We start from the raw sequence: 236189 nt of genomic DNA, 5'->3' as shown, positions 1-236189 counted from the left end.
ATGGAAACAGCTGTGATTTCTATTGGGGACAAAGTCCCACGTGCTGCCAACAGTCGTCTGGTTTGTTGCCTACATTCAAAATGGAACGAAATGTTCCATTTCAGTTAGAGTCTAGTGAAAATAAAAATGTAATTTTTTTTCTGTCTAAGTTCATGGAACTTGGGGTCCATGGGTCCCAGATTCTGACTCCCTGCTCAAGAGTAGCCTTCCCCGGCCAGGCACGGTGGCTCACGCCTGTAATCCCAGCACTTTGGGAGGCCGAGGCAGGCGGATCACCTGAGGTCAGGAGTTTGAGATCAGCCTGACCAACATGGAGAAACCCCGTCTCTACTAAAAATACAAAATTAGCCGGGTGTGGTGGCACATGCCTGTAATCGCAGCTACCAGGGAGGCTGAGGCAGGAGAATGTTTGAACCTGGTAGGCGGAGGTTGCAGTGAGCTGAGATCGCACCACTGCACTCCAGCCTGGGCAACAAGAGTGAAACTCTGTCTCAAAAAAAAAAAAAAGAGTAGCCTTCCCCACCTGACCACATAGCAGCGGGCATTGTGCCTTTTTTTGGGTTGTTTTTTTTTTTTTTTTTTTTTGAGAAGGGGTCTCATTCTCTTTCCCAGGCTGGAGTGCTGTGGTGTGATCTCAGCTCAGTGCAAACTTTGTCTCCCGCATTCAAGTGATCCTCCTGCCTCAGCCTCCTGTGTAGCTGGGATTACAGGCAAGTGCCACCACGCCCAGCTAATTTTTGTATTTGTAGTACAGACGGGTTTTCACCATGTCGGCCAGACTGGTCTTGAACTGCCGGCCTCAAGTGATCCACCCGCCTTGGCCTCCCAAAGTGCTGGGATTACAGACATGAGCCACCGTGCCCAGCCGCAGCTGGCATGGTTTACCAAGCCCTGAGCACAGGAATCATACAAATACTAGCTAATGTTGGCTGAGTTCTTAGAAAGTGCCAGGTGGTGGTGGAGGCCAGGATTCAGTGACAAAAGAAAGCAGTTCCCACGTGGGGCTCATAGCCTAAGGAGGGAAGACTGACCAATGATGACCACATTCCAGAACTTTGGAGGGTGGGGGGTGCCATGAAGTCATACAGGGCAGTGTGATAGAGGGGGCTTGGGAGGAGAGAATGGGAGGCTGTTTTCCGGGGAAGGCCTCTCTGAGGAGGTGATGTTTGCTCTGAGCCCTGAATACCAAGGGGGGAGCTCTGCAAGCCTGGAGGAAGAGCGTTCCAATCAAGAGTTCTGCAAGTGCACAGGCTTTGAGGAGGGAGCAGGCCAAGGCATTCCAAGGCTGGGAAGGGGCCAGCCTGGCTGACTGAGTGCAGGGGTGGGGCTCACTGGAGATGAAGCCGGAGGCCAGCTGGATCCACCAGGCAGGCTTCATGGGCCAGGGCAAGGGGTCTGGCTTTTTTTCTAAGTGTGGCGGGCAGCCTGTGGCAGGTATAGACGAGAGTGACGTGATGTGGGTTATGTTGGGGGAAGATCCTTCTAGTTCATGTATAGAACAGAGTGTAGGAGCCAGGCCGGTGGCATACATCCCAGTGAGGAAGCCACGTGGTGGTCCTGCAGGGAGACCAGGGTGGGTGACGACAGAGGTAGAGAAGAGTGGGCACATCTGGGGTGCACTTTCGAGAGAGACACAGTGGCCCAGGGCTTTGGAGGGGGTGAGGGAGGGGTGTAGTGAAGGACGCCCATGTTTCCCCTCCTAGGCCTTGCCTCCCAGCTAAGAAACAGACCCTGACCTTCCTTCCCCCGCACCCCACCTCCTCAGCCTCCGCAGTGCCCTCCATGGCCCCTCGGGGGCCTACCTCCTGCCCACTGGGCCCCTGGCATCCCCGGCTTCCCAGCTGGCCCAATTGTTGTTACTCCCCAGGGAGTCATGGGAACACACTCCCCCTGCCCCGCCACCCCCCTTTTCCCAGACAGGGCAAGGCCCTAACAATGTCCCTCAGCCAGCCAGTGGCCTGGACACAATACCCCTGTTTCGGTTTGCTGCCAGCTCCAGGAGGCCTGCTGGGTTTCCTGGCCTGTGTGGCATATATATAACTCTGGCTTCCAGCGGGGATTTTTTTGTTTGTTTGTTTGTTTTTTAAAAAAAGAATCTCTGGCTCCTCCTCTTTGAATATCTTAATATATTATAAAAAGTCTTTCTCTTCCCATCCTGAGCCCTCCCCATATGCCTCCCTGACTGCATTTGCCATGTGCCTGTCAAGCCGGGGACCAAATGCAGGTCAGCAGGTGTCAGTGAGAAAATGACAAAAAGAAAGAAAAGCTGATCACTCCACCATGACCAGCCTCGAATGTGCTGGGGATGCTGAAGGTCATGAGGACAACCTGAGGGCCTGTGACGTGGCGGGCCCTGAGCCTGGCACTTTTTGTACACCACAGCTTGTCACTTCTAAGATGCCATCCAATATGAGATATGCCGTTTTGAGCCCCTAAGAAAAATAGTTACTGACTACAAATGGATATTCCACTGATCCTAGGATGCACCTCAATTTCAGAGAGGTTAAAATATGAAAGAAAAGGTGTCAGAATCAATGGAATATGGTATTATTTCATTTTACACGCTTCGTTGCCCTCCAAACATAGTTTTTTTTTTTTCCTCCTTGTGGCTAATAGAATGTGGGAGGCAGTGCAGGAATTGCTTCATGAAAATTCTGCTATTCTGCAGCCTAACAAGTTTTTCGTTTTTTTCTGTTTTTTTTTTTTTTTTTGAGACAGAGTCTCATTCTGTCACCTAGGCTGGAGTGCAGTGGCGCGATCTCAGCTCACTGCCATCTCCACTTGCTGGGTTCAAGCAACTCTCCTGCTTCAGCCTCCCAAGTAGCTGGGATTACAGGTGTGTGCCACCACAACCAGCTAATTTTTTTATTGTTTTGTTTTTTTATGAGACAGAATTTTGCTCTGTCGCCCAGACTGGAGTGCAATTGGCGTGATCTTGGCTCACTGCAACCTCCTCCTCCCAGGCTCAAGCGATTCTCCTGCCTCAGCCTCCTGAGTAGCTGGGATTACAGGCGTCTGCCACCACGCCCGGCTAATTTTTGTACTTTTAGTAGAGATGGGGTTTCGCCATGTTGGCCAGGCTAGTCTCGAACTCCTGACCTCAGGTGATCCACCCGCCTTGGCCTCCCAAAGTGCTGGGATTACAGGCGTGAGCCATTGCGCCCAGCAAGAAGCATTTCTTCAGAGGAAAAATTGAGAGGGGAGTGTAGGCAAGCCACTTCAGGGAGTCATTCTGCACTCTTCACAACAGCTGACATTCATTGAGCTCTCCCTATGTGCCAGGCATGTTAATAACTCAATGTCCTAACAACTCCATCAGGTAAACACTATGATTATTATCATCACTATTTTACAGATGAAAAAACTGAGCCCCTCAACTGTAAAGGCCTCCTACTCCCACCTTCGCTGTGGCCCTGGTCAGAGGAGGCATAGTCATATGTCCGGTTTCGCCCCACTCCTTGGAAAAGCATGACCCCTCCTGAGAGGCTTGGGTGACGCAGAGAAAGGAAGTTGCCATGGGTGAGGCTTGGAGAGAAGGGAGGTCCCCAGAGCGTGCACTCAGAGAGTGACCAGGGCTGGGGGGAGACTTGAGAATCGACTGAGACCTATGCAGTTACCTTGGACCTCAGACCCTCTGGCCTGAACCCACGGAACATATGGGCCAACTGATGGTGAAGGACTTGGCCAAGGCCACACAGCCAGGCTGCTGGCTGGCACCAAACCCCCTGTCTGCTGTTTGATTACAAATATCTGCCTTTTTTTTTTTTTTTTTGAGATGGAGTCTCACTCTGTCACCCAGGCTGGAGTGCAATGGCTTGATCTTGGCTCACTACAACCTCCACCTCCCCGGTTCAAGTGATTCTCCTGCCTCAGCCTCCCAAGTTGCTGGGATTACAGTCGCCTGCCACCACACCCAGCTAATTTTTGTATTTTTAATAGAGATGGGGTTTCACCATGTTGGTCAGGCTGCTCTCGAACTCCTGACCTCAGGTGATCCACCCACCTCGGCTTCCCAAAGTGCTGGAATTACAGGCGTGAGCCACCGCACCCAGCCACGAATATCCACTTTTCCCTCTCTTCTATGTCCATGTTTTTGTTGTTGTTGTTGTTTGTTTGTTTGTTTTTAGATGGAGTTTCACTCTTGTTGCCCAGACTGGAATGCAATGGTGTAGTCTTGGCTCACTGCAACCTCTGCCTCCCAGGTTCCAGCAATTCTCCTGCCTCAGCCACCTGTGTAGCTGGGATTACAGGTGCCCACCACCACGCCCAGCTAATTTTTGTATTTTTAGTAGAGACGGGGTTTCACCATGTTGGCCAGGCTGGTCTCGAACTCCTGACCTCAGATGATCCACCTGCCTCGGCCTCCCAAAGTGCTGGAATTACAGGCATGGGCCACGACACCCGGCCTGTCCATATGTTATCTTTGGTTACTTGCAAGGCAGAGAAGCTGTGCTGGTACCAGTCAGTTCCTTGGCGGTAATAAGACTAACAGCAGCTCACATTTTTTGGGTGCTCACTCTGTGCCAGGCACTGTACATGAGGGGTGGCTGTTCATCCCTGGAATGGCAGGGCAAGAACTGAGTGAGGCATGCCAGGGAAGGACTCTGGTGGCCTGGAGGGTAAGGCCCTCGCTAGCTGGGGGACAACAACTGTTTAGCACCGTGATGGCCTGGCCAGTATAGCCAGATACTGCTGTTTGAAAAGAAAGCCAGAGGCCAAGCGTGGTGGCTCACGCCTGTAATCCCAGCACTTTGGGAGGCCGAGGCGGGTGGATCATCTGAGGTCAGGAGTTCCAGACCAGCCTGGCCAACATGGTGAAACCCCGTCTCTACTAAAAATACAAAAATTAGCCTGGTATGGTGGCACACACCTGTAATCCCAGCTACTTGGGAGGCTGAAGCAGGAGAATTGCCAGAACCTGGGAGACGGAGGTTGCAGTGAGCTGAGATCACGCCACGGCACTTCAGCCTGGGTGACAGGGAGACTCCCATTTCAAAAGAAAAAAAAAAAGAGGCCAGGCACGGTGGCTTACGCTTATAATCCCAGCACTTTGGGAACCCGAGGCGGGCGGATCACCTGAGGTCAGGAGTTCGAGAACAGCCTGACCAACATGGAGAAACCCCGTCTTTACTAAAGATACAAAATTAGCCGGGCTTGGTGGCAGGCGCCTGTAATCCCAGCTACTGGGGAGGCTGAGGCAGGAGAATCACTTGAACCCGGGAGGCGGAGGTTGTGGTGAGCCGAGATCACACCACTGCACTCCAGCCTGGGCAACAATAGTGAAACTCCGTCTCAAAAAAAAAAAAGAAAAGAGAAAGAAAAGCCAGACATGTTAATTTTTATATGGTATTTTCCAATTTCCTCAAATCTTAAAACAAATTCATAATTCAAGAAAAATCTTCTATGGGCAAATTGAGTTATATCTGGGGGCCAGTTTGCAAACTCTGCTTGTTTTGTTTTCTTAAACTTTGACACGCATCGTGTAAAGAAGCTGTTATCTGTTGTTCTGCAGATGAGGCAAGCAAAGCTCTTCAAGAGGGTGAATCACTTCCCCAAGATCACAGAGGCGGGAAGCCACAGGGTTGGGGGCCACCCGACTCCAAAGGCTTGTTTCTATGTTAGACTGCCTTTTGGATGGGCAAGAGGTCTGTTCAGATATAGCCAGAACTGGCACAGTGACAGAATATCTCCAGGGACAGTAAACTGTCAGTCAGGGTAGCATTGAGGGATTGTTGCAGATGCAAAACTCCCCACCTCCCTCTGCCACAACTCAACAATGGACATCTCTGTGCCCTTCATAAAATTAAGTCATCACAGAATCTTTTCTCCCAATTATGCATTCCTTATCATGACTGGATATTCATGTTTGGTGAATTTTTGTTTTTTTGTAAGCTAAGAATGTATGCTTAGGGGAGGTGCTGTTTGTGGAATAAATAGGTTTAAATTATTTGTGTCACTTGTCAAACTTCTTAACAAGCATACTGTGCAGTGACAGAGAAATAATTCCTAACTTTCCCACTGGACTGTGAGTTCCAGGGGTCTGTTTTACTTATAACTGTGTCCCCAGCACCTAGCACAATGTCTGACACATAATAGGTGCTCAGTAAATATCTGTGGATTGAATGAAGTGAATTGACTTGTCCAAGGTCATGTTGACCAAGATTTCTGATTACACCCACCTGATTTAGAAGCCCATGCTATCACCTCTACACCACTCTGCTTCTTGGAAAGAACCAAGGGAAAGAGGTCTCCAGGCACAGGATTGTGGGCCCAACAGATTGCATCCCCTCGAACTCCTCTAGTTTGGTTGGTGAAGGTGGTGATGGAAATAAGCACCTATGAACCAAGCCACTATCCACCATAATACCCTTTAGAAACTACACTTTATAATCTTGACAGCCCTGAGCCTGGCTTTTGGGGTATTTACAGAGGGTGGCAAGGGCAGGTCCTGGGTTTTGCAGTGGGACAAGTGAAGTTCTCATCTCAGTTCTGCTGTGTGACCTTGAGCTATGAATGCCCCTCTCTGAGCCTCTTCCTTCCTGCACCATGTGGATAAACAAGCTTACTTACGGGATTATGGGGTTGAAAGGAGATCATCAATGGAAGTGGCTGCCCAGTGACTGTGGATTTTTTGGAAACTGTTTTTTGAAAACTGTTGACATTGAGAACAGCCTTATCAGGAGCTGCCAGGCTTAGGGCCAAGGGGCCTCATCTATCAGGCTTTTCTGCTTTCAAGTAGGTATTAATAGGTACAGAAGGCCCTTATCTCTTCCTCAGTTTCATGCTAGGAATGCTGGTCTTCACTCCTTTCTGCTTCAGCAGGACCTGAAGGATTGTGGGACGGAGGGCGCCTACTTCTACCTGGATGTGTACTTGAATACTCTGGGGCGGGCAGGACTTTGGAAAACCCCCAACCTCAGCCTCACCAAGCCTGAAAAATAACCTTTTCATCTACTTGGTAAACTCAGGCCCTTTTGGCCTCAAATTTCCTCATCATAAAATGGAGCAATAATAATAGACATCTCTCTTTGCCAGCCACCACAGTTAAACCAGCACAGTGCTTGGTATATAATAGGTGCTTAATAAGTGTTTGTTGAATGACTTGGGTTTGAGAGGGCTTCACACAAATGAATGTTAGTGTTACTGGGACCCTGTGGGAAGGTGCAGGGAAAGGACACTCTTTCCATCTGGAATGGGAATGTGCTGGTTTCTCTTGCTCTCTGCCAGCACCTGCGTTGGTTGTTTAGAATGGGACCTACCCCTCAGCTTCTTTATGGAGAGGGGATGGGGAAGGGGGACAGGCAGACCTCAGGGCTGGGAATGCAGTGTAGGCCCAATTTGGTCACTGGTTGGCTTCACAGTTACTTTCTCCTGAAAGGGCCTCAGTTTTCCTATCCATACAGCAAGAGGCTTATGTGGTCTCTGTGGTCCCTTCTAGCTATGATACATTCTAGGATTTGCAATGAGTAATTTCAGAAACTACTCATTGGAGGGGAAAACAACTCCTGATTTCCTAAACCACCTCATAGTTTGTAAAACACTTTCCAATTCCTTATGCTTTTCATTCTCCTGGCAACCCTGGAAGGGGCCAGGGCAAGGTCTGTGTGCCCATTTGAAACTAAGGGTGAGAAGCATCCTCAGGAGCTGTGATTTGAGGCTGCACCACTCATTTTGATTATGCTGGTACACCAGTTTGCTTTCAAATGTGAGTATGCATAAAAATAACCTGGAAGCTTGGTGAGGTGGCAGTCACCTGGAGTACCAGCTATGCTGGAGGCTGAGGCGGGAGGATCTCTTGAGCCCAGGGGTTTGAGACTACCCTGGGCAACATAGTGAGACCTCGTCTATATAAAATAAATAGGAAAAAAAAAATAAGATACTGGCTTTTCTAATTCCCTAAGTGTCAAAAAAAAAAAAAGAAAAAGAATAACAAATATCACCTGGAAAGGGGACATGGCATTGTTAAAATGCAGATTCTTGGGCACCTAGAGATTTTAAATTGGCAGGGCCAGGGTGGGCCCAAAATTAGCAAGTGACCACGTGGTTCTGAAGCCAGTGGCCTAAGGACCACCCTTGCAGAACCGTGGTCTCCTTGTCACAGTCTAGGCAGCCTCTGGCTTAGCCTCTGTTTCTTTCATAACCTTTCTCAGCGCCTGCTCTGGGCCAGACCAGTGTTGGGAGGAGTCGCTACTGAGCTCCTAGATTGGCAGGGGAGGCAGATGGAGAAAAGGAGTGTGTGTGGTCAGCATTGGAGCAGAGGCAGCAGTGGGCAATAGAGGAAGTGAGTAAATCCTTGGGAGGGCTCCCTAGAAGTGATGTGTTTTCTTTTTTTGTTTTAGAGACAGGATCTCGCTCTGTCGCCCAGGCTGGTGTGCAGTGGCATGATCATAGCTCACTGCAGCCTCGACTTCTCGGGCTCAAGCAATCCTCCCACCTCAGCCTCCCAAGTAGCTGGGACTACGGGCACACGCCACCATGCCTGGCTAATTTTTGTATTTTTTGTAGAGATGGGTCTTCACCATGTTGATCAGGCTGGTCTCGAACTCCTGGGCTCATGCGATCCACCCCGCCAGCTGATTACAGGGATTCCGGTGGTGAGCCACCGCGCCCAGACGCCACTTCATCGTATTGTAAACGTCTGTTACCTTTCTGTTCCCCTGTCTACTGGACTGTGAGCTCCTTAGGGCCACGAATTGAGGATGGGGCACAGAGCAAGCTCTCCAAACGTTTGTTGAATGAGTGAGGGAATGAATGAGTTCAAGCAGATGCTATACGTTGGCTGTTGGAGATTTTGGCTAAAATGGGACTTGCAGGAAAGCCCGACGTCCCCCTCGCCATTTCCAGGCACCGCTCTTCAGCTTGGGCTCTGGGTGAGCGGGATAGGGCTGGGTGCAGGATTAGGATAATGTCATGGGTGAGGCAAGTTGAGGATGGAAGAGGTGGCTGATGGCTGGGCTGTGGAACTGATGATCCTGAAAAGAAGAGGGGACAGTCTCTGGAAATCTAAGCTGAGGCTGTTGGGGGCTACAGGTTGAGGGTCACGTGCAGAAGAGAGGCTCTGTTCTGAACCTGCACTATAGAAAGGTCAGTGGGATGCGGGAGCGTCGGGGCGGGGCGGGGCCTATGTTCCGGTGTCCCCACGCCTCCAGCAGGGGACGCCCGGGCTGGGGGCGGGGAGTCACACCGCGCCTGGTACCATCCGGACAAAGCCTGCGCGCGCCCCGCCCCGCCATTGGCCGTACCGCCCCGCGCCGCCGCCCCATCCCGCCCCTCGCCGCCGGGTCCGGCGCGTTAAAGCCAATAGGAACCGCCGCCGTTGTTCCCGTCACGGCCGGGGCAGCCAATTGTGGCGGCGCTCGGCGGCTCGTGGCTCTTTCGCGGCAAAAAGGATTTGGCGCGTAAAAGTGGCCGGGACTTTGCAGGCAGCGGCGGCCGGGGGCGGAGCGGGATCGAGCCCTCGCCGAGGCCTGCCGCCATGGGCCCGCGCCGCCGCCGCCGCCTGTCACCCGGGCCGCGCGGGCCGTGAGCGTCATGGCCTTGGCCGGGGCCCCTGCGGGCGGCCCATGCGCGCCGGCGCTGGAGGCCCTGCTCGGGGCCGGCGCGCTGCGGCTGCTCGACTCCTCGCAGATCGTCATCATCTCCGCCGCGCAGGACGCCAGCGCCCCGCCGGCTCCCACCGGCCCCGCGGCGCCCGCCGCCGGCCCCTGCGACCCTGACCTGCTGCTCTTCGCCACACCGCAGGCGCCCCGGCCCACACCCAGTGCGCCGCGGCCCGCGCTCGGCCGCCCGCCGGTACGGACCCCAGGGACGCCGCGCCGACAGCGCCGCCTGTGCCCCCCGCGCAGACCCGGGAGGGCGCCGTGTTTGGCCTGGAGGCGGCAGGGGGCGGGGGAGGGGTTGACTGAGGCGCCCAGGCTGGGCGGTGCAGAGCCGGGGTTGGGCCTCCGGGCCCCGCCCTGGGGTGCGGGGTGACCTCGGGCCGGTCCCTGTTTGCTGCTCTGTGCTCTGCGCCTCAGCTTCCTCACCGGAGCCTCCCCAGCGTCGGACTCAGTGATAATAATAGCCCACGTGTATTCAACTGGCGTTTACTGCATGCCAGGCCTTTGGGCGACTTCAAGCCAGCTAAAACTCACAACCCCGCTGTGAGCTGTGTTGTCACTGTGCCCATCTGACGGAGGAGGAACTGAGGCCCAGAGAGGGAAAGTGACTTGCCCCTGGTCACACGGCTGCAGGTGGTGGGGCTGGGATTTGAACTGAGGCCTGCTGGCTTCAGCTCAGAATTTGCATCTCGGTAGTGAGCACAGCTGCTAGGGGAAGTGAAGGCGGGGCGGAGGAAAGTCCTGGGGCCTAACCGTTGGTGAGCCATTGAGGAGACCCTCCTTCCTGCCTCGATGCTGACTGCCAGGTGCAGGCCTGGCCGGCCAGGCCTCTGGGGACAGCCCTCCTGGCTGGGAGGCCTTCTCTGCAGGGGCGGGGCAGCTGGACCAGCTGCTGATCCCCTCCCTCTGCCTGTCCTTCCATCTGCCACCCTCCACCCTCCCAGGCCCTGGTTGCCATGGAACCTCATTAATCAGGCAGGCCGACCCCTGAGTCTCTGTAGAAGGACTAGGTGGGCTGGGCCTCTGGGAGCTGGAGAGGAGGCCCCCAGTGCCAGGAGAGAAAATGTCTCAGGGAGATCCTTTAATAAAGCCCTCCCTGATCGCTGAGCTCAAGACGAATTCAGACTGGAGGGCCCAGAAGAGGCGGCTGAATTCCAGTGGGAGAAGGGATTGGAGGCGTAGAAGCCTGGAGCTGGGAACTGTGGGGCACAGGGCAGGGTGTGGAGACCAGTTTGACTGGCGCAGCCTATGGGTGAAGGTGGGGCTCTGGTGTGCAGGCGGGGTCTGGCCAGGCAGGATGGGGTCTCAGCAGGGAACTTGGAGCAAGTGGGAGGGGTGAGGCAGGACTCAGGACAAGGAGGTAGAAGCTGCCTAACTGCTGATGGGGGTGTGGGTGGCAGCTGGTCCCTGAGGCATCCTGAGGAGGCTCCCCCAACCCCCTTGGCCCCATGCCCAGTGCTGCCTTCCGGAATCACCACAATGCTAATAATAATAACAATAGCAGCCACCATTGTTTTGAGGATGTCTTGTGTGCCAGGCTCTGTGCCAAGCGCTTTACTTAATTAACTCATTTAACCCCATCAGCAGCAGTCCCTTTTTACAGATTGGGAAGCTGAGGCCTAGAGATGTTAGAATCTTCCCATGTCATTCTGCTCTTGAGTGGGGAGAGCAGTCTGCGTTTCCTCTGAGGTTGACCTCTGGGATGCCTTGCTTTCTGGGGATGCTGATACAGGTTGAAGAAAGGGCAAGAAGGGCTTTTAGGGGCCCTCCCTCTTAATGAGTGGGTGGGAGGGGGTTGTACCAGGGGTGGGCCAGGTGGCCTGTCTCCTGTACTCCAGGGGCCTGTTCCTGTGGGTACCACTTGGGACCTGGGCAAGCATCTTCCATTCAGCTGTGTGACAAGCATTATAGAAGGCTCAGGTCTGCGGAAATCTAACAACCTGAGGGTCTTGTCCTCAAAGATCTGAACAGGATTATGGGTTCTAGGATCAAAGGGAGGGACAGGGGCAAAGAAAAATGCCCTCCACTCCACCTGTCAGGGGCAGGCTCATTGGCCTGGGCATTCCATTCATTCAACAGTTGTTGAGTTAGTGAATGCCCAGGAGGCACTAGGCCCAGAGACAAGGAGCCCTGGCCCCCAGTGTACTTAAGGGCCAGGAGGCTGGCACCATTCTGGAACTGAAGTCCAGAAAGTCCACAGGTTTGGCTTTTGGCCTCTCTGCACTGGCATTTGTCTGGCACAGTCCTTGAAATAAGCTACAGGCTTAGCTTCTATACCAGCAGGCATTCTGTATACAAGGCTCTGCAATTCAGCCATTCCTCTTGGCCCTGCCTGTCCACTTCCACAAACTCAAGTATTATAACTATAATACATGTTTAATGTAGAAAACTTAACTTTTTTATTTATTTATTTATTTTTTTTTTGGAGACAGGGTCTCATTCTGTTACCCAGGCTGGAGTGCAGTGGCGTGATTGCGGCTCACTGCAACCTCTGCCTCCCAAGTTCAAGCTATTCTGTGCCTCAGCCTCCCGAGTAGCTGGGATTACAGGCGTGTACCACCATGCCCAGCCAATTTTTGTATTTTTAGTAGAGAGAGGGTCTTGCCATGTTGCCCAGGCTGGTCTTGAACTCCTGAGTTCAGACAATCTGACTGTCTCAGCCTCTCAAAGTGCTGGGATTACAGGTGTGAGTCACCATGCCCAGCTGAAAACTTAACTCTTAACTCTTTTTTTTTTTTTTTTTTTTGAGATGAAGTCTCGCTCTGTCACCTAGGTTGGAGTACAGTGGCGCCATCTCGGCTCACCGCAACCTCTACCTCCTGGGTTCAAGCGATTCTTCTGCCTCAGCCTCCCGAGTAGCTGGGACTACAGACGTGCACCACCATACCCGGCTAATTTTTGTATTTTTGGTAGAGATGAGGTTTCACCATATTGGTCAGGCTGGTCTTGAACTCCTGACCTCAAGTGATCTGCCCGCCTCGGCCTCCCAAAGTGCCAGGATTACAGGCGTGAGCCACTGCGCCTGGCCAAAAACTTAACTCTTAAGAAACTAGAAAGTTGACGGCAGGATCCCAGCCCTATTCATTTTTTTCCTTTTTTTCCCTAAGGCTATTTTTGTTTGTGGTGGTTGTGACAGTTTTTGTTTTTTAAAGTTTTAAAAATTGTAGTTTTTCCTGTATCATTCACACCATTCAGATATGGCACTGGTCTCCCACAGTCCTTCCAGAGGCTGCCCCGAAATGTATTCTATAATAATATAAACTGAACCAGAGAAAAGTTTCATGAGCTTTTTAATCCAAAAGGGATCATATAAATATATCGCCCTGTGACAGTGTTTTGCTTGTCTGTATGTGTGAGGGGATTCTTGTCAACCTGCCTCGGTCCTTGACAGCTGCGTGGTGTTCAAGGGGCTAAACAAAGCACAGCTTTCGTGACCCCCTTCATGGATGGGTGTTCGAGTCATCCAGATTTTTTCAGCAGTGAATGTCTTCACCCCTGCGTTTCGGGGCCCCTCTGCCAGTGTTTATCTAGGGAGAAGTGGCAGAAATGGCATCCACTCAAGCCTTTGTTTTAGGGCGTGGCACTGACCTGCCTTCAGGGGTGGACAAGGGTGGGGATCCCAGGGAGAAGGCAAGGGGTGCAGATGGCAGAAGCATGCTAGGGTTTGGGCCCCAGGGGCGAGTATGGAGGGGGATACATTCTGGCTGGGTTCTGGGGAGGTGGGGCACGTGGCGGGTATGAGTGTGGGCTCTGTACCAGCCAACTAGGGTGCAAGTCCTGGGTCCACCTCTCACTGTGTGGCCTCTCTCAGGTGGAGGCCATCATAGCACCTGCCAAAAGGTGGCCGGAGGGTTGCAGGGGAAGCAGTTGAGTACACAGTGCTTAGAGCACAACAGCTCTTCTTTCCCCTGGGTGCCTTCAAAAGTCAGTGAATGTGCACAAGAGGGAGTGGTTCATCAGCATGGGGGGGGTTCATTCAGCAAACATTTGTTGATGCCAGGCTCCATGGCAGACACTATAGATTCTCAAGTGATTCAGACACCTCTGAGGGTGAGATAGATACATCTGCAGAAATGTGTAGGGAGAGACAGAATGTGGCAAAAGGTTGGGTTTGAGGCAGTTCAGAGGGAGAAGAGGTGACACCTCCTAGCTGATGCGTAAGGTTTCTGCCCACAGAGGTAGAGGGAGCAGGCGTGAAGTGGGGAGGGTGGGAGGGATGCAAGGGCAGTCTAGATTTCTGGGAAAACGTGACTCGGGTTCCTCTAGAGAAGCAGTGGCAGATGAGAGTACAAAGGCAATGGGGAGCTGGAGGAAGGCCTTAAGCAGGGGCGGCGGCATGGTAAGGTTTGTAGGAGGACTGGCTGCAGCAGAGGCAGGGAGACCAGTGTGGAGTCTGCTCAGCAGCCCACTGGGAAGGTGGTGATCGCCGTGGTGATGAGCAGTTCTTGGTAGCTGCATGTGAGGAGGGTGACAGGTCAGGAACTCTAGCTCAGGAAACCCTGTGGATGGTGGAGGGGAAGATCAGTCTGGTTTTGGTCCGGGTACTTTTGAGCAGCCTGTGAGACCTCCAGGACAGTCCCAATCCTGGAGTGTCTGAACTAAGCCAGAGTGCTTAGAGCTTGGGTTCTTCCTCAGACCGTCTTGGGTACAAATCCTGACTCTACCACTTCCTGGGCCTCCCTGGGCTTTAGTTGCCTTATCTGGAAAATGGGGCCATTTTTATACAGCCAGTCCGTTGAATGGAATGAACTAATGGATGCAAGGAACTTGATGAGCACCAGCTGCTACCATGCGTATAGATTAGTCAAAAACCAGAGAGAAGGTGATTTAGCCAAGGGACCTATGTAATCAGTGGCTTAGCTGGGCATGGTGGCTGACTAGTCCCAGCACGACTACAGTGAAGGCTGAGATGGGAGAATTGCTTGAGCCTAGGAGTTTGAGACCAGTCTGGGCAACATAGGGAGACCCCATCTCTACGAGAAATAGAAAAGTTAGCTGGTCTTGGAGGGATGCGCCTGTGGTCCCAGCTGTTTGGAAGGCTGAGGTGGGAGGATTGCTTGAGCCCAGGAAGTCTAGGCTGCAGAGAGTTGTGATCATACCACTGCACTCCAGCATAGTCAACAGAGCGATACCCTGTCTAAAAAAGAAAAAAAAATAGTGCCTTAAAACAACAAACATTTATTATATAGTTTTTGTGGGTCAGGAATTCAGGGAAGACTTATCCAGCTCTGGCTTGGGGTCTCTGGAGATTCAGCCAGTGTTTGGGTTCTGGCTGCTAACAGAAGTTGTGACTAAGTGTTGCTGTTGGGAGGAGGCCATGGTTTCTTGCCCATCATTAGGGCTACTTGAGTGCCCATATGATATGGCAGAGTAAGTGACCCAATACAGAGCAAGGAGGAAGCTCCAGCGCCTCTGACCCAGTCTCAAAAGTGACAGGCCATCCCTTCCACCACATTCCATTCATTCATCCCCAGAAGCAAGTTACCAGGTCTGGCTCATAAGGGGAGAATTAGGCTATATCTTTTGAAGGAGAAGGATCAGAAAGTTTGCGGATGTGTTTTAAATCCACCGCTAGACCCCAGAGAAGTGGTGAAAATGGAATGTCCTGTGTGGTAGGACTGTGACTCTCAGGCTATGTCCCCTCTGATCTCCCTCAGTCACACACTCAGGCATCCTGCTAGAGAAACTGAGGCGAGGGTAGCCCAGAGGCACCCAGCCTTAAGCCAGGTCTCTTCTGGCCTCACTCCTGGTTACTGGGCATCCTCCCGTTTTCGCCACAGGTGAAGCGGAGGCTGGACCTGGAAACTGACCATCAGTACCTGGCCGAGAGCAGTGGGCCAGCTCGGGGCAGAGGCCGCCATCCAGGAAAAGGTACCTATGGAGCTTGGGCTGGGCAGACCCCCTGTGACCAGGCCCAGGTTAGGGATGTGAACAGACAAACATGCTTGCAAGCTAACGTCTGGCTTGTCGGGCTTGAGCCAGGCCTCTGAGGACCCTGATGGGCAGTTGGAGTGGCCACCTGGCTTGGTTTCTCCAGGCCCTGAGGGGTGAGGAGTTCCCCAGCCAGAAGAAGAATGCTGTGGTTGGCCTCGCCAAGGGGAAGGAGCTGGCTGTCCCCCAGCCCCCATCATCCTGCTGCCCTGCACTGCCAGAGTGGCAGGCCTGGCTGGAGGTGGGGGTGGATGCTGAAGGGCCCTGTCTTGCCTGACCACACCCCCACAGGTGTGAAATCCCCGGGGGAGAAGTCACGCTATGAGACCTCACTGAATCTGACCACCAAGCGCTTCCTGGAGCTGCTGAGCCACTCGGCTGACGGTGTCGTCGACCTGAACTGGGCTGCCGAGGTGCTGAAGGTGCAGAAGCGGCGCATCTATGACATCACCAACGTCCTTGAGGGCATCCAGCTCATTGCCAAGAAGTCCAAGAACCACATCCAGTGGCTGTAGGTACCGGCCACACAGGAGGGCAGGCACACCTGCCCATGCCAGCCTGGAGGAGCTGGTAGTAATACCCACTGTGGCTGCCTGCATCCCCATCTTATAGCTGGGGAAACGGGCTCAGAGAGGAGAGGTAGCTTCCCTGAGATGATAGATGGTAAAAAGCACACAAATCTTACATATCCACCTCAGTTGCAGCTTTACTTTTTTCTTTTTTAGATGGAGTTTCACTCTGTCACCCAGGCTGGAGTGCAGTGGTGTAATCTCAGCTCACTGTAACCTCTACCTCCCAGGTTCAGGTGCTTCTCCTGCCTCAGCCTCCTGAATAGCTGGGGATACAGGCGCCTGCCACCATGCCCAGCTACTTTTTGTATTTGTAGTAGAAATGGGGTTTCACCATGTTGGCCAGTCTGGTCTCGAACTCCTGATCTCAGGTGATCTGCCTGCCTCAGCCTCCCAAAGTGCTGGGATTACAGGCATGAGCCACTGCGCCCCGCGCAGCTTTATATATTTATTCATCTGGGTTGCCACCATTCAGATCAAGATAAGAGCATTTTCAACACCCTAGAAGGTTCTCTTGTGCCCCTTTCCAGTCATTGCCAACCCCTCACACCGCCAGGTCACCACTATCCTGGCTTCTCATGCCCTCGGTGAGATCTGTCTGGCATAGATATTTTATTCTTGTTTTATTTTCCCCCTCTCGCCTTCGCGCCAGTCATCATGCTACTACCCTTTCTTTGATACACCTGCCGTTTCATTTTTTGGTAGATCGTTCCATTCTGCATCTTTTGTGGTTTTTTGGGTGGAGGGGGGTGGTTTGAGACAGGGTGTTGCTCTGTCGCCCAGGCTGGAGTATGGAGGCACAAATACAGCTCACTGCAGCCTCAACCTCCTGGGCTCAAGCTCCGTACCTGTAGCTAGGACTACAAGTACATGCCACCATGTCTGGCTAATGTCTTTGATTTTGTGTAGAGGCAGAGTCTCACTGTGTTGCCCAGGCTGGTCTCAAACTCCTGAGGCTCAAGCAATCCTCTGGCCTCAGCCCCCCAAAGTGCTGGGATTATAGGTATAAGCCACCAAGCCCAGCCTTTTTTTTTTTTTCATTTGACAGCATGTCTTGGAAATGCATGTGTGTGTGCATGTGTAATATTTCGTGGCATGTCAGTCCCATCATTTGTTTATCCCGCCCTGGTTGAGGGACATGTAGGTGTTTATATTCGGGCCAGACTTCAAGCCCATGACACTCTGATTTGGAGCCCAGCTGAGGAGCCAGACCCAGACAGAAGCAAGGGCTTGCCTAGGCCTCACAGAACAGAGGCAACAGCAGACTCTGTCCTGAGGCCCAGGGCTCCTGGCCAGAGGGGCCAATCGCTGTTAACCCTACCCTCCCTGGTGCCTCCCCACAGGGGCAGCCACACCACAGTGGGCGTCGGCGGACGGCTTGAGGGGTTGACCCAGGACCTCCGACAGCTGCAGGAGAGCGAGCAGCAGCTGGACCACCTGATGAATATCTGTACTACGCAGCTGCGCCTGCTCTCCGAGGACACTGACAGCCAGCGATATCCTTGGATTGGCCGTAGGGTGTGGAAGGCAGGCTTAGCAGGCAGGGGCTCCACCCAAGTGGGACTAGAGAGGCTTGGATTTAAGAGAGAGCTCTGATTTTGGTTGCAAGTCCTGGCTCAGCATTTTCTCACTGTTGTGACACTGGATAAATTGCTTAACCTCTTGGCCTCAGTTTTATCTATAAAAGGGGAATAATAATATCCAATTCTGAAATTGTACAGATTAAAAAAGAAAAGTGGCTAGGTGCGGTGGTTCATGCCTGTAATCCTAGTGCTTCAAGAGGCTGAGGTGGGAGGATCACTTGAGCCCAGGAGTTTGAGGCTGCAGTGAGCTCTGGTTGAGCCACATCACTCCAGCCTGGGTGACATAGCGAGACCCTGCCTCTAAAAAATAAATTCCCAGCACCAGGCCTGGAGTTGTGTTGAACATTTTACATGGAATCGTTCCCGGTAGCCATTATTACCTTGGGATTCAATGGGTAGAGTGATTTCATTATACAGATGTGGAACTTGAAACTCAGGCGTGAGGTAGGTTTTGAGTGGGTAGGAGGTTGGGAGGACAGGAGTGACTAGGCAGGTGTGAGCCCTGCCTTGTGAGCTGTTGGAGTGAGTGACCCCCTAGAAGTCAAAGGTCATGTGGTCCTTGACTCTGCCAACCCTGGCCTACGTGACGTGTCAGGACCTTCGTAGCATTGCAGACCCTGCAGAGCAGATGGTTATGGTGATCAAAGCCCCTCCTGAGACCCAGCTCCAAGCCGTGGACTCTTCGGAGGTGAGATCTGGGAACTCCGGGCCCAACTGGGCTGGGCTGGGCTGGGCTGGTGGTCACCTGGGCCTCAGTTTACCCTGCCTGCTGCTTCCACCCAGAACTTTCAGATCTCCCTTAAGAGCAAACAAGGCCCGATCGATGTTTTCCTGTGCCCTGAGGAGACCGTAGGTGGGATCAGCCCTGGGAAGACCCCATCCCAGGAGGTCACTTCTGAGGAGGAGAACAGGGCCACTGACTCTGCCACCATAGTGTCACCACCACCATCATCTCCCCCCTCATCCCTCACCACAGATCCCAGCCAGTCTCTACTCAGCCTGGAGCAAGGTGGGTGATGGGTAGGTGGGTGGGGTGGGGCAGGGCCCCTCTTCTGGGGGGTGGGCAGGCACGACAGCCCCTGCCTTCCTCCCTGCTGGGGCATCCCCGGCCTGTGATGCTCCCCGTCTCCCCAGAACCGCTGTTGTCCCGGATGGGCAGCCTGCGGGCTCCCGTGGACGAGGACCGCCTGTCCCCGCTGGTGGCGGCCGACTCGCTCCTGGAGCATGTGCGGGAGGACTTCTCCGGCCTCCTCCCTGAGGAGTTCATCAGCCTTTCCCCACCCCACGAGGCCCTCGACTACCACTTCGGCCTCGAGGAGGGCGAGGGCATCAGAGACCTCTTCGACTGTGACTTTGGGGACCTCACCCCCCTGGATTTCTGACAGGGCTTGGAGGGACCAGGGTTTCCAGAGATGCTCACCTTGTCTCTGCAGCCCTGGAGCCCCCTGTCCCTGGCCGTCCTCCCAGCCTGTTTGGAAACATTTAATTTATACCCCTCTCCTCTGTCTCCAGAAGCTTCTAGCTCTGGGGTCTGGCTACCGCTAGGAGGCTGAGCAAGCCAGGAAGGGAAGGAGTCTGTGTGGTGTGTATGTGCATGCAGCCTACACCCACACGTGTGTACCGGGGGTGAATGTGTGTGAGCATGTGTGTGTGCATGTACCGGGGAATGAAGGTGAACATACACCTCTGTGTGTGCACTGCAGACACGCCCCAGTGTGTCCACATGTGTGTGCATGAGTCCATGTGTGCGCGTGGGGGGGCTCTAACTGCACTTTCGGCCCTTTTGCTCTGGGGGTCCCACAAGGCCCAGGGCAGTGCCTGCTCCCAGAATCTGGTGCTCTGACCAGGCCAGGTGGGGAGGCTTTGGCTGGCTGGGCGTGTAGGACGGTGAGAGCACTTCTGTCTTAAAGGTTTTTTCTGATTGAAGCTTTAATGGAGCGTTATTTATTTATCGAGGCCTCTTTGGTGAGCCTGGGGAATCAGCAAAGGGGAGGAGGGGTGTGGGGTTGATACCCCAACTCCCTCTACCCTTGAGCAAGGGCAGGGGTCCCTGAGCTGTTCTTCTGCCCCATACTGAAGGAACTGAGGCCTGGGTGATTTATTTATTGGGAAAGTGAGGGAGGGAGACAGACTGACTGACAGCCATGGGTGGTCAGATGGTGGGGTGGGCCCTCTCCAGGGGGCCAGTTCAGGGCCCCAGCTGCCCCCCAGGATGGATATGAGATGGGAGAGGTGAGTGGGGGACCTTCACTGATGTGGGCAGGAGGGGTGGTGAAGGCCTCCCCCAGCCCAGACCCTGTGGTCCCTCCTGCAGTGTCTGAAGCGCCTGCCTCCCCACTGCTCTGCCCCACCCTCCAATCTGCACTTTGATTTGCTTCCTAACAGCTCTGTTCCCTCCTGCTTTGGTTTTAATAAATATTTTGATGACGTTTGGGCCGGGTTTTGGGACTCTGTTGGGAACATTTCGGGGCGGGAGAGGCCAAGGTTGCTGGGGAAATGCCCATTCTCCACTTCCCTTCTCCCTGTCCGTGCCCGATTTGATTTGAGCCTCATAACTCGAAGAAAGGTCAGCTTCCTCGCTGTTTTGGTCCTAACTCAAAAGCAGATCCAGTAAAGGTTTTTGTTGTAGAAAGCCAAGAATGCTATTCAGTGCTGCCCGAAGTGCAGAGTAATGAGTGGCCTCTCCTTTCCCCAGCCCCAGAGGCCACTCTGCTCAGTTTGCTGTCTTCCTTCCAGACGTTTCTGGACATTAGTAAACATGTAACAAATACAGTGGGCTGGTTCTGTGTCAGGTATTTAACAGTTCTGGGGACACGGGTGTTACCTCCTTTCATGGTGCTCTCAGGGTCTGAAAGAGGAGATCTGCATAAATGAGAAAATCGGGAAAGGCGTTCTGGAATGGGTGGTGCTTAAGCTGAGCGCTGTAAAATAAGTAGGAGTTAACCAGAGGAAGAAAACACCAAGCAGAGGACACGATGGGCAAAGGCCTTGGGCAGGAGGGAGCGGGATAGAGGACCGGAGAGAAAGCAGTGTGGCTGCGGTCCTGAGGTGAGGGTCAGAGTGGTGCTCCTGGAGTGGGGCGTTCAGTCTTAAGCTTTATTCAGGGGCCAAGGAGTCACTGGAGACCGAAGTGACACCTCCTCTTTCGCATCTTAAAAGCTCCCCCCGGCTGCTGTGTGGAGAACGGGTTGAAGGGAGGGCCAGAGTCACGGAGGGGAGGGGAAAGGGCTGCGCTTAGTGCCAGAGAGGGCGGGCGTCGGGATGCCTGGGATTCGGCCGCACGGACCTGTGGGCTTCCTCTGCGCCAGCCCCCGTTGTAAGCACTTGACATTGAATGAGTCCCAACAATTGCATAGGGTGTCTGCCAGTACCATTTTTGTAGATGAGGATACAGACGCCCCAAAAGGTGAAGTCCTGGTGGGTTTTACCCACTTGTGTCACCCTGACCTCGGCACTGGCTTGGTCATCCTGTCCCTCTGGGTAGGCCCGCAGCCCCTAGGTTCTGCTCCCGACAGGCCGTCGCGGGACCGGAGCCCTCGGGCGCCTCCCCCTCCGCCGTGGCCGCGGAAGCGCGGAGGCCCGCGGCGCTGGAGTTGGACCTTGAGGCGAGGGAACCCGGCGTCCGCGGGGGCGGGGCGGGGGCGGGGCCTGAGCCCGCGCGTCGGCGCCGGCGCCAAGGGGCGGCCTCTAGCCACACCGAGTCCGCCGCGGCGTCCAGGGTCGGCAGCAACCGCAGCCGAGCCCGAGCGGGTGGCGGCGCCATGGCGTGCGCGGGGCTGCTCACCGTGTGCCTGCTCCGGCCGCCCGCGCCCCAGCCCCAGCCCCAGACCCCGCGGCACCCCCAGCTCGCGCCCGACCCGGGGCCCGCCGGACACACGCTCTTCCAGGACGTGAGTGGGCGCGGGCTCTGCTCGCGGTGTCTCCCTACCCGAGTCTCTGTTAGTCTCACCCTCCGGGGTTGTTCGGGCCCCGCCGCTGTTTCTGGGTCTCTTCCCCTCTCTCTGGCCCTGCTGTTTTCTCTTGACCTTTCTGCCCTTGTGTGACCTGTTCTGTCTCTCCATGTCTCCTCTTGTCCCTGCTCCAGTGTCACTGCCCCTGCTGCCTCCCACCCCTCAGCCCACCCCATTTGTGTGTCTGGTGTTGGCGGGGGGCTGGCGACAATCACAGCAGCGGTCACCCCACTCTGTGGCAGCTCCAGGCTGGGCTGACTGGGGAAGGGGAGCCTGGAAACGCAAGGGCCCCTCACTCCTGACTCTAGTGCCGCCCCCAGAGTTCTTCAGGCCCCACTCCAGGGCAGCAGAGTCCTACAGTTGGTAAGGGCTGCTCAGAGTCACCCTCCCATGGGGCCATGGGTGGCCCTGCGGCCACCATGGGCACCAGCCACGGCCCTGAGCCCTTTCTCCACCGTTCACCGCTGTGCTCGGCTCTGTCCTGGCCCCCTCATGCCCCAACTCCAGAGGGAGGCAAAGCTGTCTCCCACCCCCTCCCCACTGCCCCTAGTGACTCAGCACCTTGACCACAGCCCTGGCTGGAAGGGACCTGACCCTCCTTCTTCCCAAGTAGGAAAACCAAGGCCTGAGGGGATATGTCTCAGGTCAGTCATGGAGGCAGGGATACAATAGGGTGACCCCAGATGTCCCCATTCCCAGCTTAGCACCCCTGCCCACTCCCAAGATCTCCATCTACCCTACCTGGGCCTCCCTGGCTTGCTGCGTGCCCCTCAGCCAGTGGCAGACCTTCTCTGAGTTAGGCTAGAGGTTAGAGTCTTTCCTGAGCCCCACTGACCCTGACAAAACAGGACCCTGGAGGGGGCTGGCGTTCAGGACCTGGAGTTCATGGGGGCTCTCGGCCCAGGCTTGGCCCACCCCTGCTTGCCAGGCCTGCCAGTCTCCCCTTTGCTGGGCTGCTTTGGGTGACCTGGGAGCAGGTCACTAAGAGAGACGGGGACCTGTCTTGACTCTGCTCCTCTCTGCCTCTGTTGCTCTTCATCTCCACTTCTCCATAAATGAAATCTGCCGAACTTGCCTTCTGCCACCCCCACTCCCCCTTGGACGTGTGTGTGTACACACACGCCTGCCGAAGGTCCTCAGAGTCAGCCCCATAGGAAGCCCCAGCCCTGAAAGAGTTAACCCCAGCTGCTCCTGATCTATTTGCTAGTGGGTAACTCAGGCGCCTGCAGAGACAGAGTAGCCACTGCCTGCTGTTGGTTTTCAACAGCACGCAAGGAAACAGCTCAGAGAGGGCAGCTGGGGTAGACCATGGCCACACAGCAGAGCTCGGGGCTCAGGTCTAGGACGGCTGTGCAAGATTCCTGGGCCACAACCTGGCCCATCTCCTCAACCTTCCTCAAGCTGGAACTGTGCCAGGGGCTGATGTATCAGATAGAACTTGGGCTGCACTCTGGGTGTGGGAGGTGGGGACGCAGGGGACTGGCCAGGAGCACCCCCCACGAGGCCAGGCCCTGCAGGAGAAGTGAGCAGAGGTGGCACCCGCTGCGTGCTCTTCCTGTGCCCCGCTTGCAGGAAAAGCTCCTGCAGGGCTGAGCTGGGCAGGTGGTTTGGGACCAGGCTGGGCGGGAGGAAAGGCGAGGCAGGGGGTAGGTCGGCCAGCTGGGACCCTGTCGGGTTGAGTGGGGGCCTCTGGCTTCCCAGGTGGCACTCACAGTTCTCTCTATGTCCCTTTGTCCTCTAGGTTTTCCGCAGAGCAGACAAGAATGGTGAGTGTGGCTTCCCCTGGGTCCCACAGTGGGGCAGGGTGGGAGGCATCCAGGAGGCCCAGGGAGAGTTGGGAGGTTGGGTGGGAAGTCAAGAGTTGAGACAAATCTTGGGGGCCCAAAACAGGAGAATCAATCAAGGCACTTCCCAGAGGAAGTGCTGTTCTCAGCCAAGTTTGGCAGGATGGAGAGTGGAGAGAATGTGGTTTGGCCACGGACTGGAGATAGGGGCTGACTTTCACACAGCACCCTGGCATGGTGATGGGCACTTCCTGTACGTGGCCCTCTGTTGTCCTCACAACCACCAGCTAGATTGGAATTCACCCTATTTCATAAAGGAGCAGAGGGCCAGAGAGGTGAAGCAAGTTGCCTAAGGTCACACAGCCTTTAATTGATAGGCTCGAACTTGGGTCTTTGCAGCATTTAATCCCAGGCTCCTTGTGTGAGGCACTTGGAAGAGTGAGGTAATGGAGATGAGGCCTTTTTGGAGATTTTACTCAGGTTTTTAGAGGGCTCAGTAACTTGTCATGTGACCAACCATCTGGACCAGGGAGGTCTTGGAGGACACAACTAAACCCACGCCTTGGGCAAGGATAAAGCTGGGTCCAGTGCCAAAGGAGTCGGCTCCTCCTGCCTTGGGTCCTGGGCAGTCTCAGACCCTGGTCTGGGAGAAACTTGGAAGCTAAAGCAGGAGCCCTAGGGGACCCATCCAGCAACAGGCTGCTCCCCCTAGATGACTTGGAGCAGCCCACTGTGCCCTGTGTGGCCCGTGGAGGGTCTGAGCTTCGCAGTCAGCCTGGGGCTCCTTTCATCTGGGTCTTCACGCCCTCTTGTGTTTCATCCTCCTAGAGACGGGGTCCTGTCCCCACTCTTTGCCCCTTCTCCTTGGGTCTCTTCAAATTGATGGGGATTGTTTGTCCCAACCCATTGATCAGGACACATGCTCTCACTTGGACCAGGGAGTTCTGTCTGGGGAGGTTCAGATCCTCCCCCGGGTCAGCTCCCCGCACCCATCTGCTCAGAGACCTCACACATCATTCAGGCCAAATCCCATGTCTTTGTCCCACATAAGTACTCCCAGCCTCTGCTTACATGCCCCTGTGATGGGGAGCTCATTCCCTTCTGAGCCAGCCTGCTGCTGCCTACAGAGGCTCCAACTAGTAGGAGGATTCCATCTGCCTCCCCGTGGCTTCTCTGTGAAGGTCCTGGGTCCAGAGAATGGAGGTTCCTTGTGCCCTGCAGTGAGGCTGGTCCCCAAGTCCTTCCAGGTGACATCTAGGCCCTGCCACAATGTGGCCGTGTCCCAGCCTGTTGCTTGTTTTTTCACTTGGCAAACATTTACTGAGTTCCTACCCAACGCTATGTACATACTGCCCTGTCCCTTTGGTGCCTGCAAAGTAGGTTCTGTTGCCTTCACTGGACACCTTCAAGGACCCCAGTCCTTTTGTCCCCAACAGTCAGGCCCCCCACTGACCTCAGACTCCCATCTCACCTAGCTAGATGGTTGTCAGATGCTATGAGGCCTTTGGGACCCTGGACCTGGTGGCAGGGGTGCAGTCAGGGTCAGGGATACCTCCTCTGCTCCCTGTCCTCCCCCTGCCACCCCAGATGATGGGAAGCTCTCATTTGAGGAATTCCAGAATTACTTTGCCGATGGGGTTCTCAGCCTGGGGGAGCTGCAGGAACTGTTCAGCGGCATTGATGGGCATCTCACCGAGTGAGTATGAGAGGGGGCCGTGGGTAGATGCGAGGCCAGGTTGTCTTTACCCCACTGTGTCCCCTGCTGCCTTGGTTCCTTTTGTAGGATGAGGAAGAGGGGGCAGGGAGAAAGGTACCAGGGCTCAGTTCCAACTTTACCCGCCTGCCTACCCCCTCTCCAGCTACAGCCTTGCCCACTACACTGCTTCCAGCTGGGACCCCAAAATAGCCAAGTCTGAGTCACCACCCATGGCTCAGCTCCCCATTCCCGCTTCCCACAGGGACCAGAGGATGCCTGGGGACAGCTGGGCCCCGCCTGCTTCCACCCGAGAATGCAGTGCATAAACACGCAACCATCTACCCCTTGTGTGCTCCCACATCTACGCGTCTTGGCAGGAGTGTGCACGCTCCTTCCCGTGCCTGCTCCCAGGGGTGCACACGCATGAACCGCTGTTACTCCCTCTACTTCCCTTCTCCCCTTTCCTGAGGGTCAGTCTCAGGCTCCTGAGACTTGGGCTGGAACCTTCATCTGCAGTGCTTCCCCTCCCCTCCTGGCCAGACTCCCCACCCAGTTCCTTGTCCTTCAGGGCCTCACTTAGGCAGCTCTTCCTCTAGGAAACCCTCCCTAACCTACAACTAAATACCCCATGCCGTCCCTGGACTTCATTGCCTTGCACCTGGCTTCCCCTTCGCAGCTCTGACCACTTCTCACTGGCCTGTGTCCACATCCATCTTCCCCTGGCCTGAGATCCTCTTGGTAGCCAAGAATGGGTCTGAATCTTTGCCCTTAGAGTGATTGGTGGGGGCAGTAGAACCCATTCTCCAACCCTGCAAGGACTCTGTCCACAGGAGCAACTTAATCTGGGGTGGAGCAGAAGTGGCCTTGTTAGGCTAAGCTGGGAGTTGGTGGGGTGGGATGTGGGGCATTGGCCCCATTAGTCCCAGTTTACCAGGCCCAGGTCTGAAGGGCGCCTTCTCTTTTCCCTGCAGCAATTTAGAAACAGAAAAACTGTGTGGTGAGTAGGCCCATGGGAGCTCTTTTCTCCTGTGGCCCCTGGGCCCCAGGGTACGTGTGGCAAGGGACTGTTGCTGGTCTCCTGATGGGACAGGTTGGGCTGGGCTCAGGATATAAGGCCTGCTTGGCTGCTGAGGAATTCCAGGGGGCCAGAATCCCAGGGTGGGTAGATGGGTGGGGGTCCAGGAACCCTTGAGCACCTCTTCTGCCTGCAGACTACTTCTCAGAGCACCTGGGTGTCTACCGGCCGGTGCTGGCTGCATTGGAATCGCTGAACCGTGCAGTGCTCGCTGCCATGGATGCCACCAAGCTGGTGAGTGGAGTGGCTGATGGTGGGGGATCCACTGTGAGGCAGTGGGCATCTGCTGTGCTGTGGGATCCTCCACAGTCTTGACTCAGGGTTATAGAGCTAGGGGCTTGGGTTCAAATCCTGGCTCCCACTTTGTAGCTGTGCCCCTTGACCTCTCTGGGCCTGTTTCCTCATCTGTAAACCATCATAACAATAGAGCTGCCCTTCATACATCACTGTGACCAGTGAGAACGAAGGCAGGGATTTTTGTCTGTTTTATTCTGTTTCCAGCACCCAGAATAATGTCTGGCATACACTGGGTGCTTCATACTAGGGGCTGCTGTTGCTTTAGTTGCTGGCCCATCACAACTGTGGTGGGATATCATTCAGGGCTGGGCTAGGCGTGGAAGGCTGTGCTCACAGGTTCACAGGGCAGGGCCTGGCCCGAGGACATACGTGAGTAGGCAGGTACGTGAACACCCACGCGTTTGTGTGGACACGTGTATACACAAGCTCGAACAGTGCTGATAGCCAGGGCTTGAGGCCCTTGAGTGGTGACTTCCAAAAAATAAGCTGCCCTTCCCTTTGTGTGTTCAAGAAATATCTCCACCTCCCTTTGCTCCATAGCTCTTGTAAGGGGGAGGGAGCAGTGAGCAGGCCCGGGATTGTGCCTGACCCCACTTTTTACAGAAGGGGAAACTGAGGCACTCATAGTCAACAATGACCTGAGCACATGGCTAGGCACAGGGCTCCTCCTCCTGGTGACTTTCACATGAGATTTAGTAGCTTTTCAAGGGATCGCCCCTTGGGGCCTGGCATCGGATGTATGTCCAAATGGTACATGACGAGGGTTTGGAGGAACTCCCATATCTGTGGCATGGACACAAGTGGGGCATCACCTTTATTGCCATAAAGTAGGGCCCTGTGGGTAGGCAGCTGGACTGGCATTCTCTGAACTGGCAGTGGTTGGGGAGATTCAAACTGCAGTTCAAAATGAGGGTCCCATGGGTCCCAAATACCTTCTCCTGGCCCAGAAAGGGTATGGGGGTGACCCATCCAGTCAGCTCCAACCTCCAGGAGGACCCTGCCAGCTCCAAACACTTGACTCTTTAGATAGAGAGCTGTCCCCCAACGCAGTGCCACCCCCCCCAGTCCAGCCTGACTCAGTTGAACACATCGTACAGCAGCCTGGAGCCACACTCCTGGTACATGGCCCGAGTTATCCAGCGGCGCTGGAAGGAGTGCAGGGAGGCCACCATGGAGCCGCCGGTCCACACAGCCATGCCACGCCCATGCTTGGCCACCAGGTGGGGCCGCAGGGCCGCGTAGCCGTGCCGCCGGCACTGCGCCTCCAGCTCCTTGTCCAGGCGCTCGGCGAAGCCAGGAAACAGTGTGGAGCCGCCGGCTAGCACCACGGTGTCTGCCAGGCGTGTCCGCAGCGTTTTGGGCATCTTCTGCAGCGCCCGGAAGGCCAGCGCGGGCAGCCCCTGCTCAGCCTGGCCCAGCAGGCCCGGCTGGAAGATGGGTTCGGGGCAGCGGAAGCGCTCACTGCTGAGGCAGACGCAGCACCCGTTACCCACGCTGAAACTGGCCGGATGGTGGCGGGCGGGGTCGCGGAGGTCGCCCTCGAAGTCCAGGGACACGTAGCAGCTGCGCTTCTTGAGATGTGTGATGGCCTTGCGGGGCAGGGCCTGCTGCAAGAGGTCAGGGTTCGCCGCCACCAGCAGATCCCGCAGGTAGCGCGACAGGGTGCTGCCTGCCACGTTCAGTCGGAAGGTGGCCTGGTGCCACGAGTGACCCGCGTAGATGGGCGTGGCGTGGCACACGCCCGCGCCCGCCTCCACGGCCAGCCCGCTGAACGCGCCGGTGGAGCAGAGCGCCAGCAACGCGGTGCTAGCCATGTGGCACGCGGGCACTGCCAGGGTCTCGAACAGCAGCTCCGCCACCCTTTCGCGGCCCGCGGGCGGCGCCAACGGCGAGTCGCTCACCAGCACGGGCCACTGCTCTGGGCACACCCGCAGGCCGCCCACCAGCAGGCGCTCCCACAGCCCTTCCAGCGCCTCCCAGTCCGCCACCACGCCGTGCTTGATGGGGTGCGCCCGCGCCACGCCGCCCGCCAGCTCGCAGCCCGGCGCTCCGGGCAGCACCGGCCGGTCCCAGCTGGGCACCAAGCTAGAGCTCTTCAGCACTATGCGCGGCTGGTTCTCGCCCGCGAAGCCCGCCTTGGTGAAGCCCGAGCCCTGGTCCACCACCACCGCGATGCGGCCCAGGGAGGACGGCCGGTGCACGCGGCGGCTCCCCGACACCGACGCCACCTTCGGGCTCGGCCCAGCCGCGGGGCTGAAGGCTCCGCTCCTCCGCGCCACTCGGCTTCGTCGGCCCGATACCTCCCGGCCTCTGTCCTAGGGAGTAGTCCCCTTCAGCCTTTGGCTCTGCCTCCGGAGCCTAAGTTCTTCCTCTTCTGGACCAAATCACCACCCTTTTCAGCTCTTGGCTCCGCCCTCTGGTCTGAAAGCCCCGCCTCTTCTGTCCGGGCCATCCGCCTCCTTTTCAGCTCGTGGCTAGTTCCTAGGCCTGAGGCCCGGCCCCTAGTTCAGGCTTCAGTCTCCGCTCTGGCTGGGTTCCAGCCGCATCTCACCCTCTTGGTCTCCCTCTGGCGCCGGGCTTCAGGCTCCACGCTCTCAGGACCCGCCTCTGCTTTGCTGTTCCGCCCCGTCAGCCCTTGCTGAGATGGCTGACGAGATGGCTAGGACTGATCCTTTTAGATCCTAAGAAGCCCCCGGGAGGAGCAGAACTTTGAGGGCGAAGGGGCCTTGTGGTAAGGCCATTTGGACATATATCCCCCTTGAGGACCCAGGCAGCCTCCTGGCACCTCTCACCTGGGCTTGACGGAAGTTCCTGGTTGTGGAGAGGGGAGGGGCTGGTCAGAAGGCAGAAAAGAACTTGGATTGGGCTCATTGTGACCTCACTCCCCAGCAGCTGCACTTCGCAGCTCCCTACCTTATGACAACTCCCTGGACCCATCCTCTCTTCTGGACAGAGCCAAGGGCAGTGATTTTGGCATCCAGGGGTCTGGCTTCAGCAGCCCAGCACAGTCTGATTCCTTTCCCAAACCACTTAGAATTATCTGATGTACTCTGTCCAGATGTGTGGCCCCCTACCCCTCCCAGTGCTGAAGAAAAAGCTTTTTCATCACAGATCTGCAGCTTCCCTGAAGAGCCCCCGAGAGGCTCTGGCCCTACCTTTATGGGCTTCCACGGATGGATTCACGTGGGCCTCAGTTTGAGACTCAGTTCTTTTTTTTATTATTATTATTTTTGAGACGGAGTCTCGGTCACCCAGGCTGGGCGTGCAGCGTTGCAATCTCAGCTCAGTGCAACCTCTGCCTTCCGAGTTCAAGTGATTCTCCTGCCTCAGCCTCCTGAGTAGCTGGGACTACAGGCATGCACCACCATACGCGGCTAATTTTTGTATTTTTAGTGGAGACAGGGTTTCGCCACGTTGGCCAGGCTGGTCTCGAACTCCTGACCTCAGGTGATCCACCTGCCTTGGACTCCCAAAGTGCTAGGATTACAGGTGTGAGCCACCGCACCCAGCAAGACTCAGTTCTGAAGCTGACTCACTGTGCAGTCCTAAGCAAGTCTTGATCTTTCTCTGGGTTCGGTTTTCTCCTCCAAAAGGTAGTAATAATCCCCCCACACAGGAAAGAGGTCACTTCTTGTCTCTGCAAAGCCTCATCCTCCTGAGGACCAGTTTGGTTGCAGGTAGAAGACTCAGGTGAATGTAACCCAAAATAAGGACTTTATTGAAAGGATCTTACATGTTATGGATATCAAGAGCAAGGGTGAAATCAGGTTTCAGGAACAGAATCTGACTGCGGGGCTGTGGGGAACCCAGGATGTGCACTGCATTGTGTTGTTTGTTTTTTGAGATGGAGTCTCGCTCTCTTGCCCAGGCTGGAGTGCAGTGGTGTGATCTCAGCTCACTGCAACCTCTGCCTCCTGGGTTCAATTCCCCTGCCTTAGTCTCCCGAGTAGCTGGGACTACAGGCGCCCGCCATGATGCCTGGCTAGTTTTTTGTATTTTTAGTAGAGACGGGGTTTCACCGTGTTAGCCAGGATGGTCTCGATCTCCTGACCTCGTGATCTGCCTGCCTCAGCCTCCCAAAGTGCTGGGTTTACAGGCGTGATCCACTGCGCTTGGCCTGCATTGTGTTTTTATTCTGAAGGCTGGCTTAGCCTGTGCATGTTCAAGTAGAGAACATGGTCTCTTACAGCTCCTGAATCACAGTCCTAGGGGGAGGGGCTGACAGGACCAGCTTGGGCCAATCACTGTATGGGCAGGAGGTGCAGCCCCATGGAAGAACATGGTTACCCTGATTGTAACCATGTGGATGGTAGGGAAGAGTCAGTTCTCACAATTAGCAGGAGTGATGTTATAGCTCTTGCAGCCTCCAGCCTGGTGCAGGCAAGGTGGAGGAGATGTTCATCCTGGTGGCGGTGACAAAAGTGCATCTTCAGCAGAAGCTGGGCTGATGGCTGTAGTGAGCTGGGACTTCAGTCCTGCTGCATCTGCCCCCAAAAGAGGGCATCCTGAGGTTGGTCACCAGAGTGTGGCAGGAAGGCGGGCTGCAGGTTTGGCAGGCCAGGGGTGGCATTGGGTGTGGAGCTGGATTTGGGACCCGGGAGAGTGAGGAGAAGCAGCAGCAGGATCCCGCCCACAGAAAGTGTGGCAGGGCTTCTTCTAAGTGATTTGGGGAGTGAGACTGAAGCTGTGGGCTTTTTCCCTGTTGGTAATGGAGACCTGTTGAAAGCTTATGAGCAGGGGAGTGAGCTGCCCTAGACAGGTAAGTGGTTTGGAATTAGTCTTTGTCACGTGGGGAAGGAGATGGGACAGGGTAGGTTGGGAGACAGGTGCCTTGGGGAAGACTGGGGGGCCTGAATGCTTTGGGGTTACCAAGCACAATGTGTAGGAGTGAGGGGCCAGAGAGAGGCCCAGGGCTTCCAGCTTCTCCTGGGTGCGTCCCCAGGCAGAATCCACGTCTCAGGCCTTGCCCCAGCTGACTGCCATCCTGGCTGTTCTTACCCAGGATGGTGCCTGTTGGCCGGGAACCCTCCCTCATGCCTAAGAGGGATTTCTGGATGCTGGGGGGATGTCAGGCTTTACCGGAAGCAGGTCCCTCTCACTAGCGTGGCCAAGCCTGGGTTTGCCCAAGCCCACCTCCCTTGAGCCTGCAGACTGGGCAGGATGTGACCTGGATTTGGAGTGTTGGGGGAAGGAAACTGCCTCCCGCCACTGTAGCAAGGTTTGGGGTTCTGTTCTGACCCTTGGCACAAGGAAGGAGAAAGCAAAAGACAGCCCTGGCTCCAGACCGTGGCGATGGCTCTGCCTTCATCACGCCCCGTTCACCCCTCTGCGGCTCCTAGGCTGAGCTTTGCCCACCCCGACTCCGCGCCCAGACGCCTCCGACAGGGTTCGCAGGCGCCAGGGTTGCCACGCACTCTTTATTGGGCGGGGTCCGGGCCAAGCGTTTAAAGCTGCGGGCGAGGGCAGCGGCACCGTTTGCGCGGCTGCTCCTCGGCGGGGCCGGCTTCGCGGGGAGCCTTCCCCGGGGACCGGAAGCGCGAGAGCAGCCGCGGCCAGCTCAGAGCTGCCCTGGCCCCGCCCTCTTCCGGCCGCCGCGCCTCTTGCCGCCGCAGCAGCAGCAGTACCGGCATCCTCGGCTCGCGCTCGCTACCTTCGCCCGCTCCGCGCAATCTGGGTGCCGCCGGGGAGCCCAGCCCAGCGCCGGACGCGTAGTCAATCCGTTGCCCAGCGTTGGCCAGCGGCTGCCGCTTGTCCAGGGGGAGAATCAGCACGATCCTGGTCTGGGGGTGGAACAGGGGCGTGAGGCGGGAGAGCGCGCTAGGGCCGAGCCCACGACCCGGGGCCGCTCCGCGCTTCTCCTGGGACCCTCGTCCACCCGGGTCCTGTCGTCCACCCGGGTCCTGTCATCCTCTCGTGCACAGGGCTGGAGGGGACCCCTGTCCAATTCAGGCCGCGGGGAAGCCCGCCCTTCCCTGCGTGGCGCCCCGGACTCCGCCTCCTTTCTGGAAACCCTCATCCATCCCAGGCTGACTTCCTGAGACCAGCTCCGTCTAAGTTTATGAGATCCCTTCCAGGCCCTATGTCAGGGGCTTTCAGCACCTCCCACCCCCGCCTGGTCCAGGGCTTCTGCTCATTTGAGAGGGAGACAGGGAAGTTCTGAGCCTAGGAGCTGAAGAGAGGACACTAGGGAATTCCCCCTGCCTCTAGCTCCAGTAGTACCAACTAGAACTGATTCTCCGTGTTGGGATCTCCACCCGTTCGTCCAGGGTTGGGAGAGAATCCCACTCATGCTCACCCCCCGGGGCTCTCAAGTCTCATCCACTTTCTGGTTCTGGAATCTCTGCCCTCCCTTCTGGGCTTTTTTTGTTTAAGACTGAGTCAAACAGGGTCTTGCTGTGTCCTACAGGCTGGAGCAGTGGTGCTGTCAACGGCTCACTGCATCCCTGACCTCCTGGGCTCACGTAGTCCACCTCAGTCTTCTGAGTAGCTGGGACTGCGGGCATTCACCACCACAACCAGCTAAGTTTTAATTTTTGTAGAGATGGGGCCTCCCTATGTTGCCCAGGCCAATCTCAAACTCCTGGGCTGAAGTTATCCACCCACCTTGGCCTACCAACGTGTTGGGATTACAGGCGTGAGCCACCTTGAAAGGACCCCCATCCACACCCATATGGGCTCCTGGGATCCTCATCCTTGGGAGAGATTTTCGAATTCCTCCCTCACCCCCTAGGACTTCTGCATACAAGGCCTAGACTCCCAGCATCCCTTCCCACCCACTTGTCCAGCTTTCTCTGCCCCCCAGCTGCCTCCCCAGCCCTGCTCCCCATCCCCCGCCCTCACAGCCGGCTTCTTCCGAGTGAGGTGGTTGAGGAACGATTTCCACCAGGCCTTGTCCATGTCAGCCGGCCTCTCCTTGCGGGCCTGCTTGGGTGCTTTGGTCCTTTTGTGGGAACTATAGTTTCCCATGGCAGGGCTGGTCACCACTGGGGACGATGGCCCACACTCCGTCTGCTCTGCCCCCTGGGCCCTGGCAACATTGTGACCTCACGGGCTGACCTCACCAATTGCAGGCTCTGAGCACCGCCTTCCAGGGCCCACAGGTGAATCTGGGCTCCACTCAGTCACTTCTAGCCTTGGTTTCTCAGCTGTAAAACTGGGCTAATGATCATAAATGAGGCAATGCATGTAAGGTGCTTAGTGGTGAATAGAGGGGGATTTCTGTGGTTTGGGTATGAATTTTGGCCCTGCTACTAACTTGCTATGTGACCTTAGCCCAGGTAATCAACCTCTCTGGACCTGTTTTCTCATCTGCAAAATGGGGTCAATTATGGTTCCTGTAAATTGTTACAAAGGTTAAATGAGGCCTGGCATGGTGGCTAATGCCTGTAGTCTCAGTACTTTGGGAGGCCGAGGCGGGTGGATCACCTGAGGTCAGGAGTTCGAGTCCAGCCTGGGCAACATAGTGAAACCCCGTCTCTACTAAAAATACAAACATTAGCCAGGTGTGGTGGCACAGGCCTGTAAACCTAGCTATTCAAGAGGCTGAGGCAGGAGAATTGCTTGAAGCTGGGAGGCAGAGGTTGCGGTGAGCCAAGATCATGCCGCTTCACTCCAGCCTGGGTGATACAGTGAGACTCTGTCTCAGAAAAACAAAAGACTAAATGAAATTCTTCTTGCAGTAGTGCTTGGCTCTGAGTGGGTGCTTCTGTCTGTTCTCTGGTTGAAAGCAACAGAAACTAATCATCTCAAATACCCAAAAAGGAATTTTTTGGGAAGATTTCATGGAGATAGAAACCCTGGCCTGTCTGAGAATGAAAAGACCCAGCCTCTTCTCTGTCCCTGTCTCCTAGCTCATAAGCCTGGCCCAGGAGGTCCCATCCGATGGCTGAGCTGAGGCAGGTCATGGCAGGAGATGAAGTCTCTGATGGATGGGGCTTCTGGAGTCTCCTCGGAGAGGGCAGGCACCTGGACTGCAGCTCCCCAGGACTCCCACCCTGATGCGTGTGTGTGTGTGTGGTAGGGGTTAGGCAATTCTCAGGACATCTGTGACTCCTGGGTGTACAAGTGGGCAGGCCCTTTATTGTATTACACTTGACGATAGATGGCTGGTAGGTCTGGCATCGAGAGCTTACGTGCCAGACCCTGGGCTGAGTCCTATGCAGGAATTAACTCCTGGGACGTTCTTGCAGCTCCATGTGCTGAGTTTCATCTTTCCTGTTTGATAGATGAGGAAATGGAAGCTCCAGGAACTGACGGTTGTTGAGGAGCCTCAGAATCCCATGCTGGGCCATGCAGGGCCTAGCATTTGGGCAGCCTCCCTGCCTCTCTGCCACCCTGAGAGGGGCTGGGAGGAGGCTGGCAGTGTCGGTTGGGGTCAGTGCCGGCGTGTGTGTCTGAGTGAGAATGGCAACCTGATTGTCTTTTATCAGCAGCTCCTAGTAAAAAGCACCCAGTGTTGTGTGTATGAGTGAATGAATGAATGAGTGAATACGTAGATTGTGAGTCTGGGGCCACACCACGCCATTATTTTGCCTTGTGTCAACATTGGCCCTTGGATACCTCGTGATAGCCCCCACCCAGCCTAGCTGTGGCTGGGACTCACTGGCTATGACAGTGCTGAAGGTGGTAGCCCCATCAGGGAAGGGGCCATGAGGTCCAGAGAGGCCAGGCACTTCGCTGGGCAGATGCCCCCTGTGAGTTGGCCTCACACCTCCGGGGAGGGAGGCCAGTCCCGGACAAGGAGGGATCCAGACCCTCCCTGCCCATCAGGTCTCAGTACCCTCCTGCCTGTGCCAGGTTTGCGTGCCCCTGCTCTTGGCACTGCCACCGCTGCTCTGATGGGCAAGAGGCAGGGGACCCACTCAAGAGATCAGTGCCCGGGCTGGGAGATGCTGACCGTCCCTCCTTGGCCCACAGGAGTACGAGAGGGCCTCCAAAGTGGACCAGTTTGTGACGCGCTTCCTGCTGCGGGAGACGGTGAGCCAGCTGCAAGCCCTTCAGAGCTCGCTGGAGGGGGCGTCAGATACCCTGGAGGCCCAGGCCCATGGCTGGCGGTATGTAAGGGTGCTGTCAACCTGTGGGGCTAGTGCACAAGCGCCCATTGTACCCCCATTCCAAATCCCCACAGTCCCAGCATCCTGGAGCCTGCATTTTCGGGCGGGGAAGCCATGGCAGGGTAGCCATGGCGGGGTGAAATGAGACTGGCTTTGGGGCTAGGCCTCGGAGTCCCAGGAGGCTTGTCTTCCCCACCCAGGCTTATCCCGTCCTGGGGCCCCAGTCCTCGGCCCTGTGAGCCTCACTTCCTCTAGGTCAGATGCAGAGAGCGTGGAGGCGCAGAGCAGGCTCTGCGGCAGCCGGCGGGCAGGACGCCGAGCCCTGAGGAGTGTCAGCCGGTCATCCACCTGGTCCCCCGGCTCTTCTGACACAGGTGCGCCTGGGGTGGGGTGGGAGGCCTGGCCGAGGCAGGCACCGCATCCCCCCTTCCCCCAGGGCCCGCTCCTTCACTGCCCCTCACTTCATTCTGAGCACCTGCGGGACCTGAGAGGCCCCTGCCTGACCCTGCACGGGCCCCACACACAGGGCGCAGCTCAGAGGCCGAGATGCAGTGGCGGCTCCAGGTGAACCGCCTCCAGGAGCTCATCGACCAGCTCGAGTGCAAGGTGAGGGCCGTGGGGCCAGGGCCCCACAAGGGAGGACCCTCCTGGTATCCACCAGAGCCAGGCCCATGCTGGAGGCCCGGCCCACACTCTGTGCCCTCACAGGCCCCCCGGCTGGAACCCCTGCGTGAAGAGGACCTGGCCAAGGGGCCTGACTTGGTGAGCCCAGGAGAGGGGCAAGCGGCTGGATGGCCGTGTCTGGGGGTGCTCATGAATTGGGGATTCATGGGGCCGGTTGCCCACCAACCCTCTGCAGTGCGCATGTGCCCCGCCCCCAGGCCTGGCAAGCAGGTGCCGGGTTCTGAGAACCTGCAGGAACCACCACCTTTCTCTGGGCTTTGGTTCCCCATCAGCATTTCCGAAAGCCAGGTCTGGGGCAGTGTGGACGGAAGCTGGAGGGTGGAAGGAAGTGGTGGCATACTGCAGGAGGAGGAACAGTGGCTGGATCAAGCAGCACCCTTGGAGACAGGGAGAAGAGGATGGAGACAGGGAGGCTGGGGGGCAGGTTGGCGGCAGGAACCCAGCTAAAGGGTAGGTTGGATCTGGCATCAGTCAAGAAGGCTAGGGGCCAGGTGTGATGGCTCATGCCTGTAATTCCAGCACCTTGGGAGGCCAAGGTGGGAGGATTACTTGAGCCTGGGAGATAGAAGCTGCAGTAAGCCGTGATCCCACACACCACTGCACTCCAGCCTGGGTGAGAGCAAGACCCTGTCTTAAAAAACAAACAAACAGAAAAACAGCTGAGAACCTCCTGGAGGCCACAGCCAGTCCCTCCCCTGTGCCCGGCCCCGCACCAGCTGACCGGCTGCCTCTCCCACCAGCACATCCTCATGGCCCAGAGGCAGGTCCAGGTGGCAGAGGAAGGCCTGCAGGACTTCCACCGAGCCCTGCGCTGCTATGTGGACTTCACAGGGGCCCAGAGCCATTGTCTGCAGTGAGTCCCCAGCTGGCAGGTGGGATGGCCAGTGGGGAGGGGGTGAGCAGAGAGGGGTGCTGGGGCTGGCCATCCTGGGTGGGTCAGGGTTCCCATGAGGCCCCAGGCCGGGGAGGCAGAGGTGGTGGCAGCCCTGGCCTGGCCTGCCCATCTCTTTGGCCCTACAGTGTGTCCGCCCAGAAGATGCTGGACGGTGCCTCCTTCACCCTGTATGAGTTCTGGCAGGATGAGGCCTCCTGGAGAAGGTATGAGTGCCAGTCTGGCCGCTAACACCATGGAATGTGGCCCTGGAGTGAGTCAGGCCAGGGTTCTAATTCTGCTCTCCCGCTCACTGGCTCTGTGACCTCAGATGAGTGACCCCACCTGCCCGAGCCCCCGAGTCCTTTCCAAAATGGAAGTGATAACAGTTCCAACTCCTATGGGCTAAAGGAGGTGACTGGGAAGAGCTGAATACAGCACAGGGACACAGGAGGCACTCAGTGAATACACACTTGTCACCATGTATGTGACAATGCCTATGCCAAGCACCGTGTGCAGTGCCCTTCATTCCACCCACACAGCTTCCCCGTGTCACAGGGGAGAGGACTGAGGCTCCAGAGGCAGTGTGAGAAGGGCCGGGGTCTGATCCTGGCAGCAGGATGGGGCGGGAGTGGGGAGAGCGAGGTCACTGTAGCCTGGGTCTCTGCAGGCACCAGCAGTCGCCTGGCAGCAAGGCCTTCCAGCGCATCCTCATCGACCACCTGCGGGCCCCGGACACCCTCACCACTGTGTTCTTCCCAGGTATGCGGTGGACCCCCACTCACTGTGGCCCTGGAGGGGCAGTGGGCTCCTGAGGGCTCCTGACCCCCTGCCTCTGACCCCCAGCCTCCTGGTGGATAATGAATAACAACTGAGCCAGACCTGCACACGCCGAGGGCCCCGGGACCCTGCCTGCCTCCCTCTGGAGCCTTCTGGACTGGCCAGCCCAGCGCAAAGACCAGGACTTGTCTCCTCCTGGACTTGGGCCTGGTGGAAGGGCTCTCAGCCCAGGGATCAGGGACTGGGCTGCTTGCTTTCTATTTATTATTGATTTATTTATCCCTGTATTTTATTGTTTGTCACTTCAGCCTCCAAGCTACTTTGGCTTCTGCCTGGCTCAGGAGACCTGGATTCTGGTCCCTGCTGTCCCTGCCTGGCTGAGCGACCCAGGGCAGGTCCCGTCCCTGTCTGGGTGGGCCTCAGGCCATCTGGCCGCCTAGCGAGGGTCCTGCTTTCTTCCTGCTGTCTTGGGACCAGGCTTCTGCTCCTCCTCAGCCAGCGGCAGAAGCAGGGCTGATGCTCAGGGACCCCCCAACCCTCAAACCTTGCCTCCGAGGCTGGGCCTGAGCTGGGTGCCCCGTCGCCCTCCCAGGCCACTAGGCTCTGACTCTTCCAGCACCCATGGATGTGCCAGAGGCCTCTGGGTTGGTTTGCATGTCATTTGCATATCGTTTGCATGCCCTCATCCCACCCATTCTCAGGGCAGTATGGGAAGCCCCAAGGTGACCTGGCCAAGTAGCAATAATTTGGGTCCAGGGTCACCTATTGCCCCCAGAGGCCTCTGAACCCCAGGCTGGGACCCCAGCACAGAGGCAATAAAGGCAGTGGTCCCTTCCAGTGTTGCCTCCTGTCTCGCAGGTCTGGGCTGTGGGGCCTGTGCGCCTCCCAGGCCAGAAGCTCCAGGCAGGGCACCTCTCTTGGGAAGCCCCCGGGTTCCCACCTTGTGCCCTCACGCTCGCAGAGTGGATGCTCACAAGAGCTGACGCAAGTTTTCCCACTTCAGGGTCCCTGGCCCTGACACACCCTGGTGCTGGGTCCTGCCTGAGGGAGGGGGTGACGTGTCTCTGCAGGTTTTATAGGGGTTCTGGCTTCACCCACACAGAGCCTCCTCTGGGCCCAGATCGCTCCTGTGGGAAGACCTGTCCTCACCAAGCTGGACTTGTCACTGCCACCCCACATAGAGTGGTTCCAGTTGGACAATGGCTGAGTCAGTCCTACTAGCCCCTGGGGGTGTCCTCCTGCCCCCCTCCATTACTGGGGGCATGGAGGGGAGGTGACCAAGAGGGACATCTAAGCAGCTGCTCTGAAGAGGAGGCCCCTGGCACCACAGAAGCACAGGATGGCATTTGACCTGGCCTGGGAGTGTTGGCGTCAGTTTTCCAGACAGAGGAGACGGCACATGGGCTCTGAGGAGAAGGAGGGCTTGCCTGGTTGAACCAAGGGTGACCCAGTAGCGGGGCTGAGCTGGGGGTGCCAGGGGGAGAGGGCTGGGTGAGGCTGGGCCTCTGAGGTGCTACATCCCAAGGAGGCCATGGGAGGCTTTAATTCGGGGTGAGGGGGTGGCCGGTGGGTTGAGTGCCCTTTCCATGTTCCTGAACGCCCTGGTGTTGCCAGGTCCTTACTGGGCTGAGGCCTGGCTACAAGGCAACTCAGATGGCACCAGTTCAGGGTGGGCATTCCCATCTGGGACTCCAGGCAGGGTCTTCCCTGCGGTTTCTCCCTGGCAGCCCCTGTGGGAGACAGTTTCTTCCACCAGCCTGGCTCCCTGGGCCACCTGCACAGAGGTCCCTGCTGGCACCCTGGCCAGTCCAGTGCCAGGCCGTCCTCCCGCCACCCCGCTTCCCAGATCTCTGGGAGCTCCTAGAAAGTGCTGCCACCATCTGAACCACATGGGGCTCTGAGCAGGCTTGAGGCTTGTTCGGGTGTAGTTGTGTGTGCCTGTAATTCCAGCTACTTGGGAGGCTGAGGCAGGAGAATCGCTTGAGCCCAGGAGGCGGAGGTTGCAGTGAGCCAAGGACTACAGGCGCACACTACCACGCCCAGCTAATTTTTGTAGAGATGGGGGTTTCGCCATGTTGCCCAGGCTGGGCAGTGTGTCTTGTTAGAGAAGACAGCTGAGGAGGACATCGCCCTGCTTTACGTCCTGTGTTGTAAAGGCTTCTTTTGTCCTCCACAAAAACTGTAGCAACAAATCCTCAAAACTAAAAAAACTTCCCTCTGCCATCTTTATTTATTATTGTTATTTTTTGAGACGGAGTTGCTCTGTCGCCCAGCCTGGAGTGCAGTGGTGCGATCTTGGCTCACTGACCCTCTGCCTCCTGAATTCAAGCGATTCTCCTGCCTCAGCCTCCCCAGTAGCTGGAATTACAGGCACACACAACTACACCTGGCTAATTTTTTTTGTATTTTTAGTAGAGATGGGGTTTCACCATGTTGGCCAGGCTGGTCTTGAACTGCTGTCCCCAAGTGATCTGCACACCTTGGCCTCCCAAAGTGCCGGGATTACAGGCATGAGCCACTGTGCCCAGCCCACTGCCATCTTTAGACATGCCCAAGCCCTCAGGCTGACTTATCTGTGGTGGGCGTCTCCTTAGTTTTTGTGCCCTGGGCACCCTGCCTGCCTCGCCCTGCAGTGCAGTTCTGAAGGTGGACACCTCTTTATTACAATTTTTAATAAGAAAGGCTGTGTCCTCCCTCCTGAAAGCTGGAGCTGCAGAGGAGGGCACGCAGGCAGGGATGTCCAGCAGGGTCAGGGGGCCTCTTAGGACAGTGTTTGGTTTGAGCTGTGGAAGTAGAGCAGAGGTCTCCGGGCAGGTGCGAGGGCAGAAGGGATCCTTGGAGTGTGAGGGCTGGGGCGAGCTGAGGAGGCCGGGTGCATGGGAGTGGAATGTTGTCTTGCAGGTGACAGGGAGACAGGAGGGTCCCAGACAGGGAGTGGGTGGGGGTGGAGCTGAGCGCAGACATGGCTGGAGCTGCAGCCACAGAACAGACGTCTGAGCTGGGCTGGGGCTGTGGGGACCTGGAGGAAGCCCTCAAGCCTCTGCCTTGTCTGTCGATCTCACGAGCCCACCTCATCTGTAGCCTGCCATCCCCACCATTGTGCCTCGCCCCAGCCCCCAAGTCAGGGCCACCGTCCTCTCTGGCGTGGAAGACTGCAGCAACTTCTTTACCTGGCTCCCACCCCGTCCATTCCCTGTAAAGACACAGCCAGAGGCGGCTTTCGAAATGTTGCCATTTTGAAAAACGCACCTCTGGCCAAGACCCTTCAATGGCACCCACTGCCTTCAGCATCAAGGTCATAATTTCATGTCCTGGCAGCCAAGGCTGGGCCATTTACAACCCCAGTCACCCTGTCTGTGGCTTTTGTCCCAAGCCACCCGTCCGCCACAGAAACGCTTCCACTGTAAGGAGCAGGTGAGTGCCATTGTGCTGGGGCGCCTTTCCCAATCCTGCGCTGGGCACCTGCTTTGTGGCAGGTGCTGGGGATGATCAAATGTTCTGGGCTGGTGACAGCACTCGGTCAAGGGCAGGCAGAGCCCTGAAGTCAGGAGAGCTCCGGGCTCATTGGCCAGCTGCCGCCCCCACCCTTCCACCCACTCCCTGCACCTGTCCTCTCCCCTTCCTCACACCTGCACCTGTGACTCACCTGTAAATATTCAAACCTGTCCCAGGGATTGGCTCAGTGCCAGGCCAGGCTGGAGATAGCAACAGTCTAGATGGTGGCCAATGCCCTACAGCTCTCCTAACAAGTCCCCTTAACACAGTCTCTTATGAGCCGAAAGGGACTGAGAATTAGGTGGTCTTCAAAAAATTATTCTCGAAACATACTACTTCAGCAGGACACCAGGCTCCACATAGAGTGCTGGACACAAAGATCAATCCTCAAAGAAACCACAGATTGGTGGGGAGAGAAACAGGTTATAGCAGCAACCAGTTTACAGGGGTGCCTTGGGTGCCAGGCCCTGTGCTAGGGGCTATACCCATGTTGTTGATTGCATTTTACCCTCGCAACACCCCAGAGGTATAGGCATCGTTAGCATCCCCAGCTTACGGAGGAAAAAGCTCAGTGAATAAGTGCCTTGCTCCGAGTCACGCAGGAGGGATCCACTCCCTGGCACCAACAGCTGCTAGCCATCAGGAGTAAACAGCGCTGGGAGAGGACACCCTCCGGTAGCAGAAACCCGCCCCAGCTGGAGGAGGTAGAGGCAGCTACACCAAAAGAAGGAACAATGCCAGGCCTCGGGGCCTGCAAAATGGCAGACGGGGCAGCAAGGACGAGCCCAGTGCGAGGGCCTGGGTGAGCCAGCCCTCAGAAGGTGGGGAGACTGATCCCCGATCACTTCTGGAACTCTAGGAGGAACCTAGCAAATATTAACTCATGGGGTGGAAAGGCAGCCTGAGAAAATGCTGATGCGAAGGGGAAGGAAAAGCTGCTGGTGTGTACTCTGGAAAGGAATCTGGCTTAGGGATGGTGGCAACCCAGGGGGAAAGTCCAGCTCTGTCCACAAGAGGGCTCCTGGCAGCAGGCAATGAAGCCCACCTGAGGAGTGGAGTGGGGACTGTCGCTGGTTCCCCCAAGCCTCTTGGAAGGAAGGCTAAGAAGGAGACATGCCTAATCGTGACCCTGACCCTGAAATACCAGCAGTCAGAAACAAGCAGAGACGGGCAAGAGACATGTTTGCTTCCCAAGATCCTATCCCCACCTCAGGACAGTGCCCTTTCTGCTGAGAAACACATTAGCAGGCTCTTGGATGCTGCTCTTGGTAACACATGAAAAGGCTTTCCCTTCCTAACCTTCCAGAGGAACAGATCTTTCACAGTTCCCAATTATTTGTCTCTTTTTTTTCTTTTTTTTTTTGAGATGAGGTCTTGCTCTGTTACCCAGGCTGGAGTGCTGGAGTGCAGTGGCATGATCTCGGCCCACTGCAACTTCTGCCTCCTGGGTTCAAGCGATTCTCCTGCCTCACTTTCCTGAGTAGCTGGGACTACAGGCTCCTGCCACCACACCGGGCTAATTATTTGTATTTTTAGTAGAGGTGGGGTTTCACCATGTTAGCCAGGATGGTCTCGATCTCCTGACCTCGTGATCCACCTGCCTCAGCCTCCCAAAGTGCTGGGATTACAGGCATGAGCCACTGCGCCCGGCCTCTTTGCTCTCTTTCTGACAAAGGTAACGCACCACTAATTTTTTCTTTTTCAGGTTGATGTAATCTATTGGTGAATAACACATTATTTCAATGATTGTCATTTCCAGAATTCTATTTTCAAATCTGCCTAGTCATTTTCAGACTCTTTTTGCTCATTGTTTTTCAGTGCCATCTTCAGAGGTTTCATATTTTGTATTCTGTATCTGGTGTGCTTTTTTTTTTTTTTTTTTTTTTTTTTTTTTGAGATGGAGTCTCTCTGTCGCCCAGGCTGGAGTGCAGTGGCGTGATCTCGGCTCACTGCAACCTCTGCTTCCCAGATTCAAGCGATTCTCCTGCCTCAGCCTCCTGAGTAGCTGGGATTACAGGCGCCTGCCACCACATTCGGCTAATTTTTGTATTTTTAGTGGAGACGGTTTCACCATGTTGCTCAGGCTGGTCTCAAACTCCGGACTTCATGATCTGCCCTCCTCGGCCTCCCAAAGTGCTGGGATTACAGGCGCGAACTGCTGTGCCCTGCCTGTATCTGGTGATTGTAATATCTGAAGTCCCAGGGGTTAAATCAATTATTGTTCCTGTTGACTTTGCTAACAATGGCTCATTTTCTTGAAGGTTCAGTAGTGTTTCCGGACAGCTTATAATTGGTTGACACACAATATTGACCCTGAAGGTCCTTAATTATCTTAATTTCTCAGCACCAGGATTCCCTGACCTTCCTTCAGTATATACCTGACATGTACAGCTAAGTTTTTAATTTTTGAGACGGGCGTCTCACTATGTTGCCCAGGTTGGTCTCAAACTCCTGGAATCAAGTGATCTCAGCCTCCGAAAGTGCTGGGATTACAGGTGTGAGCCGCCACGCCCGGCCCAGTTTTTCTTTCTTTTTCTCAAGCAGGGACAGAGCTGTTTCCAATTCAGTTTCCATTGCAGATGGGCAGATTTTCCCTGCCGCCTTTTCACGGTGCCAAAGGTGCTGAGCTACCTGCCATTGTGGAAAGGCCCCGGTTTTGTTTCCGTACTTTGTATATGCTCAAAACCAAGCCTCACATTGCGCCTAGAGGCAATCTCCCTCCAACTCTTGAGTTCTTGGAAATGTCCTATCTGTGACCTCAGCAATACAGTTAAAAGTACATTCATTATAATTTATCTGGCATCTGGGTGTTTTGTGGTCACGAAAAGATTTTCAGCCTGCCATTTCTATGGCACATTCCGTTTCCACCAACATAGTGCTCTTGTGGAGGGCTGACAGTCCCATGACTGAGATCTTGTCATTGTTCTAGGTGGGCAGATTGCAGTGCAGCCCAGAAAGGTTTGCAGTTGGCACCACCTGCACCAAAGATCATACAGCCAACCCCTACGCCATAGGCTAGCCCTTCTCCTCGTCTCCAGATCTAGTAACCAGTCCCTCTCCCCTTGCATTCTAGGGGATTGTGAAGCTAGTGGTCCCAACGAGCCTCTTGGGCAAGGCTGTTCAGGAGAGGCGGGTCTCAGGGAGAGAGCACAGATGGGTATCTGAGTGACAGAAGTGAGGCCTCAGCTCACCAGCTGGTAAACCGGACTGGCAGCCTGAAATTCCACACACAGGTGTGCCTGCACCAGCCTTAGGGCCACGGAAAGTACCACCCAGGGGCTGCTGGAGGCAACACAAGCTGTTGGGCTTTTAGGGAGAGTAGTTTGTACAGATTTCAAGGATCCAAGAAATGTTCAGTATCAAAAACCCCCACTTTGGAAAATTATCCTAGGGAAATAAATAATGCGAAGAAAGAGTATGCATAGAAGATGTATGCCACACTGGAAAACGCGAAAGCGATCCAATTGCCCAACAGAAGGTGAAGGGTTAAAAAAAATTATGGCCTCAATTAAATGATGCAACCATTTAGCAAATAAATTAAATTGGAAGGCAACAGTAAAATTACCTGTGATTTAACATCAGTGTCATAAGGACATAAGTGAATATTTGACAAGTCCAGGTATGTTTGTTAACATTTGTGTTAAAATTTTACAAGAAAATACATGTTACTAGAAAATATATCCACAAGTCCACCACCCTGTTCAGGCAGGACAGATGGTCAGATTCTCTGTGGTTCATTTTTCCTTATTACAAGATAATTTGGCCGGGTGCAGTGGCTCATGCTTGTAGTCCCAGGACTTTGGCGGGGGCGAGGCAGGCAGATCGCTTGAGCCCGGGAGTTTGAGGCCAGCCTGGGCAACATGGTGAAACCCTGTCTCTATAGAAAATACAAAAAATCAGCCAGGCGTGGTAGCCCATGCCTGTAGTTCCAGTTACTTAGGAGGCTGAGGTGGGAGGATTGCCTGAGTCTGGGAGGTGGAGGCTGCACTGAGCTGTGATCGTGCCACTGCATTCCAGCCTGGGCAACAGAGACCCTGCCCCCTCCCCACAAAACAAAACGAAACACCACTTAAAAGAAATAACGGGGAGTGTCTGGAAGCTGTTGTTGGCCCTTGACCGCAGGCCCACTGGTGGGCTCCAGCAGCCAGCCTGGTTGGGCCTGGTCCCCACAGGGCACTGACCAGTTGGTGCAGCTGGCTTTCCAGAGAGGCCAGTTCCAGGCACATGGGGTGCAGACACCCCCTGCTTCATGCCCTTGGATGCTCTTCAGGCCACGACTAGAACCAGTTGAGGCCCCTCTCTCCCTCTTCCTCAAGGATTTGGGAATTAGGGTGAGGGGACACCTCCTAGTGTAGGGACCACCTTTCCTCCCGGTCCCATTCCAGCTTGAGGCAGAAAAGGAATATAGCCTTTTTATTGACTACTTTAAGTAGAACAAACTAAATACATATTTAACAGTTTTGGTTCATTTATACAGTACATTAAATAAGTTATGCACAGAGTTAGGTAACAAAAATTCCTATCAGAGTAAAATGACAAAGCACAGAAAAACCAGATTCTAATGCATTCTGTGGGTGGTGTCACATTCATCATCCCCCTTTAAAAACCACGCGTGGAGGCTTCGTTTTCTATTTATTTACATTATTGGCTTTCTTTTGTGAGCGGAGCCTTTGTAGCCTCGTCAGGAAGTTGGAAAGCCACGTTAAGGGGACTGAAGGCCTCTTGGCGCAGCAGCCCTTTCAATCATTCGCCTAATGCTTATTGCTGCTTCTCTGCCGACTCCAAGGTAGGGATGGGGCTGTCCCCAACAGACACCAGCGCACATGCCCTATTTGGTATAAGCATCACTGAGTGTACACTGGGCAGCCGTAGGCTCGACCAGATGGGGTCTGTGAGGGAAGCTCCACCTCAGGGGCTGTGGAGGGGGAGGAGGGGACACAAGGCCCGCCCCTCAGGCCTCCTAACCTTCTCTTAGCTCACGATGGAAAAGGTCACCTGCACCATCATCTTTGGAAATGAGCACGTCGATGCCCGAGGAAAGAGGCAGGTAGTCAACGTTTTGGTTTCACAAGAACTACAGACACTCCAGAGTTGGAAGGGCCCTGCGGAGCCGCTGGCACAGCCCCCACCGCAATCTGGGCAGGGCTGCTCTCGACAGCTGGCCATCTGGCCCGTGCTGGAACAGTCCATGCTCCGCTGGCTATTCTTCCGTTTGGTTCAGACACGCTACCACCCAGTTTTCTGCAAACAGCTTAAAAAAAAAAATCTAAGGAAGTTGGTTTGGTCTACTGACCTGGGAGCCTGGAAACCTTGTTTCTAGTTCAGTTCTGAAGAAAGCCTCCAAGAAGTGTTCTATTTTCAGTGATTTATTCAATTCTACAGTTTCCAGGACAGATGGCCATCCGGTCATTCTGTTTTCATTTTGAAGAGCTCACTACCGTACAATTCCAGCTGTGCTGAACCTTCAAACGCACTTGTTGCGATATCCTCTAGAACTACCCAGAATGATGTCTATACCCTTTGCAAGCAGGTGACAAGCCGAGGCTTACTAACTCTGGGACAGGGCTGTACAAAGTAAAGCATGGGTTTTCTGTCTGGAAGCTGAAGATGTCAAGTTGACACTAAGCAGTGATGAACTCCTGGTGACCTTCTGGCCCAAATGGGCAAAGGAAATCCACGCTGCAGAGAGCGGGCAGCAGCCAAGGCCAGGTGTGGACTTGTGGTGGCAAGATGTGTCCTGTTTCCAGACAGACATTTCTAACCCAGCACTGCCCTAGAAATAATCTACGCAATCGGTGACCCCACGGTCACCCAACCGTGCCTGAGCGGATCTGCTAGAGCACCAGCCCTGGAGCTGCAGGGCCCCCCAGTGTGGAGTGCCCCCACCTCCCGAAGTGGACTGCCTAGGCCTAGGCTTAAACAACTTCTTGAGTCACCTTCCCCACTGGATGAGTCAGGCACGGTGCAGGCAAGTGGGGACAAAAAGGACAAGCAAAGACGTGAAACCCAGCCCTCAAGAAACTCTGGGGACATCTGGCATCTTTGGTCTTCTCTGGTCCCTGCAATCATTCCTCACTTGGCCGACCATAATGTCCCACAACTCATCAGTGTTCCTTGGCGGGTGGTGCTGAGCACTGGTCTCACCCTAGACATGTCTGGCTGATGGCCAGTCACATGTTGCATCTCTTTTTAGTTTCTAGGTTTCTGAAGAGCCTGCGCTTGACTGATACCTTCTGTACCACCATGCCAGCTCCTCTTTGCCTTTTATGTCACTGCAAATATGAACTGTAGAGGTCAGTCCTCTAAGCAGGCTGAATTTCCACTCCCCACCTGGTAGCTGAGGTGCTGTCAGCAGAGGCTGGGAACCACGCAAGGAACCTGGATTCGCTCCTGCGCCTCTAGCTGCCTACCCCGCCCCAATGGTGCTCCTCCTCCTGACCAGAGAGTTGGAGAATTTCAGAAAGGGATTCTTGAAATGTGAATAGAAGGTCCTGGGCAGAGGCCCTCGTGACTTCTGTGTGAAACTGACCAGAATTAACACAGCAGAAGGTTTGCAAACTGAGCTTCAGTGTGGAATACTGCCCAGGTTTGCAGATCAGCCTCTGGGCAGCACGAGCAGGGTGGAAGAGCATTACAAAGATTCAGAAAACGAAACTGTCACAGCAACCACAGCCCACAAGAGCAGGCCAGGCTCTGCACACCAAACCTAAGCCTTAGCCACAGAAATGGGCATCGAGCCCTAATAAATATTATTTTGTTGGTTTTGGCTCCTTATTCCAACCAGTAAAAGCATGAGCTACCCTGGCTAGTTTTATGGCCACTGGAGATTTTAAAAACCTGCTCAAGACCGGACACAGTGGCTCATGCCTGTAATCCTGGCACTTTGGGAGGCCAAGGTGGGGGGATCACCTGAGGTCCGGGGTTTGAGACCAGCCTGACCAACAAGGAGAAACCCCGTCTCTACTAAAAATACAAAATTAGTTGGGCGTGGTGGCGCATGCCTGTAATCCCAGCTACTCAGAAGGCTGAGGCAGGAGACTCGCTTGAACCTGGGAGGCAGAGGTTACCGTGAGCCGAGATTGCGCGATTGCACTCCAGCCTGGGAGACAAGAGAGAAACTCCCGTCTCAAAACAAACAAACAAACAAAATAACAATAAAAAACCTGCTTAAGGTGTTAATCCAACAAATCCATGAAAAACTAGTAAGCTGTTGTAATGGCTCTGTGACCTGTGAGACAGCCATGTCTCATGCAAATGTGGCCCTGTCCGGGGTACTGACTCCGTCCCCCTTAGAGTTCCCCACCAAGGACTGTGGCTTAAGGAGGCAGATGGGGTCGGGGGATACCCATGTATTAGGCTGACTGGAAAACTGTGGGGCTTATGTGTTCCACAGCAAAGGAACATGATTCTCTGCTGTTGTTTCACTGGTCACACCTTACTTTAGGCAATGGAAATCTAGGCATTTTAAAGGTGTCGTGCACTAGATTTCTTTGTAAGACTGAAAATGCTTGGTTAGAGTAAATTAGGGACTTGAAATTCTTTAATTTTGCCTTTTTTTTTTTTTTTTTGAGACAGAGTTTTGCTCTGTTGCCCAGGCTGGAGTGCAGTGGTGGAATCTCGGCTCACTGCAACCTCTGGCTCACAGGTTCAAGAGATTCTCTTGCCTCAGCCTCCTGAGTAGCTAGGATTACAGGTGTGTGCCACCACACCCGGCTGATTTTTCTATTTTTTTTTTATTAGAGACAGGGTTTCACCATGTTGGCCAGGTTGGTCTTGAATTCCTGACCTCAAGTGATCTGCCTGCCTCGGTCTCTCAAAGTGCTGGGATTACAGGAGTGAGCCACTGCGCCCAGCCAGGACTTGAAATTCTTACAGTAAGATGTACCTGTATCCAAGGAGAAGGCTACCTGTGTGGATCCCTTTTCCTTTATGGTACTGACAACTTTTATTTTAGACTCTGGTCAGTGCACAGAAGGTGGAGATTTAAACTTGTGCTTCAAAGGCCAGCTGGAGCAGGGCCAATTAAACTTACTCCAACTGATTTCTGGGTGTGAGAGGATGCCAGAGGCTCAAAGATGGAGAGCAGGAGGGGTCGGGGTCCTCAGACTCCCATCAAAACCAAAAAGACAGGCCGGGCATGGTGGCTCACGCTTGTAATCCCTGCACTTTGGGAGGCCAAGGCAGGTCACCTGAGGTCAGGAGTTCGAGATCAGCCTGGCCAACATGGTGAAACCCTGTCTCTACTAAAAATACAAAAATTAGCTGGGCGTGGTGGTGGGCGCCTGTAATCTCAGCTACTCGGGAGGCTGAGGCAGGAGAATTGCTTGAACCTGGAAGGCAGAGGTTGCAGTGAGCCAAGATCATGCCACTGCACTCCAGCCTGGGCAACAGAGTGAGACTTTGTGTTAAAAAACCACCACAACAACAAAAAACAAAACCCAAAAAGACAGGGAAGAATGTGGGAGGCAGTTCCTAACATTCTGAAAGGGATATGAGTGATGTCCCATTTGAAAATGGGAAGCTAGGAAGAAAAATTGATCAGCTTTTCCCAAAATGGTTCACATTTCATAAAACCTTTCTGATGAGCTCAAGGAGGGACGCTATCAGATAACACAAGAGAAGGAAACAGAAGTTGTGTGCCTGATGATAAATCAACATAGTAGATATAATGACCTGTAACTATGAGGTCTGAAGAATTCTTTGAGGTCCAGGAGGGCTTTTCAGATGAGACCAGGCCTTGACAGTGGGGGCAAGTCCTACCAACCTGCACAGCACATCCAGCAGGACAACTGTGGCTCAGCAGGTGCCAAATGGAGCCCATGGGCAGAAGATGCCCACAGCGTTCCAGATGTGTGTGGTCTGAGAGATAAAAGGACACAGAACAAGATGACTGTGCAAATAGCCAAGTGGTGGCAGAAGTTCTGCATTTCCAAGAGATGATCCACTCAATAATTTGACGATACTAGTTGGCCAACATGCTCAGAGAAAACAGACTATCCACAACTGAGCCTCATTCTCTCTCAGATCAATCCATGTGCTGGAAACTATTTTCTGCACAAGCAAAATCAAATGAGAAAAAAAACAGGTCCCAAACTAAAGTAGCCAGCAAGGTTGGAAAATCTTGTCCAAAATCATCTGTGATGTGGGGGAAGTTTTATTTGTTTTATGTTTTTGCTACTACGGGTGCTTTTATTGCAACAGTGACTTCTTTCCTGTGGACTCTGAGATCTTATCAAGTCTGAACAGCAGGGTTGAGAAGAGTCCTGAATGCCGCCTGTTGCTTACCCAAGTCCCCGTGAGGCCAATCAGTGTCATCTGCTGAGGATGGAGATGGGGCCGAAGGAGCTATTCAGGGGTGAGGCAGGCCGCTCCCTGACCGAGGGGCCTCCTCCACAGCCTGCTGCCTGCCGCCTGCCGCCTCCAGCCTGGCTGAGCACATTGGACAGTCTGCTGACTCAAGGAGATGGGGAGGGGAGCTGGTGGTCTACACTGAAAAGGGGCCGGCTAAGTCAGCTTCAGTGGAGAGAGGAACAAACCAGGAAAGCCATGGAGGAGGCAGCTCAGGCTGGCTGCCCATGTGCAGAGAATGGCACACTGGCTCCGCAGACAGCAAGTGCACAGAGAGGCTGTGGGGTGTTATTATTCAGGCTTGGACTCTTCCTGCCTCCAATTCATTTCTTGCTGATGACCCGGCAGCTACATGCACGGGTTCCAACAGTCAGTCCCTCAGCCCAAGCACTCTGTGGTGCTGAGCAGCCATCAGGGTAAGCAGAGTCCGGGGCTCAGAGTCCGTTGGTGTCGATAGCTGTCACAGAAGCAGGTGTTGAGGAACGCGATGTGGTTGCCGAGGTCTTGTCGAGGGCTGGGCTGGGCACGCTGCAGTCGGCGGACCTGGCAGAGGAGCCCCTGCCTACAGGAAGCAGCGGCCGGCCCTGGCCGTGGGGGCTCTGGCCATGCAGGTTCTGACCACAGAGGCGGTGGTGCCGCTCCCAGTCCTTGTGCTGGCAGAAAGAGCCACAGTATCGCGCGATATTGCAGCCACTGCATGTCTCGCTGGCTTTGCGGCCACAGTTCCAGCAGTTCTGCAAGACACAGGCATCAGTTAGTGGTTGCTGGGATTGAGGGGCAGGCTTGCCATTCATTCCCTGCACAGTAAAGCAAGGGGCTGTATGTAGAGAACCCCAGCTTTGGAACTACATACACCTGTGGTCAACTCCGCCCTCTACTGCTGTTTAACTATGAGAAATACACACTGCCTTTCTGAGTTTCCTTCATCTGTAAAACAAGAAAACTACTTCCCTGCAAGATGACAGGAACAGTGAAATGAGATGTGTGTGTGAAAATACCTTACACAGCACCAGCCTAGGGCAGGTGGCCATCTCTCCTGCCTAAGGCATGGACTCATCTTTTGGCTCATTTTAATAGTCAGAAACCAAACCAAACTCTGTGCCAGGGTCTCCCCCAAGAGCCATCTATCCTAAGACCACATGTGTTAAGACGAACATTTATCCTACTCCTTTCTGCATGTGCCACCATGCCTGGCTAATTTTTGTAATTATACATTATATACACACACACACACACACACACACACACACACACATTATATACTATATATATATATATATATATATATATATATATATATATATATATATATATATATATATATATAGTAGAGATGAGGTTTTGCCATGTTGGCCAGGCTACGCTTGAACTCCTGGGCTCAAGTGATCTGCCTGTCTCAGCCTCCCAAAGTGTCAGGATTATAAGCGCCCAGCTGATATTGCTTCCCTCATTAGAGAATAATCTTCATTGTTTTTACTGATAATCTGACTCAACGAAGGCTGCTGCTGCTGTTTTGTTTTTTCTTTTGGAGACAGGGTCTTGCTATGTTGCCCAAGCTGGACTTGACCTCCTAGGCTCCAGGGATCCTCCCACACTCCCACCTTAGCCTCCTGAGTAGCTGGGACTACAGGCATGTGCCACCATGCCTGGCTGATTCTTTAATTTCTTGTAGAGACAGAGTCTCCTTATATTGCCCAGGCTGGTCTTGACCTCCTGGCCTCAAAGGACCCTCCCACCTTGACCTCCTAAAGAGCTGGAATTACAGGCATGGGCCACTGTGCCTGTTCCCTAATAACTATCAGACCAATAGGATAGGAGCTGCTATACTCATTGAACAGAGATGGAGACTGACTCCTTTAAGGGTATACTGCCAGTATGAGAGGGAACTCGGCTAGAAGTCAGGGCTCCTAACCTCCAGTCCTGGCCTCCTTCCTCCCCCACACCAGACCACCTTTCACAAGATGAACAAGAAACTCCAGGAATACCTGCCAAATTTCAACAAGGATATTCTAGCTGAACATTCTTGATGGACGAGAATCAGCCGTTTTGGTCCAATGCAAACTCATCCAAAGGACAGGCCCTCTATCCCTTCCCTGCTTTTGAAAGTGATTTTGCAGGGATAGGTCCAGGTGTGCACCTCACCTGGAGGCTACTTTGTGGCTTATTTAAAATTACAATTCCTTAAAAGCACAATGCTCAAAATGGAGAGCTGGGATTTAAACCTACGCAGTCCAGATCCAGGATCTATGCTCTAAGCCAAAAGCTATACTCTTTCTTTGGAGATAGACATAGTTAAAGATAAACAGAGATAAAAGTAGATAAATAAGGACAAATACAGATACTGATATGGATGGCTATACATACACAGTTAAACATAGAGAAGAGAAACAGATATCTCACTCTCAAAAACAATTCTCTTTTCTTTCCCCCTCATCTTGCCATCGTCATCACCTTTTTTCTTTTTTCTTTTTTTTTTTAAAGAGATGGGGTCTTGCTCTCCCACCCAGGCTGGAATGCAGTGTTACGATCATGGTCAGGCTTGCACCTCCTGGGCTCAAGCGATCCTCCTGCCCCAGCCTCCAAAGTACCTGGACTACAGGTGCATGACACCATGCCTGGCTAATTTTTAAATTTTTTTTTTGGCAGAAATGGGGTCTCACCATCTAGCCAAGGCTGGTCTTGAACTCCTGAGCTCAAGTGTTCACACTACCTTGGCCTCCCAAAGTGCTGAGATTACAAGCATTGGCCACTGTGCCCAGCCTCAAAAACAATTCTAAAGAAAAAGGAGGAGGAGAAGCTGGGCGTGGTGGCTCATGCCTGTAATCCCAGCTCTTAGGGAGGCAGAAGCAAGAGTATATATAGCTTGAGCCCAGGAGTTCAAGACCTGCCTGGGCAATATAGTGAGACCCTGTTATCCACACACACACACACACACACACACACACACACACACACACACACACAAAAAAAAAAAAGACAAAGGAGGAGGAGAGAACGAAAAGGGAGGGGGATTAAAGAAACTATTTTCTCACAATCCATAGTATCTGTATTGAAGAGCTGTAATAAGGAATTTCACCACATCCTCTGTGATAGCCACGTGGTATTTAGGCATTTTCATCTGCACATTGCCATGTGTGACAGTACAATACTGAAATGGACCATTTAAATTACAAGAAAATAACATTTCTATTGTTTGTTAAAAAAAAAAAAAAAGCCCATCTGTAATCCCAGCACTTTGGGAGGCCAAGGTTGGGTGGATCACTTGAGGCTAGGAGTTCAAGATTAGCCTGGCCAACATGGCGAAAGCCCATCTCTATTAAAAATATGAAAATTAGCCAGGCACGGTGGTGTGCACCTGTACTCCAAGCTACTTGGGAGGCTGAGGTGGGAGAATCGCTTGAACCCGGAGGTAGAGGTTGCGGTGAGCCGAGACCGCACCATTGCACTCCAGCCTCGGTGACAGAGTGAGTGCTGAACTTCAAGAGAATGTCCCAAAGACAGCCGGTCTCCCATCCAGTAGATGAGATCTACCTACTTACAGAAAGAAACTGGTTTCTTGTTTTAAAGCTGAAAAATGACTAAAATGAAATTTACAGAAAAACTGCATTAAATTCAAAAGGGCTGTTCTCATGTTGTCACAGATTCTTTTTCAGTTTGTTGATTTTTCTCCTCACTGTAGTACTCAAGCGTCCTGTATAGAACCATCACCAAGTCCTGGGCCCTGGATCCTGGGTCCTGGACAATCAGGCAGATACACCCAACCTGTTACTTCAGTCCACAAACCAGCTATCCTATTTGTAAAAAGCCTAGGTGCTGGTCAGGAGATCGAGACCATCCTGGCTAACACGGTGAAACCCCGTCTCTACTAAAAATACAAAAAATTAGCCGGGTGTGGTGGCAGGCACCTGTAGTCCCAGCTGCTCGGGAGGCTGAGGCAGGAGAATGGCGTGAACCCAGGAGGTGGAGCTTGCAGTGAGCCAAGATTGCACCACTGCACTCCAGCCTGGGGGACAGAGAGAGACTCCGTCTCAAAAAAAAAAAGCCTAGGTGCTATAGGACCCTGCACTTTCTTACTCCTGTATCCTGACTTCAGCACCAAAGGGGTATATTAGTTGCATTCCCTGAGCCACAGTCTCCTCATCTGCAAATTAGGGCCATTGTGAGACTCAAAAAGAAAATATACAACTTTGCTGGGTGTCTGGCACACAGTAAGCCCACTCCGTCAATGCTGGTCATCATCATCATCGTGCAATCACACAAACTCTGTCTTTAGGGTGAATTCTCAAAATTTACACCAATACACTGAGCCTCTCTCTCTCTCTCTATATATATATGTATGTATGTAAAAATACAATGTAATAATTCACTATCTTGGCATGTAAAAGAGTCTTAGCATGAGAACCAAAACTCTCCTGGCACTGGATAAAAATTATCCTCATTGAGCTCAAGAGTGGACTGCCTGTGTCTTCCTGCCCAGCGTATGAGAGGAAGGCAGCGGGCGTGGTCACTCCAGCTGCTCACCCCAGCCCCCAGGGCGCAGAGCTCTGACCTCCGTGGACTCCTCTTGCTCATTGATGACGAGGAAAGCATCCTCTGCGGCCTGCCGCTTGACATCCGCTATGGTTTGCTCCATTCGTGCTCTCTCTGTTGCAATCACTTCAAAGGCTTTCTGCTCTGCCTCAGCGACGGCCTTCTGTACTTCTGACATGGCCTGAATTTTCACCTTATTCACAGCTTCTTCTAGAAGAAAGTGACAGTAAAATCAACTGGCCGAGAAATCTTTTCCCTCCCATCCCACGGCAATTCTAAGTAAGGAGAGAGCTGACACAAAGTGATCTTTTCTAAAACTCCACAGGGAGGAACACATGATCTTCACACTCATGTGTCCATCCATGCAGGTGCTGGCTGGGTACGGAGATGGAGGTGGGCACCGAGCTAGGGCTGTGGACGCAAGTGACTAGACACAGGCCACACTCTCCTGACTGCTTGTGACCAAGTATGAAAGTGTTTCAGGTGCCATCGTGTATGTCATCGTAAGAGACTAGAGTTCCAAGGAGAAAAGTGATCAGCTCTTCAGTGGGCAGGGGAGAATCAAGACATGTGTTTTGCTTGAGATGGTAGATGGAAATGAGATTTTGCAAAAAGTCTTGCATGCCAGACTAAGAAATTTGACCTTCTTTTTCTTTTTTTTTGAGACAGGGCCTTGCTCTGTTGCCCAGGCTGGAGTGCACTGTTGCGATCACAGCACACTGCGGACTTGACCTCTCTGAATCATGATCCTCCCACCTCAGCCTTCTGAGTAGCTAGGACTACAGGCGTGTCCCACCATACTCGGCTAATTTTTAAATTTTTTTGTAGAGACGATGTCTCACTATGTTGCTAAGGCTTGTCTCGAACTCCTGCGCTCAAGTGATCCTCCTACCTCAGCCTCCCAAAGCGTTGGTGTTAAAGTGTTATAGGGGTGAGGCACCACCCCCGGCTTGAACTTATTTTCTTTTTTTTTTTTTGCGACGGAGTCCCGCTCTGTTGCCCAGGCTGGAGTGCAGTGGCGTAATCTCTGCTCACTGCAAGCTCCGCCTCCCGGGTTCACGCCATTCTCCTGCCTCAGCCTCCTGAGTAGCTGGGACTACAGGTGCCCGCCACCACACCTGGCTAATTTTTTGTATTTTTAATAGAGACAGGGTTTCACCATGTTAGCCAGGATGGTCTCGATCTCTTGACCTCGTGATCCGCCCACCTTGGCCTCCCAAAGTGCTGGGATTACAGGCATGAGCCACCGTGCCCAGTCGGCTTGACTTTATTTTCAAAGGAAACTCCATAAAGGATTCTATGCAAGGGGAAGATTAAAGACAGAGATAGCAACCGGGAGGCTGGTGCAATGATTGAACTGATAGAAGAGGCTGAATTTAGGCAGGAATAAGTGGCACTGAGGAAGGGATGAGGCAGAAAAAGGTTGGGAGCACCGAAGGGCCTGGAAGTGGAGGTGAAAGAGAAGAATGCTAAAGCTAGGCAATGAAATGGACAGTCCACACAAAGCTAGTGTGGAGGCAAGTGAGAAGGTGGAGGTGCCTCTGGGGCATCCAGGTGTAAATGGCCAGGAGGCAATTAAATAAATAAGACTAGGTGCACAAACAAGGGCTAAAGACATAGATTTGGGCAGACTGCCAAAAGCCCTGGGTTTTTAAACCCTGTCCACTTACCATCATCCTACCTGGTTCCTGTTCACTTCCTCCCATCACCAATGCCCTGCTTGATTTCCCTAATGTAGACGCTGCAAAATAACACATTCCATATGTTTGAGCCTCAGCCCAATGAGAATGTGAATGTGAAGTCCCAAAATACGTAGCTCCCTACGTAAGTCCACAGGACTAGACAATCCAGAAGCCTAAGGACACTCCCTCACGGTTTACCTCTTGCACATGGCACAGGCTCAAGGGAGGTTCAAACACAGAGTTCTAGGCTACCATGAAACAACTTTCCATCTTATGGCTCTGGCCTTAAGAAAATCTTCACCCCAGAGGCCAAGAACTTTTCATAAGTCTCTTATCAGATGCCTCTTATTGAGCCAGTGTAACAATGCTCTTAGGTACATTTTATCCCCTCAGCTTAAGCATGAATTAATAATCATCTCGGTTTGGCTAGCTATCTTACTGGAGGTCGTCTAAGGTCACAGATGGCACTGTAGCAGAGCAAGGACTCAAACCTAGCTGGCCCAACACCAAAGTTGGGCTCTTAACCATAGTTAACCAAAGGTATCTCCCAAATAATCAAACTCACTAGTTTAAAAGAGATCTTGTGGCTGGGCACATTACAGGCTCATGCCTGTAATCCTAATCCTAGCACTTTGGGAGGCCAAGGCGGGTGGATCACCTGAAGTCAAGAGTTCGAAACCAGCCTGGCCAATATGGTGAAACCCCATCTCTACTAAAAATACAAAAATTAGCCGGGCATGGTCGGGGGTGCCTGTAATCCCAGGTACTTGGAAGGCTAAGGCAGAAGAGTTGCTTGAACCTGGGAGGTGGAGGTTGCAGTGAGCTGAGATTGTGCCACTGCACTCCAGCCTGAGCAACAGAGCAAGAATCCATCTCAAAAAAAAAAAAAAAAAAAAAAAAAAGGCCGGGTGCAGTGGCTCACGTCTGTAATCCCAGCACTTTGGGAGGCCAAGGCAGGCAGATCACCTGAGATCAGGAGTTCGAGACCAGCCTGACCAACATGGAGAAACCTCATCTCTACTACAAATACAAAATTAGCCAGGCGTGGTGGTGCATGCCTGTAATCCCAGCTACTTGGGAGGCTGAGGCAGGAGAATAGCTTGAACCGGGGAGGCGGAAGTTGCAGTGAGCCGAGATCACACCGTTGCACTCCAGCCTGGGCAACAAGCGCGAAACTCCATCTCAAAAAAAAAAAAAAGGAAAAGTGAGGAATGATTCCAAGAATCTGCAGGTACTCACTTAATTTCTTATATAAGCCTCTGATCAATTATTGAGTGTCATCAACAAGGTCTTTTAAAATTGTCAATAACGGACGGTTAAAGACAAGGGGTTAATTTATCAGATATGCTTTATCTTACATTATCCTGACTACTAGTAAGGAAAAATATTTTGCAATATGTTTATTTGTATTTCTCATAGCATAATGTGTCTGTTCATATCTTTTATTTGTTTACTACTGTCTAGATGCTCTTAAAAGAGTCTTTATGAATGTAGGTATTACATTTTTGTAGAAATAAATTTTATCTTAGTAAGAAAACCAAAAGTTGTATTGGACTTAAAAAATGAAACTGGGATGGGGAGGCAAGAAGTGAAAGAATGCCAATATTTGGATAAGGCTGACATTAGTGATGTGAGGTTCATCCTTGAACTTACAAAATAGGCAGTCCCCACCCTCCTTTATTCTTGTAAAAGAGGAGGCCTACCAAGAACAGTCTTCACTATGGTAGGCACAGAGAAGGTGAAAGAAAGCACAGGGGGATTACAGAGCTGTGCCCAGAGCAGAATTTGGGCACAAATGTGGCAGTAGTGTGAACACAGTATACTGTAGCCACCAGTGAAGAGATCAGGCAAAATGAACTCTGTTGCAAGCCCAGAAACAGGACATGTCAACAGGTACTTATTGCCTCAGCGTGACCCAGTGGAAGAGTGTGAAAGGGACTGGAGGGAGCTATTCCAAACTCCTGACCTGCAAATTAACAAGACAGGTATCAGGAGACATGCAGGACAAGCCAGAGCAGGAGAGGCAGGAGCCTAGAGCTCTATGAGGAGCAAGTTATTATACAACCAAAGGACCCAGTTACCAACCATTCACCCAGTTATCTGTTCTCTGCTCCCACAAATTAGTGAGTATGTATGACCTACAAGCAGTCAGACACATACCTGTTTTTTTCCAAAACTCCACAGGTACGTATCCTGTACCTGGCCTGCTGTTGAACTCTCTCTGAGAATCTGCAGAAGAGACATAAAAAGCATAGGGTCAGAAGCTGTCTATGATCAGCAGTTTTATTTTTGATCAGATTTCTCATTCACCACTTAGACTCAAACATATATTTCATTTAGTATAAAAAAATTCTCATATAAGGGCTAAAAACCAGATTATAAAATAGTACAGTAAATATTTAGTTTTAAAACACACACCCCCATCAAATGAACAAATTAACAGTATTTCAAAGTAGTGAGATTAAAAGTGATCTTCACTTTCTTCTTTTTACTTACCTATTATGTCCTAATTTTTTCCCCTATAAACATCGGTTTTTAAGGTACAGTACCCCCTAAAATATAAATGTATAAAACATAAATGCACACAGATTTTTTTTTTTTTTTTTTTTTGAGACGGAGTCTCACTCTGTCACCCAGGCTGGAGTGCAGTGGTGCGATCTTGGCTCACTGCAACCTCTGCCTCCCGGGTTCAAGTGATTCTCCTACCTCAGCCTCCCGAGAGGTAGCTGGGAGTACAGGTGTGCGCCACCCTGCCTGGCTATTCTTTTTGTATTTTTAGTAGAGATGGGGTTTCACCATGTTGGCCAGGGTGGTCTCTTTCAAAATTTCTACGTGTTTCGGAAATTTCAAAATAAAACATTAGGAAACATTATCTTTAAATATGTACATAGAAAATTCTACAAGAATACATTAATTGTTAACCATTGAGCCTATGGAAAAATGTAGGGGGAGGAAAGGCAGCATTTTTACAAATTACTTTTTTGTGTGTGACAGGGTCTTGTTCTGTCACCCAGGCTAGAGTGCAGTGATACACAGCTGATCACTGGCTCACTGCACCCTTGAACTCCTGGGCTCAGGTCATCCTGCCTCAGCCTCTTGAGTAGCTAGGACTTTAGGCATGTACCACCATGACCGCCTAATTTCCCTTCTAAATTTTTTGCACAGACAGGGTTTCACTATCTCAGGGTTTCCAGACAGGTCTTGGATTCCTGGCCTCAAGCAATTTTCCTGTCTCAGTCTCCCAAAGAGCTAGGATTACAGTTGTAAGCCATTGTGCCAGGCTGCTATGTAATTACTTCCAATTCAATCTCAAATTATCCTCCTGTTGTGTAAATCTTTTATAAATTTCATTTACTTAAGGAAATCTCTAGCAAGGTTCTGGGCTGTTCCAGCGTGGACTGGGCGCTTTCTAGGCCTGCTTTGCCACTAATGCTTGGGGCTCTCCTTCACCAGCCTAGGGATTCCTTTCCTTCCTTTCTTGTGTTGGATCCTCTTTCAGGAATTCAGTGTCTCCCATTTTCTGGTTTACTTTCACATATTGAGGCATATCCTACAGTAGATACTGTGGAGAAAGGGTAGGCAGGAGGTGCATTTTTTGAAAAATTGTAGGTTACTAATCTAACACTTAATTGTTTTGGTTAAGTATAGAATTCTAAATTAAAATAATTTTCCTTCAGAATTGTCTTCTAACTTTCAATGATGCTAAACGACTAAGTCTATTTATTTTCCTGTGTTGTCTACTTGGTAGACTGATTCAACCTGGAACTGTCTTGCAGGTCTTGGTAATTTTTTGGAATTATTTCAATAACTATTCTATCCTCTCTACTTGTTCTGCTCATTCTTTTTGAAATTCATGATTTGGATATATAAGTTGGGTAGATTTCTAATGTTGTTCTCTTTTTCTCACCAGAGATATTAACAATGCTACATTATTGGTAGTTTTCTTTTCCCTGAAGAGCTACTATTAATTCCCATTTCTGTTTATTTCAGTCTCCAATATTAGAGGCTTACCTCTAGAGAGTGGTCACCCTTAATTGTGCACACATGTCACTAAAAAGTTGCCTGGAAGCCCTGTGACACTGAATGAGGTCCATCTGCTATGGACTTAACTAGAGGCAGTTTTCCCAAACTTGCCTGCTTATTGAACTCATTAAACACATATATTCAGATTCTTTTTTTTTTTTTTTTTTTTTTTTTTGGACATAGGGTCTTGCTCTGTTGCCCAGGTGGAGTGCATTGGCACGAACTCAGCTCACTGCAAGTTCTGCCTCCTGGGCTCAAGCCATCCTCCTACCTCAGCTTCCCAAGTAGCCGGACTATAGGCACATACCACCACAATCAGCTAATTTTCATATTTTTTGTAGAGACAGGGTTTCACCATGTTGCCCAGGCTGGTCTTGAACTCCTGAGTTTAAGCGATTTGCCAGCCTCTGCCTCTCAAAGTGCTGGGATTACTGGCGTCAGCCACCACAGGTGGACTATATTCAGATTTTTGGGTCTCAGAATCATAACATCCAGAAGGGCCCGGAATGTGAGCTTGACTGTCATTCTGAGGAAAAACTGATAGCTGATTAAGTATTCTTTTTCTTTGTTTAAAAATTTGGCCAGATGCAGTGGCTCATGTGTGTAATCTCAGCACTTTGGGAGGCCAAGGCGGGTGGATCACGAGGTCAGGAGTTCGAGACCGACCTGACTAACATGGTGAAACCCCGTCTTTACTAAAAATACAAAAATTAGCTGTGCATGGTGGCAAGCACCTGTAATTCCAGCTACTTGGGAGGCTGAGGCAGGAGAATCACTTGAAGCCAAAAGGCGGAGGTTGCAGTGAGCCGAGACTGCACCACTGTACTCCAGCCTAGGTGACAGAGCGAGACTCCGTTTCAAACAAAAACAAACAAACAAACAAAAAAAAATTTTACTTGCAAAGTTAGATGGCTGACCAGTTCATAAAATATTAACATACAATATAATAAAAATATTAATATACAATTTAACATCATAAGCCTGAGTTCAGGAAACAGAACAGTACCAGCAACCCCAAATCCCTAAGAGGTAAGTCATGGCAAGCCATAGTAGTATTTAAATAATGCTAGCCAGACTGACAATCCTGTCCCAAGAATAGACGTAGTTAGAACTCACTAACTCTGCACCCTCCACCCACACAGCCAGAGGAAACCAGTCTCCTGATCTCTGTGATAAGCATTTTCTTCTTTTCCTTATGGTTTTTGCACTTATTTATGCATCCTTTAATGACACCTAAATACACTGCTTGCTGTCTGAACAAAATCTATTTGTGAAAACATTGTGAATCATAAATTTTCAGGTAAGGAAACCTACATTGCATTAATTTAAATGGGAAAAGTAATAATGCCATCTAAAGCCTCTAGTCAATTTCTCTCCAAATCACCAAACCACTTTACTTCAATAACTATCCACACCATGGATTTCTGCATAACCCAAGACTTTTATTTATTTATTTATTTATTTATTTTTTTTTTGCGACAGAGTCTCACTGTGTTGCTCAGGCTGGAGTGCAGTGTGTGATCTCGGCTTACCACAACCTCCGCCTCCCAGGTTTGAGTGATTCTCGTGCCTCAGCCTCCCAAGTAGGTGGGAGTACAGGCATGTGCTACCATGCCTGGCTAACTTTTTTTGTTTTTAGTAGAGACAGTGTTTTGACATGTTGGCCAGGCTGGTCTCGAACTCCTGGCTTCACGTGATCCACCTCGTTCAGCCTCCCAAAGTGCGGGGATTACAGGCGTGAGACACTGCACCCAGCTAACCCAAGACTTTAAAAACACTAATTACTTGGCCAGGCATGGTAGCTTATGTCTGTAATCCCAGCACTTTGGGAGGCCAAGGCGGGCAGATTACTTGAGGCTGGGAGTTCGAGACCAGCCTGGCAAACATGGTGAAACCTCATCTCTACTAAAAATACAAAAATTAGCTGGCTGTGGTAGGGCACACCTGTAATCTCAGCTACTTGGGAGGCTAAGGCAGGAGAACTGCTCGAACCTGGGGAGCAGTGAGGCAAGATCGTGCCACTGCATTCCAGCCTGGGTGACAGACAAGACTCCGTCTCAAACAAAAACACTAATTACTTATTTAAAAGTCACTGGTGAGGCCGGGCACGGTGGCTCATGCTTGTAATCCCAGCACTTCGGGAGGACGAGGCGGGTGGATCACAAGGTTAGGAATTGAAGACCAGCCGTCTCTACTGAAAAAAAAAAAACTCAGCCGGGTGTGGTGGCAGGCGCTTGTAATCCCAGCTACTCAGGAAGCTGAGGCAGGAGAATCCCTTGAATCCAGGACGCAGAGGTTGCAGTGAGCCGAGATCATGCCACTGCACTCCAGCCTGGGCAACAGAGCTAGACTCTGTTAAAAAAAAAAAAAAAAAGTCATTGGTGAAATTCTTTGAAATGTCTAAGAATACTGCCCAATATAGGACAATGCTACTCAAACTATGATTATTGGTATAACATATGCCAGAATGTAAAACAACTATGTGTCTAAGAACTCATTTCAGGCTGGGCATGGTGGCTTATGTCTGTAATCCCAGCACTTTGGGAGGCCAAGGTGGGTGGATCATACAAGGTCAGGAGTTCGAGCCCAGCCTGGCCAACATGGTGAAACCCCATCTCTACTAAAAATACAAAACGTAGCCAGGCATGGTGGCAGGTGCCTGTAATCCCAGCTACTCAGGAGGATGAGGCAAGAGAATGGCTTGAACCCAGGAGGTTGCAATGAGCCAAGAATGTGCACTGCATTCCAGCCTGGACAACAGAGCAAGACTCCATTTCAAAACAAACAAACAAAAACGAACAAACAAACAAACAAAAAGAACTAATTTCACAGTAAGACTTTCTTGATGAAGCCAACCGTGCCCAAGCTCCTCATGTAATCAGACCAGTGGCACTTTTTGGAGTCATTTTGGTTCACATTTTGCATAGTACATTTATTTAGGATATGAATTATACTGTCATACTATACTAAAATGGACAAGTAATAAACATGAGATAAACATATAAATGACACTAAAATATACTATCTAAATCAGGTTGATAGTGCTGTCAGAAACCAAACCTAGAATGACAATATAACTTATCATCCAGATTGCCTTCATTGTTGAGAATGAGGGAAATGCTAGTAATAACTATTAACAGGACACAGGTATAAACTGGACTGTCTCAGGCAAATCAGAAAACATGCTCCCCAGAGCTAATCCTTGATGCAAAAGGTGAGAAAGGTGAGTAGTGGTCATGCATAGCCATGTTTAAATGACTCCAGCAAGACCTGAATGACTCCAGCAAGAGCTGTATCTTGGCTCAGCAACCACTGGCTCACGACTGCAGCTCCCTCTGTACTCTATGCTTCTCACCTGCACACATGTGGACTCACTGATGAATGAGGTATGGCTTGGGTGTAAACTTTAGCTACGTCTCCAAAAGCCTTTCTCCCTGTCCGAAAGTCGCACAGGGATCTGCAAATGTTCAGAAAGTGAGGGAGACCAGAAGATTAGCTTTGTCTGTTTTTGGAGTTTTTTGTTTGTTTTTTTGAGATGGAGTCTTGCTCTGTCACCCAGGCTAGAGTGCAATGGCGCGATCTCGGCTCACTGCAAGCTCCGCCTCCGGGGTTCACGCCATTCTCCTGCCTCAACCTCCCCAGTAGCTGGGAGTACAGGCGTCCGCCACCACGCCTGGCTAATTTTTTGTATTTTTAGTAGAGACGGGGTTTCACCGTGTTAGCCAGGATGGTCTCGATCTCCTGACCCTGTGATCTGCCCACCTCAGCCTCCGAAAGTGCTGGGATCACAGGCATGAGCCACCACGCCCGGCCTGTTTTTCGAGTTTTTACGAAAGGAATCATACTATATAACTCTACATATGTGTTGACGCCTTGTTGTGCTAGATATTCCACCTAATGGTTGTAATTCCATGGTTGGCTCCAGAGCTGCTGCTGTGGGTGGGGTGGGGAAAGGTGAGCCTTTAACTCCCACTGTCTGTACATACTGTATTAATTCTGGCTTTGCCTCAAGTTTTCCTTACAGTCTTTTAGAGACTAATAGCTGCCTTCAATGGAACATACTAGGTCTGTCGTAAGAGACTTGTTCTTCGTGGTGAACATTTGGGAACTCAGAGTGCGTGGGAAGAGTCTTATCACAGATGGCCTGTCACTCAGCTATGCCTTTGGATAGGGCACTTTCTCAGTTACTGGGTGAATGTGCTGGAACATTTTGAGGGGAATAACTGAGGTTTGCTGGATGTACTCTGGATTGCTGCTGCTTCAGACTCTGAAAGGCAAGGGGAAACAACCCAGCGTGGTATGGTAAAACCTTTTGTAGGAGGCCACCAGGCCATGGTGGATTGAGTGGTATTTTCCTGAATGGTGGGCTGGGGACAGGAGGAGGGAAGGTAAGGTAAACACTTTCAGGGCTACTGTGAGAAATGAAAGTGATGACACAAGAGTGCCTAGTACATACATCCAGCCAGGCTGAATTTGACAACCAAACACTCTGACCAACACCTAGCACACATATATGTAAAGAGTTAAAGACAGAACAAAATCACAAATATTCTCATTCTCCACGAAGAATTAACATTTTTTGAACACGCCAAGTACGAGGCTGGGCACAGTGGCTCAGGCCTGTAATCCTGGTGCTTTGGGAGGGTGAGGCAGGAGGATTGCTTGAGGCCAGGAGTCCAAGGCCAGCCTGGGCAACACAGTGAGATCCTGTCTATCCAAAACAAAAAAACCCCCTTCCTGCGCCACCCACCAAAACATGCCAGGGGCTTCATATATTTTCTCATTTACTTTTCATAATCACCTGAGTTTCCCTAAATCCACAATTGAGTACCACCTTTCTTTAAAGTCAAGTAGAAAACGCCTTCTGTGACAGATTGGTGGGCTCTAAAGGCTGACATTTATTTTGGGTTTCCCGTAGACTCTCCCCTTACCATTGCTGAGAGAATCTGCACTCCCAGGGCTGTGCTGCCTGGAGACCAACTCGGTCCCCGTTTTCCTCAGCTCTGTGTTTTCATTGTACCGTCTTTTCCAGTAGTTGAGTTCTTCACGATCTGATTCCTGACAGCGCCGCAGAACTGCCATAGAGCGCCTTGTTTTCTCTACCATTTCCATAATGCAATTCAGCGCCTGAGTCACAGAGGGGGCCAGGCAGAGATGAGATAAGAACATTCAAACAACCAACACTGTAAATCAGGCCAACGCAATATGAGGAATTCAGGTTCCTTAAAGTACAGATTTAGGAATATCAAGTTTACATTTAAAACCTTTATTGCTGTCTGTTTCTCCATCAGCTAGGAAGGACATTGGTGTTGAGGCTGACATACCTAAAGAGGACAATAACTACCAGGGCTTCCAGTGTTTGGACAAAACCTCAGATGCATGGCCTTCTGGCCAACAGTCTACTATTTCATGTTGCAGCAGCATTTGTTGTATCCCTAGGGTCTGCAGCACTGTAAATTTGCTGTGGCTGAACCATAAAATAAGGCACACACACATTTCTAACAGAAATTATGAATTTTGATGAGATGAGGAAGGCTGCTATCTTTCAGAGTGCAAAATAATTTTGGAATATAAACAATTTTGGGGGGTTGAATTACCTAGAAGTTTGTTACTGACCTGTGTTCTAAAACTACGAAACATGAGTATGTGGGCTAAAAAGCAATCTCTTTACTACAGAAGGAGCAGAATTGAAAAAAATAAAAAGAAAGTTTCTTTTGATAAAAATTTAACAAATACAAATGAATTCCATCTTGCTATGTTGCCCAGACTAGACTTGAAGTCTTGGCTCCTGGGCTTAAGAGATCCTCCTGCCTTAGCTTCCCGAGTAGCTGGGACTACAGGCATGTGCCACTGCACCTGGCTACAAACCTTTGTTGTTAACCATTATACTACATGACTTTATTTGGTTTCTGACCTGAAGTGATCATCCCATCACAAAGATTAGGGAGTGACTCTGTAATTCCTCAGCTGAGGGAGTAGTAGCTAAACCAGCTTTTATTAAAAGCAAAGGATGTCATGGCTGTGGTTATGTTCACTTCAAGCATACATGTTCCATTAATTATTGGTAGCATTAAGTAGGCTGAGTGCGGTGGCTCACACCTGTAATCACAGCACTCTGAGAGGCTGAGGTGGGGAGATCACTTGAGGTCAGGGGTTTGAGACCAGCCTGGCCAACATGGCAAAACCCTGTCTCTACTAAAAATACAAAAATTAGCCAGGCACGGTGGCGTACACCTGTAATCCCAGCTACTCCGAAGACAGAGGCAGGAGAATTGCTTGAACCTGGGAAGCAGAAGTTGCAGTGAACTGAGATCATACCACTGCACTCCATCCTGGGTGACAGAGCGAGACTCCTGTTTCAAAAAAAAGTAATAAAGAGTTAGGGACATTACACACTACAAGATTCTTACATGGTCAAGATGTTTCCATTCATCAGCCCATTCCCTTTCTGTCAAACGATGATCTACCAACTCATCTTGATAGCCTCCATTTAGACCTATTAGAAATTACAGATTAAATTCAAAGATAGCAGGAAAAACACAATAGAAGCAAATTCTACCAAGTAAATACACACATATTCATAATAACTTTGATCACACTACTAAGGCAATGATTCACAATGGGGTGGGGGACCCACAAAATGACAATATAACCAACAAAGGATCACGATTCACATTATATAAAAAACTCCAACAAATCAATTGTAAAACACGAAATAGCCCTAAAGAAAAAGAGGTAAAAGAAATAAACAGGTATGTCATACATAGCATTTCACATCTAACATACTGGAAAAAATTAAAATGTCAGATAATACTAAGTGTTGACAAGGATGTGGTGCAATGCGAATAATTAACCACCAAAACTAGCGTGTGTACTGGTATAACCACTTGGAAACAGCTTAATATTATCAGTAACTTAAAAAAATTTTTTTGGTGGGGGGATAGTTTTGATATATACTGAAACTTCCAGGAATGGAACAACTGTGTGAATTAAGGGTATACCAGTAAGAATTGTCTACTATTTTAAACCTAAGTCACATACAGTAACAGTGCTTAGTCTTTGAGTCATTAACACAACACCCCTGTTACCAGTCTGAATTTATAGTCATAATATTCATAGTGACTATGTATTAGTGTGATAATCTGTTTATTTCAGTATATATTGAGTTCCTCATGATTTGTAAAATCTGTCAAAAAATGTAGTAATAAAAGCCAGGTGTGGTGGGGTGGGCCTATAGTCCCAGCCACTCAGGAGGCTGACACAGGTAGATCACTTGAGCCCAGGGGTCCAGCTTGGGCAATATAGTGAGACCCCATACCTAGTTTTTAGCATACTTCTTTCTCAAGTCAAACTGGCAAAAAAGGTCCAGAAGAAACCATTAATTAGCAAGCCAGTTTTTTCCCCCACTGTGCTATTTCCAATCAAAGCAAGCCAGTTTTTTTCCCCCCCCTTGACGGAGTCTCACTCTGTTGCCAGGATGGAGTGCAGCGGTGTGATCTTGGCTCACTGCAACCCCCACCTCCCAGGTTCACGCCCTACTCCTGCCTCAGCCTCCCAAGTAGCTGGGACTACAGGTGCCTGTAACCACGCCCAGCTAATTTTTTGTATTTTTAGTAGAGACGGGGTTTTACCATGTTAGCCAGGATGGTCTCGATCTCCTGACCTCACGATTCGCCCACCTAGGCCTCCCAAAGTGCTGGGATTACAGGCATGAACCACCACGCCAGACCGCCCGCAAGCAGTTTTTAATAGATAAAAGAGAGGCATAGGAGTAACAGGGGTTGAACACTAGGATAAGTATCATAACATACTGCCAGTACATCTAAACCTTGGGCATAAGACAATTGGGGTCTGAATTTTGTCTCTGCCAATTATTAGCTAAGTGATTTTTGGCCATAGCTCCTTCATCTGTAAAAAGGGGATAACAATTGTCTGGGACTCCTGTGAGGATAAAATAAGACAATGTACTTACAACACAATCTAAGTGGTAGCTACGACTCAGTAAATGTTGGCTCTGAGAACACCATGGCTGCTACAGCCTTCCCTATTCAGCTACTATCCCACTACATGATGCCAGGGGCCCCACTGTGGCCAAGCGTCTGAAAGATGCTAGTGAGCCTAAGTAAGAGGAAGTGAGGGCAAATGTATTGCAGTTTTTTACTCAACAAGGTATACATGGAAATTTAGGGAAACCCTGGAAGCTGATAGCCCTTTGGTTCTCTGCTCAGCAGTTTTACTCCAAAAAACCTTATGCTGAAAACGTGTAAGAGTACATGACAAACCGCTCTGTCCAAAACTAGAAGAGGTTTGTTAAGGTTTCTTTTCTGTTTCTTCCTAAATTTAAAGGTTTCTGAGCACCTATATACCAGGCATTCCAAATGGAACAACAACCTAGCACAGGGGGTGGCGTTACAATCATTTAGAAATTACTCTTCTGAGGCTCAGAGAGCCCAAGCAACTTGCCTGAGATCACACAGCTAGTTAGGATGCAGAGCCAAGATTTCGATATGCCTCACCTCCTGACCTAAATGTCCATGCACTTTCTCCTCCAAGGTGAAATCTTGCATCTTTCCTGCTTAATTTTAAAAACATTTTTTATTGTGTTGAGGCAGGGTCTCACCATGTTGCCCAGGAGGGGAGTGCAGTGGCACCATCATGGCTCATTGCAGTCTTGACCTCTTGGGCTCAAGCAGTCCTCCTGCCTCATTTTTTTTGTTTGTTTTTTGTTTGGTTTTGTTTTTTTGGAGACGGAGTCTTGCTCTGTTGCCCAGGCTGGAGTGCTGGGGCGTGATCTCGGCTCACTGCAAGCTCCGCCTTCTGGGTTCACGCCATTCTCCTGCCTCAGCCTCCTGAGTAGCTGGGACTACAGGTGCCCACCACCACGCCCAGCTAAGTTTTTGTATTTTTAGTAGAGACAGGGTTTCACTGTATTAGCCAGATTGGTCTCCATCTCCTGACCTCATGATCCACCCACCTCAGCCTCCCAAAGTGCTGGGATTACAGGCGTGAGCCACCACGCCCAGCCCCTCCTGCCTCATTTTTAATTTTTGTTGTTGTTGTTGTAGAGATGAGGTCTCTCTATGTTGCCCATGCTGGTATCAAACTTCTGGCCTCAAGTGATCCTCCTGCCTTGGCCTTCCAAAGTGCTGGGATTATAGGCATGAGCCACTGAGCTTGGCCTAATTTTAAAAACTTTTATTCTGCAATAAACTCAGATTTATAGAAGAGCTGCAAAAGGAGCACAAAGAATTCTCACATATCTTCAAACAGAGTTCTCAAATGTTAACATTTTACCTCCTTTGCTTTTTCATTCTCTTCTTCTGAACCATCTGAGAATAGGCGATACCCCTTTATTCTTTTTTAGACAGGTCTCACTCTGTCACCCAGGCTGAATGCAGTGGCAAGATCATGGCTCAATGTAGTTTTGACTTCCTGGACTCAACTGATCCTCCCTCCTCAGCCTCCCTAGTAGCTGGGACCACAGGCGCATGCCACCAAGCCTGGCTAGTTTTTAAAATTTTTTGTAGAGATGGGATCTCACTATGTTGCCCAGACTGGCTTCAAGTGATCCTTCCACCTCAGCCTCTCTAAGAGCTGGGATTACAGACACCAGTCACCACACCTAGCTGTACTTCTATCATATCATAGCAACAAGGTATCAAATGAGATTGATATCAAATAAGATCAACTATGATTCTAATAGTCTATGTATAATATTGTTTTATCCAATCAGTGGGAAAAAGCAATCATATTATTTGACTTTATCATTGAGTTGGAAAGAAATCCAAGAATCCAGTCTGAATTTACCATGCTGCTTCGGTTGCTTACCAAGACTGTGGTGTCTATCACGAACTTCTCGATGCTCTAGCATCTTGTTGGGTTCCCGATACAGGTGAGAAGTTGCAATATCCTCTAAGGTGTAATGCTGAAGAGGTGGAGGGGTAGGATGGAATTGGCCCCCGGGATTCATGAGGGGCACAGTGAGAGCAGGACTGTGCCGAGGAGCAGGGCTGATGGTACATACTCTCTTGGCAGGAGGCTCAGGAGCAATTGTGTCTCTATCAAAACTATTCTCTTCTCTCCTGTAGAAGAAGCAGAAGTGCGTATCTGATCCTGTCAACAAGTGTTCATGCAGACATTTCCTGAGAACCTACTATGTATTAGGTATTTTGCTACATGCTGGCATAAACAGGAAGCCTCTAAGGAAAGGTGTGACATGAGGCATGAGCTGAATTGTCTTCAAGGGCCAGGCACCTCATGTAAATTGCTGACTTATACCAGCATGAAAAAAGAGGTCAAATCCATCCATAACCAGACAGAAACATTAACCCTTATAAAGCAAAGGAGAGACTAAGGAGATGACACCGTTTTTCTGAGTTACGGGTTCAACCATACTTAGGAAAGTATTAAGGTCAAATTTGTTACTGTGGAGATGAGTTACTGGAAAGAAACTACATGGGAGGAAAAAGGCTCATATAACAAATCCAATTGTGTCTTTTTTTTTTTTTTAAAGCCAGTCAAATTAACAGTGGGTCCAATTGTGTAGTAGCAGGGTTTTCAGTCACTCAGATTCAACTGTAATAAATTTTCTTTTTTTTTTTTTTTTTTTACTTTTAAAAAAATGTCATTAAAGCCTATCCACTATTGTTGATATTGCCTTCTTTGATAACCCATAGAATATTTTGATAGCCACTCATAGGGAGTTTTCTAAAATAAATTCATATTAATTTTAATCTCAGTAAAGGTGAGTCATTGGCAAATATTAATAATTAATTGCTATACTTTTTCAAAACTTCTCAGATCAGAAAAAAATGCGTTTGACATAAAAGGCATTTGGCAGATTGTATTTCTTTTTTTTTGTTTTTTCTTTTCTTTTCTTTTTTTTTTTTTTCCAATTCTTTCTACAAACAGCATCAAGGAAAAGGCAGAACTGTACTCCTGAGGCTTCTGGAACAGTCGACCCATAAATTCTCTAGAGTAGAGTTTCTTACCGGGTGTGCAGGCATCTGAAGAGTTCCCGAAAAATACTCATGTCTGGAAGCTACTCCCATAGATTTTAGATGTATTATGCAGCTAGGTATTGGAATAAAGCAAAAATAACCACAGAAAGTCTGAGACATTGGGCTGGGCATGGTGGCTCACATCCATATAATCCCAGCACTTTGGGAGGTTGAGGCGGGCAGATCTCTTGAGCTCACAAGTTTGAGACCAGCCTGGGCAACATGGTAAAACCTCATCTCTCCAAAAACAAACAAACAAACAAACAAACAAACAAACAAACAAACATTAGCTGGTCATGGTGGCACGTGCCTGTAATCCCAGATACTCAGGAGGCTGAGGTGAGAGGATCGCTTGAGCCCAGGAGATGGAGGCTGCAGGGAGCAAAGATTGCACCACTGCGCTCCAGTCTGGGCGACAGAGCCAGGCCTTGTCTCAAAAAAAGTTTGAGACATTACAACCACAGCAATCAAATTCTCTCTCTTTTATAAGCAAAGGGGAGGACCAGTGCGGTTCCAGGAAGGCAAGGACAGCAAAGCTCATCTGCTCACCTCTCTGGACTGGGCCTCTTCCCATTTCCGTGCACCTCCATGAGCAACTCTGACGAGTCAGCAGGCGATGCAATGCTTGTGTTGAGCAGAAGGTGTTCGTGCTGAGCCAGGTACTGGGATGGGGTCTGCTTGGCCGCCCGAGCGCAGTGCAGCAGTTCCCGCTGCAGCAGGGGCAGGTTGGCCTTGAAAGGAAGAGGCAGTTTTTCCAGTGTTAGGCCCTACACAAGAAGGCTCAGCACCTCAAAGGGCTTTCACAAAGCAGATGATACAAGATAAAAGCCTTTCTCTCCTTGGCAGTCTGATTTTCAAATGCTTCTTCTGTGAGTCAATGATATCTCTTATACTGCACTTGAATTACTGGTTCAATTGTCTCTTGCCCCAACCAGATGTAAATATGCTTAAGGAAGAGATTGTACCTTATTTACCTTTGCAGCCTAGTATACAGTCAAAGCTCAATAAAGGGTTGTTGAACATAATAATTTTAAAACATACGCTTCTGAAGACTTTAGTCAGTGAGAGAATTACTACTGCCTATGTGGGAGTCATTCCAAGCCCTGGTTTCTCTCTTCTGGACCCCAACTCATCTCTGATAGCACTACTCAACCTTCCTTCCAGCTCTGTATAAAAGCTGCAACAGAATTCTGGAAACTGTGATTATTCTGAAACATGGGAGTTTGAAAAGGAGCACTGGGAGTGATGTAAAATGTAAAAAGATAATTCATTAAGTAGGTATTTTTCTGTCTCTCATACTTAGAAAACCTGCAATAGGAACAAATCACATTTTAAAACCCTATACATCTTTAAAAGCTCAGAACTCGATCTCTTTCATATACAGAATTTACTTTTCCCATTTTTATTAAAAAAAACATAAAGTAGAAATTATATTTTTCTCACCAAATTTAAAAGCAATGCAGGCTGGGCTCATAAGCAAAGGCTTAATCCCAAGGGACAGATGAGCAAGTGAAAGGAGAGTTTTAATACATGCAAGTAGCCATCCCTTCACTGAGGGTTAATTTAGCAGGCACCATAATTAGTGACTGTTTTAAAGCAGAAATAAATTGACAAAACCCCAAATGCTAGCCAAAAAGCTGCCATAACAACCTACCTCATGCTGTTTTCCAAAATAACAGAGTTAAGAATAAGGAATTTGACTATATAAAACTCTTTTAAAGTCTGTTCTATAACCTCAATCTTGTTGCAACTGTAAAAACTTAATTGAAAAAAACACCATGTCAGATCTTTACACGGCTGACATGTGTCCCATGATGAATAAAAAACATGCTAATTATTTCCTATTAACACAAATTTCACAAATCTTTCTTGATTCTAGAGTCTTGGGGAAATAATTGTCTACCAGCTCTGACATACATAAAGGAGACCAAGATAGAACCAGCACAGCTGTTTCAGGGCTCAAAAAGGCACCACAGGCTGCTCAGAGCAGCCGAGGCTTCAATGCCATTAGAACCGAGCCATGATACAGGCTGTGCACCTTAGACCGATGCATTTTCCTGTGTATCTGCTGTGCTCCAATAGAAGGTTTTAAAAAACTGGTATTAGTACTTTAGTAAGATAACCCATCTGTATGATGCTGTTACATTTTCTTAGGAAATGAAAATAAGGTAAAAGAAAGTAAAAGGGGCATATTTATTTGACCAGACAGTAAATATTTTAGGCTTTGTTAAGAGGCAAAATTAGACGCTGGGCACGGTGGCTCACACGTGTAATCCCAGCACTTTGGGAGGCCAAGGAGGGTGGATCACAAGGTCAGGAGTTTGAGACCAGCCTGGACAATATGGTCGCTACTATTAATAGTCTCTACTATAAATACAAAAATTAGCCGGGTGTGGTGGCGCGTGCCTGTAGTCCCAGCTACACTGGAGGCTGAGGCAGAAGAATCGCTTGAACTCGGGAGGCAGAGGTTGTAGAGCCGAGATCGCGCCACTGCACTCCAGCCTGGGCAACAGGGCGAGATTTTGTCTCCCCAAAAAAAAAAAAAAAAAAAAAAAAAAGGCAGTAAAATTAAAGGTATTATAGAGATACTCATAAAAGAGAGAAAACAAATTTCCATAAATATTGACAAAATTCAAAATACAGTAACAATTGAATACAGTTTTTCTGTTAAATGATTCTAATCAAATCAACACCAGAGAAAACCAAATCCAGGTGCGCAGATAGAATAACTATCTTGTATTCTGTAAAAACGTCAAGATCACAAAGAGCTGAGTAACTGTGCCAGATTAAAGTGGACTAAAGAGACGTGACAACAAAATGCAATGGGTGATCCTGAGTCAGATCCAGAACTATGCTCCCTCCCAAGTTTTTCTTTGTTGTAAAAGACATTAGTGGGACATGTGGTGAAATATGAATAAGGTCTATAGGTAACAGTGTTGTATGAATGTTACTTTCCTGATTTGATACCTGTATTTAAGTATTTAGATGTATAATGTCTGCAGCTTACTTTTCTTTTTTGAGACAGAGTCTTGTTCTGTCACCCAGGCTGGAGTGCAGTGGCACAATCTTGGCTCACTGCAACCTGCACCTCCCAGGTTCAAGCAATTCTCCTGCCTCAGCCTCGTGAGTAGCTGGGACTACAGGCATGTGCTAATTTTTTCTATTTTTAGTGAAGACAGGGTTTCACCACATTAGTCAGGCTGGTCTCTAACTCCTGACCTCAGGTAATCTGCCTGCCTCGGCCTCCCAACGTGCATGGATTATAGGCGTGAGCCACCACACCCGGCCTTGCGGCTTACTCTTAAATATTTCTTTTTTTATTCTTTATTTTATTTTATTTTTGAGAATGTCTCACTCTGTCACCCAGGCTGGGGTGCAGTGGCACAATGTCAGCTCACCTGCTTCCTCTGCCTCCCAGGTTCAAGTGATTCTCCTGCCTCAGCCTCCCAACTAGCTGGGACTACAAGCGCCTGGCTATTTTTTTTTTCTATTTTTTTTTGGCAGAGACGGGGGTTTTGCCATGTTGGCCAGTCTGGTCTTGAACTCCTGAGCTCATGCAATCCACCTGCCTTGGCCTCCCAAAGTGCTGGGATTATAGGTGTGAACCACCGTGACTGGCCAAAAGCTGTTTAGAAGATTTTATTCCATGTAAATATAACATATATAACATGGCCTCATTTCATTTATCATGTAAGCATGATAATGCAGAACAATCTCTCCAAAAGTTATGCTCCAGAGAACATTATTGCAGAAGACATCTTTAGAAACTAGACTATCTGGGGTTCGGGGAGACACAAACACTGTCTTCCTACATCGTCTCCTGACCTTAGAGTAAGTCTAAACTGCAAAGACCTTGCCTTTTGTCTGACAGCCTCTCAGACAACACTCTTCACACTCTGACTATACCCAAAGGATTAGTGACCAGTTATTTCTTCTGCTAGGACCTCAGCCTCCCTTCCACTTTCACACTTCCAGCCCAAGCACCTCCTATTCTCTCCTATGCTAGCTACTTCTATGTGTTAGCAGCAGTGTCTGCACACAGACCACAACTTAAGGCTTTTGCAATTCTCATCTCATTAAACCTGACGTTTATCTGTTAACTGCACTCAGACCTCTCTACCAGCCCAAAATAAAGATCTAAAAACGTGGCAAGCGGCTCTGATTTAAATCACGTAACAGGGATTAGCAGAATTTGAGGAAATATTCAAGATAAATTATATTCAGTAATTATCAAATTACCTTGAGAAATGGAATCACAAAAGGACGAAGGGGAAAGTTTGTGGCTTCTTGGAGCTTACAGTGGAATTCCTCAATTGTCACTGTTGAGTTCTGAAAAGATAAATAACCTTGTTCAACTTCCAAAACTGGACTTCCAAAACTTATAGTGCCAAACTCTTCTTTTTTTTTTTTTTTAATGTTATTTATTTATTTATTTATTTGAGATGGAGTCTTGCTCTGTTGCCCAGGCCAGAGCGCAGTGGCGCGGTCTCGGCTCACTGTAACCTCCACCTCCTGTGATCTCCTGACGGTGAACTCCTGACTTTGTGATCCACCCGCCTCGGCCTCCTAAAGTGGTGGGATTACAAGGGAGAGCCACCGCGCCCGGTCTTTTTATTTTGTTTTTTAAATGTTTAGTAGAGATGCAGTCTCGCTATGTTGTCTAGGCTGGTCCTGAACTCCTGAGCTCAAGCTATCTTCCTCCCTCAGCCTTCCAAAGTGTTGGGATTACAGGGGTGAGCCACCGTGCTCAGCTGCTAAAGACTTTTAAATCATAAGGAAAAGGATAACTGCAGGAACATCATCAGGAACTCAGACGCCTGGCAAAGGTAAACCACACTGGTTTCTTATGACAGAAACCCTCCTTGATTCCCTTCACCACCACCAAATTCTCCCCTTTGCCCAGCAGCCTAGGCTGCAGAATAGGGCACTGCCTTTCTCACTACCCATGAAGAGAGGCACTCTGATCCCTGATATTGAGGGGTTCATTGCAAGTCACTTCAGGAACAGGCAATCAAGCTTACAATGTTTCCTGTTACAGAGATAATGACTTGGCCTAGGATGTCAACTCTAAGACATTTTGGACTCAGTAACCCAGTGTCACATTTTTTCAAAAGTTCATTTCTTTTTCCAAGTTCTGCCCCCTACCTCCTGGCATAACTTCCCCCAAATCTTCAAACAAACAAACAAACAAACAAACAAACAAAAACCACCAGAAGCAAAAGAAAAAAGAATAGTTGCCTTCTACCTTCAAGTGGCCTGTATGCATTATGCATACCAGAATAACTCCCAACCGGCAAACCCCCATTGGTAAGTTATCACTGTTCTCTAAAAGGTGGACGTCCTCTGTGTTTTCCCAAAAGTCTAGGCCTCAAATTAGGAATGAGACTCAGCAACTCTGCTAAGGGGAATGAACAAATAAAAATATTTTCTTCAAAGTTCACACAATATTTGTATTTCAATTGCCGATAACACTGTATGATAACAAATTAAAACAAACGAACAAAATGAAATATGGGGATTATTCTGAATCCCTGCTTGCTCCCCAGAAAGAGCTATAACATTTCTAGGAATTTACTTTTAGAAACTTTGTAAGTGTTCAAAAACATAGTATGTAACATGCAACTTACCCCCACGCTATCACAATATATTTTCCTAACAAAAAAAAAAAAAAAGGAAAATATATAGATCTACCAACAGAAAGCTACATTAAAATTACAAGAGTCATGTATCAGAATGCTTATGCAGGGAGGGGGTAGAGCAGATTTGTACGCATTAAGGCAGAAAAGGTACCTACAATACTGTTAAGTGAAAAACCAGAAACAGAACATTATATTTTCTAAGAATCCACTTACAAAAATAACACACATGCATATTATATCATATATTTAATGCCTGGGAGAATAATCACAATAACAGTTATTTCTGAGTGTGCAATTATGTTGGATTTTCCAAATATATCATATTTATTATTCGGTAAACATTAAGACATTTTCCTTCAGGGAAAAGGGGTATGTCCAATTTAAACATATTAAAGGAAAATGTTTGAACACTTTCCCACATTTCATACCAAAAAAATTCTTTTAAAGTTAACGTTATATCTGTTTTAAGTATATGACATTTGCACAATACAGCAAAAGAAACCTGTAATTCTGGTAATCAGGAATAAAAACTAAGTGTAAGAGAATGACACTCTTTTATATCTACTGCAAGGGAAGCAATCAGGTCTTGAAAAGCAAACACAAATAGATTAAATGTATGGAAGGGCTACATGAATGATTTTAAGTATACTTGTGGGTAGACAAGGGGAAAGGATGGATTGTGTGACACAGGGAAATAGTGAGTTAGGCCAGAGAAATGGACTCAGGTTTACATACATAGTGGATATAGGGCAGTCCTGTATGAGAGGGATAAACACCTTCCTCCTTCAGCTAGTTTATAAAACCTTATTTTATATTAAGAGCATAATTGTTTGTTTCTTCCCCTCAAAGATCTCATAGTCTAGTGGGAAAAGAGGCAACTAAGCTATTCATTACAGTATGATGGAGGTACACATGTACAGGACACTACTGACTCACAGAGAAGACGTATTTGCTTAAAAATTTTTTTTTTTCAGAGATAGGGTCTAGCTCTGTCACTTAGGCTGGAGTGCAGTAGCATGATTATAGCTCACTGCAACCTTGAACTCCTGACCTCGTGATCCGCCCACCTTGGCCTCCCAAAGTGGTGGGATTACAGGCGTGAGCCACCGTGCCTGGCCATGCCCAGCTAATTTAAATTTTTTTTTTTGTAGAGGAAGGAGTCATGCTACATTCCCCAGGCTGGTCTTAAGCTCCTGGCCTCAAGTCGGCCTGGGCCTTCCAAATTCTGGGATTATGGGTGTTACCTGGCCAGAGAAGATATATTTGAATCAAACTTAGGGGGACAAGGATTTCTGTACATCAGTGTTGTCCTTGAGGAAACTGAAATGCAGCTTTGGGAAAGATGTGTCAGAGCAGAGAGAAGAACGTTGAGAGGTAAGATGCTGAGGGAATCTGGTCTCTGGATTTCAAGGGCAACACTTATACTCCAATGTATCCTCTATTCAGCTTTCTCCAATGCTTACATCTTTTTTTTTTTTTTGAGACACAGTCTTGTTTTGTCACCCATGCTGGAGTGCAGTGGTGTGATCTCAGCTCACTGCAACCTCAGCCTCCCAGGTTCAAGTGATTCTTGTGCCTCAGCCTTCCAAGTAGCTGGGATTACAGGTGTGCACTGGCACTCCTGGCTAATTTTTGTATTTTTAGTACAGATGGGATTTTGCCATGTTGACCAGGCTGATCTCCAACTCTTGACCTCAAGTGATCCTTCCAACTTGGCTTCCCAAAGGGTTACAATCTCAAAACTAGGAAACTAACATTGGTACAACATACTTATAGTTCTATACCATTTTGCCATATGTGTATTTTCATGTAACCACCACTGACCAAAATACAGAAATACAGAAACCTTGTCTATCTTTATCCTCCTGGTTTATAATAAAAATTGGCAATTATTTCCTCTACATATAGTGACAACCATATCAGGCAAAGTAATTTTTGCTGCCAACAAGAAACATAATTTAGAAAACTCAGGAGAGGGAAAGTTAGTTAGCTAGTTACCTATGTATATATATATGTATGTATATGTATGTATGTATCTATATCTATATCTATCTACAGAGTATTGCTCTGTCATCTATCTATCTATCTATCTATCTATCTATCTATCTATCTATCTATCTATCTATCTCTATCTACAGAGTATTGCTTTGTCACCCAGGCAGGAGTGCAGTGGTGTGATCATGGCTCATGGCAGCCTCGAACTCCTGGGCTTAAGTGATCCTCCTGCCTCAACTTCCTGAGTATCTGGGACTATAGGCATACTCCACTATGCCAGCTAAGGAAAGTTTATTTACTTACCTATATTTTTACTCTTAAACTCAACATTTTCTGCATAACCTGGTGTGGGATATATCAGAAAAACACAAAACCTAGGGAACTCACTGCTTATGTAGTCCCTTGGGTCCCATGAGTGAATCTGCTGTCTTCTCTCTACCTTTAAGAGTCTCTCTCTCTTTTTTTTTTAAAGTGATGGGGTCTTGCTCTGTCCCCCAGGCTCACAATCCACCTGCCTCAGCTGGGACTACATAGGTGGGACTACAGACACACTCCACCACACCTGGTGAAGACTCTAATTATTTTTGTTTTATAGGTAAAGTCCACGGCTTTTTGCTACTTATTGGGGGGAATAGGGAGAAGTCTGTCTTTCTACCTTGCCTCTGAACCAGAATGAGACTTGATTTTTAACGACAACAGATAAATTGTACTTTCCTCAGGGTTTTACAGACCTTTCAGTTAGCTTCAATGGGGGAGGGGGTACTTAATGTTGAACTGATTATCTTGGTGTATATTGTTTATGTTTATTATTTTCTTAGGATGAATGGTACCAGAAACATTGCCAAACTATCCTCCAGAAAGTACATTCTCCAAATAATAATAAGTAAGTGAAGCACAAAACATTTACCATTACCTTGAAGTGCAAAATGCCCATGCTTGCTTTCTGGTATAGTTAGGGACTCTCAGTACCTTACTTCTTATACACCATGGACACAGAATGCAGATGGATAACTCCAGCTACTAAATTATGTGGCCTTTATTTTTAGAGATGGGGGTCTGTCTATGTTACCCAGGCTGGCCTCAAACTCCTGGACCAAAGTGATCCTCCTGCCTCAGTCTCCTGAGTAGCTGTGACTACAGGTACACACCACACATATGAAACCACAATTCCACTGTTGCGTGCAGTGTTTCCACACGTGTAAAAGAATGTTCATAGGAACATTATTTGTAATGGTTCTGTACAAAAAAGAGTTAACATAGTAGGCCTAAAACTGCTAGCCTTAGAAAGGCCTGCTTGTAAGGTTGGGCCACTGGCTGGCATCTAGGACCCTGGATGGCAAACAGTTTCCTACATTGATATAAAACTTTTCTTAACTGAAGAGGTGGCAGCAACCCATGTGTCCATTGGGGAATTAACAGATCAATAAAATGTGATATAGACATAAAATGAAATATTAGCCTTAAAAAGTAGGAAAGTCTGACATATGCTATAACATGCATAAACCCTAAGGACATTAAGCTAAGTGAAATAGGCTAGTCACAAAAAGACAAATACTGTATGATTCTACTTGTATGAGGTACCTAGAGTAGTTAAATCCATAGGGACAGAAAGTAGAATGGTAATTGCCAGGGTCTAGGGAGAGGGGGGAATGGGGTATTATTGTTTAATTGGTGCAGTTTTGCAAGATGAAAAGAGTTTTGGAGATGGATGGTGATGATGGTTGTATGATAATATGAATATACTTATTGTCACTAAACTGTAAACCTAAAAATAGTTAATATAGTAAATTTCATCACAATTCAAAAAAAGCAATTGTATAAATTCCTTAACCCTGTGGTGCTCATAGGCTCTAAATACACAATGGCAAACAGGGACACATGGTGAACAGCACAAACAATATGAATGTACTTAAGACCACTGAACTGTCTACTTAAAAGAGGTTAAAATGGTATATTCTATAATGTATATTTTACTATGGAAAAAAAAGGTAACCCAAATGTGGCCATTTAAAAGAAATAATTGGACACACCTACATATACTTTTCATAACTAAAAAAAGATTCAAATTTTTTACAAATGAATTTTTTTTTTTTTTTTGAGACGGAGTCTTGCTCTGTTGCCCAGGCTGGAGTGCAGTGGCACGATCTTGGCTCACTGCAAGCTCCACGCCCGGCTAATTTTTTGTATTTTTAGTAGAGATGGGGTTTCACTGTGTGAGCCAGGATGATCTCGATCTCCTGACCTCATGATCCGCCCGCCGCAAATGAATTTTTGACATTTTTACTTTTAGTCTTGAAATTATTTTTAAGAATAGATAATACTTAATTTGCTGCTGGAATCAACATAACATTTTGATGTCTGCTTTGTTTCCAATTATGTTCAAGCTCATTTTGACATTTAACTCCAATAACCTTACTCTGGATCCAGTAAGATTTTTCTGTAGTAGTCTAAAATTTGAGGAATAAACAGGTTTAAAATAAAAAAGAACTAAACTTCTCCCTAACCGATAAGGGTGGCCGTGTGTAGAGTGGTTCTGCGAACAGTATGGTTCATGCTAAACACGGGTTTTCCTTCTAAGAGGGTAAAATTTGGCAGGTGCTAGGCAAAGACTGACTATGTGACCAGGCCCCAACAAAAACCTTGGCATTGAGTCTGTAATAGGCTTCCCTTGACAGAAACACTGCATATATGTTGCTGTTATTTTTGTTGCTAAGGAAAGGGAGCTCTGTGTTACCATTCAGGAGAGGCAGAGAGCATAAGGAAACCTGCAGATGGGTTCCTCCAGACTGTGTCTCTCTCACTATGTCTCCTTACTATGCCTCTGTAATAGATCTTAGCTGTGAGCACAACTGTATGTCAAGTCCTGTGACTCCTTCTGGCAAATCTCCAAACATGGGGGAGATGCTGGAGACCCCAAAACTGCCCCAAATTACAAATGACTTAAATGTCAGATAACCCAAAGGTATAAATTGTGGTATATTCCTACAATATGACACTATATAGCAATGAAAATAACCTACAGTCATACGTAACAAGGACTAAACCTCACAAATGATGAAAAAGTCATATATTGCATTTTGCCTTGTATGAAAGTTGTTCCTTTCATAATAGACTGAGAAATTTTTTAAATTTATGTTTTGAGATAGGGTCTCACTCTGTCACCTAGGCTGGAAGTGCAGTGGTGCAAACATAGCTTTCCTGGGCCCAAGGAATCCTCCCACCTCAACCTACTGAGTATCTAGGACCACAGGCATATGCCACCACACTCAGCTAACTTTTAAAAAATCATTTTGTAGAGGCAGTCTCACTATGTACCCAGGCTGGTCTTGAACTCCTGCATCCAAGCAATCCTCCCACCTTGGCTTCCCAAATTACAGGCGTGAGCCACCACATCTGGCCTTAGACTGAGAAATTTTTTAAGGCAATAATTCTTAAACTGTTTGGTCTCAGAATTCCTCTAATTTATATGGATTACATTTATTGACATTACTATATCAGAAATTAAAGCTGAGAATTTAATTAAAATAAAAAATAACTATATTGGTTCAGACTGAGGTGTGATTTTTAAAATCTGTATTTTCCAAAATAAATGCAGTAAGAAGAGCAGCACTGTTTTATCATTTTGCAAGTCTCTTTAATATCTAGCATAATAGAAAGTCTCTTTAATATCTAGCATACTAGAAGCCAGTTGTATTCTCTCTACTTTTGCATTTAGTCTACTGTTATATTATGAAAATAGTTTTCACCTTCTGGATCTCCAGAAAGGATCCTGGAGAATCTTCAGGGTCCCTAGATTTACACTCGGAGAGCTGCAGCTTCAAGGATTAGTGCTGTGATTCATCTTTTTATCCCATATAAAGGGGTTAACATACACAAAGGAGCACAGAATGCTTTTATTGGAGGTAAATTCAATTAGAAACATTGGGAACTGGCAGTACTTCCCTTATAAACACTGAGAATAAAACCCCACCCAGGTGTCGAAGTCAGAAAATCACTCCTTTATGCCACAGGTTCACCACGTGCAGTATAGAAAGAAAGAAAAATTATGTGTACCTTGCAAATTCTTAAGCAAGTTTATATGCACGAGGAGCTGAACAATGCAATCCCTTTGATACTGTTTATTTTGATAGTATTTATTTAGGCCACGTAACTTGTAATTTTAGAAATCATTGTTTTGAAAATTAAACTTGCTACCTCTCTACTCTCCTTGGTTTGGAAACAATGCACTAAGCACTGAATATATTAAATTACAAAACCTTGCATTAACTTGGTTGGACACCAGTGGGCCTGTTGAGAGCAGTTTTAAAAAAAATCCAAAGTTGCTTATTGGAATTAAATCACCACCTTAAATAACAAGTAAACATTATCGATTGTTTCTTTGATAAGCACTGACATAAAATCTACAATTAAACATCATGCTTATAATCCCAGCACTTTGGGAAGCCGAGACAGGCAGACTGCTTGAGGCTAGGAGTTTGAAAGCAGCCTGAACAAGATAGAGAGATCCCATCTCTACCAAAATAAAAAAATTAGCTGGGCATGGCGGCATGCACATGTAGTCCCAACTACTCAGGAGGATGCAGCAAGAGAACTGCTTAAACCTGGAAGGTCAAGGCTGAAGTGAGCTGTGTTCGCACCATCATACTCCAGGCTGGGTGACACAGTAAGACCCTCAAAAAAAAAGAAAGAAGAAAAGAAAAGAAAAGAAACCTACATTTAAACAGTTTTACACAAGTTATTCAATAACTAGTCTAGTCTGTAGCATTTGCCATATGACCATGGGTTTGAAAATGAGCAGAAATATCTAGAACTTTGCTCGCTTTGGACCTGAGCCACATACTCAGGCAGCTGAGAACAACAGTGAGGCTGTACTTACCACCAGTGCAAGAACAAGAGTCCGCACCTTCTCCCCAATCTCAGGGGAGATGTCATTGCCAAACTGTTGCAGAGTGGTAAGAAAGCGTTTCAACTTGCTGAGTTGTCGAGCACCACAAGTGGCTGGCAATTGCTGATTTGTGAGTGCAGATGATGTGGAGGAGGCAGGACCATTGCTGAATCTCTGTGGCGGTGATGGGGCACCATTCAGGGTAGGAGGAGAATGGTTGATGCCATTGCTTACTAAAAGAAAGCCAAAATGAAAGACTCAGGTTACGTGTAAAACAAGGGAACCTTTGTTCATTTTTTCTTGTTTGTATTTTCGTTTGTTCATTTGAATTTTGTAAAGCACATGTTATAAAGGTATGCAAAACTGGTTCTGTCCTCAGTGAGACTGCTGTCAGATAAAAATGGTAACAGAGTAACACTGGAGCGTTAAAAAGAAAGCAGAGTGCTCCCAGAGCAATAAGAAGGGAAATCTAACTCTACAGGTGCCATGGGCAGGGGTGGGTAGTTTTAAGAAAGACTTCCTGCAACAGGTAGTGCTTGAGATGGGTCTGGGCCAATAGATCTTTCCAGTGATGGGATACTCATGCCCATCTTTTACATTGCATCTCCTTCCCAATTTCAAGGTCCCCAAAACACTAGGCAGTCAATCAGAAGGTAGCATGTGAGCAAGACACCAGAAAAAAGAGTTATGATAATATGAGGGATATTTTTTAGGCCTACTGATTTAATGACTTATTCCTACAATAAGGTACCTATCTCTTTGGCCATCCAGAATACTCATGTCCATTAGAGCCAGTTACTCTCTGCCTTAACAGTGCTAGATTAATACTGCCAAACCCTTGGTCATTCAATAAAGCATCTTCCTGATTCCATGCAGGACACTCCCATCCTACATTTTTGCTCAAATTATAATACATGTGATTAATTACAGTTTTCCTATTTAGTTCTTAATAGTCATTTCTTGAAAATTTTAATTTCGAAAACAACCCTAGAGCTATGGTTTTGCTTGTTTGTTTTTTTGAGGCAGGGTCTCATTCTGTCATCCAAGCTGGAGTGCAGCAGCACCATCTTGGCCCATTGCAGCCTTGACCTCCTGGTGCAGCCTCGACCTCCTGGACTCAGGTGTCCTCCCACCTCAGCCTCCTGAGTAGCTGGGACTACAGGCACATGCCACCATGCACAGCTAATTTCTTTTTTTAAAATTTTTTGTAGATCAGGGAGTCTCACTATATTGCCCAGGCTGGTCTCAAACTCCTGGGCTCAAGTGATCCTCCTGCCTTGGCCTCCCAAAGGCTGGGATTACAGGCATGAGCCACCGTGCCTGGCACTGAGCTACGTTCTTGTTGGCATCAAGTAAAAATCTAAATTATCTAGTACCTAAGTATCATTCTGTTTTCACTTAATCATATCCAGCCTTAAAAAACTAAAAAAGTGAAACTTTATCTAAAAACATAAGAAACAATTTAAGACATAAGCAATGTTTAAAGAGCCAATCATTTAATCTTTACCTAGCTTAGAAAAAAGACATTTAGTCATATTTTGCCAAAAACCAACTTATTAATCATAAAAAATCTTCCACTTCCCTTCTACTTCCTCTAAGCCAGTCACAGTCAGTTAACCATCTCTGTTCCCTCTTCTTACACTGAACCTTACTCAAATTTGACCTGGCAAGCTCTTCTTCATCCCATACGGTTCAGGTATCATCTCTGTTAAGGAGCATTCTTTGACACATACTGCTGTTGCTCCGCTTGAAGGTAACCTTAGTGGATTCACTACATCTCTGTGCTGCCTATGTGCATGCTTCCACTATTTCACTTTTTTTTTTAGAGACCGAGTCTTGCTCTGTTTCCCAGGCTGGAGTGCAGTGGTTTAATCTCAGCTTACTGCAACCTCCGTCTCCTGAGTTCAAGGAATTCTCCTTCCTCAGCCTCCCGAGTAGCTGGGATTACAGGCACGCACCACCACATCCAGCTAATTTTTTGTATTTTTAGTAGAGACAGGGTTTCACCATGTTGGCCAGGCTGGTCTCGAACTCCTGACCTCAAGTGATCTGTCCTCCTCGGCCTCCCAAAGTGTTAGGATTATAGGTGTGAGCCACTGCGCCTGGCCTATGCTTGTTTATTTCTATATTTGTGTTGCCTTAATAGATGTTCACTTATTAATAATACAATACACAATACATATGTGCATACTTTAATTAAGTTTTATAAGTTGTGTATACAGTGTATATTTTTGCTTTGTTCAGCAAAGGGTGTTTAGGAAAATGCTGCTGAATGATTCACTGCATAACAGACTAACGGGCTGAGAAAAGGGGTGAGTTTTCTTGTGTCTTCCACTAAAGAAAATTAGTAAAGCTAATGAAAGGAAAGTTGAACACTCAACCTCAGCAATCCAGAAAATTAGTTGCAATAGTCTGCCATTTCTTTGTTTTCACAGAAAGGTCAATTGCCATTGGAAAGTTGCTCCATTTTGAAGGAACCAATAAAAATAACACATTACCATGCTTTTAGCTTCTCTGATGTATAGAAAGGCTTTTTCGTAGTCTCTTTAGAAAAAAATGTATGATCACATTTTCTGAAATGAAACACAACCACCGCCAAGCAGCCAAATATGGAAGTAAAAAGGGCTGAATTTGTATATACATATACCTATTGGTGTATCTTGAAATCTGATTGATGGCTGAGGTTTAAATCTGTTTCTTTTCAAGATAGTATATATGTCTAGGGCTGTTCAACTTTGAGATAGAAATTAGAATTTAAGAAAAGGGATATCACACTTCTTTTCATTCACTCTGGCTCAAACTGAATGCTACAGTTACCAGCTACTCCATTTCAAATGTTTTGGAAAATAATAAACTTCCAATTAAAGCTGTACATCTTACATTCTCTTCTCTTGCCTTTTAAAATAATAAACACAAAAAACAAAAAATTTTGAGCAAGGACAGTGTGCAAGCTTGTGTAATGGCATTTAAATGAAACAATACATACAGCATCTAGCTCAGTGCTCTGACACTTTTTGGGCATTCCAAAAATAGCAGTACATTTTGGTTTACAGGCAAAAGATCTGCAGAGTGTCAAAGTGAACTGGGGACGGCAGCATGTGCATGGAAAGGTAGAACTCAAATGAAGATCAAGACACTTGTGTGCATGTATGTATACTAGTTTATTTGGGGTTCTTTTGGTGATTATAGATATATAGGACTGAAATTGTTGAGTTACAGGGCACGTGGAAATTCAGCATTAGTGCAAACTGCCAATTTCCAAAAGATGTACTAAATTACACTCCAACCAGCATTGTATGAGTGTTCAAGTTGCTCCATACATCCTCACCAAAACTTGGTATCATTTTGAACATCCTGGTGGGTGTATAATGGTACTGTATTGGGTGTTAGTTTGCATTTCCTTGATGGTTAGTGAAGTTGAATATATTGTTACATATATTATTAGCTAACATAATGGTTATGGACTGAATTCTGCCCGAGCCTTGGCCAAATTCATACATTGAAGTCTTACCCCTTGTACCTCAGAATAGGACTATATTTGGAGATACTTTGAAGAGTTCATTAAGGTTAAAAGAGGTATTATGAGTAGTCCCTAATCCAATATGATTATTATCCTTAAAGGCAGGGGAAGAGACACCAGGGACGCAAAATGGAGGAAAGACCATGTGAGGATATGGCAAGAAGGCAACCATCTACAAGGCCCAGGTAAAACCAAACCTGCCAATACCTTGATCTTTACATTCTTGCCTCCAGAACTGTGAAAAAGTGAATAAAAATAAATTGTTTAAACCATCCAGTCTGTGGTATTTCATTATGGCAGCCCTAGTAAACAAATACAACAATATTCTCTTTTGTAAAAAGTCTTACCATGACAGCACTGGAACATTTTTAGAATTCTATAATTTTAGAAAACTTACTTGGAATCCCATAAGGCAATATAATAATTTAAATTCATTATTGTTAGAGTCAAAGAAATAAAAATAGTTACCAGCCAAAGAATATGAAAACAAAATATTTAAACAACTAAATATCCAAATAAGCTAAGTATTATTCTCAGAGGGTAAAAGTAATTTATAAAAGAAACAACCAGAAATATATATCTGTGTCTATATTTTCAATAGTACTTTGAAAACACTGAATAATATATGTGGAACGCTTCATACAAGTCAGTCACTTAGATCCAAATGTCACTCTGAACTACAAACATAAGTAACTAAGAGGTCTCACATGCAGTAGGAGTGAAGGACACTGGCCTCGGTCCTCCAGGATTTATTGGTGGGAGGGGTGGCATGGTGGGAGGTGAGGATCTGGACTGTATCTTCACTTCCACAGGCGATCCAGGCATCGCTGGCACCCTTTTCTCAGGACCAACTGCAGAGAATCAGAGAAATGGAGGTTAGGGTTTTCTAAAAGTTTGCAAAAACAGACAACAATTTGAAATACCAACATACTTCCCTAGAGGACTGCTTGGTATAATAGGCTGAATAGTGACCCCCTAAAAGATATGTCCACATCCCAACATCTGGAACTGTGAATGTTACCTGATTTGGCAAAAGGGTCTTTGAAGATATCATTAAGTTAAAAATCTTGAGAGGATGAGATCATCCTAGATTGTCTGGGTGGGCTCTAAATCCAATCTGAATGGTGTCCTTAAAGAAGGGATGAGACACAGACACAGAGACATACACAGAGGGAAGCCAAAGAGAGGACAGTCACACCAAGTGGCGACAGAGGCAGGGACTAGAGTGACACATCTATACACCGAGGAATGCCAAGGAGTGCCAGCAACCAGCAAGCCAGGAGGGAGAAGGGGACACATTTGTCCTCTGAAACCCCGGGAAGGAATCAACCTTGCTGATACCTCAATTTTGGGCCTCTGGCTTTCTGAACTGTGAGAGAATGAATTTCTATTGTCTTAAGCCACTCAGTTAGTGGTACTTTGTTACTTCAACCCTAGGAACTAAAATGAGGAAACAAGGTCAAGAGGTGATGTGAACTGAAAGTTAGCAGTCTTTAGATAGTGGCTGAGAAAGGAAGAAACCAGGTTACAAATATAGCTTACCTCAAATGCATTTTCTTTAACTTCTCCTTATAAATGAATCAAATTATTAGGGGTGAAAAAGCTAACATGGGAACTATCTAGACTTAGGCCTCAACTGCAAGACATGAAAAGAAAATCAATCAGTTATATATAAATCAATATTAATAGGCTGGGCACGGTGGCTCATGCCTGTAAACCTAGCACTTTGGGAGGCTGAGGCGGGTGGATCACCTAAGGTCAGGAGTTTGAGATCAGCCTGGCCAACATGGTGAAACCCTGTCTCTACTAAAAATATAAAAATTAGCTGGGTGTGGTGGTGGGCACCTGTAGTCCCAGTTACTCAGGAGGCTGAGGCAAGAGAATCGCTTGAACCTGGGAGGCGGAGGTTGCAGTGAGCCAAGATCATGCCACTGCACTCTAGCCTGGGTGACAGAGCGACTCTGTCTTAAAAAAAAAAAAATCACCATTAATAATGATGTACTAAATTATATATATACATATCAACTACATCAAGTAGGAAAAAAGAGGGAGTCAACCTCTCTGACCTCAAACATGTAAATGTCATTCATGCTATACATTGTTCAAAAAGATGAAAAGTAGAGCTGAGTCTACATGAAGCAGAGGCTACTTCATCTATGGGAACAATTAATAATAGGCAGTTGTTTGATAATACTAAATGGCAACAAAATTCCAGAAAGATAAATTAGATAAACTTCATGATGCTGCAATTAGGTAGGTCTGAGCTAACAGGAATCAGACTTGATACCAATGAGTAATATTCTAATATATCTAACAAGTTATTTTTCCCTATCAAAGAGAACTTGTTACATACTTAGTTAATAATACGACCAGGGTTACCATAATCACCTTTAAATTGAGCTATGTTCCTCACAGTAATTCTAAGCTTTTCACTTAAGTACCAGCCATTCATTCTCCAATAACTGCTGAATTCAAATTAAAGTGTAAAAAATGGGGAGCAAAGGCTCAAATAAGAAGGTAAAGTCCAAGTTTTCCTTCTGTGAGAGCACAGCTATAAAGACAATACATACAAGAGTGTTCACGATCCTGGCAACAAGGAACATTTTTGTGCATTGATGGGACACAATGGTATTTGTAGAAAAGTATCTCCAAATACCATTTTTATGCTTCAGTTTGCAGTGGCCACACTTGGGAAAGGGATATAATAAAGTCAATCAAGAAAGCAATGCCCCCAAGTTACAAATCCCCTGACAAAAATGTGCAGTTCTCAGAACCATGTGGGCAACACTCTGCCAGCCCTTCCCATTTCTCTGTTCAGGACATTTTCTTTGTGAAATTGATGGTCGTCCTGTCTGATTAGTGGACTAATGAGCTGTTGCGCTTGCCTTTTCTTCCTGACAGTATTTTCTCAATGCCCTTCAGAGAACAGTTGACACATTTCCAGCTCTTCCATCTGGGGCCCAGCTTTCTGGAAGGGTAGGGGAGAAGGAAAGGAAGGAACTGACAGTTGTCTCGCACTGTAATGTGTTGTGTACAGTGTGCAACAACCTAGAGGGAGCTTTTCTTCAGACCACCTGGCTCTATAGCAAGGGTGCCAAAGACTTGAGGAAGGCTTAGCAGTGAGATGAGTTTTAACAGTCAGCACTTGGCAGAATAAAAAAGTTAGAGCAGCCCAAATGCAGAACGCTGAACTCTGTGCTCTTACCAACCAAAAGCTTTGATAGTGGGCCAAACCCAGCCACTAGAGAACTGTTTACAGATTGATACTTTTCATTTCACCACCCAAAACCTACAACACTAGTGTTTCTTCATGTTTCAAGTGAATGAAGCAGAAAAAGCACAGGTATGAAGACTGAGAGATTCCGTGTGAATTCTCATTCTGTTACAATGCAAGTGAATTTCACCAATTCATTTCACCTTTCTAGGCCTCATTTTCAACATATGTAAAATGAGTGACAGTAAGACCTACCTGTCAGGAAACATGTAATGATTAAAGATGATGCCTAAATCACTGCAAGGTATACAGAAGGTGCTTAATTAACAGGAATGATGATTAGAAGATAGAAATCCTGGTGTCAAATTCTGGACATACTATTAACTAGGTATGTGACCTTGACCAAGTTAATATTAACATCTGTTTTCTGTGGAAAATAGGTATACTATCAACAATTTATCCATGGAAACTCAGAGATAATGTATGGAATGATCCAAGAATTAATAGCTGCAAAATCACCAAGCACAATGTAAAGTGGCATTTTTGATGGAAGCTGGGTGGCATGAATGCCCTTCATGGAGTGAGATCTATCCAAGTGGTTTACAAGGTGACAAATTCAGCAGTTGCTCAGATGATGGGAAAGGGTATGTTCCAAAGTAGGCATTTTAACCCTCTGCCTGGGGTCACAGGATTATAGTAAGTCCCTGTAGGAAGAAGGCTATGACATGCCTTTATGTCATCCTAGTTATGGTGACTTCCTTTTTGAATTTTTATGAAAATGATAGTTATGTGCTATATTCTAGCTGGATCCCATTAAAGAATCAACCATATATTGAACTCTCTTCTATCTTGGAGAACCTTAAATAGAGTTGAAGAAGAAATTCTTTTCCCTCAATTGTGGCTTAAGTCCATAAACACCATTGCTTAGCATATCAAACAGCCATAAAGATTTAGTCCCAGGAAGTCAAAATAACCCTTGGTTTTGTCATAAGGGTCCAACTCAATTTCAAATTCAAAGTAACTGACAATTTAGTCACCCTATGAGTTTGTGTTTTGATTATTCTGAATATATTTGTATACGTGTATTAAAAATAAATGCATGTGTGCATATATATGTATGTATATATTAAAAAATAAAACCCAGATATGACAGCATGCATTTCCAAAATGACTTATGGTTCAACACCTAAACCATGGGAAGCCAAAGAACTTGATGAGTCAAAATGGAAAAGTATGTCTGAATAATTTCTTCACTGTGTGCAATTTGCTAAGGATATCCTGAAAACAGAAAACAGATGAAAGAATAAAGTAATAAACAGTTCTCTGTGTGATAGCAGTGATATTTTTTCCTACATAGGAATTTAAAGAATCAAAGATGAAACTAAAGAGTAGAACTATCCTGTAGCTCCACAGGAAAGTAACACTGAACACCCAGCAGTCTTCCTCTTATCTGCAGTTTCAGTTTCCACGGTTTCAGTTACCTACAGTCACCCAAAGTCCAAAAATATCAAATGGAAAATTTCAGAAATAAACAATTCATAAGTTTTAAATTGAGCACCGTACTGAATAGTGTGATGAAATCTCACACCATCCCACCTGGGATGTGAATCATCCCTTTGTCCAGAGTATACACTACCCGACCATAAGTCACTTAGTAGCCATCTCGGTTACCATCAGATGAACTGTCATGGTTTTGCAGTGCTTGTGGTCAAGTAACCCTGATTATTAGTTAATAATGGCCCCAAAGTAAAAGAGGAGTGATGCTGGCAATTCGGACACACCAAAGTGAAGCTGTAAAGTACTAAGTGAAAAGGCAGAAGTTCTTGACTTCGTAAGGAAAGAAAAAATTCCTATGCTGAGGTTGCTGACATCTACTGTAAGAAGGAAAAAGACGTTTGTGCTCATTTTGCTGTTGCATCTCATAGGCTCAGTTACAGTCCAAAAGGAATGTATGTAGGGTTCAATACTTCCCATGGTTTCAGGCATCCACCGGAGGTCTTGGAACATATTCCACGTGGGTAAGGGGGAACCACTGTATTACTGACTGACATCCCAGAAATGTGCTACTTGAGAAGAATCTTCCATGATAAACTGCCCACAATCAAGGGCATTTACAAATCATTATAAATTGCTTTTGAGTTTTTTTTTTTTTTTTAATCAGAGACTGGCAGAGAGCAGAGGTGTAAATACGAGATAAGAAAATAATGAGGTTATCTAAAGGGAAAGGCTACTCCCAAGCAATTGGAAAGAAGAAAAATTTAGGTCTCAAGGAGAAAGCATGTTGAGGCAAAAGGTGAGCCTGATGTGAAGAATGCTCCATCACTCCCTAGTTGTGTGACAGTGGTTTTCTTTATCTGTCCCTGGGGATATTTCAACACAGGGTTATATGAAGGGTACCATAATGGACATAACAATGGTGGGTATACAGCAGATACTCTCACATGGTTTACTTGAATCATATTTTAAAATATATTAGAATTATGGTTGGGCATGATGGCACATGCCTGTAATCCAAACCACCTTGAGACGGGAGAATTGCTAGACACGAGGATAAGCCCAGAGTTTGAGAACAGGCTGGGCAACACAGGGAGACCTCATCTCTCCAAAAACAACAAAAAAAATTAGCTGGATGTGGTGGCGCATGCCTGTGGTCCCGGCTACTCATTAGGCTGGGGTGGGAGGATCACCTGAGTCCAGGAGGTCGAGGCTGCAGTGAGCTGTGATCACACCACTGTGCTCCAGCCTGAGTGACAGGGTGAGACCCTGTCTCAAAAAAAAAAAAATCTATTAGAATAACAGTTTACCGAGTTTGAGATGTTATCTATGCTGTGTGGGGTAGAAGATCTGGTCAAGTGTTCCTGTTTATCATGACTGAGAAAATATGCAGAATATAGATCTTTCTATATTAGATCTATCTATAAAGATCCATATAGAGATCTTTCCTATAATGACAGGAACACTGATCATTCCAAAGAAGCTGGCCAAGGAAGCCATTAAATCCATTGCTTTATAAAAAAATCAGACTCCAGGCTGAGCACGGTGGCTCATGCCTGTAATCCCAGCGCTTTGGGAAGCTGAGGCGGGCGGATCACCTGAGGCCAGGAGTTCAAGATCAGCCTGGCCAACAGGGTGAAACCCTGTCTCTACTAAAAATACAAAAATGAGTTGGGCGTGGTGGCACACACCTGTAATCCCAGCTACTCAGGAGGCTGAGGCAGGAGAACCGCTTGAACACGAGAGGCAGAGGCTGCAATAAGCCAAGACCGCACCACTGCACTCCAGTCTGGGCGACAGAGCGAGACTCTGTCTAAAAACAAACAAACAAAAAACAACAACAACAATAAAAAACCCACAAAAAAAACAAAAATCAGACTCTCAGGCTGGGCGTGGGTGGCTCCTGCCTGTAATCCCAAGACTTTGGGAGACTGAGGTGGGCGGATTAGACTAACAGAAGGGAGCGGGGAGGCTTATCATTTTAGGCCATGAAGTTCTGACATGGTTTGTTATGCAGGAATAGACAACTAATCTACACCACATACAAATTATAATGTTCCTTTTTTTTTTTGGTTCTATTATTGTGTTTTATAATATCACAATATGTCCTGGAATTCTTAATTCCACAATTTTAAAAAACAATATGATAATACACTTTGAGGAGGTACCATAGTTCATTTAAACAATCCCTTGTCAATGAACAATTGGATTATTTCCAATAATTTGGTCCTGGATTTTGAGGATCCAGATCCCAATCTACTTGACTGTCCTGGATTTGCCAGGCCTTAGGGAAGTTCAGAGATGAAGGTAGGGAGGGACCTCACTTATGGGAAAGACAGACATACAGTACTGGGAAAATAAAGAAATAGAAACATTACCATGTACGACGGCCAGGCAAGTCTTAACACAATGTTAAGGTGTTTGCTGGAAAGGCTACATGGGCTCTCCAGGTAGCACATGGGATATAGTTTGAATAGTGCCCCCAAGAGGTGGTATCACAGCTGAAGGAAAAATCAGGGAAAAGATTTCCTGGACCATAGCCTCTCTTCAATCACTGCCAAGCATAGGTAAATGTTCTGAATGTGTAATTGTCATATGGTAAGAATTTCCAGGCCGGGTGCAGTGGCTCATACCTGTAATCCCAGCACGTTGGGAGGCCAATGCAGGCAGATCACCTGAGGTCAGGAGTTCAAGACGAGCCTGGCCAACATGGTGAAACCCCATCTCTACTAAACAAAAATTAGCTGGGCATGGTGGCAGGCGTCTGTAATCCCAGCTGCTCAGGAGGCTGAGGCAGAAGAACTGCTTGAACCCAGGAGGTGGAGGTTGCAGTTAGTTGAGATGGTGCCACTGCACTCCAGCCTGGAAAACAGCAAGACTCCATCACAAAAAAAAAAAAAAAAAAAAAAAAAAAAACTTTCCAAAAGTGATAATTCTAACTTGCTAAAGATGGAGGAAGAAACATCAAAATTACTGTTACATTTATAGCCTTATAAAGTTGGCTAAACTGATTATGGACATAGTACATGCTTAAGGATGAGCATTTACCATCTTTGTAACTCTGCCACAAATCTGACAACACATCCAACTTCCTAATAACACGCAGGCTTCATATGCCGAGATGGCCAGAAACAACTGTTTATAATGACAAACAATTTATCATTCAACAAAAATGGAGACATAAGGACTCAAAGAAATTACCAGAGGCTGGGCACAGTGGCTCACGCCTGTAATCCCAGCACTTTGGGAGGTTGAGGTGGGTGGATCACCTGAGGTCAGGAGTTCAAGACCAGCCTGGCCAACATGGTGAAACCCCGTTTCTACTAAAAATACAAAAAATTAGCCAGGCATGGTGGTGGGCACCTGTAAACCCAGCTACTCAGGAGGCTATGGCTGGCAGAAGAATCACTTGAACCTGGGAGGTGGAGGTTGCGGTGAGCCAAGATCATGCCATTCATTGCACTACAGCCTGGGCAACAGAGTAAGGCTCCGTCTCAAAAAAAAAAAAAAGGGAAATTACCAGAAAGTATTTTACAAGGACCTTTGAAGATAGAAGATGGAGCACAATTAAAACAAAATCAATACTTTAACATGTACCAACACTGATAGAAAAAATAAATTTTTTACATTCCATGTTTATACATATACTGGAAAATTAATTTATCATTATTATAGCTCAGGAATCAGGAAACTTTTCCTGCCAAAGGCAAGACAGTAAATATTTTTTTGCTCTATTGTAGCACACTATAGACAATATACAAATAAATGGGCTTGGCTGTGTTGTAATCAATCTTTATTCACAAAAATGGACAGTGGGCCACAGGTTTTTTTTTTCTCTTGAGACAGAGTCTCACTGTCGCCCAGGCTGTATTGCAGTGGCGCCATCTCTGTTCACTGCAACCTCCGCCTCCTGGGTTCAAGCAATTCTCCTGCCTCAGCTTCCCAAGTAGCTGGGACTACAGGCACATGCCACTGAGCCCAGCTAATTTTTTTGTATTTTAGTAGAGATGGAGTTTCACCCTGCTGCCCAGGCTGGTCTCGAACTCCTGAGCTCAGGCAATCCACCTGCCTCGGCCTCCCAAAGTGCTGGGATTACAGGCGTAAGCCACCATGCCTGGCCGACAGTGGGCCACAGTTTACTGACTTCTGCTATAACTGATTAAAAAGCTGGAAAACCAGCCTGGGCAATGAAGTGAGACTGCTGCGGGAAGTCAGGGACCCCAAACGGAGGGACCGGCTGAAGCCATGGCAGAAGAAGGTGGATTGTGAAGATTTCATGGACATTTATTAGTTCCCCAAATTAATACTTTTATTTCTTATGCCTGTCTTTACTGCAATCTCTAAACATAAATTGTAAAGATTTTATGGACACTTATCACTTCCCCAATCAATACTCTTGTGATTTCCTATGCCTGTCTTTACTTTAATCTCTTAATCCTGTCAGCTGAGGAGGATGTATATCGCCTCAGGACTCTGTAATAATTGCATTAACTGCACAAATTGTACAGCAGGTGTGTTTGAGCAATACGAAATGTGGGCACCTTGAAAAAAGAACAGGATAACAGCAATTGTTCAGGGAATAAGAGAGATAACCTTAAACTCTGACCGCTGATGAGCCAGGCAGAACAGAGCCATATTTCTCTCCTTTCAAAAGCAAATGGGAGAAATATCACTGAATTCTTTTTCTCAGCATGGAACATCCCTGGGAAAGAGAATACGCGCCTGGATGTATAGGCTTATAAACGGCCCCCCTAGGTGCGCCTGTCTCTTATGGTCGAGACTGCAGGGGTGAAATAGACCCCAGTCTCCCATAGTGCTCCCAGGCTTATTAGGAAGAGGAAATTCCCGCCTAATAAATTTTGGTCAGACCGGTTTATCTCAAAACCCTGTCTTCTGATAAGATGTTATCAATGACAATGGTGCTAACTTCATCAGCAATTTTAATTTTGCCTGGTCCTGTGGTCCTGTGATCTTGCCCTGCCTCCACTTGCCTTGTGATATTCTATTACCTTGTAAAGTACTTGATGTCTGTGACCCACACGTATTCGCACACTCCCTCCCCTTTTGAAACTCCCTAATAAAAACTTGCTGGTTTTTGCGGCTTGTGGGGCATCATGGAACCTACCGACATATGATGTCTCCCCTGGACGCCCAGCTTTAAAATTTCTCTCTTTTGTACTCTGTCCCTTTATTTCTCAAGCTGGCCGATGCTAAAGGAAAATAGAAAAGAACCTACGTGAATATTGGGGCAGATTCCCCGATATGAGACCCTGTCTTTTCAAAAAATAAAAGAATTAGCTGGGCACAGTGGCATGCACCTGTGGTCCCAGCTACTTGGGAGGCCATGTACCTACCGAAGAACTACAAAAGGAGGTTGCAGTGAGCTGAGATCGTGCCATTGCACTCCACTAACTGGGGGTGGGGTAGGGAGTGGTTTCAGGATGAAACTGTTCCACCTCAGATCATCAGGCATTAGATTCTCATAAGGAGTGCACAACCTAGATCCCTCACATGTCCAGTTAACAACAGGGATTGCCCTCCTAATGAGAATCTAATGCCATGGCTGATCTGGCAGGAGGCAGAGGTCAGGCGGTAATGCACTGGCTCACCACTTGCTGTGCCACACGGTTCCTAACAGGTCACAGATCCATACCGGTATGCAGCCTGAGGATTGGAGACCCCTGTCTTAACATAACCCCCAGGTAGTGGAATGCAGTTAAATAAGGAATTTGAGTAACTTTTCCTAAATTGAATCTTAGAATTTTCTCATCTATTTATTCAAAATTATTCGAGTAACTACTAAGTCTTCTACTACTGAGGTGACAGCAGTAAATAAATAAAAAATAAATACAAAATAGAGGTCAAAAGGCCGGGTACAGTGGCTCATATCTCTAATCCCAGCACTTTGTGAGGCTGAGGGTGGGAGGATGGCTTGAGTCCAGAGTTTGAGACCAGCCTGGACAAGATGGCAAGACCCCGGCTCCACAAAATTAAAACCAAAAAAAAATTAGCCAGGTGTGAGAGTGCTTGCCTATAATTCCAGCTGCTTTGGAGGCTCAGACAGGAGGATTCCTTCAGCCCTGGAGTTTCAGGCTGCAGTGAGCTGTGATTGTGCCACTGTACTCTAGCCTGGTTGACAGATGAGACTGAAAAAAAGAAAGAAAAAAAAAAAAAAAAAACAGAGGTCAAGAAACAATTTTGAGGTTTTTAGCCTAAGCAACTGGAAGGATGAAGTTACCATTTACTAAGAAGGAGGAACTGGTAAAGGAAAATGGGGAAAGAGCAACTGAAGATCAGGATTACCTTTAAAATGCTCAGTAGATATTCTAACAGAAATGCTGGATAAGCAGCTGGATATAAAAGTGTGGAGCTGAGGCCTGGGGTGGGAAAGTCTGAAGTTGTGATGAAATATTTTCAAATAATGGCATATAGATTCTACGGAAAGCCTGAGAACAGGTATCTTACTGGAAGTGGGTACAGATCTGCAGGTATTTCCACTCTTAGAGATCATGAAAGACAAGAAACTAAAAAAAGAGACTGAAAAAGAAAAGCCAAGGAAATAAGGGGAAAAACCAGAAGCCAAGTAAAGAGTATAATCTACCGGGCTGTAAGCACTGTGAATTTCAAGAATAAATATACAAAGAGCATAGGAATACATGCTAGCTGTTTAGGTTATTATAATGATTAGACCAGTGATTAATAAAATGCCTTTTTAAACCTACTTATTTGAAAACCTGCTTTCATCAAAGTATCATTAAGAATACAGGTACAATGAAGGTGAGAACAAGTATATTATGTGTAACAAAGAATATATTAACATTTAAGAGACTGCACACAGATCTCGCCCCAGAACTTAACTGAGACAGATACAGTGGCTACAGCACCTTAAGCCAGGAAAGAGTTAATATAAAATTTTCATTACTCCCTCAATTTAAGACCATCTCTTAGCTGAAACAGAATATACAGTAAATATAAAAAGCTGTATGCAGCAAAAGATGAGATGAAAAGGTCAGTTTGGCAAAACAGCCAAATTCCAGACCAGCTAGAGATTTATATTCTTGAATAGTCAAAGGTAGGCTATTGTGGAAGAAAGAAAACTGGGCATGAAACTGTGACTGTGAATCCTGATTTTTCTGCCAATTTATCAGCTACTGTGGAACCCTGGACAAGTCATGCCAGAGCCTTGGTTTCTTCATTTGTAAAACAGAGGAAGGGAGGTGTTAAAAGGCAAATAAAGTAACAGATTAAAAAGTGCTGTAGGCCAGGCATGGTGGTTCACGTCTGTAATCCCAGCACTTTGGGAGGCTGAGGCAGGTGGATCGAGTCAGCTCAGAAGTACAAGACCAGCCTGGCCAACATGGCAAAACCTGATCTCTACAAAACATACAAAAATTTAGCTGGGAGTGGTGGCGTACACCTATAGTCCCAGCTCCTTGGGAGGATTGCCTGAGCCTGGGAGGCAGAGGTTGTAGTGAGCCGAGATTGTGCCACTGCACTTCAGCCTGGGTGACAGAGCAAGGCCCGCTCTCAAAAAAAATAAATTAAAAAAAAAATGAAAATTAAAAAACAAGTACCGTATAAGATTTTTAAGCTAGGCACAGTGGCTCATGCCTGTAATCCCAGCACTTTGGGAGGCCGAGGTGGGCGGATCACAAGGTCAAGAGATCGAGACCATCCTGGCCAACGTGGTGAAACCCCGTCTCTACTAAAAATAGAAAAATCAGCTGGGCATGGTGGTGTGCGCCTGTAGTCCCAGCTACTCAGGAGGCTGAGACTGGAGAATCACATGAACCCAGGAGGCAGAGGTTGCAGTGAGCCGGGATTGGGCCACTGCACTCCAGCCTGGGCAACAAAGTGAGACTCCGACTCAAAAAAAAAATTTTTTCAAGTGTAAGATATTATTAGACAGCTATCCACCAGAAATGCATTAAGAATCATTACAGCACTACGTGCTGAGGGTCTCTTCCAATGCTAATTATTTCAACATTTAAAGATATATTGTAATTGCCAAGTCTGTTGATAACCTTAATGCAAGTTAAAAACAGTAGCAACACAGCTGACCTGAAAATGTAAATAGGGAAAAAATGAAATATGGATTGTTGCTTCCCAGCTCCAGCAAATATTTATTTAGAATAATATAGTTATCTACTCCAACTGCACACCATCTGTTTCAGGTCTCCACCAGCTTAGTATTTCTCACATGAACAGAAAAGACTTAAATTAAATTTGATTAGCATCTTGCCTTTGTATGGAAGCCACCCCTACCACAATCAAAATCGACTGAATCCCAACCACTTAAAGGTGTGTCACATTACTGCCTGGGCCACACATACGCAGCCAAAGTCAGAGAACTCAGAGAATCTGAGACTGATGGAGAATCAGCTAACTTTAGTCTTCTTGGCCAAAAATAAACCTCACTTTTTTTTCGGGAGACAGGGAAAAACGCTATCAATTTCTCACACAGCTAGTTAATGGCTTTCCTACGATTCAAAAAGCCAGGTCTCTTGGGTTCCAGCATTTGATACATCTGTGCTAAATGTCTGCGGAACACAGAACCTTCTAGAGGAAATCTAGCAGTAGGCCGGGCTCGGTGGCTCACACCTGTAATCCCAGCACTTTGGGAGGCCGAGGCAGGAGGATCACGAGGTCAAGAGATCGAGACCATTCCGGCTAACACAGTGAAACCCTGTCTCTACTAAAAACATAAAAATTAGACAGGTGTGGTGGCAGACGCCTGTAGTCCCAGCTACTCGGGAGGCTGAGGCAAGAGAATTGCTCCAACCCAGGAGGCAGAGGTTGCAGTGAGCCGAGGTTGCGCCACTGCACTCCAGCCTGGGCAACAGAGTGAGACTCCGTCTCAAAAAAAAAGAAAAGAAAGAAATATAGCAGTAAATTCTGACAGTCCAGCTCTTAAATATGTCACAGTATGTCATGTCTCCCATCTCTATTGCTAGAATTTAGCCACTGTCATCTCTCACCTGGACTGCTTCATCTGCCTCCTAACTATTCTTTCTGCTTCTGCTTTTAACCCCTTCAGTCCATTCATCACGTAGTATCCAAAGTGCTGATTTAAAACCTAAAACAGATCTTCCCACAGACCTGAACTCTTCTAATGGCTTCCTATTGCTCTTACAATAAAACATAAACTTACCTTGGCTTGAATGCCATGATCTACTCAGCAGTTCTCAAAATATGGTCCTGGGACCGTTGGGGGCCCTGGAGACCCTTTGGGATATGTGTGGACAGAAGGGGAAAGGTCAAAACAATTTTCATAATCGTAGCAAGAAGAGGTCATTTATCCTTTTTACTCTTTCATGAGTGAATGGTAGCTTTTTACAGAGATTACATGATTAATGCAGAAGCAGATATAAAAATCTAGCTATCTTGTATTAAAAACCAGTCAGAAGGTTGGGCGTGTTGGCTCATGCCTGTAATACCAGCACTTTGGGAGGCGGAGGCAGGCAGATCACCTGATGTCAGGAGCTCGAGACCAGCCTGGCCAACATGGCAAAACCCCGTCTCTAGTGAAAATACAAAAATTAGCCAGGCGTGGTGGCAGGTGCCTGTAATCCCAGCTACTCGGGAGGCTGACACTGGAGAATCACTTGAACCCAGGAGGCGAAGGTTGCAGTGAGCTGAGACCATGTCACTGCACAGCCTGGGAAACACAGTGAGACTCTGTCTCAAAAAAAAAAAAAAAAAAAAAATCCAGTCAAGAGATTTGCAAATCAGTTTATTATGTAATAGGTTTTTTTTGTTTTTTGTTTTTGAGACGGAATCTCACTGTCGCCCAGGTTGGGGTGCAGTGGCACAATCTCGGCTCACTGCAACCTTTGCCTCCTGGGTTCAAGCAATTCTCCTGCCTCAGCCTCCTGAGTAGCTGGGATTACAGGCACATGCCACCAAGCTCAGCTAATTTTTGCATTTTTAGTAGTGATGGGGTTTCACCTTGTTGGCCAGGCTGGTCTCCAACTCCTGGCCTCAAGTGATCTGCCTGCCTTGGCCTCCCACAACTATTAGGATTACAGGCATGAGCCAGGGTGCCTGGTCATAATTTTTCAATGTGAAAGAAAAACAGCTCTGTGTGTATGGGGGAGGATGGATCTAGATAAATATAGCTTCTTTACAATGGAAAAGCCTAGGTAGAGAGTTAATATAAACAAAATAATGTCTCCATTAGTCTACAATTTTAAGATGTAGATATTCAGCTTCTTTATAGAGGTTAATGGAGTCATGATATATAAGACATTATTCTGTCTTCCTTATATGCACTACAACTCATTAATAGTTCATGTATTTTTGAGGGGTTTTTTTAAGTGGCAGTGACCCATTCATATAACTCCATCTTCATACTTACTTAGTCTCCCTAGTGTCAAGTAATGTTGCATGAATTTTGTATTTTTTTTCTCGAAGACACTAGGTCTGGCTTTGTTACCAAGGCTGACCTCAAACTCTTGGGCTCAAGTGATCCTCAGCCTCCCAAGTAACTGGGACTACAGGGATGTGCTACAATGCCTGGCGATGTTGCATGAATTTTTAGGACTAACTGAATAGTCTGTGGCCTAGAATTAGAGTAAATGTAACCTTTTTACAACTGTGCTTTTATAATATCATGCATTAACAGAACTACATAGCATAATTTTATATATATATTTACATAATTATATATAATTTTTACATAATTATATATATAATTTTTACATAATTATATATATATATATATAAAATTTTTTTTGAGACAGAGTTTTGTTCTTGTCACCCAGGCTGGAGTGCAGTGACATGATCTTGGCTCACTGCAACCTCCGCCTCCCAGGTTCCAGCAATTCTCCTGCCTCAGCCTCCACAGTAGCTGGGATTACAGACGCGTGCCACGATGCCTGGCTAATTTTTGTATTTTCAGTAGAGATGGGGTTTCCCCATGTTGGTCAGGCTGGTCTCAAACTCCTGATATCACGTGATCCGCCCACCTCAGCCTCCCAAAGTGCTGAGATAACAGGCATGAGCCACTGGGCCCGGCCTATGTCGTTTTTTTCATGTTCATCAACTAACACTTGTTATCAATCCACTACTCTTGTTTGCTGTGCCCTAGGCATGGTGACAGACAATGAAAACAGAAGCAACATGTTGGACCAAGTGTGTTGGGGAAGATTTAAATATATCTAGAGATTCTGGAGCGTTTTTGGAAATGGAGACAGCATGAACACAGAATGACCATGACTTACAGGAGGCCCCCCCCTCCCACCCCGCCACAATTGGGATGTAGAATTGTTCATGAGAATGGACTTGGGAAAGTATCAGATTTTAGCAACCTGAAGACTACGAAGACCAGTCTGAGGAGCAAAAGAGAGCAGAGAATGTCTCTGTCTCAAAGAAAACTATTAAACTTTAATGTGCTATTAACTTTTGCATTTTAATTATATTCTATTAAGTAAAAATAAGTTTGTCCAATGAAATGGTATATGTGCCCAGTCCCGTCTTTCAAGTAGTAAGGTAACCACAAAGCCAATTGTGAGTTCAAACCATTCTTTTTAATTACATTGCCATCCTCAGTTAACTTGGATGTGACAAATATTTTTCTTTTCTTTTTGTACATATTTATTCATCATTTTTTTCTTTTTTTTTTTTTTTTTTGAGATTTACTCTGTTGCTCAGGCTGGAGTGCAGTAGTGGGATCTCGGCTCACTTCAACCTCGGCCTCCCGGGTTCAAGCAATTCTTGTGTCTCAGCCTCCCCAGTAGCTGGGACTACAGCAGGGACTACTACTTTTTTCTATTTTAAGTAGAAATGGGTTTTCACCATGTTGGCCAGGCTGGTCTCGAACTTCCGGCCTCAAGTGATCCACCTGTCTTGGGCTCCCAAAGCACTGGAATTATAGGTGTGAGCCACCATGCCCAGCTATTCATCAGTACTTTTTTTTTTGAGAGGGAGTTTCACTCTTGTTGCCCAGGCTGGAGTGCAATGGTGTGATCTCGGCTCACTGCAACTTCTGCCTCCCGGGTTCAAGTGATTCTCCTGCCTCAGCCTCCCAAGTAGCTGGAATTAACAGATGCCTGCCACCACACCCGGCAAATTTTTATTTTCTTTTTAGTAGAGATGGGGTTTCACCATGTTGGCCAGGCTGGTCTCAAACTTCTGGTCTCAAGTGATCTGCCTGCCTCGGCCTCCCAAAGTGCTCGGATTACAAGCGAGAGCCACTGCACCTGCCCTCATCAATCTTTAAAAGAGCCTGGGTTCCACCTGGCTCCATGTACCTTAATATTTGAAAAACCGAGTTTTTAATATTCCCCCAGCGCAAAGAAAGGCCCAGTCAGCCCATCAGCTTTTGTTTTGAGATGGAGAACCACAAAAATCAAAACTGCATGCTCAGGAGTAGCACGAAGCAAAGATTTAGCTTTCTTTATGGGAAGCCACAGGACAATATCCATGACTGGCTGACACCTAGGTTCTGTGAAGGAACTTCTAGCACCCAGGGCTTTACCTTGCTGCAGAGATGGAATATGCCACTGCCAGATAAATGAGAAGATCTTGGCACTCACCATCAGTTGGTAAGAGTTCTTCTGGGGTCCTACCACTCTCAAATATTTGAAGAAAACAATCTTATTGTGCCCAATCAAAGAAGAAGTATATTCCTGGGGCATGCGCATAGCCTTTGTGGGGGCCAAGAAAAAAAAACAAAGCTAGATGTGTTTAACGCAATCTGGTTTCTAAGAGTTGCCGCTAATTAAGCCCTCTGTTTGGGCCAACAGGTACTTAAAAAAAATTACCTTAGGGTTTGATGGTTTCTTTTAACTATTTTCTGGAAGCTGTTTGTGCACAGGAAAAAAGGATTGCAGATTTTTTTTTTTTTTTTGTAAAAAAAGATGAGACAGCATCGTCCAAGCTGGAAGAGCAGTCACATAACCTAGGCTCACTGCAGCCTGAACCTCCTGGGTTCAAGAGATCCTCCCACCTCAGCCTCCCAAGTAGCTGGAACTATAGGTGCATGCCAACATGTCCAGCTAATTTTTCTATTTTTTTTTTTAGAGACAGGGTCTCACTAGCTGGTCTCAAACTCCTGGCCTCAAGTGATCCTGCCACCTTGGCCTCACAAAGCACTGAGATTACAGGCGTGAGCCACCATGCCAGACCCCAAGGTTCAAACAGTACTAAGGAAAGGAATGTAAACAAGCTCATTAATAATTTTATAATGATTATATATTGAAATTTCTTAGTATATTAAACATATTATCAAAAGGAATGTCACCTGTTTCTTTTTTAAAAAATAAGGTTACAAGAATATTTAAAATTACATATGTGGCCTCTATTTGTTGCTTACATTATATTTCAATTGAACAGCTCTGGTGTGGGTATGAGGCAGTGGCTGGATTCAGACAGATCAGGATTGAAATTGAGGCTCTGTTAGCTCTCTGATAGTGGGGATATTTCCTCCTCAAAGTCTGTTTCCTTGTTTACAGCAATCATTCAATATTGCCCAGCTGCCAGAGTTGCTGTTTACAATCAAATGAAATAAAAAGAGAACAACCTATAGTACAGACCCATGACAAAGAAACGAATTCATCTTTACTCGTTTCCAGAGAAATCTGGACAACTATGACCTCACACTGTTCAGGCTGAGAAATTAAGAATTGAGTTTGGGTTTATTCTTATTTTTTTGAAAGTAAACAAAATAAAGGTAACTCTCTTAACTGATCATTTTGTGGGCCTAAATCATTGAGGACTATTAAGATGCATATACAAATGGAGTGCTTTATTACAATGCATTGGGGGTAAGGGACTACCAAACATCTCCACAACAGATAAAGACAAAGGGAGATGTCCCCTCTGCAACTGGCTGCTCTCTGTGCCTGGCTGGACTTCTAGTGTTTGATTTTCAACCCTGAAGCTCCATGCCAGAGGCATTCATTTGTGCATCTCCCACAGCTCCAACTGTCCTCTGCTGTTCTTCACCACTTTTATGTTGCAGCTCTAGTTTAAGCCACATTTTGCATGTATAACCTTGAAGTTTCTACTTACCACAAACTTGCTTTTTACTTGTTTTTATTAGAAATAGGTCTTCAGCTTAATCAAATGCATTTTTTTAGGGGAAGGGATGTATTTATGGAAATGGGTTTTTTTTCCTCCTTTCAGCTTCTTGTTTTTATTTTTATTTTTATTTTTGAGGGGAAGTCTCACTCTGTCCTCCAGGCTGGAGTGCAGTGGCGCGATCATGGCTCACTGCAACCTCTGCCTCCTGGATTCAAGTGATTCTCCTGCCTCAGAGAGTAACTGGCATTACAGGCACTTGCCACCATGCCTGGCTAATTTTTGCATTTTTACTAGAGACGGGGTTTCATCATGTTGGTCAAGCTGGTCTCGAACTCTTGACCTCAAGTGATACACCTGGCTCAGCTTCCCAAAGTGCTGGGATTACAGGCGTGAGCCACCATGCCCAGCCCTTTTCAGCTTCTTAATGTTGAACTATCCTTGCCATTGTGTGATCAACCTTACTTGGTTAGGGTGTACTGCTCTTAATTATAGTGTTGTTCTTTAAAGTAATCTAAGGAATAAAGGAAAATATAATGTAGCATAAATCTTTCAAACAGGCCAAAAATAAAGGTAAAAGAAAGAAATACATATCACGAGCTGAATGGCCATGGTACTTTTGTGGTTAACATATATATTATATTAATATATGCTACATTAACATATATATTTGTTCATTATTCATTTGTTGATCTATATATATTTATATATATATATTTCTTCATTTGCACCTGTTTCTATTCTATTTATAAAAAATAGTTTAAAATGTTCACTTTTTCTTCTGCAAGTTCATCATTTTAATTAACACTTCAACAAAGTTAAAACAAAGACTAACAATACTTTAAAATAGCTACATACCATACACAAAAAATAATAATAAAGGGGTCAAGAGGAAACTTTTGTGTTGATGGCTTCACAGGGGTGTACTTATTCCCAAATGCATGGAGGTGTATATGTTAAATATGTACAGCTTTTTAACATGTCAATCATACCTCAGTAATGTTATTTAAGAAAAATCAACAAAAAGTAATAGTTCTCTCAGTCTATAGTTCTACATAAAGTTGGAGGTTTTGATCTTCCCTTTCAATGGGAGGATTCAATGATTCATTCTAAATTCTTGACTTTATCACTATCAAAATTTTCTAATGCAATTTCAACTACTTGAATGAAACAAATGGTCCAGATGTGAACATCTGACTCTCATTTTCCTTGGGACAGAAATCATGAGTTGAGATTAATGGCTTTAAATGCCAAAACAGCCCAGACATAACAAGTTAAAAGGAAATACATGTGAAATAATTCAATTTTTGTCTTGGAAGCATACAACCTCTTTTCCACATAGGTCCAGTTAAGAAAATATAATTAAAACTGGGTACGGGGCTGGACGCAGTGGCTCATGCCTGTAATCCCAGCACTTTGGGAGGCTGAGGCAGGCGGATCATGAGGTCAGGAGATTGAGACCATCCTGGCCAACATGGTGAAACCCTGTCTCTACTAAAAGTACAAAAATTGGCCAGACGCGGTGGCTCACGCCTGTAATCCCAGCCCTTTGGGAGGCCAAGGGGGGCGGATCACGAGGTCAGAAGATCAAGACCATCCTGGCTAACACGGTGAAAGCCTGTCTCTACCAAAAACATGAAAAATTAGCCGGGCGTTGTGGCAGGCGCCTGTAGTCCCAGCTACTCGGGAGGCTGAGGCAGGAGAATCACTTGAACCCAGGAGGCACAGGTTGCAGTGAGCCGAGATCGTGCCACTGCACTCCAGCCTGGCGACAGAGCAGGACTCCATCTCAAAACAAAACAAAACAAAACAAAACAAAAAAATAAAAAACAAACCTGGGTGCCGTGGCTCACGCCTGTAATCCCAGCACTTTGGGAGGCCAAGGCAGGAGGATTGCCTGAGCTCAGGAGTTTGAGAACAGCCTGGACAACATAGGGAGACCTCGTCTCTAAAAAAGATGCCATCGAATTCGCCAGGCATGGTGGGGGGTGCCTGTAGTCCCAGCTACTCGGGAAGTTTAGGTTGCAGAATCACTGGAGCCTGGGTGGTTGTGGCTGCAGTGAGCCGTGATCACACTATTGCACTCCAGCCTGGGTGACAGAGTAAGACCCTAACTCAAAAATAAAATTAAATAAGATAAAATAAAATAAATAGTGAAGTTCAGAGTTAGGTAGAGACAATTCTATGAAACTCTCCAATATATTTTGAGAAAGCTATCACTCAAGTTCATAGCTTCCAAACTATGACAATTCTGAATTTCTGTGCTTTAATTATGAACCTTCAAGGAAAAGAGAAATTAAGGGTCAAAATACATACCTCTGTGGAATTACAGGACTTTTCCCTAATTCAGAGCCTTCTATCTATACTTTCCAAACACGTCACCTTGGCCCTTTATGCTTTAACCAAGAAGTATTTTTGATTATATAGAATCTCTTGACTTTGAAGCAATCTTAAAATTTTTATCTATTTTGAACTCACAGCCAATGCAAAAATCTGCTATAGAATATAAATGGCTCACATACAACCAGGTTCTGCTTAAAACCTCAGAGAAAGATAGAATGAGATCAAGAGCATTGTTTTGGCAATAATATCAACAGGAACCTCAGTTTTCCTATGTCTATAACCGAGATAACAATGATAATAGGCTGGGCGCGGTGGCTCACCCCTGTAATCCCAGCACTTTGGGAGGCTGAGGCGAGCGGATCATGAGGTCAGGAGTTAAGACCAGCCTGAACAACACAGTGAAACCCCGTCCCTGTAGTCCCAGCTACTCAGGAGGCTGAGGCACAAGAATCACTTGAACCTGGGAGGCAGAGGTTGCAATGAGCTGATATTGTGCCACTGCACTCCAGCCTGGGTGACAGAGGAAGACTCCGTCTCAAAAAACAAAACAAACAAAAAAACAAACAAGAAAACCCAGTGATAATAATGATAATAATCACAATATTGATCAGATCACATCTGCACTGGCAGTCCTTTTGCATACTGTAAATTACCATAACACATTAATTAGCTACCTTTTTAGAGACAGATATATGCAAAGAAGGTAGAAGAATAAAACCTAGAATTCAGCAACAAACATGAGAAATAATCACTATTTTTCTTCTACAGTTAAGCTTTGCTTCAAAAGTTAACTTTCAATTTACCACGGCTAAGGTTTTAATATAAATTTCCCCACATTTCCTCAACCATCACTCTGCCATAGTTCTAGATTGCTCTGCCAAAGCATAACAAAATGGGATGGTGAATTTTGAGAGAAAATAATTATGTATTTCCAGTTAAGACTATAATGCTTTCTAGATTATCTACATGCTTGTTCGCTTCCATTAGTTCCAGTATCCAATTACTAATGTACTAGGTACAAAAAGCACAGAAATAAATGTATTTCAAGGTACCAACATTCAATTAGTGAGGTTAAAAAATAATTTCTCTGCTAGAAAAATGTTCATAATGTTTGACTGTGTGACCTCACTCCTGGAAATCTGTCCTTAAGAAAACAGCTCAAGGGAAAAAGCAATTTATACCACAAGAGAATGGTTAATTAAACGGTGGAACAGCATGTCAATGTGAACTGTAAAGGCATTAAAAATTGTAATTATGAAGGATCATTCATTCAACACTTGGCGAAATGCATATAATACAACGCTGTATGGGGGGACCTTCCTATATATATGTAGTATGATTACAATTATTTATTAAAAAATAGACACATGCTCACGGTATTCAAAGAACATGACAATGGAACTGATGACACGATGGGGATAAGAGGTAAATACCAATTTCCTTGAATCATTTTGAAACATTGCTTATAAAATATTTTCATTTGCTTTTTGACTAAATTTGCTTTTCTCCAGAAGAATTATTAGACACCTACTTGAATGCCACGCATTCCTAACATGTTAGTCTTTCTTCACACACAGGCAGCATGATCTAGCTATAGGGACCTCATTTTCAAAACCAAAATTTTAACAGGTAGTTTGGGTTGAGGGAACAACAGGACAGGGTATTTAAAATACCCTGCAAGCATGACAGAAAAAAAACAAGGTTTGAGGTCAGAAGCCCTAAACCCCAGCCCTTCTCCATCTGAGCTGCAGAGATGAATGGAAACATGCTCCCAAATTAGACCAAATGCCCTGGGTTACAATCTCAGCAACTTGGTAATATGATAAAAGGCATCTAAGTTACCCTGTCAAAATCCCACTGGTAGTTTAAAGGATATCATGTTTTGGTATATAGTAAATGCTTAAACACACCAAAACAGTGGCTCAAGCTCTATAAAATAAGCAATTAAGTCTGCCTCTGTCTCCAACCTGTTCTGTAATCAGGAAATGATGCTAGTAATCCTGTTCTAAACTGCACACCATTTTACAAAATATATTATGGTTATAATTGCCATCATGACCACCATCATCTATATTATTATTGCTATTACTTCTACTAAGAAGCCAGCTAAAGAAGCTGACTAGAGCTTACCTGATGGGCTGAGGGAAAAATCTTAAACTCTTAAAAATGTCACTTAAGGCCGGGCGCGGTGGCTCACGCCTGTAATCTCAGCACTTTGGGAGGCCGAGACGGGCAGTTCAGGAGGTCAGGAGATTGAGACCATCCTGGCAAACACATGGTGAAACCCCGTCTCTACTAAAAATACCAAAAAAATTAGCCAGGCGCCTGTAGTCCCACCTACTTGGGAGGCTGAGGTAGGAGAATGGTGTGAACCTGGGAGGTGGAGCTTGCAGTGAGCCAAGATCGCATCACTGTATTCCAGCCTGGGCGACAGAGTGAGACTCTGTCTCAAAAAAAAAAAAAGAAAAAAAAAAGTCACTTAATCTGGCCAGCATGGTGGCTCACGCCTGTAATCCCAGCACTTTGGGAGGCTGAGGCAAGTGGATCACCTGAGGTCAGGAGTTCAAGACCAGCCTGGACAACATGGCAAAACCTCATCTCTACTAAAAATACAAAAAGTTAGCTGAGTGTAGTGGCAGGCACCTGTAGTCCCAGCTACTCAGGAGGCTGAGGAAGGAGAATCACTTGAACCTGGGAGGCAGAGGTCTCAGTGAGCCAAGATCATACCACCGCACTCCAGCCTAGGGAACAAAGCAAGATTCTGTCTCAAATAAATAAATAAACAAACAAACAAACAAACAAATAAATAAATAAATAAATAAAATCACTTAAACCAAATGACAATGGTGAAGGTATGCAATCAAGAAGGAAAAATACACAGCAAGTTCACAGTGTGGCATGGTTGGTATGAGAAGGGGTACAGGAAAGTGCTTACAGGATTTTGAGACACTTGGCCTCCCAGAGGACAGTCAAGTACTGAGGATGAATGCATAATATAACAGCACACCCTGTAGACAGCATCTGTCTAATGAAATGGTTACTAAATGCAGTGCTGGTAGACTTGGGTCACCATCTAAATCCAAACAAGTTGACTTAAGAACTTAAATATATCCAATTCAACAAATAATTCATTTTCAATTATATGTAATTATCCGTTTTTGGAAACAAGATAATTTTTTAAAATTTTACTAAATTATTTAATTTAAAGGGAAAAAAAGCCCCAAAACTTCATCATACATTATATTCAAATTACTGGTTCATAAAAATCATTTCATCTCCCCAAATAAGGTTAACGATTAGTCAAAGAACTTTAAACTATAAAGTCATATACTCAGTCTACCCAGATAAAGAAAATGAAATCCAGGCAAGGTTATGGCTTGGGACTTGGCCTTTGGCCCTGGGAAAAGGTCAATTATCATGTACCTACAACTTTGTAGTAATGACTACTAAAACAACTGATTTTTCAGTTGATTTTTCAAATCGATACAATAGTGTTCTTGTACAAAGGATAGTTAGATGGTAACACAATCTAATGGAAACAATGGCATGTGATATTAATAAAAACAATGCACATTCTGGGTCTACTTCTCCACTGAAATAATGACAGATAAATATATAGCAACACAGAAAAGGTCTTGATATAATGTAAAAGGAAAGAGCTGGATATAATGTATACTCACGAAAATAAAATGGAAAGAGTATGCACATGTATAAGAAAAAACTAGAAGGGAATATGGGGAAAGAAAGAAGTTGTTTAATAAAAGGTAGTGCTGTCTTTCCTCTTTTTTTTTTTTTAGACTGTCTTGCTCTGTCATCCAGGCTGGAGTGCAGTGGTGCGATCTTCGTTCACTGCAACATCCACCTCCTGGGTTCAAGTGATTCTCCTGCCTCAGGCTCCTGAGTAGCTGGGATTACAGGCACGTGCTACCACACCTGGCTAATGTTTGTATTTTTAGTAGAGATGGGGTTTTGCCATGTTGGCCAGGCTAGTCTCGAATTCCTGACCTCAAGTGATCCGCCTGCCTTGGCTTCCCAAAATGCTGGGATTACAGGTGTGAGTCACCGCACCCGGCATAGTAGAGATGGGGTTTTGCCATGCTGGCCAAGCTGGTCTTGAACTCCTGGCCTCAAGTGATCTTCCTGCCTCAGCCTCCCAAAGTGCTGGGATTACAGGTGTACGCCACCGCGCCCGGCCTGTGCTGTCATTCCTAATGCAAGAAGTTACCTTGCTGATTCATTTTTTTTGAGATAGAGTTTCGCTCTTGTTGCCCAGGCTGGAGTGCAATGGCGTGGTCTCGGCTCACTGCAACCTCTGCCTCCCAGGTTCAAGTGATTATCCTGCCTCAGCCTCCCAAGTAGCTGGGATTACAGGAATGTGCCACCACACCCAGCTAATTTTGTATTTTTAGTAGAGATGGGGTCTCACCATGTTGGCCAGGCTGGTCTCGCCTGACCTCAGACGATCCACCCACCTCAGCCTCCCAAAGTGCTGAGATTACAGGCGTGAGCCACCGCGCCCGGCTGCTGATTCATTTGATCAACATCATCAAAAGGCTAACATGACCCAAGCACTGTACTAAGTGTTTGGGACACAAACTTGAAGCTGATATTCCAACCTTCAAGGAGTTCATGATGTAGCTGGGCAATAAGGGTTCAAGGAAGGTACATCTCAAGTAGACTGGGACAAAAAAGGGAAGATTTAGCTGAATCTTATAAGTACAATCAAATCACAGATGATTATTACATCATCTCAGATTCTGTTTGGGGTCATGCCCACCACTGAAAATCAGCCGAAAACTAAGATTCCTTTCCACTAATGAAGAGTTTATCCACACACACTTATGTTTCTGCCAGCAGTGCCCACATACAGGTCCCAGCTTAGCTCCAGAGACTTCAGTCAGCCCATCTTCCTATTATAACATACCTCTTAGTTCACTGATTTGCAAATTCTAAGGCTAACTTTTCATTCTGGGTTTGAGAATAGGGAACAGATGGCCTACACAGCATAGAATCTCTCACAAGAACTAATTTTTACCAATCACATGTGGTTAAAATCCAGATTTATACCTACAGATTAGTGAGCAACAGAAACCCTTATAATGACATGACAATTATTCAGTGTGACAGCTGTTGATACCATTGCCAAATGTGAGTTTTAAAACATAGGCTAACACCTCTGGTTCCCCAGGATTCAAACAAAACAAAACAACAACAAAGACGACAAACACACAGACACACACACACACACACACAAAGAACAAAAAACAAAAAACCTTGAGTTACAGTACAAATCACAGGTATGAAACAACTTGTTTCAAAGAAGTTTAAAAGATGAGTAATCTTTAGAAATTAGGTTAACAAAGAAAATGACAGACATGGCTGGGCCTGGTGGCTCATGCCTGTCATTCCAGCACTTTGGGAGGCCAAGGCAGGTGGATCACAAGATCATGAGTTTGAGACCCACCTGATCAACATGGTGAAACCCCATCTCTACTAAAAATACAAAAATTAGCCAGGTGTGGTGGCGTGTGCCTGTAATCCCAGCAGGAGGCTGAGGCAGGAGAATCACTTGAACATGGGAGGTGGAGGTTTCAGTGCACCGAGATCACGCCACTGCACTCCAGCCTGGGTGACAGAGTGAAACTCTGTCTCAAGACAGGAAAGAAAGAAGGAAAGAAGGAGGGACGGGATGGATGGACAGGACGGGGAGGGGAGGGCAAGGGAGGGGAAGGGAGGGCAGACATATATACTCATTCCAATACTCATGCTATGGCTTCAGGAAACATTTTCATTCAAAAACAAACAGCAATGTTATCTGTATACTGCACATACATCCTACCCAAATGGAGTCTGCCTTTTTAAAAATAAATAAATAAATAAAAGACAGGGGCTCATTCCATTACCCAGGCTGGAATACAGTGGTGTGATCTCTGCTCACTGCAGTCTCAACCTCTTGGGCTCAGGGTGATTCTCCCACCTTGGCCTCCTAGGTAGCCTGGGACTACAGGCACATACCACCACGCCTGGCTAATTTTTTGTGTATTTTGTAGAGACAGGGTATTGCCACACTGCACAGGCTGGTCTCGAATTGCTGGACCCAAGTGATCTGCCCACCTGGGCCTCCCAAAGTGCTGAATTATAGGCATGAACCACCGTGCCTGGCCCCTATCAAATTGTGATGCTGCTATCAGCTGCTGCGTAATGAAGAATATAAAAAAATTTCTGTTCACATCACAAGGCCTGAAATGCATCATTTGTCTATTTTTGTTTCAGAAGAGGCCAATTTCGGCCTCTTAGGTTGTAAGCCTCTGGAGAGTTGGGGCCACGTTCATCTTGATCACCACCATATTCCAAGTGCCAAGTCCAGTGGCCAGAACATAGTACATAGTACATACTGGCTTTATTTAGTAAAGTTTATTAAGTAAAACCAACTATTAGATATTTCTTACTGCGTTACACAGAATGACTATGTTTTGATAATAATAGGCTACCAACGTTAAAATACAGTTAGGACTTAAAATTTAAAAATTTACACGCCTAAAATGTATATTCCCAATTTTGTAAAAGTTTTTAAAATTCAAGAATATCTCTGCATTAGATTAAAAAAAGAAAAAAGAGGCCAGGCGCAGTGGCTCACACCCATAATCCTAGCACTTTGGGAGGCCGAGGCGGATGGATCACCTAAGGTCAGGAGTTCGAGACCAGCCTGACCAACATGGAGAAACCCCGTCTCTACTAAAAAAAATACAAAATTAGTCAGACATGGTGGTGCATGCCTCTAATCCCAGCTATGCAGGAAGCTGAGGCAGGAGAATTGCTTGAACATGGGAGGCAGAGGTTGCGGTGAGCCGAGACCGTGCCATTGCACTCCAGCCTGGGCAACAAGAGAGAAACTCCGTCTCAAAAAAAAAAAAAAGAGAGAGAGAGAGAGAGACACCAAGATGTACCAAGATGTCTGTATAATATGTTCAGGACACCAAAGAGCTAAAGCAATCTCAAAAAAGAAGGACAGGGTTGGAGGACGAACCACCAAACACAAAGTGAGTTTCAATAAAGGTGTCAACTCAACTCAATGGGGAAAGAAAAGTCTATTTAGCAAATATTGCTGGAACTCGATGTCCAAATAGATACAAATTAACCTCAATCCTCTCTCACTCCATACAAAAAAAAAAAAAAAAAGATTCGTGATGGGTTGTAAAATAATACCCCGGACCATAAAATTTCTACAAAAAGAATAGGAGAATATCCTTATGACCTGGTGGTAAGCAAAAAAGCACAAACCATAAAATTTTTAAGACTGCTAAGTTAGACTTCACGAAAATTAAAGTTTTCTGCCCATCAAAAGACACCATTAAGAAAATGAACAGGCTGGGTGCAGTGGCTTACGTATGTATTCCCAATGCTTTGGGAGGCTGAGACTGGAGGACTGCTTGAGCCCAGAAGTTTGAGACCAGCCTGGGCAATACAGTGAGACCCCATCGCTAAATTTTAAAAAAAATTGAATAAAAATTTAAAAATTAAAAACATGAATAGACCAGGCATGGTGGTTTATGTCTGTAATCACAGCACTCCAGCCTGGGCGACAGAAGGAGACGCTTTCCTTAAAAAAAAAAAAAAACAAAAAAAAACCCCCAAAAAAACCAAAAAGGCACTCATTGGGTTGAACACTTAGTATCTGTGCATGTTTATTATATATTTTAAAAATCATTGCATAAGGATTCCACCACCCATTCCACTGCTCCCCTCTAAGAATAGATCCTACATGTACATGTTACGGCATCTTCTTAACATGTAGACATCACTCAGGCTATTTCTTTACACCAGGTCTTTGTACAATAGCTTATGAAAGGGTCTTTTTAAAGACTGTGTAGAGCCAGTTTATGCCATCCTTCAGATTTCCTGCAGTATTTCATCCTGAAGGCTGAGCTTGATAATCGGACCAGCACTCTTGCATCCTGACTGACCAGCATTCACTTCTAATCAATAACAGATGTGGGAATGGTGCCAGAGTGGGCCTTATGCCAAAGTAACAATTTTTCTCCTATTCAAGAGAAAATACCCTTCTTAAGCTCCCAAGTCATCCAAACAGAGAGAATGACATCTGGAAATACACTGCCATGTCATGTGGTTGGCCCCTTTGGATGATAGCTGTATGCACCACAAGCAGAGGGCTGTTGTGCTAGCCTTGTGGGACACCTCAGAGTATGGCAACTCTACAACCTTATGACAGGGAGAAAGTGCTAAAAGCTCTAAGAGAAAAATAGTAGCAAATGGGTACAAACATAAGTTTACTTAAGAAAATTCCCTTCATTATGGTTCTTTCTACAAATCAATTGAAATCATCTTCTCATTTCCACATTAAACTTTAGGCCCAAATTCTCTATTTGCTCACAGCCTTAACTTCTCAACTCCTTACCATTTTGGGGGGATCTATTTTTAAAAACCAAGGAAACTAATACTCAATGTAAATTAATTCAATCATATATAAATTGCCCTAGAAAAAATTTTAGAGGTGGAAAAATTTTAATTAGGTGTACCAATACTAAAGTAGTCAGCTGTAAAGGAAAAAATAAATATGAATATTAACAATTGATATTTTGATGTTATTTGTGACCAACTGACCACAAAGGAAAGCTGATTTAAAAGCCTTTCTTCAGATGCCCAGGAACACCGTACACACCTTCTCAATCCACACTGATAATGAAGCAAGTTTCATATTTACCCAAGATTTGAGTAGGACAAGACTTTCTTGCTGGGAAGGATAAATACAAGTCAGGAAATAACTATAATAGTAATAGCTACCATTACTCTCCATCTTCATATATTCATTTAGAAATAACAAAATATTTATTACACGCAAAGAATGGTGCTAAAATATTTTCTTATTTAAATGACACTAAGACAGTAGAAGGTACCATCTCCAATACCACTTTATTTAACCAGAAGCTAAGGCTCAGAGAAGTCAAAAATTATGTCCCAAGTCATATGGCTAAGAAATGGCAGCTCTGCTGAGCTCCAGAGACCATACTATAGCAAAATAAATAATGCAAAAAGAATTAATTATTGTAGGACTCAATGAAGTTTGCACATTGTGACCAAGAATTTAATAAAACACATTGATTACAGTTCAGAGAGACTTCACATTCTACTATATAGTTCCTGTCTTTCTTCACAAATATATGAACGTAAATACACAGTCTACAGCTGAAGCACACCCTGGACAAGTTAGAAAATTGAAGCATAGAAGCTGTTATGTAGGAGCCCATTTAAGTCCCCAAATGACAATCAGAGAGGCTTCTGACAAAAAGCCCCACTGTCAAATACATGGGCTTAAGGAGTGGCAATGGGGTGCCTTAAGGAGTAAGAACAAATAAGCCAAGATTTCAAAGATGTTGGCTCCACACCAAGATCACCCTTCTCTTCTTGGTATACCTCCTCAAAATCAACAATCCAGAAAGTTTTTATCCATCAATATTTTTAAAAATCCAGGTATATTAGAAAAATGGATAAATACTTAGTATAGGCACAAGTCTAAAATGATCAACAGCCATCACTGCTTACTGAAATGATTATTTAACAATGACACTCTGAAAGATAACCAGGTACTCTACTGTGTTTTCCAAATAGACTGAAAGATGGAGGCAGAACAAAATCAGCTAGAAAAACAATTTCTTTGGCAAACATTTCAGTGACACAATCAGCACCCTCTCAATTCATCTATTATGGAGTGCTCCATCTTTTTTTGGCATTGAACTAAAATTAGGACAGGGAAGATGGACTAAATATGGCAATAAATAAACAGAGAAAAGTAGCAGCTATAAGATCTCATAGACCACTCCACCCAGTACAGAATAAAACTCCCAGAGATGGAGCACACTTATACACTTGGAACGGTTTAACTCATATTCTTCCAAACTCTGTGATTCTTCACAAGTGTGAGCAGAAATACGGATGTGCTGTAGCAAAAATGTACAGCTGCAGCCTGCAGATGTCGAGCTGTTAGCTCTGTGATCAGCAGCCATGCTGTCTGCCTTGCTGGCGCCCTCCTGGTGGCTGCCTCAGTCAGCACTCTGGGCTGTGCCCAGAAAATTGGGAGAGGTTATTCCTGTTGGGCAGCACCCTTTGCAATCAAGAGATGAAAAAAAGACCTTCTTATCTGGGAAATGAAATGCTGATATGATGGTGATGTCTCAGTTTTCTCCTCTATAAAAATAAAAACACTACCAGCTGGCTTTTATTTCCTATCCCTGAGGGGCTGTTATTTGGATAAAAAGCTTTGAAAATTAAAAGCACCATGCAAATATAAGGCTATAGTATAGTGGAGACTGAATCCAAACAACATAAATGGAAGGTAGATGGGCACTCTGGCAGGGCAAGTATCCATGTCTGCCATCAGAGCAAACTCCTAAGTTCCAGTATCTACTTTTATATTAAGATGAGACCTCTGCTAGATATTAAGGAGGCAGAAAGCCTATAAAACAGGTTGTGCTCTCCACCTGCAATGCCCTGCTTTCCCTGTCTCTGGCACTTTAGAAACTCCTACTTTAAGGTCTAACTCCAAGTCCTCCCTGGTAGACTCAAGTGCACCTTGACAGAAATAAAACCTCCCACATTTGGACTCTTACAGCTTCTTATAAACACCTCTTAGGCCAGGCGCGGTGGCTCACGCCTGTAATCCCAACACTTTGGGAGGCCAAGGTGGGCGGATCACGAGATCAGGAGATCGAGGCCATCCTGGCTAACATGGTGAAACCCCGTCTCTACTAAAAATACATTAAAAAAAAAAAAATTAGCCAGGCGTGGTGGCTGGCGCCTGTAGTCCCAGCTACTCGGGAGGCTGAGGCAGGAGAGTGGTGTGAACCCGGGAGGTGGAGCTTGCAGTGAGCTGAGATCGCGCCACTGCACTCCAGCCTGGGCGACAGACTGAGACTCTGTCTCAAAAAATAAAAATAAAAATAAACACCTCTGTGATGTCATTTGTCATATTGTGCCACAGGTGATTTGTTTCTGTGCCTGTCTGTCTGTGAGTTCCTTGAGCTCTTCACTCTTATAACCATAGTTCCTAGTATAACACCCGATAATTTGGTGAGATTTAGGCTTCTAGCGAAAAAGGAAAAAAAAAACCCTATTAAGAAAGACTCTATAACTCTTTCCTAATTCCTCTTAACTAACTGCAATACAGTACAGAAAGGTTTCTATATCTTTTCTATTAAGACAGAACTTCCCAAGCTGTGTGCCAGGGACCAACGCCAGAGAGTTATGAAGAATGATTATCAGTTTACTGAGATAATGATTTCCTCAGCCTGGGACAGCCAATCAGAACTTAATACTTTCTATGTATGCTATGATGTGAAAAGAGGTTGGGAAGCATTACATAAATGTGAAGATTTAATCTTTTAAAATATTAAACTAATTTTAAACAGCAGGGTAAAGCATTCACAAATTGTGACATTAATTAAGGCATCAAGAAAAACCATAATGACTAGAAATAATTGCTTCACCTACTGTTGACTAGAAAATAAGTGTTTCAGAACACTGGCATCAGATACAACAGCATATCCTGAAAGAAAAATAACACAGCTACCTCGCATAGCAGTCAGTCTGCGCAAACAACCATATGGTTTGCTAATTTAATCAACAATCCCCAAATTTACTTTTTCATCCTGCAGATAAAATGAAAATGAAGTTGCTAGAAATATTTTAGAAATTATTTTGCCACTCCAAATGTTTAATACAATACATACAGTACCAAAGCCTATTCATCCAGGCTCCCTTTAAAAGCACAAAAACGCTTTATCAGCCACATTTTTTAAAAGCATAAAAAACATTGATCAGTTTAATCTTTTCATTTTAAATCTGTTTTAAGACCAATCATTCTTCACACCACACAACCAAAATTCAAACCCTTTGCCCTTCTCCATTCCACCTACAAGAGACAAAGCTTAGACCTTCCCCATCTCTTGACTAGATTGATCATACTCATCTCAAAATACCCCCATGAAATTCTTCTTTTGCCCAGAAGCCTCCATCTCAAAATGCCAATGAAGTCAGGCTTCCCTGCTTAAAAAGAAAACAACTTTTTATAAGAGTTTTTGTTTGTTTGTTTTTTTGAGATGGAGTTTCACTCGTTTCCCAGGCTGGAGTGCAATGGCACAATCTCGGCTCACTGCAACCTCTGCCTCCCGGGTTCAAGCCATTCTCCTGCCTCAGCCACCCGAGTAGCTGGGATTACAGGCATGTGCCACCACGCCTGGCTAATTCTGTATTTTTAGTAGAGACGGGGTTTCTCCATGTTGGTCAGGCTGGTCTGGAACTCCCAACCTCAGGTGATCCACCCGCCTTGGCCTCCCAAAGTGCTGGGATTACAGGCGTGAGCCACCATGCCTGGCCTTTAAAGCAAATTGTTTCTAGGGAAGAGTATATTTCTGTTATTAAATTAGTCCTCTATTAGAAATGAATGTTTCACACATACCTTTCCATTGCCTTGCCAGGACCTGTATTTCTTTCAAGCTTATTCCAGATTCTTTAGCCATTCACCTGGTGATCTGCTTATGTTCCAAAAGATGAATGCAACATCACAGGTACAGTCAGGATTGTGCTCCACAAAAACTACCATCCTCAATCTTCATCATAATATCTAGACAGGAACTGGTATGGTGGCTCTTGCCTGTAATCCCAGCACTTTGGGCAGCCAACATGGGAAGATCGCTTTAGCCCAGGAGTTTGAGACCCACCTGGGCAACATGGCAAAACCCCACCTCTACAAAAAAAAAAAAATAAGAAAAATTAGCCAGGTATGGTGGCAAATGCCTCTAGTCCTAGCTATTCGGGAGGCTGAGGTGGGACAACTACCTGAGCCCATGAAGTCAAGGCTGCAGTGAGCCATGATGGCACCACTGCACTCCAGCCTGGGTGAAGAGTTAAGACCCTGTGTCAAAATAATAATAATAATAGGGCCGGGTGTGGTGGCTCAAGCCTGTAATCCTAGCACTTTGGGAGGCTGAGGTGGGCGGATCACGAGGTCAGGAGTTCGAGGCCAGCCTGGCAAATATGGTAAAACCCTATCTCTATTAAAAATATAAAAATTAGCCAGGCATGGTAGTGCACGCCTGTAGTCCCAGCCACTTGGGAGGCTGAGGCAGTAGAATTGCTTGAACCCAGGAGGCAGAGGTTGCAGTGAGCTAAGATCACGCCACTGCACTTCAGCCTGGGCGATAGAGCGAGACTCCATCTCAAAAGAAAAAAAAAAAGAAGAAGAAGAAGAAGTAGTACTCAAAAACTGAGAAACAATGTGTCACATACAGTACTGAACACTTACATCCATCATCTCTTTGCATTCTTAAAATAATCACCTTTCAGTGAGGATCCTCCTTGACTACCCTCCTCAAACTAACCTGGATCTCCTTAAACCCTTTCCCTTTCTCCTTAGCGCTTTCATTTTTTGTAACATTAAAAAACATCCTAAATATACATAAACATACATTTTAGGCTACATATATATTACTTATTAATCATCTTTACTGCCTGTCTCTTCTACTAGAATTTAATCTCCATGAGGGCAGGGGCTTTGCTTTACTCATTGATGTAACTCCAATACCTAGAATAATGCCTAGCACACAGTAGGCACCTAAATATTCAAATGAATGGATGAATAATAAGGAAGACAGATTTGACAATTATTTGAAAACACCCCTCTCCCTCTCAACATTCAATCTATCAACAAGTTCAGAAAACTTAACTTCCTCTAAAATATAACAAATCATCTGTCCTCTACTATATTCACTGCCATAAAGCTGGGCCAAACTTGTCACTTTTCACTTCTGGTCTTGCTGCTTCCAGCCATGCCCTATAAAATTCTTTCTCTATATGACAGGAAGAATGATCTTTATACAATATAAATCAGATCACATTACTGCCCCAACTATTCAATGGTTACCCATCACTCAGAATGAAATCCAAATTCATTGGATTACAAAGCTTTATGCTGGCTTTAAAAGCTCTACATGAACTTCTGTCTCCTGTCTCTCTACCCTCTTCTCTTCGTCCACTACATTATATCTACATCGGCCATTTTTCTATTCTTTGAACATACTGAGTTCATTCCCATCATTGAGCCTTTGCACTGGAATATTCTTATCACTGACATCCACCGACTATTTCATTATTGTTATTCAGCACACAGCTCAATTTACTTCTTCAGAGAGTCCTAAATTAACACTTAATTTCATATACATATTTTTTTGTTAATGGGCTCAGTACTTTCTTTTATTCAAATTTAGAAACATTTTTATTTGCAAGACTATTCAAATAATTCTGTTAATATCATTTAGCTAAATTCACCAATTAATTCATCCATTTATAAAAATCACTTTCTTTTTCTCTATCTACCTATATTTTTATCTAAACCACTTGAGAGCAAGCTGGAAACATTACACTCCCTTATGCTTAAATATTTCAGTGTGTAAATGCTAAGAGTTAGGATGTTTACTTATAAGCCCAGTATAATTACCAAAATTATTAACATTAATACCCTACCACCATCTTTACAGATATTATTCTAAAATTTATGAGGGACTTCCTCATATAAACAAGGTTGGCAGATCACCTGAAGTCAGGAGTTCAAGACCAGCCTGGCCAACATGGCAAAACCCCGTCTCTAGTAACAATGCAAAAATTAGCCAGGCCCGTGGTGGCAGGCGCCTGTAGTCCCAGCTACTCTGGAGGCTGAGGCAGCAGAATCGTTTGAACCTGGGAGGCGGAGGTTATGGTGAGCCGGGATTGTGCCACTGCACTCCAGCCTGGGCGACAGAGCGAGACTCCATCTCAAAAACCAAACAAACCAAACAAACAAACAAAACACAAGAAAAGAAATCACCACTCCCAAGTGCTAATGGAAAATAACTGTCAACCTTTACACTCTAACCACATTTAACTATCATTCAAGTAAAGGTGAAATAAAGATATCTTCAGATCAGCAAAAAGAGTGTACTACTTACAGATTCTCCAAGAATTATTAACAGATACACTTGGCAGGAATGAATTATTAACCTAGAAGGAAAATTGTGATAAATATGCAAAGTGACCAGATAATTCAATAAATATATTGGTAAATCGAAATTAATAGCTTTAAAAATAATGGTAACTATTATTTTGGCTGGGAGTGTAACAAACAAAATGGAAACAAAATCCTAGACAGCGGTAATATATTGAAAAAGTTACTGAATTTGAAGTGTTCTAAGACTTCTGTACTTAAAGAAAAAAATGGATATATGAATTGACATTAGATTTTATGTCAAGTACACATTAAAATTTTAAAAGTAATCATCAAAATAAGGAAAACGAAACATCTATCTTTAAACTCACCCACTATTTTCACTTATTCAATTAAGAGTATCTATTGATTTGTGCGTACAAAATGTGAGAAAATAGAATAAAGTAGTACATTAAAATGAAACAAACCAAAAAAGTTGAAGAGCCTTAAACATTTTTACTGAAGTGTTTGAAACTGACTCCAAAAAACAACATAATTACCAAGACAAATCACCAATTCTCTGTCCCCCCTCCAGACCCACTTAAAAAGATTTGTTGTTAGAGATGGTTCCCTTGGATGGAAAGGCAGGGAAACACTTCAATTCATTCTCCAAGATAAAGATGGAAGTTAACATTTCTAGAAGGTCAGTCACACACACACCAAGTCTGTTGTCCTCCCTTACTTTAGACATGAAGAACAGAGCCAGGACTGGGGAAAGGTAAGTGAGAAGCCTGGGGCCCCGACAAAGCACTTGTGGTTATTTGCCATGCTTCTCTACTTGGGGAGACAGAAGCACAGTTTGCTTGTGGAAACCTCAGTTCACATTCACAGTGCAAGAAAACTTATTTCCAGTTTCATTGTGGCATTAGCCCTAGGAATGAGAGAGGACAACTTAATAAAATTAAAACAGATGAAAAGAAAATGAGTCTCACATTAGACTGCAAACTCCTTTTACTATTTAACTTTGTTTCTCAGTATGTACAATGACAGAATGAAAGAATCAGTAAGGCCACAGAAGGAAACCCCCATTCTTCCTAAGTACCAGAAAGAAGGGTTAACAGCACATGTACTCACCTCAAGACGACAATATCTATAGCAATACTGATCAACATTCCCAACATGTACTAGCTCCAAACTTCAAATCAAAGTACACTTAATTTGGAGTCAGAGAAGGCTCTGTTTCAAATCTCAACTCTTCCCCTTTACTGACTTCCCTACCTTTCAATTTCTCCACTGCTTAAAACGAAGGAGCAGATTAAAAAGCTCTGAAAAAAACTCTTCAAATACTACAACTCCTAACCTATTCTAAATATAATCACATTGCTCTACCTAGAGGCTTGCCTTCATAGGAGCTGTCACGTAAAATGTTGGCTGCCAGGGGCTTTTCAAATTCTAGTATCTTTTTTTGTTTGTTTGTTTTTGAGATGGAGTCTCGCTCTTGTCACCCAGGCTGGAGTGCAGTGGCATGATCTCGGCTCCCTGCAAACTCTGCCTCCTGGGTTCAAGTGATTCTCCTGCCTCAGCCTCCCCAGTAGCTGGGATTACAGGCATGTGCCACCACACCTGGCTAGTTTCTTTGTATTTTTAGTAAAGATGGGGCTTCACCATTTTGGATAGGCTAGTCTCCAACTCCTGACTTCAGGTGATCGCCCGCCTTGGCCTCCCAAACTGCTGGGATTACAGGTCTGGCCATGTTGCCCAGGCTTGTCTTGAATGACTGGGCTCAAGTAATCCTCTTGCCTCAGGCTTCTGAGTACCTGAGACAAGAGGCACACACCATAGGGCCTGGCTTTAGTACCTTTTTAAACTCCAAAATAAATAGAATATAAAGAAAGAAAGCCAAAAAGACATTTCTTCCAACAGAAATGGCCCTATGTTCCTTATGATAAAAGCTCTATGCAGCTAAGCTTAAAACATTGAAATTGTTACTTTAAATTTTCCAAATTATTAAATAATTTAATTTAAAATGCTGTAAACTCAAGATTTTACTTTAAAACTGGGTTACACTGCTAAACTCTCAACAGGCAAAAGTCAATGACCTCCCCCTTGATTTCCTGGGCTATTGACTTGTAAAGGCTACCAGAATACCCTTCACTGACAGGGCAGTGACTTTGTCAAGGTCACAATACAATTCATCAGGAGTCAATAACAACTTTGGATTGTCCTTGAAATTCTATCTAGAGTTTGAAGCTGAGAACTTATTACCTGTTTGAGATTACAATCTTGATTTAGAACAATAACCAAAGTGGAACACTTAAGTTTGTTTACTGATGAAGGAAGAAAGAAGTCTAAAACATCGACCTTCTCATTGTGGTATTTATTCTAATGAGTAAACTAGAACAATTATTTGTGTAAACACAGAGAACAAACAACAAAATAATGCAAAATTAAAGCATTTAACAATGACTGCATGTTGTTTTCTCCCACAAAACATATTATCCTTTTAAACTAGGCCCCTTTCCTAACATACTGCCCACTGGATTAAATTTAACAAACCAAAAAGCAAGTGATGAAAATTTTTGTGTGCCCTACCCCCACCCTAGGGGCACTGGGCCACGATTTGCTTGAATATTATGGGTGTGGCATGAAATATTAAAGCAGTGACTAAAATTTTCCATAAAATCCCATCCAAAGTCTAAAAGCTTTACTACTCAGAAACAGATTCATTTCCAGACATTTAAAAGATTTACTATTCCACTTATGACACTCTGGTGTTTCTACATTTAATATTTAGGGAGGAGGTGATGGGGGTGGGGAAAAGGGTGTAATTAGTTTTGCTTGTAAAATGTTCATCACAGTTGTAGCGCCAACTGAGCTATACAGCCTACTGGGGGTCTAATAGATTTCAGGGTATTATAGTTTGAGTAATAGAGGTTGGGGTTGTGGTGGAAATCAATAAATGGCTACTACTTCTTTGCATAGACCCATATGGAAGTAATCAAGCGCAAGGGTGGCAGCTGGGGCCAATAACAGTCACCTGCAGTTGAGGGACATGGGGGTTTCAGATGGGTTTTTAATGCTAATTTCCTACAGAAACAATGAGCTAGAAAGAGCAGAGTAACAGACGAGGCCGGATGAAGAGAGACCAGCCAGAACAATGGCTGCACCTGGTGCTGGGAGCAGAGGGACAGAGCAGGCACGCGCCCGCCGGCAGCAGAGGACACATCTGTCACCCTCAAAGCAGCCCATCCCCCAGCTCTTCCAGCAGAGTAAGTGGTGCAAGGTCCCTAAATGTTAACAGCTTGCCACACAGCAACAGGTTTGAGTTTTTAAAGACTGCCGCATTCTCTACAGCATTCTCTACACGCACCCTTCTCCCATGACTTAGAATTAGTTAGGGAACTGGGTTCCCTGTCAGTCTCAAGTGAGACAGTAAAAATATCCAAGACTCCCATTTTAAGTAAATCTTTTAGTTATTGTGACTTCAATGTTTTTGGGGGACTGGGAAAAATCACATGGAAAGAGAAATCTTATTGAGTGCTGATGCAGGAAGTATCATGCTAATTTCTTTCTAATTAAATCCTTAGAACTCATTTTTATTCCCATTTTACAGCTGAGAAAACTGAGGCTTAGAGGTGAAGGTTAAATCAGCTTATGGTTACACAGCCTAATGTCAAAACCCACACACAATCTTTCACCGTCTTCTCTCCATCTGTCCAAACTACCACAATCAAATGAAAATACAATAGTCCCCGCCTTGTCTGAAGGAGATGCGTTCCAAGACCCCCAGCGGATGCCTGAAACCCCAGACAGTACCAAACCCTATATATACTATGTTTTCTCCTATACATACATACCTACGATAAAGTTTAATTTACAGGCTGGGCGTGGTGGCTCATGCCTGTAATCCCAGCACTTTGGGAGGCCGAAGCGGGTAGATCACCTGAGGTCAGGCGTTCGAAACCTGCCTGGCCAACATGGTGAAACCCCATCTCTACTAAAAATACAAAAAATTAACTGGGCGTGGTGGCACATGCCTGTAATCCCAGCTACTTGGGAGGCTGAGACAGGAGAATTGCTTGAACCTGAGAGGCGGAGGTTGCAGTGAGCCGAGATCACGCCACTGCACTCCAGCCTGGGCAACAAGAGTGAAGCTCCGTCTCAAATTAAAAAAAAAAAAAAAAAGTTTAATTTACAAAGTAGGCACAGTAAGAGATTAACAAGAATAAAACATTATAACAATTATAACAATATACTGTAATAAAAGTTATGTGAATGTGGTCTCTCTCTCAGAATGTCTTAGCGTACTGTACCACAGGTAACTGAAACCCTGGAAAGCGAAACTTCGACTAAGGGGAGACTACTGTACACACTCCATTTACTGCAGAGCTCCAGCTACGAGAGACAACTGCAGATAATATGTATACATATACAGAACTGCATCCCACCTTGCCAGGCATCTATAACAAACTGCTGAGGATTGAACGATAACAGGATTTCCACGAGCTGTTGCTTTAAACAAAACACAAAGAGTTGCTTTTTCAGGTTTTGGCATGCTTTAGGAAAATTAAATCCATATGCATTTTAAATTCCCCAGTATCAATCTGTGTCATCATATAGTTCTCAAAAGTCAAATGCTGTTTGGAAAGTCCATCAGCCAGTGAAAATACAAACACCAGTTATAATATGTTGTTTTTCTGCAAGATACAACCACCACTAATTCCTTTATTTACTGACTTGAACTTGGAGGGAAAATTAAACAATCCACAGAGTCCATCATGGTAGCAATCTTTTAAATCACAGCTTCCTGGTATATAAATCACACATATAAAAGACGGCTATGCATGCATAAAGGTAAGTATCTCAGAAGTAAACAACTGATCTTGGATTTGGAAAGACAGCAACAGCTAGACATACTTCAAAACATGGTAGAAATGAATACTATGTAATTATGCATTTAATAAAGTTTAATTTAAGGCTCTAGAAGAAAGGGAACCTTTCCATCCTGCCACTATGCTCCTTCCAAACATGAGAAGTCCAAATCCTTCCTGTCCTTCTAAATTCTGATCAAACGCGACCTCCTTTAGGAAGGTTCTCTGATTCCTACAGTTGGTGCTAATTTTCAGGACTTACTACTTTTGTACTTTTTTTTTTTTTGAGACTGAGTCTTGCTCTGTTGCCCAAGCTGGAGTACAGTGGCATGATCTCAGCTCCCTGCAACTTCCGCCTCCCAGGTTCAATTGATTCTCCTGCCTCAGCCTCCTGAGTAGCTGGGATTACAGGCACATGTCACCACGCCCGGCTAATTTTTGTATTTTTAGTAGAGATGGGGTTTCGCCACGTTGGCCAGGCTTGTCTCGAACTCCTGACTTCAAGTAATCCGCTCACTTCGGTCTCCCAAAGTGCTGGGATTACAGGTGTGAGCTACTGGCGCCCAGCCACTTTTTGTACACTTTATCTCCTCTATGAGATTTCACCTTTTAAAAAAAATCCCTTACCATATTATCACATACAACAGGCAATTCAAAATAACATTCGTAAAATGGGTGTCCTGGAAACTCAACATAATTCTAGTCTAAGCTCAGCCAGCAACCAGGAGGATATTGAACTCTGGGCTGGGGAGACTATTTGCCATCCCATTATCTTTCCCTCAACTTTCCTATTTTATCTATAAAATAATGTGTTTGACTAGATTATCCAAAGGATCCTTTCCAACCCTAATATTGTCCATAGGTCATCTCTGGGAACTTATGAGCACTGAGTAGCCTTAGAATAACCATCAATGAACTGACCCAACCAATCTTTCGGATCCAACTGAATTTTTCCAGTTGTGTATTAAATACATTCGTTCACTCAAATGTATTTTTTGATGTTCCCGCAAAGCCACTTAAATGTCATTATCCTCATCTCCAGTTTATTGGCATTATTGCATTATGTGCCTCCAGTCCAACAAGGACCCTCGCTATGAAAATATGCTTGGGTCATTACTGGAAGCCAATTTAGGAGAATTTCCTCCTAGTAGTAAGATTCTCATGATGCTTCCATAATCTTCAGAAAGAATCATGATTTTCTCCAGTATTCAACTCAAATGTATCTTGGTTATAACCTCAGTAGCAAGCAATACTCTCCTGAAATGTCTGGTCCTAGCAAGACTTTTAATCACCCAACTTTATTTACAGTGAGTGAATCTTCACATCCTAAAATGCATATTTTTTCTTATTTATTATGTTTCCTGAAACTCTAGCATCCAAAGTATTCCTAGCATGGACATAGTCATATGAAATCCCCTTTTCAGGCCCTCTATAGTAGGCCCTATCCTACAGAAAAGCATTAAGTCCTTTTCTCCCCACTCATGTCTCCTAGGCTACAATGGAAAGTGTTTTCTCACTGAAGGAGTACCATGTGAATTCAGTATAAACACTATATCCTCTCAAGTATTCAGAAAAGTCCCAAAGATGCTTGTTGAACAATGCACCTATCAAAAGAGATGCCCCCAAATTTTTACAAAATCATTTTAGTCAATTTGGTATAAAAGAAAACTTGGAGCCGGGCGCAGTGGCTCACACCTACAATCCCAGCACTTTGGGAGGCCAAGGCGGGCAGATCATGAGGTCAGGAGATCGAGACCATCCTGGCTAACACGGTGAAACACCGTCTCTACTAAAAATACAAAAAATTAGCCGGGTGTGGTGGCGGGTGCCTGTAGTCCCAGCTACTCTGGAGGCTGAGGCAGGAGAATAGCATGAACCGGGGAGGTGGAGCTTGCAGTCAGTCGAGATCGCGCCGCTGCACTCCAGCCTGGGTGACAGAGCGAGACTCCGTCTCAAAAAGAAAAGAAAAGAAAAGAAAACTTGGGAAAAGTTCCATTTTAAAAGTCTCCTTCAAGTCAGCGTGGTGGCTCATGCCTGCAATCCCACCACTTTGGGAGGTCGAGGTGGCTCTATTGCTTGAGGTCAGGAGTTTGAGACAAGCCTGGGCAACATGGCAAAACCCCACCTGTATAAAAACTACCAAAATTAGCTGGGCGTGGTGGTGCGTGCCTGTGGTCCCAGCTACTCAGGAGGCCAGGGTGGGAGGATCACTGAAGTCCGGAAGAGTGAAGGCTGTAGTGAGCCATGATCATGCTTCTGCATGCTAGCCTGATCAACAGAGTTTGAGACCATGTCCCAAAAAAAAGAAAGAAAAGAAAAGAGAAAAGAAAAAAAGAGGGCCAGGCGCGGTGGCTCACTCCTTTAATCCCAGCACTTTGGGAGGCTGAGGCAGGCGGATCACAAGTTCAGGAGTTCAAGACCAGCCTGACCAACATGGTAAAACCCGTCTCTACTAAAAATACAAAAATTAGCCAGGCATGGTGGCACGCCTATACTCCCAGCTACTTGGGAGGCTGAGGCAGAATAGCTTGAACCCGGGAGGTGGAGGTTGCAGTGAGCCGAGACCGCGCCACTGCACTCCACCTGCGCGACAGAGTGAGACTCCATCTCGGAAAAAAAAAAAAAAGAAAGAAAAAGAAAAAAGTCCCCTCCACCTCAAGAAATCTGACTATAAAATTGAAGGAAGAAATTGAAGAGTACTATACTGTCCACTTAATTACCCAATTAATATAAATAAAGGCTGAAGAACTTTAAGGAATAAAAATATTTTTTAAAGTTTCTATTTGAGAAATGGTAGAATTTTTGCGTGACTTGTAATACACGGGGGAAAAACAATTTTCCAGCGGGAGGTCGCGGAGTGGGGGGAACAATTTCAACAGTGTCGTCACAAAGCAGTACAATTCAGTACCTCACTCCTGCTTGTTGACTTTTTCAAAGTTCTTCTGTTCTGGTATAGTTTGGCAAATATAGCATAGAACATTTAGAATAGATGCAGACAATCTGAGACGAGTACAGCAAGAGGAAGGGCGCCCTGAAAACTAGAACTACAGGCCAGACCCATTCTTGCCCAGGAGCTGAAGTTAAAAATGCAAGGGGTTTAGGAATCTATCGCAGCAAAAAAAGTGAACATCTAGAACTCTTGAAACCAACTTGTATGCTTTCTATGTGCCAGACAAATTTCCCCAATAACAACATCAGTCAGGAATTACACAAAATAGAGATTCAAAGAGAACAGTGGCTTGCTTGAGATTACAGAACTAGTAAATAATGGGTACACAGTTTGTGTAACTCCCAAACTCATGTTCTTTCCATAGAACATGGAAAGGAAGCCTAGATTCGAAGGCCTCAAAAACATGAATACAATGTATGGAAACAGTAAAAAGTGGCCAGGTGCAGTGGCTCATGCCTGCAATCCCAACACTTTGGGAAGCTGAGGCAGAAGGATCACTTGAGCCTAGAAGTTTAAGAGACTAGTCTGGGCAACACAGTGAGACCCATCTCTATTTCTTATATATAAGAAATAGCAAAAATCTAAAATAGGCATCACAAACTAACCAGGACTACAGAACACAGTACGTAGTTATATGCACATGAATTTATTGCATCACAAAACTACCCCAAACTCACAATTCAAGTCAGATTCATTGATGTTATTTATTTTATATGTAGCAAGAAAACAGAAGAAAACAGCATAGGAGCAAAATGTAAATGAAAAACTGTTAGATATATCTAAAACGAAGAGATGCTGTTAGTTTTGCTTCAACCTCTTTTAGTTATAATTTGCCTGCATATACTGAAATAAAATCTGACAATAGAAAAGAGCGTTTTATGAGCCATCTTTTTAATATGGCCTATTTGTATTATGCATACTAAAGGGGAAAAAAATTCCCTCTAAACATCACAGAACAATCCAACGTGGAAAACCTTACAGAAATATTTGTGGGACTACTTTTCTAGCTGTAGAATTCATATACTACATCTAATTATTAAGTAAACCTTGCATTCAAAAAAGCATGACATTCAAATATAAGGTTGGCAACAGAAAAATAGAAACATAAATAAAATGAAGCATTAAAATAAAACTGAGTAGAAAGGCTGAACTCTTGTATCAAATACCAAGAAACATTCATATCATCGTAATTTGAAAGAAGTAAAAAGCTTTGAAAGGCAGAGAATTGTGCACTTTAACCCCCAAAACTATATTAAAATGTACTTACCCCAAATGCCCAAATTATAAACAATCCAGATTCTTAAATACACCAAATTTATTTGAAATAGATATTCCAAAGCTCCTCTTTTTCTCCTCCTAATCTTCAAAGCTCAATCGGAGACCAGCCTTCCTCCTCCTTTCATTAGCTGGACATGTGTCAGCTCTCTCACATCTGCGATTTCTCACTGACTAGAGCTGCCTGTCCCATTCCAGGGAAACACAGATGGATCCCAGATGGGAAGGTCCTGCCAAACAGACCAGCTCTTCACCTTGCCAGAATCCCCAGATACAGTCAGTCTCTCTCTTTTTCTCCCTCCCTCCTGCTTCCTCTCTCTCCACTACCCTTCCAACCCTCCCTGTTACCAGGGCTCTTTGCCAGCTGATGTCACTAAGTACACACCTCCCAGTGGCTCCTGGCCAATCTGACATTAACTTGTTAAATACGTGTAATTTGTTTATGGCTGACAATAACAGCAAGGATATTGTGCAAAACCTATCTGTGCAAATCCCTAGTGGAATAACACGTAGAGACACACAGAGACACACAGACTCACATTTTTGGGAACATTCAAATGTTTAGCAATTACCATTTAAAGTCCTATATACTGTCTGGTTTCTGCTATTGTTTAATAGCTTCTGTTTTTTGAGCCAGTTTTTAAATCCTAATATAACAAATTCCTTCTTAAAATCAATTATTAAAAATATGTTTTGAACATATAATTGGATGAAAAATATAAAGTTGCAAATTAATTTGGGGAATATAAACAGAAATGTATGTAAATGATTCACACAAGCTGCCTCTCAGATCCAGACTTGGTAGCACTGCAAAACTGGCACGTGATTAAAATAAGACAATGCAGGCAACATGGTTCTGATGCTGTAAAGATTATAAATGGAAGATGGGGACACAATGCAAAATTGTTTTAAAACAGAGCAAATATAAATGTCAGAAATAACATAATATTTAACATTAAAATAACTGCTAATATAAGTGTCAACAATGAGTCGCCAAAATAAAAAATATTTTAAGAACAATAACAATGAAAATCCAGAGAGATGACAGAAACCCATAAGGTCAGAGTTTAATCCTTTATACCTCAAAGAGCTAGCATATAATAGCTGCTCAGTCAATTTCTGCTAAATAAAAATCGAAGGTTGACAACTGATACCATACTATAGTTACACAAAATGGTACCACTGGGGCAAATTGAGTGAAGGGTCCAACGGACCTCCCTGTACATTTTTCATTATAACTTCCTGTGAATCTACATTTTAAAATAAAAAGTTAAAAGATTGTGGGTGGTGGTAGCCAGGTGCAGTGACTCACACCTGTAATCCCAACACTTTGGGAGGCCAAGGTGGTCAGGTCGCTTGAGCTCAGGCGTTTGAGATCAGCCTGGGCAATTTTGGGAGGCCAAGGTGGTCAGGTCGCTTGAGCTCAGGCGTTTGAGATCAGCCTGGGCAACACAGTGAGACCCCATCTTTAAAAAAGAAAAGAAAAAGAAAGGCCAGGCACTGTGGCTCACACCAGTAATCCCAGCACTTTTGGAGGCCGAGGCAAGCGGATCACAAGCTCAAGAGATCAAGACCATCCTGGCCAACATGGTGAAACCCTGTCTCTACTAAAAACACAAAAATTAGCTGGGCGTGTTGGTACGCACCTGTAATCCCAGCTACTCGGGAGGCTGAGGCAGGAGAATTGCTTGAACCCGGGAGGTGGAGGTTGCAGTGAGCTGAGATCATGCCACTGCACTCCAGCCTGGTGACAGAGCGAGACTCCGTCTCAAAAAAAAAGCAAAAGCAAAAGCAAAAAAAGATGGCCAGGGGAAGGCGGGGGTCTTGGCTTCTTCCTGGGTCACATTACATGACACATATCCTATACTAAAATCTACATGAATACAGATTCGGCATGAAAGATCCCCTGCATATATATATATATAGTCAAACAGGTGTGGTTATAATTCTCTAACCCTTAACCTTCTACCATACTTGGGATATATCTGCAATCTGTAAACAATATTTCTGTCATGGCAATTTTTGACAAATAGGAAGGAAGGCTATTTCTGTCAAGGGCAACTTAATTACTAGGTTTTAGGGCTTCATTTCATACCAGTGATGGTGGTAATAATAGTAACACCAGCAGGTTCAGTGTTTGTCATGTGTACTCACTAAGTGTCAGAGACTATTCTAGTTCCCTGCATTGCTACAAAGGTCCTATGTTAAAGGGCCTATAAGGTAGGTATTATTGTCTCAAAGTTATAGCTAAGGAAAGTAATGTTCAAACAAGTTAATGCCACATAGCTAGTGTCAGCATCAGGTTGTCTGAATTCACAGCTAGAGCACTACACCCCACTGCTGACAAGAAAATGAATCCAAAGATGCTGCTGGCTGTCTTGGATCACTTGTTCTCAAGGAAGCCAGCTACCATGTTGTGAAGACACTCAAGCAGTCCTAAGAGCCTTCCACATGGGGAGAGACTGAGACATCTTGCCAATAGCCGGTATCAAATTGCCTACAATGTAAGTAAGCCATCTTGACAGCAGACACCAAGCCACTACCATCGAACTAAGGCACCTCAGAATTATGACCCATACAAACCATGTGAGGTGATAAATACTGTTATTTAAAAAGGAAAACAAGGTGGGTCTTTCACTTCTAGCACTCAGATTATGGATCCTAAATAGCATTTTCCAATAAAAGGAAGCAGAGCTCTTCAGGAAAATAGTCAACTCCAGGTATAGGGCAGAAAATGTACAAAACTTGTCATAACAGAAAGCAATCAGGCCATCAATCACTTCTGGAGTTATGTCCCAAGGACTCAGAGAGAGTTAATGTGAAGAGGCTCCCACTAACAAAGATGGGGTAATTTGAGGAGCAATAAAAAATGACCACAATTGGCCAGGCGCAATGGCTCACGCCTGTAATCCCAGCACTTTAGGAGGCCAAGGTGGGTGGATCACAAGGTCAGGAGATCAAGACCATCCTAGCCAACACGGTGAAACCCCGCCTCTACTAAAAAATACAAAAATTAGCTGGGTGTGGTGGTGGGCGCCTGTAATCCAAGCTACTTGGGAGGCTGAGCCAGGAGAATGGCTTGAACCCAGGATGCAGAGGTTACAGTGAGCCAAGATCATGCCACTGCACTCCAGGCTGGTGACAGAGGAAGACCCTGTCTCAACAACAACAACAACAACAAAAATCACAATTGGGCCAGGAGTGGTGGATCACACCTGTAATCCCAGCACCTTGGGAGGCTGAAGTGGGCAGATCGCCTCAGGTCAGGAGTTCCAGACCAGCCTGGCCAAGATAGTGAAACTCTCTCTCTACTAAAAATACAAAAATTAGCCAGGCATGCTGGCACATGCCTATAGTTCCAGCTACTCAGGAGTCTGAGGCAGGAGAATCGCTTGAACCAGGAAGGCAGAGGTTGGAGCCAAGATTGCCCCATTGTACTCCAGCCTGGGTGACAGAGTGACACTCCATCTCAGAAAAAAAAAAAAAAAAAAAAAGAAAGGAAAAAAAGAAGCTGCAATTGATTGAAACACAATAAAATGTTTAAATCATGAGTTCATAATAATACCTATTTAAAAAAACTAATTGATTACTTATCTTTCAGAGAATACTAGAGAACCAAACTCATTCTAAAATCTGATGAATCAAGCATTTCATCTGTCTTTCCTATATGAACTGTACATCTAGTTAAACAAATAGTTGGAGAAAAGTGTTGGGTTCAATGTTCATTATTTCGATGATAGGCTAACTAGGAGCACAAACCTCACCACTATGCAATACATCCATGTAACAAAGCTGCACATGTACCCGAATCTAAAATAAAGATTCAAGAATCGCCGCCCCCCCAAACAGTTGGCGAAAAATTGATCTCTATTGAAATAATCCAACTAGTAAATGACAAAATAATATATCTGGAATATCATCATTTTGCAAATCCCTAATGAAAAAATGAATCTAATGATCACCAATTGCCACTATTATAAAACGAGAGACACCTGGAAATTAATATGCCTCCTAATGAATCATGCTTTACCCAAAAAAAAAGTAAAACAATACGATTGAGCAAATTTATAAAACATTGAGGGGACACAGGAACATGTTAATGGCAAGATGATGATGCAATTAGCAAAGTCGAGAATGTGGAAAACTTTATAGTCCAAGCAATCCAGATTCTTAAGGAAAAAAAGGGAGATGGAGGGAGTTAGGAGCAGAACCTATACATTAAAAGAGAAATAAGGGCCTGGCACAGCAGCTCACACCTATAGTCCCAGCGCCTTGGGAGATTGAGGAAGATGTCTCACTTGAGGCCAGGAGTTTTGAGACCAGCCTGGCCAACATGGTGAAGCCTCATCTCTACTAAAACCACAAAAATTAGCTGGGCAAGATGGCGCACTCCTGTAATCCCAGCTACTCTGGTGGCCGAGGCAGGAGAATCGCTTGAATTTGGGAGGCGGAGGTTGCAGTGAGCCATGATCGCACCACTGCACTCCAGCCTGAGCGAGAGTGAGACAGAGTCTCAAAAAAAAAAAAAAAGAGAGAGCGCGCCCAGGCGCAGTGGCTCACACCTGTAATCCCAGCACTTTGGAAGGCCGAGACGAGTGGATCACGAGGTCAAGAACTCAAGACCAGCCTGGCCAACATGGTGAAACCCCGTCTCTACTAAAAATTTAGCCAGGCGTAGTGGCTGGCACCTGAAATCCCAGCTACTTGGGAGGCTTAGGCAGAAGAATCACTTGAACCCAGTAGGCGGAGGTTGCGGTGAGCCGAGATCGCGCCACTGCACTTTAGCTTGGGCGACAGAGCAAGATTTTTGTCTCAAAACAGAAAAAAAAAAAAAGAGAGAGAAATAAAAGACCTAAATGTGGCTGGGCACAGTGGTTCACGCCTGTAATCCCAACACTTTGAGAGGCCAAGGTGGAAGGATCACTTGAGGCCAGGAGTTTGAGACCAGCTTGGGCAACATACCAAGATCCCATTTCTACAAAAAATTACAAAATTAGCCAGGCGTGTTGGGGCATGCCCGCAGTCCTAGCTACCTGAGAGGCTGAGGTGGGAGTATTGCTTGACACCAGGAGTTTGAGGCTGCAGTGAACTATGATCCCACCACTGCACTTCACCCTGGGTGACAGAGTGAGACCCTGTCTCTCAAAAAATATATAGACATAGAAATACACACGCAAACACACTTTCATACATACACTTCCTAGCTGTTTGCTGAGAGGTTCTAGAAGCAATGACCCCTTCTATAAATGAACACCCAGATCTTGATTTCTAAACTACATTTTCTACTAAAACCAAGGATCCTTGGAGAAATAGCTGATCTCTGGTAGGGCAGGGAAAGTAAAAGATAAGCACACAGCTGGGCGCAGTGGCTCACGCCTGTAATCCCAGCACTTTGGGAGGCCAAGGCAGGCGGATCACAAGGTCAGCAGTTCGAGACCAGCCTGGCCAACATGGTGAAAACCCGTCTCTACTAAAAATACAAAAATTAGCCAGGCGTGGTGGTAGGCACCTGTAATCCAAGCTACTTGGGAGGCTGAGGCAGAAGAATCCCTTGAACCCAGGAGGCGGAGGTTGCAGTGAGCCAAGACCATGCCATTGCACTCCAGCCGGGGCAACAGAGTGAGGCTCTGTCTCAAAAAAAAAAAAAAAAAAAAAAAAAAAAGATAAGCATGCAACACCTTGGGCAAGAAAGTAAGAGACTGCTCAAAAATGACAGGGGTATGTCAAAAGAACACTAAAGCCAGTTAGAAGGGACTACCACTGGAATTGTGCAACAATTTAAGCATCAAAATAAATAATGATAGTAATGGATTAGAGCATAATCCATATTTAATTTTTTTAACCAATCAACAAGGAAGAAAGGAAAGCATTCCTTCATTAGAATGCCAATATGTAAATGCAGAAACAATGATGGAATTAGAAAATTACCACTAGTAGGGTGCAGCTGCTCATGCTTATAATGTCAGCACTCTGGGAGGTCAAGGTGGAACAATCACTTTAGGCCAGGAGTTCAAAATCTGCTTGGGCAACATAGTGAGACCTTGTCTCTACAAAAAAAAATTAAAAATTAGAAAAAAGAAAATCACCACTAGATGCTGAGACTACTAGTGAATAGAAAACTAATGAAAAACAGGACAACTTCATCATCTCTAAATATACCCAACAAATTACTTATTAATCACAAAGAGGATAGTAATTTTTGCAGTGGAGTAACCTGGCAGACATGACCTTAATACAATGATTAACCAATCACTAATATTGAGACACACTGATTATGTGCCTCCTTAAATGAGGCATTAAGGAGAATACATCCCTTCTATAGTATTCCAGCCTGAAATTCGTAACATTAATGTAATCATAAGGTAACGGCAACGAAACCCAAACTAAGTACAGAACAACTGGTCTGTATTCAAAATTGGAATGGTCAAGAAAAGAAAAGTACCAGGAGGGGAGAAGAGGAGGCAGGCAGGCTGAAGAACTGTTTTAGAATAAGAAAAATTAAAGAGCCGCAGTGGCTCACATTTGTAATCCCAAAACTTTGGGAGGCCAAGGAAGGTGGCTTACTTAAGGTAAGGAGTTCGAGACCAGCCGGAGCAACGTAGTGAGACTCCATCTCTACAAAAAGTAAAAAAAATTAGCCAGGCATAATGGCATGTGCCTATATTCCCAAGTATTCAGGAGGCTGAGGTTGGGGGATTGCCTGAGTCCAGGAGGTCAAGGCTGCAGTGAGCCATTATTGCACCACTGCACCCTAGCCTGGGCACCAGAATGAGACCCTGTCTCTAAGAAAGAAGAAAAAAGGAAAGAGGAAAGGGGAAAGGCAAGGAAGAAAGAGACATGCCAGTTAAATTCAGTGTGTGATGACAGACTGAATTGGATTGAGGTATAAGAGCTATAAAAGACATTATTGAAATAATTTATAAAACCTGAATATAGTCTGTGAATCAGGTTAATAGTATGGTATCATTATTACATTTTCTGATTTTGATAATTGTACTGTGGTTATGTGTGGTTATGTAAGAAAATGCCTTTGATTTCAGGAAATATGCATTTAAGTATTTAGGGATAAAAGGGCATATTTCCACTTTCAGAGTGGTTCAGGAAAAAAACTGTACCTCCAAAATACACACAATGATAAAGCAATTGGAGTAAAATGTAAACAACTTATAGAAAGTTGCAAGAACTCCTAAGTATTTTACTGTATCAAAAACAAAACAAAACAAAAAACAGAAAACAAGTCCCATCCATGACAAAAAAGTGTGAAGACACTCTTGTGGGTATTAAGTGAACATGTGTGTCAGTCCATGATCTAATGATCCCATTCATGACGGTCTCTTCTTTGGTTTCTTACTCTGATGATGACAACTACATGCCATTTTAATGTTTTTTTTTTTTTAAATTGGGCAGCCATTAGGCTGAGACAGCTGGCTCCAGTGCCTAGTAAGCAAACTGAAGCCCAATGTAAACATAAAATGAAACTTAAGCTTAACCAATCAAAAACAAACCTCTAACTAGGGACTTTCCACTGGATCATATCCAAATAAGGCAAGTGCCTAGCTACAGCCAATCAAGTAATTCCTTTACTTTGCTACAGCGTTCAGCCTATAAAAGCCTGCTTCTAAAGCAGAGCTCTCTGAACTTCTTCCAGTTTTGAATGCTGCCTGAATCCTTTAATGCTCACCTAAATTCTGCTAAATGTCTGTCTAAAGTTTTTATTTAAACAATTCTGAACATTTTTAAGTTGTTATTTTTTCTTATGTAATATTCATTTTAATACCTATAATGGGTACTCTGACATTCAATCTAAATTAATAGAAAACAGAAAAATAATTCTACAAATACACTTGAGATGCAGACATCTGAGTTTGATTTATCAGATCAAATCTCTCATCTAGCACATAAAAATGATTCTAGACTTTCAAACAACGTTAAAAAAGAAAAACAGCCAGGCGCAGTGGCTCACACCTGTAACCCCAGCAATTTGGGAGGCTGAGATCACTCCACTGCACTCCAACCTGGACAACAAAAGCGAAACTCCATCTCAAAAAAAAAAAAAAAAAAAAAAAGAAAAGAAAAAGGAAAAGGAAAGAAAAGAAAAGAAAAGAAAAAAGAAAAATAGGCCGGGCGCAGTGGCTCACCCCTGTAACCCCAGCAATTTAGGAGGCTGAGGTGGGCAGATCACTTGAGGTCAGGAGTTCGAGAACAGCCTGGTCAACATGGTGAAACCCCGTCTCTACTAAAAATACAAAACCTAGCTGGGCCAGGTGGCACAAGCCTGTAATCCCACTCAGGAGACTGAGGCAGGAGAATCACTTGAACCCAGGAGGCGAAGGCTGCAGTGAGCTGAGATCATGCCTCTGCACTCCAGCTTGGGTGACAGAGCAACACTGTCTGAAAAAAAAAAAAAAAAAGAAAAAAGTAAGAAAAATAAACACTGGTGCTTATAGTGAATTTGCTTTTCATTGTAATAACTCCTTACTTGCACAGAAGTTCTGCAAACAGCAACCTGGAATGTTTCTTCATCTGTCACTTAAGAACAAAATAATATTATATGGTATTTCAAGCATCAGGTTGCAAAAATAGTCTTTTTTGAAAATGAAACGCATTGTAAAATTTCAATCTACATTTTAATCTATCCCAAAACCAAACCAATCTTTTTATTTTAACATCAATATCAAGAATCATGTTTTACTTAAATACAAATGTAAAGTTAACAAAAGCATATGCCTACTAGTAAACTGGAGAAACTAAAAATATATAATTAATATATTTAAGATTGTATTTTACATTACTTTAAGATCAGACTTTTTAAAAATCACCTCTTTAACATCTACCATACAAAAATAAAATCATTTTTCAAAAAACCCTAAGAGGGGATTTGCAAGATTGCATAACAAGGGCTTTCAAGTCCAACAAGATCAGGGGATGATGATTTATAGTAGAAGTCAGCAAACTTATAGCCTGCTTAGCGTTTTAGTAAACAAAGTTTCACTGGAAAAGGACCATGCCCATTCCTTTACATATTGTCTATCTATGGCTGCTTTCCTGCCGCATTAGCAGGGTTGGGACAGAGATCGTGTGGCCCACAAAGCCAAAAACGGTCACTATATGACCCTTTACAAAAAACTAAACTCTGGCTGGGCATGGTGGCTCACGCCTGTAATCCCAGCACTTTGGGAGGCTGAGGCTGGTAGATTACTTGAGGTCAGGAGTTCGAGACCAGCCTGACCAATATGGTGAAACCATGTCTCTACTAAAAATACACACAAAAAATTAGCCAGGCGTAGTGGCGTGCACCTGTAGTCCCAGCTACTCGGGAGGCTGAGACAGGAGAACTGCTTGAACCCGGGAGGTGGAGGCTGCAGTGAGCCAAGACTGTGCACCATTGCACTCCCGCCTGGGTAACAGAGTGAAACTCCCTCTAAAACAAAAAACATAAACTAAACTCTGATTTATAGCAACAACGTAGCTTTACAAAAAAAAGTTCTAATACTCAAACACCTACTGAGGTTACACTAAGTGCAGGAGACACAGTAAAGAAAAATAGTCTCTGCTCTCAGGGAGCTTACAGTCTATTGAGAAAAGTAATGTAATTATCATACAAACAAACATAATAATATATACTAAGTGCTATAAAGAAAAAAACCAGAACTATGAGCTTCACAGCAGGGACTAGAGTTAAGGGGTGTGCTATATAGACATAATCTCTGATGAAATGAAATTTGACAGAGGAGAAGTAGATCAGGTTAAAAAGGGGGATGGGGTGGAGATGAAGAATATTCAGAAGTATTTCAGGCAGAGGGAACAGAATAATATAGGAACCCTGAGATGGTAAAAGGTATGACTAGCAGAAAGAAGCAGGAGGAAGTCAGCATGTATGGACAGCATTAAACGTGCAGAAGGACGATGAAGTGGAGTGACAAGCAAGGGGACATTTCACACATTTGCTGGGGTGCAGGGGACAGCATAAGCCCATTTGTCTCACTTCCTAAATGTTAGATAATCTTGCAAACTCCTGTGACAACAAAGGCTATCTTATTCACTATTCTGTCTTATTCACCTTCACATCCACACGGCTTGACAGTGTTTAACAATGCTCAAAAAAATGTTTAGAATTTGAAATGTACAACTGATCAGAAAATAGTGTCTTCCTTTTTTTTACAGCAAACATTTCAAGAGACACTGATTTCCCCTTACAATTCAGCAGAAAGAGCCTGGAGTAGCTGTTTCACTGATTCAATTACTAAGCCAATTATCTAAATCCCTAAAACTCTCATCTGTCAAAAATCAGAAGACAGGACCAGGTGTCACCTGAGGTCCTCTGAAGCTTTGTTTCTTTCTATTTAGCACATGTTTAAACAGCTCAAGATCCAATTATTCTTCCATGTAGTCTCATAACATCATTGTTAAGTCAAATAACCTGAAAATGCTCTCCACAAACAAGATATTCTAATTTTCCAATTTATATGACAATGTGTAGATTCCAGTTTTATTAGTTATTAAAGACTTCATAAATGGTTGTGTATTTGCTTCACACACTGAGCATTACAAAGCTTGGAAAAAATTTTGTCAACTTAAAAAAAAAAAAAAACCAGGGAAGCAATCAAACTCAAAAGTGATCTTGAAAATTAAAACTGAACAACAATTCTGATGTTTGAGTCATCAGCCCTTATGGGACACAAGTCAGACTACAGCAGCTGTGGACCATCATTTAAAATCAAGAATTTTACGTAAGCAGAAAAAAAAAGGGCAGGGAGGGCAAGAAGAGAAAAAGGAAAAAAAAATCAAGAATTAAACTTAATAGTGATAGAAGATTTTTAAAAGTTGATGGAACAGGCCAGGAGAAGTGACTCACACCTGTAATCCCAGCACTTTGGGAAGCCAAGGTGGGCGGATTTCTTGAGGTCAGGAGTTCAAGACCAGCCTGGCCAATATGGTGAAACCCCGTCTCTACTAAAAATACAAAAATTAGCCGGGCGTGGTGACACACGCCTGTAATCCCAGCTACGATGGGAGACTGAGGCACAAGAATTGCTTTAACCCAGGAAGTGGAGGTTGCAATGAGCTGAGATCACACCACTGCACTCCAGACTGGGTGACAGAGAGAGAATCAATCAACAACAACAAAACATTGATGGAACAAAAGCACAGAGCTGGGTGTGGTGGCTCACACCTGTAATCCCAGCACTTTGGGAGGCCAAGGCAGGCAGATCACCTGAGGTCGGGAGTTCGAGACCAGCCTGACTAACATGGAGAAACCCCGTCTCTACTAAAAATACAAAATTAGCTGGGCGTGGTGGTGCATGCCTGTAATTCCAGCTACTTGGGAGGCTGAGGCAGGAGAATCACTTGAACCCAGGAGGCTGAGGTTGCAGTGAGCCGAGATTACGCCATTGCACTCCAGCCTGGGCGACAACAGCGAAACTCCATCTCAAAAAAAAAAAAAAGCACAGAAAATAAATGGAAGTCAAAAATTTCACTTGCTGGAATAAACCAACAGTTAATTGTATATTTTAAGTAAGGGATATACAGTTACTCTACTCAAATGAGACCACCAACTGATTTCCTTCTTTCACTATGAACACTTCCGTCGAATGAGCTCTTCACCTGGAAAACTATCCATACTTAAAGACTTATGGCTCCCCTTTAGGAGCAATGATTCCTGAAACAGCATTGACAACTCTCCACCCCAACTCATGTAGCTTCCAACTCATGTAGCTTGACAGCAGATAAGACCACATCAAGGCCAAGCGTGGTGGCTCACGCTTGTAATCCCAGCACTTTGGGAAGCCGAGAGGGGACGGATCACCTGAGGTCAGGAGTTGGAGACCAGCCTGGGCAAGGTGGTGAAACCCCGTCTCTAATAAAAATACAAAAATTAGCCAGGTGTGGTGGTACGAACCTGTAATCCCAGCTACTAGGGAAGCTGAGGCAGGAGAATTGCTTGAACCCGGGAGCGGAGGTTGCAGCGAGCTAACAGCGCACCACTTCACTCCAGCCTGGGCGAAAACAGCGAAACTCCATCTCTACATAAATAAATAAATAAATAAATAAATAACCACATTAGTACTTCAGACTTTGAGTTATTTGTTGACCAAATGTACCCATTACTGTTCTCTGAGGACAGGTGGTGTGTCTTGATTAACATGTTTAATGCTTATTTGTTGGGTAAATAAATTAAAATATGCTGTTTGTTTAAAAAATAAATTTAACAGGATCAAACCACAAAGCATTAGCTTAGAAAGAATCCAAGCCAATCCCTCCATTTAATTAAAATAGGGGGAGGGGAGTTAAAGTCTGAAAGGGTGAATTAAATTTCTATTAAATGTGATGTATTCAAATCAAATTATGCTGTCTTCAAGAATTTTTTAATGGGAGGATTTTGACAAAAAATTAATAATTTCAAGACTACTTTGCTAATAAGTATTAAAAATTATTGCCCCTGAACTGGTTTTTCCAAACATCGTGGCCATTTTCACCATCCTGTCCCATCCAAAATAAGGTATCATTCATACTTGGGGTATACACCTATTTGCAAAGACAATGTAGAACGTTATTACATTTGTTAAGTTATTAAAATCTATAGCTCTTAGTATCTTCTGGAAGGCTTTATGTGGAAAAAACTGTCCAAATTCTATAAGACAGGTATTTATTGAACCCTATTTTATAAACTTAAAACAAAGAAGGATGCTGTCTTTGATGTGTCTGAAACCCTAACATGAACCCCAACTGCCAGTGTTCTATCTCCCTCTTGGTCCCAATCTCTCAGGACACCTGATTTAGAGAAAAAAAAAAAAAAAAAAAAGCAGCAGCCATCTATTATACATAAATGCCATCTGCAGACATGTGCTGTACTTGGACTACTCCTTTGCAGCAGGGGAAAAAACCTGTTGTCCCTCTGCCCCTGCCAACATTTTAAATAAGTTTTATTGAGGTATAATATACAGACCATAAAATTTGCCTATTTTCAGTGTACAAGTCAATGATTTTTAGTAAATTTACAGTTGTACGATCATCACAATTCCATTTTAGAACATTTTCATCACCCCTAAAAGATCCCTCATGTCCCTTTACAGCCCTAGACAACCACTACTAATCTTGCTTTCACTGTCCCTATAAATTCGCTATTCCTGGACATTTCACATAAATGAAAGGATATGTCATCTTTTGTGGCTTCTTTAATTTAGCAAAATATTTCTGAGCTTCATGCTGTACCATGTATCAAGATTCACTCCTTTTTACTGCTGAGTAGTATTCTACTGATGAATACACATTATGCTTATCTATTCACCAGTTAATGGGCATTTGGATTGTTTCCAATTTTTGGCTATTTAGTAATGCTGCTGGGAACAATCTACACAAGTTCAAAATGGTTGATTTTTTTTTTTTATAAATTTGTCCAGTTTTATCTGCTTTATGGAGGGAGGATTTCCCAAGCACCTTAATCCAACATTCCAGAAATTCTGCCCTAACCAAATAGTTTTTAATAATTTTTCGATTATTCTGACATTATGCTCTCATCAGTAGTTTGTCAACTAATATTAATATCATGTTTAGATTTTCCTCGTCCCAGATTATAAGAATATGCACCTATATGTTCTTCTAGAACTCCCGTGGTTTCACTTTTATATAGCTCATTCTTAAGTACAATGAATGAATACGGATGGATGGATGGATGGATGGATGGATGGACGGATGGACAGATGGACAGGGTCTTGCTCTATCATCCAGGATGGGGCTGAAGTGCAAAGGAGGGAATCATAGCTCACTGCAACCTCAAACTTATGGGCTCAAGTGATCTTCCTGCTTCAGCCTCCTGAGTAGCGGCAACTCCAGAAGAATGCCACCATGTCTGGCTTTTTTTCGGGGGAAGGGTAGACACAGGGTTTCACTATGTTGCCCACACTGGTCTTCAACTCCTGGCCTCAATCTCCCCATTTTGGCCTCCCAAAGTGCTGGGATTACAGATGTGAGCCACTGTACCCAGCCCAGAATTTATTTTGATATATGCAGAAAATCTGAGGTTGAAAAGCCTAAAATATGAGTTTTATTAAGATAACTATACTTATTGCTGAACCCACAGGAAACTAAGTCCAAAGACTACACAACTAATTAAGAAATCAGGCCAGGCACGGTGGCTCATGCTTGTAATCCCAGCACTTTGGGAGGCGGAGGCAGGCAGATCACCTGAGGTCAGGAGTTCGAGACCAGCCTGGCCAACATGGTGAAACCCCATCTCTACTAAAATTACAAAAATTAGCCAGGTGCGGTGGTGGGCACCTGTAATCCTAGCTACCTGGGAGGCTGAGGGAGGAGAATCACTTGAACCTGGGAGGCAGAGGTTGCAGTGAGCCGATTGCGTGACTGCAATCCAGCCTGGGCGACAGAGTAGACTCCATCTCAAAAAAAAAATAAAAAAAATAAAAATAAAAACTCCCAGTACTCAAAATAAAAGGAAACCTACAGGTGAATGCTAAAAATTAATTAGAGGCCCAGCAATTATAAGACAAGCAGAATAATCTAGAGATCCTGCCTTCTTTGTATAATTTCCAACTTTATATACTGGAATTATTTCTTCTTCCTACACCTCAGGCCAGGTATCGTCCAGTGGCTCATGCCTGTAATCCCAGCACTTAAGGAGGCAGAGGTGGAAGGATCGCTTGAGCCCAGGAGTTCAAAACCTGCAATACAGCAAGACCCCATTCTCCACAAAAAGAAAAGAAAACAAAACAAAAAACAAGTGTAACTGCCTTACCCCTCAGTAAAGTATTTCTGGTTTTATAAATAAAAATTAGTAACGAAATAATGTTCACTTCACAGAGAGGTTTTTACATCTAGTTTTGTTGACATGCCTTCATTCAAAATACTGGGAGTGCCTATACAGATTTTTATAATATACACCTAATTTTCTGCCAGGCAGACTTTTAATTTTACTTACACACACACACACACACACACACACACACACACACACACACATTTTTTTGAGACAGGGTCTCGCTCTGTTGCCCAAGCTGGAGTGCAGGGGTGCAATCATAGCTCACTGCAGTCTTGACCTCCTCACCTCAAGTGATCCTCCCACCTCAGCCTTCTGAGTAGCAGGACTACAGGTGCATGTCACCATGCCTGGTTAATTTTTTGCAGTTTTTTGTAGAGATGGGGTCTCAAACTCCTAGACTCAAGCTATCCACCTGCCTAAGCCTCCCAAAGTGCTGGGATTACAGGCATGAGCAACAGCACTGGCCATTTTATTATATTTTTATTTTTAAATTTTTTATTTCTCAGAGATGTGTTACCCAGGCTGGAGTGCTGTGACCCAATCATAGTTCATTGCAGCCTTGAACTCCTGGGTCCAAGTCATCCTCCCGACTCAGCTTCAAAGGTATAGCTGGGATTACAGGCATAATCTTCCATGCTTGGTCCCAAGCAGACTTTTTATTTCCGGTCTTTTTTATTTTTTTCTTTTTGAGACGGAGTCTCGCCCTGTTGCCCAGGCTAGAGTGCAACTGCACAATCTCGGCTCACTGCAACCTCTGCCTCCTGGGTTCAAGCAATTCTCCTGCCTCAGCCTCCTGAGTAGCTGGGACTACAGATGTGTACCCCATGCCTGGCTAATTTTTGTATTTTTAGTAGAGTTGGGGCTTCACCATGCTGGTCAGGCTGGTCTCGAACTCCTGACCTCAGATGATTCACCCGCCTCGGCCTCCCAAAATGCTGGGATTACAGGCATGAGCCACTGAGCCTGGCACAGTATTTCACACTTTTAACAAACTCTGGCTCCGAAATGAAACTAAACAGAGAGGTAATGTGGAGTTATTTTTCTTTTCTTTTGCTGCTACAAATGGTAAACTCAATTGTAAAGAAAACACCCAGGCCAGGCACAGTGGCTCACGCCTGTAATCCCAACACTTTAGGAAGCTGAGGCAGGTGGATCACTTGACCCCAGGAGCTCAAGACCAGCCTGGGAAACAGAGGGAGACCTCTATAAAAAAATACAAAAAATAAATCTCTACAAAAAATAAAAATTGTATCCACTACAAAAAATTAAAAAAAAAAAATTAGCCAGGCATGGTGGCAGGTGCCTGTGGAACATATGCCTGCAGAGTACTTGGGAGGCTGAGGTGGAAGGATTGCTAGAGCTGAGCAGGTAAAGGTTGCAGTGAGCCGTGATCCTGGCTGCTACTACACTCCAGCCTGGATGACAGAGAGAGTGTGTCTCCAAGAAAAAAAAAAAAAAAAAGTATATCCAGATAGGCCATGCTGAGCTAAATTAATTTTTCAGACCAAAAAAAAGAAGAAATTCAAAATTTACACCAAATAAACAAAAAGAAAATTTATACCAACTGAAAATGTCCTTTTCTTTAGTCTTTACAGTGTGGCTGCTAAGGCCTGGTTTTATAAGCTTCATTATTTATCCTATATAAAAACAATACAAAAATGTTTATTCTATTATTAAATTAATTGCAAATCTTCAGGAAAAAGTAAAGAAAAAATGTCAGTTACTAACAGATAAATTAGCAGTTTATATACAAATAAGCACCTCTTCCCTCAGATAAACAAATTTAAGAGGCAGATAATTCAGCATTATTATCATCAACTATTATTAAGTGTCTACCACATGGTAGGCTTGCACAGAAAGATACAGGCCTTGTAGGACATTTAACAAAACATCCTACTACAGTAATGCTTTCATTATTTAAACTGGCACATGACAGATTATGTTAACAGCTTCATTTATTGACTAAGTCTAATCATATTTCCTCAGTTGGCATCAATATAATATCTACTATTTACATTTGCTTCAACACTGGATATTTGTTCAAAAGTCTTCCATATTTGATTTTCTACCACAGAATTTTAAATGAACAGAAATGAAATTCTGTGTTTTTCTATGGTAGACTGCAAAAAGATAAGAAAAAGTCTGAGTATGTTGGCTCACGCCTGTAATCCCAGCATTTTGGGAGGCCAACAGGGGACAGATAACCTGACGTCAGGAGTTCAAGACCAGCCTGGCCAACATGGCGGAAGCCCATCTCTAGTGAAATACAAAAAATTAGCCAGGCATGGCGGCATGTGCCTGTAATCCCAGCTACTCAGGAGGCTGAGGCAGGAGAATCCTTGAACCCGGAGGCAGAGGTTGCAGTGAGGCGAGATCGTGCCATTGCACTCCAGCCTAGAGGAAAACAAACGAACGAAAGAAAGAAAGAAAGAAAGAAAGAAAGAAAGAGAAAGAAAGAGTCTTAATGAGAGCTAAAAATCATTTCATTTGGGAATCCCACTAACAATCCCACTAATAACTTGCATTTTATTTCAAGGAAATTTTGTAGTTAAGTGTTCCACAGGAATGAATTAAGATCAAAAATTATCTAGTGGCATTTTTCAAAAACTGATCAAGCAATCACCTTTCCTGGCACACAGCTTTTCTATTTAATGTTTTATAGTTTTCAGTTGATTCAAAACATACCCCAAGATCACATTCTTTTTAAGAAACACTGCTTCCTAAAGTTTAAATGCTTATTATTTCACAAAGGTTTTGAATTACACATACCAAAAAATGTGAAAAACATGGTTAACGTCATTTGGAGTAAAGAAACCACAAACTGTAAGCTTCATGAGAGTTGGGACTGCCTGTCTACCTTGCATTCTGTTCTGTTCTATTCTATTCTATTCTATTCTATTCTATTCTATTCTATTCTATTCTATTCTATTCTATTCTATTCTGTTCTATTCTATTCACTCATGCATGCAACAAATATTTATTGTGCATCTATCAGATGCCTGACCATGTTTGAGGCAATGGAGATACATCAATAAACCACATAGGCCGGGCACAGTGGCTCACGCCTGTAATTCCAGCATTTTGGGAGGCTGAGGCGGGGGGATCATGAGGTCAGGAGTTCATGACCAGCCTGCCCAATATGGTGAAACCCCATCTCTACTAAAAATACAAAAATTAGACAGGCGTGGCGGCAGGTGCCTGTAATCCCAGCTACTCAGGAGGCTGGGGCAGGGAACTGCTTGAACCCAGGAGGTGGAGGTTACAGTGAGCCGAGATCGCGCCACTACGCTCCAGCCTGGGTGACAGAGCGAGACTCCATCTCAAAAAAATAAAAAACAAATAAATAAAAATAAAAATAAATCAAATAGACAAGATTCCCTGTCTTCTCTGAAACTAGCAAGAGGAGACAAAGAACAAACAAAATTAATAAATACTATATACAGTATATCAGAAGGTAATAAGCTGGTAAAGTGAGATGGGGCACAGTTTTAAATAAGGTAGCCTGGTTGACCTTGCAGAGAAGGGAAGAAATGAGCCGCAGCAGGACAGGTGAAAAAAGAATTGTCTAGGTAAAGGTCCTGAGGCAAGACTAGGCCTACAGTCTTCAAGGAACTGCAAGAAGTTAGTGTGGCTGAAGCTGAAAAGTAGTAGGATATGAGCTGAGAGGTCAAGCAGTGGGCAGGGAGAGGGAAGCAGATCACAGATAGCTTCCAGCCACTGGAAAAACTTTGGTCTCTTTCAGTAAAATGGGAGTCATTAACAGGGTTCTGAGCAGAGAATTGACATGACCTGACTAAATTGAACCACTCTGGCTGCTATGTTCAAAACAGATGGTAGGGCAAGAATGGAAACAGGGAAAACAACTAGGAAGCAACTCCAATAATCCAGGCCAGAGATGCTAGTGGTATGGACAAGAATGGAAGGGGTAAAGGTAAGATGTTACTTGGATTCTGGATTCTGGATATAGTCTCAAGGTAGAACAAACAGGATTGCACTCTAGCCTGGGAGACAAAGTGAGACTCCACCTCAAAATGAATAAATAAATAAATTAATTAATTAATTTAATTTAATTTAGTTATCAGTGCTTTGAAATATGGTTATCATAATGTTGCCTGTCTTCTACTTGGCAACAATGAAAAACCTCCAAATGCTGCACAAAGCAGAGCAGTGGTCAGGAGACTGGCACCTCAGCACACACTCACTTTACCTTTCTGAGCTTCCGTTTTTTCCAATTGTAAAATGAATCTTTGTATGTTCTTCCCTCTAAGAACGCTCTTTTCCTCTGACTGAAATCTAAAACACCTTCAAGTTCAGCTCCTGTTGCCTTCTCCATGGAGGCTTTCCAGGTTCTCTAGTACGTGTTCATCTCCCCCACTTCTTTGAACTCTAATAACTATTTACTTTTATTGATGCAGACCATTCATTTGGTCCTATGTTGCGAACTGCCTTGAATGTTAACTATTTTACGTGTTTGTCTTCAGCACTCCATTGCGCCAGAAAATCTTTAAGTATCTACTTATTCTGGTTTTCCCTATAATATCTAATACAAAAGTGTATCACTATAAAATAATAATTTTTCGCCGGGCACGGTGGCTCACGCCTGTAATCCCAGCACTTTGGGAGGCCGAGGCAGACAGATCACAAGGTCAGGAGTTAAGACCAGCCTGACCAACATGGTGAAACCCTGCTCTACTACAAACACAAAAGTTAGCCGGGCATGGTGGCATGCGCCTGTAATCCCAGCTACTCAGGGGGCTGAGGCAGGAGAACTGCTTGAACCTGGGAGGCAGAGATTGCAGTGATCCAATATCATGCCACTGCACTCCAGCCTGGGCGACAGGGCAAGACTCTGTCTCAAAAAATAATAATAATAAAAATTTGTCTTACTAATACTTAATACAAATTAAGTATTAGTAAGAAATAGCCGGGCATGGTGGTTCAAGCCTGTAATTCCAGCACTTTGGGAGGCCAGGCAGGCAGATTGTTTGAGTCCAGGAGACCAGCCTGAACAACACGGGGAGACCCTGTCTCTACCAAAACTACATAAAATTAGTCAGGTGTGGCCGCATATGCCTGTAGTCCCAGCTTCCCGGGAGGTTGAGGTGGGAGGACCACTTGAGCCTGGGAGGAGGAGGTTGCAATGAGTCAAGATCGTGCCACCACACTCCAGCCTCCATGGCAGAGCAAGACCCTGTTCCTGAACCCCCCAAAAAAAGACTTAGTAAGAAAGACTTCTTCTGTTAGTTCCTACAAAGACTGAATATAGCAATTTCTGTAGAGTTTATTTTAATAAGACATATAAGTTTAAAGGCAAAACAACAACAAAACTCAAATGCATATGTCCACAATATATATACATTGATAATTGAGAGAGTATTCAGAAGCTTTAAAATTAAAATCATCCTAAAATGGAAGAGGCTTAATGAAAAAAATTATAATAAAAAAAAATTTAAAACTAAAATCAAAGGGCATCTTAAACTGAGGGTACAAAAAGTTCATGTAAACACAAAAACCTGTAAAATACTAGGTAGCCAGGAACAAAATAGATCTAGTTCCTCACAGGTGTTAAGACTGGTTCTTCTAGCAGAGTTACCAATGATTATTGGTTTTAACTGATCACTGACTTAACCACTCAGGCAATAGAAGAGCAAAACGAGGTACTAGGCTAGATGCTGTAAACCACATGTTCCTCTAGCCCACATACTCAAGCTCATCTGAGGAACTTGTTAAAATGTAGGTTCCCAGGCCTAAATCAGAACCAAGTAATCAGAATAGGGGGTCCAGGAATCCAAACTTTAATAAGTTCTTCAGGTGACTCCTCTATACACTAAAGTTTGAGAAAACTGCTAGGTGTAGTGGCTCATGCCTATAATCCCAGCACTTTGGGAGGCTGAGGCGGGAGGATCACTTCAGTCCAGGAGATGGAGGCTGCAGTGAGCTATGATGATGCCACTGCACTCCAGCCTGGGTGACAGAGTAAGACCCTGTCTCAAATTAAACAAAAACAAAAACAAAAACCTGTAGCACTAAGACAAAGTCCCTGCTTTCAGTAATATAGTAGGGGATAAATGTATGCATAACACAAGATATAATAAAAAGTAACAAGTAAAAAGTACCAAAAATTATAGAAAAAGTCTCTTCCAGCTAGGCAAAGAACAATAAAGGCTTCATGGAAAAGTTAGGAGAATTTTGAGTTCAGATGATTTGGGAAAATGTACCTGTAACTGACAGAGAAAGAACTAAAAACAAACAAACAAACCAGGAACATAACTGTGGAAAGGCATCAGCCTAGGCTAAAATGTGTAGGTCATAAGTGTCTACCACAATCAAGCCACTGCCTGAGTAACAGAGCAGGAGCAAGAACTCATCTTAAGCACTAGAAAGCCCTAGACCTAATGGAAAAATAGAGTCCGGCTTCTCTGTCCTTACTCAGTTATACGACTCGTCAATTTCAAATCCCTTCCATACACCCATATACAATTTAAGAAAGATGACCCGCTGGTCTCCAACCAATGGAGATGGGCGGGTATATGGATTTCCATTCACATTCCCTGCTAAAATCATGAGTCTAACTTTGGCTTAACCTGCTTCTAATCACTTGACCTCTGAACAAACTGCTTCTAATCACTTGACCCTTGACCTCTGGACTACATGACAACCACCTTTCAGTGCCCTCAATGCTAGATCTAGTTCCTGACTTCAATCCATCACCTAAATGCAAAATATCAGCAATGGAAGAGACATCTAATCAAAGTTTCCATGGTACTATGGGGAAAGTGAGGTGCCAGTTGACTGGTTCCAGAAACCAGATTTCCTGGCTGCCTGCAAATTACTTTCTAGCGTCCCACAGTGCATCTTAAACTTTACCTCTCAAGGAATGTTCAAATTACTTTATTAACTTATTAGAGCCAAATTCATTAAGCTAGTACCTTCTACTTGCACAACTCTAGGGTTACCTTTCACATTATATTCTATGTGAATAGCACCACTGTAGAGCACAACTCCAGAATACAATTAGAATGGTGATTCTGGAGTTATAGGCTATGCCAGTTAGGGTTCTAACAAGTACCCTAGATATCAAATTTATTAACATACTTTATATACGCAGCACTAAGGAAGCATCCAACAGTTTAGAATGATTACTACGGCTTTTACTATGGCTTTTTAACACAACGAATAAAAGTACCCTTGCATCATCTTCTGGTTTCCATTCCCTTTACTTTAAAATGCTAACTAGCCCAATAAATCATTCTCTAGTCAGCATGTTACCATATAACTTCTTAACGAAATCTGAAAAGTCTTAAGCTGTTTTTGAAAAAGCATGTTATAAGGGCTGCTTTGCATATTAATCAGGTTTATCATTTTTAGCTGAAGTTTCAGTCAATAAAGGTGGTACCATAAGATTACTATATTTTCACTGTACAGTTTCTATGTTTAGATATACAAACACCATTGTTAAAACTGCCTACAGCATTCAGTACAGTAACATGCTGTTAGCTACTATTACAGGTTTACATATATCCTAGGTGTGTAGTAGGCTATATTATGTAGGTTTGTGTAAGTACACTCTATAATGTTTGTACATCACCTAATGATGCATTTCTCAGAACATATTTCTGTTGTTAAAAGACATAAGACTATACATGTAAACCTAAAGGAAATACTGAATATTCTACCACATTCAATGTTGAAACAATGTGATTTTTAAAAAACATTTAATAAATGGTTTATAGTTACCAAACTCCCATTCTGTTTTATGAGCAACCCTCCTTGTTTGATGGCCAAAATTAAAAAGTTAATTACTGTTCTCTTAAAGCTACTTTTAATCAAACAAAAACATTTCTGCCACTTCCACTGTAGCATGTAAAATTCAACTTACTTCACTCCTAAAACCTAAATCTGACCAAAAAACAAACAGGCCAGACATGGTGGCTCACACCAATAATCCCAGCACTTGAGGAGGCCTTTGGGAAACCAGCCCAGCCAATATAGCAAGACTGCATCTCTACAATAAATAAAAATTAAAAAAAAAAATTATCCAGGCATGGTGGTACGCACCTATAGTCCCAGCTACTCAGGATGCTGAGGTGGGAGGATTGCTTGAGCCTAGGAGTTTGAGGCTGAAGTAAGCTGTGATCATGCCATTGCACTCCAGCCTGAGTGACAGACAAAGACTGTCTTCTACCAAAAAAAAAAAAAACACAAAAAACAAAAAAAACCTTACTTCGCTGTCACCCTACAAAGTATTTTGATGCACTGCTTCCAAATTAACTATACAATCAACCAATTATTTTAGGGACCTATAATACATTTATGGTAGGCATTTTGAGGAAAACAAATATTTTCCAAAGATATACTCCCAGTCCCTAAGTTTAGTAAGATATCAACTCAACAGGGATGTAAACAATGATAGGAAATGAGTAATAAAGATGGGCTTCATTGACCTCGAAACATGAGGAAGATGCAGAGGGCCTGAAAAGAGATTGGAGAACAGCATAAGCAACAGTGCAGAAATAGGATATGCAAACAAGCATTCATTCCTTCACTTGGTGCTCACACTAGTGCCAGACTAAATATTTACAGACTACCCACACTGTGTTGCAGGCACATGGCTATGATTTCTATGTTCTCTCTTTCAATTCACATGACATATTGTAAAGTTCTTGTGTTACTCTCTTCCTACAGATAAGCAAACAGGCCTAACAGTTAAAAAACTTGCCCAAGATTATACAGACACTAAGCAGCAAAATGGGAATTCAAACCAAATTTCCGAACCTCAACTCTGATGCTCTCTCCCCAACTATAATTTTAAGTGGGACCTAGGCTAGAATAAGTTGCAATGGTAAACAGAAATGCCAATTATTGACAGGAAGAAATATTTGATCCCAATGTGGAGGAATAAATAAGTTGGAACTTCATGTAATTGGTAGCTAGGAATTATGATATGGCCCTGAACAAAATGAAACCAGTGTTTTCTGAAGACAACATAGACTGAGAGAATACCTCACAGAAAGCCATTAACTAATTAAAAAAAAAAAACAAACAACAATATGATAATATCTAAGACCAAGAAGATAACAAAAGAAAATTGAAAAGGACAGAATCTCTGAAGCAGTGACAACACAGAAAATACTGATAATAAGTAAATAAGTAAAACAAGTGATAATTGGAAAGAAGTAAAATTGTCCTTATTTGCAAATGATGTACAGAAAATCCAACGGAGGCCAGGGACGGTGGCTCATGCCTGTAATCCCAGCACTTTGGGAGGCCGAGGTGGGTGGATTACCTGAGGTCAGTTCAAGACTAGCCTAGGCAACATGGTAAAACCTTGTCTCTACTAAAAATACAATTAGCCAGGCCTGGTGGCAGGCAACTGCAATCCCAGCTACTCAGGAAGCTGAGGCAGTAGAATTGCTTGAACCCAGGATGCAGAGGTTGCAGTGAGCCGAGATTGGGCCACTGCACTCCAGTCTGGGTGAGAAAGCAGGACTCCATCTCAAAAAAAAAAGGAAAAAGAAAAAAGAAAATCCAATGGAATCTCCCCAAAAAGCTATTAAAATAAGTGAATTTAGCCAAGTTGCAGGATACAAGATCAATACACAAAAATCAACTTCATGTCTATAGAGTAGCAATGACCAAATACTGAAATTCTGAAAAAATTAAAACAGTATCAAAAATTGTGAAATATTAAGAGAAAAATTTGACAAAAGACATAAAACCTGTACAGGAAAAACACAAAAATACTACTGAGAAACATTAATTAAAATAAAATCACTAATTTAATTTGTTAATTTGTATCTCTCCTAAACTGTTAAGACGTCAGCTCTTCCCCCAAACAGATTCAATGTAGTCCCAATCAAAATCCCAACGTGCTTTTTTTTTTTTTTAAGAAATTGAGAAGCTAATTCTAGAATTTATTTGGAAATGCAAAGAACCTAGATTACCTAAAACAACTTTGAAAACGAATATAGCTAGAGGACTAAAACTGCCTCACTTCAAGTTATAGTAAAACAGTGTGGTACAGGCATAAAGATAAGGTAAACATATCAATGGAACAGAGTCCAGAAACAGACCCACAGATATATAAACAACTGATTTTTGACAAAGGTACAAGGACAATCCGGTAGAGGAATGATAGTCCTTTCAACAACTGGTACTAAAACAGCTGGATATTCATATGCAAAAAACTGAACTTGGATCCTTAATATCTCATACCATGTATTAAAATATTAGATCTACATGTAAATCTAAAAACTACAGAAATTCCAGAAAAAAACATACAAGAAAATCTTTGTGAACTCGGGTTAGGCAAAGATTCCTTAGACACAACAAAAGCTATAAAAGCTAAAAAGAGCTCTCCCTCTCCCTCTCACTCTCACCACGGCCCACGGTCTCCCTCTTCCTCTCTTTCCACGGTCTCCCTCTGATGCCCAGCCGAAGCTGGACTGTACTGCTGCCATCTCGGCTCACTGCAACCTCCCTGCCTGATTCTACTGCCTCAGCCTGCCGAGTGCCTGCGATTGCAGGCGCGCGCTGCCACGCCTGACTGGTTTTCTTACTTTTTTGGTGGAGACGGGGTTTCGCTGTGTTGGCCGGGCTGGTCTCCAGCTCCTAACCGCGAGTGATCCGCCAGCCTCGGCCTCGCGAGGTGCCGGGATTGCAGACGGAGTCTGGTTCACTCAGTGCTCAATGGTGCCCAGGCTGAATGCAGTGGCGTGATCTCGGCTCGCTACAACCTCCACCTCCCAGCCGCCTGCCTTGGCCTCCCAAAGTGCCGAGATTGCAGCCTCTGCCCGGCCACCACCCCGTCTAGGAAGTGAGGAGCATCTCTGCCTGGCCGCCCATCGTCTGGGACGTGAGGAGCCCCTCTGCCTGGCTGCCCAGTCTGGAAAGTGAGGAGCGCCTCTTCCCGGCCGCCATCCCGTCTAGGAAGTGAGGAGCGTCTCTGCCCGGCCGCCATCCCATCTAGGAAGTGAGGAGCGCCTCTTCCCGGCCGCCATCCCGTCTAGGAAGTGAGGAGCGTCTCTGCCCAGCCGCCATCCCATCTAGGAAGTGAGGAGCGCCTCTTCCCGGCCGCCATCCCATCTAGGAAGTAAGGAGCGTCTCTGCCCGGCCGCCCATCGCCTGAGATGTGGGGAGCGCCTCTGCCCCGCCGCCCCGTCTGGGATGTGAGAGCACCCGGCTGCGACCCCGTCTGGGAGGTGAGGAGCGTCTCTGCCCGGCCGCCCCATCTGAGAAGTGAGGAGACCCTCCGCCTGGCAACCGCCCCGTCTGAGAAGTGAGGAGCCCCTCCGCCCGGCAGCCGCCCCGTCTGAGAAGTGAGGAGCCCCTACGCCCGGCAGCCACCCCGTCTGGGAAGTGAGGAGTGTCTCCACCCAGCAGCCACCCCGTCCGGGAGGGAGGTGGGGGTCAGCCCCCGCCAGGCCAGCCGCCCCGTCCGGGAGGGAGGTGGGGGGGTCAGCCCCCCGCCCGGCCAGCCACCCTGTCCGGGAGGTGAGGGGCGCCTCTGCCCGGCCGCCCCTACTGGGAAGTGAGGAGCCCCTCTGCCCGGCCAGCCGCCCCGTCTGGGAGGGAGGTGGGGGGGGTCAGCCCCCCGCCCGGCCAGCCGCCCCGTCTGGGAGATGAGGGGCGCCTCTGCCCGGCCGCCCCTACTGGGATGTGAGGAGCCCCTCTGCCCGGCCACCACCCCGTCTGGGAGGTGTACCCAACAGCTCATTGAGAATGGGCCGGGATGACAATGGCGGTTTTGTGGAATAGAAAGGGGGGAAAGGTGGGGAAAAGATTGGGAAATCGGATGGTTGCCGTGTCTGTGTAGAAAGAAGTAGACATGTGAGACTTTTCATTTTGTTCTGTACCAAGAAAAATTCTTCTGCCTTGGGATCCTGTTGATCGGTGACCTTACCCCCAACCCTGTGCTCTCTGAAACATGTGCTGTGTCCACTCAGGCTTAAATGGATTAAGGGCGGTGCAAGATGTGCTTCGTTAAACAGATGCTTGAAGGCAGCATGCTCGTTAAGAATCATCACCACTCCCTAATCTCAAGTACCCAGGGACACAAACACTGCGGAAGGCCGCAGGGTCCTCTGCCTAGGAAAACCAGAGACCTTTGTTCACTTGTTTATCTGCTGACCTTCCCTCCACTATTGTCCTATGACCCTGCCAACTCCCCCTCTGCGAGAAACACCCAAGAATGATCAATTAAAAATAAATAAATAAATAAAATAAAATAAAATAAATAAATATTTAAAAGGTCAAAAAAAAAAAGAAAAAATAAAAAAATAAAAATAAAACTCAATCCATGCCCAGACTTCCTGCCTGGGCCTAACAAAGAAGCCTTCTCCTGCAGACCCCAGGACAGCTAAGCCACTGAGCTGGTTCTTAGCACCAATCTTCTAGATCAGTTCAACTCAAATTCCTTGCCAGGCTTGTAAGATAAATAAGGAAGCAACTGAGTGGGGACCATGGGGACCTGTCTTAAGGGGCAGCAGCTACTGCTACTGAACCCCAACCACCACGACTATGTGGGAATATGACCCAGTGTGGCCAAATTTTCCAGTTTTTGTAAGGGAATCCCAAAATCCAGACTTTTATTTTCTAAATATTGACTCAAATTTGTAAAAAGCTCTATGTAGCCCCAACTAAACATGTCTGTGGGCTAGATTAGCCCTTTGGCTAGCTGGCCACCAGTTGACCATTTCTGTAGACAAGATTCTCAGAAAGGCAACCACAGCCTCAACTTTTACAGGATTATTTTCTACCTAAAGAGGCATGTGCATAAATGGCAGGATGCCCAGCACACCTCATTTTACTGTGTTTCACTTTATTGTACTTCACAAATATTGCATTTTTTAACAAATGGAAGGTTTCTGGCAACCCTGTGTCAAGCAAATCTATCAGTGCCATTTGTCCAACAGCATGCACTCACTTCCTGTCTCTGGATCACATTTTGGTAATTTTTGCGACATTTCACAGTTTCTCATTATTATTATATCTGTTATGGTGATCTGTGATCAGTGATCTTTGATATTACTATTCTAATTGTTTTGGGGAGCCACAAACTGTGCCCATATAAGATGGAAAACTTCCAATAAATGCTGTGTGTGTTCTGACTGCTCAAAAAAAAAAAAAAAAAAAAAGCTAAAAAGATACAAAAAATCTTTTTAACTCTATTCTTTGAAAGAAACTGTTAAGAAAATAGACAAGTAATACGCTGGGAGAAAATATTTGCAAAGCATATACCTGATTATATACCTGATTTAAAAAAAAACCTCAACAGGCTGGGGGCAATGGATCATGCCTATAATCTCAGCACTTTGGGAGGCCGAGGTGGACGGATCACTTGAGGCCAGGAGTTCAAGACCAGCCTGGCCAACATGGTGAAACCTCGTCTCTACTAAAAATACAAAAATTAGCCGGGCGTGGTGGCGCGTGCCTGTAGTCCCAGCTACTCAGGAAGTTCAGGATCACTTGAACCCAGGAGGTGGAGGCTGCAGCGAGCTGGGATCGCACAACTGTACTCCAGCCTGGGCAACAGAGTGAGACTGTCTCAAACAAACAAACAAAAACCTCAACAGCAAGAAAATAAACAATGTAATTTTTTTAAATGGGTAAAAGATTTAAACAGACATTTCACCAAAGAAGATATATAGATGGTAAGTACTTGAAAATATTTTAGAAAAAGTTTGGCAATTTCTTAAATAGTTAAAACATATGATGCAACCACACCATTCCTATGTATTTACAAAGGAAAAAGAGTCTGGGCACAGTGGTTTAACACCTGTAATCCCAACACTTTGTCTGGGAGGCCAAGGCAGGAGTATCACTAGAGCCCAGGAGTTCAAGACTAGCCTGGGCTCGAACCCCATCTCTATTTGTTGTTGCTGTTGTTGTTGTTTCTGAGATGGAGTCTCGCTCTGTCACCCAGGCTGGAGAGCACTGGCGTGATCTCGGCTCACTGAAACCTCGGCTCAATGCAACCTCCACTTCCAGGGTTCAAGCGGTTCTCCAGCCTCACCCTCCTGAGTAGCTGGAATTACAGGCACACACCACCATGCAAGGCTAACTGCTGTATTTTTAGTAGAGACGGAGTTTCACCATGTTGGCCAAGCTGGTCTTGAACTCCTAACATTCAGGTGATCCGCCCACCTCAGCCTCACAAAGTGCTGGGATTACAGGCATGAGCCACCACGCCCGGTTCCCATCTGTGCTTTTTTTTTTAAAAAAGAAAAGACAAAAGCAAGCATATGTCCATATAAACATTTATATATGAATGTTCAAAGAAGCTTTATTTGCAATAGCCAAAGACTGGAAACAACTCAAACATCTATCCACAGGCAAATAAACAAATGTGATATATCCATACAACAGAATACTACTCAACAATAAAATGGAATAAACTACTGATACATACATCTTAAAATAATTATGCTGGATGAAAGAAACCAGACCTAAAAAGGAAGAAAGGATGGAAGGAAAGGAGTGCATATTGTATGATTTCATCTATATAAAACATATATACATAAAATTCTATAAAATGCACACTAATCTATAGTGACTGAAAGCAGATTAGTGTTTGCTTGGAGACAGGGCAGGGGGAGCATGGGAGGGAGAGATTACCAATGGGCACAAGGATACTTTATGGAGTGAATGATATGTTGACTATCTTGATTGCAGTGATCATTTCACAGGTATACCTGCCAAACCTGAGCAAACTGTACACTTTACATATGTGTAGTTTATTGTAAGTCAATTAAACCTCATTTTTTTTTTAGTGAAAGAATAAAACAAAAGTATATGTAAGGGGGGAAAAGTGATAAAAGTTTAAGAAGAAAATGCAGGAAGAAGCACTGTTTGTTCAGGAAGGGGCGTGTAGTTCTCTGAGGATTCCATGCAGTTTGAAACAGCTGTGTATGAGATGACAGTGAAATAAGCCAAATGGACATCATCTGTAGGCAGTGAGAAACACGGTTCCAAAACACAGAGAGGAATCACTCCTTGAGAAACAGCAGAAGACAGCACAAGGGAGAAGACAGTGCCAGGCAGCACAATAGCTCATTTATCTATAATACCATGCCATATACAAAATATACTATTTTGTGGAACATTCCCCTAGGCCTGTCAGCTTTTAAACTGCAAGTCAGAATACTCCCCTGGCTTATTTTACCGATAAATACAACTGAAACACAAGATGCAGACAAGATACATCCTCTCACAGTGTTAAATGAGACATTCAAACTTGGTTTTGGTTGCTCTGAAATGTTAAAAGGATCTAACACACCTTGTATAATTCACCTTGATAGTGAACATTCAAAGAGACACACAGTTTAGCAGAAAATAACTGAAATTGACTTACATGTCTCAGTTGCTTAAAGCAAAAAGGAAAGCTACACTTGAAATGTACCTTGTTATAAATGTAACATAAATGTCAAACTCTAAATAGCCTGGTGAAAAAGAGCTAGTAGATCGGGTATGCTGCTATCTCAGAGATCATTCCCTACCCCTTGCCCAACGTTTCTGCTGTAAACTCAAATGTCAACTTCTCAATAATGCCTTCCTAAGTTCCCTCTTCGTTGTGTACCTTTGACAGAATTACACTTTTCTGCTCTCAAAACCATACTTGAACAATAACAGTTATTTCCTTAATCTATTAGAGGTTAAGTACTGTCATACTCATCACTAGCCTAAACGCAGTGTTCTGTGCACACCAGGAGCTAAAAATGGGGAAAAGAGGTGTTTGATGGGATAAGGCCAAAGGTGACAAGGCCTAGAGAGGTCTGGAAACCAAACCTAAGCCTCACCAGAGTTCTGGTTTCCTTTCATTAAGTCTGGTAACTGCAGCTTATTGGGGCTGAGGGGATAGGTTCATGGGAGGTCACTACATTACTCCATCTACTTTGTGTATGTTCAAAATTCCCCACAATAAATTGTTAAAAAATAAAGAGTAGGTGAAGATATGATTAAACCCTTCTTGTTCTTACTTTCCTACCTTTGAACTTTTCTTTTTCCTTTTAACTTGATCTTTACCAGCTTTCCCTCCTTTGTTGTCAACGGGTCCACTGGGTCATTAACCAGTTAACAAATGGTGGTTTGGAGGATAAAAGACAGACCCTTTGCACAGGCAGTGGAATTCCAAATGCTAGACTCCTGGCTCCACAATGTCTGATTCAGAAAAACTGCTGGGAGCTATTAGTTTAGCTCGCCCACCCAGGCATATTAAGACTCTTCCAGTTCCTTTTACACCACTCCCATATGCCTCTCATTTATGCCTACACAGTTTTGTGATTGTGTGCTTTTGTTTAGCACAGGAAGAGATCAGGTCCAGTGTGACCACAGAAATTATTAGGAAGGTCTAAGGATAAGGATTCCAGAATGAAAGTAGTTTCAAATGTGAAACTGCAACAGATCTGAACTGTTTTTTCTAGTGGGGCAATAATCCAACAAAAATGCATTTCAAAATCCTAAACACAGATGAAGAGGATATACAGCAGCAGTGTGAGTAGGATTCTGGCCTAAATGACAGCATTTGCCATTTTGTAAGCACCCTGTGCTTTCCCCGCTCTGAGCTTTAGTTAACGCTCCCCTCTGTACCTGAAACTGTGGTCTAGATCAATGTGCTTACAGTTTCCTTCATGCTTCCACCTTGGACTGAAGAAGCATACTCTTCCCCTTCAACAAATATTTCCTGAGCACTGCACACTGACACTGACACTGTACTGCACCCTGCATTTAGTCCTTAAACCCTTGCTCTCAATTCGTCCCTCCTACTGCAACTAGAAGCCTTGTTTGTTTGTTTGTTTATTTATTTAGAGACGGAGTCTTGCTCTGTTGCCCAGGTTGGAGTGCAATGGCGTGATCTCGGCTCACTGCAACCTCCGCCTCCTAGGTTCAAGCAATTCTCCTGCCACGGCCTGGATTACAGGAGCTGCGATTACAGGCGCCTGCCACCACACCCGGCTAATTTTTGTATTTTAGTAGAGATGGGGTTTCACTACGTAGGTGAAGCTGATCTCAAACTCCTGACCTCAAATGATCCGCCCGCCTCGGCCTCCCAAAGTGCTGGGATTACAGGTGTGAGCCACCGCGCCTGGCGCCATCTTTATTTTCATGGAACACGCACCGCACTTTGTTCATGTGCTTTTATAGTGCTTCCTACAAGTGGATCAAGAATGGGCATGTGGGCTGGTGCAGTGGCTCACGCCTGTAATCCCAGCACTTTGGGAGGTGGAGGTGGGCGGATCACTTAAGGTGATCCGAGACCAGCCTGGCCAACATAGTGAAACCCCGTCTTTACAAAAAATACAAAAATTAGCTGGTGTGGCTGCGCATGGCTGTAATCCCAGCTACCTGGGGGGCTGAAGCAGGAGAATTGCATGAACCCGGGAGGCAGAGGTTGCAGTGAGCCAAGATTGTGCCACTGCACTCCAGCCTGGGCAACGGAGTGAGACTCTGTTTCAAAAAAAACAAACAATGGGCATCAGACCTAAAAGCTGGTTCAATCAGGCTATTTTGCTGGACTCCTACGTGGAATGCCAAGCATTGCCTCTCATGCTCTCATTATGACAGTGAGGTATAAGGACATGTAGCTTTAGTCATTTTGCCACCAGAGGTGAAGCCAGCCTTAAGGAGATTCAGAGATTGAACAAGATACAAAAGAGAAACAAAGAGGCTGGGTGTGATAGCTCATGCCTGTAATCCCAGCACTTTCAGAGGCCATGGCAGGAGGATCACCTGAGTCCAAAAGTTCGAGACCAGCCTGGACAACACAGGGAGACCTGATCTCTATTAAAAAATAAAATAAAATAGGCCAGGCGAGGTGGCTCATGCCTGTAATCCCAGCACTTTGGAAGGCCGAGGCAGGTGGATCACCTTAGTGCAGGACTTTGAGACCAGCCTGGCCAACATGGTGCAACACTGTGGCCACTAAAAATACAAAAAAATTATCCAGGTGTGATGGCGCACACCTATAATCCCAGCTACTTGGGAGGCTGAGGCAGGAGAATCAATTGAACCCAGGAAGGGGAGGTTGTAGTGTGCCCAGATTGCACCACTGCACTCCAGCCTGTGTAACAAGAGCAAAACTCCATCTCATTAAAAAAAAAAAAAGAAATATATATATATATATATATATATATATATATATATATAACTGCTTTCTTCTTTCTTGATACAAGACACTAGAAGTAATCTTATGCCTAGTTTTTTTTTGTTTGTTTTTTTAAAGACAGGGTCTCAAGCAATCCTCCCATCTCAGCCTCCTGAGGTGTGGCACATCACCATGCCCAGCTAACGTTTTGCATTTTTTGTTGCTCAGACTGGTCTCAAACTCCTGGGCTCAAGAGATTCACCTGCCTCAGCCTTGGCCTCCCAAAATGCTGGGATTACAGGCGCGAGCCACCATGCCTGGCTTGTCTCTTTTGTAACTTACAAAGAGAACAAAGTAAAGGAAAGAGGGATGGAAAGAGCTCCTGCACTAGTTAAACCAGAGTTGAAAGAGGCTTGATGGAAGGTTACCAAAGGAGAACATGAATCTGTGAGAAAATGTCGTAAGGTAAAAATAACTGGTGCACTGGGCGCGGTGGCTCACGCCTGTAATCCTAGCACTTTGGGAGGCCGAGGTGGGCGGATCACGAGGTCAGGAGATCAAGACCATCCTGGCTAACACAGTGAAACCCCCTCTCTACTAAAAATACAAAAAATTAGCCGGGCATGGTGGCAGGCACCTGTAGTCCCAGCTACTCGGGAGGCTGAGGCAGGAGAATGGCGTAAACCCGGTAGGCGGAGCTTGCAGTGAACTGAGATTGCGCCACTGCACTCCAGCCTGGGCGACAGAACAAGACTCCGTCTCAAAAAAACAAACAAACAAAAAAAACAAACAAACTGGTCCACGCGTAGTGCAAACTCCCAAAAGGAAAAGAAAAAGGTTAAACACTTCCTCACACCAGCCAATTGGTGGCATCACGAGCCCAAAACTTGGTACTGGCTGGAACAGATGGATTAAGTTGGTTCTTAGGCAAATTAGCCTTCATTCTCAACCAAGAGTTGACATTTTAGGCCGGGTGCAGTGGCTTACGCCTGTAATCCCAACACTTTGGAGGCCAAAGTGGGCAGATTGCTTGAGCCCAGGAGTTCAAGACCAGCCTGGACAACATGGTGAGATCCCGTCACTACACCACACACGCACACACACACACACACACGAGTGGACATTTAAGGCAGGTTAACATAGTTACATGTATATATAACTGGCAAAAAGGTACAGAGCAGCTTAAAAGGGCATGTAAGTCATATCCCTGATTCCACACGCATGGGCTGGGAACAAGAATATAACTGAGACTTCAGTCAAAGGCTGATAATAAAGCCCTCATCTGGGATCCTCTGATTCAAAAAAGAGAGAAAAATAGCCCACCAAACAATCAAGCCAGTGAAAAGGTCTGGATTTCGGTCATGATCTGCTCTTCTCTAGGTCATGTTGAAGGCAATTCTTCGACTGATTCAGACAACATTTTCCACATGCAACCTTTACTGATCACTTCCTTTATTCTACTCATATGTCCTCATCTTCATCTGTCTTTCTGTCTTGCTTAGTTACCTGAGTTCACAGGCCTTACCTCTCTTACTAGCTATCAAGTTTCTTAAGACATGGGAAACTTGTCTTATACATATCACAGTCTCCAGATCTGAGAGAAGTAAACTTTGAAGAATCAGAAAACAAACCCTTGAGCCAGGTATAGAGGCAAGAGCCTGTAATCCCAGTTACTGGGGAGGCTGAGGTGGGAGGACTGCTTGAACCCAGGAGTTTGAGACCAGCCTGGACAATGGAGTGAGGCCTTGTCTCTACAAAAAGAAAAGAAAAACCAACACTTCAGCCAGGTATAGTGGCATGAGCCTGCAATCCCAACTGTTCAGCTGACTGAGGTGGGAAGACTGCTTGAGCCCAGAAGTTGGAGACCAGCCTTGACAACACAGCAAGACTCCATCTCAAAATAATAATAATACAGCAAAGAAAAAAAAGAAAATAAAACAAACATAAAATATATACAAATCAGGCTGGGAGTGGAGGCTGACACCTCTAATCCTAGCATTTTGGGAGGCCAAGACAGGCAGATCACCTGAGGTCAGGCATTCGAGACTAAACTGGTTAACAAGGCAAAACGCTGTCTCTACTAAAAATACAACAAAAAAAAAAGAAAAGAAAAGAAAAAACAATAAGACTTAGGGCTGGGTGAGGTGGCTCACTCCCATAATCCCAGCATTTTGGGAGCCTGAGACATGCAGATCATCTGAGGTCAGGAGTTTGAGACCAGCCTGGCCAACATGGCGAAACCCTGTCTCTACTAAAAATACAAAAATCAGTTGGACGTAGTGGCACGCATCTGTGATACCAGCTACTTGGGAGGCTGAGGCAGGAGAACTGCTTGAACCCGGAAGGCAGTGGTTGCAGTGGGCCAAGATCACGCCACTGCACTCCAACCCGGGCGACAGAACAAGAATTCATCTCAAAAAAAAAAAAAAAAAAAAAATCAGTCGGGCCTGGTGGCACAGCCCTGTAATCCCAGCTACTCAGGAGGCTGAGGCAGGAGAATCACTTGAACCTGGGAGGCAGAGGTTGCAGTGAGCCGGGACTACACCACTGCACTCCAGCCTGGGTGATGTAGTGAGACTCCATCTCAAAAAACAAACAAACAAAAATACACACACAAAATTAAGTGATATGTGATTTTAAAAAACTATAATTAAGAGATTAAGAAGAACAATACTTTTTAAAAAGGCTTCTGGGTTTACAAAACTTTACCAAATAGCTATTTCAGCATAGTCTTGTATTGTCTTTATAATGCAGCTGAGGACTGGAACAAAAGTCACTTACTGCCAATTCATCCTATAAACTTAGGAAACACTGGAATGATCACAAACCCAGATAACGACAGGTGTAGAGATCTGCTTAGACCATCATTCAAATGCACCCGAGTATGCTTGTGACTCTTACCCTAAATATTGCAATGCAAGCCAGGTGAGTAAGAGATAGAAGTAGGAGAACTTTCTGAGGCTTCCAACCACACAAACTGCTAACTTCCTCTCAGAGTTGTCTTCATAGAACACATGGAAATATAGCTTAAGATATATATTTCCCTTATTGTAATAAATCTACATTTTTTTTTTTGAAAATTTGGCCTTGCTGAACAAGATTGGAGTACCCACAATAACCTGTCAGTATCCTATAAAAAGCTAACTTATCATACTGAATTTGGGTGTTTGACAAACTTTTAGTTTTGCCATAAAATAAATGTATTCATTGCTGGGCGCAGTGAGAGAAATGAAAACGTGTCCACATAAAAACCAGTAAACAAATGTTTATAGTGGCTTTATTTATAATAGCCAAAAAGTGAAAACAGGTCACAAATCCATCAACTGATGAATGAATAAACAAAATGTGGTATAATAGATTATTTTTATTGCTACAAACGTTGAACTAGCAAATCCTGAACCTTTGCTCCTAGAGGAAAACACACGGTTAGGTTCCTGTGAGCCTCTAGTCACATTTTTGTCAGTAGATCATCAGTACACACCTTCTTTTTTATGTGTTTCTGATGAAAGACACCTTATTTATTTACTTATTTTAAATTTCAATAGCCTTAGGGATACAGTAGTTTTGGGTTACACAGATGAATTATATAGTGTTAACACCTTACTTAAAATATATGTAAGGCCAGGCGCGGTGGCTCACGCCTGTAATCCCAGCACTTTGGGAGGCCAAGGCGGGAGGATTCATTAACATGTCAAACAGCCTGAACAAAGCTTATTTAATATATTTTCCTCTAAAGTACAGCATAGCTTTCTAGCTCTTGGAAACAGGAGACAGCACTTCAGCATTATACTTGAAGGCCAATCACCAATAAAAAACACAAAGGCAAATCCATAGACAGAAAGTAGATTACGTGGCCAGGTGCAGTGGCTCACACCTGTAATTCCAACACTTTGGGAGGCCAAGGCACAAGGATCGCTTGAGCTCAGGAGTTTGAGTCCAGCCTGGGCAACAAAGTGAGACTTCATCTCTACAAATAATTTAAAAACTGGTCACAGGCATGGTGGCATGTGCCAGTGGTTCCAGCTACTTGGGAGGCTGTAGTGGGAGAATTGCTTGAGCCCAGGTGGTCGAGGCTGCGATGAGCTGTGACTGTACCACTGCACTCCAATCTGGGTGACAAAGTCAGACTCCATCTCAAGGGAAAAATAAAAAAGTAGATTAGGGACTGGGGAAAGGAAAAATAGACAGTAATTGTTAATGGGTATGGGGTTTCTTTTCGGAGTGATATAAATATTCACTGCACTGTGTGCAGTGATGGTTATAAAACCTTGTCAACATACTAAAAACTATTAAATTGTATACCTTAAAGAAGTAGGGTAGGGCCAGGTGCAGTGACTCACACCTGTAATCCCAGCACTTTGAGAGGCCAAGGCAGGAAGATCACCTGAGGTCGGGAGTTCGAGACCAGCCTGACCAACATGGAGAAACCCCATCTCTACTAAAAATACAAAATTAGCCGGGCATGGTGGCACATGCCTGGTAATCCCAGCTACTCAGGAGGCTGAGGCATAAGAATCACTTGAACCCAGGAGGCGGAGGTTGTGGTGAGCCGAGATTGTGCCATTGCACTCCAGCCTGGGCAACAAGAGCCAAACTCTGTCTCAAAAAAAAAAAAAAATGGAGGTAGGGTATGTGAATTATATCTCAACAAAGCCATTTACAAAAAAAGCGGCCGGGTGCACTGGCTTACGCCTGTAATCCCAGCACTCTGAGAGGCCAAGGCAGGTGGATCACTTGAGGTCAGGAGTTCAAGACCAGCCTGGACAACATGGTGAAATCTCTTCTCTATTAAAAAATACAAAAATTAGCCAGGCGTGGTGCCACACACCTGTAAGCCCAGCTACTTGGGAGGCTGAGGCAGGAGAATTGCTTGAACCCGGGAGGCAAGGGTTGCAGTGAGCTGAGATCGTGCCACTGTACTCCATGCCTGGGCAACACAGTGAGGCTCCATCTCAACAACAAAAAAAAGCTATTTGTCACATTTTCTGACATATATAGCAGTCATACATATATACATTTTCTTTTCAAATTAACCAAAAAAATATACCTTACCATACTATTACCTGAGTGCAACTCAACCAGCTCATTTCTAGCATAGCAAGCATAAAGTTAATTCCCCTCTACATGTATACCTTTCTCCTATTAAGATTGATCCTGGTTTGTCTTCTTATGTATTTAAGTGAGCATCTGGATTTTTTTTTTAATCCTAAAAATAAATTGCAACAAAATTATTTTATTTGAAAATGAGAACAACGTTTGCAAGTTCATGGCATGCCCATCTAGGCAAGTTCCAAGAAAAACAACTACAAAGCGGGAGAAATGTCATAAATCACTCAAGAACCCACAGTCTGAAAGCCCCTTCATTATTCCAAAACCATACCCATCTGGTATGCAACAAAGTGTAGAAACCACTTCTCTGTTCAAACTCTGATTCTGGAATCCACAGAATCCAAAAATCATAATAATATGAAAAAGAGAACAAAAGACTGAACTTTTCTTTCTTTCCTGCCTAGCCAGAAATCTCAGCCCACGTGACTTGTGACAGGTAACAATCAGTGTTGATTTTCTTAAGATCTTACTTGAGATTTATTATGAAACATTCCCAGTTAAATGTTAACTATGTGCCAGGCACTGAGTTAAGGTAATTCTTTTAATAATAATAATAATTTTAAAACCTGTACATATTTTTGTCCTGAAAACTGAAGTCTAAAAAACGAGAAAACAAAAAAAGAGGGACAAAAAAACCCAAAAAACTGAAGTCTGCTCTAAAACCTACCTACAAGTGATAACCATTAAAAACTAAAAAAAAAGCACAACACACTGGCCGGGCGTGGTGGCTCATGCCTATAATCTCAGCACTTTGGGAGGCCGAGGCGGGCGGATCACCTCAGGTCAGGAGTTCGAGATCAGTCTGACCAACATGGAGAAACCCCGTCTCTGCTAAAAATACAAAATTAGCCGGGAGTGGTGGCGCATGCCTGTAATCCCAGCTACTCGGGAGGCTGAGGCAGGAGAATTGCTTGAACCAGGGAGGCGGAGGTTGCGGTGAGGATCATGCCACTGCACTCCAGCCTGGGCGACAAGGGTGAAATTCCATCCTGGGAAAAAAAGAAAACAAAACAAAAAACACAACACATAGGGAATAAATTAGGTCTTAAACTGAAAGACTCTCCAATCTTAGCTTATTTTTCTTCAAAGTATTTATCCCCACCTGGGGTTTTAGTACACGTTTGTTTGCTTATTGGATCACTAGACTGTGATCCTTATGGAGTAAAACCTCTCTCATCTAGATAAGAACCCCATTTTTTTAAATGCTTTTGAAAAATAAGAATGATCTTTATTATTTAATTAAGATAGACTCTGTAATTAAATTATAATTCAGGGAGGCTGCAAACATATATGGGAGGCTGAGGCAGGAGAACTGCTTGAACCCAGGAGGCAGAGGTTGCAGTGAGCCAAGATTGCACCACTGCACTCCAGCCTGGGCAACACAGCAAGACTGTCTCAAAATATAAAAAAAAATAAATAAATAAAAAATAAAGCCTATGATTTATCCCAATATGTCTCAAATTTTAATGTTCATATGAATCACCTGGGAAATCTTACTAAAATGCAAATTCAGTAGGTCTGGGCCAGAGCCCAGATTCTGCATTTTTAACAAGTTCCCAGGTGGCAATGCTGCTGCTCATACCCAGAATCTACAATGCGTATCTATATTCCCCATGGCTAAGGTAAATTTGCCCCTTCCTGTCTAGTTCTAAAGGGATAAGTATACAACTAGCCAACTTCTACAAAACAATCCTTAAAGGCTTATCAAACTTCTGTATTTTCTCTTCATCAGACACAAGTTTTTGAACCTTTCCATTGGATTTTCTTTTTTTAGGGATCTTTTAAATCCTCTCAAAAGCTGCTCTCATATATCTCTTAAGCTGAAGAAGTTAAACCTTAAGTATGATAGGCAAAACTACTAGCTCTCTTCATGCATCTCAATGGTATAATTGTTTCTAAAATAACACTATAATACAGGTTCTGTTTTATTTATTTACTTATTTATTAGTTTTGTGAGACAGGGTCTCACTCAGTTGCCTAGGCTGCAGTGCAGTGGTGCAATCATGCCTCACTGCAGCCTTGAACTCCTGGGCTCAAATGATCCTCCCACCTCAGCCTCCCAAGTAGGTTGGGACTACAGGCACATATCACGAAGCCCAGCTAAATTTTTATTTTTTTAATTTTTTTTTTTTAAACAAACAGGGTCTTGCTATGTTGACCAGGATGGTCTCAAATTCCTGGCCTCAAACAATCCTCCCACCTTGGCCTCCCAAAGCGCTGAGAGTACAGGCATGAGTCACTGTGGCTGGCCCAGGTTCATTTTTACTTGGTAGTACCAGATGAGCTGAGATCATGTACACTAGTGGTTGCTCCCTACATTAAATTGGCTTACTTATCTATGCTGCTGTTTCTCTGTTAACTATCACTGAATTTGATCCACTGGCTTTCACTACTCGTTTCTGAAAGAATTTTTTAGAAGGTTATTTTGAATTTTAACCCAATTCTCCAAGGAACCAGGCCCTGGTACTGAGGAATAACTTATTTTCTGTAGCTCTTGGTTTTCTCACCTGTGAAGTAATTAAGGGTGAGGGTCATGAATGTACTCTAGTCTTCCTTCCAAGAGTCTATGACCCTGGAGTCTCTATTTCAATTCCATTCTTCAGTGCATGGAACCTGTGACCTCTATTTTGTTCTATGTTGCCTAACTAAAGGCTCTTTTTGCTTACTTCCCAGATCTTCCCTGCCATAAACTATATATATATATACTACTATTTATAAGTAGCCTTACAAGGAACTCTCTCAGAGAAGTTAACGAGCTGGAAATATCTTCAAGTAACTAAAAACAAAAATAAAACCTAAACAAACAAACAAAAAACCCTTAAATTATCTTTCTCAATGCCAACCAAGAAACACACACACACACACACACACACGCAGCTCAAATTTACATCTTTTTTTGTTCAATTTTGCTGTTACTATCCAGACCAAAGGCAACACCTGTGCCAAGGTAAATGCTATGCTTAGGTATATATGACTGGAGAGAGCTGGAAAAGCAATCAATTAGCTCTTCTCCTTAGTCTCACCAGCTGTATTTTCCTGATGACACAGAATCTGTCCACCTGCTCCCACAGATGGTACAGCTGCAGTTAAAGTAAAACACCTGGACTCCATGCAGTTTATTAGAACAATGTTAGCTGTAGATCAGGCAAGCCCAGGTCAGCATTTCCATCTTATCACCCAGATTAAAACAAACACCATTTTAAACTATAGGATGCTAAAATATGCCTTTTATCCCCAAAACACAAATACAACAATTTTGTTATAATAATAATGTCAGAGAGTTATTATTATAACAAGATAAATGTCAGGAAGAAATTTAAAAAGAATTGATTAGAGGGTAACAATCCTAGATTACAAATTTGGTTGTCATTAACCACTTCCCCAACTACTTAATTTAGAACATTTATAGAAGATAACACTAGCAAAACAAGCTCATTACTCCCTAGCCATCACGGCTTCATAAGCATGGTAGTGTCAATACAAGTAAATGTGCTAAATGAATGGATAGTGCTAAATAAACAGAATATGAGAAATAAGAATTTCTTCCTAGTTGTATACTTTATAATTGAGAAATGTTTTCTTCTCCCCCTAAAGCCTTAAATCGACTTAACCTATACTTAAATCCTCCGAGAAATGTCCCCCCATTAAGAAAGACTCATCAATATTGGTAAACTATCTAGGATGGCAGCTGAAAATTGTGTGTGTGTGTGTGTGTGTGTGTGTGTGATGGCAGGTGAAAGTGTGTGTGTGTGTATGTGATGGCAGGTGAAAATGTGTGTGTGTGTGCGCGTGCGTGTGTAAAAACAGTGATTATTTCCTGAACAAATAAACGAAAACACTCATGAGTAACAAATGATTTTATGCCATAGTCCACGAGTTAGTTTGAACGTTGAAAAGTTATTTAAGATATTTCTTTTTTTCATTTTTGAGATACAGTCTTGCTCTGTCACCAAGGCTGGAGTGCAGCGGCATGATCTCAGCTCACTGCAAACTCTGCCTCCCAGGTCCAAGCAATTCTCTGGCTCAACCTCCCAAGTAGCTTGGAATACAGATGCGTGCCACCACACCCAGCTAATTTTTGCATTTTTAGTAGAGACTGGGTTTCACTATGTTGGCCAGGCTGGTTTCGAACTCCTGACCTCCAGTGATCCACCTGCCTTGGCCTCCCAAAGTGCTGGGATTACAGGTGTGAACCACCAAACCCGGCCTACTTAGGACAGTTCAATAGCTTATCAAAAAAGTAGTATATGTTAGAAGTTAGAGATGCCCCAGGACTGCAGTAATATACAGATATGAGAGCTTGGTTACCAAGACAATATAGCATTATGAGGTATATAAAACAAGGCAATCAAATGAAAGATATATTCCTCAAGTTTAACATAAAATCAGACATCTGCCTCTCCTCCCTACCTCAGTGAGCGTTAACTGATCTCTTTCCTTAATAGTTTCTCAGTTATCTCCGTTTATCACTTTTATCACAAAGTTTGTGCTATATCAAAATAGTTTTTCCTCCCCATAACTCTTCAGCCAACTAGATTTTTGTTTGTTTTTTGAGACGGAATTTTGCTCTGTTGCCCAGGCTCCAGTGCAATGGCGTGATCTCGGCTCACCACAACCTCTGCCTCCCAGGTTCAAGCGATTCTCCTGCCTCAGCCTCCCGAGTAGCTGGGATTAGGCACGAGCCACCATGCCTGGCTAATTTTTTATTTTTAGTAGAGATGAGGTTTCTTCCACATTGGTCAGGCTGGTCTCGAACTCCCGACCTCAGGTGATCCGCCTGCCTCGGCCTCCCAAAGTGCTGGTATTACAGGCGTGAGCCACCGTGCCCGGCTCAGCCAACTAGATTTAGATGGTCTTTGTCAGGTTTAGACACCCTCTGAGACACCAATGCTCCTCAAAGGAGTCTTCAGGTTACCTCTAAGAGAATTATTTAGGAACCCTGCTGCTGAAAATGAAGATTCCTGGACCCTACCCCAGACCTTCCAGGATTTAAAAATCCAGGGGGTGAACCTACATTTCACAAGCTTCCCAGATGATTAGAATACACACCAAGGTGTATACCATACACAGAGTTGTCCCTGAGTATCCACGGTAGACTGGTGCAAGGAATCCGTGTGGATACCAAAATCCACCAATGCTCAAGTCTCTTACGTAAAATGGTATAATATTTGCATATAACCTACCCATACCTCTAATACTCTTTATTTAAATAATTTATTTATTTTCTGAGACAGAGTCTCGCACTGTTGCCCAGACTGGAGTGCAGTTGAGCAATCTCGACTCATTGCAACCACCACCTCCCGGGTTCAAGCGATTCTCCCGCCTCAGCCTCCTGAATAGCTGGAATTACAGGCATATGCCACTGCACCGGGCTAATTTTTGCATTTTTAGTAGAAATGGGGCTTCACCTTGTCGGCCAGGCTGGTCTCGAACTCCTGATCTCAGGTGATCTGCCCATCTTGGCCTCCCAAAGTTCTGGGATTACAAGCATGAACCATGGTGCCCAGCCACAATCTGTATATTTTTTTTCCTGAATAGTTGCGATCCATGGTTGGCTGAATTCATGGATGCAAAACCCACAGAAACAGAGGGCCAAATATTATTTTTCTTTCCTTAATCATTATTTAATAGAAACCTACATTTACCAGTTGAATTCACCTTCATTATTTGAAAACTGAGACAGCCCGTCTCTACTAAAACTACAAAACTTAGCTGGGCATGGTGCTGTGAGCCTGTAGTCCCAGTTGCTTGGGAGGCTGAGGGAGGAGAATCGCTTGAACCCGGGAGACGGAGGTTGCAGTCAGCCAAGATCGCTCCAGTGCATTCCAGCCTGGGCAACAGAGCCAGACTCCGTCTCAAAAAAAAGAAGAGAAAGAAAAAAAGAAAACCAAGACACAGATAAATTCACTTTTTTTTTTTTTTTGGAGAAGGAGTTTCGCTCTTGTTGCACAGGCTGGACTGCAATGGCGTGTTATCAGCTCACCGCAACCTCTGCCACTCGGGTTCAAGAGATTCTCCTGCCTCAGCCTCCCAAGTAGCTGGGATTATAGGCATGTGCCACCATGCCCAGCTAATTTTTTTTTTTTTTTTGTATTTTTAGTAGAGGGAGTTTCTTCATGTTCATCAGGCTGGTCTCAAACTCCCGACCTCAGGTGATCCACTCGCCTCAGCCTACCAAAGTGTGGGGATTACAGGAGTGAGCCACCGTGCCTGGTCTGACAAATTCATTTTCTGTTTGGTTTGGTCTGCTCTGTTTCCAACAAGAGCCTACTTCATTATCTCCCCAATATATCTACCTAGTCCATAGACTGGCTCAGAGCAGGCCTTTGACAATATTTAATTTTATCCCACAATGGCATTTCAATTCCTTTGTCATTCTGAGAAAAATACTAACAGCATGGGAATTTGGTGCATGGATCATTAACAGTAAGACATTAAAATCAAAATGTAGGCAGGATGCAGTGACTCACGCCTGTAATCCCAGCACTTCGGGAGGCAAGGCAGGCGGATCATGAGGTCAGGAGACCGAAACCATCCTGGCTAACACAATGAAACCCAGTCTCTACTAAGAATACAAAAAATTAGCCAGGCATGGTTGCACGTGCCTGTAGTCCCAGCTACTTGGGAGGCTGAGGCAGGAGAATCACTTGAACCTGGAAGGTGAAGGTTGCAGTGAGCCGAGATTGCACCACTGCACTCCAGCCTGGGTGACAGAGAGAGACTCTGTCTCAAAAAAAATAAAAGCAAAATGTAAGCTGGGCACGGTGGCTCACGCCTGTAATCCTAGCACTTTAGGAGGCCGAGGCGGGTGGATCACAAGGTCAGGAGTTTGAGACCAACCTGGCCCACACAGTGAAACTCCATCTCTACTAGAAATACAAAAAATTGGCCAGGTATGGTGGCACACACCTGTAGAACAAGCTACTCGGGAGGCTGAGTCAGGAGAATTGCTTGAACCGGGAGGCGGAGGTTGCAAGCAAGTCTCCGTCTTCAAAAAAAAAAAAAAAGGCAAAATATAGCAGCCTAGCCAACCTAGGCTCTACTAACCAAACCAAACCTTATCTCTACTAAAAATACAAAAAAGCTGTGCATGGTGACATTCACCTACAGTCCCAGCTACTCAAGAGGCTGAGGCACAAGAATCACTTGAGTGATTGAGCCGGAGATTGCAGTGAGCCAAGATCACACCACTGCACTTTAGTCTGGACAACAGAGCGAGACTCTGTCTCAAAAAAAAAAAAAAACACCAAAAAAACCAAAAAAACCAGTCCTATGAATTAGTTTACAATAGTGGAAATAATCACCAAAATACCTTGATGGCAATAATGAGCTGAAAATTGGCAAGGCTTCTGTGGATTTAGGCCTGCAGAGCTTGATCTACCTGAAGCTTTTCTTCCCATATGTCATGAATAACAGAAAGGACTTATTTTCATTTCCAGCACAGCTCTGTCTAGTTACAGAACTGAACTTCACAGGTTCATTAATTCCTTTTTCCACTTTCAGGCAGATAGAGAAACATCATCTCCTATAACCACAGGTAATTGGTAGATCTGCAAGAACTAACTGCTCCAAAATGGATGACTCTGCACTTTCTGAGAAAGGGAAAAGGATGTGAATGGTGCTTGGCAACATCATGAAGCAGTCCATCACATATCTGCTTTTATTTACAGAGCATTTAGAAAGTTCTCTGAAAGGTGTGATCTCACTACTAAAGGCATCTCACTACTAACACTGAGCAAATCAATATCGAATGTTGCTGTTGTTCATAAAATCTGTTCCAAGGCACTTAAAACAACAGAAGAGATAAATGTCTTCACTACTGTTTAAAGCAAAGATCTTCTAGAATAGTTTTGTGTCCTTCCCATCTGACTGTAAATTATAAAAACTGCAAAGTATTATGTACAGTATCATTCCATTTAGAAAAAACACTGCGTGAGTATTACAGATGTGTATAAAGGTATACCAAAAAGCCTGAAAATATACAGAAACTTTCAGCGATGAGGTGAAAGAGAATTTTTACTTTTTACTATATTTGCTAGGCATTTTTAAAGAATGTCTTGGCTGGGCATGGTGGTTCACACCTGTAATCCCAGCACAGGGTTTCACCATGTTGGTCAGGCTGGTCTCGAACTCTGGACCTTGTGATCTGCCCACCTCGGCCTCCCGAAGTCTAGGATTATAGGCGTGAGCCACTGCACCTGGCTATAGTTTTTTATTTTTATATTTTAAGATGGAGTCTCACTCTGTTGCTCAGGCTGGAGTGCAGTGGCACGCTCTCAGCTCACTGTAACCTCTGCCTGCTAGGTTCAAGGGATTCTCCTGCCTCAGCCTCCTGAGTAGCTGGAATTACAGGCATGCACCACCACACCCAGCTAATTTTTATATTTTTAGTAGAGATGGGGTTTCACTATGTTGGCCAGACTGGTCTCGAACTCCTGATCTCAGGTGATCTGCCCGCCTCGGACTCCCAAAGTGCTGGGACTACAAGTGTGAGCCACCATGCCCGTCTGACGCTGTAGTTTTTAAATTATTGTTCATTTTTTGAATTTATTTTTACATTTTTGAGGCCGGGTCTTGCTCTGTCTCTCAGGCACAGTGCAGTGACATGATCACAGGTCACTCCAGCCTCAACCTCCTGGGCTTAGCCTCCTCCTGCCTCAGCCTCCTGAGTAACTGGGATTACAGGTGTGCTACTGGCTAATTTTTCTTATGTTTTGTAGAGATGCATTCTTGCTATTTTGCTCAGGATGGTCTCAAACTATTCTTCTGTGTTGTCCTCCCAAAGGGCTGGGATTACAGGTATGAGCCTTCTCGACACTGTAATTTTTGAAAGCTATCTTTAGGAAAGTAATTATAAGATATTCCCCCCGCCCCGTTTTTTTTTTTTTTTTTTTTGAGATGGAGTCTCCCTCTTGTGGCCCAGGATGGAGTGTAATGGCACAATCTCGGCTCACTGCAACCTCTGCCTCCCGAGTTCAAGTGATTCTCTTGTCTCAGCCTCCCAATTAGCTGGGATTACAGGTATACGCCACCATGCCCGACTAATTTTGTATTTTTAGTAGAGACAGGGTTTCGCCATGTTTGTCAGGCTGGTCTCAAACTTGAGGTCTCTGACCCACCCACCTCAGCCTCGCTGGATGACAGAGTGAGACTCCATCTCAATAAAAAAATAAAAATAAAAAACTATAGTGTCAATGCAGAACACTACAGAATAAATAATAGGTAGATATTATAGCATAAATAACATTATCCCTCATTGAGCAGGATACCACTATTTGGCCAAGGACACGTTTTCCGTCACCCAGGCTGGTGTGCAGTGCCACACTTTTTTTTTTTTTTTTTTTTTGAGATGGAGTCTTGCTTTGTCACCCAGGCTGGAGTGCAGTGACACGATCTTGGCTCACTGCAACCTCCACCTCCAGGTTTCAAGCAATTCTCCTGCCTCAGCCTCCCAAGTAGCTGGGACTACAGGCGCCTGCCACCACACCCAGTGAATTTTTCTATTTTTAGTAGAGACAGGATTTCACCATGTTTTTGCTAGGCTAGTCTCAAACTCCTGACCTCAGGTGATCCACCCGCTTCGGCCTCCCAAAGTGCTGTGATTACAGGCGTGAGCCACCAAGCCCGGCCAACAGTAACTTCTTAATTCACATTCCTACCTCCTCCCTTGATTCACTAGGTGTTTTCTCTAAAAGCAATCTCTTAGACCCAGTGCAGTGGCTCACGCCTGTAATCCCAGCACTTTGGGAGGCCAAGGCGGGCGGATCACAAGGTTAGGAGTTCAAGAACAGCCTGGCCAACACAGTGAAACCCCATCTCTAATAATTAAAAAATCAGCCAGGTGTGATGGCAGGCACCAGTAGTCCCAGCTACTCGGGAGGCCGAGGCAGGAGAATCACTTGAACCTAGGAGGCGGAGGTTGCAGTGAGCAAGACCCCACCATCGCACTCCAGCCTATAGGACAGAGCAAGACTTTGTCTTTAAAAATAATAATAATAAAATAAATAAATAAATAAAAGCAATCTCTTTAAAAGGTAAAGGGGATAATGTCACCCTCCTGCTCAAAACTGATTTCATTCAGCAAATCCAAAATCCTTACCATGACCCCAAATGCGCTGTGTGCTCTGGCCCCCATCTACCTCCCTGACATCAGCTTTTCGCTCCATCCCCTGCTCCAGCCATGCTAGCCTCCTTGGTGCTCTTTAAACATATCAAGCATGTTCCTACCTCAGGGCCTCAACACCCGCTATTACCTTTGCCTGGACTGCTCCTCTCCAGACATGGTGAAACCCCGTCTCTACTAAAAATACAAAAATTAGCTCGGTGTGGTAGCACACACCTGTCATCCCAGTTACTGGGGAGGCAAAGGCAGGAGAATCGTTTGAACCCAAGAGGTGGAGGTTGTAGCGAGCCGAGATCGCACCACTGCACTCCAGCCTGGGTGACAGAGTAAGACTCTATCTCAAAAAAAAAAAAAAAAAAAAAAAAAACAAAGGCAGGGCACGGTGGCTCACGCCTGTAATCTTAGCACTTTGGGAGGCCAAAGCAGGTGGATCACCTGAGGTCAGGAGTTCGAGGCCCGCCTGACCAACATGGTAAAATCCTGTCTCTACTAAAAATACAAAAAAAGTAGCCAGGCATGGTGGCCGGTGCCTGCAATCCCAGCTACTTGGGAGGCTGAGGTAGGAGAATTGCTGGAACCCAGGAGGCAGAGGCTGCAGTGAGCCGAGATCGCACCACTGCACTCCAGCCTGGGCAAAAGACCCCCTCTCAAAACAACAACAACAACAAAAAAAAACACAAAACAAAAAACAGCAAGTACTTATCAACACCTAAATATATTAAACAGGTACAACATTCTTTTTTTTTTTTTTTTTTTTCCTGGGACAGAGTCTTACTCTGTCACCCGGCCAGTAGCGCAGTTGCGCAATCTTGGCTCACTGCAATCTCTTCCTCCCGGGTTCAAGCGATTCTCCTGCCTCAGCCTCCCAAGTAGCTGGGATTACAGGCACCTGCCACCATGCCCCAGCTAATCTGGCCAGGTGCGGTGGCTCACGCCTGTAATCCCAGCACTTTGGGAGGCCAACGCAGGCGGATCACAAGGTCAAGAGTTCGAGACCTGCCTGGCCAACATGGTGAAACCCCGTCTCTACTAAAAAATACAAAAATTAGCTGGGCGTGATGGTGGGCACCTGTAATCCCAGCTGTAATTGGGAGGCTGAGGCAGGAGAATCGCTTGAACCTGAGAGGTGAAGGTTGCAGTGAGCTGATACTGTGCCACTGCACTCCAGCCTGGGAGACAAGAGTGAGACTCTATCTCAAAAAAAAAAACCAAAAAAAAAACAAAAAAACCCATTACGGTCTATGAAAGCAGCACTGTTTTCTTCACGACTGTATGCCCTCTACCTATCTCACAAAGCAGAGGCTCTTCAAAAAGGTTAAACATTAACAACAGCAAGTTGTTAGTCTGGAGAGGATGTGTAATAAATGGAACTCTCACAGACTGCTGATGCAAGCATTGGCTGATAGAACAACTCTGGAAAACTTTGACAGCAGCAGCATCTACTAAAGCTGAACATATGCACACTGTATGTCCCTCCAATCCCATTCCTAGGCATACACCCAACAAAAAGACATACATACGTGGCCGGGTGCGGTGGCTCACGCCTGTAATCCCAGCACTTTGGGAGGCCAAGGTGGGTGGATCACAAGGTCAGGAGATCGAGACCATCCTGGCTAATGCAGTGAAACCCTGTCTCTACTAAAAATACAAAAAATTAGCTGGGCTTGGTGGCAGGAGCCTGTAGTCCCAACTACTTGGGAGGCTGAGGCAGGAAAAAGGCTTGAACCCAGGAGGCGGAGCTTGCAGTCAGCCCGAGATCGCGCCACTGCACTCCAGCCTGGGCAACACAGTTGAGACTCCGTCTCCAAAAAAAAAAAAAAAAAGACATACATACGTGCACCCACATACACAGAAGAATGTTCCCTGCAGCGTTATTCCTAATAGTCCAAAACTAGAAACAATCAGAATATACCTCAACAGCAGAATGGACCGACTGTGGTATATTACTGTGGCAAAACCCTAGACAGAAATTTGAGAATGGACTATTATTACTAACACAAGATCATGTATCATTACTGTTGAGCAAAAGAAGCCAGATATGGAAGAATGCACATTATATGACTCTTTATATAAAGTTCAAAAAGAATAAAGCAAAACTAATGAATGGTGATAGAGGTCAGGATAGTGGTTACCCCTTGGAGAAGGAGGGACAGTGACTGGCAAGTAAGAAGGTAGGCTTCTGAAGTGGTTGCTGTTAATGTTTTCTTTTACTTTTTTTTTGTTGAGAGGGAGTCTCGCTCTGTCGCCCAGGCTGGAGTGCAGTAGCCCCATCTTGGTTCACTGCAACATTTGCCTCCCAGGTTCAAGTGGTTCTCCTGCCTCAGCCTCCCGAGAGGCTGGGATTAACAGGTGCACACCGCCTGCACACCGCCATGCCCGGCTAATTTTTGTTTTTTGAAGACAGAGTCTCGCTCTGTCGCTGGCCTGGAGTGCAGTGGCGTAGATCTCAGCTCACTGCAACCTCCCCCTCCCGGGTTCAAGCGATTCTCCTACCTCAGCCTCCCACGTAGCTGGGCCTACAGGCGCATGCCACCACGCCCAGCTAATCTTTGTATTTTTAGTAGAGGCAGGGTTTCACATGTTGGCCTGGCTGGTCTCAAACTCCTGACCTCAAGTGATCTCCCTGCCTTGGCCTTCCAAAGTGCTGGGATTACAGGCGTAAGCCACTGTGCCCAGCCTTCTTCTTCTTGAGACAGGGTCTTGCTCTGTAGCCCAAGCTGGAGTGCAGTGGCATGATCATGGCTCACTGCATCCTCAGAACTCCTGGGCTCAAGTGATCTTCCTGCCTCAGCCTCCTGAGTAGCTGGGACTACAGGCATGCACCACCATGCCCTAATGCTTTATTTCTTGATCTACATAGTAGCTACACAGGTATGATCACTTTGTGAAAATTCACTGAGCTGTACATTTATGATTTATGCATTTTGTCTATTTAATAAAAAGTTTATGGCCAGGCATGATGGCTCACACCTGTAATCCTTTTGGAAGACAGCCTTTTTTCTGTTACTTTTCTCTTTACATAAACCATTTTTTTAAGAGTTTTGCTCAAATAGCATGGTACTGGTACCAAAACAGATATATAAACTAATGGAACAGAACAGAGGCCTCAGAAATAAAACCACACATCTACAACCATCTGATCTTTGACAAACCCGACAAAAACAAGAAATGCGGAAAGGATTCCCTATTTAATAAATGGTGCTGGGAAAACCGGCTAGCCATATGTAGAAAACTGAAACCGGATCCCTTTCTTACACCTTATACAAAAATTAATTCAAGATGGACTAACTACTTAAATATTAGACGTAAAACCATAAAAACCCTAGAAGAAAACCTAGGCAATACCATTCAGGACACAGGTATGGGCAAGGACTTCATGACTAAAACACCAAAAGCAATGGCAACAAAAGCCAAAATTGACAAATGGGATCTAATTAAACTAAAGAGCTTCTGCACAGCAAAAGAAACTACCATCAGAGTGAACAGGCAACCTACAGAATGGGAGAAAATTTTTGCAATCTATCCATCTGACAAAGGGTTAATATCCAGAATCTACAAAGAACTTAAACAAATTTACAAGAAAAAAACAAACAACCCCATCAAAACGTGGGTGAAGGATATGAACAGACACTTCTCAAAAGAAGACATTTATGCAGCCAACAGACACATAAAAAATGCTCATCAACACTGGTCATCAGAGAAATGCAAAACAAAACCACAATGAGATACCATCTCACACCAGTTAGAATAGCGATCATTAAAAGGTCAGTAAACAACAGATGCTGGAGAGGATGTGGAGAAATAGGAATGCTTTTACACTGTGGGTGGGAGTGTAAACTAGTTCAACCATTGTGGAAGACAGTGTGGTGATTCCTCAAGGATCTAGAACTAGAAATACCATTTGACCCAGCGATCCCATTACTGGGCATATACCCAAAGGATCATAAATCATGCTACTATAAAGACATATGCACAAGTATGTTTATTGCGGCACTATTCACAATAGCAAAGACTCGGAACCAACCCAAATGTCCATCAATGATAGACTAGATTAAGAAAATGTGGCCGGGCGTGGTGGCTCACGCCTGTAATCCCAGCACTTCCAGAGGCCGAGGCGGGCGGATCACGAGGTCAGCAGATTGAGACCATCCTGGCTAACAACTGAAACCCCGTCTCTACTAAAAATACAAAAAAAATTAGCCGGGCGTGGTGGAGGGCACCTGTAGTCCCAGCTACTCGGGAGGCTGAGGCAGGAGAATGGCATGAACCCGGGAGGTGGAGCTTGCAGTGAGCCAAGATAGCGCCACTGCACTCCAGTCTGGGCGACAGAGCGAGACTCTGTCTCCAAAAAAAAAAAAACAAGAAAAAAAGAAAAAGTGGCACATATACACCATGGAATACTATGCAGCCATAAAAAACAATGAGTTCATGTCCTTTGCAGGGACATGGACGCAGCTGGAAACCATCATTCTGAGCAAACTATCACAAGGACAGAAAACCAAACACCGCATGTTCTCACTCACAGGTGGGAATTGAACAATGAGAACACTTGGACACAGGGCAGGCAACATCACACCCCGAGGCCTGTGGTGGGGTGGGGGGCAGGGGGCAGGATAGCATTAGGAGAAATACCTAATGTAAATGACGAGTTAATGGGTGCAGCAAACCAACATGGCACATGTATACCTATGTAACAAAACTGCACATTGTGCACATGTACCCTAGAACTTGTATTTAAAAAAAAAAAAAAAGAGTTTTACTCTATCTCCCAGGCTGGACTGCAGTGTTGTGATCTCAGTTCACTGCAAGCTCCGCCTCCCACGTTCAAGAGATTCTCTTGCCCTAGCCTCCCAAGTAGCTGGGATTACAGGAGCCCACCACTATGCTCAGCTAATTTTTGTATTTTTGGTAGAGACGAGGTTTCATCACATTGGGCCAGGCTGGTCTCAAACTCCTGACCTCAAATGATCCACCCACCTCGGCCTCCCAAATTGCTGGGATTACAGGTGTGAGCCACCGTGCCCAGCCAGGACCTTTTCAAATAAGGAAAAATTTAGACATCTGTTACCGACAGATTATTTCCCCAAAGGTTTCCTTTTAAAAACATCATTATTTAGGATAAGTTTAATAAAATCTGAAGCCTTGTTTTCCCCCTTAATCTTGGGATCTGAATCAGTGTGTCGTGTTCTTTTTATTTTTTATTTTTTGAGAGGGAGTCTCGCTGTGTCGCCTAGGCTGGAGTGCAGTGGTGCAATCTTGACTCATTGCAACCTCCACCTCCAGAGTTCAAGTGTTTCTCCTACCTCAGCCTCCCAAGTAGCTAGGACTACAGGTGTGTGCCACCACACCCAGATAATTTTTGTAATTTTAGTAAATAAGGGATTTCACCATGTTGGCCAGGCTGGTCTCAAACTCCTGACATCAGATGATCTGCCCACCTCAGCCTTCCAAAGTGCTGGGATTACAGGTGTGAGCCACCACACCCAGCCAAGTCTGACATATTGTAATATTTAACTGGCATGAATTATCTGCTTGTTTTCCCTATAACTAACTGTGAAGAGGGTTCACATGTAAACGACTGATCTGGCAAATGAATAAATGTACAAAGAAATCCTTTCTTTAAAACAAGTAAGTTTGTGCTCCACACACGGCCAAACTCTCATACAATAAATTAACTCTTCAGCAGCCTCCAAGCTAAAAAGCTGAAATCAAACCAATTAAGTTAAGCCCTAATGGGATCCCAATTTCCTACTTCTGATAGCAGAAGTTTAAATAAACCCCTCTTGTCTTATAAATGCAGCCATAAAAAAGAAGATCATGTCCTTTGCAGCAGGGACATGGATGGAACTGGAAGCCATTATCCTTAGCAAACTAACATGGGAAAAGAAAAGCAAATACCGCATGTTTTCACTTACAAGTGGGAGCTAAATGATGAGAACACATAGACATATAAGAGGGGAACAAAACACACTGGAGCCTATGGGAAAGTGGAGGGTGGGAGGAGGGAGAGGATCAGGAAAAATAACAGGTACTAGGCTAATACCTGGGTGAGGAAGTAATCTGTACAACAAACGCCCATGACACAAGTTTACCTATGTAACAAATCTGCACATGTAGCCCTCAACTTAAAAGCTAAAAAAACAAACAAACAAAAAAATACAAGCATAAAAACAAAGGCAGGCGGGGTGCAGTAGCTCACACCTGTTCTCCCAGCACTTTGGCAGGCCGGGGTAGGCAGATCACTTGAGCCCAGGAGTTTGACACCAGCCTGAGCAACATGGTGAAACTCCATCTCTACCAAAAACACAAAAATTAGCCAGGTGTGGTGGCGCACACCTGTAATACCAGCTACTTGGGAGGCTGAGGCAGGAGAATCACTTAAACCCGGGAGGCGGAGGTTGCAGTGGGCTGAGATTGCGCCACTGCACTCTAGCCTGGGCCAGAGTAAGAGGCTATCAAACAAACAAAAACAGCACAAAGGCAAAGGGACCTGACCCGTCTGCTTCCTACTCTCATCTCCTGCTATTCTTTACCCAGCACTTCACACTTCAATAATACATAACTACTTTCAGTCCCCCTCACACTCATAAACCTGACCCAGCCTCAACTTCACCCATCTCCTACCCATTCTTCACTTGGGTCATGCTTTGCTGGTAGGAGTATAAAAGCTGATATACCTCTCCAGAGGGTATTCTGGCAACATCTATCAAAATTACACAAACAGGCAAACCCCTTAACCCCAGCAGTTCTACTTCTAGGAATTTACTCTACAGATCTATGAAAAGACAATTGCTACAAGGTTATGCAGCATTGTTTGCAACAGCAAAGGATTGAAAGGTAAATGTCCATCAGCAGTAGGGGGGAAAAAGTATGGTGCAGTCATACAATGAAATACAATGCAAAATGAGGAAGTTCTTTACCTACCGACATTATATGGCCTACAGGAATGTATCGAAAGGGTCCAGAAAAAAATGGTAATGCTAGCTGCTTCCAGGAAGGGGAAAAGACTGGCTGGTGCAGAGGTGAGAGAAACTTCAATAAGTATTCTTTGTTCGTTTCAAATGTTAAATTAGCTAAATACATAGCCAGTCCAAAAATTATTTTTTTATGTTGTAAGGAAAAACAGATTGGCTCAAAACAGATATCATTTTCTCTAAGAAGCCTTTTTTGAAACACACTCACACATGCATACTTACACATTAGGTCAGATGCCCATCCTTGGTAGGATGTTACTTGCCATTAACACTGCTTAGCATTTGGTACTGAAGCTATCAATCTCCCTTACTGGACTACATAGTCCTCCAGGACCTCAGAACTCTTTATATCCCCCAGGATCTGATACAAGGAATTCAATAAACGTTTGTCAAAGTAAATATCTGAAATCAAGAATATCCTAGAAAATCAATAACTTTTAGTCACTGTAATGACAATTCATTATAGTCCACCTTCTAGTATAATTAGCTGTTTGTCCTTCTAATAGAATACAAATATCAGGCCCTTAAATAAATGACATATTGAATTTAACTAACAGGGTAACACCAAGAAACTGAACTGGCAAGTAAGCTAAAATAATTTACAAAAAAGGGACATTCACATAATCAGAAATTGATTTCAGTATTCCAAATGGCTACTTACCAGTTACAGTTTTTTTGGACATTCTCCCCATTGAACACACCATTCCTCAGAGTCCAACATCCACAAAATTAGCATGAACTATTTAGAGACCTACAGAAAACTCATAGCTAGCCAAGTGTTGCTCTCCACAGCTGCAGCTAAGTGCTCAGTGGCTCTGGGGCATGGATGGCATCCCATCTCCTTCCTCCGAAATTCCCTGCCTCCATTGATTGAACCAGAATCCTTGTTTCACTATTTCCCAACAGAACTCTCACTCGATGGCATCAATTACAAGAGGAAAAGATGGTTAATCACTATCTAAACTTAAAACATCTGTTTAAAAGTTTTTATTACAAGAGCTATCCAAAAACTGTTAGGGCACAGAAGGAAAACTAGAAAATCACTGAGGACCGGGACCGAATCTTACCTACCTTGGCAGCCCTATGGCACTTAGCGCAATCCCTGCATCTAACAGCTCCATAATACAGTTGTTAATGGTTTCACTTAGTGTAGGAAGTGGATTTTTATTTTATCTGTATTAATTTTTTTCAATGTATTTATGTATTACATAAAACAAAGTAAATATGAAAAAAGAGGGGACCTGTGTCTCTGTGTGTATTGTAGTAGTACTGGCCATTTTGCTATTCAGCTCTTGTATTAAATTGCTTCTCTTCTTTTTTGTATTAATTTATATTATTATGACTATTATTATTATCTTGTAGAGACAGGGTCTGTGTTGGCCCAGTGTGGTCTCAAACTCCTGGACTCAAGCAATTTTCCCACTGTGGCCTCTCAAAATGCTGGGATTATAGGCTTGAGCCACCATACCCAGCCCCTTCTATTTCTTTTCTTTTTTTATTTTTATTTTTTTTGAGACAGTCTTACTCTGTCCCCTAGGTTGGAGTGCAGTGGCACGATTTCAGCTCACTGCAACTTCCACCTTCTGGGTTCAAGCAATTCTCCTGCCTCAGCCTCCCTAATAGCTAGGATTACAGGCGTGCGCCACCAGTCTGGCTAATTTTCATACTTATAGTAGAGACAGGGTTTCCCCATGCTGGCCAGGCTGGTCTTGAACTCCTGATATCAAGTGATCCATGTGCCTCAGCCTCCCAAAGTGTTAGGATTACAAGCCTAAGCCACCACACCTGACCCCTTCCATTTCTTTCTTTTTTTTTTTGAAACAAGAGTTTCGCTCTTGTTGCCCAGGCTGGAGTGCAATGGCGCGATCTCGGCTCACTGCAACCTCCGCCTCCCAGGTTCAAGTAATTCTCCTGCCTCAGCCTCCTGAGCAGCTGGGATTACAGGCATGCACCACCACGCCTGGCTAATTTTGTATTTTCAGCAGAGATGGGGGTTTCTCCATGTTGAGGCTGGTCTCGAACTCCTGACCTCCAGTGATTCACCCGCCTCGGCCTCCCTAAGTGCTGGGATTACAGGCGTGAGCCACTGCACCCGGCCGACCCCTTCTATTTCTATTCAACCATTTTTTTTCTGCAAACTTGTTCCCATAAACAACTATGGAAACCACTACAAATGGAGAGTACTATAAAATTAATCATGAGGTAACATACAGTGTTCAAAACATCCTTTAACAGTCCCTCAACTGATTCTCACCTTTTCAGGTAGACAGGTGAAAAGATGAAATTAACTCAAAATTCAAATATGAATTGTTCAAGACTGCACTGCTTATGAATTTGAGGTAAAAGAAAGGACTGGGATGACACCCATATCTTCCTCTATTACACCTCTACTTAAAAGAGAGACAGAATGTCCCCTCACAGCTCCAAATCCAAAAAGCCACACTCTCACATTCTAGCCGTGTGACAGTGAGTAAATCACCTGATTACCCGAACCAATCTCCTTATACAAGTTAAGAGGATGAAGACACTTCTACCTACCTTAATTGCTATAAAAATTAGATATGTGAAAATTGTTCTGATACACAAATGGTAGTTACCATTATTTCTGCAAATGATGTGTAAATAAGAACTGCACTAACCCCAAAAGAATATAAATAGCAAGGGACCCTACATTCTAAAACAAGTAACAGAGAGTATTCCTTTCATTGTAGAAATGAGATGACCAAAATTGATTTCACCCAGATATAGTGCTTCCTTAACAATTAATTCTAAAACAAAACAAAACAAAAATACCAACAAGCAAGTGAAACTGTCATACATTAGTAGTGGAAATGCAAAATGGTATGGTATAGCCATTTTGGAAAACATTTTGGCAGTTTCCAAAAAAGTTAAGTATAGGCCGGGCGTGGTGGCTCACACCTTTAATCCCAGCACTTTTGGAGGCCAAGGTGGGTGGATCACCTGAGGTCAGGATTTCGAGACAGTCTGGCCAACATGGTGAAACCCCATCTCTACTAAAAATACAAAAATTAGCCAAGCGTGGCGGTGCACACCTGTAATCCCAGCTACTCGGCAGACTGAGGCAGGAGAATTTGCTTAAACTCAGGAGGCGGAGGCTGCCGTGAGCCATGCCACTGCATTCCAGCCTAAGTGACAGAGCAAGACTCCATCTTAAAAAAAAAAAAAAAAAAAAAAAGTTAAATATGAAATTATCATAGAACCCAGCAATCCCATGCCTAGGTATTTATCCAAGAGAGAGAAAAACATATGTCCACATGCAGAACCGTATATGAATATTTAAAGCTTTATTCATAATCATCAAAATGGGAAACAGTTCAAATGTCCATCAGCTGGTGAACATAACATGTTACTCAACAATAAAAAGGAACAACCTATAGATACATGACACAACGTGGATGAATCTCAAAAGCATTATGGTAAGTGAAACACATCAGACACAAAGGTTACATACTGTATGATTCCATGTATATGACATTATAGAAAAGAAAAAGTAGAGAAACAAGCAAACAAAAACCCCCATAAAACTGTGAGTGACAAAAACCAGTATAAACTAGTAGCTTCCAAGAGCGAGGTGAAAAGAAAGGGGTGTGAGAAAACTTACAGGAAGAATGAAAATTATCTCTATCTGGTTTGATGATTACAACTGCATACTAATAATACAAAACTAATAGAACTATGCCATGAAAAAGAGCAAGTTTTTTTCTCTACCCACTGACAAAAAAAAAAAAAGTAAATTTGATTGTATATAAATTACATCTTGGCCACGCATAGTGGCATATGCCTGAATCCCAGTACTTTGCGAGATCGAGGCAGGAGATTCGCTTGGGCCAGGAGTTCGAGGCCAGCCGGGGCAACATAGTAAGACCCTGTCACAAAAAATTTAAAAAGATTTCAAGTTATTCTGAGACTCTGCCAAGACAGAAGCACCAAGAAAAAAAGATAAATAAATAAACCATACAAAATGAATATATTTCACTGCTATCTAGTTTTATACAATAATTTTTTTCCTAAAAATACACACAAAATGGCCAGGTGCGGTGGCTCACGCCTGCAATCCCAGCACTTTGGGAGGCCGAGGCGGGCGGATCACGAGGTCAGGAGTTCGATACCAGCCTGGTCAACATGGTGAAACCCCGTCTCTACTAAAAATACAAAAATTAGCTGGGCCTGATGGCGGGCGCCTGTAATCCCAGCTAGTCGGGAGGCTGAGGCAGGAGAATCGCTTGAACCCGGGAGGCAGAGGTTGCAGTGAGCTGAGATTGCGCCACTGCATTCCAGCCTGGGCGACTGGGCGAGACTCCATCTCAAAAAAAAAAAAAAAAAAGAAAGAAAGAAAGAAATTTAGATACATATTTTTTGATATGTGTATATGTATGTGTGTGTATATATTTCCTAGCTCTGTCCATTAAGAAGTTCTAAAAAACAATATTCCAATAGGAATGAGCACACACAGCATCCAAATCTTTTTTTTTTTTTTTTTTTTTTTTTGAGACAGAGTCTCGCTCTGTCACCCAAGCTGGAGCGCAGTGGCGCGATCTCAGCTCACTGCAAGCTCCGCCTCCCGGGTTCACGCCATTCTCCTGCCTCAGCCTCCGGAGTAGCTGGGACTACAGATGCCCGCCACCAAGCCCGGCTAATTTTCTGTATTTTTTAGTAGAGATGGGGTTTCGCCGTGTTAGCCAGGATGGTCTCGATCTCCTGACCTCGTGATCCGCCCCCCTCGGCCTCCCAAAGTGCTGGGATTACAGGCGTGAGCCACCGCGCCCGGCCTCCAAATCTTGATTTCTAAATAATTTTCTCCACTGAAAGGAATTAGGAGAGAAACAGTTTGGAGAAATGGCCGATTCCAAGAAGAGGGTAAGAAGAGCAGAAACTAGGCCGGGCACGGTGGCTCACGCCTGTAATCCCAGCACTTTGGGAGGTCGAGGCAGGCAGATCACAAGGTCAGGAGATCCAGACCATCCTGGCTAACACGGTGAAACCCCGTCTCTACTAAAAATACAAAAAATTAGCCGGGTGTGTTGGCGGGCGCCTGTGGTCCCAGCTACTCGGAAGGCTGAGGCAGAATGGCGTGAACCCGGGAGGCGGAGCTTGCAGTGAGCCGAGATCGGGCCACTGCACTCCAGCCTGGGCGACAGAGCGAGACTCCGTCACACACACGAAAAAAAAGAAAAAAAAAATGAAGAGCAGAAACTAAGCCTACAACACCTTTTTGGTGTGTCAAAAAAAGCAGTTAAAAAATGTGGGAATGTGTCAAAATGACACAAAAGCCAGCTTGAAGGGGATCTCCCTGGCCAAATCTGGAACAATGTGAACACAACAAATAATGACAGTAACAGAGTATTAAAATAAGAATCCATAAATCCATATTAATATATATACACAAAGATAAGAAAATGCTCTGCAGAAGAATATTAACTAATAAGCAAGGAAGGACTGACAGAAACAACAACAAAAATTAGCTGACGCTTGTCTATAATCCCGGCTAGTGCCACATAAGGTGGCTTGCGCCTGTGATCCCAGTACTTTCGGAGCTTGAGGTGGGAGAATAACTTGAGCCCAGGAGTTTGAGATCAGCCTGGGCAACAAAGTGAGACCTCATCTCTACAAAATAAAAAATTAAGTAAATTTTGTAATTAGGCCAGGCGCAGTGGCTCATGCCTGTAATCCCAGCACTTTGTGACGCTGACTCAGGCGAATCACCTGAGGTCAGGAGATCCAGACCATCCAGGCCAACATGGTGAAACCCTGTCTCTACTAAAAATACAAAAATTAGCTGGGTGTGGTGGCATGTGCCTGTAATCCCAGGTACTCAGGAGGCTGCAGCAGGAGAATCACTTGAACCAGGGAGTCGGAGGTTGCAGTGAGCCGAGATCGCACCACTGCACTCCAGCCTGGCGACAAAGTGAGACTCCCTCTCAAAAAAAAAAAAAAAAAAAAAAAAAAAAGGAAGGCTAAGAATATAGTTTCAACTACTTAGCCAGACCAACTTATCAAGGGAAAATTAATGGGGAGCTGAATTTCAGCAATTGGCTGGGGAATGCAGGAGCTAAAACCATCACCTCTCCCGGCACTTCTCCCTCACCATTCTGCATTTCCCTAATCTCAGCTACTTCCACCTTTAGTCCCAGACATAAAGTTAGTGTAGCTCTAGGGATACAAGGCCAAAATGAATAAATCTGTGTTGTTTAAATGTCTGTTCTCATGTGGCTTCGAAAAATTAAAAGCAGGCACGACCTCTGCATGGAGATGGCTAAATTAACAAAGAAATAAGGGAAACATTTGTAAGAGAGGAAAAGGCCAAAATAGTGTATCAAGGGAGCTGTGCTATGCCTGATATTAACATTTCACTGGAGCTGCTACAGAGGTCACATTACATATTTGTCACCATCAGCTAATTTGACTGAAAGGTCTAGCCAACTCCAAAGCTATAAATTCAGACAGAAGGATACCAAGCTCTGGGTTATTCTGAATTTATACTTTGATTTCTGCATTTAATTACAACACAAAATAGAAGGGTAAAATCAAATCTTAAAGAGCCACATTGCAAAGTAAAGCTTCATTGCATAGTCTATATACTATATTTGATGATCCATATTTGACAGCTCCTCATAGAGCCATGCAAAATTAGCATGGACATTTCTTGGGCTTTTGATGTTCACTGCCATCATCTGCTTCACTGCTAAGATCAGGAAACATATGGGATGAATTGTTAAAGACTGCTGACAGTTTCTGTTGCCTTTTTATTTTTTTAATTCATCTCTAAGGCCAACTTAGGATACCCCTGAACAAGGTCTCATATAGCTATCTTTAAATCATACCCCAATTATTTGGACTTTTTTAAATTTTTAAATTTTTATTTATTTTTTTGAGACAGAGTCTTGCTCTGTCGCCCAGGCTGGAGTGTAGTGGCAGGATCTTGGCTCACTACAACCTCTGCCTCCCAGGTTCAAGTGATTCTCCCACCTCAGCCTCCCAAGTAGCTGTGATTACAGGCATGCGCCACCATGGCTGAATAATTTTGTATTTTTATTAGAGACGGGGTTTCTCCATGTTGGTCAGGCTGGTCTTGAGCTCCCAACCTCAGCTGATCCATCAGCCTCAGCCTCCCCAAAGTGCTTGAATTACAGACGTGAGCCACCGCGCCTGGCCTGGACTTTTTTTTTTAAATAAGAAGAGTTGTTAGGGAAAGAAAGTTGAAGAAAGATTATGGGAAATCAATTATCTTCAGGAAGCTCTGGGCTCCTGTAGAACACATGTCTAAAAACCCCTAGTCTAGCAAAAAGAAGCCATGCGATAGAGGGTTAAAAAAAAGTGGGTTTTTGGCTGGGCGCAGTGGCTCACGTCTATAATCCCACCACTTTGGGAGGCAGAGGCGGGCAGATCACAAGTCAGGAGTTCAAGACCAGCCTGGCCAAGATGGTGAAACCCCGTCTTTACTAAAAATACAAAAATTAGCCGGGTGTGGTGACGGGCGCCTGTAGTCCCAGTTGCTCAGGAGGCTGAGGCACAGAACTGCTTGAACCTCGGTGGTGGAGGTTGCAGTGAGCCAAGATCACACCACTGCACTCAGCCTGAGCGACAGAGACTGTCTTTAAAAAAAATAAAAAATAAAAAATAAATGGGTGTTTGGACACTCAATGCATAATGAATGAACTTGACACCAAGATTAAACTAGTTAGGAAGAGTGAATCTACTACTTATTAACTGTGTGACCTTGGACAATTAAATTCTCTAACTCATTTCTTTTTTTCTTTTTTCTGAGATGGAGTCTCACTCTGTCGCCCAGGATTTCCTTATCAGTAAAACAGAGATACTCTCTCCCAAGTTTGATCTATAATTAAATGAGATGATTGATGTACATAAAAAATGCCCAGCAGAAAATCTAGCCAAGACTTTTTCTTAAAAGAATTCAACTAGACTTAAAGTCATACTCGGCTGACGTATCTGCTTATTGACTCATTTCAAAAGTTCAAGTTATGGTACCCCAACTCCTAAAATTTCAGATAGCCTCAAGGGGCCAGAGACAGAAACCAGAGACAGAGGCAAAAAGCTACTTAACCAGCCTTAATAAAATCCAGAAACAAGGTCTGTCACATGTACAAACACTAGCTCATGTCGCACATGTAAACTATTACTACAGCATTATGAGATCCCTTCCTTGGTAATCTTACTAAAGCCTAAACAATAACCAGAGTGATTCTTCTTCATTAGCCTCCAAGCTTTCAGGGATTTGAAGTAAATCTTTACAAAAGAATGGTCACTTTCTATGAGATTCAAAACAATACTCTAAGGAATGAGAACAAAATTGGCAGGTGAGAAATCTTACTTCCCCACCTCTTCCTCCTATTTTCATTACCCTGAACTTAGTGAATTAACTCATTTTGATCCCAGGGCTGCAATCATTCATTAAGCACTATCATTTAAACCATTCTTCCTGCCTAAAACTCTGGATTCACATAACCTATACAACATTTAACACTTGAGAACAAGCTTAAACTCAATCTCTCTGCTTATTTTTTTTTTTTTTCTTTTTAGACGGAGTTTCACTCTTTCGCCCAGGCTGGAATGAAGCAGCGTGATCTCAGCTCACTGCAACCTTCCGCCCCCTGGGTTCAAGCAATTCTCCTGCCTCAGCCTCCTGAGTAGCTGAGATGATAGGCACCCACCACCATACCTGGCTAATTTTTGTATTTTTAGAAGAGACGGGGTTTTGCCATGTTGGCCAGGCTGGTCTCGAACTCCTGACCTCAGGTGATCCGCCCGCCTCGGCCTCCCAAAGTGCTGGGGTTACAGGTATGAGCCACTGTGCCTGGCCATTATTATTTTTTATTATTTTGAGACAGGGTCTCTCTGTCACCCAGGCTGGAGTGCAGTGGCACTATCACTGCAGCTTCCAACACCTGGGCTCAAGCGATCCTCCTACCTCAGCCTTCCGAGTAACTGGGACTACAGCTGAGTGGCACCACCATCACGCCCAACCTCTCTGCTGATTTTTTGATTCTGTATATAAGAAAACTAGGTCAGGTTGGGCGCGGTAGCTCACGCCTATAATCCCAGCACTTTGGGAGGCCGAGGTGGGCAGATGACCTGAGGTCAGGAGTTCGAGACCAGCCTGGCCAACATGATGAAACCCCCATCTCCACTAAAAATACAAAAATTAGCCAGGTGTGGTGGCGCATGCCTGTAAACCCAGCGACTTGGGAAGCTGAGGCAGGACAATGGCTTGACCCTGGGAGGCGGAGGTTGCAGTGAGCAACTGCACTCCAGTGCCACTGCACTCCAGCCTGGGCAACAAAAGGGAAACTCCATCTCAAAAAAAAAAAAAAAAGAAAGAAAATTAACTGGGCCAGGCACAGTGGTTCATGCCTGTTAATGCCAGCACGTTGGGAGGCCAAGGCAGGTGGATCACTTGAGCCTAGGAGTTCTAGACCAGCCTGGGCAACATGAAGAAACCCTGTCTCTACCAAAAATACAAAAGTTGGTCTCATAACCTGGTTTCAAAATTAACAAACAAAAATTTTAAAAATACAGTAAGATAAAAAGAAAACTAACTGGTTCCAAACTAGGATAAACTTACTCAAAAGTCAAAGAAGGGCTGGACTCAATGGCTCACATCTGCAATCCTAGCATTTTGGGAGTCCAAGGCAGGAGAATCATTGGAACCCAGTAATTAGAGACCAGCATGGGAAACATAGAAACATCCTGTCTCTATAAAAAAAATAAAAATAAGCTGGGTGTGGTGGCTCACGCCTGTAATCCCAGCACTTTGGGAGGCCAAGGCGGGCAGATCACGAGGTCAAGTGATCGAGACTAGCCTGGCCAACATGGTGAAACCCCATCTCTACTAAAAATACAAAAATTAGCTGGGCGTGGTGGCGTGTGCCTGTAGTCCCTGCTACTCGGGAGGCGGAGGCAGGAGAATCGCTGGAACCCGGGAGGCAGAGATTGTAGTGAGCCCAGATCACACTACCGCACTGTAGCCTAGCGACAGAGTGAGACCCCTTCTCAAAAAAAAAAAAAAAAAAAAAGTATACAAGCTTCAAACACAGTCATGGTCCCAGCAGGAAACATGGCATACTCCAGTAAGGTTAATTCAAGGAGGGTTTAATAATGGAACTAGAAAGAAATATGTGAGCAGGGTACAAGATAGGCACAAGGGATAGCTGTAATACCCTGGGACTAATGAGAGCATCTCTAGATCTCTAGGCCCAACAACCAAAGGGAACAAAAACTTTCCAAACCTACATGGAGGATGTCACACAGAAAGGACCACATTCTTTTTTTTTTTTTTTTTTTTTTTTGGAGACAGGGTTTCGCTCTTGTCACCCAGGCTGGAGTGCAATGGCGTGATCTCTGCTCACCATAACCTCCGCCTCCCGGGTTCAAGCAATTCTCCTGCCTCAGCCTCCTGAGTAGCTGGAACTACAGGCATGCACCACCATGCCCAGCTAATTTTGTATTTTTAGTAGAGACATGGTTTCTCCATTTTGGTCAGGCTGGTCTCAAACTCCCGACCTCAGGTGATCTGCCGGCCTCAGCCTCCCAAAGTACTGGGATTACAGGCATGAGCCACCGCACCCGGCCGAGAGGACCACATTTAGAGAAGCAGTGACCTTCAGTCAAGGGACAGAGTCAGCTAAGGGCACAACCCATGAGACGGGAGTAGGAAAATAAATTTCATAACCTCAAAGGGGAAGGAAGCTCATTGATGTAGTCCATATAGGTAAGTCAGCTTCCCAGGGCACAGGATAGGGTGAAAAAGGATGGAAAGCAGACCTAGAAGAGCAAACAAAAGGTACCTATTCAACGTCAGACAAGCCTTTCTGATGCACTTTCCGATCTCTTCTGTAATCCCAATGGATAAGTGCCAGATAAGGAAAGGGATACTGAAGATGATCATTCTTACCCCTTTTAAATAGTAATGCACAGGTCCTATCTACTACAAAACATTTGTAACCAAGTTTTTCACTAGTAAATATGGTCATTTACCATTCCACTTTTAACTGTTTAGACTTCCTTGAAGGTCCAATGATTATATACCTTTCTCGACACTAATGAACTTCCTACTTACCTTGCTAGGCAAAATAAAATTACAAAAATGCAAACATTGTCAAAACCCTCAAGGAGTTTATAATTTAGAAGCTTATATTCTTAGATAACTAAGAAGGCAGAATGAGGTATGTGCCAGAGAGAGAAGGAAAGGGCTGTGGTGGTGTGAAAAGTTCTGTAACAGGCTTCTTTGCCATCTGGCCCCTGCCAGGAACAACTCCAGCCAGAATTCACTATTAACAAGGTATATAAGCTTCAATCAGGTTCCCTGTAGGTCCAGATCTGATAAACTACTCACCAAGCCCTCAACTACCTTCAGCCAGTAGACTTCACCCTTCCTTCTCCTGGGAAAAGCCTCCCTTCTCCTTTAAAGCCTGGTTTAATGTCACCCCTTTAGCTGGACCTTACCTGGAATCTCAAGGAATAATTAGTTATGTCTCCCCTGCCTTCCCAAAAGCCTTACGCTTAAAGCACTTAAAACACTTTATCATTACCTGTTGACTTGTGCACGGCCCCTCCTAGACTGAGACCCTAAGTCAGATGGTATACCCTCAGCCACTAACAACCACCAGAACAGAATGTGTCAAGCACGGTTTTAAGTACTTTACATATATTAACATATATTAACCATCATAATAAACCTGCAAATGGGGTAGAAATTTTATCTCCATTTTTCAGATGAGGAAAATGAACTGCACAAGAAGGTTAAGTAATGAGCCTGAAGTCTCAAAACTTGTTAGGATTGGTTCCCAGGATTTTAACCTCAGCACAACTCCAGAATTAAATTTCAAAACTTTAGAATTTAAATCTTAACCATTACATTTTTTTCTTTTTTTGAGACAGAGTCTTGCTGTGTTGCCCAGGCTGGAGTGCAGTGGCACGATCTCAGCACACTGCAACCTCCGCAGTTTCTTTCAAGCAATTCTCCTGCCTCAGCCTCCCAAGTAGCTGGGACTACAGGAACCCGCCACCACGCCCAGCTGATTTTTTTTGTACGTTTTTTGGTAGGGACGGGGTTTCACAATGTTGGCCAGGCTGGTCTTGAACTCCTGACCTCGTGATCCGCCCACCTCAGCCTCCCAAAGTGCTGGGATTACAGGGATGAGCCATCGTGCCCGGCCTTTTTTTTTTTTTTTTTTTGAGATAGAGTTTCCCTCTTGTTGCCCAGGCTGGAGTGCAATGGTGGGATCTCAGCTCACGGCCACCTCTGCCTCCTGGCTTCAAGCAATTCTCCTGCCTCAGCTGGTACTACAGGCCCCCGCTACCACAGCCAGCTTCTTTTTGTATTTTTAGTAGAGATGGGGTTTCACCATGTTGGCCATGCTGGTCTCAAAACTCCTGACCTCAGATGATCCGCCCACCTCGACCTTCCAAATGGTGGGATTACAGGCGCGAGCCACCATACCCAGCCATTACATTTTACTTCTACCGAATAAACTAGATTTCATCAGAGCAATAGACCTAATGGATTGAGAAGGTACTACTACAAGATCAATGATCTCCACCCCAGGAGGTATTGTTAAAATTCACCACTGGGTGTAGAAAGACAACGTTGGAACTGCTACTTCCATTTATTTTACCTTATCCTTCTGTAAAATGTCTATTTTTGTATGTTATAAAACATACCTAGGACAGGCGTGGTGGCTCATGCCTGTAATCCCAACACTTTGGGAGGCTGAGACGGGCGGATCACCTGAGGTCAGGAGTTTGAGACCAGCCTGACCAACATGGTGAAACCCCATCTCCACTAAAAATACAAAATTAGCTGGGTGTGGTGGTGCATGCCTGTAATCCCAGCTATTTGGAAGGCTGAGGCAGGAGAATCGCTTGAACCTGGGAGGCGGAGGTTGTGGTGAGCCAAGATCGCCATTGCACTCCAGCCTGGGCAACAAGAGCAAAACTCCATCTCAAAACAAAATAAAACAAAACAATACACCTAATACAGTGGCCGGGCGCGGTGGCTCATGCCTGTAATCCCAGCACTTTGGGAGGCCGAGGCGGGCGGATCACGAGGTCAGCAGATCGAGACCATCCTGGCTAACAGGGTGAAACCCCGCCTCTACCAAAAATACAAAAAATTAGCCAGGCGTGGCGGCGGGCACCTGTAGTCCCAGCTACTCGGGAGGCTGAGGCAGGAGAATGGCGTGAACCCAGGAGGTGGAGCTTGCAGTGAGCTGAGATCGTGCCACTGCACTCCAGCCTGGGCAACAGAGCGAGACTCTGTCTCAAAAAAAAAAAAAAAAAAAAAAAAAATATATATATATATATATATATATATATATACACATATATATGCCTAATACATAGTACAGTCACACTATAATCGCCATTTAAAACAAACATTCAGGCCAGGCGCGGTAGCTCACGCCTGTAATCCTAACATTTTGGGATGCCAAGGCGGGTGGATCACTTTAGGTCAGGAGTTTGAGACCAGCCTGACCAACATGGTGAAACCCTATCACTGCTGAAAACACAAAATTACCAGGGGTGGTGCCATACACCTGAAATCCCAGTACTTGGGAGGCTGAGGCAGGACAATCACTTGAATTCAGGAGATGGACGATGCAGTGAGCCGAGATCGCACCACTGCACTCCAGCTGGGGCAACAAGAGCAAAACTTCGTCTCAAAAAAAACCATAAAAAAACAAAAAATAAAACATTCATAGAATGTGTGTGCATACTCAACCCTATTTACTGATGGAATGAACACTAAAAACATTTTAGGTGGCCAGGTATGGTGGCTCATGCCTCTACTCCCAATACCGGGAAGCTGAGGCAGGAGGATCGCTGCAGCCCAGCAGTTCAAGACCAGCCTGAGAAACACAGTGAAACCCCATGTCTACAAAACTTTTTAAACAATTAGCCAGGCATGGCAATACATGCCTGTAGTCACAGCTACTAGGGAGGCTGAGGTGGGAGGCTGACTTGAGCCCCAGAGATAAGAGGCTGCAGAAGCTATGCTCACTGGGCAGCAGAACCTGGGCAACAGAGCAAGACCCCACCTCAGTTTTAAAAAAAGAAAAAACAAACATGTGAGGCCACAGTTCTAGACTACTTCCCCAAGGACTCTGGCTCAGGGGTTGAAGCACCGATTTTAAGACTGAACTCCTATATTCTCTTTCCCAGCATGCCAGTTAAAAACTTCAATCAAGGCCAGGTGCAGTTACTCATGCCTGTAATCCCAGCATTTTGGGAAGCCGAGGCGGGCAGATCACCTGCGGTCAGGCGTTCGAGACCAGCCTGGCCAATGTAGTGAAACCCCATCTCTACTATAAATACAAAAATTAGCCGGACGTGTTGGCACGCACCTGTAATACCAGCTACTTGGGAAGCTGAGGCAGGAGAACTGCTTGAACCCAGGAGGCGGAGGTTGCAGTGAGCCGAGATCATGCCATTGCACGCCAGCCTGAGCAACAAGAGTGAAACTCCGTCTCAAAAAAAAAAAAAAAAAAAAAAAACCAAAACTTCAATCAAGGGCGGGTGCAGAGGCTCACACTTGTAATCCCAGAACTTTGGGAGGCTGAGGCGGGCAGATCACTTGAGGTCAGGAGCCCAGCCAAAACATGGTTAAACCCCGTCTCTACAAAAAATACAAAAAAAAATTAGCCAGGCATGGTGGTGAGCACCTGTAATCCCAGCTCCTCAGGAGGCTGAGTACTACACCAAGTGTACTGTCTAGGAATGTAATACAGAATTCTCTTAGAAACACTAAAAAAGGCCAGGCAAAGTGGCTCATGACTTTAATCCCAGCAATTTGGATGGCTGAGGAAGGAGGATTACTCAAGCCCAGGACTTCCGGACTAGCATGGGCAACAAAGCAAGACCCCATCTCTACAAAAAATAAAAAAATTAGCTGGGTGTGGTGGCGCCTGGAGTCCCAGCTACTCAAGTGGCTGAGGCAGGAGAATCACTTGAACCCAGGAGGTTGAGGCTGCTGTGGGCCATGATGACGCCACTGCACTCCAGTCTGGGTGACAGAGAGAGACTGTCTCAAAAAAAGGAAAAAAGAAAACAAAAATGTAGTTACGTAACAGAAGCAAAAGTTGTGCTTTTGGGCATATTTTAAACTAAATACTACACAAAAGAAATTTGGACACAATCTTTTTTTTTTAAGTGAAAGCAAGTTTATTATGGAAGTAAAGAAACAAAGGAAGACTACTTCATAGGCAGAAGAGCCCCCCAATTTTTTCAAATAAAAAGTCCTTTCTGGTCAGGCTTGGTGACTCACGCTCGTAATCCCAGCACTTTGGGAGGCTGAGGTGGGTGAATTACCTGAGGTCAGGGGTTCGAGACCAGCCTGACCAATATGGTGAAACCCTGTCTCTACTAAAAATATAAAAATTAAGGCCGGGCGCAGTGGCTCATGCCTCTAATCCCAGCACTTTGAGAGGCTGAGGCAGATGGATCCCCTGAGTTCAGGAGTTCACGACCAGCCTGGCCAACATGGTAAAACCGTCTCTACTAAAAATGCAAAAAATTAGTCAGGTGTGGTGGCAGGCGCCTGTAATCGCAGCTACTCTGGAGGCTGATGCAGGAGAATCGCTTGAACCTGGGGCGGGGGGAGGTTGCAGTGAGCCGATATTGTACTACTGCACTCCAGCCTGGGCAACAAGAACAAAACTCCGTCTCAAAAAAAATAATAAAATAAAATAAAATAATTGGCCGAGCGTGGTGGCATATGCCTGTAGTCCCAGCTACTCCGGAGGCTGAGACAGGAGAATAGCTTGAACCCAGGAGACGGAGGTTGCAGTGAGCCAAGATCACACCCCTGCACTCCAGTCTGGGCGACAGAGCAAGATTCCGTCTCAAAAAAAAAAAAGCCTTTCATTTTACAGAGATGCTGTACCTTTGCAAGCCTAAAAGAGTAATCACTATCCGCCTCTTTAGTTGGAAATTTCATGAGGAATGGATCAAACCATCAAAAGCAGTAACTGCAAGCTGGGTGTATCTACTTTTTCTATCTTCAATCCAACATTTAATGGGTGCAAAAAAAAAGAAGCGTAAAGCCTCCCTTTCACGTGTTTAAGGACATCAGCTCTGAGACTAGTACTCAGAGTACCTTCTGTTACTCAGTTTCATCCTCTGCAAAATGGGCATCCTCAAATAATGTCTTACTTAGGATGTCATCAAGATTAAACAATTAAAAAAACATGCAAAACATGTTTATCTGTTTCCTCATTTACTATGTCTCTCCCTCTCCTAACTAAACTCAAAACCCCAGTTCGGTCTATCTTGTTTATTGTATTCCCAGGGCCTGGAATGGTATTTTTAAACTTACTATATGATTTAATAAATATTAAGTGAATAGAATGCAAAATGTCTGGTGCTCAAAAAAATGTTGGCTATTATAATTACAATAATGAAAAACAATTAAAATTTTATTGTTCTTATTCAGAGAAGCCACCCCTCCCCCAAGGATCTCACACATCAAGGAGGAACACTAGATAAATACTGGAATGGCTAAATGGAAGTAAGAATAACAATTAGATCATGGAGCAGGACTAACAGACAACAAAACAAAATCTTAACACGGCTAGAGCCTAATTTCGGACTTTTCCGAGTGCGGTGCACACTGGATCAGATTAATAAAGGACGATTACAATAATGACAGTTTTCACAATTGTGTGTGTGCCACGGTCGGTGTCAAGCGTTTTACTGGCCTCACAAAACCCAAGAACCCTGGGGGAGGGAGGGAACCCGCTCCACATCCCCATTTTGCAGATGGGGGAACTGAGGCACCGGGAGAGCCAAGGTCACTACCTAAATGGGGAAGCCTGGATGTGAACCCAGGTAGCCAACTACTGAGCCTGCGCTCAAACAGGCCCTCCGAGGGGCCATTCTCATCTCCTCCAACCCTCAACATCGGGCGGGTGTAGTATTTCCCCAGGAGCCGGACTTCGTGGCCCCAGCGCTGGGACAACAAAATGATTCTTGCCCGCCGGCAAGTCCCATGGACGCCGGCCCGGCCTAAGTTCCGAGGCCGCGGGCCCCACAATTTCCCTCACACCGTGAGCCCCGAGCTCTTCGGGCGGCGCAGGAAGCGACGGGGTGGCCTCAGGAGCCCGGGAAGGCCCGCCCCGCTGCGTGACCTTGGATCCGCCGCCCCGCTTCGGGCCTCAGTTTCCACTCCCGGCCTCGCGCCCGGGGCACTCGGAATCACCGCGCCTGCGGAGCCGCAGGCCCTCACACGCCCCCCTCGGCCGCCCGCATTCACGCCCCACTTACGCTGGAAGGCGGCCGCTCCAGGGACGCCTACCATCGCCGAGCGCCGCCGCCGCGCGCCGCCCGCCTCTACCCGCGACACGGGTCCCTCGCAGGCGCCGCCCGCCTCGACCCGCGGCCCGGGTCCCTCGCAGGCGTCGCCGCGAGATCTGCAGCCGCCGAGCTAACCAGACACCACCACCGCTGCTGTCGCCGTCGCCGCCGCCGCCGCCGCCGTTAGGCCGCGCCCCGCCCCGCCCCCGGCTGGCCCCGCCCCGCCCGCCGGGCACGCCCCCGCCGCGCGCTCTCGCCGCCAGGCCAACGCACGCGGAAGCCCGGCCCCAAGACCAGCTCCCATTAAGCACCGCCCCCTAACCTGACCCGCCCCTTCCGCGGGAACCGACCGCCGAATCCCGGCGCAGCCTGCTTCTCAGACCTGCCCCCTCGGCGTCACGCGCGCCCGTCACGCGCACGGCCCACTTTCTAGCTCCAGACTTCCCGGTGTAGCCAGGGCAGTGGCCCAGGCTCGGGGGCCGAGTGCTAGGGGGAGGGATTACAACGAGTGGCAACGTCTCACCTGAGTTCTCCAGGTACAGGCCTGATGGCTTTTGCGCATGCCTTTGAGCGAGCCCCCTGGCTCAAAGTGTTTTTGGCCTGAAGTATTCTAAATGCCTAAAATTTCATCATCGTAATTTTAATAACTGTTGGCCGGGCGTGGTGGCCCACGCCTGTAATCCTAGTACTTTGGGAGGCCAAAGGAGAGTCACTTGAGCTCAGGAGTTTGAGACTAGCGTCTCTATTAAAAAAATAAATAAATAAAAATAAAAAATAGACCAGGCACGGTGGCTCAGGCCTATAATCCTAACACTTTGGGAGGCCGAGGAGGGTGGATTACCTGAGGTCAGAACTTCGAGGCTAGTCTGGCCAATGTGGCGAAACGCTGTCTCTACTAAAAATACAAAACTTAGAGCCGGGCGCAGTGGCTCAAGCCTGTAATCCTAGCACTTTGGGAGGCCGAGGCGGGAGGATCACGAGGTCAGGAGTTTGAAGACCAGTCTGGCCTATAAGGTGAAACCCTATCTCTACTAAAAAAATAAATAAATAAAAATACAAAAATTAGCCTGGTGCGGTGGCGCGTGCCTTTAGTCCCAGCTACTCGGGAGGCTGGGGCAGGAGAATCACTTGAATCCGGGAGGGGGAGGTTGCAGTGAGCCGAGATCGGAGCCATTGCACTCCAGCCTGAGCAAAAAGAGCAAAACTCCGTATCAAAAAAACAAAACAAGGCCAGGAGCTGTGGCTCACCCCTGTAATCCCAGCACTTTGGGACGCCGAAGCTGGCAGATCACAGCTCAGGATTTGGAGACCAGCCTGACCAACGTGGTGAAACCCCGTCTGTACTAAAAATACAAAAATTAGCTGGACTTGGTTTCACAAGCCTGTAATCCCAGCTAATCAGGAGGCTGAGACAGGAGAATTGCTTGAACCCCGGAGGCGGAGGTTGCACCGAGCCAAGATCACGACACTGCACTCCCACCTGGGTGACAGAGCGAGACTCCCTCTCAAAAAACAAAACAAAACAAAACAAAAAAATTAGCTGGGCGCGGTGGCGGGTGTCCATAATCCCAGCTACTCGGGAGGCTGAGGCAGGAGAGTCGCTTGAACCTGGGAGGCAGAGGTTGCAGTGAACCGAAATCGCGCCACTACACTCTAGCCTGGGCAACAGAGGGAAGCTCCGTCTGAAAAGAAAAGAAAAGAATAAAGACTCTTGTTTCTCAGTATTATTTCAGATATCTCACACCAAGAATATAGAATGCATTTGTATTTTACTTGTGTATTGAAAACAAATTTTAAAAGACAGAATGTAGGCCGGCCGGGTACAGTGGTTTATGCCTCTAATCCCGGCACTTTGGGAGGCCAAGGCAGGTGGATCGCTTGAGTCCAGGAGTTCAAGACTAGCCTGGGTAACACGGGGAAACCGCGCCTGTACAAAAAATACAAAAATTAGCCAGACATGGTGTTGCACACACGCTTGTAGTCTCAGCTACACAGAAGGCTGCGGTGGGAGGATCATATGAGCCAGGGAGTCAGAGGTTTCAGTTACCCCAGATCAGACCAATGTACTCTGGCCTGATCTAACAGATCAGGCGTGAGTAACAGAGTGAGACCCTGTCTCAAAAAAAGAAAAAAAAATGTAGAAATAAGAACATATGTGCATATACCAGCTGGGTATAGTGGTTCACACCTGTAATCCTAGCACTTTGGGAGGCTGAAGTGGGCAGATCACAAAAGGTCAGGAGTTCGAGACCAGCCTGGCCAACATGGTGAAAACCTGTCTCTACTAAAAATACAAAAGTTAGCCAGGAGTGGTGGCGTGTGCCTGTAGTCTCAGCTACTCAGGAGGCTGAGGCAGGAGGATGGCTTGAACTTGGGAGGTGGCAGTTGCAGTGAGCCAAGATCATGCCACTGCACTCCAGCCTGGGCCACAAAGCAAGACTCTGTCTCAAAACAAAACAAAAAAAAAAAAAAGAGAGAGAAGAAAAGAACATATGTGGCCAGGCATGGTGGCTCATGCCTGTAATCCCAGCACTTTGGGAGACTGAGGCAGACAGATCACCTGAGGTTGGGAGTTCGAGACCAGCCTGACCAACATGGAGGAACCCTGTCTCTAGTAAAAATACACAATTTGCTGGGCACATGCCTGTAACACCAGCTACTCAGGAGGCTGAGGCAGGAGAATCACTTAAACCCGGGAGGCAGAGGTTGCAGTGAGCCGAGATTGCGCCATTGCACTTCAGCCTGGGCAACAAGAGCGAAACTTCATCTCAAAAAAAAGAAAAGAACATGCATGTATATATATACTCTTTAAAGTGCCATGAGCACTGATGAAGAAAGCCCTCCCTAGAACGTTTTTGGAAAACACAATAAAAGGTACCAATGTACTCAGAGAGTCCCAGGAAGGGTCTCTAAACCACAACTAAAAGGCTATGAGGAATTCAGATGGGGTTAACAGCCCAGCTGAAATTTCACTTCCTTTGTGAAAATCTCTCCAATGCTCCTATCAAAAAATAATTTTCAAGACTGGGCAATAAAGTGAGACCTCCTTTCTACAAAAAATAAAAAAATTAGCAAGGCATGGTGGTGCACGCCTGTAGTCCCAGCTACTCAGGAGGCTGAGGCAGGAGGATTGGCTTGAGCCCAGGAGGTCAAGGCTGCAGTGAGCTGTGATCCGACCACTGCACTCCAGCATGGGTGACAGAGCAAGACCGTGCCTCAAAAAAAGAGTGATAATAATTTGGCCGGATGCGGTGGCTCATGCCTGCAATCTCAGCACTTTGGAAGGCTGAGGCAGGTGGATCACCTGAGGTCAGGAGTTTGAGACCAGCCTGGCCAACATGGTGAAACCCCATCTCTACTAAAAATACAAAAATTAGCTCGCATTGTGGCGGGCACCTGTAATCCCAGCTACTTGGGAGGCTGAGGCAGGAGAATCGCTTGAACCAGGAGACTGAGGTTATGGTAAGTCGAGATCATGCCACTGCACTCCAGTCTAGCGATAGAGTGAGACTCTGTCTCAAAAATAATTACTATTGACCGGGTGCGGTGGCTCACGCCTGTAATCCCAGCACTTTGGGAAGCCAAGGCTGGCGGATCACGAGGTCAGGAGATCGAGACCATCCTGGCTAACACAGTGAAACCCCATCCCTACTAAAAATACAAAAAAAAAAAATTAGCTGGGTGTGGTGGCGGGCGCCTGTAGTCCCAGCTACTTGGAAGGCTGAGGCAGGAGAATGGCGTGAACCTGGGAGGTGGAGCTTGCAGTGAGCTGAGATCGCGCCACCGCACTCCATCCTGGGCGACAGAGCGAGACTCCATCTCAGAAAAAACAACAACAACAACAACAAAAAAAAAACAAAGTGCTGGGATTACAGTCGTGAACCATGGCACCCACCCCGACCAGCTAATTATTATTATTAGTAGTAGTAGTAGTAGTAGAGGTGGTGTCTCTTTGTGTTGCCCAGGCTGGTCTTAAACTCCTAGAGCTCAAGCAATCCTCCAGCCTGGGCCTCTCAAAGTGCTAGAATTGTAAGCACGCGCTACCACACCCAACCTTCAAACTTTTTAAGATTCAAGTAAGAGAGACCGGGCCCAGTGGCTCACGCCTGTAATCCCAGCACTTTGGGAGGCTGAGGCGGGCTGATGATGAGGTCAGGAATTTGAGACCAGCCTGGCCAGCATGATGAAACCTCGTCTCTACTAAAAATACAAAAATTAGCCAGGCGTGGTGGCATGCACCTGTAATCCCAGCTACTCAGGAGGCTGAAAAATGAGAATCGTGCCAGGCATGGTGGCTCACGCCTGTAATCCCAGCACTTTGGGAGGCCGAGGTGGGTGGATTACCTGAGTTCAGGAGTTTGAGACCAGCCTGACCAACATGGAGAAACCCCGTCTCTACTAAAAATACAAAATTAGCCGGACGTGGTGACTCATGCCTGTAATTCCAGCTACTCAGGAGGCTGAGGCAGAAGAATCGCTTGAACCTGGGAGTTGGAGGTTGCGGTGAGCCGAGATCGCGCCACTGCACTCCAGCCTGGGCAACAACAGCAAAATTCCATCTCAAAAAAAAAAAAAAAGAACAAGAATCGCTTGAACCCGGGAGGCGGAGGTTGCAGTGAGCTGAGATTGTGCACTCCAGCCTGGGTGACAGAGTGAGACTCCATTTCAAAAAAAAAAAAAGAACTATTATGAAGAATTTTATGCCCTCAAGTTTGACATTTTAGATAAAATCAATAATTTCCTTGAAAGATACAAACTACTGGCCGGGCACGGTGGCTCACGCCTGTAATCCCAGCACTTTGGGAGGCCGAGGCGGGCAGATCACGAGGTCAGGAGATCGAGACCATCCTGGCTAACACAGTGAAACCCCGTCTCTACTAAAAATACAAAAAAAATTAGCCAGGCGTGGTGTCGGCCGTCTGTAGTCCCAGCTACTCCGGAGGCTGAGGCAGGAGAATGGCGTGAACCTGGGAGACAGAGCTTGCAGTAAGCCAAGATCGTGCCACTGCACTCCAGCCTGGAGAACAGAGCGAGACTCCGTCTCAAAAAAAAAAAAAGAAAAAAAAAGAAAGATGCCAACTACTAAAGCTTACTGAATAAGGTGATCATCTGAATATCCTATATATATTAAGAATATTAGGCCAGGTGCGGTGGTTCACACCTGTAATCCCAGCACTTTGGGAGGCCAAGGTGGGAGGATTCCTTAAACCTAGGAATTCAAGATCAGACTGGGCAACATAATGAGACCCTGTTTCTACAAAAACTAAATTTTAAATGTTAGCAGGCATGCTGGCACAAGACCATGGTCCTAGCTACTTAGTAGGTTGAGGTAGAAAGATCACTTGAACCTGAGAAGTCAAGGCTGCAGTGAGCCGAGATCACATCACTGCACTCCAGCCTGGGCAACAGAGCAAGACTCTGTCTCAGAAAAAAAATTACATTTATGGTTAGGCCAAGCATGGCAGCTCATACCTGTAATCCCAGCATTTTGGGAGGCCTAGGCAGGTGGATTGCTTGAGCCCAGGAGTTCAAGACCAGGCTGGGTAACATGGCAAAACTCCAGCTCTACAAAAAATACAAACATTTGCCATTCATAGTGCTGCATCTCTGTAGTCCTAGCTACTTGGGAGGCTGAGGTGGTAGGATCACGATGTCAGGAGATTGAGACCATCCTGGCCAACATGGTGAAACCCCGTCTCTACTAAAAATACAAAAATTGGCCGGGCATGGTGGCTTACACCTGTAATCCCAGCACTTTGGGAGGTCGAGACAGGCAGATCACCTGAGGTCAGGAGCTGGAGACCAGCCTGGCCAACATGGTGAAACCCCGTCTCTACTAAAGATACAAAAAAAATTAGCTGGACATGGTGGCAGGCGCCTGTAATCCCAGTTACTCGGGAGGCTGAGGCAGGAGAATCACTTGAACCCAGAGGCAGAAGTTGCAGTGAGCCAAGATCGTTCCATTGCACTCCAGCCTGGGGGACAAGAGTGAGACTTTGTCTCAAAAAAAAAAAAAAAATTAGCTGGGCGTGGTAGCGCGAGCCTGTAGTCCCAGCTACTCAGGAGGCTGAGGCAGGAGAATCCCTTGAACCCGGGAGGTGGAGGTTGCGGTGAGCCAAGATCGAGCCATTGCACTCCAGCCTGGGCAACAAGAGTTAAACTCCATCTCAAAAAAAAAAAAAAAAAAAAAGAAAGAAAGAAAATATTAGGAAATGGAATCTAACAATATATAAAAAGTATAATACATTATGAACAAATTAGGATTACCCAGGGAACACAAGGTTGATTCAAAAACTTGTTGTTTTTTTTTTGAGATGGAGTCTCGCTTTGTCGACCAGGCTGGAGTGTGGAGTACAGTGGTGTGATATTGGCCCACTGCAACCTCTGCCTCCCAGGTTCAAGCAATTCTCATACCTCAGCCTCCAAGTAGCTGGGATTACAGGTGTGCACCATGATGCCCAGCTTTTTTTTTTTTTTTTAGTAGAGACAGTGTTTCATCATGTTGGCCAGGCTGGTCTCAAACTCCCGACCTCAAGTGATCCGCCCACCATGGCCTCCCAAAGTGCTGGGATTACAGGCATAAGCCACCATGCCTGGCCACTTTTTTTGGGGGGGATGGAGTCCCTCTGTCGCCCAGGTTGGAGTGCAGTGGCACAATCTTGCTTCACTGCAACCTCCCCTCCTTGGTTCAAGCAATTCTCCTGCCTCTGCCTTGTCCTCCTGAATACCTGGGACTACAGGCACATGCCACCACGCACGGCTAATTTTTTGTATTTTTAGTAGAGACAGAGTTTCACCATGTTGGCCAGGCTGGTCTCAAACTCAAGTGATCCACCCGCCTCGGCTTCCCAAAGTGCTGAGATTATAGGCGTGAGCCACCACACTTGGTCTCATTCTACTGTTTCTGAAGATAAAACTTTGTTGCTAAGGGCCTGGACAAGGCCTGGTTTCAAAGATAGAGATTTCTCAAGTTCTGTGTGGTTTCAAATATAGAGACAATAAGTTAGTTGACACAAGTCACCAACCTTTTCTATTTATTTGTTATTCTTGCATAGTTCATGGTGGAATGTGTTTATGTTTTGGGGTGGGGGATAGGCCTTTGGGGAGCACATCAGAGCCATAAACCATTAACATTTACAAGTCAAGGGACAGGGCTAGGTGCCTTATAAACTGAATTTGACTTCAACCTTGCAATAACTAAATTTTCCAGCGCCAGGGAAGTTAAGAGATATTATAAGGTCAGCCTGAGTCTGAAGGTTACTCAGGTGATAGAACTTAATTCTGACATTCTTTTCACAGCCTTCTGGAAGCCTTGTAGACTTAGATAGACCTAAGGAAATTGCTTGAGGCCCTGGCTCTTTCTTGTCCAAGTCCAGTGACTGTTTTTCTTTAACTAGTGACGAGAAGGATAAAGATGGGCGTTAGGGAGAAGTGTGTGCTGCCTGCCATCTGCCCTGGCCATGCCCGTTCCGCTAATGAAGGATAAACACAAGGCCAGGCCAGATGACAGTCAGCGAGGGGAAGCGACTTAGAGGTGTTGGTCCTTCTTGGGTAAACAGGAGTCTGAAATACCCATGGCACTTTAAAAAAAATCTCTTTGTGTGCCAGAAAAATATTTGACAGGGCTGGGGCTTTTCTTTTCTTTTTTTTTTTTGAGACACAGTTTCACTCTTGTTGCCCAGGCTGGAGTGCAATGCACGGCATCTCTGCCTCCCGGGTTCAAACGATTTCCCTGCCTCACCGTCCCGAGTAGCTGGGATTACAGGCATGAGCCACCACACCTAGCTAATTTTGTGTTTTTAGTAGAGACGGGGTTTCTCCATGTTGGCCAGGCTGGTCTCGAACTCTGGACCTCAGGTGATCTACCCGCCTTGGCCTCCCAAAGTGCTGGGATTACAGGTGTGAGCCACTAGGCCCAGCAGCTGGGGCTTTTCTAATAAGCAAGGCTTTTTCTCCCAAAAAGGCTGAAGAGCCCAAAACTCCCAGAGGGAGAGATGAACGAGTTCTTTGGCTACTGGTTATATGATTAAAATTTATTATTGTTTATGCTTATGAGAGGAATGTGAGCATAGTCATGGTGAAGAATTTGTACACTACATAAGAAGATTGTGACAAAAATAACAGTGAATTCTTTTTTTCCTTAACTCTAATCTCATGACAGATTATCTTAATTCTTAACATTGAGGAATAGGCCAGGGAGGTGGTGGCTCATGCCTGAATCTCAGCACTTTGTGAGGCCAAGGTGGGAGGATTCCATGAGGCCAGGAGTTTAAGACCAGCCTGGGCAACATAGCAAAACCCCATTGGCCAGCTGCAGTGAGCAGTGATTATGCCACTACACTTCAGCCTGGACAATAGAGCAAGACTCTGTCTCAAAAAATAAAAAGAAAAAAGAAAGAAATTGTCACCATTTTACTGTATAGTATTCCCAACGTTTTTCTGTTCATGGACCTATTTACATAATTGAGATCATACTATTAGCACATTTCTGCATCCTGCCTTTTATTTTTTTAATATTTTTATTTATTTATTTATTTATTTATTTATTTATTTTGAGACAGACTCTTACTCTGTTGCCCAGGCTGGAGAGCAACGGCATTGATCTCGGCTCACTGCAACCTCCGCCTCCCAGGTTCAAGTGATTTTTCTGCCTCAGCCTCCTGAGCAGCCTGGGATTACAGGCACGTGCCAGCACGCCCAGCTAATTTTCATATTTTTAGTGGAGATGGGGGTTTCACCATATTGACCTGGCTGGTCTCGAACTCCTGACCTCAAGTGATCTACCTGCCTCGGCCTCCCAGAGTGTTGGGATTACAGCCACTTTGCCCAGCCTGCATCCTGCCTTTTGAAAAACTATCCTAGGCCTGGTGCTGTGGCTCGCACCTGTAATCCTGGCACTTTGGGAGGCCAAGGTGGGCAGATCACTTGAGATCAGGAGTTCAGACCAGACTGGCCAACATGGTGAAACCTCATCTCTACTAAAAATACAAAAATTAGCCGGGCGTGCTGGCACGCACCTGTAGTCCCAGCTACTCAGGAGACTGAGGCAGGAGAGTCGCTTCAACCCGGGAGGTGGATGTTGCAGTGAGCCAAGTTTGTGCCACTGCACTCCAGCCTGGGTGACAGAGTGGACTCTGTCTCAAAAAAAAAAAAAAAAAAAAAAAAAAGGCTGGCCACGGTGGCTCACACCTGTAATCCCGGCACTTTAGGAGGCCGAGGCAGGCAGATCACTTGGGGTCAGGAGCTTGAGACTAGCCTGGCCAATGCAGTGACACCCTGTCTCCACTCAAAATACAAAATTAGCCAAGTGTGGTGGCACACACTTGTTATCCCAGCTACTTGGGAGGCTGAGGCGGGAGGATTGCTTGAACTCAGGAGGCCGAGGTTGCAGTGAGCCGAGATCGGGCCACTGCACTCCAGCCTGGCAACACAGCGAGACTCCATCTCAAATAAATAAATAAATAAATAAATAAATAAAAGTTAAACAAATGACACCTCCAAGACTCTAATGTCCTTAAAATAAAATTCAAACTGCCCACCATGATCTACAAAGTCCTACATTGTTTGGACCCAGCCTATCACTTCCCTCACCTCTTCTTTTTTTTTTTTTTGAGACAGAGTTCCACTCTTGTCACCCAGGCTGGAGTGCAATGGGGCACCATCTCAACTCACTGCAACCTCCACCTCCCGGGTTCAAATGATTCTCCTTCCTCAGCCTCCCGAGTAGCTGGGATTACAGGCGCCCGCCACCACGCCCAGCTAAGTTTTGTATTTTTAGTAGAGGCAAAGTTTCACCATGTTGGCCAGGCTGGTCTCAAACTCCTAGCCTCAGGTGACCCACCCGCTTCGGCCTCCCAAAGTACTGGGATTACAAGCATGAGCTACTGAGCATGGCCCCATCACCTCTTCTTTACCTTCCACACCCGCAGAGCTTTTCATTCCCTCTGTCCCACCCCTTGTCCCAGTTGTTCAGGCTGGAGGGACAGAGAGACCTCTAGGCAGAGTGGGCGGGGCTGCACGCTGCAATCTTGGAGACCAGGGAAGGGATGTTTAAGCCTGAGGCCAAGGAAGGCATATACATGGTTTCATGAATGCCCTGGAGGACTGTGATTTGCTTTTTAAATTTTTCCTCTAAACAAATGGCCCTAGACAGGCTAAAAGAGAGGAGAAATCCAGATATTTGAAGCCTTCTTTGAGAATGTTAAAGACTTACCTGTTCAGAGCTGCCCACCCTTAGAGCAGAAGGTCCCAGATCTCATGCTGATGCATGTGAATCCCTAGGGGCCCTCAGAATTTGGTCTCAAACAGCAACCTGGCTATCAAGTCTGATTGTCTATGGGGGAGTGGTACAAAAGACACACTTTGGATAGGTCTGTTACTAGGCTGGGGTAAATCATAGTCTCTATGTGGCATTTCCCCATCTGTGAGAACAGCACCTGGCTTAGGGGCTGTGGGTAGTGGGTGAGAAAACCATATTAGGTGCTGTGCATGGCACCAAGCACAGAGCTTGTGCATTCTTCCCTCCATCACCAAACACATACCATGTGCCAAGCACTGTCCTGAGCATCAGGGCTACAACTGTGCACAAGACAGACCAAATTCCCACCCCACGGGGGAGGCATTCTGTGAGGGGACAGTGACCATGAACTGGCAATGAGCATAGTCAGTATACACTATGCTAGGTACTCCAAGGAAAAACAAGGCAGGAGAAAGGCAAGAGGTGCAACCCAACTTTTTTTTTTTTTTTTTTTTTTGAGACAGAGTCTTGCTCTGTTGCCCACGCTGGAGTGCAGTGGTGCGATTTCGACTGACTGCAACCTTGGCCTCCTGGGTTCAAGCGATTCTCCTGCCTCAGCCTCCCGAGTAGCTGGGATTACAGGCATGTGCCACCACGTCCGGCTAACTTTGTATTTTTAGTAGAGACAGGGTTTTGCCATGTTGGCCAGGCTGGTCTCGAACTCCTGACCTCAAGTGATCCGCCCGCCTTGGCCTCCCAAAGTGCTGGGATTACAGGTGTGAGCCACCGCACCCGGCCAAGTGCTACTTTATATAAGGAAGCAGAGAGAGTGTTCTCTAAGGAGGTGTTAATTAAACTCTAAAACCTGGAGAAGGTAAGACAGCCGCCAGGCTGAGTAAGGGTAGCAGGAACAAAGGCCCGGAGGCAGAAAGATGGCTGCACAGAAAGGACATCAGGATACAGCAGAGACTGAGAAAGGGGACTGCGGCCAGATAACGTGGGGCCTGGTAGGCCATAGTAAGAAATCTGACTTTATTTTTTATTTCTAATTTAATTTAATGTATTTATTTGAGACTGGGTCTCACTCTGTCACTCAGGCTGGAATGCAGTGGCACGATCATGGCTCACTGCAGCTTTGACCTCCTGGGCTCAAGTGACCCTCCCATCACAACCTCCTGAGTAGCTGAGACCACAGACACACCTGGCTAATTTTAAATTTTTTTTTTTTTTTGAGACAGAGTCTCACTCTGTTGCCCAGGCTGGAGTGCAGTGGCGTGATCTCCGCTCACCACAACCTCCACCTCCTGGGTTCAAGCGATTCTCCTGTCTCAGCCTCCCAAGTAGCTGGGACTACAGGCGCATGCCCCCATGTCCAGCTAATTTTTGTATTTTTAGTAGAGACGGGGTTTCACTATGTTGGCCAGGCTGGTCTTGAACTCCTGTCCTCGTGATCCGCCCGCCTCGGCTTCTCAAAGTGCTGGGATTACAGGCATGAGCCACTGCACCCAGCTAAAATTTTTTGTAGGGACAAGGTCTCTTTATGTTGCCCAGGCTGGTCTAGAGCTCCTGGGCTCAAGCAATCCTTCTATCTTGGCTTCCCAAAGTGCTGGGTTTATAGGCTTGAGCCACTGTGCTCTGCCAGGAATTTGAATTTGTTCTCCACAAATTTCAGAGCCTCTAGATAGTTTTGAGCAAAGGAGCGACATGATCATCCCTCTAGAGAGAAGGGTATGCCAGGGGAGGCAACGGTGGAAAACCACTGGGTGATTCTGGAGGGAGACCGTGATGGCTTGGAACAAGGTAGTGGCAGTAGAGATGGTGAGTAGGGGTTGGATGTGTGTTCTGTTTGAAGGTGGAGATGGTGGAGTTTGCTGATGGCTTGTTTGTGGGGTATGGAAAAGAGCAGGATGAAGGGTGACTCCAAGGTTCTGGGCTGAGCAGCTGAAAGGATGGAGCAGCCACAGGCTGAGGTGGTGACAGCTGTGGGATGAACAAACACATGCCAAGGGCGAAAGCAGGAGTTCAGGTCTGGGGATGTTAACTTTGGGATGTCTGCATGAGGGTGTAGATAGGATTGGGGTTTCTCCACTCCTGCTTTTCTCTGCTGGTGGTGTTGGGGCCACAGTGGATGTGGAATGTGTATAGGTTGAAATAATCTGAATGTGACTTATTCGCACCTTCCACAGCCTCCAGTGCAGATGAGCCTTGGCCTTTGTGAGGTTGCCAAGCCTTTCCTCCCCCTGCACTCTGGGCCTCCCATCTGGAGCACCTGCCCCAGGTGTCAGCTGTGCTGGAAACTGTTCATTCCAGGCCCAGACTTATTATGTGATCTTAAACTGCCTCTGGGAGATAGTGGGGACAGGGCCCACAATTCCCCAGGGCTTCCCTCCCTCGTCCACCTCCGAAGGTGGAGGCTTCTGCTGGCGCCTGGGACAGAGTTGGGTGCAGTTGTTTGCTTTACAACACCAACAATTGAGCCTATCCCCTCGGTGCCCCAGGGCACAGCTCCACACCTGTTCTCCAGCCTCCATCCCAGGTGCAGGCCCTGCAGAGAACAAAAGAACACCTTCGCACCAAGGTCATTGCAAGTACAAACTATGGAGGGTTAGGAACTATTTGCAGTTTCAGCCACCCACTGGGGGTTTTGGAATCTATGCCCAGAGGATACAGTGGGGGTGGGGTGGGGCAGATTACTGTGCCTCGATGGGCCTTGTTGGGGGTGAGGGGAAGAAAGGCTGCAGAGAAGAGAGCCCTATTCTGAAAAGGGAGAAAAACTCTGGAGAATTAGAGGGTTTGAATCAGCACTATCCCAGAGAACATTCTGCAGTGATCTGTGCAGCTCAGTATGATAGCCACCGCACATGGCTGTCGAGCACTTCAAATTTGGCTGGTGCAACTGAGGAACTAAAGTACCAATTTTATTTAATTTTAATTAATTGAAATTTAAATAGCCTAGTGGCCACCCAATGGACAGCACATGTTTCCTTTCCTTTTATTTTATTTTATTTATTTCGCTCTGTTGCCCAAGCAGGAGTGTAGTGGCTTGATTTCGGCTCACCACAATCTCCGCCTCCCGGGTTCAAGCGATTCTTCTGCCTCAGCCTCCCTATTAGCTGGGACTACAGGCTCGCGCTACCATGCCCGGCTAATTTTTCTTTGTTTGTTTGATTTTCTTTTTTTTTTTTTGAGACGGAGTTTCACTCTTGCTGCCCAGGTTGGAGTGCAATGGCACGATCTCAGCTCACTGCAACCTCTGCCTCCCAGGTTCAAGCGATTCTCCTGCCTCAACCTCCCAAGTAGCTGGAATTACAGGCGCCCGCCACCACGTCCGGCTAATTTTTTGTGTTTTTAGTAGAGACGGGGTTTCACCATGTTAGCCAGGCTGGTCTCGAACTCCTGACCTCGTGATCCACCTGCCTCAGCCTCCCAAAGTGCTGGGATTATAGGTGTGAGCCACTGTGACCGGCCAAATTTTTGTATTTTTAGTAGAGACGGGATTTCACTATGTTGGCCAGGCTGATCTCGAACTCCTTACCCCGTGATCCGCCCACTTCGGCCTCCCAAAGTGCTAGGATTACAAGCATGAGCCACTGCGCCAGGCCAGCACAGGTTTTAACAGTTAACTCTGGAGGATGTTTAGATAATAACAGCTCTTGTTTGTTGAACACCCACTTTATTCCAGGCACATCACACACATCTTACTCCTCGCAACCACTGTATAGGAAAGTGTTGCCTCCGTTTTACAGATAAGGAACAGTGGTGAAGCCACTGAGCAAAGTCCCAGAATGAGGAAGTGCTGAAGGCTGAAAGGGAACACCCAAAATCACATTTTATAACCCCACTCAAATAAATAAGCCCCAAGGACCAGGCTGGCTTTGTGGCAGTCTAGCTCTACACAAATGAATGGGGTGTGCAAATTGCTAAAAGATGCAAATCAGCCTCCGATTTGGGGGACAAAAGCTCAGACCCTCTGGTCACACCCTGAGTCTTTCTGGGCTGTGGGCGGATGGGGGCAGAGGCTGAGTGACAGGGAGGGACCTGGGAGGAGGGGGTATTGGGGTGGGGGTGGGGCTGGCCAGCTGGTGTCGGAGACCCAGGACATCAGCTGGCTGGCGGGCTGGCAGGCTCAGACAATGGGCGGGGGGCCTGGTTGGAACCCTCCTCCCTCTGTGCCTGGCCCTCTCTGCACCCTGGCCAGCTGCCATGACCACCTCTGGTCTGAGCCAGGGATCGTGGGGAGGAGGAGAGCATTGAGGGGGTTGAGGGGAGAGTGAAGGATGCTGGGGTGGACCGTCTGGAATGACCTAGGGTGGGAACGGGTTTGCAGAACAGGGGAGGTTAGGAAGGTCTCCTTGGTGCCAGACATTGCACAAGAGGATTTGCATGCGTCCTTCCGTTTGCTCCTCTCAAAGTCCCCCTGGTAATAGTAATAATAATTATTACCAACAATAGCAATCCGGTAGCTCATGCTGAGCCCACCTGGCTGGAGCTCAAGGTGTTATCTCAGTTAATCCTCACGACCGCCTTGGGAGTCAAGGACTTTTATTAGACCCTTTACCAAACCAGGCGCTCCAGGCTCAGAGCAGTTAAGGGACTTGTCTAACATCTCAGGGGTGGGAAAAAAAGGGTCTCTCTTCCACCTGAGGCTCTCACCCTTACTTTAAACTGAACACTTAATCTCTGGGATTGGGAGACTTTTCCCCAACCGATAAAGATATGTGAAATTCAAACTTTAGTGTAATTAGGAGAGTTTTGTTGAAACACAGCCACCCGTGTCGTGTCGTTATGTATTGTCTGTTTGCTCAAATTGTGCATGGCTGATTGCTGTGACAGCATCAGGAGCCACAGGTCTCAGCGCCAGTATGGTATATGGTTTAGTCTGTTTCTCTCTCTTTTTTTTTTTTTTTTGAGATACGGTCTCGCCCTGTCACCCAGGCTGGAGTGCAGCGGCACGATCTCAGCTCACCACAACCTCCGCCTCCCAGCTTCAAGTGATTCTCCACTTCAGCCTCTCGAGTAGCTGGGATTACAGGTGCACATCACCATGCTTGGCCCCATTTTTTAATTTTTGATACAGATGGGGTTTCACTATGTTGGCCAGGCTGGTCTTGAGCTCCTGACCTCAGGTGATCTGCCCGTGTCAGCCTCCCAAAGTGCTGGGATTACAGGCTTGAACCACCGCACACGGTCTGCCTATCCCTTCTCTAGTTGGCCTCTTACCCAGGAGCTGGCTCTGGAGGGGCAGCTGGAATCCAAACTCTCAGTTCCCCGAAGGTCCTCCTCCCTCTGGCATCCCCTGATCCTTGGCAGCTCTTATGCCCAGCAGGTCTTTTTGCATCCTGCTTGCAAGAATGTGATGTGGTATTCATGCATTCATTCTACACGTATGCACTGTGTGCCAGGCACTGGTCTAGGTAGGAGTTACAAACTAGATATGGTCCTTGTCTGCAGACATCAATCAGTCATCCAGCACATCTCTAAATACAAACAGTAAAAGGGCACGTGTGGTGCCTCACGCTTGTAGTTCCTGCAGTTTGAGAGGCTGAGGTGGGAGAATTGCTTGAGCCCAAGAGTTTGAGACCAGCCTGGGCAACATGGTGGCACCCTGTCTCTACAAAAGGTAAGAAAAATAGCTGGGCATGGTGGTGAATGCCTGTGGTCCCAGCTACTCAAGAGACTGAAGTGGGAGGATCACTTGGGCCTGGGAGGTGGAGGCTGTGGTGAAATGAGATTGCACCACTTCACTCCAGCCTGGGTGACAGAGAGAAATCTTGCCTCAAATAAATACATAATTAAATGCAAACAGTACAGAGTCCTGTGAACAGAGTGTGGGGAGCTTGAAGAGCATTTGACAGGGAAGCAAAGTTAACCTGGCTGTCAGGGAGAGCTTCCTGGAGCAGGTGATGGTAACATTCGAGATCTGAAAAATGAGTAGGTTCCAGGTGCTAGGACATCCCTTTCTGGACTCATCCGTCTGCATCATTTCAATTCCTTTCCCTGTCCTAGGAGTGTAGATCTCATCTCAGGTGAGACCTATTTTTTAGGGAGACGGGCACAGTGACTCCCCTCTCCACCCATGAATTGAAACATTGAGTGGGGGTGGAGCATGCTAGAGAAGGCAGGTAGACAACTTAACAGTCACTACTGTTTTTTGTTTGTTTGTTTGTTTGTTTGTTTGAGACTGAGTCTTGCTCTGTTGACCAGGATGAAGTGCAGTGGTGCAATCTCAGCTCACCTCAACCTCTGACTCCCAGGTTCAAGCAATTCTCATGCCTCAGCCTCCCACATAGCTAGAATTACAGGTGCCTGCCACCACACCTGGCTAATTTTTGTATTTTTAGTAGAGATTGGGGTTTTGCCATGTTGGCCAGGCTGGTCTTGAACTCTTGACCTCAGGTGATCCACCTGCCTCGGCCTCCCAAAGTGCTGGGAGTAGAGGTGTGAGCCACAGTGCCAGGCCCGGTTTATATAATTATTTTTAAAATAGTGACTGCATGCCTGTAGTCCCAGCTACTCAGGAGGATGAGGTGGGAGGATCACCTGAGCCCAGGAGATGGAGGCTGCAGTGAGCTATGGTTGTGCCACTGCACTCTAGCCTGGGTGACAGGGTGAGACCCTGTCTCAAAAAAAAAAAAGAAAAATTTAAAAATCTCTGTCTTGTTAGAGCTTCTTACATTCTAGCCGAGGAGGAGTAAGTAATGTATGTGACATATTGTTAAGTGGTGATAAACAGCATGGAAAAAAACAAAGCAGGTGGCAGACAGACAATTTGCAATAAGGAGGTCAGGGAAGGCCTCCCTGGGAAAACGACAGTTTGAGCAGAGATCTGAGCAATTTATGTGGGTATCTGGGGACGCCTGCATTGCTGGAACATCAAGATGCCATGAAATTCAAATCAATAGCACTCTCAAGTCATGAAATTCTGAGTAATAGGATTCTATGGCCATGAAATGCTAATCAATATTTCTGTGGTGCCATAAAATTCTAATCAATAGAATTCTCTGGTTGTGAAATTCTAACTAATAGAACTCAGAAGCCTTGAAATTCTAATCTATCAGGAAACTTCTAGATGAAGGAAAGCTTCTGGGGTGCAAAAGTCTCAGTGATCAGTGGGGCGCGGTGGTGCACGCCTGCAGTCCCAGCTACTACGGAGGCTGAGACAGGATGATCACTAGGAGTTTGAGGCTGCAATGAGCTATAACTGTGCCTATGAGTAGCTGCTGCACTCCAGCCTGGGCGACAGAATGAGACCCAGTCTCTTTTTCGTTTGTTTTTGAGAAGGAGTTTTGCTCTGTTGCCCAGGCTAGAGGGCAGTAGCACAATCTCAGCTTACTGCAACCTCTGCCTCCTGGGTTCAAGCAGTTCTCCTGTCTCAGCCTCCTGGGTAGATGGGACTATAGGCACATGTCACCATGCCTGGCTAATTTTTGTATTTTTAGTAGAGACAGGATTTCACCATATTGGTCAAGCTGGTCACGAACTCCTGACCTCAGGTGATCCACCCACCTCGGCCTCCCAAAGTGCCGGGATTACAGGCATGAGCCACCGCGCCTGCCCGAGACCCAGTCTCTTAAAAAAAAAAATTAGTGAGCTGGGCATGGTGGCTCATGCCTATAATGACTCTGAAATGGAGACTAAGTCTTGCTCTGTTGACCAGGATGAAGTGCAGTGGTGCAATTTCGGCTCACTGCAACCTCTGACTCCCAGGTTCAAGCAATTCTCATGCTTCAGCCTCCCACGTAGCTAGAATTACAGGCGCCTGCCACCATACCTGGCTAATTTTTGTATTTTTAGTAGAGATTGGGGTTTTGCCATGTTGGCCAGGCTGGTCTCGAACTCTTGACCTCAGGTGATCCACCCGCCTCGGCCTCCCAAAGTGCTGGGATTAGAGGTGTGAGCCGGGCATATTGGCTCACGCCTGTAATCCCCACTTTGGGAGGCCGAGGCGGGTGGATCACGAGGTCGGGAGATCGAGACCATCCTGGCTAACATGGTGAAACCCCGTCTCTACTAAAAATATAAAATCCAGGCAGATGTGGTGGTGGGCGCCTATAGTCCCAGCTACTTAGGAGGCTGAGGCAGGAGAATTGCTTGAACTCAGGAGGCGGAGGTCGCAGTGAGCGGAGATCGCACCACTGCACTCCAGCCTGGCCTGGGTAACAGAGCAAGACTCCGTCTCAAAAAAAAAAAAAAAGCATGAAAATAAAAAACAAAATTAGGGTTGAGCACGGTGGTTTATGCCTGTAATCCCAGCACTTTGGGAGGCTGAGGGGGGCGGATCACAAGGTCAAGAGTTCGAGACCAGCCCAGCCAATATGGTGAAACCCCGTCTCTACTAAGAATACAAAAATTAGCCAGACGTGGAGGCGCGTGCCTGTAATCCCAGTTACTCAGGGGCTGAGGCAGGAAAATCGCTTGAACCTGGGAGGTGGAGGTTGCAGTGAACCGAGATCGCACCACTGCACTCCAGCCTGGGTGACAGAGTGAGACCGTATGTCAAAAAAATAAATAAATAAAAAGAAAAAAAAATAATAATAGTAAAAGCTGCCACTGACTCTGCTCTGTGTCAGCCATGAAATCAAGCCTTCTACATTCTGCTTACTTAAGGATTGGCTCATGGATAGTGTTAGTCCTAAGACTATAGGCTATTTTCCTGCCTCATGGGCTTAATTAGACGCCACTTACAAAGTTCTTGGGACTTTCAGCTTCCTCCCCCCAGGTTATCCTTTCTGATTACATGTCCCCATCAAACTGTGGTGGTCCATGCTTCTTTGCTCCTGTTCATTTTCTTTCTTTCTTTTTTTTTTTTTTTTGAGAAAGAATCTCACTCTGTTGCCCAGGCTTGAGTACAGTGACAGGATCACAGCTCACTGCATTCTCAGCCTCCTGGGCTCCAGTGACCCTCCCATCTCAACCTTCCAAGTAGTTGGGACTGCAGGCGTATGCCGGCAGGCCCAGCCAATTTTTCAAAACATTTTTTGTAGAGATGGAGTCTTGCTGTGTTGCCCAGGCTAGTCTTGAACTCCCAAGCTGGAGCAATCCTCAGCCTGCCAAAGTGCTGGAATTACAGGCATAAGCTGTAATTACGCCTGGCTTCTTTGCTCCTGTTTTTTCCCTCTGCCTTTGCTCCTGTTTTTTTCCCTCTGCCTTTTCCAGATGTACTTTGTACATCTGGGCAAACTGAGGCTCCAAGAGGATTTATCCTCTTGGGGGATAAATCTTTGGGAAATCTTTTGGGGACTTCCCAAAGTCCCCCAAGAAGCATCCGCTGGATAAGGTCTCCACTCTTCAGGCTCCGCCAGTTATCTGGCACCTGTGTGACCTTGGGCAAGTTCACTAACCTCTCTGAGCTTGATTTTCACTTCCTGGAAATGGAAAAAGATGACTCTTACCTCCCAGCATTCTCGAGAGAAGTGATTAACTGAGGCAATGTGTACTTAGCACACTGATAAGCTCTCAAGGCCAGCTATTATTATTGTTCTCTGATTATTATTATTTAACTACAGTATAATCCTAATTATTCATACATATTCCAGCCCAGGGCTCTTTACCGTGCCTTAGAAAACTGTGCCCTGAGGCCTGATTTTAAGACCCAGACAGGCCCCCATTCTCCTCTCTGAGGACCTGGAGTCTGAGCTGATTACTGAAAGGAGTAATGAACTGGGGCAGGGGACAGGCACAATTACAGCTCACAGCAGCCTCCAACTCCTAGTGATTCTCCTGCCACAGCCTTCCAAGTAGCTGGGACTGCAGGCAGGCACCACCATGCCCCGCTGCTCTCTGAGATTTTTGCACCCCAGCAGCTTCCCTTCATCTGGAAGTTTTCCTGATTGATTAGAACTTCAAGCCTTCTGAGTTCTATTACTTAGAATTTCACAGCCAGAGAATTCTACTGTTTGGAATGTTATAGCATCACAGATGCTGGGAGTCTGGGGGCTGGGGATCGCCCTTGCTGCCTCCTGGTGTTGTGTGTGGCAGGGGACACTTGGCTCTTTCTGGGTCCCAGCCAGGCTCCTGGTGCCTCAATAAGACCCTATTTGGTTTGGAGCTTGCTGGTACTGGAAGGAGGCTTTGGGGGCCCAAGAAACCAAGATGAAGGTCACATAGCATCTGCAGACTGGGAAGGTACCACTGATGAAGCTCAGAAATGGTCTGGAAGTCATGGCCCTGAGGATCCCCCATGAGGCACCCAAGAATAGGACAGTTATGGTTCTGCAACCAAACAGATTGATGCTATTACTGTGTGACTTTCAGCAAATCTCTTGACCCATTTGAGACTCTATTTCCACATCAGAGAGCCGAATGATGTGGGCTCAGGCCAGGCTCAGTGCCTCATGCCTGTAATGTCAGCACTTTGGGAGGCCGAGGCAGGTGGATTGCTTGAGCCCAGAAGTTCGAGACCAGCCTGGGCAACATGGTGAAACCCCATCTGTACCAAAAATACAAAAATTAGCTGGGTGTGGTGGTGCACAACTGTAGTCCCAGCTACCTGGGAGGCTGAGGTAGGATGAGGAGCTGTGACTGTGCCACTGCACCCCAGCCTCGATGACAGCAAGACTGTCTCAAAAAAAACAAAAACAAAAACCTGCTCACTAGGGTTGTGAGGATTCAGAGCTTAGCAAGGGGCCTGGTGCTTGGCAAGTGCTCATTAAATATAAGTTATTACTATCACTGAGTTACTTAAACTTCCTGATGTGTAGGACCCTCTACTGAACTCTTGGGATCAGGATAAGGTTCCGTGGAAGGCACCAAATTATAGAGGGTAAGAATTTCAGTGCTAAGGTCAGATCCTACTTCTGCCATATGTGGCTGTGGGTGGCTCCCTGGACCCTCTGAGCCTCCTCCTCTTCCTCTTCTGCACAATGGGGATATATACATATATATATATATACACATATATATATATTTTTTTTTATTTGACACGGAGTTTCGCTCTTGTTGCCGAGGCTGAAGTGCAATGGCACTGTGTCAGCTCACTGCAGCCTCCGCCTCCCAGGTTCAAGCGATTCTCCTGCCTCAGCCTCCCGAGTAGCTGGGATTACAGGTGCGCACCACCATGCCCAGCTACTTTTTTGTATTTTTATTGGAGACGAGGTTTCACCATGGCCAGGCTGGTCTTGATCTCGTGACCTCAGGTGTTCCCCCTGCCTCAGCCTCCCAGAGTGCTGGGATTACAGGCGTGAGCCACTGCGCCCGGCCTTTTTTTTTTTTTTTTTTTTTTTTTTGAGACAGAGTCTCACTCTGTTGCCCAGGTTGAAGTGCAATGGTGTGATCTTGGCTCATTGCAACCTCTGCCTCCCAGGTTCAAGTGATTCTCCTGCCTCAGCTTTCCAAGTAGTGGGGATTACAGGAGCCTGCCACCACGCCCGGCTGTTTTATATTTTTAGTAGAGACAGGGTTTCCCCATGTTGGCCAGGTTGGTCTTGAACTCCTGGCCTCAAGTGATCCGCCCGCCTCGGTCTCCCAAAGTGCTGGAATTATAGGGTTGAGCCACCGCATCCATCCCTATATACATATGTAGGGATGCACCATCTCAGTTCACTGCAACCTCCGCCTCCGGGGTTCAACAATTCTACTGTCTCAGCCCTCTGAGTAGCTGGGATTATAGGCATGCGCCACTAGGCCAGGCTACTTTTTTGTCTTTTTAGTAGAGACGGGGTTTCACCATGTTGCCCAGGCTGGTCTCAAATTCCTGATCTCAGGTCATCTGCCTGCTTCGGACTCCTAAAGTGTTGGGATTATAGGTGTAAGTCGTGGTCCATCTGTATTTTTTTATTTTTTGAGACATGGTCTTGCTCTGTCACCCAGACTGGAGTGCAATGGTGTGATCTAGGCTCACTCCAACCTGTGCCTCCCAAGTTCAAGCGATTCTCCTACCTCAACCTCCCAAGTAGCTGAGATTACAGGTGCACGCTACCATGCCCAGCTAATTTTGTATTTTTAGTAGAGACGGGGTTTCACCATGTTGGCCAGGCTGGTCTCAAACTCCTAACCTCAAGTGATCTGCTCACCTCAGCCTCCCAAAGTGTTGGGATTACAGGCGTGAGCCACTGCACTGGCCCATCCCATCTGTATTTTTTTTTTTTTTGAGAGGAAGTCTTGGCTCACTGCAACCTCTGCCTCCCAGGTTCAAGGGATTCTCTTGCCTCAGCCTCTCCAGTAGCAGGGATTACAGGCACCTGCCCCACGCCTGGCTAATTTTTGTGTTTTTAGTAGAGATGGGGTTTCGCCATGTTGGCCAGGCTGGTCTCGAACTCCTGAGCTCAAGTAATCCATCTGCCTCAGCCTCCTCAAGTGCTGGGATTAAAGGTGTGAGCCACATCTGGCCCGTATTTTTTTTAAATCCCACTTTAAACACCCATCGGATGGCTATTATAAAAACAGCCCATGGCCGGGCGCGGTGCCTCACACCTGTAATTCCAGCACTTTGGGAGGCCAAGATGGGTGGATTATCTGAGGTCAGGAGTTCGAGACCAGCCTGGCCAACACGGTGAAACCCCCTCTCTACTAAAAATACAAAAATTAGCCAGGTGTGGTGGCACATGCCTGTAATCCCAGCTCCTCGGGGGGTGGCTGAGGCAAGAGAATAGCTTGAACCCAGGAGGCTGAGGTTGCAGTGAGCCGAGATCGCAGCACTGCACTCCAGCCTGGGCAAAAAAGCGAAACTCCGTGTCAAAAAATAAAAAGAAAAAAAAAGAAATTATGCCATTTGTTTGTGGCTGGGACCAGTGGCTCATATCTGGATTCCCAGCACTTTGGGGGGCTGAGGTGAGCGGATCACCTGAGGCCGGGAGTTCAAGACCAGCCTGACCAACATGGAGAAACCCTGCCTCTACTAAAAAATTTGCTGGGGGTGGTGGCGCATGCCTGTAACCTCAGCTACTCTGGAGGCTGTGGCAGGAGAATCGCTTGAACCCAGGAGGTGGAGTTTACAGTGAACCGAGATGGTTCCATTGCACTCCCGCCTGGGCAACAAGAGTAAAACAAAAACAAAAACAAAAACATCCCATGAGCCTGGTCAACATAGTGAGACCCCATCTCTACAAAAAGTTTAAACATTAGCCAGGTGTGGTGGCACACACCTGTAAGTCCCAGCTACTTGAGAGGCTGAGGTGGGAGGAATGCTTGAGACCAAGAGTTCAAGGCTGCAGGGAGCTATGACCATGCCACTGCACTCCAGCCTGGGCATCAAAGGAAGATGCTGTCCCTTAAAAAAAAAAAGTGGCCGGGTGTGGTGGCTCACACCTATAATCCCAGCACTTTGGGAGGCCGAGGTGGGTGGATCACCTGGGGCCAGGAGTTTGAGGCCAGCCTGACCAACATGGGGAAACCCCATCTCTACTAAAAATACAAAAATTAGCCAGGCGTGGTGGTGGGCGCCTGTAATCCCAGCTACTTGGGAGGCTGAGACGGGAGAATGGCTTGAACCCAGGAGGCGGAGGTTGCAGTGAGCTGAGATTGCACCACTGCACTTCAGCCTGGGTGACAGTGAGACTGTCTGAAAAAAAAAAAAAAAAAAGAGCTTAGGAGTGCTCACCATTTGAGAAGAAGCTCTTGATACATTGAAGAGTAAAGTGTTGTCTGAAAAAGGGAAGTATTTGCCAAGGTGAACCAACTTCTTGCAAAAAAAAAAAAAAAAATTGGTTTGCAAGAGTTTCCTGAGGCAAACGGTGAGGCTATTTATTGGTTTACAGTCTTATCTTTCCAGGTAAGAATTTCTTGAAACAGTCAAATCTTGTTGACATAGAGGACCTCAGTTCTCAGCCTTAATCATTGAATATGATTGTCTCAGTTTTTATATTTATCCTGTTCCCTATTGATGGGCGCTTACTTTTCTTCTGGTATTTCACTATCACATGCTATGCTTCAATGACACCTTGTGCACAGGGGTGAGTTTCACTGGGGCCCCACCTAGAAGTGGAATTGCTGGGTAGTGAGACGTGAGTATCTTCAATTTTCCTAGGGTCCTAGATTCTTTCTAATCCATCTCCCTGCCTCCCAGAAGAGGAAAGCCTCTCTCCACAGCCACCACAGCAGACGGCAGGAACTGCCAGGGCTTTGCCCACACCGGCTGCTTGCCCACCCGCCTGCCCTCCCTTGTTCTGGCAGATTAATGGTGACCTGTGACCCTGACAGGCTGGCCACACTCCCGGCCAATTTCAGTCTGTCAAAAGGAGTCCCAGGGGTGGTCAGGGCCTAGGGATGTGTTAGCCAGATGGGCCTGGGAGGTCTCGGGTTGGCTTATCCCAGGAGGCAGAGCAGGTGGGCAGCCCTCAGCAACACCCCCCCAACATTCTCCTCATCATGCATCACTGGGCTGGAGCTGGAGCCAGATGGTGGGGATGGGGAGGCTTGCAGCTTCTGCCCTGACAAAGGATCCTCTATACTGCACCCCCACCCTGACCCTGACCAGCTTGGCTAGTCTAGTCTGTGGCTGCCCAATCACTCTCAGCCCTGGCCTGTCCCACCCCGGGGTGCCTTTCTGCTGAGATCTTCTCTTCCTGATCCTGTTTGTAGAGGAAGTCTGCAACGTTCCTGGAGACTCTTGGACTTGGAAACTCACTTATCATCAACTTGAGAGTGAGCAGGTAAAACCAAGGCAGCATGGCCCCGTGGTTATAACATGTCATAGATTCAAATGCAGTAATAGGATTAAGTGCAATGGGCCAGGTGGCAAACTGGTGTCTGGCTCTCAGTGAGCCCTCATCAACAGAGTCTCTGACTGCTATGAATGGGGAAACTGAGGCCTAGAGTGGAGGATGCTTGCAGAAGAGCCTCATGGTTAGGAGGTTAGGCTTGGGAGTCAGGCCTACCTGCGTTAATCCAGATCTGCTACTGAGAGTGAGTCCTTGGGCAGATCACCTAAGCTCTCAATTTCCCCAGCTGAAATGCAGCCCCCTGAGGCCTCATCATAGAGAACAGTCCTGAGGATGAGGAAAGATAATGCAAGGAAGGCATCTGGCAGATAGTAAGGACTCAGTACGTGCGTCCTAAACCTCATCATCCTTGATTTTCTCCTTCCTTCTTTCCTTCCTTCCTTCCTTCCTTCCTTCCTTCCTTCCTTCCTTCCTCTCTCTCTCTCTCTCTCTCTCTCTCCCCCTCTCTCTCTCTCGCTTTCTTTCCTTCCTTTCTTTCTCTCTGTTTCTCTCTCTCTCTCTCTCTGTCGCCGAGGCTGGAGTGCAGTGGCACGATCTCAGGTCACTGTAACCTCCGCCTCCCGGGTTCAAGTGATTCTCCTACCTCAGCCTCCCATGTAGCTGGGACTACAGGTACTTGCCACCACACCTGGCTAATTTTTTGTATTTTTAGTAGAAACAGGTTTCACCGTGTTAGCCGGGATGGTCTCGATCTCCTGACCTCGTGATCTGCCTGCTTCGGCCTCCCAAAGTGCTGGGATTACAGGCATGAGCCATAGTGCCCAGCTTTCCTTCCTTCTTCCTTTCAAGATGAAGTCTCTGTGTTGCCCAGGCTGGAGTGCAGTGGCACGATCTTGGCTCACTGCAACCTCCGCCTCCTGGGTTCAAGTGATTCTCCTGCCTCAGCCTCTCATGTACTGGGATTACAGACGCCTGCCACCATGCCCAGATAACTTTTGTATTTTTGGTAGAGACAGGGTTTTGCCATGTTGGTCAGCCTGGTTTTGAACTCCTGACCACAAGTGATCTGCCTGCCTCAGTCTCCCAAAGTGCAGGGATTACAGGTATGCGGGTATGAGCAACCATGCCCAGCCTTTTTTTTTTTTTTTGAGACAGGGTCTCTTGGGCTGGGTGCGGTGGCTCACGCCTGTAATCCAAGCATTTTAGGAGGCCGAGGTGGGTGGATCACCCGAGGTCAGAAGTTTAAGACCAGCCTGGCCAACATGGTGAAACTGTGCCTCTACTCAAAATACAATAATTAGCCAGGTGTAGTGGCATGCACCTGTAATCCCAGCTACTCAGGAGGCTGAGGCTCAAGAATCACTTGAATCTGGGAGGTGGAATTTACAGTGAGCTGAGATGGTGCCACTGCACTTTAGCCTGGGTGACAGAGTGAGACTCTCTCTCAAAAAAAAAAAAAAAAAAGAGACAGGGTCTCTTACTGTCACCCAATGTGGAGTGTAGTGATGCAATCTCGGCTCACTGCAACCTCTGCCTCCTGGGGTCAAGAGATCCTCCCACCTCAGCCTCCTGAGTAGCTAAGACTACAGGTGTGCACCACCAGGCCCAGCTAATTTTTGATTTTTTTGTAGAGACAGGGTTTCACTGTGTTACCCAGGTTGGTCTCGAAGTCCTGAGCTCAAGCAATCCTCCCACCTTCGCCTGCCAAAGTGCTGGGATTATAGGGGTGAGCCACTGCTCCTGGCCCCTTTCCTGTGTCTTTCGTTTCTTCCTTCCTTCTCTCTTTCACCATTTCTCAGAAGTGGGTGGTTCAAAGATTTTCCCTGACTTGGGGAAGAGCACATGAGAGCCCAGGCAGGCTGGGGAGGCAAGCAGGCCAGGGTGAGACACAGGGCTGCAGCCCGGCCAGCACTCACGTGGGGCTGCCTCCAGGAATCCCTCCCCACACACAGAGCCTGGGCACCTTTCAACTGGCTCCTTGCTGCCAAGCGAAGTCTATTAATATCAAAGTAATGAGGTAATTACTGTGATTTAGAAAAATTACTAGTGAATGCTTTTGAGGGAATTTCAGAGCAGAGAATAGGGTAAGTGAAACATCTGTGAGGAAAGGGATGCAGGGCCGTCAGCGATGAATCCTGAGGGTGGGTGAGCTCTGGCCTGCGTGGGGCAGGGTAGGGGGGCTTGGAGGGGACCACCCCAGGGTCATGCATGTGCATGGGACTTTTGGAGTAAATAATAGGGGAGGAGTGTGTGTGTTTGCGTGTGTGTGTGTGTGTAACCAGGGTGTAGGATTTTCAGGCCCTAGGAGCACCCTGACTTTGGCTGGTACAAAGCAGCAGATTCCAGGGTGAAGAACAAAACCTGGAGCCAGAGGCCAACCCCTTTTCACAATCCCAGCCTCTGACTATCCTTGACTGATCTCCACCCACAGAATCCCCCCAGCCCTGAGGCCACCAGCCTGGAGAAGGGTTAGATGAGTAAAGAGAAATTGGGCAGAGCTCATGAGAGAAATTGGGCAGAGCTCAGAAGCAGAGGTTGTCAAAGTGTGACTCTTGGACTGACAGCATGGTCATCGCCTGGGAACTTGCTAAAAATACACATTCTCAGGCTGCTGCAGAGCCACTGAATCAGTAACTCTGGGGTGGGGACTGGTGACCTGTTGTCGTTGCTTTTGAGATGGAGCCTCGCTGCGTTGCCCAGGCTGGAGTGCAGTGGCGTGATCTCGGCTCACTTCAACCTCCACCTCCCAGGTTCAAGCCATTCTCCTGTCTCAGCCTCCTGAGCAGCTGGGATTACAGGCTCAGGCCACCACACCAAACCTGACAATCTGTTTTAAGGAGCCCCTAATAGAGGCATGAAATGATAGGAAGGGCCAGGCCTGGGAAATGGAGGCCAGAGACTGCTTTGAGAGGCTTTTAGGAGGTTGAATCTGTAGGAATTGGTACCAGGGTGGGTGTGGAAGAAAGTACAGCAGTAGTAGTTGTAGTAATAATAATAACAGTAATAATGACTTGAACATGTATTGTGCCCGTTCTGTGCTCTTATTTAATCCTCACAACAAGCCTAAGAGGCAGCTACTATTCTGATCCCAATTTTTCACATAGGAAACTAAAGTACAGAGAGGCTGACTGCCCAAGGCCACACAGCTGGTAGTTGGTGGAGCTGGGATGCAATTTCAGCCTTCAGATGCTGGGTTTTTGCCTCCTCTCTAATGCCAGGCTGCTTTGGTAATCTGAAGAGGGTTATTGGTGACCTGAGTAAGCAGTAAGGGCTGCCAGGGGAGAAGTAACTTCCAGGGAAGCTAACACTGTTTTGTTTTTGAATTTACTGAGCACTTACTACACTTACTATGTGCTAGGCATGATGCAAAGCATTTGCTAGTGCACTGTCACATTTATTTATTTATTATTATTATTTTTTGAGATGGAGTCTCACTCTGTCACCCAGGCTGGAGTGCAATGGCATGATCTCGGCTCACTGTAACCTCCGCCTGCCAGCTTCAAGCAATTTTCCTGCCTTAGCCTTCTGAGTAGCTGGGATTACAGGCACCTGCCACCATGTCCAGCTAGTTTTTGTATTTTTAGTAGAGAGGGGGTTTCACCATGTTGGCGAGGCTGGTCTCGAACTCCTGACCTCGTGATCCGTCTGCCTTGGCCTCCCAAAGTGCTGGGATTATAGACGTGAGCCACCTCGCCCTGCCTAATTTTGTTTTTTTTTTTTTTTTGGAGACGGAGTCTCGCTCGGTCACCCAGGCTGGAGTGCAGTGGCACGATCTTGGCTCACGGCAAGCTCCGCCTCCTAGGTTCACGCCATTCTCCTGCCTCAGCCTCCCGAGTAGCTGGGACTGCAGGTGTCCGCCACCACGCCTGGCTAATTTTTTGTATTTTTTTTAAGTAGAGATGGGGTTTCACCATGTTAGCCAGGATGATCTCGATCTCCTGACCTCGTGATCTGCCCGTCCTGGCCTCCCAAAGTGCTGGGATTACAGGTGTGAGCCACCGTGCCCGGCCCTAATTTTGTATTTTTAATAGAGACAGGGTTTCGCCATGTTGGCCAGGCTGTCTTGAACTCCTGACCTCAGGTGATCTGCCCACCTAGGCCTCCCAAAGTGCTGGGATTACAGGTGTGAGCCACTGGGCCTGGCCTACTGTCACATTTAAGTGTCACACTGATCCTCTAGGTACTATAATGATTCCATCTTCCAAATGATCTAATTGAGGCTCAGAGAGAGAGAGTTGCCTGCCCAAGATCACATAGTCTTTTTTTTTTTTGGACACAGGGTCTCACTCTGTTACCTAGGCTGGAGTAGTGCAGGGGCTGCATCAAGGCTCACTGCACCCTTGATCTCCTGGGCTCAAGCGATCCTCTCACCTTGGCCCCCTGAATATCTGGGACTACAGGTGCACGCCACCACGCTTGGCTAATTTCTGATCTTTTGTAGAGATGGTTCCTCACTCACAAATGTGAGCCACCACGCCCAGCAATCACATAGGCTTTGTGTTTGTGTCAGGTGCGAATCAGCCTAGTTATGCTAACTCTGATTGGGAGGTGGGGGTGGGAGGGAAGTTTTGTGATGACTCAATGGCCAATTAAATGTTTACAAATTCATGGTTTATTGAGAGGCTTTCACACCAACACATAGGCAGTAATGAGAGAGGAGGAACAAGCCACAGGGAGTAGCTCCAGTAGCTCTGGGATGACTGTGCTGACTGTTTTCCCTCAGAATGCCAACAAGGGTTGGGGGGCTGAAGGGGTGGGGGGGCCGAGGCTCTTCTCCCAGCAGAGCTTCGGAGGGTTGCCTGATGGAAAAGAGGCCTCAGAGTTCTCACTGGTAGAGCTCCCACAGGCATCTCTGCCATGGCCAGTTTCTTTTTCTTTTCTTTCTTTTTTGAGACAGGGTCTCGCTGTGTTACCCAGGCTGGAGTGCAGAGGCATCATCACGGCTTACTGCAGCCTCATCCTCCCTAGCTCACGTGATCCTCCCACCTCAGCCTCAGGGGTAGCTGGGACTACCGGCGTACACCGCCTAGCTTTTTTTTTTTTTTTTTTTCAGAGACTGAGTCTTGCTCTATCACCCAGGCTGGAGTGCAGTGGCACGATCTTGGCTCACTGCAACCTCTGCTTCCTGGGTTCAAGCGATTTTCCTGCCTCACCCTCCCGAGTAGCTGGGACTACAGGCATGTGCCACCATGCCCGGCTAATTTTTTTTGGTATTTTTAGCAGAGATGGGGTTTCACCATGTTGGCCAGGATGGTCTCGAACTCCTGACCTCAAGTGACCGCCTGCCTTGGCCTCCCAAAGTGCTGGTATTACAGGCGTGAGCCACCGTGCCTGGCCAACTTTTTAAAGTTTTTGTAGAGATGAGGTCTCCCTATGTTGCCAGGCTTATCTTGAACTGCTGGGTTCAAGCAATCTCCTTACTTCATCCTTCCAAAATGTTGGGGTTACAGGTATGAGCCATGACGCCCCGTGATGGTCAGTTTATTGCGGTGTTCATGGCCCTCTGCAAGAGTCTCCATAGCCATTATCTCAGCTGCCCTGTGGCTTCTCTTTCTTGTTAGGTCTTGGGGGTGCCTGACCACAGCAGGTGTTATCCCCTCTGTCCACCGTACACTTTGAGAGGTCAGCAGTTTAACTGTAGGCTGAGTCACTTGTCATAAGTGACTCCATTTTGACATGTTTAGGATCACAAAACATTATTATCTATCACATAGTGAGTGGCAAGGCAGCAGGAATTTGGAATCGTGGCTCTTAATCCAGATAGGCAGACCCTAGTCTCGGTGGGGATCGCCCTTGCACAGGGGGTGCCTCCCTGCTTCCTGCTCACCTGG

At 45.9% G+C, this 236189-nt stretch overlaps 5 protein-coding genes across 15 annotated transcripts, besides 41 other annotated features; 2 read left to right on the top strand and 3 right to left on the bottom strand.

Moving 5' to 3' along the window:
* Nucleotides 9072–9571: a silencer, noted in NCBI's record as "silent region_12820". NCBI's record gives its function as "represses an Ori minimal core promoter by ATAC-STARR-seq in GM12878 lymphoblastoid cells {active_cell/tissue: GM12878}" and the evidence as "EXISTENCE:reporter gene assay evidence [ECO:0000049][PMID:35858748]".
* On the top strand, nucleotides 9411–20319 carry E2F1 (E2F transcription factor 1). Of its 2 annotated transcripts, NM_005225.3 has the most exons (7): nucleotides 9411–9792; nucleotides 15380–15470; nucleotides 15822–16041; nucleotides 17443–17595; nucleotides 18256–18370; nucleotides 18466–18691; nucleotides 18817–20319. In NM_005225.3, exons 1-7 carry the CDS (start codon nucleotides 9532–9534, stop codon nucleotides 19062–19064), a joined length of 1314 nt encoding a protein of 437 aa, NP_005216.1. In that variant the 5' UTR covers nucleotides 9411–9531; the 3' UTR covers nucleotides 19065–20319. The 2 variants fall into 2 exon arrangements, with proteins under 2 accessions (NP_005216.1, XP_047295917.1); XM_047439961.1 differs by lacking the exons at nucleotides 18466–18691; nucleotides 18817–20319 and having other exon boundaries at nucleotides 18255–18369.
* Nucleotides 9682–10041: a silencer, noted in NCBI's record as "silent region_12819". NCBI's record gives its function as "represses an Ori minimal core promoter by ATAC-STARR-seq in GM12878 lymphoblastoid cells {active_cell/tissue: GM12878}" and the evidence as "EXISTENCE:reporter gene assay evidence [ECO:0000049][PMID:35858748]".
* Nucleotides 15043–15661: an enhancer, noted in NCBI's record as "H3K27ac-H3K4me1 hESC enhancer chr20:32267941-32268559 (GRCh37/hg19 assembly coordinates)". NCBI's record gives its function as "activates a minimal SCP1, AML or CMV promoter by ChIP-STARR-seq in primed H9 embryonic stem cells {active_cell/tissue: H9 hESC(primed)}" and the evidence as "EXISTENCE:reporter gene assay evidence [ECO:0000049][PMID:30033119]".
* Nucleotides 15593–15972: an enhancer, noted in NCBI's record as "active region_17740". NCBI's record gives its function as "activates an Ori minimal core promoter by ATAC-STARR-seq in GM12878 lymphoblastoid cells {active_cell/tissue: GM12878}" and the evidence as "EXISTENCE:reporter gene assay evidence [ECO:0000049][PMID:35858748]".
* Nucleotides 15593–16281: a biological region, named in NCBI's record as "H3K27ac-H3K4me1 hESC enhancer GRCh37_chr20:32267321-32267940".
* Nucleotides 15662–16281: an enhancer, noted in NCBI's record as "H3K27ac-H3K4me1 hESC enhancer chr20:32267321-32267940 (GRCh37/hg19 assembly coordinates)". NCBI's record gives its function as "activates a minimal SCP1, AML or CMV promoter by ChIP-STARR-seq in primed H9 embryonic stem cells {active_cell/tissue: H9 hESC(primed)}" and the evidence as "EXISTENCE:reporter gene assay evidence [ECO:0000049][PMID:30033119]".
* Nucleotides 20341–20841: an enhancer, noted in NCBI's record as "H3K4me1 hESC enhancer chr20:32262761-32263261 (GRCh37/hg19 assembly coordinates)". NCBI's record gives its function as "activates a minimal SCP1, AML or CMV promoter by ChIP-STARR-seq in naive and primed H9 embryonic stem cells {active_cell/tissue: H9 hESC(naive and primed)}" and the evidence as "EXISTENCE:reporter gene assay evidence [ECO:0000049][PMID:30033119]".
* NECAB3 (N-terminal EF-hand calcium binding protein 3) lies at nucleotides 20448–38709 on the top strand. Of its 8 annotated transcripts, none has more exons than XM_047440370.1 (13): nucleotides 20448–20730; nucleotides 23374–23398; nucleotides 25004–25112; nucleotides 26084–26109; nucleotides 26324–26421; nucleotides 35401–35537; nucleotides 35793–35911; nucleotides 36064–36143; nucleotides 36246–36299; nucleotides 36962–37074; nucleotides 37242–37319; nucleotides 37763–37854; nucleotides 37939–38709. In XM_047440370.1, exons 5-13 carry the CDS (start codon nucleotides 26404–26406, stop codon nucleotides 37965–37967), a joined length of 720 nt encoding a protein of 239 aa, XP_047296326.1. In that variant the 5' UTR covers nucleotides 20448–20730; nucleotides 23374–23398; nucleotides 25004–25112; nucleotides 26084–26109; nucleotides 26324–26403; the 3' UTR covers nucleotides 37968–38709. The 8 variants fall into 8 exon arrangements, with proteins under 8 accessions (XP_047296326.1, XP_047296325.1, NP_112508.3 ...); NM_031231.4 differs by lacking the exon at nucleotides 20448–20730 and adding an exon at nucleotides 21368–21572; XM_047440369.1 differs by having other exon boundaries at nucleotides 36064–36299.
* Nucleotides 21028–21657: a silencer, noted in NCBI's record as "silent region_12818". NCBI's record gives its function as "represses an Ori minimal core promoter by ATAC-STARR-seq in GM12878 lymphoblastoid cells {active_cell/tissue: GM12878}" and the evidence as "EXISTENCE:reporter gene assay evidence [ECO:0000049][PMID:35858748]".
* Nucleotides 21028–22059: a biological region, named in NCBI's record as "H3K27ac-H3K4me1 hESC enhancer GRCh37_chr20:32261543-32262090".
* Nucleotides 21512–22059: an enhancer, noted in NCBI's record as "H3K27ac-H3K4me1 hESC enhancer chr20:32261543-32262090 (GRCh37/hg19 assembly coordinates)". NCBI's record gives its function as "activates a minimal SCP1, AML or CMV promoter by ChIP-STARR-seq in naive H9 embryonic stem cells {active_cell/tissue: H9 hESC(naive)}" and the evidence as "EXISTENCE:reporter gene assay evidence [ECO:0000049][PMID:30033119]".
* Nucleotides 22060–22607: an enhancer, noted in NCBI's record as "H3K27ac-H3K4me1 hESC enhancer chr20:32260995-32261542 (GRCh37/hg19 assembly coordinates)". NCBI's record gives its function as "activates a minimal SCP1, AML or CMV promoter by ChIP-STARR-seq in naive H9 embryonic stem cells {active_cell/tissue: H9 hESC(naive)}" and the evidence as "EXISTENCE:reporter gene assay evidence [ECO:0000049][PMID:30033119]".
* Nucleotides 23156–23705: an enhancer, noted in NCBI's record as "H3K27ac-H3K4me1 hESC enhancer chr20:32259897-32260446 (GRCh37/hg19 assembly coordinates)". NCBI's record gives its function as "activates a minimal SCP1, AML or CMV promoter by ChIP-STARR-seq in primed H9 embryonic stem cells {active_cell/tissue: H9 hESC(primed)}" and the evidence as "EXISTENCE:reporter gene assay evidence [ECO:0000049][PMID:30033119]".
* On the bottom strand, nucleotides 27271–28853 carry ACTL10 (actin like 10). Its single transcript, NM_001024675.2, has one exon. The coding sequence runs from the start codon at nucleotides 28296–28298 to the stop codon at nucleotides 27561–27563; it is 738 nt and encodes a 245-aa protein (NP_001019846.1). The 5' UTR covers nucleotides 28299–28853; the 3' UTR covers nucleotides 27271–27560.
* Nucleotides 28051–28130: an enhancer, noted in NCBI's record as "active region_17739". NCBI's record gives its function as "activates an Ori minimal core promoter by ATAC-STARR-seq in GM12878 lymphoblastoid cells {active_cell/tissue: GM12878}" and the evidence as "EXISTENCE:reporter gene assay evidence [ECO:0000049][PMID:35858748]".
* Nucleotides 28481–28810: a silencer, noted in NCBI's record as "silent region_12817". NCBI's record gives its function as "represses an Ori minimal core promoter by ATAC-STARR-seq in GM12878 lymphoblastoid cells {active_cell/tissue: GM12878}" and the evidence as "EXISTENCE:reporter gene assay evidence [ECO:0000049][PMID:35858748]".
* Nucleotides 28941–29160: an enhancer, noted in NCBI's record as "active region_17738". NCBI's record gives its function as "activates an Ori minimal core promoter by ATAC-STARR-seq in GM12878 lymphoblastoid cells {active_cell/tissue: GM12878}" and the evidence as "EXISTENCE:reporter gene assay evidence [ECO:0000049][PMID:35858748]".
* Nucleotides 31011–31947: an enhancer, noted in NCBI's record as "H3K27ac-H3K4me1 hESC enhancer chr20:32251655-32252591 (GRCh37/hg19 assembly coordinates)". NCBI's record gives its function as "activates a minimal SCP1, AML or CMV promoter by ChIP-STARR-seq in naive and primed H9 embryonic stem cells {active_cell/tissue: H9 hESC(naive and primed)}" and the evidence as "EXISTENCE:reporter gene assay evidence [ECO:0000049][PMID:30033119]".
* Nucleotides 31594–31753: an enhancer, noted in NCBI's record as "active region_17737". NCBI's record gives its function as "activates an Ori minimal core promoter by ATAC-STARR-seq in GM12878 lymphoblastoid cells {active_cell/tissue: GM12878}" and the evidence as "EXISTENCE:reporter gene assay evidence [ECO:0000049][PMID:35858748]".
* C20orf144 (chromosome 20 open reading frame 144) lies at nucleotides 31888–33469 on the bottom strand. The gene is made up of 2 exons (NM_080825.4): nucleotides 33325–33469; nucleotides 31888–32264 (listed from the first exon to the last, which is right to left on the bottom strand). The coding sequence occupies exons 1-2, from the start codon at nucleotides 33448–33450 to the stop codon at nucleotides 31929–31931; spliced, it is 462 nt and encodes a 153-aa protein (NP_543015.1). The 5' UTR covers nucleotides 33451–33469; the 3' UTR covers nucleotides 31888–31928.
* Nucleotides 31948–32886: an enhancer, noted in NCBI's record as "H3K27ac-H3K4me1 hESC enhancer chr20:32250716-32251654 (GRCh37/hg19 assembly coordinates)". NCBI's record gives its function as "activates a minimal SCP1, AML or CMV promoter by ChIP-STARR-seq in naive and primed H9 embryonic stem cells {active_cell/tissue: H9 hESC(naive and primed)}" and the evidence as "EXISTENCE:reporter gene assay evidence [ECO:0000049][PMID:30033119]".
* Nucleotides 31994–32183: a silencer, noted in NCBI's record as "silent region_12816". NCBI's record gives its function as "represses an Ori minimal core promoter by ATAC-STARR-seq in GM12878 lymphoblastoid cells {active_cell/tissue: GM12878}" and the evidence as "EXISTENCE:reporter gene assay evidence [ECO:0000049][PMID:35858748]".
* Nucleotides 39001–39501: an enhancer, noted in NCBI's record as "H3K4me1 hESC enhancer chr20:32244101-32244601 (GRCh37/hg19 assembly coordinates)". NCBI's record gives its function as "activates a minimal SCP1, AML or CMV promoter by ChIP-STARR-seq in naive H9 embryonic stem cells {active_cell/tissue: H9 hESC(naive)}" and the evidence as "EXISTENCE:reporter gene assay evidence [ECO:0000049][PMID:30033119]".
* Nucleotides 42072–42660: an enhancer, noted in NCBI's record as "H3K27ac-H3K4me1 hESC enhancer chr20:32240942-32241530 (GRCh37/hg19 assembly coordinates)". NCBI's record gives its function as "activates a minimal SCP1, AML or CMV promoter by ChIP-STARR-seq in naive H9 embryonic stem cells {active_cell/tissue: H9 hESC(naive)}" and the evidence as "EXISTENCE:reporter gene assay evidence [ECO:0000049][PMID:30033119]".
* CBFA2T2 (CBFA2/RUNX1 partner transcriptional co-repressor 2) lies at nucleotides 45766–205700 on the bottom strand. 3 transcript variants are annotated; one of them, NM_005093.4, is made up of 12 exons: nucleotides 133122–133454; nucleotides 121535–121822; nucleotides 88697–88840; nucleotides 84461–84702; nucleotides 76190–76279; nucleotides 72500–72681; nucleotides 70779–71032; nucleotides 67361–67446; nucleotides 65882–66077; nucleotides 59088–59156; nucleotides 55265–55455; nucleotides 45766–51449 (listed from the first exon to the last, which is right to left on the bottom strand). In NM_005093.4, exons 2-12 carry the CDS (start codon nucleotides 121593–121595, stop codon nucleotides 51150–51152), a joined length of 1815 nt encoding a protein of 604 aa, NP_005084.1. In that variant the 5' UTR covers nucleotides 121596–121822; nucleotides 133122–133454; the 3' UTR covers nucleotides 45766–51149. The 3 variants fall into 3 exon arrangements, with proteins under 3 accessions (NP_005084.1, NP_001028171.1, NP_001034798.1); NM_001032999.3 differs by lacking the exons at nucleotides 121535–121822; nucleotides 133122–133454 and adding an exon at nucleotides 205495–205700; NM_001039709.2 differs by lacking the exon at nucleotides 121535–121822.
* Nucleotides 89138–89187: a silencer, noted in NCBI's record as "silent region_12815". NCBI's record gives its function as "represses an Ori minimal core promoter by ATAC-STARR-seq in GM12878 lymphoblastoid cells {active_cell/tissue: GM12878}" and the evidence as "EXISTENCE:reporter gene assay evidence [ECO:0000049][PMID:35858748]".
* Nucleotides 107870–108369: an enhancer, noted in NCBI's record as "H3K4me1 hESC enhancer chr20:32175233-32175732 (GRCh37/hg19 assembly coordinates)". NCBI's record gives its function as "activates a minimal SCP1, AML or CMV promoter by ChIP-STARR-seq in primed H9 embryonic stem cells {active_cell/tissue: H9 hESC(primed)}" and the evidence as "EXISTENCE:reporter gene assay evidence [ECO:0000049][PMID:30033119]".
* Nucleotides 112644–113227: an enhancer, noted in NCBI's record as "H3K27ac-H3K4me1 hESC enhancer chr20:32170375-32170958 (GRCh37/hg19 assembly coordinates)". NCBI's record gives its function as "activates a minimal SCP1, AML or CMV promoter by ChIP-STARR-seq in primed H9 embryonic stem cells {active_cell/tissue: H9 hESC(primed)}" and the evidence as "EXISTENCE:reporter gene assay evidence [ECO:0000049][PMID:30033119]".
* Nucleotides 113228–113812: an enhancer, noted in NCBI's record as "H3K27ac-H3K4me1 hESC enhancer chr20:32169790-32170374 (GRCh37/hg19 assembly coordinates)". NCBI's record gives its function as "activates a minimal SCP1, AML or CMV promoter by ChIP-STARR-seq in primed H9 embryonic stem cells {active_cell/tissue: H9 hESC(primed)}" and the evidence as "EXISTENCE:reporter gene assay evidence [ECO:0000049][PMID:30033119]".
* Nucleotides 114050–114549: an enhancer, noted in NCBI's record as "H3K4me1 hESC enhancer chr20:32169053-32169552 (GRCh37/hg19 assembly coordinates)". NCBI's record gives its function as "activates a minimal SCP1, AML or CMV promoter by ChIP-STARR-seq in primed H9 embryonic stem cells {active_cell/tissue: H9 hESC(primed)}" and the evidence as "EXISTENCE:reporter gene assay evidence [ECO:0000049][PMID:30033119]".
* Nucleotides 126675–127601: an enhancer, noted in NCBI's record as "OCT4-NANOG-H3K27ac-H3K4me1 hESC enhancer chr20:32156001-32156927 (GRCh37/hg19 assembly coordinates)". NCBI's record gives its function as "activates a minimal SCP1, AML or CMV promoter by ChIP-STARR-seq in primed H9 embryonic stem cells {active_cell/tissue: H9 hESC(primed)}" and the evidence as "EXISTENCE:reporter gene assay evidence [ECO:0000049][PMID:30033119]".
* Nucleotides 127363–127422: an enhancer, noted in NCBI's record as "active region_17736". NCBI's record gives its function as "activates an Ori minimal core promoter by ATAC-STARR-seq in GM12878 lymphoblastoid cells {active_cell/tissue: GM12878}" and the evidence as "EXISTENCE:reporter gene assay evidence [ECO:0000049][PMID:35858748]".
* Nucleotides 133339–133633: an enhancer, noted in NCBI's record as "tiled region #10659; HepG2 Activating DNase matched - State 5:Enh". NCBI's record gives its function as "activates a minimal TATA promoter and a strong SV40 promoter by Sharpr-MPRA in HepG2 cells {active_cell/tissue: HepG2}" and the evidence as "EXISTENCE:reporter gene assay evidence [ECO:0000049][PMID:27701403]".
* Nucleotides 138056–138711: an enhancer, noted in NCBI's record as "H3K27ac hESC enhancer chr20:32144891-32145546 (GRCh37/hg19 assembly coordinates)". NCBI's record gives its function as "activates a minimal SCP1, AML or CMV promoter by ChIP-STARR-seq in naive H9 embryonic stem cells {active_cell/tissue: H9 hESC(naive)}" and the evidence as "EXISTENCE:reporter gene assay evidence [ECO:0000049][PMID:30033119]".
* Nucleotides 140457–140616: an enhancer, noted in NCBI's record as "active region_17735". NCBI's record gives its function as "activates an Ori minimal core promoter by ATAC-STARR-seq in GM12878 lymphoblastoid cells {active_cell/tissue: GM12878}" and the evidence as "EXISTENCE:reporter gene assay evidence [ECO:0000049][PMID:35858748]".
* Nucleotides 158783–159501: an enhancer, noted in NCBI's record as "H3K27ac hESC enhancer chr20:32124101-32124819 (GRCh37/hg19 assembly coordinates)". NCBI's record gives its function as "activates a minimal SCP1, AML or CMV promoter by ChIP-STARR-seq in primed H9 embryonic stem cells {active_cell/tissue: H9 hESC(primed)}" and the evidence as "EXISTENCE:reporter gene assay evidence [ECO:0000049][PMID:30033119]".
* Nucleotides 161398–161897: an enhancer, noted in NCBI's record as "H3K4me1 hESC enhancer chr20:32121705-32122204 (GRCh37/hg19 assembly coordinates)". NCBI's record gives its function as "activates a minimal SCP1, AML or CMV promoter by ChIP-STARR-seq in naive H9 embryonic stem cells {active_cell/tissue: H9 hESC(naive)}" and the evidence as "EXISTENCE:reporter gene assay evidence [ECO:0000049][PMID:30033119]".
* Nucleotides 164425–164925: an enhancer, noted in NCBI's record as "H3K27ac hESC enhancer chr20:32118677-32119177 (GRCh37/hg19 assembly coordinates)". NCBI's record gives its function as "activates a minimal SCP1, AML or CMV promoter by ChIP-STARR-seq in naive H9 embryonic stem cells {active_cell/tissue: H9 hESC(naive)}" and the evidence as "EXISTENCE:reporter gene assay evidence [ECO:0000049][PMID:30033119]".
* Nucleotides 166681–167181: an enhancer, noted in NCBI's record as "H3K4me1 hESC enhancer chr20:32116421-32116921 (GRCh37/hg19 assembly coordinates)". NCBI's record gives its function as "activates a minimal SCP1, AML or CMV promoter by ChIP-STARR-seq in naive H9 embryonic stem cells {active_cell/tissue: H9 hESC(naive)}" and the evidence as "EXISTENCE:reporter gene assay evidence [ECO:0000049][PMID:30033119]".
* Nucleotides 167182–167682: an enhancer, noted in NCBI's record as "H3K4me1 hESC enhancer chr20:32115920-32116420 (GRCh37/hg19 assembly coordinates)". NCBI's record gives its function as "activates a minimal SCP1, AML or CMV promoter by ChIP-STARR-seq in naive H9 embryonic stem cells {active_cell/tissue: H9 hESC(naive)}" and the evidence as "EXISTENCE:reporter gene assay evidence [ECO:0000049][PMID:30033119]".
* Nucleotides 177888–178652: an enhancer, noted in NCBI's record as "H3K27ac-H3K4me1 hESC enhancer chr20:32104950-32105714 (GRCh37/hg19 assembly coordinates)". NCBI's record gives its function as "activates a minimal SCP1, AML or CMV promoter by ChIP-STARR-seq in primed H9 embryonic stem cells {active_cell/tissue: H9 hESC(primed)}" and the evidence as "EXISTENCE:reporter gene assay evidence [ECO:0000049][PMID:30033119]".
* Nucleotides 205381–205660: a silencer, noted in NCBI's record as "silent region_12814". NCBI's record gives its function as "represses an Ori minimal core promoter by ATAC-STARR-seq in GM12878 lymphoblastoid cells {active_cell/tissue: GM12878}" and the evidence as "EXISTENCE:reporter gene assay evidence [ECO:0000049][PMID:35858748]".
* Nucleotides 205671–205890: a silencer, noted in NCBI's record as "silent region_12813". NCBI's record gives its function as "represses an Ori minimal core promoter by ATAC-STARR-seq in GM12878 lymphoblastoid cells {active_cell/tissue: GM12878}" and the evidence as "EXISTENCE:reporter gene assay evidence [ECO:0000049][PMID:35858748]".
* Nucleotides 205985–206533: an enhancer, noted in NCBI's record as "H3K27ac hESC enhancer chr20:32077069-32077617 (GRCh37/hg19 assembly coordinates)". NCBI's record gives its function as "activates a minimal SCP1, AML or CMV promoter by ChIP-STARR-seq in naive H9 embryonic stem cells {active_cell/tissue: H9 hESC(naive)}" and the evidence as "EXISTENCE:reporter gene assay evidence [ECO:0000049][PMID:30033119]".
* Nucleotides 217790–218705: an enhancer, noted in NCBI's record as "H3K27ac-H3K4me1 hESC enhancer chr20:32064897-32065812 (GRCh37/hg19 assembly coordinates)". NCBI's record gives its function as "activates a minimal SCP1, AML or CMV promoter by ChIP-STARR-seq in naive H9 embryonic stem cells {active_cell/tissue: H9 hESC(naive)}" and the evidence as "EXISTENCE:reporter gene assay evidence [ECO:0000049][PMID:30033119]".

Source organism: Homo sapiens, chromosome 20 (genome assembly GCF_000001405.40).
Source record: "Homo sapiens chromosome 20, GRCh38.p14 Primary Assembly".
Taxonomy (NCBI): Eukaryota; Metazoa; Chordata; class Mammalia; order Primates; family Hominidae; genus Homo; species Homo sapiens.
This window is presented reverse-complemented; position numbering and strand designations above follow the sequence as displayed.

Coding starts and splice junctions, on each gene's coding strand:
- E2F1 (NM_005225.3), top strand. CDS start 9,532: ATGGCCTTGGCCGGGGCCCCTGCGGGCGGCCCATGCGCGCCGGCGCTG. Junction 15,471..15,821: donor AGGCCGCCATCCAGGAAAAG/GTACCTATGGAG, acceptor ACACCCCCACAG/GTGTGAAATCCCCGGGGGAG. Junction 17,596..18,255: donor GAGGACACTGACAGCCAGCG/ATATCCTTGGAT, acceptor GACTCTGCCAAC/CCTGGCCTACGTGACGTGTC.
- C20orf144 (NM_080825.4), bottom strand. CDS start 33,450: ATGGGAAACTATAGTTCCCACAAAAGGACCAAAGCACCCAAGCAGGCC. Junction 32,265..33,324: donor TCACTCGGAAGAAGCCGGCT/GTGAGGGCGGGG, acceptor TTCCACCCCCAG/ACCAGGATCGTGCTGATTCT.
- ACTL10 (NM_001024675.2), bottom strand. CDS start 28,298: ATGGCTAGCACCGCGTTGCTGGCGCTCTGCTCCACCGGCGCGTTCAGC.
- CBFA2T2 (NM_005093.4), bottom strand. CDS start 121,595: ATGGCTAAAGAATCTGGAATAAGCTTGAAAGAAATACAGGTCCTGGCA. Junction 84,703..88,696: donor GTCCTTCACTCCTACTGCAT/GTGAGACCTCTT, acceptor GCTTTCTTTTAG/TAAGCAATGGCATCAACCAT. Junction 67,447..70,778: donor TGATAGACACCACAGTCTTG/GTAAGCAACCGA, acceptor AATTTCTAATAG/GTCTAAATGGAGGCTATCAA.
- NECAB3 (NM_031232.4), top strand. CDS start 21,444: ATGGCGTGCGCGGGGCTGCTCACCGTGTGCCTGCTCCGGCCGCCCGCG. Junction 37,320..37,762: donor GATGAGGCCTCCTGGAGAAG/GTATGAGTGCCA, acceptor GGGTCTCTGCAG/GCACCAGCAGTCGCCTGGCA. Junction 37,855..37,938: donor CACCACTGTGTTCTTCCCAG/GTATGCGGTGGA, acceptor TCTGACCCCCAG/CCTCCTGGTGGATAATGAAT.